Raw genomic sequence first — 229,993 nt, 5'->3', positions numbered from 1 at the left:
AATATATCTTTAAAGATATTTTTTCTTCTCTAACTTGTCTCATAATGGAATAAGTACTTTCCACATTACTTTGAACCAAAACTAGAACATTCCTATAAGTAAAACTATTAACTAATCATTAAAAATAGATCTGGAAGACTTTTTAACTTTCAGTTTAGGCTTACCTGGTGACTGCATTTCGTAGGTTTTTTCTTTCTTAAGAGGTATCATTGCACTGCAAAGTGATGGGCTTTATTGTAACATTAATTTGTGGAGTACCCTATTTGGTTTCTCCATTGCCTCAGTTCCCTCAAAAAAAGAGAAATTGAGCTAAGCTCTGTAATTTAAGAAGTGATGTATCTTCTGTTGCTGTATAACAAATTACAACGAACTTACGGCTTAAACCAACATATATTTATTATTTGATAGTTGCTGCAGGTCAGGAGCCCAGATGCAGTTTAGCTAGATCCAGTGCTCAAGGCCTCACAAGGCGTCAGTCAAGTTTCAGCCAGAGCCACAGCCTTTGAAGGTCAGGGTCCTCTTCCATGCTTGTATGGCAGAACCCGTTTCCTGGCAGCTGTAGAATTCAACGCAGCTTGCTGCTTCAAGGCTTGCAGGAAAATCGGATTTCAGAAAAGGCCCTAAACCTTTTTTTGAGGGCTTACCTGATTAAGTCAGGCTCACCCAGGATAATCTCCCTCTTGACCACAAAGCCAGACTGATTGGTACCTTAATTAACCTGCAAAATCCCTTCCCCCTTGTCCTATACCGTAACCTATAATATCTATCATATTCACAGATCTTGCCTACACTTGGGAAAGGGGGATAATAAAGGGCATGTGCATCAGGGGATCTTGGGAGCCATCGTAGAGTTTTGTCTACCACAATGGAGTATCAGTCTTTAGATCCCAGAGCAATTTAGAAGTGATCCTCTAGTATATTGCAAGTTTGTTTCTGGACAACCTATTCGAATTTAGTGCAAGCTCTGGACCAGCTTCCTCCCAAAATGCATAAGCATAACAGCTTTAGGGACTCAGGAGTCTGTGAATTTCTGAGTAGAAATGGTCTGTCATAATCCTCCCCTTTAAATGATTGCCAAGAGGTGACTTGTCCAGAGTCCCACAGAGTTTTGAAATTACTTGATTGCTTTTTGAGTTTTCAAAATTAAATCATTTGTTGTAGAAATTAAGGTGGTGAGCTACAAACAGGCCAATTTAGCTTCAATCAAAAGCAGTTACCAGTTAACTTTTGAGGTTTGGTGAATTATTTACTTCCTAAGTGTAAAAGTTCTCTTGTTGACTATTTTCAAGGTCATGATACCTAGTAAATTTTTGTACCTTTTTACTTCTTGATTATTTTATTCCTTGGCAAAATTCATTAAATGTCAGCTAGTAATTTAATAGGACTTGGAAAGAAAAATTTGCCCAGACATCCATTCCCATACTCCAAAATAGCAAATCCATTCCTAACTTGATGTTTTGAACATTTGAAGGAGAAAATTATTTTCTTTTTAATAAATAAGCACACTGGGTTTCCTGGCTGGCGTAGTTGGTGAACCATATCACTCTTGATCTTGGGGTCATGAGTTCAAGCCCCACCTCAAGAGTGGAGATTAATTATAAATAAATGACGGATGTCTGGGTGGCTCAGTCAGTTGGGTCATGATCCCTGGGTCCTGGGATTGAGTCCTGACTTGGGCCTCTTGCTCAGCGGGAGCCTGTTGCTCCAAATCTGCCTGCTGCTCCCTCTTGTGCTATTTCTGACAAGTAGATAAAATCCTTTAAAAATAACCCATACTTTAAGAGTTCATCTACAAACCTTTAAGAAAATAAGCACATTAAAGTATGTTTTTAAAAACAGAAGTAGGGTAATAAAAGTTATACTAGATCCCTTTAAGCAAAATCAAGGTGCACATTGATAGCCTTATAATCCAAATTCCTAAATTAAAGGGAGACTTTTTAAAAATGAAGATTTGTCAAGCCTATGTTAACGGTGTGACCAGAAGCAAATGGACTGAGTACAGTGCTGAATTGCATATTAGAACAGCAGAAACGTACAAGGAAGATAGATTTAGTATTTTTCCCTAAGACTTAACCTAGCAGTTCCATTAGTTTTTAATTACTCCCTTTAAATTCAGGCCCATTAGGTGGCAAATTTGGTTGAGAATATCCATCTTAAATTGTGCTGTTTATAAATATGACAGCTGGTAACTTGTGAATAAGGGCAGCTGAAAGATTGTTTCTGATCTACCTCTTACCAGAAGACTACTTTATCATTGTTTATATTTTTGTGTTGGTTTCTGCCTTTACAGATTTTGTATCTTGCAGCTCTAAATACGCTGCTTACGCCAGGTTACTTAGCTTTTCCAAACCATCAATTCTTCCAGTTTTATTCATGAAGAGTTTTTTAAAGTTTTTATTTATTTGACAGAGACACAGTGAGATAGGGAACATATGCAGGGGAGGGCTGGAGAGGGAGAGGCAGGCTTCCCACCAAAAGGGAGCCTGACGTGGGGCTCGATCCCAGGATCCAGGGATCACGACCTGAGCCAAAGGCAGACACCCAACAACTAAGCCACCCAGCTGCCCCATCATGAAGAAATTTTTTACAATCTTTTCCACTTTAGTTTTTCTGTTACTCTGGAAAGCATGAATCCTATTTTCCCTGCCCAGATCGTACTTCTATTTTGTATAGCTGATGGATTTCTTGATATTCTCTAACTTTACCTGAGATTTTATCTGTTTTTATTCCAAACAACTGTTTAAAATGCCTAATCAAAAAATATATACTTTTATAATATATCTATATTATGTGATATAGATATATATAATATCTATTATTTTTGTGATGTTCCCTATCTCCAGTTGTTTGCCTTCTGGATAATTCATTCAGCATCCTGTCTTCTCCATTCCTCTGTCTTTGGAGCCTTGTGAGAGCCACCTTTCCCCCTTCCTCTGTACGTAGTTACCATTTCACTCTGTACACATACTAATCAATGCTAAATATTCAGCTCTTGGACTCAGGGGAGGGTGTTTTTCTTATCTCAAAACCCTCCCATTTTGGCTTATAATTATGGGATTGGGAAGGAATCAACATAGGCTTGTTTTCTCCCACCATAATACCATACTTTTTTTGTTTTCTTCAAGTTGGCCCCTTGTTCAACTCATAAACATAAAACTTCCCTATTACGGATATTTTCTACCTCCAACCACTTCTCTTTGTACTGCCACTGTGCTCTCTCCATAAAAGTTAATATTCTGCCTCAAATCTTTAGATCCCAGGGTGGTCTTTGGGGTGTCCCACTTTTGTAACTGTAACTGGTGCATTAAAACTGGTCTTTAGTTCCTTTTCGCCCCCTTTGAACCAATTTAGGATGGTTATAGGATAGCTGTTAAGCTGTTAAGGTACTTAAGTTCAGTAACCTTGTTCCAGTATGAGTCAACTAGTGCTCAGTGATGTTAAAGAGAACTGAAAAGTTGCTTTCCTGTTCTCTCTATCCCCATGTTCCTCGTTTTGCAGTTTTGCCCAGCTACCAAGAGGCAGTAGTTTCTGAGTGTCTTTGCATCCTAGTTTTCTCAGCTCCACAGTTCATACCTTGAATTTTCCAGATCTCTGTCTCCTTCCAGAAGCTGAATTTGTCCAATACTGTCTGCTAACCTTGCCATCCCCATTAACTTATTTTGTAATGCGTGTCTTACATTTATGGAAATTTTTCAGTCTGTGGAGTCTGTCAGTCATTGGTCTTCTCACATCAGCATTTCTCCATCTTCCTTTCCACCGGGATTGTAAGCTTCTTAGGGCAAGATCTGCATATAAACAAAGCTCCATAAGCCCCCATGAAGGTGCCTTGAGTTCTGTGAAGGTTTACACTGATAATGATGCATCCTCTCTAGCAAACTGATTGTAGGGACTACTTCTAAAAATCATCCTTCTATCTGGAATTTAAAAATTTGCTTCATTGCACATGAGGTTCAGAATGCTTCCTGTCAGAAGGAAAGATACTCCATCCCTTGCCAGATGAGTGGTCATTTCTTCATTTTTGATGTTTTACCCAATGTAGGATCTGGATATCTGACATACATAAGGTCTTGAAAAGGATCTTTGTGGGTTTTTCAAATACTGATTTTACATACTATGAAGCAGAAGCAGCCAAATATCTTAATACTGATGTAATTTTTTTAAACATGTACTTTATTGAAATAACTTTGCATCGTATCAATAGCTGTTTTTACAAAGAAGCTATCCAAACCTATGGTTTATCCAAACCATAAAGGTAAGTGGTTGCTGTTTTAGTCTATCTGTAGAACAAAATTAATAGAATGCTATTTTGGTTATTGATGTTGCAGTATTCATTGATTGAAACAATTGTATAAGATTTCTTTTGCCTGAGTAACAGTTATACAAATTTTAGTTTCTAGAAATAATTAGGAGCAAGCACAAGGAACTCCCTAAATTTTGTCTAGTCCCAATCAGAACAATTCTAATAATCATCATGGTGTTTACCCATTCTTTTCCTGCTATCACAGAGGCTTTTGATACAAATTAAAACCTTGGACCATTTGGTAATCTGGCTTCATTCTTAATTATTGTGGGACCTTGTAAAGTTATTTTATCACTATGTGCTTCTGTTTCTTCATCTGAAAAGTGGAAAATAATCATAATGCCTACTCAGTGGGTTATTTGACAGCTTAAAAGAGTTATTAGTCCATGTAAAACGGGCATCTGGGTGGCTCAGTTAAGTATGTGCCTTTTGGCTCAGATCGTGATCAGAAGGTTCTGGGACCGAGTCCCTCATTGGGCTTCCTGTTCAGTGGGGAGTCTGCTTCTCCTTCTGCCCCTCCCGCTCCCCCCTGCTCTTGCTCTCAAATGAATAAATAAAACATCCTTTTTAAAAATTTCATGTAAAACACTTTGAATATCCTAGGTAGATAATAAGTACTACAACTGCTAGGGGAAATTGCCTTTAACTTCAATTGCAAATAAACAGAGAAGCTCTTTTCATCTTTATATTTGGTAAATATCTGAGAACCTACATTGGACTAGGCATTAAATCAGTAGCTTGGGATACAAAGCCAATTAAAATGTAGCATTCGCTCTCGGTTTGTGGGGAGAGACACAGTCATAAGTGGATAAATGAAAAGCAGTAAATACAATGATAGATGTACATGATACCTTTGTTAGACCCCACTGTTTGGAGACTGTATGACAGCATTTGATGGAATACACAACATTGGACTTATTATCTCTGGAGTCACTTATTTCCACCTTCAGACTTTTCTTGACCTATTCAGACAATTTTATTCAAACCCTCAACCCCTGCCTCCCCCTCATTCTTAGTAGATGGTCTTTCCTATTTGGGAGGTGGAGGGGGTTGGGGGGGTGGGTGGCAAAGAGAACTATATGGGAGGAACTCCTCAGCTCACTTCCAGATTAGAAATCCACATATAGGGGGACCTGAGTGGCTCAGTAAGTTAAGCACCTGACTCTTGATTTTGGCTCAGGTCATGATATCAAGGTCATGGGATCGAGCCCCATGTCAGGCTCCATGCTGCATGTTGAGTCCACTTGGGATTCTCTCCTCTCCCTGTGCCCCTTCCCCTGCTCCCTCACGTGCTCTCTCTTTTAAATAAATAAAATCTTTTTTTTTTTAATCATATAGATAATTCATCCATTTCTGCTCTGTTTAAGAAGATACCTCTCTTCATAACCAGGGCAGTCCCATTGTCTTGAATTCTATTTCTCGCTATTTCTCAGGAATCTCACACTATGAATTACAGCTTTTCTTTCTATCCAGCTATTCTTCAGTGTGATTTTTTTTAATGTGATTCTATCAACATTTAAACATGCTCAGTTATTTCCTGTCTTAAAACAGAAGTGCAATACTACCATTCCAGCTACTACACCATCCTCACTTTACTATCAAAGCCAAAGTTCTCTTGAGAAGTTTGCTTGCTCACTCCAGTTGCTCACATCTCATTCACTTTCAATCTCCTTTACCCCATAATTTTATAAAGCCCTTGACAAATCACCAGTGCCTACATTTCATTAAATTAAATGGGCAGTTTTTCTCTTTATCTTGACTCAGAAACATTAGACGTTTGACAACAAAAACAATGCCTCATTGTTTTTCCTCTTTGATCATTGCTACCTCTACGCATGCCATATCAGACCTTAGCCAACATTTTGTCTCCTTTCTAGAAATCTTTCTAGTCATTAAATGCTTAAAAGAGTTTATAAATACTTTATTTATTTATTTGACAGAGATTACAAGTAGGTGTGGGGGAGTGGGGAGCAGGCTTCCTGCTGAGCAGAGAGCCTGATGCAGGACTCGATCCCAGGACCCTGGGATCATGACCTGAGCCAAGGGCAGAGGTTTTAACCCAATGAGCCACCCAGATGCCCTGCTTCAAGAGTTTAATTCTCAACTCAGATTCTCCTCTCACACTAAACCCTCTTTATGCAGACACAATAGCCAAACTTAAGTGACCATCTATGACATGCCCACTGATCCTTAATTTAGTGTCAGCTTTCTCTGAAATCACCGTACTGCCTCCCAGTTCCCATTGTATATTCTTTCCTCCTTTGTTGAAGATTAATTGACCATATAATTGTGGATTCATTTTTGGGTTTTCTATTCTGTTGATCTATGTGTCTATTTTTGTGCCAGTACCATACTGTTGATTACTACAGGTTTGTAATATAACTTGAAATCTGGAGTTGTGATACCTCCAATTTTATTTTTCTTTTTCAAAATTGCTTGGGCCTTTTGGGGCCTTTTGCTTCCGTACAGATTTTAGAATTGTTCATTCTAGTTCTGTAAGAAATACTGTTGGCATTTAAAAAAAAATTTTATATATATAAATAAAGCCTTAGGGCACAGGTAATTCAAGAATAAATACTCACAGAAGGCTACCAAGGGTAGAACAGGACCTTTACATTTTCAGAGGCGAATCATGTGGGGACAGATTGTTGATACAGGGCATTCCTGGCCAAGGGAATTCTGAACCCACATACAAACTTGAATGTGGAATAAACATGGTGCGTCCTATCCGGGGCCTGGTTAGTGAGCATATGACCTATGGTGCCAGTCCCATACTCAGCAGGGCCTGTGCTTGGCCTAAAACAGTGCTGTCACCACCTGACATTTTCATCATTTTTTTCTTTTTGTAATTAACATATAATGTATTATTTGTTTCAGGGGTACAGGTCTTTGATTCATCAGTCTTATACAATAACCGGCACTCATCACAGCACATACCTTCCTCAATGTCCATTACTCAATGATCCCATCCCCCAACCTACCTCCCCTCTAGCAACCCTGAGTTTGTTTCCTAAGATTAAGAGTCTTATGTGGTTGACAAACTGTTGGCATTTTGATAGGGATTGCACTAAATTTGCAGATTGCTTTAGGGAGTATAGACATTTTAATAGTATTTGTTCTTCCGATCCATGAGCATGGAATGTCTATTCATTTCTTTGCATTATCTTGAATTTCTTTCATTATTATTTTATAGTTTTCAGAGTACAGGTCTTTCACCTCTTTGGCTTTTTTCTAGATTTTTGGTTTTGGTACAGTTGTACATGGGATTGTTTCTTAATTTCAGATTCAGCTCCTTCATTATTAGTATATAAGAATGCAACGGATTTCTGTACATTGATTTTGTATCCTGCAACTTTACTGAATTCATTTTTCAGTTCTAGTAATTTTGGGGTGGGGTCTTTAGGGTTTTCTATGTATGGTATCATGTCTTCTGCAAATAGTGGAAGTATTCTTCCTTACCAATTTGGATGCCTTTTATATTTTTCTTGTCTGATTGCTATGGCTAGGCCTTCCAGGAGTACTATGTTGAATAAATCTGAGAGTACACCTCCTTGTTTTGTTCCTGAACATACAGGAAAAGCAGTTTTTTCCCTTTGAGTATGATGTTTGCTGTGGGTTTTTCATATATGGCCTTTATTGTGTTATGTTCCCTCTAGACCTACTTTGTTGAAGGTTTTTATCATGAATGGATGTACTTTATCAGATACTTTTTCTGCATCTTTGAAATGATCATATGGTTTTTATCCTTTGTCTTACTGATGTGATGCATCACACTGATTGATTTGTGAATACTGAACAACCCTTACAAAAGACAAACTAATACTCTTGCATGCTGGGAATAAATCTCACCTGACTGTGATGATTTTTTTTTTTTTTTTAATGTATTGTTGGATCAGTTTGCTAGTAGTTTGTTGAGGATTTTTGCTTCTGTGTTCATCAGGGATACTCCCTGTAGTTCTCTTTTTTGGTGGTGTCTTTGTCTGCTTTTAGTATCAGGATGATACTGGCCTCAAAGAATGAATTTGGAAGTTTTTTTTCCTCTTCTATTTTTTGGAACAGTTTGAGAATAGGTATTAACTCTTCTTTAAATGTTTGGTAGAATTTGCCTAGAAAACTCTCTGGTCCTGGACTTTTGTTTGTTGGGAGTTGGGAGTTATTGATTCAATTTCCCTGTTAGTATTTGGTCTGTTTAAATTTTCTATTTCGGCCTCCTTCAGCTTTGGTAGGTTATATGTATCCAGGAATTTATCCATTTCTTCTAGGTTGTCCAATTTGTTGGCATAGAGTTTTTCATAATAATCTTGTATGCAGCCCTTGCACCAGTTAGTAAAGGTGTAAATGTAAAGGAAAAGTTCTTGAAGGAAATTAAAAGTGCTACTTCAGTGACTACACAAAATGGTAAGAAAGCAAAAACAGCCTTATTGCTGAAATGGAGAGAATTTCAATGGTCTGGATAGAAAATCAAACCATCTACAACATTCCCTTTAAATCAAAGCCTAATCTGGAGAAAGACCATAACTCCCATTAGTTCTCTGAAGGCTGAGAGAGATAAGGAAGCTGCAGAAGAAAAGTTTATGCTAACAGAGGTTGGCTCATGAGTGTTAAGGAAAGAAGCGTCTCCATTACATACTACAAGATGAAGCAGCAAGTTCTCATATAGAAGCTGCAGCGTATTATCCAGAAGAGCTAACTAAGATAAGTAATAAAAGTGGCTACACTGAACAACAGATTTTCGGTGAAATAGCCTTCTGTTGGAAGAAGGTGCAATCTAGAACTCTCATTGCTACAGAGGAGAACTCAGTGCCAGGTTTCAAACTTCAAAGGACAGGCTGACTCCCTTGTTACGGGCAAGTGAAATTGGTGGCTTTAAGTTGAAACCAATGCATACTGGCCATTCTGAAAATCCTAGGGTCCTTAAGAAATATGCTAACTCTACCCTGCCTTTGTTCTAGAAGTGGAAAAACAAAGTTTGGGTGATAGCACACCTGTTTACACATGGTTTACTGAATATTTTAAGTCCTCTGTTGAGACCTTCTTGGGGGGAAAAAGATTCCTTTCAAAATATGGCATTGAGGGGTGCCCGGGTGGCTCAGTGGGTTAAAGCCACTGCCTTCGGCTCAGGTCGTGATCTCAGGATCCTGGGATCGAGTCCCACATCGGGCTCTCTGCTTGGCAGGGAGCCAGCTTCCTCCCCCTCTCTGCCTGCCTCTCTGCCTACTTGTGACCGCTCTTTGTCAAATAAATAAATAAAATCTTAAAAAAATATATAGCATTGAGGGAGCACCCAAATGCTCTGATGGAGATGTACAATAGGGGCACCTGGGTGCCTTAGTTGAGTGTCTGCCTTCGGGTCAGGTCCTGGTCCCAGGGTCCTGGGATTGAGCCCAGCATCTGGCTCCCTGCTCAGTGGGGGCCTGCTTCTCCCTCTCCCACTCCCCCTGCTTGTATTCTGTCTCTACCAAATAAATTTTTAAAAATTCATCATTTAAAAAAAAAAAGATGTACAATGATATTAATGTTTTCATGCCTGTGAACACAACATCAGTTCTGTAGTCCATGGATCAAGTCTTATTATTTTAAAAATACATTATGTAAGGCCATAGATAGGATTCTTCTGACAGATCTGGGCAAAGTAAATTGAAAACCTTCTGGAGAGGATTCACCATTCTAGAACCATTAAGACCATTAGTGATTTATGGGAAGAAGGAAAAATCAACTGAAGAGTTTAGAAGAAGTTGAACCCTTACGAGTGACTGAGGAATTCAAGACTTCAGTGAAGAAAGTAACTGCGGATGTGGTGGAAATAGCAAAAGAGCTAGAATTAGGAGTGGAGCCTAAAGATGTGGCTGAACAGCTTCAATCTCATGATAAAACTTGAATGAACAAAGAAGGTTCTGGGGGCACCTGGGTGGCTCAGTCAGTTAAGCATCTGACTCCTGGTTTGGGCTCAGGTCATGATCTCCGGATTGCGGTTGAGCCCCACCTCACACTCTGTGCCCATTGTGCAGTATGCTTGGGATTCTCTCCTCCTCCTCTGCCCCTCCCCCTCGTCTCTCTCTAAAATAAAATCTTTAAGGCTCCCTGCTCAGCAGGGAGCCTGCTTCTGTGTCTTCCCTGCCCCTCCTCCACTCCTGCTCTTATTTACGTGCTCTCTCAAATAAATGAAATATTAAAAAAAAAAAATTTTTTTTTTAAGTGCTTTCTTGAGCTGGGATCTCCTTCTGGTAAAGATACTGTAAAGATTGAAATTACAACAAAGGATTTAGAATCTTACATAAACTTAGTTGATAAAGCAGCAGCACGGTTTGAGAGGATTGACACTCCAATTTTGAAAGTTCTAATGTGGGTAAAATGCAGACAAACAGCATCGCATGTCACAGGGAAATCATTTGTAAAAGGACAAGTCAGTCAATGCCGCAAACTTTAGTATTGTCTTATTTTAAGAAATTGCCACAGCCAGCCTCCAGCAACCACCACCCAGAGCAGTCAGCAGTCATCAACACTGAAACAAGACCCTCCACCAACAAAAATATAAGGATTAACTGAAGCTCAGATAATGGTTAGCACTTTTTAGCTACAAAGCATTTTTAAAGGTATGTACATTCTAGACATAATACTAATGCATACTTCATAAAATAAGGAATAGTACAAACATAATTTTATATGCACTGGGAAACCAAAAAATTCATTTGACTCACTTCATTGTGATAATTCGCTCAATTGAGTTGGTCTGGAACTAAACCTGCAATATCTTCAAGGTACACTATAACCATTTTTACTCTGAAAGTTCACATCAGGGAGTGGTGGGAAGGGACCAGAACAAGCTTTATTTAGGGAGAAGGACTTAGGGATTTTAAGTGGAAGAGGGTCTTTTCAAATTTTTTTAATAAATCACTGTCAACTTTATTGAACGTGAATTTCAGGAAGACTAATTAGAAAACTTTTAGAACAATCAAGCATGAGATAAGGAGGTGCTGAATAGGGCAGTAAATAGTAGGAAGAAGAAATGGCCTAAAAAATATTTAGAGGCATATCTAATATCAGTTATCTCTCATCTCCAAATCCACCCTAATTTGCACTACTTTGTGACACTGGAGCTAGACCATGTAAACATTCTTCCATTACCAGCTGGCACAATGTTAGGCTTTGTCAATATAGAACACTGGCGTGACATCACAAAACTATTGTGGGAGGAAGACACTTCTGGATGCCATCTGTCCATTTTTATTATTTACCACTGGAGCCTAGTGACCTTTAGAGACAAGTTCCTGCTGTGCCTTCAGGCTGTGCTCTTTCAACATGGCAGCTGCTTCAGAGCAGCTCCAACAGGTCTCTACCATAGCATCGTGGATGTATACCATAAAGCAGATACGATAGTGGCACCTGGGCGGCTCCGTCTTTAAGTGTCTGACTCTTGATTTTGGCTCACGTCACGCTCTCAGCGTTGTGAGACGAAGCCCTGCATCAGCCCCCAGGCTGGGTGTAGAGCCCACTCTACATTCTCATTCTCCCTCTCCCTCTGCCATCCCTCACTCTAAGAACAAATAATAAATAAATGTTTAAAAATTTAAAAAGATGACAAAAATATATTTACAAATTTTTATCCAAGGAGTAAACTTTATAAGAATATTACCAGAGTAAGGTGAAGAGAACTTAAAATGTTAATGCAGGAAATCAATGTAATCTCAAAATATATAAGCTTTCAAAACTCAATAAGAAAATAAGCCAATTTCGGGGTGCCTGGGTGGCTCAGTGGGTTAAAGCCTCTGCCTTCGGCCTGGGTCGTGATCCCTGGGTCCTGGGATCAAGCCCCATATTGGGCTTTTTGCTCAGCAGGGAGCCTGCTTCCTCCCCTCTCTCTCTCTGCCTGCCTCTCTGCCTAGTTGTGATCTCTATCTGTCGAATAAATAAATAAGTAAAATCCTTAAAAAAAAAAAACCCAATTTAAAATAAGCAAAAATTTGCATAGACACATCATGAAGGATGATATATCATGACAAACACATGAAAAGATGCTCAATATCTAATCGTGAGGAAAATGTAAATTAAAAACTACAAAATACCACTACGCACCTATATTAAAATGGCCAAAATTAAAAACAAAAAGACAACCAAATACTGATAAGGATGCAAAGCAACTGACCCTCTTACATTCCTGGTGGGAATGCAAAAAATTCCAAAGTTCAGCGTCTTTGGAAAACAGTTTTTCAATGTCTTTTATAGTTGAACATGTACTTTACCCCACAACTAGCAATCCTGCTCTTAGGTATTTACTCAAGTGAAATGAAAACATGATTCACACAAAATCTGCACGTGAATGTTTATAGCTGCATTATTTGTAATCGTATAGAACTATAAACAAACCGAAATTTCCTTCACCTGGTGAATGGATAAACTGGTCATCCATATAATAGATTATTAGCCATCAATTAAAAAAAATAAGTAGATATACACAACATGAATGAATTTTAAAATGCACTTTGCTAAATATAAGAAGCCAAATTCAGAGGCTTTATACTGTTTGATTCCAATTATATGATAATCTACAAGAGGAATAGGAATTATATGACAATCTAGAATAGGAAAACAACTATCAGTGGGTTGCCCGGGACTAGGGAGGGGAAAGTATAACTATAAAAGAATACAGGAGGGATGGAGAAGTGCTATATCCTTAGCGTAGTGGTGATTGCACGACTATATTCATTTGCCAAAATAAACAGAACTGCCCACTAAACAGGATGAAATTTACTAGACATAATTTATATCTCGATTTTTTTAAATATTTTATTTATTTTGAGAGAGCACAAACTGGGGGAGAGGGGCAGATGGAGAGGAAGAAGCAGACTCCCCTCTGAACAGGGAACCTGATGTGGAGCCTACCCCCAGAACCCAGGGATCATGACCTGAGCCCAAGGCAGACACTTTAACCAACTGAGCCACCTGGGGTCCTCTATAGCTCAGTTTTTTAAAAATGCTATCATCGAACACAAAAAGATTTGAATTAACAGTCATAAATATCAGGGCACCTGGGTGGCTCAGTTTTCCCAAGTTGACCTTTTGAAAGAAAAAATATAACAGGAATATTCATGAGAATTCCAAAAAGGAGTACTACCAGGCTTTAAAAATAGAAATTCATCATAATTAGAAGTGTGGAACTGAGTCATTAATAACAATTCACTAAAGCCCCAAATTTTGAAAACCCAGAAGTAGACCCAACCACATACAGGAACATAGTATATATTAAGAACAATATCTCAAATAACAGGAGAAAGATGAATTACTCAATAAATAGTAATGGAAAACTGAACAGTCTTCTAGAAAGAAAGTTGGTTTCATACTTAACATCTCATACCAAGAAAAAATCCAAACAAAAGTACAAAAACCCACTAATACTATAAAAGAGCTAATGGAAGTAAGAAGCTCTTTCTGGATATAATACAAAAATTCAGAAGCACCATAAACAAGAAACTGATAATTTTACTTACATAAAAGACAATTATCTGTGCAGGAAAATATTTACAAGCAAACTTCAAAAGAAAAACAACTTCAAAAATTAATCATTCTAGACAAAGGGCCATTTTCTATCATGAAAGTTCCTTCAAATCAACTTTTTTAAAGTCTCAGTGGAAATATGGATAAAATATATGAACAGACAGTTTAAGGAAATATAAATGATTTTGAGTTGAATGGTGTCCCTCTAAATTTTCTATGTTGAGAACCTCAGAACATGGCCTTATTTGAAAAAGGTCCTTAAAAGTTAAAATGTGGTCATTAGTGTGGGCCCTAATCCAATATAACCAGTGTCGATATAAAAAGAAATATGGAGACAGACATGCACAAAGAAAGAACACCATGTGAAAATGAAGGCAGCAATCAGAGTTTCTCCAAGCCAAGGAACACCAAGTATTGCCCACATCCCACCAGAAGCAAGGGATGAGGCATAGATCCTTCCTCACAGCCCTTAGAAGGAACCAACCCTGCCAATGCCTTGAGCTCAGACTTCCAGCCTGCAGAACTGTGAGACAATAAATTGCTGTCGTTTAACGCACCCACCTTGCAGTACTTTGTTATAGCAGCCCTTGCAAACTAATACAGGCTCTTGGACATAGGAAAATAGACTCAGTCTCCCGCAACCCCGCCACCAAAAGTACAATTAAAATTGCAAGAAGCCATGTGTGGTCTTCCTGATTGTTAAAGATCAAGAATCTGGTTAACAAAATGTGTTGTCATTAGTTTGTCTTACTGTTTGGGGTACAAACTGGTACAAATTTTGTGGAGGGAATTTTAACAAAAATCTCTCAAAATTATAAATACATGTAACCTTCTCAAAATGTGAGAAATGGCATACCTAGAGATGTATTCATTTCCACATCATTTAAAAAATCAAGAGACTAAAATTAACCACCAATATGGTACTGGTTAAATCAATCAACATACATATAAGGGAACATCATACACTTACTAAAAAATTAAGGAAGGGGCGCCTGGGTGGTTTAGTTAGCTAAGCGACTACCTCTGGCTCAGGTCATGACCCCAGGGTCCTAGGATGGAGCCCTGAAAGCAGTTCTTTGCTCAGAGGGAATTCTGCTCTTCCCTCTCCATCTGCTTGTGTGCACATGCTCTCTCTCTCTCTCTTTTAAAAATTTTTTTAAAAAACTTACTTGAGAGAGAACAAGTGGAGGGAGGGCAGGCAGAGAGAGAGGGAAAAGCAGACTCCCCACTGAGCCGAAAACCCCATATAGAGCTCCATCCCAAGACCCCAAGATCATAACCTGAGCCAAAGGCAGAGGCTTAGACAAATGAGCCACCCAGGTACCCCTAAATAAAATCTAAAAAAAAAAAAAAAAAATCAGTAATAAATAAAAAATGAAAGAAGATTCTGTACATCAATATAGAAAAATTCCCCAAATGTTAAAAGACTGAAAATGCAAAATGTATATAGTAATCTGTATTTGTGTTAAAAATATAACTATGCATTTGCTTAAATATGCTTAAAATACTCTGGAAGGATATTCACAAGAAATTATCAATATTGGATTCTCTGTGGAGAAGAAACCACTTTTTGAAGGATGATGTTGGAGAGACAGTTTTAATTACATGTTTTAAAATATATTTTTCGAATTTTCAGCCACATGAATAATAAAAACAAGAATATATTTTTTACATAAAGTTTCACTTTTGCTGCCACAAGGGGGCAGTGTTGAAGGCTTTGTGGTAGAACGCAATACTGAAATGAGTCTCAGGACAGAACTTTTTTCATTTGGCTTGTAATTTTCAAGGATCTAATTGGGGATTGAAAATACATAAAGTGTATTTTCGTACAAGATAGCATATTTGGAGAGCTATGTGAATATTTTCCCTTCATTTTCCTAATTTTATAATCATAGTCTGTTTTCTTTTTGCTTTAATTAAAGCACTATTGGCTTGTGGTTAAAAACAAAACAGATAGTACAAAAGTACTTTTAATGAAACATCAGTCTTCTTCTCTGTCCCACTTCGATTCCCCAGAGGTAACTACCTTTCACCAATACTGAGGTTACATCCAACACTTTAAATAATATGCATTGATCTCTAGTTTTTATTTTATCAACGTTAAATAGTAAATAGTTAAATAGCTACATGTAATATGAAAGTCAGGAATTAGCTCATAACACCTTCCACTTTCATTCTTCTCTTTCTCTTCCCAATTTTGATAAATTATTTTTGAATTCTTCTAATGGTTATACTTTGTTCATTGAACCTCTATTTCTTATTCTATGAGTTTTCAACATTATCTCTTAAGCCCCTGGTATGTAAGACAATTGTATTATTGCTTCAGCTCTTCTCTTCACCCCTGTGTCCCCTTCCTCCTCCCAACTTTGGTTGGCTTTTATTGAGGTATAATTCATATGCATGAAGTCCATGCAGTTCGATGGTTTTCATGCACAACAGTTGGGCAGCCATCACCACAATCTAATTTTAGAATATGTTCATTACTCCAAAAAGAAATCCATTCCCATTAGCAGCCACTTCTCTTTTCCCCACACCTCCTCCAGACTACACAACCGGTACTCTGCTTTCCATCTCTATAGATTTACCTGTTCTGGGCACTTCAGATGAAGGGAATCGTATACTATTCGGTCTTTTGTGACTAACTTTCTTCATCTGGCATAATGTTTTTGAGTGTCAGCCATGTTTTGGTATGTATCAGAATTTCATTCCTTTTTATTGCTGAACAATATCCCGTTGTATAGATATACCACACTTTGTTGGTCTTAGTTAATGGACATTTTGGTTGTTTCTACTTTTTTTTGCTATTATGAATAATGTTGCTGTAAACTATTCAATTTATTTTTCATTTTATTCTGTAACCGTAATTGTCTTATCTATCTTGACTGCGGATTGATTCTAAAAATTGAAAAATAATGAATAAGGTTACATTATTATGAACATGTTGCTCACTACAGAGCAAAATACTATGCTAAGATTATATTTACTTCTCTACAAAACTAATACCATAATCTCCCCCCCCCCAAAAAAAAATCCCCTCCGGAGCCTTCTGCCTGCCGAGGAAGGAATCTGATAAGGGACTTGATCCCAGGACCCTGGGATCATGACCTGAGCTGAAGGCAAACACTTCATCCACTGAAACACCCAGGCATCCCAAAAGCATCTTTTAACGGGTGGAAACTAGCATTGTGGAAAGGTAGTTATATATCTAAAGTTTACCTTCAAGATGTAACTGTTACTTGGAAAATTTTAAGTAAGCCATATAGAATTATTGCCTTCAACATAGGACACGCTAAAAAAAGATTTTCAGGAGCGCCTGGGTGGCTCAGTGGGTTAAGCCTCTGCCTTCAGCTCAGGTCATGATTGCAGGGTCCTGGGATCGAGCCCCGCATTGGGCTCTGCTAGGTGGGGAGCCTGCTTCCTCCTCTCTCTTCCTGCCTCTCTGCCTACTTGTGATCTCTGTCTGTGTGTCAAATAAATAAAATCTTAAAAAAAAAAAAAAAGAAAAGATTTTCAACATAACACACAATGATCAGATAATTAGGTCACAAGTATTTCCTGTGTCACAAGCTTCCTATGTACTGGGTCCTGTCCTAGGCCCAAGGAATATTCAGTAGTAAATAAAATAAGAGATGGTTTTTGTTCTCACAGAGCTCATATTCAAGCTGATTATATAACAGGTTCTATATTTGTATATATGTTCTCTCTATATATGATATGTATTTTATTTATGATATATGTCGGATATGTTAACTATTAGGCATTGCCGTTGTCACTCTCAATCCAGGCCCATGAGTAGGAGGAGTCTGAGGGAGAACTGGACAGGTCAACACGGGCTCGTTGTTTACACCGGCAGCTATGGTCCTCCTTGCTGCCCTGAACTTGCCGTGAGCCCCAAAGGGAGAGCGGGAAGCCGCTCCAGACCCCTGCTCCCCTCTCTTCGCGGTCCGTCTTCTTCCTGCAGGGCCTTTCCTTAGAAGCGCGGTTCTTGTTTCTATTTCTGCTACTCCTTCAAATCCTGTGGTGTCTTGGATTTGATTTTTGAAACTTAATGAAGGCTCCTTAACATCGCTTTCTAGCAGTTTGCCTAAAAGTGGTTTGGCAACTCCCAAGAACAAGGACAGAGCCCCGCAGCTACGCCGGGTGGTCTTTCTTACTCCTGTTTTCCCGTAAATCAGAAATAGGGAGGGAGGAGGATGGACCGGAAACTTAGTTCAGACTCGTCGAAAGCACCCCCTCTCAGCTGCCTGTCCCAACGAGGGGCCTTCCACTCCGGGTAGTGAGGGAGCACGTTGCACAGAGGAGGCCTTCACGTCAGCCGTCACCCCAGCTGCCATGCGGTACGGACAGGGGCGCGGAAGCAGCCAGTCTCATACTGAGGCCCAGTGAGGCAGAGCAAGCGGCTCCCCCCACCCAGAGCCGAGGGTGGAGAACAAAGCTGACAACCGGAGAGAGAACATGGCAGATTCAGGGGTCTGCAGGCAGCAGAAGTCTGGGAAAGCCAGGAGGCTAGGGCAGCCCCTGGGACCATTGCCCACGCTGAGAGGGTTCAGTCGCCCTGCACTTGAACTGTGAAGTCCGGCAGCTCAGAGGGGGACTGAGGGACTGAGCTGATGATGGATTGTGCAGAGCCACCAGGTACAGAAGCAAAAACTGAGCATGGTTCTAAGGCCCTTGCCTCCCCCCATCCCAAGTGTACAAAGTCACAGAGCAGCCCCTCTCTCCTCAGCATCCAGACCTGCCTGAGAGAGAGAAGGAGCCTCAGCGGTTGTTTCCACAAGGCCAAACACTACCTAAAGAGATTTTTTAAGTGACAAACTTCAAATGGAAATTTTATTTAAAAATGTCGTTTTTCTAAGAACTTGTGAGTAAAAGCTTGTTAGTAAGATCACCAGACCTGCTAGACCAACCAGAGATAAAAATAAAGAGGGTACCTTTTCTCTGCACATCCAAGTTGTGGGATGCTACATGAGTCTTCTCCAAAGAAACAGAACCAAGAGAGAGAGAGAGAGAGAGAGAGAGAGAGTGTGTGTGTGTGTACACACATAAATACATAGATATGTACAAACGCACACACATATGCAGACAGAGAAATTTATGATGAGGAATTGGCTCAGAGGATTATGGAGGCTGAGAAACCCCACGATCTCTTGCTGGCAAGCTGGAGACTCTGGAAAGCCCGTGGTTTAGTTCTAGTCCAAGCCTGAAGCCTGACAAGCAGGAGTCAATTGTATAAAGCCCAGTCTGAGCACTGGAGAACACTGATGTCCCAGCTCAAGCAACTAGGCAGGTAAATTCTTTCTTCCCCTTTTTGTTCTCTTCAGGCCTCCAGTGGGTGGGACGAGCCCCCCATACATCCACTGGAGGGAATAGTCTGCTTCACTCACTCTACCGATTCAAAGGCTAATCTTTCCGGAGGCATCCTCACAGACATACTCAGAAGTCATGTTTTCCTGGATCTCTGGATATTCCGTGGCCTAGACAAGTTCATACACAAATTGATGTATCATAGATGTAGATTTTTTTTTAAATCCTGATATGGAAAAAGTCCATTTTGTCCTTTCTCTTCCTCTGTGGACCTCCCAGTCATAAAATTGGCCAAGTCTGATCCTTGATATGTTAATGGAGGACATAAAAGTTTTGTAGATGTTTTATTTCTCAAGACGATAGTGTAGCATGCCTTACAAGGCTGTTATCTTGTTTTGGAATTTTCTTTTTGAATGTCAGAAGCTAATATTCCTCATTTCTCTTCTAAGCGGATGGATCCAGGGCTAATTCTAATGGTCATATATTCACAATGTCAAGGCATAATGCATGTTAGTCATTTTGAAAATATTGTTTCAGGCGTAAATATCTGCTCTGACTTATATAAACTCTTTTTAAAGCAACTTTTGCATTCAACAATCCTTATTCCAACACACTTTGTCTGAAAGCAGAATCATTACAAAATTCTATAGGTAGGAAAGAAGGAAGGAGAAAAGGAAGGAAGGAAGGAATAAAAAGAAAGAAAAAGAAAGAGGTAGCCTCCACGGAAATAGAGACTGTCCACCAAACCCTGTGTATGTGTACCACTAAGACTTTCTGGTCTCCTCCTTAGTCCTTAGTGTGGTGGAAAGAACATGGACATCTGTGTTGAGCAAGACTGAGCTTGAATCCTACCTCTGTCTTCTTTACTAGGTGAGAAAAACTATTTAATCAATCTAAGCCTTAGTTTGCTAATCTGAGAAAAAAAAAAATATGTGTTCTATCTCCTGGTAGGAGTAAATGAGGTAATAGATGCAGAGTGCCAAGCATCCTTTCTGGAACATAGAAGGAGGAGGAGGAGAAAAAGGAAAAAGGAAAAAAAAAAAAAACAACAGAGCAAAAGGTCTACCATGGTTCTTTATCTCACAGAACCCCTCCTAGCAAGTTCTGTCTTCTTTATGTCTTAAATATTACTACTAAATTTATTTCTATATTTGCCATTTTGATTTCCCTTCTTAAAGACTTCCTCCTTCTCTTCGATAGTGTAGGCCTTAAGGTTTGGGGGAAATTAGACAGGGGAGAATTACTGAACTTAAAAATCCTTCTGCATATAGAGTTGCTTAAAAAAAAAAAAATTCCTAGTTAGTTTAACTTGTATTTTTTTGAAGCTTAAAACAACATACACTTATATCTCACAGTTTCTGTGGGCCAAGAGTTCAGGAGTGGCATAACTCGGTTCTCTGCTTCAGGGTCTGCTGGCAGGGTTGGGGCAATCTCGGTTTGCAGTTTAGCTGGGGAAGGGTCCACATGGAGCATGACTCAGAGTGTCGGCAGACTTCCGCTCCTTGAAGCTGTCAGGCCTCTGCCGAGCTGCCTGCAGATCCTTCCATGTGGGTCCCTTCTCAGGCAGTGCACAACAGGGGTGCCTGCTTCTTCAAAGCCAGCAGGAGAGCGAGAGCAAGACTTCAGCAAGCTGGAATATTACAAACATAACGTCATGGCCCGAGTGCCATCCTATCCCATTTGCCAGAATCTTCTGATTAGAAGCAAATCACAAATCACTGCCCCCCCACACACACACTCGGGGGAGGGAATCATACACAACGATGAACACCACACAGTTGCATACTCGATGGTTCAACTTTTAGTATAATACTGTTTTCACAGACGATTTCCTGTATCTCTCACAGATTTCTCAAGGATCAGCTTTTAAGTCGTGGATTAAGAACGGTGGTTTGGGGCGCCTGGGTGGCTCAGTGGGTTAAGCCTCTGCCTTCGGCTCAGGTCATGATCTCAGGGTCCTGGGATCGAGTCCCGCATCGGGCTCTCTGCTCAGCAGGGAGCCTGCTTCCTTCTCTCTCTCTCTGCCTGTCTCTCAGTGTACTTGTAATTTCTCTCTGTCAAATAAATAAATGAAATCTTTAAAAAAAAAAAAAAAAGAACGGTGGTTTGCCTTAAACCCTTTGTGGAATGAGACAGTCTGTCTGTATCTATTAAAAAAAAACAAAATAACTTGCTCTTCATGTGTGGAGGCACCACAGGATACGCATTCGAGAAGAGGTATGCTTGGACTGATTTCTCAGCCACCTTCATGCTTTCCACTGCTGGCTTCCCTTGACCACAGGCACAGACTTCTGAGGCAACAATTCAGAGGTATAATGGCTTTAAAAAAAAAAAAAAATCTCTCTGTAATGAGCATCAAGTAAATGCCAAACTTCTGGCCTTAGTCCTTTAGCACCAACTAAGATTTGGTTTATCCAAAGTTAAGTCAGCCGCTATGCATTACTAAAGCTGAAGTCCGTTGGTGAATATGTATGTAGTTTTCAGCTTCTTCAACACTCTAAACAACAGATAGGAGTGATGGAGTTCCTCATTTGATTGTTTTCCTGCAAATAAAACTACATATAGCGAGTCCCTAATGAACCTTGGATCTAATTTAATGAGGAATCCACTCACTGCATATACTTAAGTGCTTTTGTACTTTTGTGAGACGGAATACGAAGAAATCATTAGCTGTTAAATAAGCCGATGTGTTGCCATTAAGTAACTAGAAGGATGACTAACATGATTGTTTGGTTTTTCCAAATGCTATTTTTATAATTTGTAATAATTTTGATTCATTCCTCATACCCTTGGATGGCTCTATCCACTCCCTCTGCTGGGTATTTGGCTTAAAAGATTAGTTTTTAATCATAAGTAAATAATGAATGATAGTTTATGAGACACTAAACAACCTTTGTACTTGCCTTTGAAATGAAATTCATTTTAGTAAAAAAAAAAAAATTAACCTAAAAATGGTTCTATTTTTAAAAAGTCCTCTCTGCTATGAAAGATCCCCTAATTTTAATGGCTCTAGGATGCAAAAAAAGCTTTCAAGGGCATTCTGAGACCATATAGACTGGAAGAAGCACAAGGAGTGCCTAAGCAATATGTACAAAAACAGAGATTACCTCTCCGGGTAGAATCAAAAGTTGGTGGTAGAGATGTTCCTCTAGCCTGAGTCAAAAGGTTCTTTCTGTAAAAGTGAGATTTTTGTTGTACCCTAAGAAGAAGGCGACTGTACCCAGGATCCATGAGGGGCTGTTCATAGACAAGATTTTGGCCAATGTATGAAGCTGGAGAAGAGATTCTGTGTCAGGTTTAATCACACTGGAGATCAGAACAGGAATTTTGGACTGTGCATGCAGTAATAACCAAGGGACAGAAATCTGAGTTATAAAAGGCCTTTGAATGATGGCAGACAAAGGAGATGGGTACCTGGCTGGCCTCCACCCAAAACCATTACTCTGGAAAGTTCATCAAGCTGTTTTGTGCTTTGTGACCTGCCCTGAGAATTGCTCCCACACTTCCATTGTTTCCTTTCTTTCCCTCAAATTCCATAGCAGGAAGTTGTTATTCCCAGTTAGTGCTAAAACCAAGAGGTCCGTGTGTGTGTGTGTCTGTGTCTGTGTCTGTGTGTGTGTATATATATATATATATATATATATATATATATATATATATGTATTTTTTTTGATGATGATGTTCCTTTTCTCATTTGTCTAGTTCTTGCCACATCTGTAGAAAAATACATTTTGACTTCCAAACATGTAAAAACATCTGAAATATGCCAGCTTAGAAAGTGAGAATGTTTTCTCTAGGTTCAAAGAACTCATTCTTACTTATCTTAATATACCTTTAGTCACCTTTTTACACCTGCACTTCATAGGTATTCAGTACATGAAAAAATAAATAGAATTAATCTATTTCCTAGTAATACATATGTAATATTCTTTTTTTAAAAAAAAGATTTTATTTACTTATTTGACAGAGATCACAAGTAGGCAGAGAGGCAGGCAGAGAGAGGAGAGAGAGGAGGAAGCAGGTTCACTGCTGAGCAGAGAGCCCGATGTGGGGCTCAATCCCAGGACCCTGAGGTCATGACCTGATCCCAAGGCAGAGGCTTAACCCACTGAGCCACACAGGCACCCCCATATGTAGTATTCTTATTTTGCCATGGGGTTATAAGTTCCATGAGGATAGTTGTTTCAGAGCTATAGTACCAAGTAGCCAGTTGAGATTTTTTTTATATTTCTTTAAAAATGATTATTACAATTACTTATTTGCAAACAAAATTATCATAACTGACCCATTACCTGCTCCAAAAGAAGGCAGAAGCAGAGAGAACAAACAGAAATCCAGGGCAAGTTTTACTGTTTACAGTGTTTCTGTCTCTGGTCCAGTGAGTGGTTTTGTTGGGACTTAATCACCAGGTCCGTGAAGAAGACCTCACAGAGGGTGAGAAGGTGAAGGCCTCTGGGTGACCCCAGCTGGCCACCCCAGGGTTCAGGAGGCCACAGGGCTCTCTCCAGAGTTCCTGTTTTGTTTCCCCTGTTCAACAAAGAAGACATTACCTGTGATAAACTGGGGTATGTGATAAAGGCGCCCCAGACGACCAGCTCTCGAGTGTCACCTTCACTCCAGCCTCCCATTAGGGTCATCACAGAGCAGTTCTGTTCAAATAGGTTCTTTACAGTGTGAGAGGCAAGAAGTGCCTGAGACCTTTAGGGGAACTCTCTAAACATCGGAAGATGGGCTTTCACACAAACCGAAGGCACTGCAAAGCACCCAAGTCTTCCGACACACACACCCACTCCATTTGCTGAAAGCCTCAGGGCCTGCCCTATTTAAAAGGATGTCAGGTACCTTGAGCTAGGAAAGTGCTCAGGTCCACACAGTGTAGATGGCCATTATGGCTATAGTGTCTCACTGGTAATTTAGCGTCATTTGTTGTGAGGCTGTTCCTCCATTATCAAGGACAGTTACTGTTGGCAACTGAGTGGTTGTGCCCCATAGACCCAAGTAAGTGAACCTTTGAAGCAGGACATTCCTTCTCTCAACACTAAGCTTAGCTAGGGAAGGCCCTCACTTGGGATTGGTTCCCAGGGTGCTTATCTCTATAGGACCCATGCGGGACATTCCCCGCACTGGAAGTTGCATTCTGGCATTCACTGCTGGAGGACCCAAACCACTGTTCCCTTTCTCTCTAGGGTTGGTCAGCAGTAAGCCTTCAAACCCGGGGGACCGATGACCTTACCTCCTGGAAAACAGAGCTCTGGGCCCCTCCTCCAGCAGGCAGCCACTCTCAGGAGGCAGGCTTATTGAAACAACCCTGGCACCTCTCACTGGAAACCCAGAAGAAAAATCATTTTATCTGCCGAGGGACATACTGCAGAATGGTAGGCTGCCAAAGCAGGTACACATTTTAACTTGCACTTCCCTCCCTCTCACAGTGTTCTGTCTTATCCCACCTCATTCACACTCCCTAGGCTGAAATCTCAAGTCCTGTCTGCTACTCTCTTCGGAGTGTTAGAAACATTCTAAAGAAGCAAATGTGAGTGAAGGTGAAATAATGCATACCTGTAGAAGTAAAAGAAATAATGCATACCTATAGAAGTAAAAGAATGAGGGGCACCTGGGTGGCTCAGCTGGTTAAATGTCTCTCTTGGTTCCAGCTCCAGCCATGATCCCACAGTTGTGAGATCGAGCCTCATGCTGGGCTCTACATTCAGGGGGAAGACTGTTTGAGATTCTCTCCCTTTCTCTCTCTCCCTCTGCCCCTCCCCTCTGCACCAGGTATACTCTGTCACTCTCTCGCTCTCTTTCTAAATAAATAAATAAATCTTATTTTAAAAACATATACAAGAACTATAGGAGTGAAAATTATCATTAGGATATAGATTCAGATTATATTCCAGCAAGGTTAGTTACATATGTGTATGTGGTTAATATAGCAATAGCGTCCCTCAAACAAAAGAACAAATATATAAATGAACAAGAATACTATACATAGGCTTCAGACTGCCCACAATAGATACAGTAACTCGATGGTCTATCATTTGATGGCCAATATTATTTTGATTAGCACTTATTAGCCAGGTCTTTCAACTGTAACATTTCTACCTGGCAGAAACTCTAATGGGAGCAATCACTTTGGTTTGAGACTCAATTTTAGTCTTGAACACACTATGAGAATTTCAGGAGGAAAGGTCCTTAAAAGTGGTGGAGTTTCTTAGTTTCTCTTCCCTTGGAAGATTAACCTTTCCTTTCTTTCTTCTTGAGTTTGGTCATTTATTAGCTTCATTTGCATTTAGAGTCACTGCCCAATATAAAGTATAGCATGAATGTAACCCATTTTCCACCTGATGACTAAAGCTTTTTGTTTGGTGACTATGGTTTGGGACAATCAGTATAATCTTGAAAGGACTTACTGAAGAGCTTGCCCCAGACCTTGTGTTACTCACCCCTTCACCTCCTCTGCTTGGACCTTATTCCATAGTCAGCCTTGAAACAGTGTATCTGGTCTTTCCTCCTCCCAAAGGAACTGGAAGGAGGAGGGAGGAGGAGGGAATGAAGGCAGGAAGAGAGGAGGCACAGGGACTGTGAACCGCCCCCCCCCACCTCCACAATCGTGAACTTATATCCTCAAGCCAAACACCAAACATTAGGAGTGAGCCTTGGGGAAAGGGGGGAGCCAAGTTTGCTATCTTCCCTAAATGTGAAAATTTTAAAAAGCATTATTAACAGTTGGGGCACCTGGATGGCTCAGTTGGTTGAGAACCCCACTCTTGATCTCAGCTTGGGTCTCCATCTCAGCGTTGTGAGTTCAAGCCCCACGCTTGTTCTGTGCTGGGTGTGGAGCCTACTTTTAAAAACGTGTTATTAAAAATATACTGGTTTACATTTAGTTACTTTCTAATTTGTGCTGGTGAGAAATTTTGTAGCAATTGTTACCAATTTAAACCTCTGTTATTTACAAAGTTCAGGAGTTATATAGTTTTGTAGAACTGCTGAGATCTAAAGAGCCCTGGGGAGCAGGCCTTTGAAGCTGGAAAGGAGTTCAGAGACCAGCCCTCTCACCTGATGGACGAGAAGACTGAGGCCCAAACAGGGGTATCTGGTGTGGGTTAATGGGCTGAAGGCACAGCAGGGACCCAAGTGTCTCCCCCCTGGTTCAGTGCTTTACCACAAAAGCTGGTGCATTCTTTCACTCACTCTTCAAGAAATGTTTAGGCTCTCACTATGTGCCCAACACAGTTCTGGGCAGGGTTCTGCCCTCCATGAATTGTGTTGGACACTAGTGAGGGCCGGCCTTAGGGAAGTTCAGGGAGCTGTGGGCAGGGAAAGGAAGTCCGGGGCAAGAGCTCACAGGCCTCTCTGGGTAACAACTGCAAGTCATTTTGGTGTGACTGGAATGTGAGGAAGGGGATGTGAGGAGAAAACAGAGAGGGAGGAGGCTAGAGAAGGAGGCAGGGTTAGGTCTTACAGAGCCTTACAGGGTTAGGTCCTAGGAAGCCACAGAAGGAGGCTGAGCAGGACAGTGACCTTGGAAGTTGTATGCATCAGAAAGCCCCCTCTCACTGCATCAGGGTGAAGAAATTAGTCCAGAGGTTTCCAGGGTGGCATGGATGGCTTTAAAAAGAGCCCAGATAATGAAACTCTTAGCTTCTGGGGCAACAGGCAAAACCTGGTGGCTTCTTCCAGAAGCCTAAAATGGTTATCCCAAGTGTGCCGTGCAAAGGTTGTCATTTTCTGTGAGTCCTGTGATAAGAAACAGATCGGAACGCATGGCCTTGGAGGAGAGCAAAACTCTAGGTGGGGAGCCCCATTCCACAGGACGTCCAAGACATATTGACCTGAACCATGAGGTGAGGATTTGACTCTTGACTTTGTGTTTCATTGGTTGTAAAGCGGGGAGTAGGACTCAAGGTGTTGGGCAACCAGAAGGGTGATGGCGCCATTTGCAGAGATGGGGAATGTAGGCAAAGAGCTAGGGTATGGGGCGGGACTGTGAGTTAGGACATGCTGGTGATAAAGGATCTGGAAGACATCCAAGAAGAGTTAGGTGTCCAAGGAACAGGAAAATATGTGGCTCTGGGACAGGGAAGGGAGCCTTGGCTAAAGCTGTAGATTAGGAAATCCTCAGCCTACCCATGGTCACGGAAGCTGGAACAGTGAGTGTGTTAGCGGAAAGAACTGTGTGCAGTGAAGGGAAAGTGGGTCCCAAGAAAGGAGTAGCAGCATGTAGACATGGCATCAAAGTGGATTCCCAAAAGAGAAGACATGGCCAGGGAGAAGGAGTGAGAGCTGAGCACGTGGGAGCCTGGGTGCAAAACTGAGAGCCTTTCTAGAAGATAGAGCTGCCTAAGGGTGTAAAACGCTGCCAATGCTTGCTATGTGGGGCCGTCAATAACCCCACGCTCTGGGATTCATCTGTATTCTCAATATACATGGATGGTATTCACTTTTTTGTTTTTGTCTGAAAAAAAAAGGGGGGGGGGAAGTACTATGTAAGGTGAGGAATGCGGTTAACCAAGCTTCTTGAGTAATCATTTTGCAATATATACATGTACCCAATCATCACTTTACATGCCTTAAATTTACACAATATTATCTGTCAGCTACATATCAATAAAGCTGGAGAAAAAAACAAAAAAAGAGGAAAAAGACATTGTCATCTAGTGGTATGGAAGTGATGGAGAAAGAGGAAAAAATGGAGACCCTGAGAGGTTCAGGTAGAAACTGTAGGACTGGATGATGAGGGACCTTTGAGACTATGGGGTCTATGGGGCACAGGGTTGGAGACAGGGCCTCAGTTCCATGTAGCATGAAGGACCCCTGGCTGGGACCAGAGAGCAGCTGGCAGTGCGTGGTTGGGTATGGAGGGGGTGAGGTGGGGAGGGGGGTGTAACATCAAGACCAGCCTCTAATGGCTTGAAAAGGAACGAGCTCTCATTACAAGCTTGGATGGAAGAGCAAGAGGACCTGTGAGTGGCCCTCCGAGGCCATGACACATCCCTAGGGACACTTTGGAAGCTGAGGGTTTGCTGGTGGTGGAGAACGAAGGAGCAAGCACGAAATGTGCTGTCATCTACATCCGCACTGCTGAGACTGGGTCCATGTCCCCGGGGTGTGGGAGAAAGCCCAGTGTTCTCGGAGAGAGCTGCAGGAGACATGACTCCTCCGGGCAGAGCCAGTTTCAGAAGTGGAAGGAACTGTTAGAGGAAGGGAGGAATATGTATGGGGAGTTTGTTTTCCTGGAGACAGAAGTTCCGGAAGTCACAGAAGAAAGGAAAGTTCAGGAAGAAGTGGAATAGTAGAAAATTAGGCCAGGGAAAGAAAGCCCAGAGGAATAAGGGGTTAAACATGCATAAGAGGAGATATGATGAGAGATGACAGCCACCAAAGATATGCAGGACTTGAGGGGAGAAAGAGGTAGACTGGGAGATGGGAATGGGAGAGCCAATTCAGCTCTCATAAAGAACCACTGGGCTTCGAAGAGGGCCGTGGCCGAGAGAAGTTCAGGCCTTTTTCCATTCTCTATAAAGAGCATGGGTCTCTGGGGAATAGGATATGCCCCACTTCTTGGGAGAATTTATTTCTGACTTGGTCCCTAAATTTCCAGGTCAAAGTCGGGTATGGTCTGGGCTCTTCCCTCCACATATCTCCTCTGCTCCTCCAAAATAAATTCAAAGCCTTTAAATTAATTACCTGTCAGCTAGTGGGAGTGCTCCTAATGTATATTAGCCTTTCAAGTTGTCATCTTAGAGTTTGGTGTTTGCTAGTTAATTCGATGCACACTTTATCCTCATACACTCTTACACATGCAGACCTAAATGTCCTACTACTGTGAATCTCTGGCCTATCAGACACCCACAGGCTGGACCCAGCTTATTCTGGAGTGGCTTGGTGACTCGGTGAATCAGGCTGCGGTCAGAGGGACTGCTAGGTCTCAGGCTCCACCTCTGTGTTCCATAACAAGACAGGAAAGGTGTGTGATTAGAGGGGATGCCTGAGAAAAGCAAGAAGCAGATGTATTATAATGGATATGGACTATAATGAGAGAGGGATATACTTAGTGTCCCAGGAGCTCGTGTGAAAATGCCTCTTTGGGTTGGGGATGGGCTGCTTATTCCCTCACAAAATAATTTTACCAGCAGATATGAAATGGATTTTAAACCCTGGATGTGAATGCAGAAATTCTTCAGTTTCAGCATGCATCAAAAGACCTTATTAAAACAGACTGTCAGCCCCTGCTCCCAGTTTCTGATCTGGTAGATCTGGGGTACGGCCCGAGAGTTTGCATTTCTGGCACATTCCTGGGTGGTGCGGATGCTGGTGACCCCGAGAAGTTCGAGTCAAAACTGTAGGACTGGATGATGAGGGACTCTGTGAGACTCTGGGGGTGGAGACAGGGCCTCACTTCTATGCAGCACTGAGGACCCTTTTCTGGCTGGGCCCACAGAACAGCAGGCAGCGGAGGGCAGGGCGATGCAGCATCAGGACTGGCCACTGGTGGTTTGAAGAGCAGTGAACTCTGTTTAAGAGCGTGGAGGGAAGAATTTGGCTTTTCCAAAGTCTGGGAACCATTGGCTCGCAAGAAAGATGAGACTTCCCGAATAACTGAGGGGGAAGAATGTAGGTCTAGGGGAAGTGGGATTCAGGAGACGAGGAGAGCCGAGGGAGGCAAAGGAGGTGGCGGAGTGCTAGAAACTGTGTCAGACAGTCCTCCAAACTCTGATAAAGCCTTTCAAACAATATGTTTTGCGTGAAGAGATTTCTTATGAAAACTGGAAATGGGCTTGAGCTCTGCCTTCTGGGATGATGTGGGAGGTGAAATAGAGACATTACCCACGGGGCCACGGGGACTTATAGCTAAGTCCATGGAAGTTTTCAGAAATCTTGAGGAACCCCTGAGAATTTTCCTGGGTGTCGGAAATTGAGGGTTGGAGGCAATTTAAAGGAGCTGCACGTTGAAACGCAAGGGATAAATAAACAAATAAGCAAATACATAAAATTCAAGGGATGGGGAAGTGGCATTTTGTATCCCAGCTGACCTCTAGACTGTGTGTGTTCTAGGAAGAAGTACTTGCTGGGGAGAAGGAACGCCTCTCGAAGAAGAGAACACTGTACATTCTTGATGTGATAAAAGCTAATAGTGTTCACAGTCCATCCAATGTTAGCAAATACATGGAACACCTGGAAAACACAGAAGCTGCTCAACTTCTGAACAGGACAGGATTCAAACGACTTTTAATAAGCCCGTGAGCCTATTAATCCAAGGTGACATTAGTATGCAAGTCTCCACTAACTGCATCCTTTGGTGACTGGAAGAGGCGATGAGGTTTCTCCCCTGAGTTAATTTTTCCCCTACTTGTGGATGTTTACAAGTGAGGGGATTTCTTTACGTACCACACCATTAGCTATGGATACTCTGAAGGGTAGGATCATTACATTTTCTTTTTTTTTTTTTTTTTTAAGATTTTATTTGTTTATTTGACAGACAGAGATCACAAGGAGGCAGAGAAGCAGGCAGCGAGAGCGGAGGAAGCAGGCTCCCTGCTGAGCAGAGAGCCTGATGTTGGGCTCAATCCCAGGCCCCTGGGATCATGACCTGAGCTGAAGGCAGAGGCTTTAACCCATTGGGCCACCCAGGTGCCCCCATTACATTTTCTACTTCATTTCTGGGCCAGTGATTTTTTTTAAATAGGAAGCCTCATTATTTTTGTAATCAGAAAATGTTTTCATAAAGCAGATTTTTATCTCATACTTGGATGTTCAGCCATCTCATGAACTAGAGACTTTTCTCACTTGAAAAGGGAAAAAGGGCAAGACAGCTTTATCACATAAAGAGGAGATTGGGCTGAAGTTTAACTTTACTGTGTTGACACTGAGCAGACAGAGATGAGCACCTTGCAAGTGTGTATTTGAAATTGAACTGAACTAACCTGTTTTGTAACACGTTTATTTTAACAAGCTTCTGACAGAGACCTGTGAGGAATGCCGCTGTGTGGGCACACAGGGCCCTTCTGGTGGCAGCCACCCCCACCCCGCCACCCCACATCCGTCGGGGGACCTCAGCTCAGCCATGCACAGGTCAGGTTTGGCTGCTAACAGAGATGAGAAAATTTCAGTGACATCCAAAACTATTAACATGGTTCTAACATGAGACAGTTAACATACATAAATCCAACTCAAGCAGGGATGGATACCAAATTTGCTCTTTGTATTTCCAACTCCTTCAAACTGAAATTTTCAGTTTTTTTGTAAGTAACAAAATTGGTTTCATTATTGAGTTTCTTTATCAGAAGTCCAGATACTGTCTCCTTCGGAGAGTAAAAGGTCTTCTTTCAGGAATCACTGTTATTTCCATTGCATTTGTAAGATATATTTTATATACGTATGTGTACGTTTTTTAAGATTTACTTACTTATTGGGGCGCCTGGGTGGCTCAGTGGGTTAAAGCCTCTGCCTTCAGCTCGGGTCATGGTCCCCGGGGTCCTGGGATCGAGCCCCGCATGGGGCTGTCTGCTCCTCGGAGAGCCTGCTTCCTCCTCTCTCTCTCTCTGCCTGCCTCTCTGCCTCTCTGCCTGCTTGTGATCTCTGTCAGTCAAATAAAAAAAAAAAAAAAAGATTTACTTACTTATTTTAGGGAGGGCAGAGGAAGAGGGAGAGAGGGAATCTTTTTTTTTTTTTACTTAAAAGAGAATAATCTTAAGGAGAGACTCCTGCTGAGTCTGGAATGCAAACCAGGGCTTGATCCCATGACCCTGAGATCATGACCTGAGCCAAAACCAAGAGTCAGTGGCCTAACCCACTGAGCCACCCTGGCACCCCTGTATATATTCTTAAAAATCCACATTTCCACATTGGCAGGGCTCTGAGGGCCCAGCCCAGCCCCCTTGACATAATTTTGGCTAAGAAGACAGTATACAAGAATTTTGAGGAGTTTCTGGGAAAGGTTTTCTTTCTGGTGAAAGAGACAGCCATGGCTGGCATTGTCCTTTCCTCCCTCTTTTCTAAACAGCAGGCGGACATGGCGTCTGAAGCTGGGCCAGCTTCCTGTCCCCACGAGGAGAGACTAAGGGAACTGCAGAGGTGCTGGGCCCGAGGTTGGGGAGCTGCTGAACGAACACAGGGGACCACTTAACTCCAGGTTTCTTGTGATGTGAGAAAAGGAAACCCTACTTTTCTAACTCTTGTTAGTCCTTCCTTGGGAGCTGCTTTTGTGTTACTTGCACCCAGAATAATCCCTAATTTATTCAGAGTCGCATACGGGTGCTGTGGCACACAGGCAAGCAAAGCGAGACTAGCAATGGGCAGTCCACGTAGGCCCAGGCAGGCAAGGAGTTGGTGCAGGAAGCTTAGTAGCCGGTTGTCAGCCGCAGGATGAAGGGTAGAAGCACCTGCTTTTCCAAACATCAAAACTACACAAAAAGGCACACTCAGAGAAGCATCACTGTACTTGCATTTCCCATCCCCCATTCTCCACACCCCTTCCCCATCCATGCCCTGTAGACTACCCATCTGTTATCAGTTTCTGGATTCCACTTCTGGGTTTCTTTTTGCACAAATGAGAAGATACATATATATTCTTAGATCCTCTTCTTTCTTCCATGTAAAGAAACTTTGAACTTTGCGTTTTTCACCTGATGTTCTGTCCTGGGAAGCACTGGGCATCAGTTCATGAAGATGTTCCTCACCTTTTACACAGCTGAATAGTACTCCATTAGACCAACGTCCCATAGTTTTTAATTCAACCACTCTCCTGGACATAGGCATTTAGGTTGTTTCTAGTATTTTGCAAATACAATTGACTGCAAAGGTGCTGCAACATACAACCTTGTACGTATGTATTTGATATTGTTGGAGGTATCTCTTGGAGTAAATTCTTAGGATTATGAGATCAAAAGATAAGTGCTCATGTAGTTTTGTTAGATATTGTCATGTTTTGTTCCAAAAGGATCTGCATTCTCATCAGCAATGTGCAAGACTTACCAGAGCCTTACCACAGAATATGCTGTCACAATTTCTCATCTTCAATGATATTTTACCAATATATATGTGAGAAGTGTGATATATCATTTGCATTTCTCCAAGTATGATCAACTCTGAATTCAATCTTATTATATATGCAAGTGCCATTTTTGTAATTTTTTGTAAATTATCTGTTTATATCTTTTCCCCAATTTTCTATCCTATTTATGGTATTTGTCTCTCAAATTTTAAGAGTTACTTATATATGAGGATTATATATTGGTCCTTTGTGACATATGTTGCAAATATTTCTCTCAGCTTTTCAGTTGTCTTGTTTTTGTTGATGGTGGCTTTGCCATGCAAATTTTTTCATTTTTATATTGAAAATTATCAGTACTTTCTTTCATTGTCTCTAGATTTTGAATCATATTTTGAAAGCCTTTCCCTACTTGGAGTATTTACAATATAAATGTAAAAAGTTACATTTTTGTGTAATATATGGAGGGTTTAATTTTTATTTTATTTAGAATCTTAATCCATTTGAAATTTATTCTCATGTATGATGAGAGGTATGGATCTAATTTAATCTCTCTCCCAGTGGCTAATTAATTGTCTCAGCAGCATTTAATAAAAAATCCATTTTTGCCTCTGTAATTTGAAATGCCAACTTTATTAGATACTAAATTTTATATGCATTTGAATCAGGACCCTCTATTCCAAGAGTCAGCAAACTTTTTCTTAAAGTGCCATATAGTAAGTATTTAGGCTTGTAGGCCCTTAAAGCCTCTGCTGTTTGAAGGCAAAAATAACCACGGACATTGCTGTAACATTTTATTTCCTTTCTTTCAAGATTTTATTTATGTGAGAGAGAGAGAAAGAGAGAGGACACAAGGCGGGGGTGGGGGGAAAGGCAGAAGGAGCCCAACCCAGGGCTTGATCCCAGGACCCCGGGATCATGACCCGAGCCGAAGGCAGAGGTCTCAGCCCACTGAGCCACCCAGGCGTCCCTATTTGTCTATTTTTGCATCAGTTACTCATTCTTTTAATATAGAGGCCTTTTAGTATATTGTAATGTCTGGTAGGGTTTGTTTCCCCCTGTTCAATTATTTTTTAAAAACAGATGTATGATAGACAATGAAATAATGCACCTATTTTAATCTTGTTCGCCTTTGGCTTTTGGTCTGGTTCATGGACTGACTCGAAAGACAGTTTCTGAGCTGATGCTTTGAGCAATGTTAGTGTAATCATTCCAGTCTCCCGAGGGGCTAGCACTTAGAGACATGGCACCGATCTGAATGTACCCAGTATGGATTGTTAAAAAGTTAAATCCTGCAACTTACTGTACGGTTACAACTTTTTCATGCGTACTTAAAAACTGAGGTAAAAAAGATTTTGCTGAGAAAAATATTTTGAAATGTTCTAATAATCACTGGGGACACTTGAAATATTCTGGGCCAGTACAACCAGAGCCAGGAGCAGTTTCAGGAGGCATTCCCTCCCCCCACCCCCCGCGGTAACTACCTTGTCTACTGCAAATAATTCCTAATTCTCCATAAGCTAAGATCATTCGAGTTATAAAAATAATCCTGTCAATCATCTCTGACTTATTTAGCAGAATACCCTTCTGCCCTTCTGGTGAATAGTTTTAAATGACAGAAAGCTTCCCAGTTCTATGAGGCCCAGATCTTTGTCCTGCTGGACATGTTAGCTAATCCTTGTTGGTAACCTGATCGCTAATCTGGCAGTACTAGCTGTTGTCAATCCTACAGCTGGACAGAGAGGGCTCTATGAACAGTAATTCAGAAGTGGTGCATGAATAGGAAGTTTGTAACTCCCTGATGACACTAAGAACCAGAAGCCCTAAACTGCAGGCAAGCCTGGCCTCACCATATACATGAGTTTCATGGTTTTGGCAGTTTTTGAAATTATAAAGGTAATTTTTCCTTTCCAGGAAAAGTGCACAGTGGTGTTTGTTTGTTTGTTTGTTTTATATAAACGTACAACTCACTTTTGGTTGCCGTCAAGTGGGTACAGGCTGAAAACCATGGTGTCTCCTATTGACACCAGAATGACTTTTAGAGAAGGAACGTTTTATCCCCTCGTGGTAGGAAAAGTAACTTGACCCTGTGAGTATGGCAGTCAGAAGCTTGTAGCATCAGAAATGGCCAAGCTCCTCTCCATTCAAAAGTGAGTAGACTGTGTTTGGCTTCCGAGAGAGGGCGATGGGAAGCGAGGTCCAGTGAAACCAGAAAGGCGAGGCCGTGTGCGTAGTGAGCTGGGCAGAGTCTGCTGAAGCCATCACAAGCTGGGACCCATCTCTGCCAACATTGTCCCGCTGTAACAAACATCTTTTTGTTCAAGAGTAAGAGATCTCCAATTGTTCATGGACAAGTGGTAGAGAGGGTGACTTTTGTTTTCAACACAATGTGAGTGATAATTTGAACAGGAACCTACATAGAGACTTTAAAATGTTCTTTGAGGAAGGTCCCTTTAAAATGTACTCAGTGGGGGAAGGTCTTCCAATGATTTTGGATGGAAATGCCAACAAACCTGACTTTTTTGGTTGGCTCTGCAGGGTTTGGTACACAAAGCCCTGAGGCCCCTTTAACTTGCAAAACACAAGCTTCACCTTCCCTTGAAACTCCAAGCTACTCCCTCAGGTAAGGCCTGCTCCAGGAGGGCTGCTGGTTCCTGGGGCAAGCACAGGGCTGGCTTCTTTCTAAATTACCTCCTCTCCACCCCCTACCCCCACCTCTCCTCCCAGCTACCTACTGTCTCTAATCTGTCCTGCATTAGGACAGAGGGCAGAGGGGAGAGAAGGTTCTGGAAGCCCAGTTTGAGTTCTCTGGACCTGGGAGATGTTTGAAACTGACCTTTTTTCCTGGAGGCTCTTTTGCAATTCTTTGGAGACTTGGGAGTTCTTCCATGGGTTTCTTGGCATCCATCTTTGGGGGCTTCTCACCTGCGGCTTGCCCGGGGCCAGGGGAGGCGCTGCCCTCAGGCTCCTTGTTTACTCTTCCTGCAGCCTCTAGGAGTGCTAGGGTATTTCCAGCATTTCCCACTGAGGCTCCTGTGCAGCTCTAGTTGGCACCGGGGACAGGACCTTCGGCCACCGTATCCCAGCTCATCTGATCTTTTGGGACACTCATGCTCCTGTGGCCCCCCCAGCTCTGAGAGGGCAGGCCAGTTCTCCTCCTGCTTGTAGTCCCCTCTTAGATTTCCGGGGGCCTTAGTTAATGTCAGGCTGCTGGGCCCCTCCGGGACAGGGCAAGCAGAACTGAGCTCTTCAGTGGTGAGGGACAGACACTGGGGCAGAGAGGCAGGGCAGAAAGCACCCCTCAAACCTTTACAAAGGGAGCCCTCACACATCCTCTCCCACCCCAGGATACTCGCTCCAGAGGTGAGAGGCTAACACCCATGACCAGTTCTCAAAGTCCTCATATTCCCCCAGAGTGGTCAGCCTCCTGCTTCACTTCGGTATTTGATATCTTATATCTTGAAGGTGTGACTCAAATTTCCAATGCAAAAGTCATCTGGAGAAGAGTAATTTATTTGGTCTGGGGAGGAGGAAATCGGTCAGTATCTAAGATTTGGACCTAATACCTTAGCAGTCAGATGGAAATAGATCTAATGATGTAACTTTCATAGCTATGTGTATCCTAGTCTAGCTGTGAAAACAAACAAACAAACAAACGAACAAACAAAAAACCACACCTTTTTCCTGAGCCTGAGATCTGAGAGAAATTTGCCACAGAGACATACTGATCACTGTTTTTTTTTTTTTTTAAAGATTTTATTTATTTATTTGAGAGAGAGAGAGACAGTGAGAGAGAACATGAGTGAGGAGAAGGTCAGAGGGAGAAGCAGACTCCCCATGGAGCTGGGAGCCCGATGCGGGACTCGATCCCAGGACTCCAGGATCATGACCTGAGCCAAAGGCAGTCGTCCAACCAACTGAGCCACCCAGGCGCCCCTAATCATTGTTTTTAATCATGATTTTTTGACAGATGAAAACATTTTTAATCCTACAATGATATATATTAATCATCCTCTCATTATGTGAAAGGGCCCTTGGATACAGCATCAGGAAGGTAAAATGTGGCCTTAAATCTGCTGTGAACCTGCTGTGGCCCCTTGCATAAGGGACCCCTCAGTTGATTCTGCTGAAAATGGGAGAGGATCTCTGGGATTCGTTATCTAGTTTTCTAGGAGTCTGTGAAGCCCTCAACACTGTACCTGTGAAAAGTACAATGTTCAGGGATCTTTTCTTTTTTTTTTAAAGATTTAATTTTGTATTTGAGAGCGAGAGGGCACGTGCACACATCGTGGAGGTGGGGGAAGGCAGAACGGGAAAGAGAGAATCCCAAACAGACTCTGGACTCAGCATGGAGCCCAACATGGGGCTCGATCCCATGACCCCAAGATCATGACCTGAGCCAAAAGACTTGGATGCTTACCTGACCGTGCCATTCCAGCACCCCAATATTCAAGGATCTTATTAGGAAGGCATGGTGGATTAAATGATGGTCACCCAAAAGAGGTGTCCATATCTTAGCTCTTGGAACCTGGGAATTGTGACCCAATTCACATAAAGGGTCTTTGCAGGGGTGCATGGGTGGCTTGGTCGTTGAGCATCTGCCTTCGGCTCAGGTCATCATCCCAGGGTCCTGGGATCAAGACCCCGCATTGGGCTTCCTGCTCAGTGGGAGGCTGGCTTCTCCTTCTCCTACTCCCTCTTCTTGAGTTCTCTCCGTCAAATAAATAAATTAAAAAAAAATTTTTTTAAAGGGTCTTTGCAGATGTAATTAAGAATCTTGAGATGGGATCATCTTGAATTACTCAGGGTGGCCCTAAATCTATGACAAGTGTCCTTATATGAGACAGAAAAAGAGAAGAAAGACACACAGAGGACAAGGCCTTGGGAAGGCAGAGGCTGGAGCTGGAGTGACACAGCCTCAGGCCAAGGGAGTACTGGAGCCCCCCAGAGCTGAGAGGGGCAAGGACAGATTCTCCCAGAACATTTTCAGGGAATGCAACCCTGCCATCACCCTAGTTTTGGACTCTGTCTTTCCAAACTGTGAGAGAATAAATTTCCAAATTTATAGCCATTTGTTACAGCAACTGTAGGAAACTAATATAGAAGGTGAGTAAGAAAAGGAAAGCACATGGCCCAGCAGTGAAGACGCCTGCTTGGGAATCAGAGAACCCTATTTGGTAGCTTGATCAAGGGAGTTACTGAAACTTGCTTGTTCCTCCCTTTGTAAAATAAGGATAAAAATAAGAGACTTTTTTTTAATACTTCATTTAAAAGTTTAAAAAATAGTAACTATTTTATAGAGTGGTTGTGAGGATTAAGCGAGTGAATGAATGATATAGTTCAGTGTGTGGTTTATATTAAGTGCTCGATAAATGTTAGCCATTGTATTGAGATTATGACATCTGTGAGGTGGATGTCTCTTCCTTTTTTTGAAGGCTATCTCTAAAACTTGTTTGGTGTTTACTGATACAGTGCTGAGATAATCTCGGCAATGAGACGGGGTACCAGAAAAACACACCATCTGCTTTTGTCTTTCAATCTGTCTTTAAGAAAAGGCGAATTCTGGTTATAATGAACACTGAGGGCATCCTGGAAGAGAACAAAAAGGAACTGTATGTTATTGTCCACATGAATCATTTCAAGGTCTTAACACACATGTACTTGATGTTGCCATCTTGAAGATATAGGATGACGAGTGTATACGGCCCTATGCCAAGTAGGTGGGTCTTTGTAACTAGAAAAGTCTTAGCTCTTCTCCTTTAAAAGAAAACAGGGCAGTGTCTCAGAAGAGAATTTAAACAACAGAGGGGTATTATTCCCTGCCTCTAAAACTTAAGATGAACGCTTCCTGATTTTTCAGCAGTGAGGCCAGCCATGGCTACGAAGGTATTAGCCAATACCACACTTGTCTTGCCTTACTCCAACCAGTCTGAGTATAGGTGACAGAGACCATAAACTGAAAAGGTGGTGACTATAGACATGACACATGGAAATTTAATTGTGAGGCGGGCAGCCACTCTGATTTGTGTCAACTACAGAAACCACTCTATGGACTTTAGAACAGGTGAAGATCACCTCCGCCTAACCCCAGGTACCTGGTCACCAGTTACCAGCAGTCCTGGGAACTCCCCCGATTCAGGCCCCGGCTCCTTGTCCCAATTTGCTATACGCTCACCCTAGACTACAGCTTCTCTGATATTATTAACTCTACTGTAGCTGTGTATTAGTTCGCTTAGATAACAGAGATTGTGTTCTTTGTGTCTTTCATGCTGTGCATTTATTAGTCAAATAATCAAATTGGTTTGATGAAGTGGATTAGAGAACCAGATAAGACTGAATCAGCATCAAAATTCTATGAATGATTTACAGGAAAGAATTCTTGAAATTCAAAAATGTTTGAATAATTTTTAAAAAGCTTTTATTTATTTATTTATTTACTTGAGAGAGCAAGCATGCACAAGCTGGGGGGAAGAGGAGAGGGAGAGAGAGAGAGAAACAGGCTCCCTGTGGGGGAGGGAATCCTACTTGGGGCTCCAACCCAGGACCCTGGGATCATGACCTGAGACAAAGGCAGATGCTTAACCGACTGAGCCACACAGGTACCCCAAAATAAAATGATTATTAATGATAGATAGTAAATGAAAGGGAAACTAGTTCAGAGGTAACCTACTATTGAACAGAAGACAGACTTTTCCTTCTCCAAATTGCATTCAGTGGTATAGCTGAAAAGAGTTGTGTGAAATGGGGCGCATGGGTGGCTCAGTGGGTTAAGCTGCTGCCTTCGGCTCAGGTCATGATCTCAGGGTCCTGGGATCAAGTCCCGCATCGGGCTCTCTGCTCAGCAGGGAGCCTGCTTCCTCCTCTCTCTCTCTCTGCCTGCCTCTCCTCCTACTTGTGATCTCTCTCTGTCAAATAAATAAATAAATAAATAAATAAATAAAAGAGTTGTGTGAAATAAATCCTACATATGCCTCAGTGTTTAAAACTGAGTAGTTTAGGGGCGCTTGGGTGGCTCAGTCAGTTAAACCTCCAACACTTGATTTCAGCTCAGATCATGATCTAGGGGTCATGAGATTAAGTCCCAAGTCAGGTGTGGAACCTGTTTAAGATTCTCTTTTCCTCTCCCTTTGCCCTTCCCCCTCATCTCTAAAACAATAAAGTAAAATTGTGTAGTTCATATATTTTTTAGGTAGTAGTATCAAAATTGGGTTCAAACTCAGCATTAAGGCAATCATTAAGGCAATACCAACACAGCAGGTAGGTTTTTTTCCTCTGAAAATGAGGTTTTTCTAGATTTCCTCTGAGTCTGTGAACTCTGCTACAGCATACAGTTTGGTGCTTTTTGTAGTGGAAATGAACTTGTATGAAATGCTAGGAAGTCCTCCTAGCTCACTGTCCCCTAGGCACTGCCCCTGTAATCAAGGTACCAGTTGCTGCTGTGTTTTCTCTGAAGTCCTAGAAAGGAGCCACAGGTGCCTTCCAACTTTGGAAAATCACAGCTTGTCTGTATTATATAATTCCTCTGAGGCTGATGTGCTGGGAGACAACAGAGGGATGTTGAATTCTGTGGCTACTAAAACCCCAAATCAGAAAGTGTTTTAGCTTGCCTAGGGGGCAGCTCTCTGTGACTGAGGCCCTCTGTTCTGGTGCTTGAGACAGAGAATGTCTAAGCAGGGAATCTGACTTGAGCGCCAAAGATCGACATAAAATTCATGTTGTATCGCTTCCTCTTCATATCACCTGTTATTAACTGCCAAAATTTACCATCTTTTTTCTTTTTTCTAGATCCTATCAAAAAGAGATCAGTGCCAGTATATAGGCAGAGCCCTCCCTTCCTTTTTTGGGAGGTAGCTGAGCACCTCAGCACCTCAGATTTTTAGGCTGAAGGATTATAACTACATACTTCTGCATTTGAGTGTTTTCTTTTAGCCAGCCTTTCCAAGCCAACATGATCTTCTGCAGGAGGCCTGAATCCCAGCCTACAAACCCAAGTAGGGAGAGTTGAGGGTCTCTGCTGAGGCTGCTATTCTTTGTGTGGGCTCTGGAAGCTTTCTGCCACTTCCTGGTCATGCTGGGTCACAGGAAGCCATGGCAGAGTTGGGAGCCCATGGGCCTTGAAGGCCGCCTCCCTGTAGAAACAGCTGCAGCCCGTCCTGTAGGTGTGATAGCTTCCTCCACCCAGAGCTGAGTCATCTCCATTCTGAAGCAGCCTCCACACTCCTCTTTCTGCTTCTCCCAAACACTCAGCCTCTTCCCCTAGATGTTATTTTCCTCAGCCAGCTGAGGCTTTTTGGAAAACAGAAATCAGTTAAGTCTTGTGAGAGCTACTTCCGCTGTCTTGAGACAGAATTATTTTCAGGGTAGGAGGTAGGAGGGAAGACGTAAGTGGATAATATAATAGCTCCAAGCATTATTCATTATTCAGTCATATTAACTAATTCTAGAAGCAATTACACTAAAAATTTTTAAATATCGATAAAGACTTTTTTTTTTAGAGTTTGGGTTCACAGCAACATTAAGGGGAAAGTACAGAGATTTCTCATGTATTTCCTGCGCTGTACTCTCTATGCATAGCCTCCCCCAAGATCAGCCTCCTCCACCAGAGTGTTACTGATGGGGAACAGAAGCAGAAAGATGTTCACCATTAGCTCACTAGGCTGACCTCTAGCCATGGGTCCTGTCCCCATGCTCTGCGTCTTTTGTAAATAGGTTGCGGCCAAGCTCCTGTACCTGCCTCTCTGCTTTTCCTGAATCACTCACCTCCTCTTTGCTTCTTCTTTCACGTGCCAGATCTGGACTACTTCTTGAGAGGACTGGATGAATGCTGCCTGAGGTTTTCTGCCTCATCCATTTTCTGGGTTAATGGCTATAATAATTGAAGCCAATGGTCTGGTTAGTAGTCTACCTCAGGACAGGGACTTTAAGGAATATTCCCAAGCAGCTGCCAAACTCTTTTTATTTCGGGGAGGTACCCTGTCTTCTCCAGCCTGACATGGACTACTTATTTTCACTTTTTGTTGGTGGAAAGAAAACGGGTCTGTTCATCTGTCTGAACGGATGAGCTTTAGGAGCAGGAGTTCTCTTTCTCTGCCCCCTGAGCTTTTATCCACCTCCAGCCTTCCAGGCCTCACCTCATCTCTTCTGCCTGCATCTTCCTCTCCTCCAGTTTCTGCACCAACTCGGGCATGGACTGCATAGTCAGCTCCTGTACCATCCTCAGTACCGCGGGTGTCATTGGCTTCTGCTTCTCCTATGCTGGCTACCCAGGTGAAGGGCACCCCTCCCTGGACTTAAACTGCCCACTTCATTTCCCCACAGGTGTGTCCCAGGTAAAAATCAACAGTGGGGAACAAATTGATTAACTCTTAAGTGGACTGAGGTGCAACATATTCAATATTTAAACTAATGAAATTTGTTAGTTTAATTAAGATAGACATGTCTGGGAGTGCCTGAGTGGCTCAGCTGATAAAGCATCTGACTCTTGGTCTCAGCTCACACCTTGATTTCAGAGTTGTGAGTTCAAGTCCTGCATTGGGTTCCATGCTTGGCAGGGAGCCTACTTAAAAAAAAAAAAAAAGGAAAAAAAAGACATGTCTTTAGCGCATTAAAACTTGTATTCTGCCAAGGCATCTAAAGGTCAAATAAGCTCAAGTTATCTCTGTTGCAGTTTGTCTGCAAAAGATGACTTAATATGAAGGTTAATTTTATGTGTCTCAAAGTTCTCATGGGTAACTGCTAAAATAGCCTTCAAAATCTTTGGTAACCTGAACCTTTAAAGTTTTGCTAAGTTAGATGACAAATTGGGTTAAACTCATTGGATAACTAAGTCTTTTCCAAATAAAATAGAATACTAAACATTGATTACTGAATATAGGCTCATCTGCTTTTGGTTTCTGACTGCAGAGAAACTGAGGATACTTGGGGCTGTTGGTAATCATGCTTTTTGCTTTATTGAAAGATTTAGTATGGACAAAACATATGTTTTTAGAAATTATGAAATATATTTGTAAACAGTTCCAAATTGGCTACTACTTAATTTTTACTGGAGACTAAGGCTTCTACAGGTTAAAATTCTGCTAAATGTAATGAAGACTGATGGAAATTAGGGAAACAACTCTGTATTCAAGAAAAAGATATTTTTATGCTCCACAAGTAAGTGAAACCATATGATAACTGACTCTATCTGTTTGACTTATTTCACTCAGCATAATCTCCTCCAGTCCTATCCATATTGATACAAAAGTTGGGTATTCATCCTTTCTGATAAAGGCTTAATACTCCATTGTATATTTGGACCATATCTTCTTTATGCATTTTTCTTTTGAAGGGCATCTTGGCTCTTTCCACAATTTGGCGACTGTGGCCATTGCTGCTATGAACTTTGGGGGTACAGATGGCCGTTCTTTTCACTGTATCTTTGGGGTAAATACCCCGTAGTGCAATTGTGGAGCATAGGGGATAAATGGAGGACTGTGGACTCGGAGAAACAAACTGAGGGTTTTGGAGGGGAGAGGGTGGGGAGTTGGGTTAGCCTGGTGGTGGGTATTATGGAGGTCATACACTGCATGGAGTACTGGGTGAGGTGCATAAACAATGAATGCTGGAACACTGAAAAGAAACAAAGTAAAATAAAATGAAAAAAAAAAACAACCAAAAAACAAACAAAAAAAAACCCAACCCAAACAAACACTTTAAGTGATAGAGTCCTCCTAAGAAGCTGTTTTGAGACATTGGGGAGGGTATGTGATATGGTGAATGCTGTGAAGTGTGTAAGCCTGATGATTCACAGACCTGTATCCCTGGGGCAAATAATACATTATATGTTAATAAAAATAATTAATAAAAATATGTTTTTAATACAAAAAGATATAAGGAATGGGATTTTGTTGAGAGAGAAAGAAAGTACATTGGTCCCAAAATGAGACGGGGTATTTGGAGAGAAAAGGCTTAGGACAAAATCTGAATGAAAAAGAAAGTGTAGAAGACTTGTGAGGGGAAATTTTTGGAGTAGAATTTTATATGTGGTTAGGACTAATGTGGAGATGAATGGATTTTAAAAGTACATTGGTATGAGATTGAAATCCTGCTTTTTCTCTCTCCATTAAAATGATGATGTTTTCTTAGATTGTTGGTCTGCTCTTGATAGAAAATGAAAATGAAGGGTTTTTCCCCCTTTCTATTCTTTATCTGCTCAGAAAACCAAAGCTTCTATGTTTTGTCTTTATCCTGACTTCGATTACTTAAGAAAGTTAGAACTTTTCAATGTTGGGTGGCTCAGTTGGTTAAGCAGCTGCCTTCAGCTCTTGTCATGATCCCAGGGTCCTGGGATCGAGCCCCTTATCAGGCTCCCTGCTCAGTGGGGAGCCTGCTTCTCCCTCTCCCTCTGCTGCTCTACCTGCTTATGTCTCTTGCTCTATCAAATAAATAAATAAAATCTTAAAAAAAAAACCTTCTCAATGTTAAAGGAGCTAAGTTTTACTAACAATTGTATAATCTGTAGAATCCCTTAGTTAAATGTAAATATTAAATTTATAATGACCTGTAATCACTTAAAAATTTTTTTTAAAATTTATTTATTTGAGAGAGCAAAAGAGAGCAAGGAAGGGAGCACGAATGGGTGGGGGTGGGGAGGGCAGAGGAAGAGGGAGAAGCAGGCTACCTACCTGGGATACCTACCTGCGATCATGACCTGAGCCTAAGACAGATGCTTAAACGACTAAGCCACCCAGGAGCCCCAATGACCTGCAATCCTATTGAGGCATGTGCTCTAAAACCTTCTGAGGTTTTTGGGGCATATGGGACTGGCTCAGTCAGAAGAATGTGACTCTTGATCTCGGGGTCATGAGTTCAAGCCCCGTAGTGCATATAGAGATTACTTAAATACATATTTAAAAAAACAAATTTCTCAGGATTTTTTTTTTTTTAAGAAGGTTTCACACCCAGCATGAGGCCCAACATGGGACTTGAACTCACTACCCTGAGATCAAGACCTGAGTTAAGATCAAGAGTTGGCATTTAATCTACTGAGGCACCCAGGTGCCCCACTTTCTGAGGTTTTAAACAAATTTCCTTGAGATCAGAATTATAAAAGAAGTCTTTTTGACTAATTAGGCTTGTTTATTTGGTATGTTAAGTTCCTTGGAAAGCACTGTCAAACCAATAACAATAAGCCTTAGGTTGTCTTGGATGGGTATATGCTATAACTATTCTAGAAAATACATGAAATTCTTGAAGTTTTAATATATGTTGATATAAGGTCATTGCTTGAATGATTGAAATGTTGTGTGTCACAGAAACAACTGATTTCCTTGTCAGCTACATAAGAATGAACCCCATATCAGATCTTTAACCATGTCCATTTCTGTGTCTTGATTTTTTTTTTTTTTTGTCATTTATAGTTATTGTTCTGATGCTCTTGCAAAATGTGTTTCATCTTCAAGGAAATTCATAAAAAGGACTTCTGGCAGATACAGGTTTTTGAGATCTTTAAAATCATAAAACTGAGCTTCCAGAATTTCCAGAATGAATGGGTAAGCTGCATTCAAACTAAACAAAAACTAGTAAATAGGACTGAACAAATTGAGGAAGATGATAACATATTCCGTTGTGAACAAATGGAAGCATTTAACTTTTCTCTCTACCTGAACCTTTCAGAAGTCAGAAACTCTCAATGAGCATTCTTTCTTCCACGGCTACTTCCATTGCACAAGAGAAATGAGCTTCTGTTCTTCTTGTAATAGGACACCATTGGAAACATTGATTATAATACCAAAGCTTTGACTGGAATGTCATATTTGAGAGAGACATATATATAAACCGAGATATGACAGACAGCTTCAAGGAATTAAGATCGACTTTATGGAGCCATTAAAATCCATTGAGAATGTTAGCCTGATATGTTGCTTACAGAGTGCCCAGCAGTCTTACCAGGTGAGTAAAGAATGTTACTTCCTGGCAGGTGCAAGAACCCTCAGGGTATTTGGGGACCTCAAGAAGAGGAATGCACCCAAATCTATAGGTATTCCAAACAAATATTTGGCTTTACTCTGGCCTTAAGAAGCTATTAAAAGTTCATTCTAAAGATTCCTTATAAAAAGTCCTAGCAAAGCAGATTTTAAAAGATCTATATGATCAATCACTATTTTTGCTAAGATTATATAAATAATTAGACCAAGTTTGTTAAAACTGGACTTGTTTTATAAATGAATTAGTCTTGATTTGGCTGTCTTTGGAAATAAGAGTGAATTTAGAGAGAAAAATTATGCTTCAATAATGCATCCTTATGGATGTAAGATTCTAGTTTTAATTGTCTTTAAATGTTTGTTGTTTGCCTAAACTAGACAACTTGAGGTAAACTTCAGACACATTGCCATAATAGCTCATATATAGACAATTCTTCTGCTTAACACTCTATGGGGATAATAAAAGGGACCCCATGGGCATATGATTATTTAAACAGTTGGATACTAGGATGAACTCCCCAACAATTATGTAACTCAGCCATCACCTTGATCAATTCTATGTGGCTGGGATAACAAAATTTTTCCTAAAAAGTCAGAGCATGGGGCACCTGGGTGGCTTAGTGGGTTAAAGCCTCTGCCTTCAGCTCAGGTCATGATCCCAGGGTCCTGGGATCGAGCCCCACATTGGGCTCTCTGCTTGGCAGGGAGCCTGCCCCCCCACCCCCCGCCTCTCTGCCTACTTTAATCTCTGTCAAATAAATAAGTAAAATCTTAAAAAAAAAAAAAGAGCATACCCCACCCCATGGGGTTAACTATGAACTAGTGGAGATAATGGATGGCCCCACCTTCCTTATAATTGGATTGGAGAATGTACTTGGGGATGCCCTAATCTCCTGGGACAAGTCATCTCCCACTTGCCAGCAATTCCTCCTAATTAGATACTGTTAAGGCTAGATGTTAGACAAAGAAGGCTTCTTAATGCTTTTATCCCTCAGCCATATTTGTCCTGGGAGCCACCTCTGTTATTGTATAATTATAAGTAGAGTGTTTGGCAAAGCATACAGTGGCTGCCTTTAACCAAACCCAACACAAAGTCAGCCCCATACCAGCATATATAGGTATCTTTCTATTACTAAAAATGTTTTTTATTGGCCTGTGGTAATGTTACATGGGACTCTCTAGTCTATAGGCACCTCTCTCTTATCCTCAAACTATCAACATTTTAACAGGCTCATGACGACAAATTTCCCCACTACACAGTCCTAACTGATACACCTAGGAAGGTTTATATCAAATATGTGATATATGTTGCTTACTCCTAAAATAGGACAACTAAGCCAAAAGGCCCTTTTATGCTGGGAATAGAAAAACCATACTCTTAATTTTATAAAGATATTATTTATTTATTTGAGAGAGAGAGAGAGAAAGCATGAGCAGGGGGAGGGGTAGAGGGAGAAACAGACTCCCTGCTGAGCAGGAAATCTGATCATGCCCAGGATCCCGAGATCGTGACTTGAGCTGAAGGCAGATGCTTAACAGGCTGAGCCACCCAGGTGCCTTGAAAAACCATGCTCTTGATTCATAGCCCAAGAGTACTTGCCAAATGGAGTGGCTCCTCCCAAAAACCCTGTGACCATGCCATTATTTCACAGACAAATGATTGGTTTTCTACTGACTGGACAAGGTGACCAGGCATCAGATAGCTTGCACCTAATTATGTGGGCCAAATTTGTGACCATAGCTTCCACCAGGCTGGATTGGAAGATGCACTATGGACTATCACAATTCCAGCTAATCTTCCATATCTAAAACAATGATAGACAAGATCCAAGTTCCATTGGTATGAACATCTGATGTCTCTTTTTCTTCCATCAATAGATTTAGAAGATGTCAATGGCACATGGAGGCCCTTAATGCTTTTATTAATTAAGGGCCTTAAATGATTCTGAAGATAGCATTATGTTATTTAACACTAAAGCAACTCATGTGTAAGTAATTCTATAAAACAGAATGGCATTAGATATCTTAGCAGCGGCACAAGGAGGAACATGTGCCATTATTACAGTGGAATGTTGTGTCTATCTTCTAGATGATAACAAAAATATAACAGAATTACCGATATGAGTAATCAAATTGGTGCTCTTAAAGTCCCTACACTGCCACTTAATGACTGGTTACATTTCTGGTTAGAAAGTTGACTGTGGCCCACGCTGAAGGACCTTCTCATTGCCTTCTTATTTTCGTTATAACATTAATACTAATATGTTGTCCCTTTCACTTTGTTCTCTCCTATTGTCCAGATACATGCAAGCAGTTCCTGACTCCTTTGACCAGCTCACAGATGATTCTTACTACTCGAAACAAATTTATTCCAATGTTCACTCTGGACTATATAGCAATGGTCTCTGTAATTTATTTATAGAGACAGATAGTGACCATTTTCAGTCCCGTAGCTAGGGACATCTCTATGGCCCCTGTCAGCTTGAAGAAGTTATAGAAGATGAGCCTTTCACCCTTCAACAACTTTAAAGATTTAAAGAACAAAAATTGGTCCGGGGGGAAATGATGAGGGATGGAAGGAGAAAAATGTTCACCTTGAGCCCAGTAGGTTGACCTACAGCCTGTATAGTCTTGATGAGGATCAAATGTGTGCTGGTTGCTACATTCTAAAAGGGTCTCATGACTGCCTATACATCTCATCAATAGTTAATAGTGAGCTGAATGATAAGCACCAGAAAATCTTGGAAAAGTAGTTTTAGGAGTAGAAATTTTAAGAAAACATTCATGATCTAATCTTTCTTGCACATCTCCTCCCCCTTGAGCACTAAGCATATAACTGGCTTCATATAAGGTCCTGTCCTTGTGCTACTTAAATAAACTTACTAAGTTGTACCATACAATGTCTCAGGAATGCTTTCTTGGCCTTTGGATTCCACAATCCTGCAACAGTACATTTGTTACAAGCAATGAATCTAAACTGACACATCATAATCGCCCCAAATCTAGAGTTAATATCACTGGTTTACTTTTTTTTTTTTTTTTTTAAAGAATAGGGGCACCTGGGTGACTCAGATGGTATGGTGTCTGCCTTTCACTCAGGTGATGATCTCAGGGTTCTGGGATCAAGCCTGCTTCTCCCTTTCTCTCTGCCTGCCTCTGCCTACTGTGCTCTCTCTGTCAAATAAATAAATAAATAAATAAAATCTTAACAACAACAACAAAAAAGAATAATTTTTATCTAGGTACAGTGCATTTATTGCTATGGAAAGATACCCATATTATTGTGACAAGAAATTTAAAATCTATGAGGATGAATCTGATATTTAAATAGAAAATTTATAAGCATAATAAAGCTGAAATGGCTCTACACCACCATGTAACAGTAGGAATCCTAGGATATTGCCAGAATCCATACATCATAAGCAAACTTTTCAGTAACTGAATTGGCGAAGACATCTGAAATTGACTTGAGTACTACTCACTGATATTACCTTGTGTGTTTTTTTTTCCTACAATTTACTGCATAAGACCCTAACACCTGAGGATATTGGCAATACAAGTATACCAACGCTCGTTTTTTAAAATTTGCTTTTAAGATTTTATTTATCTATTTGACAGCAACAGAGAGAGCTAGAGAGCTGGCGCGAGAGCACACGAGCACACAAGTACGGGGAGTGGAAGAGGGAGAAGCAGCCTTCCAGCTGAGCAGGGAGCCCCATGCAGTGCTCAATCCCAGAACCCCAGGATTAATCCCAGACCCCAGAATCATGACCTGAGCCAAAGGCAGATGCTTAACGCTTAACGACTGAGGCTCGCAGGGGCCCCCAAGGTTCAGTTTTATCTAGGACAGCGTTAATTGACTTTTCAGTATAGTTAAGAGATGGAAACTGTGGTTAAAAAATCTTGAAATCTTGAAATCAAGAAAAAAGGGAACCCTGACTAGTGAACTGCATGTTTTCTGATTCTAGGGGTTTAAGAAGGTGAAAAGAGGGTGAAGATTGAATCAGAAATCAGGTATTCTGGGCAACAGTGGTCATCTCTCAGTGATAATTTCACGAGGTTGGGAAATGGAGGGGGGAGGAGATAGTTATAAAGGAGTCCTAAGGTGCCGCTGGCTGTCATACAGTGAGTTCTCTTTAAGAAAACTGTAATCAGAAGCCCCCTCCCCCACACTGAGTCAAGTATTCAGGTAGGTCCAGAAGTTCAGATTTCGTGAACCAAAGGAAACGCGGAGTTGGAGCAGGACGGAGCGTGCCTGCTGGGTCGCGTGCCCTCGGGCCGGTGATCTCCCGATGCAGAAAACCTGTGAAGTAATAATGAGAGACGCCGCACTTTAAAGTCTAGAATCAGAACGTGCCAGATGAGCTCCAAGTGAAAAACAGTCCTATGAATCTTGCAGAGGTCGTCAGCCGCCGCCAGGCTCCACCTCTCCCGGGGCGGTGGACCACATCCCACTTCCCCAGGAGGTGGGCCGGCCTAGCACCGCCGCTTGCAGAAGCCCCCGCACGCACTGAAGCGCCTTCTGCCGAGTGCCTCGGAAGCTTCCGAGAGGCGGGCCGGCGCCTAGTGCGCAGGTGCGGGAAGCTGGCCCGGGGCTTCGAGCCAGGCCCTGGCAGTTACGCGTCCGCCTCCAAAGGCGCTGCCGGCCGTTTACTTTTGAAAGGCTGCCCCGCGCTCTTTCCCATTGGCGGACGCTACGCAGTTGAACGTTGCCGGGAGACTGCGCTTGCGTCCTGAGGCTCCGCGAGGCCCCGCCCCGTCTGGGCACCTGAAATCCCTCAGGGCGGAGGAGGGCGGGGACGCCAAGCATCTCGGGGACGCGGAGCGTGGAGGCCGTACAGCTGTTCTGGCCTGTGGAGTAGGTTGGTCACAAACTCCCCGCGGTGAGTCTAAGGAGCGTCTTGGAGGGGTCCGTCTTCTTTGTCTGTGAGCACAGGCTGGTGTACTGGGTGTGTGTGTTTGGGGAGAGTCTAAGGGCTTGGTGATGAAGAGCGTGGGCACGGGTCCTGCATTTACTCTCTCTCGTCCCAGAGGAGGAGGTTGCGGAACCTCGTTTTTCTCCCTCGGGTGCGGAGCGGAGTTTCTGTTTGGGAGCAGGCCGCGTGTGGTGGTGAGGGTGAGAAGAGCGGGACTCCACAGACCTGGTCTGCCTCGCGTGGTTTCGGGCGGGGGGCGCGGGGGCGGTGGAAGTGCATTGTGGGGGGTGGGGGGAGGCTCGGAAAGATTTGCCCTAAACCTTGGAGAAAGGGAAGGGTACGGTTATGTTGCGGCCCTTTGTGAGAGGTTCTCACAAGACTTAATAGTGGGTGTGCCCATTTTACAGGTGTGAAACCTCGGTTCAGAGAGGCATTAGGAAAAACTGACCCAGGGCGCCGCAACATTTAAAATGGCAGAACTGAGACATGTACAGACAGACGCCTTGGTGGGGATAACCTAAATCAGTATTTATAATATTAAGCTGGCAAAATCTTACGCTCCCGTGGATGTTTCTTGTTTTCAAGTTGACGTGAAGAAGTTATGAATGTTTGCATGAATGTTTGCTCCGTCATCATCATTGTTGGCTAACATTTTCAAGTGCTCGTAAGATACTTGACGCTACAAAAAGAGATCCTTTGTGACCATTTATTTGGTCACAGGATTGTTGGAATTTTCAGTGTACAAGTGATACCTCTCCTGCACCACCAACTGTTGATATTTCTCACTGTTTTTATAAAAACACAATGAGGCTTCGGGGAGATAAACGTCGAGGAGTGAAATAACCTTTCCTGTGATGTCATATTTAATTTGTTCTTTGAGAATGCAAACCTAAAATATTAAGGTAAAATTATTTTAATTTTAGAACACGAATAAAAGAAACTGAGTAAGTTGGAGAAGATAAAGTATATTCAGTCGCTAATCCAGAAGATCAGCAGCAAAGTAGGTTAGCTCTGAAAGATTAAGTGAATACAAAATTCTTAGTAAATTTTTTTGAGTGTATGATTTAAAGTGTAAGTTGAAATTTTTAAATCTGAAAAAAGACATGTTGGTGTATAAAATTCAAGCCATCTAGGAGGAGCATAAAGTGAAAACAGCTCCCTCATCTGACGTGTACCTTAAAGATAGTCAATTTTGTGTACTTATTCAGAAATTTTACAGGAATTTGTGTACATCTAAACAAATGGTATTATTTTAGACATACAGACCTGCAAGTTGCATTTATTCCTTACCTGGATATAAAAACTATGCATTTACATACTTGATTTGTCTTTTTTTTTTTTTTTTTTGATCACTATGTAACTACCCTTTGAAGTAAGTTACAATAATTTATTTTATTTTATTTTATTTTTTTTTAAAGATTTTATTTATTTATTTGACAGAGAGAGACCACAAGCAGGCAGAGAGGCAGGCAGAGAGAGAGGAAGGGAAGCAGGCCCCCTGCTGAGCAGAGAGCCTGATGTGGGACTCGACCCCAGGACCCTGAGATCATGACCTGAGCTGAAGGTAGTGGCTTAACCCACTGAGCCACCCAGGCGCCCAAGTTACAATAATTTAGTTGGGGAAGGTGAAAATTTTGATTTTAGGTCATGTTAATCTTAACATTGCCTTTCAGCAAACATTGCTGAATATACTTTCACTGTGAAAAGTGCTGAGGGAAAAACAATGAAAACCTGAATTTCTCGTTTCAGTTCTTGGTTAAATCACATAAGTAGTTTCTTTTTTTAGTTTGGGGAAATAGATTGATGTCAAATGCAAGAACAATGCAAATGGGCAGAGTTAAAGTCATATCTGACCATAGGATTTTTTTTTTTTTTTTGAAAGGGTTATGGTTACCCCCCCCCCCATTATTTTTGTATATTTAGATGTACAAATGTATTTTTAAAATTTTGCCCTATGTATATGGGCAATTGTAGTATTTCTGAAGTAATCTTGAATTGCATAAAATGTGCCTTGTTATCAGTTTGGGCCACAGAGATGTGAGACCCAATCAGAATTTTCCCAGACTTATAGCTGACTCACACTATAAGTTCTGGAGCAAGTCACTTAAACTCTGTAATGTGGTAAACATAATTTGCTTCAGAGGTTGTAAAATATAATGGAATTTTTATTACTATTCATGTTTAGAGATGAAAGAGGCATTGTTAGTGAATTAAAACTTAAAAAATCATTTACACATACTGTGTAAGAGAATGGATTTTTTTTTGTACTGTTTAATTCTCCATAATCTCTTTCTACTGACCATTCTAGTTAGGCATCATGGAGGCTCTGTAGGAAATCCACTTTATGGAGAATGCCTTAAAAGTTTAGAAATTCAGAAGTGTATTTGTTTTTGACACTAAAACACAAGAATTTTGTGAAATAATTTTATAAGTGGATGGTTTAGCCTCAATTTCTTTTTCTTTTCTTTTTTTTTTCAAAGACTTTATTTATTTGACAGAGAGAGATCACTAGTAGGCAGAGAGGCAGGCAGAGAGAGGGGGAAGCAGGCTCCCTGCTGAGCAGAAAGCCCAATTCAGGGCTCGATCCCAGGACCCTGAGATCATGACCTGAGCCGAAGGCAGAGGCTTTAACCTACTGAGCCACCCAGGTGCCCTAAGCCTCAATTTCTGAAAAGATTTATTTTTATATTCATTTCTTGGTGACTTTTTAAAAATTTTTTAATTTTTTAAAAACGATTTTATTTATTTAAGAGAGAGAGAGAAAGAGAAAAAATTTACCATTATACACAGTAAGTGTACAGTGGAGGGTCATTAAGTTCATTCACATTGTTGTGCAACTGTCAGCACCCATCTGTCTCCAGAACTTTTTCCATCTTCCCAGACTAGAATTAAACAATAACTCTCCATCTCCTCTTCCTTTAGCCCTATTTTACTTTGTCTTTGTGGGGTGATTACTAGTTTTTATATTACATGCACTTTCCACATCTATTGCAATTAAAAGTTTTGCCTCCATTGACCTGAGTAATTTTCAGTTATTAAATGAACTTACATTTCTGGGAAGAATCTCATTTTGATCATTGTACTCTGGATTTGGTTTTGCTAATATTGTGTTCAGGATTTTTATATTGGTATCCATTTTTGAAATTAGTCTATTTTAGTTTTTATTAGGTTTTGGAATCATGCTATACTATTTTCAAAACAATTTGCAAACTCTACATCTTTGTATTATAGAATAGTTGAACTGGAAATTGCCTCCTAAAAATTTGAAAGAGCTCCCCCAGAGAAGCTTGTCCCTTCTTTTTTTCAGAATAGCACTTTTCTAATTTGTGAATTTCTCTCATATTTTGTTTTATATATTCTCTGGTCAGTTTGGTATTTGGACTGATATAGAGAATAATTCATTTTTGGTAACTCTTCCAAATATAGTAGCATAGAATTATGCAAGGTATTCTGATTTTGGATTTTTCTATTTTTGGTTTATTTCCTTTTTTCAATGCTGACTTTGTATATTTGTTGTTTCTTCCTTTTGTCTCTTGATGGGTTTGTGTATTAATCAATTGCTGCATAACAAATTATCCCCATATTTAGCAGCTTAAAAGAACAAATATTAAAATACAATTTCTGTGGGCCAGGAATCTAGGAGCAGCTTAGCTGAGTGCCTCCAGCCCAGCGTCTCTCTCATGAGGTTGCAGTCAAAGTTGTTGGCTGAGGCTGCAGTCATTGCAGGATTTCACTGGACCTGAAGTATCTTGCTAGTAAGCCCACTTATCAGCAGACTTCCAGTTTCTAGGGGGCTGTTAGACTGAGGGCTGTAGACTGAGGGCTGGTCATAACAAGTGGACTTTGGTCTGCTCACAACATGGCATCTCTCCTCCCTCAGTGACAGTGATCTAAGAGAGATGAAGAGAGCCAGGTCATTCCTGATGGAAACCATGGTCTTATTACAAAACCTTGAAAGTAATATCCGGTTGCTTCTGCTGTATTCTCTTAGAAGGGGGTCCCCTGGGTGGCTCAGTCCGTTAAACGTTTTCCCTCGGCTCAGGTCATGATCCCTGGGTCCTGGGATTGAGCCCCGCTTTGGGACCCTGCTGAGTGGGGAATCTCCTTCTCCCTCTCCTGCTCCCCCTGCTTGTGCTCTCTCCCTCTCTCAAATAAATAAATAAAATCTTAAAAAAGAAGAGAGTCACTAGGTCCAATCTACACTCAAGGGAAAGGGATTACAAAAGGACATGAGTACTAGAAAGTGGAGGTCATTGGGAGGCCATCTTGGATGCTGCCTATTCCAGATAGCTAGTGGCTTATTTATTTAAAGACAGCTCTTGGGTTTATCAGTACCAGCGATTTTGTTAATCATTGTTTTCTTCATTTATTTTTATTATTTTTCTTCTGCTTTTCCTAGGTCGGTTTTCCTTTTTTTCTCTTTGCCTTTAGATGAATCCTTTTTCTATTCCTTTTGTTTGGTGATGAAAGTATATAGCTTCAGCTCTGCCCTATACAATTCTTTTTTTAAACCCTATAGATTTTCCTAAGTATTTTTGTCTCGCATGAATAAAGTACATCTTGGCTGGGTACAGAATTCTTAGGTCATACCCTTTTCCTTCTAGACCCTGTGGACCTCGCTATATGATTTCTTAGCATTCCTTGTTGCTTTGGAGATGTTCTGGTTATGTGTTGCCCTGTAACAAATACCCGAAGGCTTGGTTGGCTGTGTGTTCATGATGACTTTTTCACTCACATGTCTGGTACCTCATTGCTTCTCTACTTTTCCTCTCTTGCCAGCAGAGTAGCCTGGACTTTGTTTTACATATTGATTCATGGGTCTGGGACAGTAACCTGCCAGGCTAATTAAGGGCTGTACCCAGAATGGTCATAGCATCACTTGTACTTTATATCCTGTTGATCAAAGCAGTCACATGGCCTGCCCAGGTTTTTTGTGGGGAGAAAAGATTTCATCGTTTGATGGGGGAGTACCACTGAAGCCACATTGTGGGGAGTGTATGTGGGAGATAATGGTTGTGGCCATTTTTGGAAATTACAATTTCCCAGAAGAGAATTCTGAGACCATTGATTTTCCTTTTTTAAATATCTTAGTTTTTTGCCTGGATGCTTGCTTGTAGGATTGTCTCTGTCTAAAATTTTGTTTTTAGTTAGCTGTTAATAGTTAAAAATAAAATAGCAGTATTGAGGTTAATAATGAAAAAGAGTAGCCCGTCCTCTCACTCTTCCCACTCCTGATTCCTGCTCTCCAGAAGCAACCACTCTCATTCAATGATTTCTTTTTGTATCTGCTTCTAGATTTTTGGTATCTGCTTCTAGATTTTTTAATGTGACTTCTTGAATTTTTACTTTTGACTTCCTGGAAGATTAAGATTTAGTTCTTAGGTGTTTTTTTAAAAATTTATTTGACAGAGAGAGAAAGGGCACAAGTAGGCAGAGTGGCAGGCAGAGAGAGAGGGGGCAGCAGCCTCCCCTGCAGAGCAGAGAGCCCTATGTGGGGCTCTATTCCAGGATCCTGGGATCATGACCTGAGCCGAAGGCAGCCACTTAACTGACCGACTGAGCCACCCCGGTACCCCTAAGATTTAGTTCTCAAACACTGTTTCCTTCCTTTATTCCCTCCAGCCAATATAATAGTCATTTTCTTAGTTTGGGCTGTTATAACAAAAATACCATCAACTTAAGTGGCCTAAACAATAGATTTCATGTAGTTCTGGAGGTTGGGACGTCTAAGATCAGGATGTCAGCATGGCTGGGTTCTGGTAAGAGTTCCCTTCCTGGGGCACCTGGGTAGCTCGTTGTTAAGTGTCTGCCTTCAGCTCACATCATGATTCCAGGGTCCTGGGACTGAGCCCTGAGCCCTGCGTCAGGCTCCCTGCTCTGCAGGAAGCCTGCTTCTCCCTCTCCCACTCCCCCCAACCTTGGCTTGTGTTCCCTCTTTTGCTATCTGTTAAACAAATAAATCTTTAAAAACAAACAAATGCTCCCTTCCTGGGTTGCAGATGGCCCTCTTAATGCTGTTGTCCTTACGTGGTGGAGAGCTGAGGAGAGGGAGCACACCATCCTGTCTCCTCTAAGGGCACAAATTGGTTCATGAGGGCTCTCTGCCCTCATGACCTCATCTCCCAAAGGCTCTACTTACTAATACCATCTCATTAACCGGTAGGATCTCAACATGAATTTTAGGGGGACACAGGCATTCAGTCCATAAGTCATGTTTTTTGGTAAAGTCAATATTTAATATTACACTAATATAAGAGAGCCATATATTTCCTCCCATTTCATGGTTCTATCACTTTTCCCAAACTTTAGTTTTGTCATCACCTCTTAATATGTTCAGACACTTCTTGAAATATTGTCAGTTCTATTTCTCAAAGACATTCCTTTCGGATCTTTTTTTCCCAGACTACTAGTTCTCTAGGCTTGCTCCACAGTTGTCCTGGATTTAATTTCACCATTAACCCGGTGAGAATTCTTGCTTTTCTTTTCCAAAATTTATTCTTCTGGGTATAGAATTTTAGGTTGGAAGCCATTTTTTCCTGGAGTATTAAGGGCATTGCTTCACTGCCTTCTATTTTCCAGTGTTGTTATTTTACATACAACATGGCTAAATCCAAGATACTCATCCTTGAAAATAAACATAGGTAAAGTTTTTGCCCCCTTTTTTCCCCCTCAGAAGTCTGACCTGGATATAGAAAACTTCTGGGGCATGAAATTTCATGCTGGTTTCTGAAGAACTAGTTTCTAAGCATGATAGTGACCTATACTTTCTGATTCTCAGAGTCAGAAAGTTGCTGACCTTACAGAGTTTTCATCTAGGCCTGCTTCTGTTAAACAGTTCTGACTGTTCATAAATGTATTGCCTAAAATCAGGTTTTTTTTTCTTTTTTTTTAAGATTTTATTTATTTGACAGAAATCACAAGTAGGCAGAGAGGCAGGCAGAGGGGGGGGGGGGAGGAAGCAGGCTCCCTGCAGAGCAGAGAGCCCGATGTGGGGCTCGATCCCAGGATGACCTGAGCCGAGGGCAGAGGCTTTAACCCATTGAGCCACCCAGGCTCCCCTAAAATCAGTTTTAAATAGCTCAGCAAGAAGAGGGTCGTCCAAGAGTAGGATTTTATTTCTGTATCTTTAGGTTATCTACAAACTTCTTTTTTTTTTTTTTTTTTTTTTAAAGATTTTATTTATTTATTTTGACAGAGATCACAGTAGTCAGAGAGGCAGGCAGAGAGGGAGAGAGGGAAGCAGGCTCCCTGCTGAGCAGAGAGCCCGATGCGGGACTCGATCCCAGGACCCTGAGATCATGACCTGAGCCGAAGGCAGCGGCTTAACCCACTGAGCCACCCAGGCGCCCCTACAAACTTCTTTTTTAAAGATTTATTTAGTTATTTGTCAGAGAGAGAGAAAGAGAGCACAAACAGGCAGAGTGGCAGGCAGAGGAGAAAGAGAAGCAGGCTCCCCGCTGAGCAAGGAGCCCAGTGCGGGACTTGATCTCAGGACCCTGGGATCATGACCTGAGCCGAAGGTAGTGACTTAACTGACTGAGCCACCCAGGTACCCAGTTATCTGCAAACTTCTAATTACATTTTAAAAAAATGTTTATATACTTTGAAAGTTAACTTTTGAGACCGTATTTGCTTTTTATTTTATATGAGCCCAGGAGATGGCATTTTCTTTCAATATTGTGGTAAATATTTTAATTGTAAACAAAGTTGAGCTCTTACGGGGAAGGTCCCTAAATGGGTTCTGAGGGAAAAATGTTTTTTAGAGTTTTGTCAAATATGACTTTAGAGGGAAAGGTTTGATTCTGTTTTAGTCCTAATTTTGGCACTTTTAAATATTAAATAGCTCTAATATTAATTCTAAGTTGAATATATGTCCACTGCTCAGTTATTTTTTCACTGCAAAGTGCTGTTTTTTTTTTTTTTTTTTAAGATTTTATTTATTTATTTGACAGAGATTACAGGTAGGCAGAGAGGCATGCAGAGAGAAAGGAGAAAGGAGGCTCCCTGCTGAGCAGAGCACCTGATGCGGGGGCTGGATCCCAGGACCCTGATATCAGGACCTGAGCCGAAGGCAGAGGCTTAACCCATTGAGCAATCCAGGTGCCCTGTAAAGTGCTGTTTTGTTTTTTCCTTTATTATGAATTCTAACATCACTAAAATCCTCTGAAAAGCATGTTTGTTTTTCATGGGTGGTTTTGTGTGATTATAGAGCTCTCTGTAGATATAGGGGAAAGTCAAGAAATCTTCCCAGCGGGGCGCCTGGGTGGCTCAGTGGGTTAAAGCCTCTGCCTTTGGCTCAGGTCATGATCTCAGGGTCCTGGGATCAAGCCCTGCATCAGGCTCTCTGCTCAGCAGGAAGCCTGCTTCCTCCTCTCTCTCTGCCTGCCTCTCTGCCTACCTGTGATCTCTGTCTGTCAAATAAATAAATAAAATCTTAAAAAAAAAAAAAGAAATCTTTCCAGCCTGCATTCTCTTGCACTGAATGTCATCATCTGTACTGTCACTCAGTTACTTTAGTTTCCTGGAATGCTTCACAGTTCAGGCTTAGTATCTGTGTGATACGTCTTGGCTCATTAGGGTTCTGAATATTGTCAATCTGAATGGAATATTTTTTGATAGATTGTCCTGTTACAGCTTTTCTGAAACAAAAGTAGAGATTTTGCTGTTTAAAAAACAAAAAACTGGGGGCGCCTGGGTGGCTCAGTGGTTTAGGCCTCTGCCTTTGGCTCAGGTCATGATCTCAGGGTCCTGGGATCGAGCCCCGCATCGGGCTCTCCTGCTCAGCGGGGAGCCTGCATCCCCCTCTCTCTCTGCCTGCCTCTCTGCCTACTTGTGATCTCTGTCTATCAAGTAAATAAATAAAAATCTTAAAAAAACAAAACAAAGATCTGATATTAATGTTGGTTTCTTTTTTTTTTTTTTTAAAGATTTTATTTATTAATTTGACAGCGATCACAAGTAGGCAGAGAGGCAGGCAGAGAGAGAGGAGGAAGCAGGACCCCCACAGAGCAGAGAGCCCGATGCAGGGCTCGATCCCAGTACCCTGGGATCATGACCTGAGCCAAAGGCAGAGGCTTTAACCCACTGAGCCACACAGGTGCCCCTTAATATTGGTTTCTTAAGGGGTAGTGTTTATTCAATCAGTGAGTGAATCCCTACTGTGTTTAGTGAATACATGTAGTGAATGCTTAAAGTTCTGTTTAGACACAACTCTTGCCCTTACTACAGGCTTACATCCTCTAATATATAGGGAAAATTGACAAAAATCTCTTAACTCTGGTTAAGTGCTGTAAATTGGCAGTACAGCATTCAGTGAGATTGAGAAGAGACCTTATTTGGGGAGGAGGCAGAGCCCAATTTGAGACTTGAATAAGAGATTGATTTTGAAAATGTGAAGGAGCATAGAGCCAAAAAGTCTAAAGAGGGTTTTTTTTTTTTTTTTAAAGATTTTTATTTATTTCTTTGACAGAGATCACAAGTTAGGCAGAGAGGCAGGCAGAGAGAGAGGAGGAAGCAGGCTCCCTGCCGAGCAGAGAGCCCGATGTGGGGCTCGATCCCAGGACCCTGGGATCATTGACCTGGGCCGAAGGCAGAGGCTTTAGCCCACTGAGCCACCCAGGCGCCCCTAAAGAGGTTTTCAATAGTTAATAAGTACACAATTATTTGTAGATATCTTCTCAAACTTTTCATCTTAAAAGTTAGTTTTATAGAGGATAATTTACGTGAATGGGACTTGGGTTTTTTGTTTTGCTCTCAAGTTTCTCTAAGTGATGGTGTAATTTGATTTTTCTCTACCACGGCTAAGTTTAATTCCTGAAGATTGTGGCTTGCATTGAGGATAGGTACAAACTAAGACTGTAAGATAAGGTAGGGTACAAAACTGTCAGGCTTTTGTTGTTGGAAATGTCAAAAATATCTTGCCAAGAGGTCAAATTATTATTTCTGGGTTTCTTTCATTAAGGAAAAGAGGACTAATGATGTTCTTACCACTAACGCTCTACTAGTCAGTAATTCATAGTTAAGCCCAATTAATAGTTCATCTTTAAAACTAGTTTTTATTGGAAGGACTAATTAAAAAATGTTTTTCCCTTCCAAATTGAAAGTATTACTTTGCAGTAGTAAACTGTGCTGATTCTGAACTTTAAGCATACTAGTATTTCAATTGAAGAAGCTAAGAAATTTATAGTAACTGTTATTAGAGAAATTTAATACCTTGCCTTAGGAACTATGGTTGAGCCAATTGGGAATATGAATTCTTTTTTTTTTTTTTTTTAAGATTTTATTTATTTGACAGATGGAGATCACAAGCAGGCAGAGAGACAGGCAGAGAGAGAGGAAGGGAAGCAGGCTCCCTGCTGAGCAGAGAGAGAGCCCAATGTGGGGCTTGATCCCAGAGTCCTGGGATCATGACCTGAGCCGAAGGCAGAGGCTTTAACCCACGGAGCCACCCAGGAGCCCTGAGAATATGAATTCTTTTGAATTAATAACATAATTTTGCTAATCCCAATCTGTTATTTAGTAGGAATGTTTGATCTTGCCTATTTTTGCACAATTAAAAAAAATTTCATGGGACACCTGGGTTGCTCAGTTGGTTGAGAGTCTGTATTTAACTCAGGTCATGATCCTGAGGTCCTGGGATTAAGTCCCACGTCGGGCTCCTTGCCCAGTAGGGAGCCTGCTTCTCCCTCTGCCTGCCTCACCCCCTGCTTATGCGAGTGCGTGCTCTCTCTCTGGCAAGTAAGTAAAATCTTAAAACAAAACAAAACAAAACAAACCCCAACTTATTTTCAAGTACAAATGATGTACATTCATTAGTTTCATGTGCATGACAGTTTCAGCAACTCTATATATGTTATGCTCACAGAATTTTAGCCACCATGTCACTATACTGAGCTGTTAAAATACCACTGACTGTATTTCCCAATGTTGTGCCTTATCCCATAACTGGAAGCCAGAACCTTCCTATTGCCTTCACCTATTTCACCATCCCCATCCACCCTCTGCCCCACAACCACTTTTGTTCTCCGTATTTTTGGGTCTGTTTTGGTGTTTTTGTTTGCACATTTATTATTTTTTTTTTAAAGATTTAACTTATTTAGAATGAGAGCGAGAGCACGAGCTGGGGAAGGGGCAGAAGAAAAGAAAAGGTAGAGAATCTTAAGCAAACTGCAGAGCAAGGAGCCCCCATACGGGACTCGATCCCACAACCCTGAGATCATGACTTGAGCTGAAACCAAGAGCTGGACACTCAGTCAACCGAGACACCTAGGTGCCCCCGCTCATTTGTTTAGATTCCACATATATGGTATTAGTCTTTTTTCTGCTTAGCATAATACCCTCCAGGTCCATCCATGTTATTGGAGATGACAAGATCTCATTTTTCTATGGCTGATTACTCCATTGTGTCTATATTTATCTCTCTCTCTCTCTCTCTCTCACACACACACACACACACGATCTCATCCGTTCATTTTTGAAGGACACTTGTTATTGCCTCCATATCTTGGCTATTGCAGTGAATATGGGGTGCATACGTCTTTTGGAATTAGTGTTATCTTTGTTGGTTAAATATCTAGTAGTGCAATTACTGGGTTATATGAGATTTTGATTTTTAGTTTTTTGAGGAACCTCCATACTGTTTTCCAGTGGTTGCACCAATTCACACTCCACCAACAGTGCAGGGTTCCCTTTTCCCCCACATCCTTGCCAACACTCATTTTTCTTGTCTGATACTAGCCATTCTGACAAACCTAAGGTTTGTCTCATGGTTTTGGTGTGTGTTTCCCTGATCACTGATGAGCATTGTGTCGGATCTGTTGGTCATCTGTATGTCTTTGGAAAATGGTTTATTCCGGTCCTCTGCCCATTTTTGGGTGTTGGGTTGTACAGGTTCCTTATATATTTTGGATATTAACCCCTTATCAGGTATCATTTACAAATAACCACTCATTGCCTTTTCATTTGTTAGGCAGAAACTTTCAATTTTGGTGTAGTTCCAGTTTACTTCGTTTCCCTTGCTTAAGGAGACATATCTAGAAAAATGTTGCCAAGGCCAATGTCCCAGAGATTATTTTCTGTGTTTTCTTTATGGAGTTTTCTGGTTTTACATTTTGGACTTTAATCCACTTGAGTTTATTTTTGTATATGGTGTAAAGAAATTGGTCCAGTTTGTCTTTAACATAGAGCTGTTCATTTTTCCCAGCATCATTAAAGTTATCTTTTCCTCATTATATATTCTTGTCTTTGTCAGAGATTGCCCATGTACGTGGGTTTCTTTCTGGGCTATCCTGTTCATTGATCTGTGTTTTTGTACCAGTACCATACTGTTTTGACTACTGCAGCTTTGTAGGATAGTTTGAAATCTGGGATTGTGGTACCTCCCTAAAGAACCACCTTTGTTGTTCTTTATCAAGATTTGCTTTGGCTATTCAGGGTCTTTTAGGCATATTCCAGTTCTATGAAAAATACTTCCTGGTATTTTGGTAAGAGATTACTGTGAATTTATAGATTGCTTTAGGTAGTACAGACATTTTGACAATGTTCTTCCAATCCAGACTATGGTGTATTTTTCAACCTGTTTATGTTATCTTCAGTTTCTTCCATCAGTGTTGAATAGTTTTCAGAGTACAGGTCTTTCACCTTCTTGATTTCTTCCTAGGTATTTTATTTTGGTAAATGTAGTTGTTAATTTCTTCCTGCTACTGTTGAATGTATAGAAATCCAACAGATTAATTTGTATACTGCAACTTGACTGACTCTTCATTTATTTCTAACAGTTTGTTGGTGGTCTTTAGGGTTTTCTGTATAAAGTATCTTGTCATCTGCGAATAGTGAGTTTTCCCTTTTCTTTTAACCAATGTAGATGCCTTTTCTTTTTTCTTGTCTGCTGTGGCTAGGACTTCAATTCTTGTGCATAGCTTAGATTTTAGCACTTAAAATGTAAGAAGTTGCACAGGTTATCATTGAGTAGACTTCAACAGAATACTGAATTTTACTTTTGCATAGATGCAAACTTAAATAACTTTAATTTGAAATATTTACTACAAATTAGAATTGTTTAGTATGATTTTAGTCCCAAAGTTAAGCTCTTAAAAAATGATGTCTATATATTAGGAATTGTGTTACTTAGAAATGTATGTACAAGTGTTTTGTTACATGGAGGCTTAAAATAGTTTTTTCTCTTGACAGGAAATGCACAATTTTGAGGACGAGTTAACGTGTCCCATATGTTACAGTATTTTTGAAGATCCTCGTGTACTACCGTGCTCTCATACATTTTGTAGAAATTGCTTGGAAAACGTTCTTCAGGCATCTGGGAACTTTTATATATGGAGACCTTTACGAATTCCACTCAAGTGCCCCAATTGCAGAAGTATTATTGAAATTGCTCCAACTGGTATTGAATCTTTACCTGTTAATTTTGCATTAAGGGCTATTATTGAAAAGTATCAGCAAGAAGACCATCCAGATATTGTCACCTGTCCTGAACATTACAGACAACCATTAAATGTTTACTGTCTCCTAGATAAAAAACTAGTTTGTGGTCATTGCCTTACCATAGGTCAACATCATGGTCATCCCATTGATGATCTTCAAAGTGCTTATCTGAAAGAAAAGGACACGCCTCAGAAACTACTTGAACAGTTAACCGACACACACTGGACAGATCTTACTCAACTTATCGAAAAGCTGGAAGAACAGAAATCTCATTCAGAAAAAATGGTCCAAAGTGATAAGGAAGTTGTTCTCCAGTATTTTAAGGAGCTTAGTGATGTATTAGAACAGAAAAAAAAAATTTTCCTAGCTGCTCTCTGTGATGTTAGCAATCTGATTAATCAAGAATATACTCCACAAATTGAAAGAATGAAAGAAATAAGAGAGCAGCAACTTGAATTGATGACACTGACAGCATCTTTACAGGAGGAGTCTCCACTTAAATTTCTTGAGAAAGTTGATGATATCCGCCAACATGTGCAGATTTTGAAACAAAGACCACTTCCTGAGGTCCAACCTGTTGAAATTTATCCTCGAGTAAGCCAAATATTGAAAGAAGATTGGAGCAGAACAGAAATTGGACAAATTAAGAAACTTCTCATTCCTGAAATGAAAATTTCTTCAAAGAGGATGCCATGTTCCTGGCCTGATAAAGATGAGAAAGAAGTTGAATTTTTTAAGATTTTAAACATTGTTATAGTTACTTTAATTTCAGTGATCCTGATGTTGATCCTCTTTTTTAACCAACACATAATAACCTTCTTAAATGAAATCACTTCAATATGTTTTTCTGAAGTTTCTTTATCTGTTTACCAAAGTTTATCTAACAATCTGCATGATTTAAAGAATATGCTATGTCACACTTTATATTTACTGAAGGAATTCATGTGGAAAATAGTTTCTCATTGAAAATTCAAATCTGAATTGTTTAAGTAGGCTTATTCTGTAGAGCCGACTAATAGCCATTGCTAAAGGGAGATATAGGGTAGGATGGACAAATAACAAAGTAAACTATCAGATTTACAGCAAATATAGAAATATGTTAAACCATCCATGCTGCTTAGCTAGAAATTTGTCAGAAATGATACATAAGGTGTCTTAACCAGAATATCTAGTTTACTTGATTTAATATATTATCCCATTTTATTTGCTTGAGGTTGGTATTATTGTTGTGGCACTGAAATACTCCTGTATCAATACTGTCTTTTAGCTTTTTTTTGTCTTTTAGCATTCTGGTACTGCAGTGGATAGTGTTGCAGTTATGTAAAAATAGTTTTTAGATAAAAAAAAATCCTTAAAGTGTAAAGGCCTTTATTTTGATGTGGCTTAAAGCCTTTGGCCAAATAAAGATGTTGAGTAGAGGTATTAAATTCAAGTAGCAAAGTCTAATTGATAAGGGATTGTTTACATTAAGGATATTTTTGATCAAATATATCTGATTACCTGATAACATTAATGTATTTTAAGATAGACTTAAGAGCCCTAGAATGTTTATCAACCTTCATTGCTGACAAAGCTATGGCTTTTGGAAATACATTGTTAGGGAACAAGCAGTAAACGTTTTCAAATAATGGTTCTGTTTTATTCTGTGGTTTGTGTAAATTTAACGTTTTGGTTAGTGCTTTAGTCTTGCCAGTCAAATCTGTTCTTGGATAAAAACTCAAAACATGTTACTAGCATTGTATATTGTTGATAACTTCCATCATTAGATTTAGGTGGCATCATGCTAACTCTATTTGTCTTAAAAAATGGTCTTTTTGTGCTATTTGCTAATGCTATTATCAAAGTACCAATAATTTAACTTTCTTAAATTTTGCTTAAATGGGAGCCTGTGTGGCTATTTAGTCAAATCCCTTTGATTAGTTCCCTTATTGTTAATAGGGACTGGAATTGTGGTGCTTGTGGTAGGACTTCTGGCTTGCCCCTTTTGTTCATAAAAATGTTAAGTAAAAGATCATTTTCCAGAAATTCCAAATTGGCTGTTGCTCTTAGATCCATTCCCTAGGAGCCCTATGTAGTTCAGACTTTCAGGTCATTTTGGGGAATGCTCCTGGTCCTATACTACATATAAATTATGAGTTAATATGGCTGTAGTTCTAAAATGTTCCTAATGTCTTATCTGCTGAGAATATCAACACAAAGATGGCTGGCTGTATTAAGTCAAATACATGACCAGAATCAGAATATATATATAGCACAATTAACAATCACAGAGGCAAAGAACACTTGGAGGTTATTAATGGTGGTGGTGGTGGTGAGCTAAATATTAAGGTATTAAAATATAAATACAACATAGTAACTTAGATTGAAGTTGGTTGGTCACAATACAAAAATGCCTCTTTTTTTGAATACACATATTAGTAAGCACTGAAATTTCTAGCTGTTTGTGTCAAGCACTTCATGTCAGGTTTCTGAAGTAGGTATTATCTTCTTTTTGTAGATAAGGAAACAATGAGAAGCAAGCGGTTTGCCTAAGGCCATACAGCCAGCATAAGGGACAGTATATTTTTAGTGTTTCTGCTGTTATGCTACCAAAACCTTGAGCCAAGATTTTTATTCAATTAGGACTAATTTATGTCTAAGAATCTATTTATATAGCTAAAGATTGGGACCATATACTTATTATTAACACATTTTAGGTTTGACATTGTTTTGTTAAGTTGCCAGTTCTTAGACAAAACTGAATTTTATGTAGTGTGTGTGAATATAGTCAAGAATACAAATTATTGATTCTTAATACATGCTTTTCTGTTTTATAATTCTTATCAGGAGGATGAAACTGTAAAACTTAAAGTATATAATCTCAATATTTCTAAGTTTTATGTATAACAAAATATATTTTAATAAACTTATTTTGCTATTTTATGTGCATTTGAGTGGCTTAATAAGGCGCTCAAACTCAGGGGTAGTAGCTCTGGAATTTTCATATGGGTAATGGGAATTATCTAAACTCTTTTTTAAGACTTAAAATGTTGTAGAGCTTAGTACTAGAGTATTAAGTTCTGGAAATTTATCACTACTTTCACCAATGAAAAAGCACTTGATTATATTCTTTTCAGTTTTCCCTTATATCTTGATTTAAAACAAATGACCATATTAGAGTTTCATATCTTGCTTTATTTAAGTCCATGCTCATGTATTTACATATTTAATGACTGTTAGGATACAAACCATCGTTGTTGGATCTTTTAATACCTAAATAATGGCTGATTATTGAGCTAATAACTTTTAGTTTTAATTTCTTAGGATCAATATCCCAAAATCAAATAGCTAGGGCAAAGACTTGATTCAATACCAGAATTCCTCTTGAAAACCAAGTGGTTGCCAACTTCAGTTTACAGTGTAACACCGAGCTAATGCAGGAAAGAAAAAGCCTTGGCAGATGGATAGGCAAACAATTCCCATTTATACTAAGAAAGTTAACCCCTACGTACTTCATTTTTCTTTAAATGAAGCAATAATAATGAGTATTTATTCCTTTTTCACTGATGAGTATCTTACTCATGTTCAGATACTGCCTGTTTGCTGACTGGCCCTCTTGCAAGTTTTAAACACATGGAGTTAGAAAAGCATATAAAATATTTAAATTTTCATCTTGTAGAATTCAGAACTGTTTAAAAAAATGTTCCCGTTGTTTGGGTAATAAATACAGTGACTGTCCACAAACTGTTATAGTAAATTAAATAGAATACCTTAAGAATTTATTCATTAGTAGTTGGCAGGCTTTTCCACTGTAGATAAGGGATCCATGATGGTATGTGCATCTTGAGTAACATGATGTAGTTTAGAACTTACTGTTCATGAACTAACATACTTTTAAACTCTGTTGGTAGTAACTTCAGACTAAGGGCAAATCATCTAGCACTCCCAAGCATCTTAGTTTCTCCATAGCCTGCTTCTTACAAAACTGTCAGATTCTTAGTCTCCTAAAAGCAGGTATATAGAATATTTAAAAAAAGATTTTATTTGAGAGACAGGACACAAGCCGGGGAGAGACAGAGGGAGAAGCAGACTCCTTGCTGAGTGAGCAGAACCTGATACAGGGCTCAATCCTAGGGTTCTGGGATAATGACCCAAGCCAAAGGCAGATGCTTAACCAACTGAGCCACTCAGGTGTCCCTAGAATATTTTATTAGACTATGTAACCTATCTCCTAATAGCATAAACTAGAAACCAGTTAGTTATATGATCCAGTTTAGGAATATGTATTTTACATAATTTATAGTCCTTTACAAATAGAAAATCAATAATACAATATGCTCAATCTTCACTGATTCAATTTAAAGAATCCTGGCTATAAATAAATTCAACAAAGTCCTTTAGATGCGATTTGTTTTGGGTTTACTGCAACACTTTTTGTTATATTGTATGTCTTGTAAATTCCAATAAGTCTGTCTGAAATCTCAAACATGTTATTTCGAAGAGAAATTATTATGAACTGGGCATTTTTTGTTTGTTCCTAAAGAGAGAAAAAAACGAAGTATTAGTAACAAATCATAACAAACATCTAACTTACTTGAAATGTTTTTGCTGGGCAATAAATTCAAGTTTGATAATTAAGATGAAGAGGAATGATAGCATGTGCAATTTATGACACAGCCATTTGAGAGGAATTTGGTTATTTTGGGATACATGGTTGCCCAGAAGCTTCTTGGGGGGGGGGGGGATATCTAAGTAGACCAGGGATTCTAGCTGGGTTACTGCTACTAATTTACATTACTTGTTCAAATTAGAAATATTTAGTTCAAATAAAGGACTTGGTCTCTCGGATGCCACAGGACACCATATTAAGAGTACAGGGGAAAAAGTTCAAAAGAAGTCAATAAATTCCATGTGTATTGTTAGGGAACCTATAAAATTCTCAGAATGAAAACCTCTAAATGATTACTTACATATATATAAAATGCGACAATGGACACATTTTTAAAATCAAGGGCTGCATCAATCTCATCCATGAAATACAGAGGAGTAGGTTTGTAGTGGTGAAGAGCAAATACTAAAGCCAATGAACTAAGTGTTTTCTCTCCTCCTGAAAGATTGAAGATCTTCTTCCAACTTTTCTTAGGTGGTCGTACACTGTATTAAAGAAAATCTCTTATTAGATAACTTGCAAAGCTAAAGATTTCATGATTTGTTTGATTTAAAACTGGCTTCTTCTATCTTTCTGGGGATCTCTAATTTGCTTTTCACAGATTTAAACTTTTTTGAGGTTATTTTGTAAAAATGTTATTGGAGAACGAACACATAAGAACACCTATCAAAATTTTAAGATTTAAACAGCAAGACAGTAAACACTTTTTGCTATTCAGTTTCCAGTGCATTTTTTTGCTTTGCAACTTTAAATCCTAATGTTAAACTGAAATGGCTCAAATATTTAAAAAGATGAACTAGACAAATACCATGTAAAATTAAGTATTTGCTGCTTGCTCAGAATTTATGTTGTAAATTGCCAATATGTAAACAAATTAATACTCACCATCAAACAAAACAAGCTGGAGATCTAAACTACACATCCCACCCTTAAAAAATACTGACAGTTTGGAGAATACGTAGAGATATGTAACAAGAGGATCCAAAACTCAGTATAATTACAAACCTGAACATGATTCCTTCAGAGAAAGGATCCAAGCTGTCTACAAGCTCCAGTTCAGCATCACCTCCCAAAGTTAGCATTTGGTAATTTTCCTTTAATTTATTTGTTATTATATAAAAACCTGCCATGAATTCATTAAGCCTTTGTTTCCGAAGGTCTTCATATGCCTGTCTAAACTGATCTCTTTCACAAGTAATTTTGTCCAATTCTGCTACCCGCTGTAAATACAATTCTTCCTATGAAAAATAATCACAAGAAAAACATCTATTCAGTTACTCTTCTGAAATGAGAGTAATTATACAAATTAAAATTCACAATTTAGGTTAAGGACTAAAGAATTTCTGTCTAAGTCATTAACAGTTTACTCATACCTTCTTTTTATATTCTGCAATGGCACCAAGGTTTGGTTTCATTTCATGACACTGGGCTTCTAAGAGTGCAATTTGATTTGTTATAGAATCTGGGTTCTTGATTGCTTCAAGATCCTCTGGGGTTAAAACTGCAATCTCTTCAAGAGGACTGTCTTCTATGGGATGCAGTGATATTTTTGAAATCTAAAATTTCAATTTAGATGAACATTAGGGAAGGCACAGAACTAATTATTTAAAAAAAAATCAAATCACTATATGACAAATTACTTATCTACTAAATATATACTAAGGGTTTATGGCTAATTTCTGTAGCAATTATTTTTCAAAGGACAAGAAGAAAAATATTACAGTGTTCCAAAACGTTCACGTAGTCTTTTGTTAAATCTCTGAATCAGCCCTGGGGTGAAAATACTGACTAGTGGAATCATTACACAGATATATCTATATATAGGAATTACAATATATATAGTTCATTACATCCCCTGTAAACCTAAGAAATGATTATCTCTGGGGATTAAGTATCACAACATCTCAAAAATGCATCTCACAAATGCATCTCACAACATCTCAAAAAATAGAAACAAGAAACACCACTCTTCCATAAGGATCTTTTAAAGTGACATTTAACTAAATGGTAACCATCTCACCTCTTTTTGCCAGTATTTTATTTTTGAATTATGTTCAGCAATGTGACCATCTATTTGTTCAAGTTTCAACTTAATACTAAGTGCATCTTTTTGAAGAGCATGTTCATTTTCTTGAATTATTTTTAGTTCTTGAAGTAGATTACGATGTTCTTTTTGGATCTCCGGTAAGGACCCCTAAAAAACAAGAACGTAGGATAATGACCTTCCCAAATGGAAAGAAAACAGTATTTTTACATTACAGAGATGAAGAAATTAGTAATCTCTCCCTATGCCACTTCCATTTTTTAAGTTTATTTATGGAAAAGTTACAATACTCCTCTTTTTTATTGTACAAATAAATGTTAGTTATAGCTACAAAACTTTTAAGCTATTGAGTCTTTACTGTGTCAAGGTACTGATGTCATATATCCAAATCTTTAAATTGCTTCCAATACCATTCACTTCCATCTCCAAGTCTTACCTCTGCAGCATTTGTGTTCTTTACGACCTCTGCTGCTTTGTCCTCAAGACTTTTTAGTTCTGCTGTTAAATCATCTACTTCTTTCTCAGTGTCTTTTATTTCTCTCTCTGTGCGAAAGACGGAGTCTTGTGCTTTTTTAAGATTTCTAAACAAGCAAAATGATACATTAAAAATGTGCTAACATGGGATTTGTTTTCCTGCTTATGAGAGTTTACCAGAAAACTTCATGACATTGACAGATTTTACTATCACAGATTTTAAAATTTATGATTTCTGAACCATCCTTGATATGGTTTTTATGTTATACATACACTTCTGGGATGTATATTTTATTAAACTCTGAATATAAATTAATGAAACCTAAACCATGAAGCAAAGTTGTCTGTTGTATTATTATATTCTTGTCATTTTCTTATCTGATTGGAGATCCTTAAATCTCTACACTCATCAAGTTATACCTTCCAATAGATAATACCTTCCAGTTAAAGCAATGTGTGTTTCCCAAGGACGGGAACAAGGACTTTTTTCCCCCCTAATAAAAGTTACTTCTACTTTGACCAATGTGTTTAGATAAACTTCTGCTCCTAAGAAACAAATGGCTTATTAGTGCTTTATCTACCTTTGAGCCAAAAACACTGGAGTAATTTAACTAGATAAAATTGTAACAAATTGATTATTAAGATAAAAAAGTTATTCACATTTTAACATTTTTTTTTTTTTTAAAAGATTTTATTTGACAGATCACAAGTAGGCAGAGAGGCAGGCAGAGAGTGAGAGAGGAGGAAGCAGGCTCCCTACTAAGCAGAGAGCCCAATATGGGGCTCTATCCCACAACCCTGGGATCATGACCTGAGCCAAAGACAGAGGCTTTAACCCACTGAGCCACCCAGGCGTCCCACATTTTAACATTTTATAAACATGTTTAAGCTTTAATTATCTAGAAACACCAATACTCTAAAAATTGATTTAAAAACAAGACCTATGAATGGTTAAGACAATGGAGTAATCCAATGAACTAAAAACTAAGTTACCAAGACAATTTTGCTAATTCTCCTAGATCTATTTAATAACCATTGAACTACTCTATGCCAGAGAAATAAAACAGATTTTTAGGTGCATACAAGTGGAGAGTTACAGAACTATACTTTGCCAAGGCATATACCTGTTCACCACTTAACACACACACACATACGCATCCCCCGCCATGGTCATCATAAATGTTTAAAGGTTTCCCTTTACTAAAGTCCTATTAGATAAAAACATGTTAGATAGGGTTACTAAGTAATAGCATACTTTCCAAGCTTTTCCAATATGGAAGCAGGAAGAAAACTGGTTAGGGTTAGCATACATACTCTACCTGTCAGCAGTCTTGATTGCTACTTGAGCTTTAGTAATAGCAGAAGCACATTCATCTAATTGCTTATTTATTTTATCAAGTTTGTCTTGTTGGGCCTTGAGTTTATGGTTATTGATTTCTACAATAATATTGTGTAGTCTTTTAACCTCAGCTTCTACTTTTCCAGCTCTCTCAGCCACGTTGTCATATTCTGAAATAAAAAAAAGAGCTCAATTCACGTTTCTAAGGTTCACACACTATTTCTTACTAGATGTAAATTTTGTCAGTCATAGGACTTAACCTGATGCATGAAAAATTTTAGACATTTGGGGAAAAGTGTATCTCAAAAAAACCCAGAACACACGATGTCAAAACAAATGGTATTATAACCACACATGGTTAAATTCTCTGGCTTAGCCATAGCATAAGCCACTCATTTCTTCTTTCATTTAATTTATTTAATTTGACAGAGATCACAAGTAGGCGGCGGGGGGGGGGGGGGGGGGGAGTAGGTTTCCCACTGAGCAGAAAGCCCGACGCAGGGCTCGATCGCAGGCCCCCGGGATCACGACCTGGGTTAAAGGCAGAGGCTTTAACCCACTCAGCCACCCAGGCACGCCAAGCCACTCATTTATTAATGGCTTCATGCGCTCAGGCTCTTTTCAAAAATCTTTGCAACTTTTCTCTCCAAGAAAAGTAGCCACTGGAGAGTGATGTACAGGGAAGTGGCATTATGTGACCAGGGCTTTTATTTATTTTTAAAGATTTTATTTATTTACTTGACAGAGACCTGACTTGAGCCAAAGGCAGAGGCTTAACCACTAAGCCACCCAGGCGCCCCCTGAAGCTGCTTTTAGAAACCATACAAAACCAAGAAAAAGGGGCGTCTGGGTGGATCAGTGGATTAAAGCCTCTGCCTTCGGCTCAGGTCATGATTCCAGGGTTCTGGGATAGAGCCCCACATCGGGCTCTCTGCTTGGCAGGGAGCCTGCCTACTTCCTTCCTCTCTCTCTGCCTACTTGTGATCTCTGTCAAAGAAATAAATAAAATCTTAAAAAAAAAAAAAAAAAAAAAAAGCATGTCATCTCTATTAAAGAATGCCATGGGGCAGGGCACCTGGGTGAATGACCAGCTCTTTGTTTCCACTTAGGCCTATGGCTCCAAACTCAGAGCAGAGTTTGCTTACAGATTCTCTCCTTCTCCCTCCCACCCTCAGCTTGCTCTATCTCTTAAATAAATTAATCTTTAAAAAAAAAAAAAAAAAAAGCCTTGGTGCTTAGTAGGACCACAGAAGCCTCCCAAAGCCATCTCATTGTACTCCCTTGGAAATCTAGAAGAACTGCTTGTAGGAAAAGGCACTCAGATTAACAAGGAAGGAAGTAGGAAAATGTAGAGATGCTGAAGAGAGGGGCATCTTGATCCAAGGTTCAGAGACCAAGAAAGGGGAGGTAACCCGGAAATGGGAATGATAAAAAAGAGGCAGTTAAAAGTCTGCTTTAGGGACACCTGGGTGTCTCAGTGGGTTAAGCTCAGGTCACGATCCCAGTTCTGGCTTTGAATACCGCATATGCGGCTCTTTGCTCAGCAGGGAGAACCTGCCTCTCTCTACCTCCCCCTGGCTCGTGCTTGCTCTCTTTCTCTCTCTGAGCCAAATATATTAAGTATAAGATTAAGAGCATGGGTTCTGGAATCAGAATGCCTTGGTCCTCAATTCCTCTATCACCACATGCTGTATCACCTTAGGCAAATTATATGAACGATTCTGGGGTGCCTAGATGTGTCACTTGGTTAAGTGACTGCCTTCAGCTCAGGTCATGATCCTGGAGTCCCAGGATGGAGTCCCATATCAGGCTCCCTGCTTGGCAGGGAGTCTGCTTCTTCCTCTGAACCCTCCTTCTTCTCATGCTTGCTCACTCTGTCAAATAAATAAATAAAATCTTAAAAAAACCCAAAAACCAAAAACCAACCATAATCCATTCTGTGCTTAAGTTTTCTTATCAAATGAAGTACTTAACAGTACTTAGTTTATAACCTTTTAAGAACAAAACAATAGAAACCATGAAACGGAGACGTGACTTGCACAGAAGTATGTGACTGCTATTTTTATTCTATAAACTGCTACATTAAACACTTCAAACATTAAAAGCTTATTTTTAACAATCTCAAAAAAAAAAAAAAAAAAAAAAAAAAAAAAAAAAAAAAAGCACGTATGAGCAAGCAAATATCTTTAAACATACCTGTTTTGAAAACACTAACATTTTCTTCTAGTAATTTCTGCTTTTTTTTGTCAGGAGCTGTAGCAAGCACATTAGCTTCAAGTTCCTTAACTTGGACATTCAAATATTCTTCTTGCTCTGATAAACGCTACAGAAATGTTTTAACATTATGTCAATATTTTAACTAATAACATTTGCCTTAAATAGTTTAAAAGAAATAAAGACACTTAAAATCTTTAAGAAAATACTAACAGTAAAAGGGCAGAAAACATGAACAATATAAAACATGAAAATGGCAAACACAGGAAATTTGTAATTCATCACAAAGACGAGTTAAAATGCCATGTTTTGGGTGCAGATTAGCAAACTTAAAATATACTGGAGACTACACCTAGTGTTCAGGCTTGGAAAAACAATTACCTGTATGTTACTTAAACGAATCAGAACCATCTTTTTGAGAACAATTTTATATTATACAATAATGCCTGAAACACTGTACCCATAGTGGGTAATAATTTTAGGAATCTAACCTAATAATTGGACGAATGTATAAAGATATACCTAAAAAGCGTTATTTATTTTGAAGATTTTAAGTAATCGTTAGACCCAACCTGGGGCTTGAACTCACAACCCTGAGATCAAGAGTCTCAGGTTCCACTGACTGAGCCAGCGAGGTGCACCTGTCAAGGGTATTTTAAACACAGCAATATTCATTACATGGAAAAGATTTATCAAATTGTGATACAAACGAAATGCTCAAATGCAGCTGTAAACAAAGTAAATTTATACTGGTTTGGAAAGAAAACCACAATTTACTATGAAAAGTTAGTATGACTCATTAAAAATCTATGTATATATCCACATTTACCATAAACAAACACAAAGACTAAATATATTAAAAGGATATACATAAAAATTAAGTGTGATAATCTGTATATTTTCTGCAAACCACTTTATTTTTTTTAAATAGTGGGTATGCACTGCTTTTCATAATTAAAAAGCACTCTTCTTTGAAAAGAGAATGAACATAAAGGCTCACATAGATGTTAAAGGAAGACTCCATTAAGTATAAATGGAAGCCAAGAATAGCTGTGGTTAGAGCAAAACTGCAACAGGGCATTTATCCATTAGTACTAAGGGAAATGAAATCAAGACACAGGATTTCCATCTAGAGACCCACTCTCCTCCCTTGTATTCTAAAATTATAAGCAAACAACGAAATGCTTCTGCCAAATGTTACTGAATTCCAACAGTTTTAGCTAATATTGACAAAAGAGTACCTGGATGCTTGCAGTAAATTTTTCTAGGGTATTCCTCATTTCTTGTTCATTATGCCTTAACTCAACTACTGCTTCTTCCAGTTGCACTTTTTGCTCCTGGATTTGCATTGCTTTTTGAGAGTCTCTCTGCAACTGTGATTCCATCCTATTTACCTACAAAGACCAGAGAAATAAGTTTACTCCATGAGTCATTTCAGATTAGCAGCCAAATCAACCAACGAATGAAGAAAACTGAAACTTGTGATTTTAAAGACTAGAATAAAACCAAAAATCCAGTTCCAATTCACAATCCGAAAGCTTAGGAGACAGTCGAACTGATTTCTGTATCACATTTTAAGTGCTGTATAGTTACCTATTACACCATGAAAATTTTTAAGTGGAAGCATAGCAACTATTTCAAAATATGAAAAAAACAAACAAGTAAAACCCAAGATACACCTTTTTGGAAAAAGGTCGGTATCCAGGACATTGAAGTTTATGTTTTTAAGGAATAAAAAAGTATAGTGTTCCAAGGGGATGATGGAACACAGAAGTTTTTTCTAGACATTTTAACATTCTCATATACTTCTGGTCATGTTAAAACATTCTGAAATAAAATCTGAAAATATGCATCAGAAGTCTTTGCTATAAATTTTTTTGAAATAGAAAAAACAATTACACACTGCAACAATAATTATATGTGGAAAAACATTAAATGTCAAATGAGTGGTTAAATTATGAAATATCCATATGATCCAAATGTAATACTAGAAAGATACATATGTGGAGCATATATTTTCTAATTAACATGTCTTATTTTTAGAGCTTTAGAGGGTTTTATATTTTAAAAAATTCCCAAAGCTTATGTCATTTATACAAAATTCAATCTGTTAACTTAAAATTTGAGTACTCTTAGACTGAATTTTATAGTATGTATGTTACATATCAATAAGCTTAAATAAAGGTCTGACTGTAATTTTATATATGCTGACCTCTTCTTCCGAGATTTCGACAACAACTGATGAACCCATCCTTCCTTTCATTACTTTGCTTCCACCACCAGTCATTGTACCTATAGAACAGAAGTCAGACTTAGTTGTCTCTCCCAACAAGATTAAATAAACTCAATGCCAGGAAAAAAAATGATTATTACCTGACTGTTCTATGATTTGCCCCTGTAATGTCACCACTCTCCATCTTCTATCTTTTTGATATGCTACTCTTGTGGCTTGGTCTAAATTGTCAGCAACTAAGGTATCCCGTAAAGCAAAGTAAAAAGCCTGGCGAATTTTCTCATCTTTTACTTTTACTAAATCAAATAACCGAGGAGTATTTTCAGGAGTTTGAATTTTGGTCATTTTATTTGCCCACACTGTCATCTAAAAGTTAAAAAAAAAAAAAAAAAAAGTATCATTTCAGGTATCATTTATGTAAATAATATACATATATTTGTATCAGGTAAGATCATGTATACAAGGTTCTGAGTATCTGCATAACTGAATATTATTCTACTATTATTGGAAAAGAGTTACTGTAAAATTCTATTCACCGATGATATATAAAATCTTATGGAACACACACACACGAAACTATTAAACCTAGTATTTCAGCAAATCAATATACAAAAATTAATTGTATTTCTATACACCAGTAATGAATAACCTAAAAATGAGATTTAAAAATTCCATTTGTAAGGTCATATTAAAGAGAGAAAACCTCCAAAACAGGAATTTAACAACAACAACAACAAAAAAAACAAAGAAAAACTGTATAGTAAAGGCTATAAAATATTATGGTATAGATTCAGACCTAAAAAAAAAAAATGGAAGACATCCCCAGTTCCTGGACTGTAAAGGTTTAAAATTTAAGACGGCCATACTACACAAATTGATCTACCGTTCAATGCAACCTGCATCAAAATCCCAGTTACCTTCTCCCCCCACCCTGAAACTGACAAAATTCATATGGAAATTATAGGGACTCAGAATAGCCAAAACAATCTTGATATCAAAGAACAAAATTCGGGGTGCCTCGGAGGCTCAGTTGGTTAAGAATCCAACTCTTGATCTCAGGGTTGTGAGTTACAGCCTTGCATTAGGCTCCATGCTGGAGGTGGAGCCTACTTAAGAAACAAAGGGGCGCCTGGGTGGCTCAGTTGGTTGAGTGACTGCCTTCGGTTCAGGTCATGATCCCGGAGTCCTGGGATTGAGTCCCACATCAGGCTCCCAGCTCCGTGGGGAGTCTGCTTCTCTCTCTGACCTCCCCTCTCATACTCTCTCTCTCTCTCTCTCAAATAAATAAATAAATAAACAAAAAAAGAAAGAAAGAAACAAAGGAACAAAATTAGAGGACTCCTGATTTCAAACTTTTTTTTTTTTTTTTACAAAACTATAGTAATTAAGACAGTGTGGTCCTAATGCAAGGACAGACATACAGATAAATGGAGAGTCCAAAAATAAACCCTTACATTTATGGTCAGTTGATTTTTGACAAGGATGTCAAGTAAATTCAGTGGGGAAAGAATAGTCTTTCCAACAAATGGTGCTGGAACAACTGGACATCCACATACAAGAGTAGAGTTAGACCCTTTAACACAGTATTATAAAATTAAAATGGATTAAAAACCTAAATGTAAAAACTAAAGCTATAAAACTCACAGAAGAAAACAGAAGGTCAACCACCATGCCCTTGGATTAGTAGTAGTTTTAGGTATGACACACAAAACACAAGAATCCATATTAAAAATTTATCAAAATTTTTAAAAATTATGCTTCAGAAGAAACCATCAAGAAAGTGAAGACAACCTACAGAATGGGAGAAAACCTTTGCAAATCATACATCTGACAAGAGATTTGGACCCAAAATACAGAAAGACTCTTACAACTTAGTAAGACAAATATACCAGTGAACAAATGGGTAAAGGATTTGAATAGTTCTCCAAAGAAGATAAATAAGCACATGAAAAAATATTAACATTAAGCAATCAGGAAATGCAAATCAAAATACAAAGAGAGGGGTGACTGGGTGGCGCAGTGTTCAATTCTTGCTCTCAGTTCAGGTTTTGATCTCCGAGTCGGGAGTTCAAGCCCCATGTTTGGGCTTCATACAGGGTATGGAGACTATTAAATAAACTGAAAGCTTTATACATTATGGGTAGTACATGGTACAGCAGCAGCGGGAAATTTGTAAGTTCCTCAAAAAGTTAAACAGTTAACAAATAACCCAGCAATTCTAATCCTAGGTATTAACCAAAGAGCTAAAAACATGGGTCTGCACAAAAATCTGCATATGAATGTTCATGGCAGCATTACCCATAAAGTCAAAACATGGAAAAAACACAAATGTTCATCACTGATGAATGGATAAACAAAAGGTGGCACATCCACAGGTTGGCAATAAAAAGGAACGAACTGTTGATGTATCCTACAACATGGATAAATTTTGAAAACCTAAACTAAACCACACACAAAAACCTATATATTGAATGATTCCATTTATACAAAACACCCAGAATGGGTAAATAAAAAAGCAGATTTTAAGTTGTGGGGGGTGGGTAACTATGAATGAGTAGATTTTTTTTTTTGGAGAGAGGAAAATATCCTGGAATTAGTGGTCATGGTTTAACAACCTTGTAAGTACACAAAAATCCACTGAACTCTATACTTTAAAATGGTAAATTTTATGATATGTGAATTTTATCGCCATAAAAGGTTTTCGGTTTTGTTTTTTTAAAAGTAGTTACTGACAATGGCAATTAAAAAGAGTTACCAGTCACTCTAATATTGGAATATATATTCATTACAAGGTTTTTTCCTATAACCATATGTCCCTAGGGCCTAAAATAATCCTCAAAATATTTCCGGTGTTCACTAAATAACTATAAAGAAAACTAGGGTTCAAAAACCAAAAAGTAGTTTTCACTTTAAAATTAAATTATAGGTAATTATAGGTAGCTTATTATGAATACCCACCTTATCCAAACCTATAAAGGTTGCAACTCCAATATTTTGTCTTTTAAGGAAGTTCACACAATCTTGGGCTGTATCAATAGAATCAACAACAATGTAGTCTAATGCATGACAACAGGAGGAAATAGCAACATCATATTTTTCATCAATTGCTCCTAAATCCCCCTAATAATTAAGAGGAAGGGAAAAATTCAATGCATAATCAGTAGGAAATTAGGCACAGGATCATCACAATTTCTACAGACCTTTCATTACTTTAACTTGAAAAACTACTTATGTATGGTATAAATAATATAAAAAGGGTACACAATGAAAAATATGTGTTCTTCTCAACCTTCCTCTTCTGCAAAATCAATTAGTTTTTAATGTACCTTCAAAAAAATTTAGATATGCAGAATTTGAATTTTTAATGAACACAAATGAAAAGCACTGTTTGTTGCATGAAAATAATGTGAAGAGTTTAAAATCTTTCAACCTTAAAAGTACTATGGCATAAACTAAATGCTAAAATAATAAAATTTTTAATTATTGAAAGCCAGCTAAGATTATTTAAGTCCTGATGAAACACATTTGCCTACATATCTATTAATCAGCCATTAAGCAGCGTCCACAGACTAGACTTTTCCATGAGAGCAAAAGAATAGAATCAGATTATCTCCCAAGAAAATCAGGTGGAAGTCACCTGACACAAAGACATGGAAGTAACCACGCTGGGTAATTTTCATTTGCCCTTATGAATCATTCTTTTTCTGCTTACTTCTCTGGAAGGTTGACTCAGGAACTGCACTAATTGGTACCCTTAGTTCTCTAGCTTTAGAGAATGTGAGGTATCAGCTCGAGATGGCATGGTAGAGATGAAAGGGGCTGAAATATTTCCCCCATTCCCTCCTGTCAGCCTCTAGCCATGACTATAGTTCCCTTCCCTCTTCAAGTTCAGGGGCAGTAATGGTCTCCACTACTGCTAATCTTGGGTTTCTATATTACCCCTTGTTGATTTCCCTACATTCTAGCCACACCCTTCAGTAAAATGGTATAAAACACAAAATTTATCAAATTCTTGTTTATTAAAAAAAGAATGAAGTGGTTTTGTTAAATTTCCTTATCACAACCACCTAGTTTTTTTCTTGGTAAGAAAATGATAGCTATCTGAAACTAAAAAAGAAAACTTTTAATCCATACCCATAACCCATGAGATAATCCATACTACAAAAGAATTTGATCAAGCCTGAAGAACAAAGTGTTTAAAAATCAATGTCTTTTAAAACTACAATGTTATTTCATGTACAATAACTTAGCATTACAATAACTTAGCATTCTTTAAGTCAAAGGAAGAAAATTATTTACAATTGTCTTTAAGAAATATAGTCATTGCCAAATAAATCTACTTTACCAATCTTCCATATATTCCTGGAATCCTGCCAGATTTTTTTTCTTGAATTATTGCATCAAGGACTTTCCCCCTACTTCGATTCATTGCTAAGGAACTCTTTGCTTCTTCAACTTTTTGAAAAAGATCACGAACCAAACTTTTAAATTTTATTTCTTCTTGTGTAAGTTTTTGAAGTTCTTTTTCTTTCTAAAAGTATAAAGTGAAGAAAATGAATCCTAGAAGCATATGCCCAACCACAGCACAGAATTAGTTGTAATGCCTCATAAAAAAAAGGAAAGACCAATAATAATCACTTGAACCAGAACTAAACTTCCATCTTGCAACTGTTGAGGCTAGGTTTGAAAATATGAATGAGTTTTCATTTTAAAGGAACATAAAAATTATTTGAGTGAATAATAAGGAACGTGAGTGTAGTATGGTTCTGGTAGTACACTGACAGAATTAGTTGAGCTATGGCTGTGGAAATCCCAGCTTGGCACCACACAGCTATGCAAAAGTGTGTCTTAATTCTTTAAAAAATTATTTTATATATTTGAGAGTGAGAGAGAAACCATGAGAAAGGGGAGGGTCAGAGGGAGAGGCAGACTCCCCACTGAGCAGACAGCCCAATGTGGGACTCAGTCCTGGAATTCCAGGATCATGACCTGAGCGGAAGGCAGACACTTAACCCACTGAGCCACCCAGGTGCCCCAGTGTATCTTAATTTTTAATGTCCACACTAATTAAAAATGGACCTTGGTACAGCACCCAGAATACAGGTTAGTGGACAGGACTATGGTTATATACTGTGCTTTGCATTCTAAATAATGACAGATTTTTATATTTATTTTATATATATATATATATTTTTGTTTGTTTTTAAAAAACCACAGCCCTTTAAAAAAAGATTATTTTAGAGAGGGAGAACATGTCCCATGAATGGCCGGGGGGGGGGGTGGTGGGTAGGACAGAGGGAGAGAATCTTCAAGCAGACTGCCTGCTGAGTGTGGATCTCCCCCTCCCACTTGCGATTCTATGCCATGATCCATGAGATCACAACTGAGCTGAAACCAAGAGTTGGATGCCCAACTGACTGAGCCCATCCAACTGCCCCCAAAATGCAGTTTTGAAAGGGAACATGGTAAATGAACAGTACTACTGCTACAAAAATGTCAGGCTGCCAACAAGAGGAACCATACACATGGATACAAAACCCCAATCTCTGTTTCTCAATCTCTTAAGTTAGAGCAGCCACTTTTTTCCTGACATTCTCCCTATCTCCCGGCTTTAAAAATATTACCTCTATTATTAGTCATGGTGTCAAGTAAAAGCTTAAGTTATAAACATTAATTTATCCCCAAATAAAATGAATCACCAACAAGACAGAAGTGGTCACTGGATATAATTCTACATTTTAATTCTAACTGGCCATGAAATTCCCTGATGACCAAATGGTGTACATTTACTAAAATAAAAAGGTTTTCAGTATAATTCAGCATTTTGTATTGCCATCTTACCCAATGAGGGTCTCCAAATTAAAGCTGTGAAATTCCTTAGAGACCTAGTTCACTCAAGGATAAGGAGGGGAACCTAATAAAGAGCTAAGATAGATATCTTAATTTGTTTAAAACAGTATACAGTCCCAACGACGACAACAAAACTATATCCTTAAGTTCAAAATCAGAAAAAAATACTAAAATATATATAAGAATGAATATAGAAACCATCTATTTAGGTTTTTCATTTACCCCTGCGAAAGTGGTCTACATTTAGATTTAGGGAAACACAAACTTCCTTTTATTTCTGTGGGAAATAATGATGGCAGTGGCAGTGTTATCTATTGTTTGACAATTCTGGGGAGAATATAGTTCCTTGATAGACTCAATTCACAACTAACTCCATTCTTTTGGGGAAGATTACAGTAAATGAAAAAAGTAAATCTAAATATATCCGTCACTTCAGATGTTTAAATTAGAAAATATATATATAATGTATGAATTGATAACAAGGGTTGATAAATAATATTTCAGATGAAATACAGAAGCGAAGATTTACCTCCTTTAATTCCAGTTCAGACTGAGGGAGTCTTGCTTCTATTTCTCTGATTGCAGCTTTCCTCTCTTTGAGAGTCTCAGAAGCTGTAATTAGAGCTTCCTTGGCCTTACTTAATTGAGACACTGCAGTATTATGACGACTGAGATAGATATCAAGTTCTGATTGGGCAACATCCATCTTTGAACGAGCTTCATTTACCAATTTGCTGAAACCCATAAGTTCTTTCTCTCGACTCTGTTAAAATATGATGGACTCCATTAAATCCGAAATACATTTTCAAAGCTAAGCTGAAATGGAAACCATACATGTTGACTTCGCCTTTAGAGATTCTATAAACATAATACAAAAAAATAATTTTTACAGTTGGAATTAGACTAGTAGTTTTTGCCTAGTGGCCAATGTTCACTATACATAAAGTCTCTTCCCAACTAATTTCACAAGGGCTTAATGGACTAGATGTAAATATGCTCATTGTGAAGATTAAAACAACAAAAAAAGAGTGGTCCAAAGAAAAACCCAAGTCTAAACTCTAGATCCATGGTCTTTCTACACTACTTTATCTGAAATGGTAATAAGGTATAAGGACTATTGAGCAGAAAGTTTCCTCAAGTACATTTATATTGAGAATCTTTGTAAATTTTAGAGGGTAGGCCAGGTAATCCTCAATACCAGTGATTATTTGACAAGTGAACAGAAATTATGGGCTACTATAACTGACTGTGTAGAAAGGATCTATATATTAGAATAATGGCAAATGAAAGGCCCTTACAAAAAGCTCAATCCTTCCCTTTCACACATAAGGGAAAAGGCCCAGGACCACGGGTTATGTGCGAAGTCATCAGATCATCAGTTTAAATGTTTGATGGTGAAAATCATGCACACTAACATATATACACACTGCTCATGATGTTCTAGGCCTATTATGAATGTTATGTATGAATTCTTTAACATAATGATTTCATGATGTACTATCAATGTTCATTTTGAAGAAAATGAGATCAATTTAAATACTTTGCTCCAAGTCATACAAGTCTTAAATGGTAGAACCTCTATTTTCAGCTACTATATTATGTTGAGGAATGAAGAAACTTGGATGTATGTCCTGGCTTTGTCATTAACCCACGGTGCCAAGACACAGAGAAATACTCAATATGCATTAGATGAGCAATTGTGAAAATCTGTATCCATAAAGTACTATATCATAAAAGCTACTGCATTATCTACTGCCATTTTAACACTTTGGCATCCTACTTGTAAAAGTTTGTAGTGCAGCACTAGAACATGCCTCTATTCTAAAACAGAATCTACTAAATCTTTAATTAAAAACAAAACAAAACAAAACCCAAGAAAACTTTACAGAGATATACAAAGTTTGTACAGAAGTCTATAACTTATGTATGTAAGCCTTACATATCTATATGAATTTACTATATAACATAAGTCAATTCAACTCAATTACTAATTTCTACTCAGTTTTGTCAAATGTTGTGAATATAAACAAAGACAGCTAAACTCTGTGCTTTATATATACTCTTCTTGGGCAGATAAGATATCAATATGACCACCTCACTCTCATTAATAAGGTGCAAAATAGCTAATGTTTATTATTTATAGGTACTTTATGTGAGAATATGTACATTTTATTTTCACGAAGATTCACAAGATGGTTAGTATTTTCTTCCATTCTGAGAAGAGCACTTGGAGACATAACCCATGCAAGATCAGAGATAATAAATGAAGTAGGATTTCAACCAAGAACTGACTCAAGGGCCATGGTTTCAAAGTATTATACAAGTGTTACAGGAAAAAAAAAGGTAAGTATCAACCTGTGGGTAGTGTGTTTCCATGTTTTTATAGGTACTAACCTATTAAATTATTTTCTTGGTAACTTAGAAGAAGAAAAAGACTATCTGATGAAATTAACAAACTTAAAAGAATGACATATATAACAAAGTATTTAACATCACACATTTCTTGCCATCACCATAAATTCTCATTTAGTTAACTTTTTTAAAAATGGGAAAGTAGAAAACAAAAAGGGAAAAGAGTCTAGGCTGTTTTTAGAAACATTAGATATTAGAAGTCCAAAATTATTCCAGCAGTTCAGTTTTTATTATTATGCAAAAACATTAAGTAAAAACAAAACAAAACAAAACAAAAAAAACCCTCACCAAAATAAATACCAACAGATAAAGAATCTTACCTCTTTTTCCTTCTGAAGCCCCTGTGTTTCCTGTTTAAGGCTATCCATAACTTCTTTTAATTTGTCTTCTTCTTTCTCTTTTTCCTTCTCTAAAGCACTGTTTCGAGCTGTTGTTTCAGTTATGATCTTCTCACTCTTGGCAGGTATACTTTTAAATTCTTCAACCTAAGATGGTAAAATAAACTTATTGGAGCATATGCCTTTAGACTAATATCATCAATATTTGACTTATTTAAAACTATTTCTCAGGGTCCTCTAAGTCTTTGTGGTTTCCTCTGTAAATCAGACTTGAATTAGCTAGCTTTAGCAAATACTTTAACCATTTATTGCATTTCTGTGTTCTCAGTTTAATAGAAAAGCTAATTCTATGAATTCCTCATTTGTTAAGGAAGAAAATCCTCCCTAGCTGGCCATCAGGTCTTTCTTCCTTCTGCTCCATTTTCAGGCTGTAATTACCCTTTTTCACCAATTAATACACTCAGAATATATGGAATTCCCAGACTGTCCCTCACAGAATATTGCAATTTACCATAGATTACTTTTATACCCCTGGCCTCCCTGAAATCTTAAAATCTTTCATGATACCCTTCCAAAGTTACCATGTAGGACTAATACCTTATTCCATTAATGCCTTTTGATAATAACCATTTACTGACATATTTTGACTAAAAGCTAATACTTCTCTAAGTTATAGCTGGCTTAGTTGTAATTTAAGGGTTACTCTCAAATCCATGTTTTTGTTTATCCTGATAACCCAGTAGTTCAGTATTTCCCAAAATGATGATCCTCAAACACTGAGTTATTCTCATGCTGAGCATAAAATATTTTGTAAACAAATGTATTTGGAAAAATACAATGAGAGATTTCCAACTGATTATTAGGGACTCCTAAAAAACTGCTTCAAACTTCATTGTTTTTAAAAAGTTTTAGAACAGCTACTCAGCTCCTTGTAGATTTTGAGTTTCCCTTCTCTTCTTTTCAAGAGGGAACTCCTACTCTGATATTTTCAACTTGATTTTTGTTGGAGGCAGGTAATATTTTTATAAGTCCAAAATATATAACAAAAACATCTCTTTAAACTGTTACCCTAAGAAAAAGAAAACTATTTTGTGATCAAACAGAACTGCTATTTTGGTAAACTATTTCCCTAATAATGTATGCCACAGAAAAATAAGCTCTAAACTCAAAGCCAATGAATGCTATGATTTACTTTTAGAGAAAAAAAATCCTGAAACAGTTATTATTCGGAATCCCAACTCATTCTCTTAAAAATAAGGTCTGGTACATCTACGAAAAATATTGAAAATTAGATCTGATATTCAGATTCTTTGAAAACCTACCTTTTCTTTGTCTTTCTGAAGTTGTTTCTCCAGTTTCTTGGCTTTACTTGAAGCATGTTTTAATTTTTCCTGAACTTGAACATCTTCCAAATCCAGCTGTGTAAATTTTTCTTTGTTTTCCTCAATAAATTTTGTTATTTTATTCAGTTTTCTAGCAAGGAAAGAGAATTATGTCACTATTCTGGATATTCATTTAAAGCCATGTTATATGCCCTGCTGGGACACTGCTACTGTAAACATGTCCAGACTCATATGAGGTGGAAGATCCTACGGCAATCCATTTTCAAACTGCACCTCCCACTTAATTTGAAGGAGCCATTAAGATAGGATTATGAGAGCTGCTTTGCCCTTCTAAGCTAGCTAGGAAATACATTTTCCAGTGACTATAATGTCAAGGTATAGAAAAAGTTAACCATAAACGTAGGTGAAGTTCATTTTAAAGGAAAAAAAAAAATCACATGGGTAAGAGATACTGGTGTTACCAAATACCAACAGAGAAAGATCATGATAAAATTAAAAAAAAAAAAATCCCATCTAGAGTAACCTAATTCTACCTCAACTAGATTAGTGGACTGTTTTTTCTTTAGACAACTAACGTGTCAGATTAAATGCTTATTTTCACTATGATGGTTTGAGTTGTGTTCTGCCACTGGGGGGCAGCATCCTCTGCTATTTTAATACCAGTGTTGGACATTGAATTTGTAATAATCAATTGGATGCACGGCAATTAAGTTTATTTTCTGTTTGGAAAAGGAAACCATTTTATATGCTGGCAAAAGCATTACACTTATGTGCTGGCAGTAAGATTATGTATGAACACACACTTAAAAACAAGAACTCAACCCAAATTCTTTTAACACTTTCCAAAAGATTATTACTTCTCTACATCTTTTACAGCTTTATTCTTAGCTTTCATTTCATTTGATAGTATACTGCTCTTCTCATTAATTTCTCTGGTATCTTCATGAATTTTTTCCTTTTGAGTTTCCATTTCAGCAATTCGTTTCTGCAGATCGTAACTAGAAAGAAAGAAAGAAAAAAATCAGAAAACCTAAAATGCCATTTCTAAAACTGTATAACTACTTCTGGTAAAACCAGTTGTTTTTAAAGTATTCTTTTTTTTTTTTTTTAAAAAGATTTTATTTGAAGAAGAGAGAGAGAGAAAAAAATGAGCAGGGGTGAGGGGAAGACTCCCTACTGAGCAGGGAGACTAATGTGGGCCTCCATCCCAGGACCCTGGGATCAGGACATGAGCTGAAGGCAGATGCTTATCTGACTGAGCCACCCAAGCACCCTGTGTCTAAAGTATATTCTTAGCTGCAGTCAATTTACCATTACTTAGGGCTAGGGGAGAGGGAGAGACAGGGAGCACTAGAGGATAGACCTGAGGGTCAAAGCTAGAATTAAGGACAAAATAGGTTCCATATAGACACAATTAGGCTGGCTATTACATGAATTATATATATATAATAATTATATGTATAATCATTATACATATATTATATAATATTTATTATTATGAATTATAGAGAATACATATGTAGAATTATTAAGTATGTTAACAAACACTGGTGAACCCATCTCCCAACTAAAAGTAGGATTCTTAAAAGTCAACTTTGAGGACTTCAGGGGTAGGTAGGACAATAGAAAGGTCCTAAGTTCACCTCATCCCAAGGATACAATAGGTAACATCCACATCAGTTTAAACCCAGAAAATGATGAAGACTAGCAGAGCACTCTCCAGAGCTATATGTAAACAGGCCAGCCACACTGAAAATGGTAGGAAAGGCGGAGACAGGCTTGGGACCACAGAGACCCAAGGCACTATTCTTGGGAGGGAGAGGTGCCACAAGCATAAAAAAAAGGGAGGGGAAAAAAAAAAAAGGGAGGGAAAGAGACACATCAAGAATCCCAGGTATGGGGAAGAGGAATCCCTGTAACATTTGGCTTTGAAAACTAGGGGGGCCTAATTATGACAGTTCTGATAATCAGTGGGGTGTCACATCTTAACTTAAAATATCAGCAGGAAGAGAGGAGAGGGTGAGAGGATATGGAAACCGGACCCTTCAAGAGACAGCACAAAAAGCCAGATGGAGCATAGAAGCAGCAGTTTGAAAACTGGGGTTTATGTGAAAGAAATTTATTTACTAATCTCAGAGCAAGTGCTGGACTGGAAGGGCAGACAGCTTTAGAAGACTCTTCCAGAAACAAAGGAGCTAGCAGGAGCCATTTCCTTCCTCTATCTCCCAGCCTAGATACACAGATAGCTGCATGAACAAGTGCAATGCCAATACCCTCCACTTATCTTGCTAAGAGCTTGCACCCTCCCCCAATTCTCCTGAAATCCTGCCCTCTCTAATAAAATGCCCTTGGCCAGAGCCCACCCAAAGTGGTGCCATAAGCCTGGCAATGTGCAAGCAGCACAGACAGGAACCAGAACTGCTCCAAAGTGACACCTGCCCTGGGGAGAGGGGAAGACTGACTAAACCCCAGCAGTGGGCTGGGAGCAGACACCTGGTCTGGCTGCAGACCCTGCTTACCAATAGAAGCTTCTCAAGGGACAACAGGGAAAGTGTCCTGTAGTTCGGTGCTATTGTATCTCTGGCAAATGCCTAGTCTGATTAAACTCAAGCTCAAAGTGGCCCCAGACTAACTCACTAACAACAGAGGGAACAAACCTGCCCAAAAGGCAGAGAGACTATTGCAGACAACACTGAAGGCAAATGCAGCTTAGCCACATCAGTGGGGGCACATGCAACAAACACATAACAGATATTCCTGCAGTGGCAAGTTCTGGTGAACAGAAAACACTGCAATGCAGGGCATTATAGCACCTCTTTATGAAGCCACTACTTTCAAGAGCAGAAGACAGACTTTCCTAACACACAGAAAACCAGAGTTGGACAAAATGAGAAAACACAGAAATATGTCTCAAATGAAAGGACAAAAATCACAAGAGACCTAACAAAATAGAGATAAGCAATATGTCTGATAGATAAAGTAATGGTCATAAAGATCCTAGCTGGAATTATGAGTGGAGGACCTCACTGAGACACTCAACAAAGAAACAAAAAACACAGAAAACCACCAACCAGAGATGAACTCAACAACTCATATTAAAAATACACTAGAAGGAATAAATAGAACAGAAGAAAACAGAAGAAAGGATCAGTGACCTGGAGGACAGGGTAATGGAAAGCAATCAAGTTGAAAAGGAGGAAAAAAATAAAAATGCGGAGTGGGAACTCAGCAACACCATCAAGCGTAATAACATTTGCATTACAGGGATCTCAGAAGAAATGGGGGCAGAAATTTTATCTTAAGAAATAATGCTGAAAAGTTCCCAAATATGGGGAAATATGATTCAGTTATTCCACTACTAGAATTTATCTGAAGTATATGAAACCACTAATTTGAAAAGAAATAGGCACCCCTATGTTTACTGCAGCATTTACAATAGCCAGACTATGAAAATAGCCCAAATGTCCATCAAAAGATGAACGGATAAAGAAGATGTGGTACCAGATGCCTGGGTGATGCAGTTGGTTAAATGTCTGCCTTGGACTCAGGTCATAATCCTAGGGTCCTCGGATTGAGACTGTGCTGGGCTCCCTGCGCTGGACGGGAAGGAAGGGGAAGTCTGCGTCTCCCTCCCCTTCTGCCGCCCTGCACATACTCTCCCAAACGCTTAAAAAAAAAAAAAAAGTGGTACATAAACACACAACCATAAGAAAAGAATGAAATCTTAACATTTGTAACATGGATGGATCCAGAAAGTATAATATTAAGTGAAAAAAGTCAGAGAAAGACAAACACCATATGATTTCACGAGTATGTGGAATTCAAAAAATAAAACAAAAGGATCAAAGAACAAAAGACAAACCAAGAAAAGAGATTCTTAAGTACAGAGAACAAATTGATGGTTACCCAGAGGGAAGGTAGGTGACAGGATGAGCCAAAGAGGCTAAGGGGATTAAAAGTATACTTATGAGTACTAAATGTAAAATTGTTGAATCACTACAGTGTATACCTGAAATTAATATTAGAATTAAAATGAAATAAAAATAATCAACTTTAATAATATGGTAAAAGACCCTAATTTAATGAATTACATAAAAGTTCTTAGAATTTTTTTCTATCTTTTTCTTTACTATAGGAAAGATAGAGCTTAATGTTAGAAATAAGAACTGATAAATTAATGTACTTACATATAATACTGACAGACATGGTTCTTTTTTCTAAATATTTCATTTTCCAAGGTAAGAAATTCAATGGCAATGTTTTTCTCTCCTTCTAAGGCATCCTTTTCCTTTTCCACCAGTTTAACTCTGTTTAACTATAAAAATTTTGTGTGTACAGATTATTCAAGTATGCTTTATATGTATAGCTTCAGTTTCAAATATACCCACATTGGACAAAAACATCAACAATATTAATAAAACATTGAACTTTAGATTTCTTTTTGGCATTTAAATGAGCAATCTAAACAGTAGATTTCTTCAATAATTCTAACTTTAGGATTTGACTCAACAAAACCTGTTCAATAAACAGTCTGATTTGCAAGAAAAGTCTACAGAAAACTCACCTTCTCTCCTCTGTGTTCATTTAATATTTCAACTCGCCGACACAAGATTTTAATAGGCTCATTTAGCCGTCCGCAACCAATAATATCTTCTAAGTATTCAAGCATACCCTCATCATGTTCAGTCTGGCCTTTTGGTTTCATCATAGCGATTTGTTCAACTTCACCCTTAAAAAAAAAGTTGTATTACACACTTACTGTCTATGTTTAGCCACATCATCTTAAGTGAGGATCAGAAACAATCAAACCCAACAGTAACCAACAACTAAATGATGTCAATCAGTCGTTCAATGAGATTTAATAAGATATAAATAAAAATGTTTTCTCCACTGGTGTTAGGAGTTTTCACTTTCATAGGTGGTTAATATATATTTGAACTCCCTTACACAAACTCTTACAAAATTACAATATACAGTCACATACACGTATTAGAGCCAAAGAAAGATTCCCTATCTAAAAAGTTCATTCAATATAAAAAATAAATAAAAGTATTAACTTCTCCATGAAGCAAAACTCAGCAAGAAATTCACATAACCTACAATTACTTTGGCAACATTATCAATTCTTAATAACCTAATTAGAGCTCCTGTTCTGAAACAATGAATTTTCAAAAAGATCCCTCATAGCTCAACTGTAGTAGGAATCCTGTCCCAAGATGGTACGTTATTCAACTTTCTGTATAAACCTGGTGTTGAGTTCCTCAACAAGTGCTGGACTCTATAAGGACATCTCAAATTTAATGCCCTAATTTCCTAAAATCAAGACCATTAAAGAAAAAAGCAAATTACCTACTTACTACAAGACATCCAAATGACCAAAAACTAAAGGTCATGGTACATATGAATTTGGAAAACTTAATTGCAATTAATATAACCACTTTAAAATATAATTAAAATTCTTAGATTAGCATTATTTGTATTTATGTAATTTAATTACAAAGGAAAAAAGAAGAAAAATGCACAATCAGTAACCTTCAAGGCTGATTGCCAGGCAGCCACTTAGTTTCATGGTGGAGAAAATTTTGTCTAAACATGCTGAGGCAAAATGCTGCTGCTTTACTTCACAGCACAAGCCTGCTTGTGCTATTACAACAGAAGATGAGGCAAGAAGAAAAAATATATACTACAACTTTATTTCAGCAAAATAACAAGGGTGAAAAAAATCAAGAATACCCATAAAAAGCATACCACTTCCTCAATTTAAATATTCAAAGTATTTATGAATAAATCTCAAAAATCTGGAGTAAATCTTGCCAATGTAATGACAAAGTCATATTTACTAAAAGCTCCCACATAAAAATAAGAAAAAACAAAACAAAACCCAAAACCAAACAAAAACACAAAAAAACAACTTTGGGTACTTGGCTGGCTTCGTCTGTAGAGCATGCCACTCTTAATCTCAGGGCTGTGAGTTTAAGCCCCACGTTGGGCATGGAGTCTACTTAAAAACAAAACAAAACAAAACAACAAATACCACCCCCCCCCAACTTACAAACAGTTCATTTAAAATCTAATCATTTAAAAAAATAACTTAACATTTTTGTACACTATCACCTTTCTATAGTTTAACACAACAGAACATTATTATCAAACACAAAGTAAAATGTTATCCAGAGAGCTTGTTATTTTTTTATTTCTCTGTAACCTTCAGTAATGTATAGTGTTTTAACTAAGTGTTTAAAATATGTAGATATTTCAGGCTCTCTGCTCAGCAGAGAGCCTGCTTCCCCCTCTCTCTCTCTGCCTGCCTCTCCATCTACTTGTGATTTCTCTCTGTCAAATAAATAAATAAAATCTTTAAAATATGTAGATATTTATAAAAAACCTTTTATTCTGCTTTCAATATGTTTACAGTATTATGTTTACAGTATTAGCTTTAAGTTTTAGGATTAAACCTGGAATAACATCCAAAGTTTGGGATTACAACAAGCAAACATCAGCCCTTGAGGAAGCATAGAGTCTTATCAAAGTTTTTAAGGAGGCAGGTTTTATCAACGGCAACACTACTCACATTTTGGGCTGGATATTCTTTGTTGTGGGGAGTTTTGCTAGGCATTACAGGATGCTTTGTAGTATCTCTGACCTCTACACACAAGATGCCAGGAGCATACCGCCCCGCCCTCAGCTGTAACAACCCAGTGTCTCCAGACAATGCTCAATATCCTGAGGATAGGGATGTAAAACTACACCCAGCTGAGAATCACTAATTTGAGATAGTACTCTTTTTGGGTTTATATTACAAACAAAAAATATCTGACATCTGATAATTTAATATACTGCCTAATTCAATTTGAGTATCTGAACACCTGTTTTAAGAGGATTGAAAAACTAGGCCAAGAGAATTTAAATCTTAGACAAAGGGGCATACGGTATTATTCGAGTAGCTGCTTTTCGGATAGCCAGAAGTTAGGACTCAGTGTAGAAGTTTACACTGACAAAAATATTCCTAAAGGCATTATACTTTTCCTGGCCAAAATTACTCAAGAGATGGAATAATGCTATTAGGAGACTGCCTAACTTTGAGTAAAACATAGTGGCAGCTTCTTTTGGGTTACTTGTTCTTCCCTCCCCAGTTAAAATGATGGCTATATAGCTATGATTTTTTTAATTCTAATAAGGCGGCAGTCTGTTGAAAATAAAAATGCTAAAGTTAAGACAAGGACATTTATGAATCAAAATAGTTCCATTACAAGTGCCACAAAACATTCAGTTTTAAATTGTTACATGGCACTCTTTCTTTCCCCAGACAGTTATTATTAGATTAGTACTACTGATTCAACAGGCTACTAGAACATTCAGGCCTCCACCTGTCATTTGACTTATTAGAACTACTGTGCAACTCCAGTGACAACCTGGGACTTTTCTTATGGCTCTGTTCCTTGATGTTCTTTGCCTGCTTTACCACCTGCTACTATTTGCTTTCTTCTTTTTCCTTTTTACATCATTTCATATATACTGGGAGTTCACAATCTGTGCCTGGAAAACCATTCCCCTACCCCCACTGCTGAAAACATACCTAACCCCATGTGAAATTATACAATATAGTTTTAATTTAGGGCCTAAGTTATATGCTCATACATTTCAGAAATGATTTGAAAGCATCAACCTAAATTTAAAGTCACCCATCCATATCAAGGACCTAAATCACAAATAATGACAGCATGAAAACATAAAAAAATTTCAAGTTGCTCTCATATTAGCATCTGAAGCCAGACAAGCCCTACAGGCCTCCAGGTATCTCTAGCTTCTATACCTTCAGGAGACGGAGTAAGATTTCAAGCCCCCCCCCCCTTTTGCTGTTCTTTACTACAAACTTTAATTCTATCAGAGACATTAAGCAACTATGTAAAATACCAACTATGGTTTTTTTTTTTTTTAAAGATTTTATTTATTTATTTGACAGAGAGAAATCACAAGTAGATGGAGAGGCAGGCTGAAAGAGAGAGGAAGAAGCAGGCTCCCTGCCCAGCAGAGAGCCTGATGTGGGACTCGATCCCAGGACCCTGGGATCATGACCTGAGCCGAAGGCAGCGGCTTAACCCACTGAGCCACCCAGGCGCCCCCCAACTATGGTTTTTAAGAGTAACAGAAATTGCAAACATATTTCAAAAAAATACTTATAATAACCAAGGGCTTGAACCTTAACTCACTAAAATAGGTGGCAAATCAGGATATTGTGATTCAGTTGCACTATTTTTGATAACTTATTTTATAGAAATAGAAATACACAACTTAAAAATCTAAGAAATAGGTATGATGCTCTTTATTCTTAATTCATACAGAATCCAAATTTTAGCAAGTATGAACCACAAGAAACTCAAGTCCAGAGCTATATTAAAACTTTTTTCCTAAAAAGGCTTGAAGGATTCTTACGATAAATATGGGTGTTTGCATCAAAATTAAATGGCCCCGACTTACTGGGCTCTAAAATTTTCGAAGATTTTATTTGAGAGATCATAAGCGCCCACACACTGGAGCATGGGGAAGAGGTACAGGGTGAGGGAGAGGGACAAGCACAATCCCTGCTGAGCATAGAGCTAGATGCAAGGCTGAAGCTCTCCATCTTGAGATCATGACCTGAGGAGAAACCAAGAGTGAAACGCTCAACCAACTGGGCCACCCAGACACTCCTGGGCTTTGAATTTTTATATTGTCTTGATAACCTTTTCTCTACTTTCCCCTGTACCATAAATTATTGTCCTTTATATTCTGCTAGTAAATTTTTATTCTAATTTGCTCTTTGTCAGCGTCAGAGGACAACAGACCAAATCACCAAGGTTAGTATCGGCCTAAAATACATACATAAATAGAAAGGATAATGCTTTAGTAGGTAGACAGCTTGATGTCTATTCTGGTTGCTTAGGAGTAGCTTCTTTCACAGCTGAGGCTGTTGAATCAGATACTTTTGGGTAACTGATAAAGCTAAAAAACTCTTTTGAAATAGCACAGACTAATTTCTACAGCTAAGACTATAACCGAAATAGTTTGTATGACATGCCAGGCTTGGGAAAAATAAACTGGAAAGAAAAAGGAACAATAGATAAACTGGATTAACAAAGGTCTGAGTTACCTATTTCCAAATTACTACACAAGAAGAAAAAAGTCTTGGTTCTTATTTAAAGTTCTATCTCAGATTTTATAATAATGAAGACAAGAAGTATAGGAAATTGAAAACTTTGACAAAACTAAAATTGCTTCAATAGTTGTAGCTTTTAGGAGTTTATAAAACTGTTCCTGAGACAGCAATCATTAGTGTAATTTTGAACTGCCATAAAAGCATTAAGGTTATCATTCTTTTAACTTTGGAACAAATGTTCCAAAACCAATTAAATCTCATTTATAAGTCAGAGTTACCATGAAATGCTATGGAGACCTAACAAAACCCTACTTATTTGCACCAACAGTTATTACAAGGGGACAAAGGCTTTGGAATTAAGGTAAATATAAATGAGGACATGTACAAACACGAGAAGTACAATGGCCAATTATAATCTAACACTTTTTGAAGGCATGTGTGCATCCCTCTAAGGACAAGAAACAGGGCTTAACCATTTCTGTATCTTTTATATCATTTTTGTACATAGCCTCATCATGTACTCATTTGAATCAACTGATGCAATTTAAAATGGATCCAAATACTAGAAATGTCTACTTCAAAAAACTACTAAATCAATATAAACACTGTATTTTTTTTTTTTTTTTTACTGTTATGGACTTCTAAAATTTAATGGTGTTTAATCTTAAAAATCAATATTCACTTTACCTAATTCAGATTACTTAGCATGATCACTGGCCAGTCTATATGTTTTAGTCAAACTAAGCACTTTTGTTTTGATATTATGCTGTCTCTAAGTTCTCAGCCTCCCAAATCACATTAAAAGAAATCTTCAATGGGAGAGAAGATAATTAAAAAACCATAGTTTTTACTTACCTTCAACTGCTTTAAAAAGTTAGTGCAGGAGTCTAAACTTTTGAAAAGGAATTAAACATCCATAGAAACCACTGTCACTCTCCCTCAAACTTTTAAATAGGGCATCATTATTCTACCTAGTCCAATCTTTATTTCTTCTTCCTAACAAGTGAATTCCTAAGGTTCCTACCTGTCAACTTAATCAAATGGAAAATCTGTTACTTAGGAAGTTTACCTTGATATTAAAAATGTTTTAAATAATTTGTTAGAAGGACACAAAAAGGTTGTGATTATAGGAGGACAAATGGCATAAGCTTAGGTACTTCAGAAGTACATGTTTAACGAAATTGACATTAAAAAATTACTGTTATTTACTTCTTTGGGAAGTTATGACTTTATTTAGCTTCCTTTATTATGGAATTATATAGAGAAGATGCGCCAAAGGAAAAAAAATTACCCTTACAGGGGTTAAAACGCAGTATACTTTATTTTGAGGAATCTTGGCACAGATGTAAAATTTTAACCAATTATCCCAGGATGACAGTAAACAGCAAATAAACAAAAATAAACACAAGAATAGGGTCCTGCAAAATGCTATTATAAAATATAGTATTATAGAGTGAAATAACTTATAATCCATAATTAACCAAACCAAATCCTAGAATATGAAAGTCTATATAAGTTAAATTTGATTAAAGACAAACATACATACACAAATACACACAGCTTTATTTTCATATTTTGTAAATACAAATTCTGTTAAGAAATATATCTGCAGCTGATTTCCCCCAATATTCATTTTTAAATAAGTCTGGGTTACAGAAGTATTACAAATGTACCATGCCTGGTAACAAAAGATAGTAACAGAAGTCATTCTAGAACAATGGGAACTGACTGAGAACACTCAGGCATCCTAATGAAACTTTCAATACCAAATCAAAATTCCCAATTTAGTTTAAAATCAGTAGCATAAGACATTAAAGAATACCAGCAGCTATTTTACATCACAATATAGTTTTGTTTTAATAATTATGCTCTTGGGAGGGTCTGGATAGAACACAGGAAAAGAAAGGAGCTTCAAATCAAAAAGGAATTAATATATCTGACAAAGCCATGTTTTACACTAATAACTTTCTGAAGGGAAGACAAAAGAAATTAGGTATTTTTCTTACCAGGCAAGACTGGTAAAACATATCTTTACTCAGAGAACACAGGGTTCCTAATAAAATTCAACTTAACACCAGGTATTAGTTTTATACCTCTCTAAAAAGACTTTAAAGAGTTGTGATATTTCATAATGACATAGGAGTTATTTTCTTGTCTTCCAATATTTAGTAGTTCAAGTAGGCCATTCTAACCAAAACAAAAACCAGCTTGGTAAGCTTTTAGTTAACCATGCCAAGGTAAAAAAAAAAAAAAAAAAAAAAGGCACTGAAGTAAAATCGTCAAACACCATGTGTACAGAGTTCATTTTTGTGCTATTTAAAATTAGTACAGATAAGAACAAAAGTAAAGGACTATTAAAAGATAATGAATCTCATTTAAAATATTGTCTTAAAGGAAAATATAAACAATAACAATAAAAAGCTGTAATATCCCTGTCACGCTAAAGCAGCACAATAATATTGGTGTTTAATATTTATTTCACTACGCCAATATTTACGTGCTGCTAGAGCGGAACAAGTATGTCAGTCCATCCAAACATAAAACAAGCATCTTATGGTGAAAATAGTTTTGAACGAATTTCCTTAAATTTCTAGAGCAGCAAATAATGATTCGCATCTTGACTGTAGTATGTAAACCATGATGTGCTGCTACAGTACTTTAAGGCCTCAATAATACAGGATTCATCCAACAGGGGGATAACCCTCTAAACTTTATTGAGGGGAAAAAAAAAAAAAGAAAGAAAGAAAAAGAAGAGACTCTCTTAAGTCTTTAATAAACTTACCTGCAAGATTAAAAATCTATTATGGTCCAGGTCAATTCCATGGCTTCGAAGAAGATTTCCAACATCCTTAAACGTTGTCTTTTTCCCACTTATGTGATAGACAGAAGTATTATCTCTGTAGGCAGTTCTGGATACATAGAAGTTACTGTTAGGAATGACTTCATAATCATCCCCTTCCTGTTTTGCATAAAAACAAAACCAGAAAACAATTGTTGGTATTAAGTCACAGGTCTGCACCAAATTTCATTCTCTTCATATTCAAACCAATTCTATGGATTAAAAACTTCAACATGCATATAAACTGGCAATAGTTCTAAGACATAACCCTCTGAGCAAAGAATAGCCTCCAAGTTCTGATCTCTTACTCATAGATCACAAAAAGCAAAAGGCCAAACAAACAGAAACAAAACAAAAAACCCACCTCCAAACAAGTCAAAATATATTTGACTGAGAAAAAGGGCATTTGAAGTGAGACAAGAATCTCACCATATCTGAAACAAACTCATCTAAATTATCAAGCCATGTTGACAGATTAAATTACTAGTCCCATTTTTTAAAAGCTGCAAGAAATGATCCAAGGAAAGGAAGGTAATAATGGCATAACATGGCTTAATCCTCCCCCCCACCCCCCGCTTTTTGGTAAACAATATTCTATTAATGAAAGGTATGAAGAACTGCAAAGAATTCACTACATTCCTCCAATTTCTAGAAAAATCAAACAAATTTTTAAAAATGAAGTGTAAATCTACTTTAATATTAAAAAGTTGCTTTCCCTTAAAAGCTTTCCCATTCTGAAATTATGGCTTTTAAAATTTACACAAATCAAACATAATTACAATAAGCAAAGAAATCAAACCTGATTTACTGGCAATCATTTTCTAACCTAAATTGTACAATAAAAAAGCACTAAGAAACAAAATAGATGCCATCATGTAAATTTTATTAAAGTCCATTATGTTAAAAAAAAATCTAAAAAACAAAACTTAGAAGCCAAGTCACATCCTCGCTTCACTATGAAGGTTTCTATATTTTTAGGTTCCAACCGGTCAGTTTTAAGCCATGAATTTCCAACGTTAGCTATTCAACAGATAAGAAAAAAAACGAGTACTAGCAGAACCATGTAAATAAGCTAAATATTTTACCTAAAATTGTTTTTCTAGAAAACATATCAACTTTGCCTTTTCCCTGTTTTAAAAGGGTGGTTTTATTTATAAAGGATAGTTTAAACTGAAGCAGAGTTTTTTCATATTACAGACAACTAATAACATTAATGTGAATTAAAATAATGGAGATGGTAAAATTAGTAACATTTGTAACATTTTCAAATTTAAGAAATTTATCTGAAAGCAATAAAAACAACTTTAAAAACGAACCCAAAATTTATAGTGAAAGAATGCCTCGATGGCACTCAGGATTATACTCAATGTTTTATTCTAAAAAGGTAAGTACTACAATGAGCTACATATAATTCATTCCCCTGGCTACAAATTTTAATATTTTAAGTGTAACAGCTGCCACCAACACTACTCAAAAAGAAAATATGGTCTGGAGGTAATGAAATCAGATCTGGGGGGTAATAAAATAATTATCTGTTCTGCTTTAAACATACGCTGATTTTTTAAAAAGCCAATTTAAGCCAAAAATAATAAATGCACAATGTATGGAAATCTTATGTTCCGTACTTGAAATTGCAAATAACTAAATACTTCAAAGTCCCTTACCTTATCAATTATCTTCTGAAAATGAACCTCTACAGTACAACTCTGAATGTCCTTGTGTTCATCAGAATTGTGTATTAGTACTGAAAGTTTTTTAGATCTTATTTTTTGTGCTCGATAGCCAAACACAAAAAGCATAGAATCAATAACATTGGATTTGCCACTGCCATTTGGCCCAATAATACAGGAAAAACGCTGCATAAAAAGAACAGAAAAAAAAATTAAAGTTAAAAAGTTCATACCATACAACTGATTTAATTTAAAGTGCTTGCCTTTTTTACTTGCAGCAAAACTATTAAGTATTTAAAAGGTTTCATTTCAATTTGTTTTCTTACATCATGTTCTCCTTTATCACAAGCTTCAACACCTTTAATAAGACCATATTCTCATTCTAACTCACTTTTTACAAAATTCATTCTAATAGAGAAAATACTTCCTTCAAACAAAAAACTCACCAATTCTATTCTGTGAGGGGAAACTTAACAGCTAAAGTCGTACCAAAGATAACCAGTATAAACAAAAATTAATTTCAGTTGTTAAAAACACAGGAAACATACCATTTGTTGTCAATCAGGATGAACATGATAAAACTGATTTATTCATCTTGTAATAAAAACACATGACCCTATAATAGTTACTTAAAACAGTCAAATACCTTATGAAAAGGTCCCAGAATTTTTTCCCCAGCATAGGATTTGAAGTTCTGGTTTACAATATGAGTTATCATAAGCCGAGGAGCTCCAGCTTCATTGGCCATTGCTGGAGGCGGGGGAGGAGGGATGCTATTCAAAATTTCTTCTAAACTTCTATTATCAATTTCCTCACTTGGTGTCTCTAGGTCAGTCAAAGGAAAGGGAAAGCAAGGGGGGAAAAGCCTATATTAGTGCAATTAGTTCAGAGAACTACTGCTTGCTAATTTTTGGAGAAATGTTATTTATGAAATCTAGGAATCTGTATTTTCCACTTCAATGTATTATCCTAAATTCAGGAGAAATGAAAATCTTTCAGCTTAGTTTTATAAAGAAAGAAATTCTCAAAAGAAATAACCTACAAAAATACATCTCTTTAAGAGTCAAAATGCTACAACATAAAGCAGGTCTGGGAAAACCAGAACAACGTGATTCTCTGTTCCTCACCTTAAACAGGTGGTTAAATCCTAAGGCTCTATTCCGCTTATCTCTGAGTACCGGGAACCTTAACTTTGCACCCTCAAGAGCTCCAGCGACCCTGTCACAGGGGCTTTCTAATGTCACCCAATTCCCGTACTCAAAAAAGTTACAGTAGTTTCGAGTAAATTATTCTCTCTTTAAACGCAATTTAAGACCAGGGAAGTTAAGTTATGGTCAAGCAACTTTAAAGATGCAATCATGTTAATTCTGTCCTAGAAAACTGTATACTAGCTATTGGCTTACCGACTTCGGTGGAAATACAAGGCCACAAATTCACAATTGTAGCCACATACTTGCCCTAATACCCACCAGCACCGTTACATCGAAATTGCACGAAGACTCTGATCTCTGAAAATTGCCAAATCGCTTTCTTGAGCTGCTCTATGGGACCGACACGCGACCTACAGTCATCAACTCCGCAGCCCCTCACCTCCACGCCTCCAAACACCAGTCAGTCCCGGGTTAGGCGCGGACCCACAATGGTCTCCTAGCGCGTTTTCCGAGGGAGTCGCGGTGGGGTACTCACCTGCGGTAGCAGGGGCCGGGCTGCCCGCGCGGCCGGGCGGGGGTTCCGGCTCCGCGTCGCTGCTGGTGCCGTCCGGGGACTGAGGCGGCTCTTCCCTTCTGCGCCGGGCGGTGGAAGGCTGGGTGCCTTTGCGGGGCATGGTCGCTGGGGCCGGGGGAGAGCCAGGGGCAAGTCAGCCCGCCGAGCCGCAGGACAGTACCGGTACATTCCTCGCTGGAGCCCGCGTCGGATGGGTTCAGCCCCCACCCCTTCCCACTCAGGGGAAAAACTCTGCCCGTTTCCGAGAGCCCAGTTTAAAATACGCCGCTCGACGCCAGCGGGGTGCTCGATAAAGAAGGCACGAAAAACCCAAGTGCCCAAAAGGCGGGATTCGTTTTAAGTCCGAAGCGAGTGGGAAAACCTAGACGTGCCTGGTTGTCAAGCAAGGATAGAACTGCCTAAGTTCTTTTTATTTCCTTAATGCCCCCTACTCCCGTCCCCGCCACAGGTGTAAGAATCTTATCATCCTTTAACTTCCTAACGAAATAATTCCTATACGCCGGCATTTACTGACATTCCCACGCTGCGGGGGTTAGAGAAGCAAGCGCACGGACTCTGCGAGAAGAGTTCTATTAGCTTCAGGTTCGGGGGGACTATCCACTCTTCCTAGAGTAGCTAAGAAGACTAACGGGCGACTCGCCGCCTCTACTTTCCCCGCCATTTAGCTCTCGGTGCCGTTGACGGCCCGGGGCTTCCAGGTCTCCTCGACACCGTCCGACCCGGAAAGGCGGCAGGAGACTGGGGTCGACCACTCTCGACTTCCAAATCAGACATAAACAGCGCCTGCTCCAGCTCAGTCATCTTGGGGTGGCGGGGTCTGTCCCTCCGGGGCCCGTTGCGGAATCTCGTTGGACAATAAACTACAAAAGGTCACCACTAAGGGTTCAGACCCGGTGATTATTCCCTTGAGAGAAGAGAGAAGGTCAGGGGGCCGGGGCAGGGGAGACGCCCTTTCCCCGACAGAGACCAGGATTTCTGAGAAAAGATCCGTGAGGCTTAGAGTCTGCGTCCCCCGCACCCCCGCCGAGAGACGCTTAAGTAGCTCAGAGAAGTGGCGCCCGCGAGAAGCGCGCGGGAGTCCCGACTGCCGGGAGGCGGCCGAGGGGGGAGGGGTGACAGCGAAAGAAATCTCCCGGCGGCAGCCTCAGCCCAGAGCGGACTTCGGCGGCTCCAGCTCAAGGCCTCTACTTTCCAGGCGCCCGCAGACGGGGCAGGAAGTAACAGTGTGACAACCTGATCAGGAAAAGAAGTACTTTACCTGCGGGGTAGTCCACGCACACCGAAGCTGGAAACCGTTGTATAGCACCCCCGCTTCTACCGGTGTTTCGGCTCCGGGTCCTTCACTCGAAAATGGCGCCTAAAATACAAACTCGAACGGAAATTCGTTACAAATGCGCGCAATGCTTTCTGGGAACCACTAATTTGAAAAAAATGCGGCGATTACCACCGCCATCTTCTGGTCGTTTACACGCATGCGCGAACTCCTGGCGGGACCCTTGTGCCAGGGCACTTTTATAATAAGTTAAAAGGTAGAGCGAAACACTGTTTTGTCTGACTCCTACGGCAGCAGTATTTTTATAAAAATGTTTTTCTTAAAAACACCAATCTGGAGAATGGTGAACGAGAGGAAAAAAACCAGTAGGGCTCCACCCACAGCTGGAGGAGGACTCAGGCGTCCACTAACGTCCCTTAAAAAGAGGGCGGGATCGGGTGACCCGCGATGGGGAAGTATCGCGAGAAGAAGGAGTGTGCGTAGCTAGCAGGAGTCACTATGGTGACGGGGAGGTCGGGAGGCTTCTTGGTAACTGGTCCTAGCTCTGTGGGAGCAATCGCCACTGCTTTCCTGGAACTTAAGGTAAATCTCTTCACCTCTGGATGTGGTGAGGAGGGGGTTTGGAAATTGTGACCATCAATGGACCCCACCTTACTTGCTTTAATAGTGTATGTGACATAGAGCATCAGTTATTTTTCCATCTCCGTGGAGGCAGTGGGGCTCTGGATGTAGCTTTTGGGACGCGAAGCAGGAAGCCCTAGGGAGTTTGGAAGGAGTAGAAAGACAAAAACAACAAAAATCCTGAATTGGTGAATGATTGTATGGTCTATATGTGGTTAGCAAAATAATTTCCGAATTCATTGGTGTTAGGTCGTTAGTGTCACGAGTGAAAGGGGATTTCGGGCTTTTGAAATCATTTGATTGAAAGATTCCGTAATGGAAAAAATGATTTGTTGATGTCATCTGGTTATCTTCATGAGAAAATTATCGATCGGAAAATATTTCTTAAGTAACTTTTGAATACGTTGCGTTGTGCAAGGCATAATCAGGATTATTAAGCAAGTATTCCTGTTCCAAGAAAACTTAGTTTTGTTAGTCGATTTTTAACCTGTAGTCTGTGATCCTGGTAGTAAGGTGATTGAGATTCAGTGGAATTCCTAATTAACCCTTCCTCCCCCCCAGCCCCCCACTTCTTCCGCTGCTGAAACTGTAAACAGAATTCTGTGTGTTTGTGCTTTTTTTTTGCGGACTTGGTTTTCCCAGAACTTTGATTACTTTCTCAAATGTGGTCCTAATCTCCTATTATGTTAACCACTGGTTGATTTGACTACCTCCAATGATGTATTTATTCAGCGACACTTAGTTTGACTATGAGAACTGGGAGTCTTCTTTTCCCCTTTAACCTTTGCATACCTAGGGCCCGTCACAGGAAAGCTCCCATAAATCTGCTTTATAAATGAATTTATGTTACCATTCTAAGTAAGTAGTACGAGTCTTGCCCCAGGAGCATAAAGTCAGGTTCAGAGATTCTCAAGTGGGGTGTGGAGGACACCCCTTACAAACTAAGAATTTGGTGAGGTTCAGTGTGGTTAGCAGGAACATTGACTCAGTACTAGAATACACATTTATTTATTTATTTTTATTTTAAATTTATTTTTTATCTTTTTAAAAAAGATATTTATTTGTCAGAGAGAGCACAAGCAGGGGGAACGGCAGATAAGAGGAAGAAGCAGGTTTCCTGCTGAACAAGAAGCCAGATGCCAGACTCAATCCCAGGACTCTGAGATCACGACCTGGGCCTGAGCCCAGGCAGACACTTAACTGACCAAGCCACCCAGGCATCCCTATTTATTTTTATGTTTACTTACTATATTTACTTAACATATAGTGTATCATTAGTTTCAGGGGCAGAATCTAGTGATTCATCTGTTTCGTATAACACCCAGTGCTTATTACAATCAGGTACCCTCCTTAATGCCCATCACCCAATAATATACCTTTATTTTTAAAGTTGAAAAAATTATTGTTTTCATAAGACAAATTACAGACAGTAAAACTCAATGAAAAAAATTTTTGGCTCGTAGGCATATCAAGAAAATGTAGTGATTCTGTTTGAAGGCTTCTGGAGTCTTGAATTTTCAGAGTTTATAAAACACTACAAAACCTGAGTCAGAGAGATATCAATCATGAAAAAAGCAAAGACTAGACCAAACTGAGTGGTATAAAAGAGTCATGGAGATGATGTAGTAGAAAGATGTACCGTAACAAAATCCCAAGTCCCATCATTTTTTTAGCTACGTTCCTGGACAGTTTACTCAATTTATCAATCTCTTTGAGAATATTTATTATAAAAATCAGTATATAATGTCTGCCTCATAGGATTGTTTATAATTATCTAGTACACATGTGAAGCATTTGATAATACTGTGTTTATGACATTGACCTTATTAGGGCATGTGCTAAGGATGAATAATGGGATGTCAAGTTAGAAAATCAGCTTATGAAGGGTCTTGAAAGCCAGATTGAGCATGTTAGATATGATATAGAGGAAACACTTATTAAAAAAATTTTGAGCTAAGGAATGACTTGGTTAAAAAAGAAAAAAAATGATAGTTAAGTAGGATGTGTTAAAGAGGAGAAAGACTTACATCAGGCATGGCTGAACTGAATTATTAGTATACAGTCTCTCATGTGGAGGGAGAAGTGCCTACACAGTAGAATGGAAAAATATCCAGGAAAAAATCTATAGCTTCTGAAGATTTTAAGGTTTAAGAGTCGAAACACCTAAAGTCAGTCAGATAATATTCTTTGTTGGTGAATCCCGAACTAGTGATGAGAAGAAAGAAAGAAAAACAAGTTATGGATAATTCCTAGTTTTACTGCCTTTGATGATTGCTATAAACAGCAGTAGGTCTTAATGACAGATGAGAAAGATATGCAATTTCAATAAATCAATTAAGTAACCTATTGATTTAGATTTAGTTCAACCTAACTATGCTCCACTCAGAACAAATATTTTCAAAATAGCTTAAACCAGGTTGTATAATGTAGAAAAGATATTTATAACAAACAGCTACAGAGTAGACCTAAATCTAAAGTGAAAGTAGGACGCTTAGAATAAGTGAAGTGATTTGAGAAGAGATTAGAATCACAAGAAAAAGTCTTGATTAATTCCTTCCAATATTTTGGATACTTCTCATGAAAATAACAGTGTTTAATTATAAAAAGAATCTGGTCAGATTGGGATGGACTAACTTAACAGTCATTTGGTAAAGTATAATCAAGCCTTATCTTTCTGATCCAAAATCATCTAATAACCGTTATGTGTAATTTCAGGCAGTCTGAGAAAAGAACCCTCACGTTTTACATTTTAAAAGGGAAATTGTACCACATAGGAAGAAATAAAAATAAATTTAAAGAGAATAATAGAGTTAGAATTTAAATCCACATTTGCAATTCTTTAAGTGCATACTTAAGTTTTGTCATCATCATAATATATTTTTTTTGTCTGTCTTCTAATGAGTTTCAGCATTTCATAAAGTCTGATATTAGATTTGTGGATAAATGTTTAAAAATCTCAAGTTTTTAGTTAATTGTGAGTATTTGGATTAATTGGATATTAACTAATAAATAAATAAATATGAATTTATATAAGTAATGAATACTTAGAGAACGTTGTTCAAAATTAATAAATTGTTTGGGGTGCCAACCCTAGGAGTCATGACCTGAGACAATGGCTTCTGCTTAACCACTGACCCACTCAGGTGCTCCCATCTCATTTCTAGATCATTGCACAGCACTCTGGCATATTGTTGAATATGATTATTTTTTTATGCTAGTTGATCAATTAAAAGGATGAATTAAAGATGACTACGTATTTGAGATTTTCTGGCTAGAATTTATTAGGCCATACTGTAAAAGGATTATAAATACAGCAATATAAACAATTATAAAAGGCTGGCTCAGTTGGTGGAACGAACATGCAACACTTGATCTCACGTTGTGGGTTCGAGCCCCACACTAGGTGTAGAGATTACTTAAAAATAAAATCTTACAAAAAAGATTAATAAATTGGCTATAGAACAGGACAGATAGTAATGACTATTTCTCTTGATAATATAATGTTATTATACATTTACATATTATACATTTTGTTATACATACACATTATATATGCATCCATGTAATATGTACATAAATACATTATATTATATATTAGTACATGAATGTTATTGGAATTCTCACCTTTTTTTTTTTTTTTTTCTTCAAGAGTTTATTTATCTGACACAGAGAGAAAGTACAAGCAGAAGGAGCAGCAGAGGGAGAGAGAGAAACAGGCTCCCTGCTAGGCAGGGAGTCTGAAGTGGGGCTCTTTCTTAAGACCCTGGGATCTGACCTGAGCTTAAGGCAGATGCTTAATCAACTGAGCTAGCCAGGCTCCCTGAAATTCTCACCTATCTTAACAAAAGAAATAGGAAGTGAGGAAGTAGAATAGTGTTTTGAGGAAAGACTTTTGAAAAATGAGTTTGCTTTTATTCATGTCAGTCGGGATTAGGAAAGATATATCCAGTGGGAGCAGAGGCAAAGAATATAGTATAGGAAAGAAAATAGGATGAGGCAGTGCTATATGAATGAATAAAACATACAAATAGATTAGTTTTTTAAGGTTGTAAAGTGAGGATAGCACCAGAAAATGTCCATTCTTAGACTCCAGGAAGGAGAAATAATTATAGTAATGCCTCAGGATGGATTCTAGATCATAGGTGATAGAAAACCTAATCTAAATTGTCTTGAAAAAAAGGGAAGTTTTTCTTCCACATCACTTATTTGAATAAAAGTCGTGGGCCACCTGTGAAACAGTCTCTGCAAAGGGAATGGAATGTTCTAATTGGCTTAAGTCTCTCTCATGCTGGCTTCATTGAAGCCACATGGGCTAAAAGTGGGGAAGTGGGTGTTCCAAAGAGAAAAATTCTTTGTAGCTAGGAAGAGTGACAAAAAACACCAATTTTCAACTATGAATAGCTAACAGTTATGTAATTTTTTACTATGTTTCAGGCACTTCACTGGACATTTTACATACATTTAATTATCATAACCAACCTGTGAAATAGATATTATTAGACATATTTTATATAAGGAAGAAAACAACACAGTATCTGGAAGATCAGTAGGTAAAAGTTTCAATAAAAGGGGGTGAAGTGCAGCAGAGACTGAAGGGAATAAGAATGGTGATCCTATGAAAAAAAAACATTAGTTTTTTTTCAAATGCAGAAATGCATGAAGAAGACAACAAAACTGGGCCATAGTCTTATCACTCAGATAATCTTGTACTAAACATACAAGTGTATAGATAAGTAAAATACTATGAACATAGTAAAAACTTCAAATGGTACAGAAACCTAAAACGATAATTAAAACCTTCCCTTCTCATCCCAGTGCACCTACCCTTACAGAGGTCTCCATTGTCTTGCATATCTTCCCAGAAAAATCTTTTATAATCTTCTAGCTTAAATATAGTCCTTTTTATTTACACAAAAAGGATTGTGTTATATTATACTGCCATGAACTTTGCTTTTGTCATTTAGCATTATACACCTCTTTCTATATGAGTACATACGGATTCAACACACACAGATTCACCTCATTTTAAATTTTTATTTATTTTAAAAAAACTTGTTTATTTGACAGAGCACAAGCAGGGTTAACGGCAAGCAGAGGGAAGAGAAGCAGGCACCCCTCTGAGCAGCGAGCCCAATGCGGGACTTCATCCCAGGACCCTTGCAATCATGACCTGAGGCAGAGGCAGCTGCTTAACCCACTGACCCACCCAGGTACTCCCATCTCATTTTCTAGGTAGTTGCACAGCACTCTGGCATATTGGTGAATGTGATTCTTTTATGCCAGCTGATGAATTAAAAGGATGAATTAAACATGACTACGTATTTGAGATTTGAGAATCTCATGGTTTACTGACTAGAATTTATTAGGCCATACTGTAAAAGGTTTACAGATACAGCAAACAAGAATAATATTAAAAGTGTGGTTGGCAATATCTAGACATAATCATGGCTAGAACTGCAGAGAAATGTAAATACCACAGTATATACATATACTTTAGCAAATGCATAGAGGCATTGGAATGGGATGGGGGTTAAAGATCTTCAGTAATTGAACTGTCTGGCCATTTGCAAGCCCATTTTCTTTGCTTATTATGTCTTTGAATCTGTCTCTGGAAATGGTGCCTGCCTCGCTCTTCTCTGACGTGCAAGAGATCCTACCTCTAGTCTGCAAGTGATTTTATGAAAGGGCAACCTGGGTAAAAAGATCTGCCTTCCTCTCTCTCTCTCTGTACTCTCCTGGGAAAGAATCACAGGAATCTGATCAGAACTATCAATTTAGAAAACTGTACATAAAAGTTGCACTTTCAAAAATAGGGCCTTGGATAGTCATAAGCAAACCATTCATTTTAATATCAATATCCAAGGGCTAGCCAGTATGCAGATGACCCAGAACTTGGTATAAATGTACTTATGATTTAGCTCTTGTGAGTTACCTATTCTTCACATTCTTGTTCACTCCTGAGGCTTATCTGCTATTTCTTATCTATAAATTGATGTTATACCTTCCCTCTTTCCTGCCTAAAATTTTTCTCATCTTGTTAGTGCTTCTACCTCTTAATTTTAATTCTTTTTCTAAATAAGATTTTTTTGGTTGTATATTTATTTATTTGAGAGAGAGAAAGAGAGAGTGCAAACGGGGGCGGGGGAACAAAGGGAGATGGAGATGGAGATAGTATCAAGCAGACGCTGCTCTAAGCCCAGAAACTAGCTCCAGCCCCCATTTCATGACCCTAAGATCACGACTTGAGCCAAAATCAAGAGTTAGATGCTCAACTGACTGAGCCAACCAGGTGTCCCTCTTAGTTTTAATTCTTAAATCTAATTCTTTTATTTCTTTTTTTGTAAACCATTTAACCATTTTTAAGTGTATAGTTCAGTGGCATTAAGTACATTAATATTGTTATACTATCATCTCCATCTATCCACAGAACTCTTTTCATCTTGCAGAACTGAAACTCCATAGCCATTAGAGAATAACTCCCCTTTCTTCCTCCTTCCTGCCACCAGCCCCTGGCAACCACCACTCTACTTTCTGTCTTTATGAATTTGACTACTGTAGTACTTCATATAAGTCTAATATACAGTATTTGTCCTTTTGGATGCTAACTGGATTATTTCAGTTAGCATAATAGTAAGTCAAATTCTCAAAATTAGTTCTGAATTCCAGTTTCTTGGATCTAATTCATTTTCACATTATAAACGCATATATCCACAAGCTGAGTATGTAATCCATGATGAACATTTAAACTTAGTTTTTGATAGAAGTATACAGAGTTCTGTAATAAACAGGTGTATGCAGTTGCATATATGTCTTGATGTACGTTTATATGTATGTGATAAATTCTTATGACTAGCGATTCTTCCCAGGCTAGATTTCTTATGCAATACTTCCATTGAATTGTAGCTTCTAACAAAGTTTAGCACAGATGTGTCAGATTGGCAGAGCCTAGGGTACTTACCTCTGTCTAGCGATAAGGAAGGCTAGAAAGGAAATAATGTTTCTTATAATGAGAAAAGGACTCGTAAGATAGGGGATTACCCAAGTATAGGCAAACCAGTCAAATGTTTGGGGTAGAGAACAGAATAAATGACCATTAGCAGTAATTTACCTGCTCTTCAGTAATGTATGCGTTGCGTTTCTGTTTCTCCATATGCCAACACTAGGTTCTGAGTATTTTGCGTTTAACCACTCTGATATCAGAAAAGTGGTATCTAGTTGTTTTAGTTTTCATTTCTTTAATTATAATTGAGGCTAAGCATTGTTTCATGTTTTTGATTGCCCACCTACCATCTGTACTTATGTTTCTGTGAACTGTTAATTTATATGTTTATCAGTGCCCTTGATCCAGTGACTTCATGGATGACTGTGTTGTCTTAGTTATTTTCTGCTTCTATACTATTGCCAGTCTATCCCTCTCCACTGATTACTTCTTTTTTGTCCCCAAATATACTGGAGTTTACCCTAGATAAAAAGGCCTTTATAGCTACTATTCTATTTCATCCTTTAATCTCTATACTTAAATAGCTTAATATGTACAGTTATATAATTTTAACTTCTACCCTTATGACCTATGCTGCTGATTCTGTTTTAGAGCATGCAAGGATGGTTCTAGATGCAGAGAATATAGGAATGAACAAAATAGACAAAAGTTCTTGCACTTAGGAAGCTTACATTTTAGAAAGAGAACGGTAAGTAAAATTCATAGTATGGCAGTTGGCCTTATATAGGTTGTACAGGGAAGGCTTCACTGAGAAGGTGATTTGGGGGGGAGAGATATAAAGGAGGGAAAAGGAGTAAGCCAGGCAGCTACCTGGGGGCAGGGACTTCAGTCAAAGAATACAAGTTCAATGCTCCTGAGGCAGGAGCATTCTTAGTATGTTAGAAAAGGTAGAGGTTTTTGTGTTTGGAGCAGTTTGAGTGAAGAGAGAGAGAGGAATCAGGTAGGGTCAGAGAATATTAGGATATATTAGGGCTCTCCAGAGAAAGAAGAGTTGATGTTGTAGTCTTGAGTCCAAAAAATAGAAACTTGGGCAAAATTTCTGTGTTGCAGTCTGGAGGCAGAATTCCTTCTTGAGAAAATAGTGGTCTTTCGTCATAAGGCCTTCAGCTGATTAGATGGAGGCCACTCAAATTATGTAGGGAAATCTGCTTTACTCTAAGTCGACTGATTATAAATGTTAATCACTTCTAAAAAATACATTTAAGCAACATTTAGATTAGCCCAAATAATTGGGCACTGTTGTATAGCCAGGTTGACACATAAAATTAACCATTACAGTAGAGGAGTTCAGATTAAGAAAAGCTTTGAACACTGTTGCAAGAACCTTAACTTTGAGTGAGATAGGAAGTCATTGTAATATTTTGAGCAAAGAAGTGCTATGATCTATTTTAAAACAGTCACTTTGGCTGCTGTGGTAAGTATAGATGATGAAGGGTTAGAGGCCAATTAAGAGGCTATTATATCCAAGCCAACAAATGATAGCACCTTAAACTGGGGTCATAACAGTGGGGGTGGCAAAAATCAGATACTCTGAAGATAGAGTGTAAAAGTTTTGATTTTTAAAAGTTGGAGTTGGGATGTGAGAGAAGAGTCAGTAATAATTCTAATTCTAATTCTAGGCCTGTGCAACCACAAGAAAGGAATTACCATTTACTGACATTGGTAAGGCTGTGAGAGGAGCGGTTAGAGGAATGATCAGCGGTTTCATCTGGATCTCAAGTTTGAGATGTTTGTTAGACATTCAGATAAGTTGTTAAATAATCAGTTAGATATAAAATCAGGTTCAGTGGAGAGGTCTGAACTGGAGATATGAAATTGGAAATTGTCACTATGCAGTCAATATGTTTGAATTTATATTAAACCATGAAACTGGGTGATACCACCATGTCAGTAGTGTAAATATAGAGGAGGTACAAAAACGGAGCCCACAGTTTAAGGCTGGGAAAATTAGGACAAGAAGTTGGTGAAATTTATTCCCTCTATAACTCTGCAGTTCCTTTCCCTTCCTAACCTGCCCAATGAAGTAAAGCCTAATACCCCAGTAGATTGAAAAGGAATCCCGCAGAGTTCCATGTTCTCTTAGGAAGATTGCCTCTTCCTCCCTTAGAAAACTGCATCAACACTGCTAACTACCGTAGAGACCAGTTCCAGGAAGATGGCTGCAATTTAAATTGATTATCCACCCTCCCTTGTGAGACCACTGGGACTATTCCAGCATACCTTATATCTATGTTTACCTCAGTCTCCACATTCAAGACTCTTAATTCCCTATATTAGTTCGTTACTGGGCTTATCTGTTGATGATGGTAATTTCCACATGATAAAACTTTATTATCTGTCACTGAAAAGGTGGTAAAAACTGATAGGACTCTCCACAAGGTCAGGAATCTTGGCTCTTTCTATCTTGTTACTGTTGTATACATGGCCTTGATGACATAGCATGGAGAGTTGTTACTCTTATTTTTCAAGTTTTATTTGTCAATTATGTTGTGATTTATAAAACTTTTCTAAGAGTTAATAAAATGGCTTCCTTAGGAAACTCATTTACTTTTCATATTGCTGTTGTGGTTAACCACAGAATGTAAATCCCAGATTGGGCCACTAGGTTGATGATGATGTACCATCTCCACATGGGTTTCAGAATTGTTAATGCCCTGTGTGGCCACATCTAGTTTTGAGGGCAGCTGGGAAACATAGTTTTATTCTAGGTGGCCGGTGTACAGCAAAAATTCAGATTTTTTTTTATCACAGAAGGAGGGATGAATGAATATTGGAGGACAGCCTGCCATTTCTACCATTTTCTACCATCTGTCCCAAACTCCTCCCCATAAATACTACCATTCTACCTTTTGGAACTCACAGTATGTTATTGGCCAAATCTGTATTCTCAGCCTTTACTCTGAATGATCCCTTTACCTTGGTAGTCTAACTCAAGTCTTGTTGTTTCCTAAGGAAATTGCTTTCCCCATGACCCCTTCAAGTAGAGGCTCTTTGCCGCCCAGGATCCCACGTGTCAAAAGGCCTTATTTCTCACTGATGTATCTAGACAATGGATTCTTTTTCTCTTTCTCTTTATATATCTCTAGTCCCTTTAAACAAGTCCTACCCGATTAAACCATTCTCTATCCATTTTGTAGTCTCTGCAGTTTTTCCTCATTCAATGAATATTTGAGTGCCTAGCTGTCTTTATCCTCTACTACTATTATTGTCATTATTCTCAGTGATTTAATATCCACAAATCATTCCACTCCATTCCCTGGCCTCTTAGCTCCTTGGCCTCATATACCCACTTTTACAGTCTTTTTTTTTTTTTTTTTAAATTTATTTGACACAGAGAGAGAGAGAGAGAGAGAGACCGAGACCACAAGTAGGCAGAGAGGCAGGCAGAGAGAGACCGGGGGAAGCAAGCTCCCTGCCAAGCAGAGAGCCCAATGTGGGGCTTGATCCCAGGGCCCTGAGATCATGACCTGAGCTGAAGGCAGAGGCTTAACCCACCGAGCCACTCAGGCGCCCCGCACTTTCACAATCTTAACCGACCTTATCATTACCAATGTCTACTTCTCTCTCAAAATCTGATATAATTGACACATAATAAAATAAAACTTAAAACTCCAATCTGAATTTTAGTTTAGTTTTTTTTTTTTTTTTTTTTAAGATTTTATTTGTTTATTTGACAGAGAGAAAGAGCACAAGCAGGGAGAGTGGCAGGCAGAGAGAGAGGGAGAAGCAGGCTCCCAGCTGAGCAAGGAGCCCAATGCGGGACTTGATCCCAGGACTCTGGGATCATGACCTGAGGTGAGGGCAGATGTTTAACCAACTGAGCCACCTAGGAGTCCCTTACATTTTTTCTTCTTAAGCCCCACAAATGTTGACCTATACTGGACCAAAAACAGCTTATCAGTGATTTTTAGGGGTAAAGGCATAGTTGCTCCCATCATTTTCTCATATAAAATTGCAGAGTAGATCAAGTTAGCTATACTGTGGAGATTTTCTTACTATTATCTCCCCACCTCAGCCATTCCCTCTCCCCAAATACTACTGACTGATCAGCCTTGATGACCATGGCTTTGGGTGGAAAAAATGCCTCAGTGCAGTTCTCAGGAAGCTTTGTACTTCCTCAAATTGGCAATGCTCTAATTCTTCTTTTCCCTTACTCTACTATCCAGTCTCATATTAGAATGCACATATCCTTCATGCAGATGATCTCAGCTAAATCGGACAAAATATCTTTCTGAGCAAGGGAGAATCTTCCCAGTGTTGGAATGCCTTGCTCTGATTCCTTGGCACCAGGTTTCTGAATGGTGGCAGATACCTTTCTTATCAAAACCATACTGCCTTTACTATTTACATGGGATTATAATTTCTTTGGTGAGGAATTATTCCTAATTATCATGGTTTTCAACAATTTGAGGTATTTTGATGTAGGATACATCATGCCTTTGCCAAAGATCTTTTAAGTTTCTGATTGCAATTGTATATTCAGATTTTACATGTATTTTCTTATCTATTGTGTTTTCATTTCCAGAAGCACCAATTTGTCTGCCTTTATTGTTTTAAAATCCTTACAAGCTTGGTAAATTTGAATCATTGTGGAAAAAAAGCAGGATTTTGTAAGTACTTTTGCTCTTTTTCCTCCCCTATAATTAGGAGAAGTTCTGATGGAAAGGAGGAAGGAATTTTGAGAAAGGTACTGAAGGTGCTCCCAAAGATGAAAAAGTAAGCCCTGGAAGGTGTGCCTCAGAGAGAGCATATTCTTGCTCTGGCTACTATACATAGATTCATACTTTTGAAGAAGGACAGAAATCTCCCTAAATGAACTAACTGGAAAAGAAGTGTTTCTGACCCTAGTTGCATGTTGGTTGACCATAAATCTTAAGATTTTTTCCTGTGGTTTTAACAGTCCCCACCCCCACTCAATCTAACAAATTAATGAGCAGAATAAGTGAAAAAGGTGCTTTGAAATACAGCTGTGTTTAGCACTTTGCTGATCTAAAAGTCTTCTTGGGTTTGGGAGAATGAGAAATTATCTAAGGGAGGTCCACTGAATACTTATCTGTACTCAGCAGCTCCTTTGTTGTAGTTAGCAGTAATTTTCTACTGGGCAGAGATATTTTTTCCTTTAATTACACTTTCATTTTTTTTTCTTTTTAAGTTAGTGATATTACTCTGAAAGAATTCTGTAACTATAAATTAGGTTTAGACAATTTAGCAATTTTCTTGTTTATATAAATAAATATATGAGTTATATATATGAGTAATTTATTTTTTAAAAAAAATTTTAAAAGATTTCTTTATTTACTTGCGAGAGAGTGAGCAGAGGGAGGGGAGATAAGCAGACTTCCACTGAGTGGGGAGCCTGACCCTAGGCTCAATCCCAGGACCCTGAGATCATGATCTGAACCAAAATCAAGAATCGGCTGCATGGGCGCCTGGGTGGCTCAGTGGGTTAAGCCTCTGCCTTCAGCTTGGGTCATAATCTCAGGGTCATGGGATCAAGTCCCACATCTTGCTCTCTGCTCAGCAGGGAGCCTGCTTCCTCCTCTCTCTCCCTGCCTCTCTGCCTACTTGTGATTTCTGTCTGTCAAATAAATAATCTTTAAAAAAAAAAAGAATCGGCTGCTAACCAGCTGAACCCCCTGGTGCCTAAGAGTAATTTAAAAAATGTTATTTATTTATTTATTTTAGAGAGGGAGAGAGAGAGAGAGAGAGAGAGAGAGAGAATGTGTACATGCATGAGTGGTAGGGGAGTTTCAGAGAGGGAAGGGGCAGAGGGTAAAGGAGAGAATCTCAAGCAGATTCCCCACTGAGCTTGGAGATCCACCTGGAGCTGGATCTCAGGACCCTGGATCATTACCTGAGCTGAAATCCAGAGTCAGATTCTGGGGCGCCTGGGTGGTTCAGTTGGTTAAGCAAATGCCTTAGGCTCAGGTCATGATCCTAGAGTCCTGGAATCAAGTCTCACATTGGGCTCCCTGCTCAGCAGAGAGTCTGCTTCTCTCTGACTCTCCCTCTTCTTGTGCTTTCTCTTGCTCTCAAATACATTAAGTCTTAATAAAAAAAAAAAAAAAAGGTGCTTAACTGACTGAACCACCAGGTGTTCCAATTTATATATATATTTTTAAGTTTCTTATTTTCATTCCAGTATAGTTAACATACAGGGTTATGTTAATTTCAGATATACAATACAGTGATTCAGCAATTCTGTACAAGGTAAGTGTACTCTTTAATCCTCATCACCAGTTTCAAACACAACCCCGCCCCTCATAATCATCAGTTTGTTCTTTATAATTAAGAATCTGTTTCTTGGTCTGTCTCTTTTTTCCCTTTTGTTTGCTTCATTTCTTAAGTTCCACATATGAGTGAGATCATATGGCACTTGTCTTTCTCTGACTTACTTCACTTAGCATAATACTGTGTAGTTCCATCCATGTTGTTGCAAATGGCAAGAATTCATTCTTTTTTATGGATGATTAATACTTCATTATATACACACATAGACACATAACACCACCTCTTCTTTATCCATCTGTCAGTTTACACTTGGGCTGCTTCCATAATTTGGCTATTGTAAATAATGGTACAATGAACACAGTGGTACATATTTCCTTTTGAATTAGTGTTTTTGTATTCTTTGGGTAAATATCCAGTAGGGTGTTTCTGGATTGTAGGGTAGTTCTATTTTTAATTTTTTGAGGAAATTCCATTTGATTTTTTTCTTGTGATGACAAGGTTATTTGGGGGAGTATTATTCTTTTTCTATATTTTTATTTGGCAAATTATCATTGCAATTTTTGTGTAACTTTTATAAGAGATTTATTACCTCTTTCTTAAATAACGTATTTTTCTCATTGCTACTGTGACAACCATAACTGTTGGTCAGTGTATCTATCTCCAACAGAATGTAAACCTCAGACTGATGATGTCATCATAGTCACATGTGGGCTCCAGAATTGAAGCCATTAAAACTAAGGCCTTGGGGCGCCTGGGTGGCTCAGTGGGTTAAGCCGCTGCCTTCGGCTCAGGTCATGATCTCAGGGTCCTGGGATCGAGCCCCGCATCGGGCTCTCTGCTCAGCAGGGAGCCTGCTTCCTCCTCTCTCTCTCTTTCTGCCTACTTGTGATCTCTCTCTGTCAAATAAATAAATAAAATCTTTAAAAAAACAAAACAAAACAAAAAAACTAAGGCCTTGATCCCTTGATTAGACCTTGAGAATTTATTGTAATATACCATTCAATAGGACCAATAATGATCTTCCATTAAGGGGTTCCCAGTTTATAGAGTCTTTTGATTTGGCCCTAGGAGAGCTTTTGGAAATTATTTACCTGCTCAGAATTTGTGGTGGTCTGTACTTGTATAATGTTCAGGCAGGCTGTAGAGAACCTCTGGAGTCCCACCCAAGGCTTCCAGTCACTCCTTGGCAGGATTAGCATACTGACTAGTTTTCTTCTTCTTTCCATGTATTTGATGCCAACGGTATTAAAGGTGTTTTGGTGTACTTAGAGTGCTAAAATGTTTTGTTTGCTTTTATTTTTTGTGTACATGTGTTTGTTTTTAATACAGATTTTATATTTTCCCTCAACTTTTATTTTACAGTGAATACAATCAAATTGCATTTTAAAATTTTGCTGAAAGTGGAGACATGAGACTGAAGATATCTCTTTTAAAAGAACCAAAACATATCCTTTTGATACTTATAAACCTTATTGTGATCATCTATTGTTAAAAGTTTCCTATTTTGTATTCTAGTTATAGAGTGGATTTTTTTATTCTTTTAATGGTAATTTAGCTAAATTGTTTTTGAAATATTTGAGATCATGTGCTGCAGGTCATTTTCCAAAGCAAACTATTTGCTCTAAATCTTACTTTCAAATTCTTATTGACTATTTTTTTTTTACTCTGTTTAAGTACTGAGCTTAAGTGCATAAAACACAGTTTTTGTTTAGTCTAGTAGGATCCTAAAGAGTGGCTTTTTTTTTTTTTTTAACCAAGTAACTTCTTTGCTATTGTGATTTAGTATGTTTTCACTGAGTTTTGCTCTGTTTCTTCATACTCATGATAAAGTGGAGTTTAAGCCAGGGAAATCTGAGCAGTGAGACCTTTATTATTTCATGTGGGAAGGTCGTGATTATAAATATTTTCTCAAATGCATGACTCTATATTGTGTTAGCAGGAATACCCAATTATGTATCAGGAGGATATGACAGATCTATCTCTCTACCTTCATCCTTAGTTATTTAGATTAGTGCTTCTGTAAGAATCAACTGTAGACTATTACAGGTCTGTAAAAGGATAAGTACAGAAATTAGAAAGTAAGAGGTAAATTCTTACAGCAATTTGACATTGTCATAACACCCAAATATAAGATCATTTTTCTAATAATTAATTTTTATTTTATCTTATACAGGTTGGAAATAGAGAAAAATGTGGTCCTTCATCAGAGATAGCAAAGCACTGTTTAGATATTTGATCAAATTTTTAAAATTTATACTATCCTGCTTATTTAACCTATTGAGTAAAATAGAATTCCTTTGATTTCTCCTTAAATCCTTTTTACTGTCTTTTCAAAGTGTTCTCTCAAGAGTTCATGCCAGGGCGCCTGGGTGGCTCAGTGGTTAAGCCGCTGCCTTCGGCTCAGGTCATGATCTCGGGGTCCTGGGATCGAGCCCCGAATTGGGCTCTCTGCTCAGCAGGGAGCCTGCTTCCTCCTCTCTCTCTGCCTGCCTCTCTGCCTACTTGTGATCTCTATCTGTCAAATAAATAAATAAAATCTTTAAAAAAAAAAAAAGAGTTCATGCCATATACAGTCTTACAGATTTTGACTGTGTCTGTAGTCTGCTTTTACCTTTTCAAGTTGAAGTATAACAGTTTTTTAAACTTTCTTAATCTGTCAGTCCCCTCATTTCTCCCATATTCTTAGTTGACCTGTTAGGCTGAAGATCTATCACACACATCTGTTGTGCACTTACAGCAATTTATACAAGGATAAACTTAATGTTTTTGCTTTGGAATGGTGTGCTGTTTTTGTGTATTTTCTTCCTTTCTTGGTTTTATCTAACATTCTCCCTTTCTAATGTTACGTTTTACCTAACATTATTTAGACCATAACAATTATATTGGAACAGTTTTTTCAGTAATGGTCTTGTGATATCCAGGTCCTTTTGTTTAGATTATATGTTGAATATTCCAATGCTACTTTGTTATCTGTTTTTGAAGACTCTAAAGTTCTTGCTATAATTTCTCTTTTACCTTTTGGTTATTTGCTTACTCTGTCATTTTGAAATATTAAATCTTAGAACATTCCAGAATAATTATAGTACATTGTTTCTTTTTCCTTGGAGTTTATTGATTGTTCAGAAAAGCCAATAAAAAGCACTAGTGAGAAGAGGAGGAAGTAAAAGGATTATACAAAAATAGCAAGAAAACAACCCAACTAGGAATGATCTGGTAATACAATAGCCAGATATATGAAAGAGAAAGGTTTCTCTTAAATGACAAACTGAAATGCCTTCTCTATATACACAGTTCTGCTAGGGTAAGCAGCCTGTTCTGATGGAGGAACAGAGGGCTCCTTGAGCACCTCAATTTATAGAAATCCTCCTAATAAATCAGAGGCCGAAAAAATGGGTTCAATAAAGTAGGAATTTTAGGGTTCATATCTTATCCAGTGCTATGCATCATGTAGGTGCAGTAAATTATAATTGAATTGTTTCCTGGGTTTAATGTCAAAAAGTTTGGTAAGATTTTATTTTGGCAGGTAGGCTGTAGGTTTTTTTCTAGGTAAATTGTTATTATAATATGTAATTTAAGCAGGTATTTTCCTGTTAGATTTCGGTCTTCTTGTAACACTTGATTTTTTTAACTTATCAAAATAATACATATTTCTTCTAATATGATATAGATCTATATAGATTTGAAAATTATAATTCATTATTCTCACCTGTCCCCCAGCAGTTTAGTGTATATCCTTTCATACCTTTTGATCTTTAAATGTCTGTGTATCTTCTGGCCTTATTTATGGAATCTTTTGTAACAAAATTTAAAATTTTTCATGTCAGATCTTTCTTTTTTTCCTCTTTTAGCATGTGGATTCTTGCTTTCCATTCTTCTTGCAATTGTCTTGATAGATGCAAGTCATGAAATGAAAATGTATTTAGAAACTTGAAACATTTTACTCTATCTTATCTTTTTCCTATAATCTGCATCTGTAAATTATTTTATTATGATTTAAGGTTTTTGTGTGTCTCCTTAACATGGTGATACATCAAGAATTAGTAAGCTGTGTGGGCTGGACTACGGCTGAAGAACTGTATTCATGTAGTGATGATCACCAGATAGTGAAGTGGAACTTGTTAACCAGTGAAACAAGTCAAATAGTTAAGCTTCCTGATGATATTTACCCAATAGATCTTCACTGGTTTCCAAAAAGTTTAGGCATAAAGAAACAAACTCAAGCAGAAAGCTTTGTCCTCACAAGTTCTGATGGTAAGTTTTTAATAAATGTTGTATGCTTATCTTTGTATTTAAAAGACATATTAGTAGTGTGACTTACACTTTTAGTTGTTTTACAGAGCTGATATTTGTAGATCTGCATACCTCTGTCTACACATTTAATCCATATTCTTTGTAGTCATTTGCTTTGTGTATAGGCTATAAAACTGTTGTCATGGGAGAAAGTAAAGCTGGCATATCATGGGATTTGATCTGAGCTTTTAGCTTTACTTTTTCTGTGATCTCACTGAAAATAGTTGTTAAGCTGTTATCAGTTTTGGTTTTGAATTTAACTTTATAACATAACCACATTAAAAAAATACGGACACACAAAAAATATGGGCACAATGCAACACTTAATAAGCTGTTTAATATGATCTTTCTTTTCTTTTTTAAAAAATTTTTATTTATTTATTTGAAAGAGAGAGTGAGAGATCATGAGCAGAGGGGGAAGGGTAGTGGGAGAAGCAGACTCCACGGTGAGCAGGGAGCCCAATGTGGGACTCAATCCCAAGACCCCAGGATCACAACCTAAGCCCAAGGCAAACGCTTAACCAACTTAGCCACCCAGGCGCCCCTAATATTGTGTTTATTTTCTGTTACATGTTAGTTTCCACTCAACAGAGTTGGAGTTTTGTTTAATTTGACTGTAGCTTTATTACTGGTGAGTAAAAAGCACGATTTTTCTACTTATTGAGGAAATATTTTTATTTTCATTGAAATAACTTGAACTGCTTTTGTCTGTATTACACTTTACCTACTTTGTCAATTTAAAATACATTCATCAAAAGTAATGGAAACTTATTTGACTAACTTATGCACAGATGGAGTTTTTTGGTTCACCTAACTCTAGGGGTGGGCCTTCAAGCACAGCTGCAATTAGGCCCCTGTTCTCATCATCTCTTAGATGGGTTCTCCCTACAAGGTGAGCATGATGGCAGCCAGTAGCTCAAGGCCCATCCATAGAGAAGAAGTGTCAGCAGAGAGTGCTTCCTCAGTATCTCTTGCAGACAAGTTGCAGGAGAATCCTGAGGAAACTTGTGTCCTGTGCTAATGAAAGAATCACTGTAGTCATGGGAATAGGACACTGATTGACTGAACACAACTGGCCTCAGGCTACCATGGAAAAGTAAAGAGAAAGAGAAGAGGGCTTTTGTAACAAGAATAGGGAATGGATGTTATGACAAAGTATCAAATCAGATTTCACTTCTTTTACAGACAGAACTTAGGATATTTTTTTTTTAACCTTATTTTCTGAATCTTGATTAAATGAGATGTTGTGTGAAAGTAATTGGACTTAGAAGATTGACTCTGAACCACTGCTAGAATTTGGCTTACCTCAGATGTTAAAATGAGGGTTGACTTAAAAAAATTTTTTTTAAATTTTGATATAATTTCACATTTGCAGAAAGGTTGTAAGAATTGTAGAAAAAAACTCCTGCATATCCTTTATCCAAATTCATTTCCTGTTAACATTTTGCCCCATATATTTTATCATTGGCTTTCTCCCTCTCTCTCCCCCACTTCACTACACATATACACGCACATACACAGACACACATAATTTTTTCCCCTAAGTATTTAAGGGTCATTTTATAGACATGCAACATGCCCCTTTTACCATAAAATACTTCAGTGCACTTCTCGAGGGTGAGGATTTTCTGTTACATAGTCACAGTACATTCATTGGTCAAAATCAGGAAATTTAACATTGATGTTAAATTGAATATACAGTTAATATTCAAATTTTAACAAGGGCCCTAATAACATCTTTTATAGAAATTTGGTTTTTTCTGGTACATATTTCTCTAACCTCCTTTAATATAGTTTCCTCAGTCTTTCTTTTATGATCTTAATAGGTTTGAAGAATACAGATCTGTTTTTTCTATATAGAATGTCCCTCAATTTGTGTTTGTATGATATTTTCTTATAATTAGATTCAGTGTACACAGTTTTTAGCAGCAGTAGTTAGGGCATCAGATTGCAAGGTTCACGATGCTGGTTTGATCCATTATTGGTGATGTTAACTTTGAATACTTTGTTGGTTTTTTTTTTTTTTTTAACTTTGATTACTTTGAAAGGTTGTATTCACTAAAGTAATCCACTGTGAAGTTACTATTTTTACCTTTTAATAAATAATTTGTGAACAAATACTTTCAGGCTATGTAAAAATATTCTCTTCCTCCTTAAAATTCCACCTACTATTTTAGCATCTATTGTTGATATTCGGCTGAATCATTTATTATTCACATGGTTGCCAAATGGTGATTTTTTAAATTCCATAATTCCTTCCATATTGATTAGTTGGTATTCTGCTGCACAGAAAAGCCCGTCTTTTCCTACCCATTTATTTGTTTACTTACGTCAGATTAGACTCATAGGTTCTTTATTTTATTTCTGTAATTTTTTTATTTTGTTGTGAAAATTGTCCCAGCTTTGTCTAGTGGAGTCCTATTAAGCCAGCTCCTATGAATTTTTGGGGGTGGGTGGGTGGGATAATGTTTCCTCATCATTTTTTGAGCACTGCTTTGCTGGCACAAGATGTTTCTTGCGCTTTCCCAATCCAGCCCCCCAAATTATCCATTTCTCCAAGGAGATCTCTTCTTTTCTTGGTGCTTTCTGGTATTTTAAAAACAATATGAGAGGGGCACCTGGGTGGCTCAGTGGGTTAAGCCGCTGCCTTCGGCTCAGGTCATGATCTCAGAGTCCTGGGATCGAGTCCCGCATCGGGCTCTCTGCTCAGCAGGGAGCCTGTTTCCTCCTCTCTCTCTCTCTCTCTGCCTGCCTCTCTGCCTACTTGTGATCTCTCTCTGTCAAATAAATAATAAATAAATAAAAAATCTTTATAAAAAAAAACAATATGAGAATGCTAGCAAGCTCATTTCAATGAGGTGTGTTTGCTTCAAGGTCCTTTCAGAGAGCTAAGAAATGGAATATAAATGTATATTAAAGAACAATTGTCTCTTTCTCCTGTCCTTCCCTTTATTTTCTTTTCTTCCCTTTTCTTTCTTCCACTTCTCCTTCCTTCCTTTCCATACTAAAAATCATGAGTTCATTCTGATGCCACCAATTCAACATCACAGTTGGTTCATTCCAGTCTTTCTTTTTTCCATATTTGGAAACAGTGAGTGAGCCTGGCTCCTATTATTCTCAAATATATTTGCTCACTTGCTCAATTCTGCAGTACAAAGTAAGTTGTTTCAGAATGGCTTATCTATACTACTGCAAAAAACTAGTTTAATATTTGTTTACTCCTGTTTTGATCTTTATACTGAATATATGGAGTTAAAGTCCTGTGTTCAATAGTTATTTGCATTTCCCCTTCCTTAACTGTTATGTTATTCACAGTTAAATGTGTTATTTGTGTTTTCTACTTAAGGTTTCCATTGTCTCCCATCCTTGTTGATTTATCTTCTGAATATGTAAAATAGTAACATGACAAAACTATATTAAAGACAAAATTATATTGAAAACCATAGACAAAATACAAAGACAAAACTATATTTTAAAAGCATACTCAGGGGCGCCTGGCTGGCTCAGATGGTTAAGTATCTGCCTTAGGCTCAGATCCTGATCCCAAGGTTCTGGGATTGAGCCCCACACTGGGCTCACAGCTCAGCAGGGAGTCTGCTTCTCCCTCAACCTCTGCCTGTCTCCACTGCTCATGCTCTCTTTCTCTCTGGGTCTCTCTTTCTCAAATGAATAAGTAAAATCTTAAAAAAAAAAAAAAAAAAGCATACTCAGAGCAATGTCACTATTACTACCCACCCAATCCTATACACCTTATTTCTGTTTACTCCCTGTAGATAAACAGTCTCTTTGGTTCTGGTTTATCCTTCTGTGTTTCTTTTGGCAAAGTAAACAGATACATGCATATTTTCTCATTTCACCTTTTGTATTACACAGAGGGTGATATACCATATATTTTATTTGCATTTTCCTTTTTAAACTCAGTAGTATATAAAAATTAACTTTCTATCTGACGAATATGGACAATAAACATAATTAGTCTTGATAATTTTTGTTGTCTGAGTGTCTCTCTGAATTAAGATCATTTAATTACACTCAACTAAAAAATATTTGCTTGAGTCTCTATTTCAAATTGGTTTTAGAGAAAATACTTTCTGTGAGGGAAAATATTTTAATGTAAAAATGTAACTTAAAAGATAAATTTGTGAGATTTATATAAATCTATAAGTATAAATATATTATGACTCTTCAGAGGAAACTATAATGTTCAATATTATTTTTAGGTTCACTCTATTAATAAAACAAATAACATACATGCCACAGCTAGATGTGGGAAATGTGAGAACCGAAGCAGAATAGTTGAATATTTTCTTTTAAGGTAGGATGAGGAGTATCGGGCCTTGTAAAAGAGGGAAAAGTGTGATAGATTGAAGAAAAGAAATGGAAGGATAAGATAGAAAAAGCATCCAGAAATGAAAAAGAAATGTTCAACAAAGAAGAAAGTAGCTGTCAATGGGAGGTAGTCAAGGGCTTTTCTGTCAGATAAGCATTTGAAGTTATTTTATGTATCAGAGCTATATTATTTGTTAACCCAATACTTAATACTACTCTGGTTAAAAAAATACATAACATGTGATCTGCCCCGTTAACAAGTTTTTAAATATACAGTGTGGTATTGTTAACTATAAGCACAATATTTGTACAGCAGATCTCTAGGACTTTTTCATTTTGTATGATGTTAACCCAATTAAAAAATTTTTTTTTCTTCAAAATTTAATTTACTGCCCAGGAGTTTCTTTTTTCTAGTTGCCACCAACTTTCTCCTCTTGATTTTTCTCCCCCAGTGTTGGCAGAGAAGGGTTGTAGTTTTGGAGTTCTTCTTTCTCTTCCAGTGTTTTTTCATCATACCCCCTCCCTCTCCTGTGTAGTGGTAACATTCCAAAAGAGATCCCTGAGATCTGGTGGTAGGTCCTTAAATATATAAGGCAGACTTTTGCCAAGTGTTTTGTCTTACCAATAATTCTCTCCAACATTACTGCTTTTTGAATATTTCATGCAGCTGTACACTACTTTTTAGAAAAGATATTTGACAATGTATTAAAAGATTTACATTTAAAAAATAATTCAATTATGTAAAATGCATTAGGGGACTTCTGGTGTATAATCTTCTGTAAAACTGTTAAATACTCCTTAAATTATATTTACTAAAAGATGATTTTTTAAATACATTGTATTAGATAGCTTAAAATAGTTCTTTTATTTTCTTAATATGTCTATTTTAAAATCCCACTTTAAAAAGAATTTGTGTTCATTTTTTTATCATAAGTTGGTTATAGATCTCTGGCTTTTTGCAACCATCTGCCAAATCATTTCTGCTATTAAGCAGTCTGCGAAAGTGCTCGTGTGTCCTTTTTCCTAACACCCTATTCGAGGTCCTTTCATGTTTCCACGGACATCTGCTAAGGCATTTCTAACTTTAAGAAATGTGTTTTATATAATTTTAATGTTTCCTCTGTTCTTTTTCTCTTTTATAACATATCCCTCTTTTTAAAAAGTCTTTTTTTTTTTTTTTAAATGAACAAAAGGTTAATTTTTCACCTTAGGAATTAAATATCTGCTTTTTTGTTCAATAAATTAATAATTAATATAACCATATTGACTATATTCTCTTCTCTACCCCAGCCGTAGCAAATAATTAGAAATAAATTGATCTGCATTTGGGTCTTGCATTTTGAAAAGATTATAGAAAATTTGGAGAGAAGAAAGAAAATAGTTAAATGGATAATTATGGGCTTAAAAATATTTGTGATGTGGGGGCACCTGACTGGCTCAGTCAGTAGAGCTTGTGACTATTGATCTCAGGGTGCTGGGTTCAAGCCCCGCATTGGCTGTGGATCCTACTTAAAAATTGTTTGTTTTTTTTTTTTAAATGAAAAAATAAAAATATTTGATATATATATATAGTTTTATATTTTTGGTTTATTCTGGGTGTGCTATTCTTATAATCTCTAATCAGACAAAATACAAAGGCCAAAGATTTATTGAGTACCAAATCTATGCAAAGAGCTGACCCTAGTTTGTCCCAGTATATATCTTTCTATGTGAGGTCATAGGAAGCAAGAATAATTTTAGCACTTGTCAGAAAATCAGTATTAGGTATTTTAGGATAAGAAATATCAATAATCTAAATACATAAAATTTCTCAAATACAGAATAGATTGAAAGGAAATGTCTGGATTCTTCATTTCTCGTTTGAGAGATATTTGGTTAATCTCTTTGGTGATGGATTCATGCATTAGATGCAACAGTTTATATGCAATATATATTGTGATATATAATATGCAATATAATATATATCATAATATATTATATATGCAATTATATGTAATTATGTTTATTACATGGATATTCTGTGTTAGGAAATGTGCTAACATTTAGTGAGAACAGATCTCAATAAAGTAAACAATGACCACAGGATTAGCTTTCCACTTACTGTATATCATCTTTACAGTTTCCTCTTGAGATTTTTTCCCCCTTACCTTTTCTCTGTAAAGCAACTGATTAAAAAAAGCATATCCCAGTTAATTTCAAGTTAGTTTAATGAAGAGAATAATAACAGTTGAATTTAAAGTAATTTTATTACATTCAAAAATGACCTAGCAATAAATAAAAAGTTAAAAGGAAAGGTATGGGGAAAAATAGTTGCTGCTGGTGGGTAGTTAGATGAAGGAAAAGGGTAGCTTTTTTTAGGCCTAAAAAATGAATGGTGAGAAAAGAAAGCTATTAGATGGAATGAGAAAAAAAGAAAAAAAAGAATGTGAGCGTAGTCTTTTATTTCTTTTCTTTTTTTTTTTCAAGTTGGGAGATGGTTACCTAGTTGGTCAAATTTAACAAGTGCTGATTATGTAAAAGCACTACTGCAAATAAAAATATGTAAGACATGGCCCCCTGCCCTTAAAGAGATCACAGCCCAGTAAAAAAATGCTGTAACAGAGCTGCAAACAATGCTCACAGTGTAAAAAAGACGGAATTATTTTGTTGGTAAAAAGGGGTAGATGGTTAGTGAAGTAACCACAGGGTGCTAGGTGTTAAATGTTTCAAAGCCATCTGTATTAGAGTTTCCCAGAGAAATGTCTTAAAGCCATCTCAAGCATCTGACTTAGATATATAGATATATAGTTATTTATTTTAAGATTTTATTCATTTATTAGAGAGAGAGAGCATGAGCAGAGAGAGGCAAAGCCAGAAGCATATGCCCCCACACTGAGCAGAGAGCCCATCATGGGCCTTGATCGAAGGACCCCGGAACCATCACCTGAGATGGAGGCAAACACTTAACCTACTGAGCCACCGAGGTGTCCCTGACTTAGATATATTTTTAGTAAATTGTTAATATTATGACAGTCTGGAAAAGCCTTCAGTTAAAAGTGTATTCAAAATAAATTCTATGACGCCAAAATTTGATTAGCCACATGGTTTTTTTTTACTGTAAGATAGATGACTGATGATAGATTGATTTGTGGGAAATTTCTAATTTTACTGTACTTAATTATTATGAGCTATGTATTACTAGATTTTATGATTATTCAAACCCACATTATTTCATGATCTTCTCTCAGCTTTTTTAAAAAAAAGATATTTATTTATTTATTTATTTATTTATCAGCAAGAGAGAGTACAAGCAGGGGGAGTAGCAGGCAGAGGGAGAAGCAGGCTCCCCGCTGAGCAGGGAGCCCCATGCGGGGTTCATTTCGGGAGATCCTGAGATCATGACCCAAGTTGAAGGCACTGATGGAGCCACGTGGGCACCCCTTTTTCTTAGCTTTCTGTAATACTTTATTCTTTGCACCGTTGATTTGTCCCCTTGATATTTCTTAGGTACTTTAAAGTTGTAAGTTTAAAAAGTTGTGCTTTTTACCTATATATGTGTGAACTTTTTGAGAATAGCAATCTGGTAGCCTGCTCCTTTTTGTCTAGCTAGTGCCTGGCACAGTGTAAAATCGTATGAGGCAAGTATTTTAAAATTTGGAATTATCGATTGTTAAATTAAGTAAACAACAAGGCCATTAAACAGAGGTGGCTCCATGCCTTTGGCCAGCATGAGCAAACCAAAATCTGTCTGTAAACACGTCAAGGTTTTGAAATTAAAACCTAAGGATAATCAGTCACAAACAGCCAACTAAGCCATAGGCTATAGCCAATCAATAATTTCCTCATTTTGTTTCTACCTTTGCTCTATAAAAGTCTCTGCCTCAGCTCCTGCTGGTGAAACATACTTTACCACTTTTGGTTTAGTGCAACCCATTTGGAAGACTTTTGCTCAAACTCTTAAAATTTTTTGTCAGACCTCAGTTTATTTTTTTTTTTTAATTTTTTATTCTTAGAGAGAGAAGAGGGGAGGAGCAGAGGGAAGGAGAAAAAAATATATGTATATTTTATTTTTTATATATTTTTTAATGAGAGAGCTGGGAAGGAGGGGAAGAGAGAGAGAATCTTAACAGACTCCATGCCCAACATGGAGCCGGATCTTATTGCCCTGAGATCATGACCTGAGCTGAAAACAAGAGTCAGGTACTTAACAGACTGAGCCACACCAGTGCCCCTGCTTCAGTTTATTTTTTAATAAACTGTTCTGGTTTTTTGACTGTCCTGGTTCCTGTCTTCTATACCTTTTCAAGCTTTTCTATAGCCTGCAAAAAGTAAAAAAAAAAAAAAAAGTAAGGCCACAAAACTCTGCTTAATTAGAAGGTTTTCTTGACATTTCTTTTGGCCCCCTTTGACCATATCCCAGTGGAGTTCTATTGTCCCTCTCATCTATCATAGCATTGTATAATACTTCTATTATATCACTTGTTTCAGTGTTTTATAATTTCGTTTTTGTGCCTATTTTCCAATAGATTTGTTTTTTCTTTGGGAGCAGGAACAATTATTTGAGTAGGAATATTATTTGTCCTTATGTCTCCAGTGCCTAGCACTGTGCTAACTAGTCTAGGAGAAGGTACCTGTTTAAGAGATATTTATTGATTGAGTAAATTCAAATAGATTTCTCAAGTTTAATTTCTTTTAGGTAAATTTCATCTGATTTCTAAGTTAGGAAGAGTGGAAAAAAGTGTAGAAGCTCACTGTGGAGCAGTTCTTGCAGGAAGATGGAATTATGAAGGAACAGCATTAGTTACAGGTACGTTGTCTGCAAAAATGATGTTATAAATGAACTGTTTAAAGAAAAATTTTCACAGAATCAGGATATTTTCTTTAGTAATAGTGTTTTTCATTGTCTAAGAGCAAATAATTGGCACAGCATTGAACTAAGCTTCTAGAAATGTTATGATTCAGAATGTCATTTTATTAGATTTCATATATGACTTACAGACAATATTTTTATCAAGGATTTTGAAATGGTCACTTATGGGGTAAATAAAAGTTGTAATTCTTTAACATGTTAAAATTCAAAATATTTAATTGAACTTTACCCCCATTCTTTCACTCTCCCATTTCCTGCCCTATTCTCATAAGCATTCTCATCTTCATCTATGCTATTAGCTAGCTAATGATGTCTAAAAATTACCCCAAAAGGTAATGGCTTAAGATAGTAAACATGTATTATCTTATAGTTTCTGTAGATCAGGGAACAATTTAATTTAGCTGGGTGGTTCTGTCTCAGACTCAAGACGTTGGATAGGGCTGCAGTCGTGTGAAGACTTGATTGGGGTTGGAGGTTCTGCTTCCAAGATGGCTCACTCATATGCTCTTGGCAAGAGATCTTAGTTCTCTTCTCCTTAGCAGGAGGCCTTGGTTCTTAAAAGGGCTTCTCCATAGGGCTGCTTGAATGGTCTAACAACATAATTGCAGGCTTCATAAGGGAGTGATCTGAGAGAGAAAAATGATAGGTATAATATATTTTATGACTCACCCTTGAAAGTCATATTCCATCATTTCTACCATATCCTATTAGAAGCAAGTCACTAAATGTAGCCCAAAGAAGAGAAATTAAGCTCCACCTATCAAAAGGAGGAATAACAAAAAGTTTTTGGGTATGTAATCAAACCACCAACCTATCCTCTGGACTTTCTGTAGGGCTTTGTTCAGTGGATTGTTTCCTCTCCTGCCTATTTTTTTAACTTGTCCTTTTCCAGTGGTTTCTTTTTCAGCATATAAATATGTCCAGATGTCATCCATCTTGAAAATTGAGAAGAAATGGAATAAAAATTCTGCCTTTAACAAATGATTCTCTCTAGAGAATTTTCTTTCTTTCTTCTTTTAAGCAAGTTGTTCAAAAGAAAAGTCTACTACATCACTCAATTCAGTCCCCAGCTCACTGAAATTTGCCTGCAACTCTTCTTATTGCAAGGAAAGCACTTTTCTTTGAATTCTAGGATGGAGATTTCAGTGAAAATGAAAGCATTAGTTGAATAATATACTGAGAAATCTCCTAAGATTAAAGGAAAAAAATAAACTTTTTGACATGGAAGTTAGGAGAATCTGATAAAATTTTTTCAAAGTAATTTCAATTTAAATTTTATAGTTATGAAACACTGTTATTTAATGAATAATTGTGTCTGAATTTTAAATATGTATTAATGTAGATATATTGATTTTTCGATGCAAACTTAATGTTTAAATTTATTTCCTATAGATAAAAATATCAATTATTTTTTCTTTATAGTTGGAGAAGATGGACAAATAAAAATCTGGTCAAAGACTGGGATGCTGAGATCAACTTTAGCTCAGCAAGGTATGTATATTAATCAATTAAGATATATTAATAGTTCCTTTTAAAGACCATTATAGTTCCTAAGACTGATTTAGGTAAGGTTCAAAGCCTGAAATCTCTTCTTCTTATTATTTTTTTAAGATTTTATTTATTTATTTGAGAGTGAGTGAGAGAATGCACATGAGTGGGGAGGGGTGTGCCGGGGGAAGAGAGATTCTCAAGCAGATTCCACTGAGTGGGGAACTCAATGCAGGACTTGATCTCATGTCCCGGAGATCATGACCTAAGCTGAAATCAAGAGTTGAATGCTTAACCAACTGAGGCACCCAGCACCCTGAAGTCTCTTATTTCTTTTTCTTTTTTTAAGATTTTATTTATTTATTTGACAGAAAGAGACATAGCGAAAGAGGGAATGCAAGCAGGGTAAGTGGAAGTGGGAGAGGGAGAAGCAGAGTTCCACCAAGTAGGGAGCCCAGTGCGGGACTGGAGCCCAGGACACTGGGATCGTGACCTGAGCCAAATGCAGACTCTTAACAACTGAGCCACTCAGGCGCACCTCTCATTTCTATTTATACTTTTTCTTCTTACTTTCCATGTTGCCTGATAAACCATGGTAACTGTATTATTTGAGCCAAGAAATATAAGAAACACTCAAGGCCTTTTTCTTTTTTAGTGAGTCTGTATAAATGCAGTTAAAGGCTGATGATTTTTTTTTAAATAATTCTGAATCCTTATGAGCATATACTATTTGGAATAGGATTGACTGTCTAGTTAAGTAAATAATAGTAATAGAAATATTAGGAGTTACTCCCTACTTAAAAAGTCCTAATAACTTCATAATATTACCATCCTTTCTAAACTGTACTACACCAAGAACTAATGATGTACTGTATGATGACTAACAAAATAAAAAAAATAAATTGTATTGTATGTTTGATATCTAAACTACTGGAGGGGAGCAGATACTCCGATGGTCCAAAACATGGTAAAGTGCAACTGCTTAGAGAAGCATTTCAGTTTTCCATGTTAATTGGGAGGAAGTGCCCATAAAGTCAATTCAGTGGTCATTCCTGTTGAGATTTAGGTTACATACAATTTTTTTTGTGTGTATAGCAGATCTATTTTACTAATTAGATTTTTATGTAGGAATAGTAAAGCGGTTTTCATGTTTAACTGAAAATATATCAGCTGGCCTTCAAAGATGGCAGACTATTCTCAAGAATTATATAATCAAGTTATATTGTGAAGCATCTCTGGTAACTGACTTCCAAAAATTTCCAGATTTCATTTAAAAAATTTTTTTTAATGATTTTTTAAAATTTATTTGGCAGAGAGAGAGACAGGGAGCCCAGTGTGGGGCTCCATCCCAGGACCCCGGGATCATGACCTGAGCTGAAGGCAGACACTAACCGACTGAGCCACCTAGGCACCCCCAGATTTCATTATTTAAGTCACGTTTACTCTTAAGATAGTGTTAAAATAGTTACATTTCTTTAGCTTCCATTAACCAAATTTTAGCGAAGGGTAACCATAAAAACTGGGTAGTACTTATCTAGGTAACCATAAACACTTGGTAGTAGCAAAAATGTTGATGAGATTCAGTTTATCCATTTTTTTCTCTGATTGCTTCTGCTTTTGGTATCATGTCTAAGAAACCATTGCCTTATCCAAAGTCACGAAGATTTAGACTTTTATTTTCTTCCACGAGTTTTATAGTTTCAGTGTTTACATTTAGGTCTATAATCCATTTTGAGTTAGTTTTTGTGTATGATGTTTATTTTAGAGAGGGATGGGTGGTACTCTTTTTAATTTTTTTTTCCTTCCTTCCAAATAGATGGGTAAATAAATTCCCTTAGAAAGTTAAAATACTGGGACGCCTGGGTGGCTCAGTTGGTTAAGCAGCTGCCTTCGGCTCAGGTCATGATCCCAGCGTCCTGGGATCGAGTCCCATATCGGGCTCCTTGCTTCGCAGGGAGCCTGCTTCTCCATCTGACTCTGACTTCCACTCTGTCTGCCTGTGCTCGCTCTCGCTCACTCTCTCTGACAAATAAATAAAATCTTTAAAAAAAAAAAAAAAAAGAAAGTTAAAATACTGATTAGGTCTATGATAAAGGTAATTTTATTATGTCTTCATCACATCATGTAATGATATTTTCCATTGACATTCCAAATAGCTGTAATTTTCTTAACATCAAATGACTGAAAGGGCTTATCATTTTTATCTCATTTGAATCTTATTTATTCTCCTCACTTGAGGTTTATATTAAGTATGAGATTAGTGAGCAAAATTAAATTATATAGATTTTCAAATTTTAGTTAACCTGTTGATATTTCAAGATAATCAGATATCTTTGGATTAAGAATTACAGATTTACTATAGAACTATGCATCTAATTTTTAGGTTTTTGATTGTTGGTGCCACCCATGCTTTCTTAATAAGGCATAGGCTTTTCCTGTTTCATCTCTGGGGAAAAACATTGGAAAAATTAAGTTATGATGATATTAACCCTGAAGGAAAAATCTCTGGTTATTTATAAGGTTTATTTGATTTATTAAAGGCTATAATTTTTGATGGTGATTATGAACTACTGATAGCTGGATGCTAAAGGCTCAAATAAGGAGGCCAAAATAGGTGGGGAAGGGGACTTCTGCCTCTTTTAGGGGGAAAAACTGTAAATTTTGGCAAAAAAATGAAATAACATAAGCCTGAGTTATTGTAACACTTGGAATTCAGTAAACAATGTTGAAAACATCCTGGTGATTTTTACTACATGTTTATATTAGTTGCATTTATTTTTGATGAATAGAAAAAATTTCCTGAATTCATTTCTTTTTTTTAGAAATAGATATTTTATTTATTTATTTTTAAACATTTATTTATTTATTTTAGAGAGCACACATTCACATGGGGGGGGGGAGAGGGAGAGAATCTTTAAGCAGACTCTGCTGAGAGTGGAGCCTCTCATAGGACTCTCTCTCACATCCCATGAGATCATGAGCTGAGCTGAAACCAAGAGTTGGACACTTAGTTGACTGAGCCACCCAGGCATACCCTTAATTCATTTCTTAATGATTGGGGATGGATATATAGATAGAAGTCATGGTCATCACCTTCTCCTCTAATATAGAAAAAGCATTAATCCCAAGTTTTTAAATTTTTTTTTTAATTTGACTTAGTTTAAAAACAATTCCTACTGGTACTTATGAGGAGTTATTTTTCCTCATTAGAGAAAAATAGTGTATGGGCCAGGGATAATTATAATTAAGCTTTGTATATTTTAATTATAGGCTAAAATTGGAATAGAGTAATACTGCAAACCTTTGAGGACATTTCCCCCACATTATATTCAAATGGAAGGATGGAATGACAAAAATGGAACCTGGAACATAGAAAAATGGAACTAAATAATGAATTTAGTAAAGGAAGTGAACTGGAAATATAAATAACTGTAGCATAGGCAGGATGTTTTTGTTATGACAAAGGTGCTATGAGAGGATAGGAAAGCAGAGATTATTGCTTTGGAGGGAAAGGAAGTATCAGAAAGGCTTTCTGGCAAATATCAGAATATCTTTTTTTTTTTTTTTTTCTTTTAAGAGAGGGGTATGGGAAAGGAGAGAATGAATCTTAAGTGAACTCCATGTCTAGTGCAGATCCTGATATGGGGGGCTTGATCTCAGAACTCTGAGATCATGACCTGAGCTGAAACCAAGAGTCGGATACTCAACTGACTGAGCCACCCAGGTGCCCTTGGAATATGGTTTGATTGAGCTTTAAAAGATAAAGAAAGTAGGGAAGGAAATGGGCCTGTTAGCAATGGAGTGGAGCTGTGGAGGAAGTTAGGTGGTCAAAGGCTTAGAGGCAGAACAGCATAAGGTAGGGAAATTAGGTATGTAGGAGCAGACCCTTTGGGCCAGAGGGCAGGCTATATGAGGCTGTATATCCAAAGGGACCGAGACACTGATGACAATGGATGCTAAATGAAGGGTTTTGATTTTGTTTTATGAGTATACCAAACCTTAAAAAAATAAACAGAAGAATAAGAGGTAAAAACTATCTCTTAGGAACATAAACTTAGCAGTAATATGTAGGATAAATCAGAAGAAATAGAGATTAAATGGGGTGGTCAGCAATAGACACATGAAAAGATCTGAACATCACTGACCATCAGGGAAATGCAATTCAAAACCACAATAGGATAGCACCTTACATCTGTCAGAATGGCTAAAATAAAAAAAGACAAAAAACAACAAGTGTTGGTGAAGATGTGGTGAACAAGGAATCCTCATGTATGGTGGTCTAAGTTAATACAGCCACTGTGGAAAATAGTATGGAGGTTCTTCTTAAAAACAGAAACATTATATGATCCAGTAATTCTACTACTGGGTATTTTCCCCCCAAAAATGAAAACACTAATTCAGAAAGATATATGCACCCCTGTTTACTGCAGCATTGTTTATAATAGTCAAGATATAGAAGCAACCTAAGTGTCCATCAATAGAAGAATGGATAAAGAAAATGTGGTAAAAATGTACAATGGAATATTACACAGCCATTAAAAAGGATGAGGTCATCTCACTTGAGACAACATGGATGGACCCGGAGGGTATTATGTTAAGTGAGGTAAGTCAGGCAGAAAAAGACAAATACCATATGATTTCACTTATATGTGGAATCTAAAAGCAAAACAAATCAGTAAACAAAAAGCAGAATCTGACCTATAAATATACAAAAGAAACTGATGATTGTTAGACAAAAGAGGGTGTGGGGGTGGGCAGAGTGGTTGAAGGGAAGTGGGAAATATAGACTTTCAGTTATGAATGAATAAGCACCAGAGTATAAGGCATAGCATAGAGACTACAGTCAATGATACTATAATAGTATTGTATGATGATAGATGGCAGCTACACTTGGGGTGAATATCGCATAATATATAGAGAAATTGAATTACTGTGTTGTACACCTGGAACTAATGTAACGTTGTGTGTCAGTTACAGTAAAAAAATTAAAAATAATAATAACGAAAAAAATAAAATGAAAAAAATGGGGGTGACCAGTAAGGAGGTTATTGGAATGTTCTATGCTAGTGTGCATTGAGGCTTGAACAGAGACAGTAATGATAATTGAAAAAAGTGAGTAGTTCTTAGTAGTTGACAGGAATGGATATCCTATAAGAGGTAGAGAATTCAGAAAGAAGAATTAACGAGGGATTCTGTTAGAGGGATGATAGTTTTGAATGTGTAGAGTCTGAAGTCTTTGATGCAAGTAGAAATACTGTGTTAGGGCTCAAAAGTAAAGCTGAAATAATGTGAGAGTCAATTATAGAAAGGTGAAAGGTGAAGCTATAGGGGAAGTTGTGATCGCCAAGGGATGAGTGGCTGAGGATAGAAACTGGAGATACAAAAGCCTTTTCTCTTTACTAATCCAAGAACATATATAACCAAAAAGTTGCTTTTTTGTGGAATAAATCCTACTTGATTGCTTACTGATAATATATGTCCCTCAAATAGAATGAAAGGGAAATAATTCTTGGTTTTTTAATTCTTGATGATTTGGCAACCGAAAAAAAAGGTGAGTTCCTACTATCATGAGCAACACAATAAACAGCTAGTTGCTTATTGAATTACAAAGTGATTTCTAGTAGTGGTGGGTAATAGATAGTGCTTATATAGTATCAGACTCTGCTCTAAGTACTTTCCCTATATTCCCCCAATGTAGACTTATATTGCATTCAAGGCAAAGATAGCTTATACTTCACTGTGATAGTGAAGAGTTTGTTTCAAAAGCATTCTTAAAAACATGCAAAAACATTTAGGGGCTACTTTTTAGTATGAGTTTGAAAAACATGGTATATTTGACCATGTACTTCCTTAAAACAATTGAAATACATTTTTGTCTCCTCTTCTGTGGTTTAAAATGCCTTCAACAGGTTGAAAGAATTTAGATAATTTGTTTTACAGAGAGATAAGGGTCTGACATTTAACACAACCCCAGGTGCATGTGGTTTCTTAAAAAATGTCAAAAAGGTCACATGATCTTAGTGTACAGAGTCAGAAAAACAAGATATTTTTGAGTGTCTTAACTGAAATGGAACATAAATAAAAATTCCCAATATAAAAAGCAAGAAATTCTTTAATTATTATGAAACTACTTTTTTTTTTTTGTCCATTTTTTTGGTAACTATTGGAATTAATAACATTACATAATTTGCTAAACTTTTGGTTGAAAACTTATTTAACCTGAAGCCTATAGTTGTTATTTTCATACTGCGTTTGCAAAGTGAAGTGTAATGATGAGAGTAATTCAATGCTTTAATAAGCATGTTTTCAAAAAAAATATTTTAAATATTTTTGAAATGCAAGTGGGATGGATTTCTTTATAATAAAAATCATTATTTTCTTTATAAAGCTAATTTTTCCACTTTCAGTAATGATGTTCATCAGAACTACCCAAATTAGAAATTGTATAGTATATCTCCTTTTGGAAAAGAAAGCATTCGTATATACAATGGTTTCACACTTAACATTTTATTATAAATATAAGAGATGAATATAATGAAAACTTGTCTTAGTTCTTGATATTATATCCATTTTAAATATTAGTGGTTAGGAAGATTGAACTAATGGGACTTAACTATTAATTTGGGGTTTTTTTTTTGTTTATTTTCCTGTTTGGTTGTTTTTTAAAGATTTTATTTATTTATTCGACAGAGAGGGAGAGCACAAGTAGGCAGAGTGGTAGATGGAGGCAGAGTGAGAAGCAGTCTCTCCACTGAGCTGGGAACCCAAAGCAGGACTGGATTCCAGGACCCTGGGACTATTACCTGAGTTGAAAGCAGCAGCTTAACCAACTGAGCCACCCAGGCGCCCTCTGTATTTGTTTTTGATAAACAAATGTGGTTAAAAGCCACATGTTATAGCAAAGGAATTGCTTAACTTTTTCTCTATAATCTTATTTTGTTTTATAAGTTTTTATATCTGTTTTTTTAACATTGTTATTGTTTAAAAAATATTTTATAATCAGGAAATGAATAAACTCCCAAGTCCTAACAGGGAAGATAAGTATTGTGAAGATTTATAAGGTTAATAAGCAAGGAAATGGTGACACAGCTGACTTAATGAGGCCACAAATTCAATGCTAAAGAGGACAAAACGTCCCTAGCTCCTCATCCTATACCCCAACTGTGCCTTTTACCACAACTAAAGGGCTAGAGTCACATCCTGTATAACTCAATAGGAGTTGTATTTACTGAATTATTTCCTTGGGGGTAGTTGTTTGTCATTGTTTAATGTATACCCCAGAAAAGTGTAATTTTACTGATTCTATTCAGGATGACTTGATAGTCCTTAATTAAAATATATTAATTTACTTTTTGCACAATAATTACAACTATAATAATGGAAATAAAGAAGGTACCTAAAACTCTACCACCCTATCAAATAAGCATTCAGCCTCTATTCCCTTCCAGTACTCATCAAGAACCATATTTGAAATATCTGAAATTTTGATTTACATGTTCTAGGGAGTTTATTAGAGTTGAATTCTATTTGGCAATTTACTTGTGAAATCCAGGTCAACTTCTGGCTACTTCCAGAGAATATTCCAAGAGAATGTACTTACCAAGTGTAGAAGAAGTGCCTTCTGGCCATTTGTGGGTTCTTCAGATACAGATCAATCCTAGATGTAATTGACTGAATAGCATATTTAGACCCAATATACTATCTAACCTAAATCATAAAAGGCATGCTTCAGAGTTTGTTTGTTTGGTTGTTTTGTTTTGTTTTGTTTTGTTTTGTTTTATGCTCTAGGTCTGTGGTAAACTAGACCTTCTAAATTCCTTAAACCGCTGAGACTTGCTCACAACTGAATTATATTCTGATTGGGAATAAAATGGCATGAAAAAAGTAGGGTGCCACTTGAGCACAAGCCATTACTGAAATTTACTCCCTGTTGATTACTGATTACTCCTGTTGATTAGCATCAGTTGGGTTTCCCATTTAAATGAACAGTAAAATCTTATTGATTACCCATAAATTCTCAGACTCAGATTTCATTTTCCTAAGAATGTCTTATTCATTCACAGAAAGTCAACTGCTACAGTAGTCTGATTTATAAGTTCTAGATGATTTTTGAAAGCACCTTTAGAAATATTAATGGATTAATATTTCATAGATTAATTGTATAACCTTGATTCACTTTCCTAATGGATGGTAACTGAGTCAGAGAGTGGAGTACAGTTTATTTAATGCTTTTGCCAGGTATAATACTCATTTTTTAAAAAAACTAGGTTCAAATAAAGTACAGCCTTCTAGAAGATATTAATGTGAAAGTCATTGAGTTAAAAAAATACCTTCTCCAAATTCCTATCCTAAGAAATTGAAAACAGTATGAAGTTTAAAGTAGTTTATAAAATGGTACATTGAGGGCGCTTGGGTGGCCCAGTGGGTTAAGCCTCTGCCTTCGGCTCAGGTCAGGATCTCAGGATGCTGGGATTGAGCCCCACATGGGGCTCTCTGGTCAGTGGGGAGCCTGCTTCCCCACCCCCTCTCTGCTGACCTCTCTGCATACTTGTGATCTCTGTCTGTCAAATAAATAAATAAAACCTTAAAAAAAAAAAAAAAAGAATGGTACATTGAGTCAAACATATACCTTTTCCCAAAAGTATAAGTCAGCTTCATCCTGGTTATGGGGTATCTGAACCCTTCTTAGCCTAGCTTTCAGGCCAAAGTCCCGCTTGATCGATAGCAAAACTTTCCCCAATCTGATGTTTAATTTGCCATTTATAAATTCTAGATAGGAGGGAGTAGATTGTTTGGGGGTAGAATGGTTTCTGTCCATTAGAGAACTGCTTAAGCAGCAGATGAGTGGTAGGTCTATTTCCTGTAGTATCCTCAGGAATGGGAATTAATCAATAAAGTAAATATACCATTTATATTTTTGTATGGAAAATTTAAGTCAACTTATGTATTGAGTCAGTTTAAGCACTGATGGCTGTTGGTGGGAAATGATAAATCATGACTTTTCTGATATTTTTTTATATCTTAAAATAATGAAGTGTATTTATTTTATGTTCTATATTTTAGTAGCACACTATATTGAGTTCCTAAAAACTCCCATCCTCTTTTCTCAGCAAGATCAAAATTAGTTAAAAACATAGTTTTTCAGTTGCTTACAGTAGATTTTCAATGGTCAGTATGAACTCAGTTTGTTTTAGTATCAGGCTATTCTTAAAGGGCCATTGAATATGAAATGAAATGGCACTCCATATTGCTTTTTTGATGCTCTTAACTAGCTCTCTTGTTATAAGGCATAATAATGAAAATCTTTTGAATTTTTTTTTTTAATTTTCTTTTCCTTTTTACAGGAACACCAGTATATTCAGTAGCATGGGGCCCTGATTCAGAAAAAGTTCTTTACACGGCAGGCAAGCAGCTGATCATTAAACCTCTTCAACCAAATGCTAAAGTTTTACAGGTATTTCTCAGGCATTTGTAAGCTGTTATCAGGATCTGTTGGACTGCTAAGTGAGAGGTCACTTTCTTAGGAGTCCCTTTCTTCTGGGTGGTCTTTTGTCTGAAGCTTTTAAGTGTGTGTTTTAAAATAGGGGATATCTGGTTATGTTTCTAACAAGGTTCACTTCCTCCTTATTCCAACTTACATTGTACCAGTAAATCATAAATGTGTTTTGAGTTACTAAATTGTCACATGATTTGGCATGATAGGCATCTTTAAATTTAGCAGAGTCAGCCTCACACGTATAGATTTGAAACAAAACAGGACAAAATCATAAAACTTTAAAAGCTTGTTTAGACTGTGTTTCTTATCATTATAACTAGCATCCTCCTCCTCCTCTTGAACATCATTTATTCAACACACGTAAGCTTTCTCTAAAACTGTAGCATTCTTTTAGTATTTTTAGAAGGGTCATCAGTGTAATGTTTAGAACAAGTTAGGTGTATATACTTTTCCCAAATATATAGAAGCAAAACTATGGTGACAGTTAAGACAGGTCAGAGTAGGATAAATTAATGAAAAATTTTAAGTCTGTATTCAGGGTTTTGATGTTTGATTTCAGTGTTAAAAGGCAGAATCATTTTCTTCATATTTTGATAATGACACAGTATAGTATGGATAATAAAAATACAGGCTTCAGACTTAGTCACCTGGTTTCAGATGTCCACTTACTTACCTAAAGTAACTTTAGGCAAGTTAAAAAATATCTTTGATTCTCAGCTTTCTCATCTCTTAGTTGTGATGCTAGTACCTACTTATAGGACTGTTGTGAGGATTAAATGAGTTAAATTACAAAGTGCATATGACAGTCTATACAATAAGCATATTGAGTGCATATAGTAAGCACTCAATATAGAGTAGTTGTTACTATAGATGTTACTGGAGAGTTATGTCATCTCTACCATTTAGTCAGCCTCTAATAAATTAGAGCCAGGGAGGCTAGAAAAAAGATGTAGAATGGTTGGGTCCTGAGTAAGGGATTTTGGTGCTGGAGATTGAGCAGCTACAATGGGTATAAAAGTGTTTTAAGAAGAACTATCAGATTTAACAGTTCAGTATGTATAGTTTTGGGGAGTAAGAAAATAGAAATGACATTGAGTTTCGATAGTTTTAATTTTTATGTAGATTATGCTATACATATTTCATAAAGTCAACATGCATTCACATTTCTACTATATGCAGAACACTTTGCTAAGAACTATGGTACAAACAAGAAATAGAAGATACAAGTCCTTGCTTGCTCTTAGGCAGCTAAGGTAAAGAATTTGGGCAAATGGAAGAAGCTGCGAAAGAACTAGTTCCGCCTGCCTTTAGTCAAAGTTCTTCCATACCACTTAAACTCCAAAAATCTGCTTTAAAATTATACAGCAAAAACAGGCAAGGTGAATCTTTTGGTTTATAGTTATGTGATTTATTGAGATACCTGTAATTAGGCTTATATGAACACAACTCAGACAGATACTATATATTACCATTGGTAAATTATAGTTTAGTGGTTTAGTAGAATCTTTGGGCCAGCATGTAGTAGAAGGCAAGAAAAGCACCCACTGCCAAAATTCTGCTACTGTGGAAGAGGACTTGAAGTATAATTGGTAACTTCGTGCAAATTTTCTTTTTTTTTTCTTTTGGGTAAACTAAAGCTGTGGCAGTTTTCCTTAGATATAAACACATATTCAAATTTGGGTTGTCCGCAAAAAGGAACACTTACTCTTGCTTGTAGAATATAGTTTAAAAGTGTATACCTGATTTTCATTAAAAGCTTTAGGGACTCTTCTTGAGACCCAGAGCTTGGTTTTATAGTGAGGAGACTTTTGTTTATTTATTCATTCAGTGAAAATGTAGTACATACATACTATATACCAGATACTGTGCCTTATGTGAGATAATTCAGAGTGAAACAGATCATAGTTTCTGCCCTCAAGAAGCTCGTTGTCAAAGGAATTTCACAAAATGTCTAGTTAATTGAGAAATAATTGAAAACTGTCTATGCCTTATGTGTAGTATATAAATATGTATAATATAAACTGATAATTCTAAATCATAGTATATGGAAGGTTTAAATCATATTTTGTTCCTAACTTTTGAATATATAAAAATTTATTTTTATAGCTTAGAAAGGAGACTCTTGAGAATTTCTGTGTATGTGTATCTATATATACCCATATCTGTGTCTGTGCGTTGTTTTTTTTTTTAATATTTTATTTATTTATTTATTTGACAGAGAGAGAGACACAGTGAGAGAGGGCACACAAGCAGGGGGAGTGGGAGAGAGAGAAGCAAGCTTCCCACAGAGCAGGGAGCCTGATGTGGGGCTCAATCCCAGGACCCTGGGATCATGACCTGAGCTGAAGGCAGACACTTAACGACTGAGCCACCCAGGTGCCCCTGTGCATTGTTATTTTTATCCTTGTAGTCTGTTTCAGGACATTGTATTAATTTGATGGTAAATTGTGTGAATTAATTCTTTTTAAAGTATATTATCAAAACATTTGTTTTTGAGAGTAGCTATTTTTATATATCCTGAGTAAAGCAAGCTATGAATTACTATTTATTCTTAAAGATTATTTGACTCTAATTTAATATTTTACTCTGTGTGCATTAAGAACATAGGATGGTCTGTTGTGCAACATAGTACCGGAAGTCCTAGTCTCAGATACAGACAACAAAAAGAAATAAAAGACATCCATATCAGCAAAGAAGAAGTCAAACTTCCACTCTTTGTAGATGACGTGATAGTCTGTGTAGAAAACCCGAAAGAACTCCACCAAAAAATTGCTAGAACTGCTACAGGAATTCAGAAAAGTCACAGAATATAAAATCAAAACACAGAAGTGTGTTGCATTTCTATACACCAATAATGAAACAGCAGAAAGAGAAATCAAGGAATCAGTCCCATTTACAATTACACCAAAAACCATAAGATACCTAGGAATAAATCTAACTAAAGAGGCAAAAGATCTGTACTCTGAAAACTATAGAATACTTATGAAAGAAATTGAGGAAGACACAAGAAATAGAAAAGCATTCCATGCTCCTGGATTGGAATAATAAATATTGTTAAAATGTCTATACTACCCAAAGCAATCTACACATTCAGTGCAATCCCTATCAAAATAACACCAGTATTTTTCACAGAGCTAGAACAAACAATTCTAAAATTTGTAGGGAACCATAAAAAACCCTGAATAGCCAAAATAATGTTGAAAAAGAAAACCAAAGCTGGAGGCATTACAATCCCAGACTTCAAGCTGTATTACAAAGCTGTAGTCATCAAGAGAGTATAGTACTGGCACAAAAACAGACACATAGATCAATGGAACAGAATAGAGAACCCGGAAATGGACCCTCAACTCTATGGTCAACTAATCTTCGACAAAGCAGGAAAGAATATCCAACGGAATAAAGACAGGCTCTTCAACAAATAGTGTTGGGAAAATGGGCAGCAACATGCAGAAGAATGAAACTGGACCACTTTTTTACACAAAAAATATTTTTACACGAAGATAAATTCAAAATGGATGAAAGACCTAAATATGAGACAGAAATCCATTAAAATCCTAGAGGAGAAATAGGCAGCAACATCTTTGACTTTGGCCACAACAACTTCTTACTAGGCTCGTCCCTGGATGCAAGGGAAACAAAAGCAAAAATGAACTATTGGGACTTCATCAAAATAAAAAGCTTTTGCATAGCAAAGGAAACTGTCAACAAAACCAAAAGACAACCAACAGAATGGGAGAAGATACTAGCAAATGACATGTCAGATAAAGAGCTAGTATCTAAAATCTATAAAGAACTTAACAAACTCAACACACAAAGAACAAATAATCCAATCAAGAAATGGGCAGAAGACTGGGGTGCTTGGGTGGCTCAGTGGGTTGAGGCCTCTGCCTTCAGCTCAGTTCATGATCCCAGCATCATGGGATCGAGCCCTGCATCCGGCTCTCTGCTCAGCGGGGAGCCTGCTTCCTCCTTTCTCTGCCTTCCTCTCTGTCTACTTGTGATCCCTCTCTGTCAAATAAATAAATAAATAAAATCTTTAAAAAAAAAAGGAAAGAAATGGGCAGAAGACATAAACAGACATTTCTCCAAAGAAGCTATCCGAATGGCGAACAGACACATGAAAAGTTGCTCAACATCACTAGGCATTAAGGAAATATGAATCAAAACCACAATAAGATACCACCTCACACAGGTCAGAATGGCTAAAATAAATAACTCAGGAAACAACAGATACTGATGGGGATGTAGAGAAAGGAGAACCCTCTTACACTGTTGGTGGAAATGTAAACTGATGCAGCACTCTGGAAACCAGTATGGGGGTTCCTCGAAAAAAGTTAAAAGTTGGGGCACCTGGGTGGCTCAGTGGGTTAAAGCCTCTGCCTTTGGCTCTGGTCATGATCCCAGAGTCCTGGGATTGAGCACCACATCAGGCTCATTACTCAGCGGGGAGTCTGCTTCCCCCCACCTTCTCTCTCTCTGCCTGCCTCTCTGCCTACTTGTGATCTCTCTCTGCTAAATAAAAAATAATAAATACATAAATTTTTAAAAAACTTAAAAAAAAAAGTTAAAAATGCAACTATCTTACATCCCAGCAATTATACTACTAGGTATTTATTCCAAAGGATACAAACATAATGATTCAAAGGGGCATATGCACCCCAAATGTTTATAGCAGCAATGTCCACAATAGCCAAAATACGGGAGGAGCCCAAATGTTCACCAGCTGATGAAAAAAAGGTACACACACACACACAATGGAATATTACTCACCATTGCAAATCTTGCCATTTGCAATGACATGGATGGAACTAGAAGGTATTATGCCTAGTGAAATAAGTCAGTCAGAGAAAGACAAATACCCTATGATTTCATTCATATGTGGTATTTAAGAAACAACATAGATGAACATAAGAGAAGGGAATAAAAAATAAGATAAAAACAGAGAAGGAGGTAAACTATAAGAGACTCTTAACTGTAGAGAACAACTGAAGTTTGCTGGAGAGGTGGTGGGTGGGAAGATGGGGTGAATGGATGATGGATATTAAGGAGGGCACGTGTTGTAATGAGCCCTGGGTGTTATATGCAACTAATGAATCATTAAATTCTACCCCTGAAACTAACACTACACTAAAAGTTAACTAACTTGAATTTAAATAAAATCTTGAAAGAAAAAAAAGAAGAAACAGTAGGTTAGGAATGGTCTATAGAGAGAGAGCCCTTAACATCAGTTACTCTTTGATGTGAAGATAATTGGCTCAGACATTAAAATGTACCTGTGGTCTTCAAGGAAAATTAGTTCTTTTTCAGTTATATTATTCTGCCTTAAACATGGAAAAATGCATATGCTAAATGGGCACATGAATTTATTGTATTGAAGAGCAAGAGGGGATCCATGCTTACTTACTAGATTATCAATTTCTGGGTGACATATATGTAATACATTCTATATATGTGTATAGAATATGTACATATCTGTGGAAAACTTTTTTTGTTATGTGGTAACAAAGTTTATATACAGAGGTTTCTTATGTAATTCAGTGACCAGAGACATGAAGGTAGAAAGAATGAGGCTTAGGAAAATATGCAGAAGAGATTGAACAGACTAGTAAAGAAGATGGTCATATAATAAAAGTTTTTTAAAAAGAAAAGAATTAGTAAGTAAGAATGAAGACAAGGGGCGCCTGGGTGGCTCAGTGGGTTAAAGCCTCTGCCTTCGGCTCAGGTCATGATCCCAGGGTCCTGGGATCGAACCCCGCATCGGGCTCTCTGCTCGGCAGGGGGCCTGCTTCCTCCTCTCTCTCAGCCTGCCTCTCTGTCTACTTGTGATCTCTATATGTCAAATAAATAAATAAAATCTTAAAAAAAGAAAAAAAGAATGAAGACATTATCTTTAACTGAATCAACTGTGTAAAAAAAGAGTAAGATTTGGATTCAGTCCAGTGTTACCACACATGTCAAGCTTGGAATACTTCAATAGCAAGAGATTTTCCATCTGGAGTCCAGGCAATTGAGATTTATAAGGAAGTAAGCTATATAGTGGATGTCATAATCCTAAGTGTTTTCATTACTTTAAATTAGAAATGAAACAAGCAAATGAGGTTATGTGTAACAGCTATCAAAGGAAGATGGGAATCTCCAAAGACAGGATAAGAGAATCATTAGAGAGGCAAACTGTCTTTTCTTAAAAAAAAATAAAATAAAATAAAGCAAAATAAAACAAAACTTTCTAGTGTTCTTGAAGGTATAATTAAATCTTTTTTTTGTTTGTTTGTTTTTTTCCCCCTCATAGTGGAAAGCTCATGATGGCATTATTCTAAAAGTAGATTGGAACTCTGTCAATGATTTGATTTTGTCTGCTGGTGAGGATTGTAAATATAAGGTATATGATTTTTGAATTTATCATCTGGTTGAAGGAATTAAATTTAGGTAAAAAGTATTTAGCATATAAGAATATTCTTTTAGTCTTTCACTTTAGCTATATCTTTTAACTTGAATGATTTGGCAAATTGTTATTTTATAATTTTAAGTGGTATTTTAAAGTGTTGACTTTCTCATTGACCTATCTTACTGACCTATAGAATTTGATTTAATGAGCAGGAATATAAAACTCCTGGTTTTACTGGTTATTTAAATTAACTCAAGTGAAGTTTTAAAAATCAATCTTACTGGTTTATTGAAAGTTGTTCAGCTTCAGACCAAAATAATTTATACTATAAATAAGACTTAATGTAACTGAAGTTAGAGGAAATTTAACGGAAATAAATACTTTTAGGTAAAGTTGATAGAGCACTTACTGACCAAAAATTTTAAGCAAAAAATTGAATATTTCAAAACTTTGTTGTTTAATTTAAAGGACTCAAATGTATAGGTTGTATGATTAACCAAAGATTTAGTGAAATTGGAGAATTATTACAAGGTTATAAAATTTTTTTTTGAGATATTTAGGTTTTAAAGAATACAGCTTTCCCCCCTTATGTGATAGTAAAGACATTTAGTTAGTACTATTATAAAGTGTTGATTTCTAAATCTCTAATTAATACCTTACTGTTAGGACAAACTTTTTAGTAATAATATGGTGACTGTTATATAAGATTTTTAAAACTTTGTTTTTTTAGGTATGGGATAGTTATGGCCGCCCTTTGTACAATTCACAACCTCACGAGCATCCTATTACCTCAGTTGCCTGGGCTCCAGATGGAGAGTTATTTGCTATCGGATCGTTTCATACTTTACGCTTGTGTGATAAAACTGGGGTAAGTTATAATGGTGAAGAATCACTGATATACTGTCATAAATGTGATTATGCATAACACACCTGGTTCTCAATCTTTTAAAAAAAATTTCAGTGAATGCGCTTGACTGCATCTTTTTGATTTGCCTTCTGAATATACTAGTTCAATCAATTCCAGATTTATGGGACCATATAAACTCTAAGTTGAATTTGAGGAATGGGTATATTCTCTATTATTTGTCTTTCTGGAAATACTGATTTTAAGCATGATTATAGAAGATGGTGAAGTAGCTACAGTATTAAAATTTATATCCAATCAACATGGAGAATTCAATTTTTGAACTTTTTTTAAAACTGTCAATATGTTTCATATAGAAATTTTAGTTGCATGTTTTTAGCATGGATTAATAGTAAGTTTTAAAAATGATCATTTTTAAACCAGAGGAGTTGGGTTTTTGTCAAGAATTCATGTTTGCATACATGGGGGTCCTTTTCCTCACAAGAGAGTATATATACCCTTCTTTGTACAAATTCTGTTTAGAACCTAAACAAACAGCCAAGCTCAACAACATTCACCCACTGAACTTAAATAATGAGTTACTTCATCAGAGTGTTACAGAAGCAGCCAAGTGATGAGTGGGGTTATTCTGTACTATTCCTAACTAAGAGGAAATGACATAATTATTCTGTGGCTTAATTTCCTTGAATATAAACCAGGACCATTAAGTTAAAATTATTGAAGTTTTATAAATGATCTGCTTTATAAGTTTTCTATCACATGAAGTCTGGCTTCATATGGCTTCAAAATATGCCTGGCTTTAGAAGCTCTCTGAACTGTAATACCATAAAATCCATTCAGTCTTTTCCTCACGACTCCCTAATTTGTATCTGTGCTCAAATTAGGCTCATGAATCTTCTCCGACCCTAATATCCTCACTCATCTTTTCCTTTCTGTGGAATGCTCTCACCACTGTTTTATACTTACTGAATTCTACCCATTCTTTAAGGCCCATCTTGTGTTTAACTTCATTTCCTCATACCTTCCGCAGGTATTTATCTGTTTTTCTAACTTCCTCTCCTATAAAGTCTCTCTTTTTTTAGTTATAAATTAGGATGTTGTATCAGATAATCTCATTTTCATCCAATATTTCAGTGATGATTCTAAGTCTATAGAATATGTACACATTCTTACAATGTATTATGCTTTTATATTTTCCATTTTCATTTTTTGTATGTTATTGTTGGCTCCCTAGATAGTTTATAAGATTCCATAGGTCAATGGTTCTCTATTATCTATATAACCAATAGATACTCAATAATTCACTTATAAGTTGATTTAATCATGATAATTTTAAATTGCCATTTTGGGGTACTTGGGTGTTTTAGTTGGTTGAATATCTGACTTGATTTCAGCTCAGATCATGATCTCAGGTCCTGAGATCCAGCCCTGTGTCAGGGTCTATGCTCAGTGGGGAGTCTGCTTGAGGATTCTCCCTCTCTGCCCTGCTTACGCTTGCTCTCTCTCTCTTTTTAAAATAAATAGATAAGGGTGCCTAGGTGGCTCAGTCTGTTAAACGTTTGTCTTCTGTTCAGGTCATGATTCCAGGGTCTTCGGATCCACTTCTGCATCAGACTCCCTGTTCAGTGGGAGTCTGCTGCTCCCTCTCTCTCTACCCCTCCCTCCTGCTCATGCTCTTTCTCTGTGTAGCTCTCTCTCTCTCAAATAAATAAATAAAATCTTGAAAAAATAGACAAATCTTTAAATGCCATTTTGATGAAAATATTAAAAAATTTAAAAATGTGAGGTGCTGAGTTGATTGGAATAACTGAATTAAAGATTTACTTTATTAAACACTAAACCTGTTTTTAGAATGTTAAATTCTATTCTGGAAAAGTAAACTTTCTAAAAGGATTTTTCTTTTACCTTATTCAGACTGAAGAATTGTAACAGTTTTATAAGGATTTGAGGTTAGCACTTATATATATTTTCTTTTATTCAATAGACATCGCATGTATACTGCTCATCAGAGTATTTTAGAAACTGGTGATAGAGAGATGTAGAGATTTTCACTCAAGGTGTTGACAGTCTAGTATAGAATCAGGCTGTAAGATTTATAGTACAATGTGACAGATGCTATACAGGAGGATTATTTTGTGCAAGCACCATGAAGGTGTGGAAGAGCTTAGTTCTGCCTGTGAATATTGATTGGAGAGCTGAGGCTTGAAGAATTAGTAGTTCTTTAAGGAGACAAGATGGGAGATGAGAGTTGCAGTCAGAAGGAACCTTTGGGTATCCAAGTATGTTGCCTTTTGTGCAAGATTTTGCATGGGATAGTACCAGGAGATAACACCGAAAAGATATTCTTGGACCAGATCTATGATTGCCCTGTAAAAGAGTCTAGCGTTTAAAAATCAAATTATTTTCTGTGAAGCACTCTTAGGAATTGCTGTAGGGTAGAAAAGAGGTGAGGAGGCTGAGCTCCTGGTCATTCTTTCCAGCTACAACCACAAACTCTCTGCATTAATCAGTTTTTCTATTTGAGCATCCAATATTAGACTTCCTTTGAACAGCTAAAATAATAAAGTTGAAAAACTGGTATGTTAGTCAGTAGAAGCCATGGATGGTGGCTAGTGACATGATCATATTCAAATATTGGAAATATTGCTTTGGTATCAAAGGAACAGTGGTACAGGACAGGGAACAGAAACATGATAAGGCAAGGAATTATAATCTGTTAGAAAAATTAAAAGTAGATTAGAGTTTATTTTCAGGCAGTAGTGAGCCACTGATTCATTTTAAGTAGTAACCTTATTAGATTTAGCATTTTTAAGGAAATGTATTCTGAGATCAGCAGGGAGATTTCTAATTAGATAATTTTTGTTGACCTATCTTCAAGTTACTAATCCTTTCCTTGGTTATCTTCAATCCTTGCATAAGCCTGTCCAGTGAATTTTAATTTCCAATATTTTTTTTGTACTTCTAGAACTTCCATTTGGTTATTCTTTCATAGTTCTTATTTCTCTCCTGAGATTTTCTCTGTTGTTACAGTGTTCAAAATGATATTTTCCAGTAAGGTCTTGGTTATAATATCTTCTTTAAAATCATTATCTGCTGGGGGAGGAGTCAAGATGGCAGAGAAGTAGCAGGCTGAGACTACTTCAGCTAGCCGGAGATCAGCTAGATAGCTTATCTAAAGATTGCAAACACCTGAAAATCCATCGGCAGATCGAAGAGAAGAAGAACAGCAATTCTGGAAACAGAAAAACAACCACTTTCTGAAAGGTAGGACCGGCGGAGAAGTGAATCCAAAGCGACGGGAAGATAGACCCCGGGGGGAGGGGCCGGCTCCCGGCAAGCGGCGGAGCAACCGCGCACAAAATCAGGACTTTTAAAAGTCTGTTCCCCTGAGGGACATCGCTCCAGAGGCTAAACCGGGGCGAAGCCCACGCGGGATCAGCGTGGCCTCAGGTCCCGCAGGGTCACAGAAGGATCGGGGGTGTCTGAGTGTCGCAGAGCTTGTGGGTACTGGAACGGGAAAGCCGGCTACAGAGACAGAGCCGACAGTAAGCTCGCAGCTCGGTGTTACCTTGAACCGGTCGCAGGCTCGGTGAGCTCGGAGCGCGGCCGGAGGTCAGGCAGACGGGAGTAACTGGGCGCTGTTCTCTGAGGGTGAACTGAGGAGTGGGGCCCTGGGCTCTCGGTTCCTCCGGGCCGGAGACCAGGAGGCCGCCATTTGTATTCCCGTCCTCCGGAACTCTATGGAAAGCGCTCAGGGAACAAAAGCTCCTGAAAGCAAACCCGAGCGGATTACTTACTCCAGCCCCTGGTAAGGATGGTGCAATTCCGCCTGGGGCAAAGACACTTGAGAATCACTACAACAGGCCCCTCCCCCAGAAGATCAACAAGAAATCCAGCAGAGACCAAGTTCACCTACCAAGGAGTGAGGTTTCAATACCAAGGAGAACAGCAGAATTCCAGAGAAGGAGAAAGCAAAGCATGGAACTCATGGCTTTTTCCCTGTGATTTTTTTTTAGTCTTGCAGCTAATTTAATTTTTTTCTTTTTCATTTTTTGTTTTTTTTTCTCGCCTTCTGGTAAAATTTTTTTTTTAACTTTTACCGTTTTCTTTTTTAACGTTTTTTAACTAGTTTATCTAATATCTATATTTTTCCTTTTTTATATTTTTCTTATTTGTTTTCTTTTCTTAAAATTCTTTTCTTTTCTTTTTTCTTTTTTTTCTTTCTTCCTTTTTGAACCTCTTTTTATCCCCTTTCTCCCCACTCATGATTTGGGATCTCCTCTAATTTGGTTAAAGCATATTTTCCTGGGGTTGTTGCCACCGTTTTAGTATTTTTACTTGCTCCTTCATATACTCTTATCTGGACAAAATGACAAGACGGAAAAATTCAACACAAAAAAAAGAACAAGAGGCAGTACCGAAGGCTAGGGACCTAATCAATACAGACATTGGTAATATGTCAGATCTAGACTTCAGAATGACAATTCTCAAGGTTCTAGCCAGGCTCGAAAAAGGCATGGAAGATATTAGAGAAACCCTCTCGAGAGATATAAAAGCCCTTTCTGGAGAAATAAAAGAACTAAAATCTAACCAAGTTGAATCAAAAAAGCTATTAATGAGGTGCAATAAAAAATGGAGGCTCTCACTGCTAGGATAAATGAGGCAGAAGAAAGAATTAGTGATATAGAAGACCAAGTGACAGAGAATAAAGAAGCTGAGCAAAAGAGGGACAAACAGCTACTGGACCACGAGGGGAGAATTTGAGAAATAAGTGACACCATAAGACGAAACAACATTAGAATAATTGGGATTCCAGAAGAAGAAGAAAGAGAAAGGGGAGCAGAAGGTATACTGGAGAGAATTATTGGGGAGAATTTCCCCAATATGGCAAAGGGAACGAGCGTCAAAATTCAGGAGGTTCAGAGAATGCCCCTCAAAATCAATAAGAATAGGCCCACACCCCGTCACCTAATAGTAAAATTTACAAGTCTCAGTGACAAAGAGAAAATCCTGAAAGCAGCCCAGGAAAAGAAGTCTGTAACATACAATGGTAAAAATATTAGATTGGCAGCTGACTTATCCACAGAGACCTGGCAGGCCAGAAAGAGCTGACATGATATTTTCAGAGCACTAAACGAGAAAAACATGCAGCCAAGAATACTATATCCAGCTAGGCTATCATTGAAAATAGAAGGAGAGATTAAAAGCTTCCAGGACAAATAAAAACTGAAAGAATTTGCAAACACCAAACCAGCTCTACAGGAAATCTTGAAAGGGGTCCTCTAAGCAAAGAGAGAGCCTAAAAGTAGTAGATCAGAAAGGAACAGTGACCATCTACAGTAACAATCACCTTACAGGCAATACAATGGCACTAAATCCATATCTCTCAATAGTTACCCTGAATGTTAATGGGCTAAATGCCCCTGTCAAAAGACACAGGGTATCAGAATGGATAAAAAAACAAAACCCATCTATATGTTGCCTCCAAGAAACTCATTTTAAGCCCGAAGACACCTCCAGATTTAAAGTGAGGGGGTGGAAAAGAATTTACCATGCTAATGGATATCAGAAGAAAGCAGGAGTGGCAATCCTTATATCAGATCAATTAGATTTTAAGCCAAAGACTATAATAAGAGATGAGGAAGGACACTATATCATACTCAAAGGGTCTGTCCAACAAGAAGATTTAACAATTTTAAATATCTATGCCCCCAACGTGGGAGCAGCCAACTATATAAACCAATTAATAACAAAATCAAAGAGACACATAAACAATAATACAATAATAGTAGGGGACTTTAACACTCCCCTCACTGAAATGGACAGATCATCCAAGCAAAAGATCAGCAAGGAAATAAAGGCCTTAAACGACACACTGGACCAGATGGACATCACAGATATATTCAGAACATTTCATCCCAAAGCAACAGAATACACATTCTTCTCTAGTGCACATGGAACATTCTCCAGAATAGATCACATCCTCGGTCCTAAATCAGGACTCAATCGGTATCAAAAGATTTGGATCATTCCCTGCATATTTTCAGACCACAATGCTCTAAAGCTAGAACTCAACCACAAAAGGAAGTTTGAAAAGAACCCAAATAAATGGAGACTAAACAGCATCCTTCTGAAGAATGAATCGGTCAACCGGGAAATTAAAGAACAATTGAAAAAAATCACGTAAACAAATAATAATGAAAATACAACGGTTCAAAATCTGTGGGACACAACAAAGGCAGTCCTGAGAGGAAAATATATAGCGGTACAAGCCTTTCTCAAGAAACAAGAAAGGTCTCAGGTACACAACCTAACTCTACACCTAAAGGAGCTAGAGAAAGAACAAGAAAGAAAACCTAAGCCCAGCAGGAGAAGAGAAATCATAATCATAAAGATCAGAGCAGAAATCAATGAAATAGAAACCAAAAAAACAATAGAACAAATCAACGAAACTAGGAGCTGGTTCTTTGAAAGAATTAATAAAATTGATAAACCCCTGGCCCAACTTATCAAAAAGAAAAGAGAAAGGGCCGAAATAAATAAAATCATGAATGAAAGAGGAGAGATCACATTAACACCAAAGAAATAGAAACTATTATAAGAACATACTATGAGCAACTCTACGCCAATAAATTTGACAATCTGGAAGAAATGGATGCATTCCCAGAAACATATAAACTACCACAACTGAACCAGGAAGAAATAGAAAGCCTGAACAGACCCATAACCAGTAAGGAGATTGAAACAGTCATTAAAAATCTCCAAACAAACAAAAGCCCAGGGCCAGACAGCTTCCCAGGGGAATTCTACCAAACATTTAAAGAAGAACTAATTCCTATTCTCTTGAAACTGTTCCAAAAAATAGAAATGGAAGGAAAACTTCCAAACTCATTTTATGAGGCCAGCATCACCTTGATCCCAAAACCAGACAAGGATCCCATCAAAAAAGAGAGCTATAGACCAATATCCTTGATGAACACAGATGCGAAAATACTCAACAAAATACTAGCCAATAGGATTCAACAGTACATTAGAAGGATTATTCACCACGACCAAGTGGGATTTATTCCAGGGCTGCAAGGTTGGTTCAACATCCGCAAATCAGTCAATGTGATACAACACATCAATAAAAGAAAGAACAAGAACCATATGATACTCTCAATAGATGCTAAAAAAACATTTGACAAAGTACAGCATCCCTTCCTGATCAAAACTCTTCAAAGTGTAGGGATAGAGGGCACATACCTCAATATCATCAAAGCCATCTATGAAAAACCCACCGCAAATATCATTCTCAATGGAGAAAAACTGAAAGCTTTTTTGCTAAGGTCAGGAACACGGCAAGGATGTCCATTATCACCACTGCTATTCAACATAGTACTAGAGGTCCTAGCCTCAGCAATCAGACAACAAAAGGAAATTAAAGGCATCCAAATCGGCAAAGAAGAAGTCAAATTATCACTCTTCGCAGATGATATGATACTATATGTGGAAAACCCAAAAGACTCCACTCCAAAACTGCTAGAACTTATACAGGAATTCAGTAAAGTGTCAGGATATAAAATCAATGCAGAGAAATCAGTTGCATTTCTCTACACCAACAGCAAGACAGAAGAAACGGAAATTAAGGAGTCAATCCCATTTACAATCCATTTACAACTGCACCCAAAACTATAAGATACCTAGGAATAAACCTAACCAAAGAGTCTAAGAATCTATACTCAGAAAACTATAAAGTAATCATGAAAGAAATTGAGGAAGACACAAAGAAATGGAAAAATGTTCCATGCTCCTGGATTGGAAGAATAAATATTGTGAAAATGTCTATGCTACCTAAAGCAATCTACACATTTAATGCAATTCCTATCAAAGTACCATCCATCTTTTTCAAAGAAATGGAACAAATAATTCTAAAATTTATATGGAACCAGAAAAGACCTCGAATAGCCAAAGGGATATTGAAAAAGAAAGCCAACGTTGGTGGCATCACAATTCCGGACTTCAAGCTCTATTACAAAGCTGTCATCATCAAGACAGCATGGTACTGGCACAAAAACAGACACATAGATCAATGGAACAGAATAGAGAGCCCAGAAATAGACACTCAACTCTACAGTCAACTAATTTTCAACAAAGCAGGAAAGAATGTCCAATGGAAAAAAGACAGTCTCTTCAATAAATGGTGTTGGGAAAATTGGACAGCCACATGCGAAAAATGAAATTGGACCATTTCCTTACACCACACACAAAAATAGACTCAAAATGGATGAAGGACCTCAATGTGAGAAAGGAATCCATCAAAATCCTTGAGGAGAACACAGGCAGTAACCTCTTCGACCTCAGCCGCAGCAACATCTTCCTAGGAACAACTCAATAGGCAAGGGAAGCAAGGGAAAAAATGAACTATTGGGGTTTCATCAAGATCAAAAGCTTTTGCACAGCAAAGGAAACAGTTAACAAAATCAAAAGACAACTGACAGAATGGGAGAAGATATTTGCAAACGACATATCAGATAAAGGACTAGTGTCCAGAATCTATAAAGAACTTAGCAAACTCAACACCCAAAAGAACAAATAATCCAATCAAGAAATGGGCAGAGGACATGAACAGACATTTCTGCAAAGAAGACATCCAGATGGCCAACAGACACATGAAAAAGTGCTCCACGTCACTCGGCATCAGGGAAATACAAATCAAAACCACAATGAGATATCACCTCACACCAGTCAGAATGGCTAAAATAAGTCAGGAAATGACAGTTGCTGGCGAGGATGCGGAGAGAGGGAAACCCTCCTACACTGTTGGTGGGAATGCAAGCTGGTGCAGCTACTCTGGAAAACAGCTTGGAGGTTCCTCAAAATGTTGAAAATAGAACTGCCCTATGACCCAGCAATTGCACTATTGGGTATTTACCCTAAAGATACAAACGTAGTGATCCGAAGGGGCACGTGCACCTGAATGTTTATAGCAGCAATGTCCACAATAGCCAAACTATGGAAAGAACCTAGATGTCCATCAACAGATGAATGGATCAAGAAGATGTGGTATATATACACAGTGGAATACTATGCAGCCATCAAAAGAAATGATGGGTGGCTCAGTTGGTTAAGCAGCTGCCTTCGGCTCGGGTCATGATCCCAGCGTCCTGGGATCGAGTCCCACATCGGGCTCCTTGCTCAGCGGGGAGCCTGCTTCTCTCCCTCTGTCTCTGCCTGTGCTCACTCGCTCTCCCTCTCTCTCTGACAAATAAATAAAATCTTTAAAAAAAAAAAAAAAAAAAAAAGAAATGAAATCTTGCCATTTGCGACAACATGGATGGAACTAGAGCGTATCATGCTTAGGAAAATAAGTCAAGCGGAGAAAGACAACTATCATATGATCTCCCTGATATGAGGAAGTGGTGATGCAACATGGGGGCTTAAGTGGGTACGAGAAGAATAAATGAAAGAAAATGGGATTGGGAGGGAGACAAACCATAAGTGACTCTTAATCTCACAAAACAAACTGAGGGTTGCTGGGGGGAGGGTGTTTGGGAGAAGGGGGTGGGATTATGGACATTGGGGAGGGTATGTGCTTTGGTGAGTGCTGTGAAGTGTGTAAACCTGGTGATTCACAGACCTGTACCCCTGGGGATAAAAATATATGTTTATAAAAACTAAAAAATTAAAAAAAAAATAAAAAAAAAGAATGGAAGGAAGGAAGGAACGAACGAACAAATGAAGGAAAGAAAGAAGAAAGAAAGAACTTAATTCTGTGTGATTTCACTACATGTTCATGGACGAATGAGAGTGGGAAGGGTTTTAAAAATGTATTAGATTGGGAGATGAACCATGAGAGACTGGACTCTGAGAAACAAACTGAGGGTTTTGGAGGGGAGAGGGTGGGGGTTTGGGAGGACCTGGTGGTGGGTATTAAGGAGGGCACATATTGCATGGAACACTGGGTGTGGTGCGTAAACAATTAATCTTGGAATACTGAGAAATAAAACAACATTTAAAAATGTAAAAAAAAATCATTATCTGCTAATTCTAGCATTTTGTCATCAATTGCCTTTTTTCTTGTGTCATTTTTCTTGTGTGTTTGCATAAGTAGTAATTTTGAATTGTTTTCTGAGTATTGTGAACAATACATAGTAAAGATTCTAGATTCCGTTAAGTTTCCCTAAAGAGCACTGACTTCTATGTGTGTGTTTACAGGCGTTACCTTGACTAAACTCAAACTTTAGTCTCTGTCTTTCTTCTGGTGGAAAGATGACGTCCCTGTGGCCTTTTTCTTTCTGGAGTTTTCCCGTCTGTTTCCATCTGCATGGTCAGTGAGCTTTATCCTCTGATTTCTTGGCCAGTGACAGCAAGTTTCTATCTGAGATTTAGCCACAATTCCTGGCACCAATTAGGGTCTGTTCTTAGATAAAAGGTTGTAAAAAAATGGAAATGTACTCAATACTGTTTCCTTTTGTCAACCATTGACTCTTCTCAAGTTTCTGCCTGCTTTTTTTTAAAGCAGGTTTTTTTTTTGAGACATAATTTATATACTATAATTTTACCCATTTAAAGTATACATTTCAGTGTTTTTAAGTGTATTCATAGGGCAGCCACCACACTCTAATTTTAGAAATGTTTGTCTCCTCTAAAAGGAGTCTCATACTCATTTACTATCCATCCCTATTTCTCCCTATCCAACTCCCAGCCTGGCAACTACTACTCACCTTTCTTCTCTATTGATTTCCCTATTCAGGCCATTTCACATAAGTGGATTAATACAGTATGTGGTTTTCTGTGACTGTCTTCTTTCACTTAGTATAATGTTTTCAAGGTTCATCCACATTTTTTCATTCATCAGTACTTCATTTCTTTTTTATGAACAAATAGTATTCCATTATATGAATATAACATATTATATTTATCCATTCCAAATTATCAAATTTTGATTATTATGAATAATGCTGCTAAGAATGTATATAAGTCTGTACAGACATGTTTTCATTTCTTTGGGTTTAGTTAGGAATGAAATTACTAGGTTAAATAGTAACTCTATCTTTATAACTTTGTGAGGAACTGCCAAACTGCTTTCCAGAGTAGCTGTCTGTCTGCTTTTGATTGCTCTCCAGTCTTCAAGTAGTTGTTTTATTTCTTGTCTTGGGTGACTAGGTGTTATTTGTGAGAAGGCTAATCTGATAGTAGCTGTTCTACCACTATCATTCCTTACATATCAAGTTTATTTAAAATAATTGATCACGAATTTTAAAAAATTAGGTCTGCATACTTGAGGGTTTTGCTGACTACTGCAGTGATTCTCAAAGTAGAGGGGAGGAGGAGAGCTATCTGCTAGAGATTCTCTGTTCAAGAAATTGTGAAAATGACATGGAAGTGAAGTGACATGACTAGCCAGTTCTCAAAACAAATGCCAAGGATGAAAGGATGTTCAATTTAACTCATAGATAGTATAAAATAAATAATGTGCTTTACCTAATAGATTGAAAATATTAATAATGACTTAAAAACCTCAGATTCACGCAAGTAGAAGGAAATGAGCTATCTCATTTCTCACTGTTGGTGGGAACGTGGGCTGATACAACCTTTTTAAAGGGTAGTTTGAAAATACATATCCAATGTCAGATGTATATATCTCTTGACCTAGTAATCTCACCTCTAGGAATTTTCTCTAAAGAGATCATTGTACAAGTACACAAAGATTTATGCATAACAATTTCAATTTCATCACATAATTGTTATAATAATAAAAATTAGAAATAAATGTCCATAGGACTGATTAGGTTATTATTTGATCATACCTAAACTGGAATACCCTTATTCATTAAAAATGGGAAAAGGAGATGATGTTTAATAATCTAGAAAGATACCCATTGGCTAAGTTTTTTAGTGAGAAGACCAGGTTATAGGAGAACATGTCATTCTGTAATCCCACTTGTGTATAATTCTATACTCATATCTTTAACTATGTGTATAAAGTTGTACCCAGAACTGTATTTGGGTCGTCTTTTCCTTCTTCGTATGATTTTTTTTTTTTTAGTGTGAACTTTAACTTAATGACTATGTATCAATTGTACAGATGCAGTAAAGGTTTTTAAAAAGTTCTTCAGGGAGGGCTCTTGGGTGGCTCAGTCATTAAGTGTCTTCCTTTGGCTCATGTTATGATCCCGGGGCCCTGGGATTGAGCCCCAGGCTCCCTGCTCAGTAGGGAGTTTGCTTCTCCCTCTCCCTCTGCTCCTTCCCCCACTTGTGTGCTCGCATACACACGCTCTCTCTCTCTCTAAAATAAGTAAATAAAATCTTTAAAAAAAGCAAGACAAATGACTGTAGCCCAAAAAAAGCAACAATAGCAAACGCTGGGGAGGGAGGAGAATCTAATTTCCAGAATTACCACATTATAATATTCAAAATGTCCATTTTCTTTTTTTAAAAAAAGATTATTCATTTATTTATTACTATTCTTTAAAGATTTTGTTTACTTTACTTATTTGACAGACAGAGATCACAAGTAGGCAGAGAGGCAGGCAGGGGGTGGGGCGGAGGAGGCTCCCTGCTAAGCAGAAAGCCTGATGCGGGGCTCGATCCCAGGACCCTGAGATCATGACCTGAGCAGAAGGCAGAGGCTTTAACCCACTGAGCCACCCAGGTGCCCCCAAAATGTTAATTTTCAACAAAAAAATTACAAGGCATACAAAAGAGGCAGGGAAGTTTGGTCCATTCACAAGAAAGAAAAAAAAAATAGAAACCATCCCTGAGAAAGCCCAGCATTGGGTTTATTAGACAAAGAATTTAAGTATGCTTGAAGTGCTAAATAAAACCACAGATAAAGAATTACCGAAACCAGGGGCTCTGGCTGGTGCAGTCAGTTAAGCATCTGACTCTTGGTTTGGTTCAGGTCATGAACCAAATGCTGTGAGATCAAGCCCCACATCCTGCTCCATGTTTAGTGGGGAGTCTAGTGTGCTTGGGATTCTCTCTCTCCCTCTCCTTTGTCCCTCTCAACCCTGTCTGAGCGTACTCACTCTAACATAATAGAAACAAATTTTTTAAAATTTATTTATTTCTTTCTTTTCAGCATAATGGAATTCATTGTTTATGCACCACACCCAGTGCTCCATGCCATATGTGCCCTCCATAATACCCACCACCTGGCTCACCCAACCTCCCACCCCCGCCCCTTCAAAACCCTCTGGTGGTTTATCAGAGTCCATAGTCTCTCATGGTTCATCTCCCCCTCCCAATTTCCCTCCACTCCCTTCTCCTTTCCATCTCCCCATGTCCTCTGTATTATTTGTTATGCTCCACAAATAAGTGAAACCATGTGATAATTGACTCTCTCTGCTTGACTTATTTCACTCAGCATAATCTCTTCCAGTCCTGTCCATGTTGATACAAAAGTTGGGTATTCATCCTTACTAATGGAGGCATACATAATACTCCATAGTGTATATGGACCACATCTTCCTTATCTATTCATCCATTGAAGGGCATCTTGGTTCTTTCCACAGTTTGGCGACCGTGGCCATTGCTGCTATAAACATTGGGATAAAATTGGCCCTTTTCACTACATCTGTATCTTTGGGGTAAATACCCAGTAGTGCAATTGCAGGGTTATAGGGAAGCTCTATTTTTAATTTCTTAAGGAATCTCCACAATGTTCTCCAAAGTGGCTGCACCAACTTGCATTCCCACCAATAGTGGAAGAGGGTTCCCCTTTCTCCACATCCTCTTCAACACATGTTGTTTCCTGTCTTGCTAATTTGGGCCATTCTAACTGGTATAAGGTGGTATCTCAATGTGGTTTTAATTTGAATCTCCCTGATGGCTAGTGATGATGAACATTTTTTCGTGTGTCTGATAGTCATTTGTATGTCTTCATTGGAGAAGTGTCTGTTCATGTCTTCTGCCCATTTTTTTTCCAGTTTTTATATAGTTATTTATTTTATTTTATTTTTTATAAACATATAATGTATTTTTATCCCCAGGGGTACAGGTCTGTGAATCGCCAGGTTTACACACTTCAAAGCACTCACCATAGCACATACCCTCCCCAGTGTCCATAACCCACCCCCTTCTCCCAAACCCCCTCCCCCCAGCAACCCTCAGTTTGTTTTGTGTGATTAAGAGTCACTTATGGGGGCACCTGGGTGGCTCAGTGGCCTAAGCCTCTGCCTTCAGCTCAGGTCATGATCTCAGGGTTCTGGGATCGATCCCCACATCGGGCTCTCTGCTCAGCAGGGAACCTGCTTCCTCCTCTCTTTCTGCCTGCCTCTCTGCCTACTTGTGATCTCTATCTGTCAAATAAATAAATAAAATCTTAAAAAAAAAGTCACTTATGGTTTGTCCCCCTTCCAATCCCATCTTGTTTCATTCATTCTTCTCTTACCCCCTTAACCCCCCATGTTGCATCTCCACTTCCTCATATCAGGGAGATCATATGATAGTTGTCTTTCTCCGCTTGACTTATTTCGCTAAGCATGATACGCTCTAGTTCCATCCACGTCATCACAAATGGCAAGATTTCATTTCTTTTGATGGCTGCATAGTATTCCACTGTGTATATATACCACATCTTCTTGATCCATTCATCTGTTGATGGACATCTAGGTTCTTTCCACAGTTTGGCTATTGTAGACGTTGCTGCTATAAACATTCGGGTGCATGTGCCCCTTCGGATCGCTATGTTTGTATCTTTAGGGTAAATACCCAGTAGTGCAATTGCTGGGTCATAGGGTAGTTCTATTTTCAACATTTTGAGGAACCTCCAAGCTGTTTTCCAGAGTGGTTGCACCAGCTTGCATGCCCACCAACAGTGTAGGAGGGTTCCCCTTTCTCTACATCCTCGCCAGCAACTGTCATTTCCTGACTTGTTTATTTTAGCCATTCTGACTGGTGTGAGGTGATATCTCATTGTGGTTTTGATTTGTATTTCCCTGATGCCGAGTGACGTGGAGCACTTTTTCATGTGTCTGTTGGCCATCTGGATGTCTTCTTTGCAGAAATGTCTGTTCATGTCCTCTGCCCATTTCTTGATTGGATTATTTGTTCTTTTGGGTGTTGAGTTTGCTAAGTTCTTTATAGATTCTGGACACTAGTCCTTTATCTGATATGTCGTTTGCAAATATCTTCTCCCATTCTGTCAGTTGTCTTCTGGTTTGGTTTTGTTAACTGTTTCCTTTGCTGTGCAAAAGTTTTTGATCTTGATGAAATCCCAGTAGTTCATTTTTGCCCTTGCTTCCCTTACCTTTGGTGATGTTCCTGGGAAGATGTTGCTGCAGCTGAGGTCGAAGAGGTTACTGCCTGTGTTCTCCTCAAGGATTTTGATGGATTCCTTTCTCACATTGAGGTCCTTCATCCATTTTTATTTTTAAGATTTTAATTTATTTATTTATTTGATAGAGACCACAAGTGGGCTGAGAGGCAGGCAGAGACAGAGAGAGGGGGAAGCAGGCTCCCTGCTAAGCAGAGAGCCCAATGCGGGCTTGATCCCAGGACTCGGGGATCATGACCTGAGCCTAAGGCAGAGGCTTTAACCCACTGAGCCACCCAGGCGCCCCCTTCATCCATTTTGAGTCTATTTGTGTGTGTGGTGTAAGGAAATGGTCCAATTTCATTTTTCTGCATGTGGCTGTCCAATTTTCCCAACACCATTTATTGAAGAGGCTGTCTTTTTTCCATTGGACATTCTTTCCTGCTTTGTCGAAGATGAGTTGACCATAGAGTTGAGGGTCTATTTCTGGGCTCTCTATTCTGTTCCATTGATCTATGTGTCTGTTCTTGTGCCAGTACCATGCTGTCTTGATGATGACAGCTTTGTAATGGAGCTTGAAGTCCGGAATTGTGATGCCACCAACTTTGGCTTTATTTTTCAATCTTCCTTTGGCTATTCAAGGTCTTTTCTGGCTCTGTATAAATTTTAGGGTTATTTGTTCCATTTCTTTGGAAAAAAAAAAAAGAAGGATGGTATTTAGATAGGAATTGCATTAAATTTGTAGATTGCTTTAGGTAGCATAGACATTTTCACAATATTTGTTCTTCCAATCCAGGAGCATGGAACATTTTTCCATTTCTTTGTGTCTTCCTCAATTTCTTTCATGATTACTTTATAGTTTTCTGAGTATAGATTCTTAGACTCTTTGGTTAGGTTTATTCCTAGGTATCTTATAGTTTTGGGTGCAGTTGTAAATGGATTGCAAATGGGATTGACTCCTTAATTTCTCTTTCTTCTGTCTTGCTGTTGGTGTAGAGAAATGCAACTGATTTCTGTGCATTGATTTTATATCCTGACGCTTTACTGAATTCCTGTATAAGTTCTAGCAGTTTTGGAGTGGAGTCTTTTAGGTTTTCCTTCTGCCCATTTTTTGACATGATTATCTGTTTTGTGTGTGTTAAGTTTGGGAAGTTCGTTATAGATCCTGGATATCAACCTTTTGTCTGTACTGTCATTTGCAAATATCTTCTCCCATTCCGTGGGTTGCCTCTTTGTTTTGTTGACTGTTTCCTTTGCTGTGCAGAAGCTTTTGATCTTGATGAAGTCCCAAAAGTTTATTTTCACTTTTGTTTCCTTTTCCTTTGGAGATATATCTTAAAAGAAGTTGCTGTGGCTGATATCGAAGAGGTTACTTCCTTTGTTCTCTTCTAGGATTCTGATGGATTCCTGTCTCAAGTTGAGGTCTTTTATCCATTTTGAGTTTATCTTTGTGTATAGCGTAAGAGAATGGTCGAATTTCATTCTTCTACATATAGCTGTCCAGTTTTCCCAGCACTATTTATTGAAGAGACTGTCTTTTTTCCACTGTATATTTTTTACTGTTTTGTCGAAGATTATTTGACCATACAGTTGAGAGTCCATATCTGGGCTCTCTACTCTGTTGCACTGGTCTATAGTCTGTTTTCATGCCAGTACCATGCTGTCTTGGTGATCACAGCTTTGTAGTAAAGCTTGAAATCAGGTAATGTGATGCCCCCAGTTTTGTTTTTCTTTTTCAACATTTCCTTAGCAATTCGGGATCTCTTCTGATTCCATACAAATTTTAGGATTATTCGCTCCAGCTCTTTGAAAAATACCGGTGGAATTTTGATCGGAATGGCATTAAAGGTATAGATTGCTCTAGGCAGTATAGACATTTTAACAATGTTTATTCTTCCAATCCAAGAGCATGGAATGGTCTTCCATCTTTTTGTGTCTAGAAATATATTTTTTAAAGAAAAAAACCAGAAGAACAAAGTCTAAACATAAAATATCAATAGAGAAATTATAAAAAGGAATCAAATAGATTATCTTGAACTGAAAAAAATGAGCAAAGATTAAAAAGTATATTGTAAATGTCTGCAGAACCCCAAAATATGATCTGTCTCTTCATGATACAAATAGAAATCACAGTGTAATGCCACTTTTCAATCTTCAGAAAATGGGAAAATGGGTCTCCTTACAAAGCGGTGAAGGGCGTATTAAGTGGTACAACTTTTCTCAAGTATAATTTGGCAAAATCTATCTAGAACCTTGAAACTTTGACACAGCTATTATCCTTTCAAGGAAGTTTAAAGATGCATTGCATATTCATTTGTTCATTTATTTTCATATTCATTCATTCCTTCATGAATATTTATTGTGTCTATTACATGCCAGGCACTTGCCCTAGGTGTTAAAGAAACAGCAATAAACAAAATAAATTCCCTGCTCTCTAGAGTTTTCATTCCAGCAGATGAAAAGCTATACACAAACAAACAGAATCAATATATAATATGTTAAGTGATAATAAATGACAAAAAAATAAGGCTGGGTAAGGAAGATGGCATTATTTTAGGTGAGGTAGTCAGGAAATTTCATAAACTAAATATACAGTATTGAGTTGTTAGTAAAATAAATTATAAGACAAGTAAATTACTTATGAAATAAAAATTAAAATCCATAGTACCATAATTTTCCCCTTCATTTGATAATAAAATTTTTAACTTTGATTTTTAATAAACACATTATTCAAATACATGAAATAGAAACTTTCAAGTTAAATTAGAATATATTATTGAATTGCATTATGTTACATTAAATGGAACAGAATTAAAGGGAAAAGATACCTTTTGCCAGGTTTTTAAATTAACCTACGTTATTGCTTTTATTAATCAGCAGGTGGTGCTATTGCTTGTGTAAGACAACTTTTGCCATTTTTTTCCCCACTGTTCATGAATATTCCGTTAGTTATTATAATAAAAAGACTTCCCTCTGTTCATTCATTCTTCCATTCAATTAAAATAATTGCAGTGATTCATCACCTGCAGTAACTGGTCTTACTGCTATATGTAACTTTTCATTGTCAATTACAGATGTGAACACATACAATTTAAGATAGCCTGGAATTTCCTAATTCCTGGGATATGAGGGAGAATATTGATTTTAAAAATCATTAGTGTAACGGGCGCCTGGGTGGCTCAGTGGGTTAAGCCGCTGCCTTCGGCTCAGGTCATGATCTCAGGGTCCTGGGATTGAGTCCCACATCGGGCTCTCTGCTCAGCAGGGAGCCTGCTTCCCTCTCTCTCTCTCTGCCTGCCTCTCCATCTACTTGTGACTTCTCTCTGTCAAATAAATAAATAAAATCTTTAAAAAAAAAAATCATTAGTGTAACAAAGAAATGTAAGAAACTTTGCATCTATCATCTCTTCCCCCTAAACTTAATCTGTAAGCACACACTTTACCAACTGAATTCATCCGACTTGGCTAAGGATACATGCTTTTGAGAATCTTTTTAATCTAGTATATTTATAGAGCAGTAGTAAAGAGAAAGGTGAGATTGGCATTTGGGAGGTGCTTTTGTAAGTTTTTACAGTTAAATCTTGTGTTTTAGTGTAAATATTTCTTGTTGCGTTGGTGGGGAACTCTGTGCCTAAGCAGTTTGACAGAATACAGGTCTCTTCTCTTTCAAGGACGTAAAATTCTTTAATGAATAAGTCAACACTTTATAAATGCATTCTCATTTGTTTTCTATATTGGCTGTGCAGTATGATGGCACATTATATTTATTTTTTTTAAGATTTTATTTACTTATTAGAGAGAGAGTATGTGAGCAGTGGGAGGGGCAGAGGGAAAGAGAGCCTATCAAGGAGATTCTGTACTGAGTGCAGAGCCGGGCCTTGGGGCTCAATCCCACAACCCTCAGTTCATGACCTAAACCTAAATCAAGAGTCAGATGCTTAATCCACTAAGCCACCTAGGCACCCCATGTTGTAATGTACTTTAATGTAGGAGTAGTATTAACATGGTTGTAGAGCCCTAGAGTCAAGATCAAGACTCCAGTGGTGAATTTACAGAGTTAAATGGGCTGAGCTAAGTGATTACCTCTTCCCTTTCAATTCCACCATTCTGCAATACGTCTTGCATGGCCATTGGAAATACCTGCTTGCCTCTTCTCATAAGTAGTAGTAGGGTGTTGTTTCTTTGTTTTATAGGAAGATTGTTACAAGGAAGAGGTAGCACTGCACATGGTATACTAGAAGTAGGAAAAACTCAAGCAGTGCTAGAGAAGTGTGGCTGATCCTGTAACTTCAGACTTATTATATATTTTATTATACTTGGATAGAAGTAGCAGAAACCATTAAGCAAAAAGAAGAACTGGCTACAAGGTGACTGGGATATCTTCCAGAGGCCAGGTCAAGGAACTGTGCTTCCTTTGCAGTATGAGACCCTACTATCCGAAATTGGGAAATTCACCAAGCATAACAATCAGAGTTCTATTACAGAATTAATTTTTAATCTTAAAATCAATACCTAACACATGGCAGGTGTTCCATAAATGTTGCATTTTAATGGATCATTGTACAGACAAAAGACATTGTTTTGGTTTCGAATGGCTTATATTTACTTAACAGTATAACTCAGTGACTTACATTGCAGCATATTGACTAGATTATTCCTAGAATTGATCCATTTAATCAATTTGGTTGATGTTTTTGAGAAAGCTACTTTAAGATTTCTAAATCTTTGGCTTTTAATTTGTTCCTTGGATTTTTCTATTTTAAAAAGGTTGAAGTCAGTGGCGTCTGGGTGCTTCAGTGGGTTAAAGCCTCTGCCTTTGGCTCAGGTCATGATCCCGGGGTCCTGGGATTGGCCCGCTCAGCGGGGAGCCTGCTTCCTCCTCTCTCTCTGCCTGCCTCTCCGTCTACTTGTGATTTCTGTCTGTCAAATAAATAAATAAAATCTTTAAAAAAAAGAAAAACGTTGAAGTCATGGTTGAACTCTGGGAAAGAATTCTTTGCTAAGGACACAGGCATATTCATTCATTCATTCATTTAACAAATATCGACGTGTGCTAAACTCTCTGTGATACTCTAGCTAGTCAAAGAATAATATTCATATATGTCCTTTAGGAGTAAGTCACCCTCTATTGAGAGTACTGATATGTAAACAGATAATTAAATAACATGGTTATTTAATGGCAAAGATTATAATTGTTGTGGGAGAATAGAGAAGGAATAGAGTATTGGCAAGTTTTTAGGTATGTCTGTACTTAGGATGAGACTAAAGTTGGTTTAAGTAAGCTTTCTCTCTGGTCAAATACCTTAAAAACATTAAAATGTGGGTTTTTAAAAAAATAACTAGAGATCTTTTTTTTTAACCAATAAGCACAAATTTGATATTGCTTTTTTTCTGATTTTGGTACCTAAAAATCTAAATTTAATTATCTATGTCTAGAAACACAGAACTTCACTTCTGTTGACAAATGTTCTTTAAGTGTACTTGTGCTAAAATCATGCAGAAGCTCCTGTTACACATGGACCAGTCCACTAACTCCTTCCACACAATATGTCATTGTTCCTCCATCCTCCATTTGGAGAAGTGGTATAATTTCCTCTTCTACAATCTCTCTCATAGTATCTTCTGCATAAACAAAAATACCTCATTAACTAAACTCCAATATTCATACATTCTGATTAGTTAGTGCTAGAAATCAGTTATGTAAAAATTTTAAATCCTTTATTTTGATTTAAGGAAAGATGTTATTTCCTTTTACTTAATCATTTTTAGTTAAATTATCTTTCCCTTCTGAACCTCTTTCCTTTTTATTTTTTATTTTTTTAAGATTTTATTTATTTGAGAGAGAGAGCATGAGAGGGAAGAGGGTCAGAGGGAGAAGCAGACTCCCTGCTGAGCAGGGAGTCCGATGAGGGGCACCATCCCAGGACTCCAGGATCATGACCTGAGCCGAAGGCAGCTGCTTAACCAACTGAGCCACCCAGGTGCCCCCCTCTTCCCTTTTTAAAGAAATTCTATAGATTTTTTTCCCAGACCATTAGGGCATATTAGTATCATCTGTTTAAATTTTAATAATCTAAAATTGATCCTTAAGGATTTTCCCCTCAGGATTCTAAGATGTTCATATTTTCTCTGAGGAAGGTTCTGTTTAAGAGTCTTAATTTTTTCATACCATCAGGAAATATTCATGAAAAAAATAGCTTGCTTTTTCTTAATAAAGACATGCCTCAGAGATTTTGTAGGCGTGGTTCCAAAGCGAATATCAGAATACAGCAAGAAAAAATGAAACTTTTTATTTCCCAATGCATGTTAAAGTTGTGTTTGTACTACGTTATAGTCTATTAAGTATGCAATAGCATTATGCCTAAAAAAGACATTTATATACCTAAATTAAAAAATACTTTATGCTAAAAAAGGCTAACCATCATCTGAGCTTTCAGTGAGTCATAATCTTTGCTGGTGGAGGGTTTTGCTTTAGTGTGGATGGCTGCTGATTGTGGTTGCTGTCTTATATGGACTTGGTTCATGGTGCCCCAAAACAATTACAATAATAACATCACTGATCACAGTTCACTGTAACACATATAATAATATTGAGAAAGTTTGAAATATTGTAAGAATTGCCAGATTGTTACACAGAGACACAAAGTGAGCAGATACATTAGAAAAAACAACATCAATTGACTGGGTTGTTACAGGTTGCCACAAACCTTCAATTTGTAAAAAATGCAGCATCTACAAAAGTCAATAAGATGCAATAAAATAAGGTATGCCTGTATAATTTCAATGCTTTCTGTTTAACTTAATGGTAGACTATTAAATGCATATTTTGCTTGATGTCATAAAGCCATTTTGATTCTTTTTTCTTTCTAAAAACAACTTGTTCAGTAATTTTAAATCATTTCTTTTGGATATCCTTGAGAATTTGATACTATGTGAACAACACCAAGATTCTACTACCACTTGGCGACAACATGATCAAATTATTGTTTAGTTTCTTTTTAACTGTGAATGAACCTTTTGAAAGCCAAAACCACAAACCCCAAACTACTTGAAAAAGTGGTAAAAGTACTGGTTAATGTGTTTATGCTTATATCTGAGTCTGAATCTTTGGAGAAAAAAAACTTAAAATCTCTGAATTGGGGCACCTGGATGGCTCAGTCCATTAAGTGTCTGCCTTCTGCTTCCAAGACCCTGGCATGGAGCCCCAAGTTGGGCTCTCTGCTCAGTGGGGAGTCTGGTTCTCCCTCTCTCTCTGCCCTTACCCCATCCTTCGTGCTCTCTCATGTGTGCTCTCTCAAATAAATAAAATCTTGAAAAAAATGATAAGTAATAAAATTTCTAAATTGACTTCTGTAATTTCACAGTAGGTCAAATAATGGGCCCCCAAAGATGTCCATGCCCTAATCCCCAGAACCTGTGATTATGTCACCTTAAAAGGTAGAAGGAACTTTGACGATATGATTAAAGGTATGGACCTTCAGATGGTAAGACTATCCTGGATTGTTCAGATTGGCCCAGTCTAATTGTAAATCCTTAAGAGCAGAGAATCTTTCCCAGCTGGGTTAAAGGATGAAGGAGGAGGAGATTCAAAGTAAGAGCAACTCATTCTGCTGTTGCTGGCTTTAAAGATGGTGAAAGGGCTCCACAGCAGATGAATGCAGGTGCCTCTAGAAGCTGCCAGTGGCCTGCACAGAAATGAGGACTTCCATCCTACAGCCATAAGATACTGAATTCTAAGACCCTGAATGAGCAAGGAAATGGATCCTCCCCTAGAGCCTCTAAGGAGAAATGTAGACTTACCAACAACACCTTGATTTTAGCTCAGTGAAAACAGTGTTGGATTTATGATCTATGAGCCATTCTAAGTTTGTGGTAATTTGTTACAATAGTAATAGAAGATTGTGTCTTTGTAACTGAAATTCAGGGCCATGAGTATGTGGCAATGAGCATGTGGGTGGAAATACCCTGGGGAAGGCTTCCACCACCTTATTGTTAACAAAACTTCTATTAGTTTTATTGCTTTGACTTAAGAAATTATTCTTTTCAGGTCCTTTTCCAAGTATTTGGCTAGTTGAGAGCAGATTTCAAATGAGAGTGAGGAGAGAGGTATAAAATACTATTACACAGGGAGAGGGCCCTTTATGGAGAGAATTTGAGTTGGCCATAGAACACCGTCAATGTTTTGGGTATTTGGGGAGGTACCAGAGTCAAAACCAAACTGGCCAGCCTTAAAATTTTCCAAGATTGCTTTAGAAAAAAATAGTGCTAAACCTCTCAAAAGCATGCCCATCAACAACTGCTGTGCTCTTGCTCAGTGACATAGTGCTTCTTATAGGCAGCTGAAAGTAACATTGATGTTTTACTTGAATAACATATTGTGAATACAGATCACATTTGTGTTCTATAAACTTATTTTATAATTACTGCCTTTTCTATTGCTTTTTTTTTCTGTTCTTTGCTTATCTTGTGTTTTTAGAAATTATTTGTTCTTAACCAAGCCAAAATTAGTATTTGTTTACCTTTTCATACTCTGTATCCTAAGAAAACTGTGGTTGCTGCAATCAATTTATTGCTTTGAATTAGGGGGGAAAGATAGACTACTTCATCAGTATTGTGAAGGCACAAACTTTACCAGTATTGTGAAGGCACAAATAGTGATTAATATTAAACAGTTTAATTAGATAAACAAAAAAGCTTATATTTTGAGGAAATTAGCAACAAAAAATCAATATAACAAAAATAATGAAAACAAAAACCAAAATATAATGTGATAATCATAACATACCAAAAAAATTAATATTTTCATATTTGTATGAACCTGTGTACCTTTCAAGTCTTCGGACAGACCTTTTTTTTTTAATATTTTTTTTGTTAGGTAATCTCTATACCCAACATGGGGCTTAGACTTAAAACCCTGAGATCTGGAGTCACATGCTGTATTGACTGAGCCAGCCAGGTGCCTCTGAACAGACATATTTTATGAACAGACATGGTTCACATATATTTGTATGTATCTTTTTACTTTTTAGTATTGATGTTGTATACTTATTTTAGTTCAATATTATGTATGTCTCAAAACACTCAAACTATGAAAGCAAAGCATAATTTCAATAAAAATAGGTTAAGGGGGAAAGATAATGGCAGAGGTAGCATTTTTTAAAAATTAAGATATAACATATACAGTATCTTATGTGTAAGCACAGTAAATTTTTACATATGTAAATACCCAAGAAACCACCACTCACTGATATGAAAAATATTAACAACCCAGAAACTTTCACTGGGTTTCCTCCCAGTTAGTTACTCCTCTATTGTAACTGCTATTCTGACTATGTCATCATAGTTTAGTTTTGCCTGCTTGTGACTTTTATATAAATGGAATCATACAGTATTTTTACTTTCATCTAATTTTTTTCATTCAACCATATGTCTGTGAGATTTATCTATGTTGTTGGGTATAGTGTCATAATTTTTGAATCTTTTCAAATCTCCCCATAAAACAGAAAATAAGAGTATAGCCAACATTCCACAGACAGCCACTACAACAAAACTTAGATGATATCACATTCCTACAAACTCCCAAATCCAAGCGGTTTTCCAAAATAGTGGTATTTCGACATGTAAACATAGTCTCAGCATCTGTGTGTGAGGAAGCAGAGGAAAGACAGCTAGGCGTCTCAGATCATGAGAAAAGAACTCCCAATTTGCCAATAAATGCCTGAAAGTGAGACAGGCCAATCAGTTCAAATAGAAGTTGAAACTGGACAGAAATCTGTAGGATCATAGTCGCAGAACAGGATCTTAGTCAAATTACATAATGTTGCCAAAGATAATGAAGGCATGCCATAAATAGACAAGCCCTGCCAAATAATTCAAAACAAGTTGAAGGATATTAAAAACATGCAAAAGCTATGAAATAACCATATAAATCAAAACTAGGAAAATTAAGAAATGAGGTGACTAGAGAAAGGGAGACTAGAGATGGCAGAACTCAGAAGGGGATTATAAAAAAGGGAAAAATTATTACAGAAGTGAAGATGAAACTAGAAGGAATATAAGGCAAATAAACAATGGATATTGCCTTAAGGGATAATAGGAAGTAAAATGAAAACAAGGAAAGGGCAAAAGAGATAGAAAATGGTAGATACAGAAAATAAAGATGCAAAGTATATATAATAGTAGTCTTCAAAGGAGAAGCCCAAAGTTATGAACAGAACAAATACTAAAAGCTACCACTCCAGAAAGATTTCCTCAAACGTAAGGGATTTTAAATTGATATTGAAAAGGCATACTAGATACCTAGAAGAATTGACCCAGATAGCCAACACCCAGATATATGCTAAAAACAAAAACAACAACAACAAAAAAACTATAGGAGTTTAAAGAAAAAGAAAAAAATTTTGTGGACATCAAAGGAGAAGACTAAGTCACTCATACAGGGGAGAAAATGAAAATGTCACTAGACTTTGATAACAACACTTTATGCTAGACTATAGGTAAACATAGGATACTCAAAGAATAGGCGAACCAAACATTTTATATCTGGCCATTCTGAACTTTAAAGGTCTGAAGCAAACTGGTATAAACATGTAAGGACTCAGGGAATGTGGTTCCCATAAGTATTTCAAGGAGTCTACTGGAGAATTAGCTTCAGATTAATAATATGACTAGGGTTATAGCAAAATAAGTACTGATTGTGAGCACAAGATACATATTTACTGAGAACTAAGACAAAATGTCTGTGAAGGATACAGTATAATAGGTATCAGCTATAGGCACACATTGCAAAAATGGGAGTAGAATGGAAGTGTATGAAAAGTAGAATAAGGTTGCTTGCAGATGTTAATTGGGAATAAAAAGATACTACTTAAAATCAGACACAGGAAAAAGGGAAGGGGGAAGATATCTCTTAATTTTCATGTTGCTTATAGTGGACAACCACCTAAAACAATTAACAAATTCCTTAATATTAGCAAATATCCAGTCACTGTTCAAATTTTTCAACTCTTTTCTTTTTCAGTTTGTTGAAATTAAGATGCAAATAAGATACAGTCATTGTGATTGATCTTTAAGTTCCCCTTCCAAATTTTTTTCCCTTTGTAATTTTCTCTAGTTAAAGAAACTGGGTCATGTCCTGTAGTTTCCCACAGTCTGGATTTTGCCATCTGCAGTCTCGTGGTGTCATCTAACACGTTTTGGCCATACCCACCCTACATCTACTGTATCAGAAACTGGAGTGGGTCCAGTAATCTATTTTAACAATCCCTCTAGGTAATTCTAATGCACACTGAAGTTTGAAAACTAGTGCTTTCTGTTACTCTTCCTACTTTAGTTTGTTTGGAATTCTAATAATAAAAAGTGAGAGAGGAAAAATTAGGTTGATGAATGTGTAACAAGGAGAAACTTAGCATGTCTGACTCCATATTGCCTTGATTTCCCTTGCTTAGAAAGTTCTACTTAGCCCTGCACTCAGGCCTGTTACAGATAAGTTTTGCCAAAACTGCTTTTTACCCAAATCTAACTCACTCGAGATGAGGACGGATATACAGAAACTACATGACCAGATTCCTGTACTCAAAGATCAACTGATCAAAGACAAAGAGGTTACATGGTCTTTCTTTACAAACAAAATCACTCTCCTTGCCCTGTCATCTAGCCTCTCAACTTAATTGCCCTGTCAGGTGGTGGCAGAGCAAGCTTGGACTTGGTAACAATTGTAAAAAAAACAAGTTTACGCATAAATATGAGAAGCTGGATTAGAGGCCAAGACATCGGTCATGTAATTTTCTCAAGAGCTGGCAGATGAATTGGCAGGGTATTAATAGTGAGCCAGTTGTTAATGATAGTCTTAGACCAAATTACAGATTTTGCTTTTCTTGTAGAACAGTGGCTGTATGTTAAAATCACATAGAGAACTTGAAAAAAAAATGTACCCAGATCTCATCCCAAGAATTTCTAGACTTAACTGATTGGGTCCCTGGGTTTTGTTATCTTTTATAAAAGCATCCCAGGTGATTCTAATGTGCAACCAGAGTTAAGAACCAGTGTCCTAACTTTCCCATGCTTAAGAATCCCCGAAAGAACTCATTAAAAGTTTCCTGGCCCTCAAAGGAGTTGGGTCCATTAATTTACATTTCCTTTTTTTTTTTTTTGTCATATATCTAATTTTTTATTTTTTATAAACAAGATCACAGGGAATATAGATGCTCCTGGCCCAGTCATATCCTAAAGTAAGGGATAGTTGCCTTAAAGCAAAAGAAAAGTGTTAAATGTTAAGTGAGAGGGATATTTAAAAATTAATCTTCACGGTTCTTACTACTACTATCACTAAATTACATCTAGGGAGGCTGCCTTATTTCTTTCTAGAGTTTGAAACACAAACATGAATATTCCATGGCATATTTGGGGAAGAGAAGAGGCTTAGAGTATTAAAAGTCTCTTTATTTACTTTTAAAGATTTATTTATTTGAGAGAGTACAGCAGCAGGGTTGGGGCAGAGGGAGAAGGAGAGAGAGAATTTCAAGCAGACTCCCTGCTGAGCGTGGAGCCCAAATGGGGGCTCAATCCAATGATCCTGAGACCAGGACCCAAGCTGAAAGCAAGAGTAGGATAGATACTTAATGATGCTTAACTGACTGAGCCACTCAGGCACCCCTAGAAGTCTGTTTAAAGCACAGATGATAAATAGATCCTTTGACTTACCAATAATTATTAAATTTACTGACTGGACAAAATCACCTTATCTCCCAACCCCACCCCCCAGATTTCATAACTATTAAAGACCCATTCTTTGATGATTTGCTTGTGCTTGTATTTTTTTTTTTTTTTTTAGAAACTAATAGAGTCATCTAAAAGAAAACACTTCTTAATTTTAAATAAAAATATAAATATTTAATATAACATCTCATGGTACTGTTATATTCTTTGAAGTTTGTTTTTAGGGATAAGTTGCATGTTGCAGATGTCATTGTTGATGAACCTTACAGACTGAAAGAAGTCAGAGAAATATAGGGTGATGATAGTATTATCTACACATTTCTTTCTAGTTTCTCCTTTTAGTTAGGATCAGTCATCCAGGGGTTTTTAGATACATTTTTCTATGTTTAATTTTAGTAAAATGTATCTTTCTGGCTGATTTGGTTCTTTGGGTATTTTAAGATCATACTTTAGAGTAAATAGGTTTAAGGGGCACCTGGGTGGCTCAGTCAGTTAAGCATCTGACTCTTGATTTTGGCTCAAGTCATCATCTGGGGGTTGTGAGGTCAAGTTCTGTGTCAGGCACCACGCTGGGCATAGAGATAGAGCCTGCTTAAGATTCTTTCTCTCCCTCTGCTCCTTTCTGCCACTCCCAGTCCCTGCTCTCACATGCTCTTTCTCTCTCTCTCAAAAAAAGTAATATTTTAAAATATGAATCTGTGGTTTTAAAATAAGATCTTTGTTGCATCTACACCATGAGAATAGACTAGTTTTAGAATGACAGATGTGCCATAAGCCTAGTCCAATCTGTTTTGTATATTAACAATAAGCCTCATTTGCCTATACCAACCACTTAATTTTTATGTAAAATAGTAGTCATGCAGGATTTCATAATACTGTTTGTCAAACACAAATGAGTTGATTTCATTTTATTGCCAGAAGCATATTGTTGGTATCCTTAATGTTCTTTGTCTTATTTTTAAAAAGATGATTTCAACTATTATATATATTCTTTTCTTGAACTTGCTCTTCTTAATTTTAGAAAAGGAAGTTTCTAACATTTTCATACTGCTGAAGTGAAAGTTCGTTTATTACCTTCTCCTTGATAACTTTTTTAATAGGCATTTTATTATTTTTTTAAAGATTTTATTTATTTGAGAGAGAGAGCATAAGAGGGTGAGGGTCAGAGGGAAAGCAGACTCCCCGCTTAGCAGGGAGCCCAGTGTGGGGACTCAACCCTGGGACTCCAGGATCATGACCTGAGCCAAAGGCAGTCACTTAACCAATTGAGCCACCCAGGCACCCTATAGACCTTTTACTTAAGCAACAGATAGAGGTTTAAAGGAAGTGTCAGTGAGTGGAAAGAGTCATTCAGCATATTTATTGTATATATGAACTTTATAGGGAATTTAAAGTCTTTTTTGATAGTAGTGTGAATTAATGAATCTTTTTCTATATCTTTCCCATTTTCTCCACATTTTTTGGTCAGTGAGCCCATAGCTAACAATGAACACATTTGAAGCAGCAATATTGTGCAACAAAATAAATACCCACCAAGAGCAACCAAAAAATCAACAACAAAAAAAATCAAGACTTAATTTGACTTTGGGCTGTAAGGTTGGAAGAATGGGAAGAGAATGTATATCAATTTAGTCAAATAAATAAATCATCCTTTTAGCAAATATTTATGTCGCACCTGAAAAAAATGAAAGAAAATGCTTGTAATAGCATCTTTTTTTTTTTTAAGATTTTATTTATTTATTTGACAGACAGAGATCACAAGTAGGCAGAGAGGCAGATGGGGGGGGGGGGAAGCAGGCTCCCTGCTGAGCAGAGAGCCTGATGTGGGACTCGATTCCAGGATGCTGGGATCATGCCCTGAGCCGAAGGCAGAGGCTTTAACCCACTGAGCCACCCAGGTGCCCCTTGTAATAGCATCTTTTAAAAGTCTTTTTCTTACTGTCTTATTCACACACACACACACACACACACACACACACACACACACACAGAGTCTCTTTCATCCCAGTGGATGCTTACTGATTAGGTAACTTTCTCAAAACAGTAGTAGACTCTAGAAGAGATTATATTTACTACATTATGAAAAAAAAGAAAAGATCCATTAACCTATCTTTCATGATTTAAAATGTATATCAGAGATGTCTTAGTTATATTGTGTGTTTAGTTTCAATTTTTTAGTGACACTATTGGAATATTAAAACCAATCTTTCAGATGTAGGGACTATAGAGATCCTTAAGAATTAATAGCAAGGTATCTTTTTTTTCTTCTATAGAGTCTTTGTGTTAACCCGTTCAGTATTATTACTTAATAATAATAATGCTAATGGAAATGGTATGGGTGTTTTGCAGTGCTTGAGAGATTTTACATACTTCTGTTGTATTCTACTATGTACTTTAAAAATTACATCCATATCTTCTGTTCAGTACACATTTTAGTATGAAAAATATTAATTCTAGGATAAAGGCACAGTCTTTTAAAAATCATCTTAAAATGTTAATGTATGCTCAATTTAAAACTTCTTTAAGATTTTTTTTTTCAGTGTATCGATTTTTCTCTCATTTTTTCTTCTCCAGTGGTCATATGCCTTAGAAAAGCCCAACACTGGCAGCATATTTAACATCGCATGGTCAATTGATGGCACTCAGATTGCTGGAGCCTGTGGAAATGGGCATGTTGTTTTTGCACATGTGGTGGAACAACGCTGGGAGTGGAAAAATTTTCAAGTAACATTAACTAAACGAAGAACCATGCAGGTATGATTATGTTCCATGCCTGATTAACCTTGCTTCTTCTCTCGTCAGCTCACTATACAGAATATGGAATTATCTTCACTAAGTATATTTAAATCAAGTTTATAAAAATTCAGTTATATCGGAAATATTTTAACTAGGCCATTAATGACTTTTTTCATGACCTAAAGTTAAGAACCTCTCACCATTATAGAACCCAAGTGCCCACAGCTACTCTGGTGGTAGGGTTGAGGCAGGGATGGTGAAACTCAAAGCATTTAGGGAATGTATGGATTCAGTTGAAGAAGGGGGGGGAAGAAGCTGTGACAAGCTTGATCTTACCACTCCAGTTAGGGGCTGACCCCATGGCAGGCCTAACCTGCTAGTCACTGTCAGGGTTATATTATTTTATTTATTTATTATTGTAGAAGCTTATTTAACCTGATTTTTAAAAAAATTTTTTTCCTTTTAAGAATTACTTAGGCAAGCTAAAGTGGGAAAATGGTAAGAAGTTTTTACTGGGAATTAGGGAGAGAAAAACAAGTACTTTTAGAGTAAAATAAAACAGGAAGGTTAAAATGTGGCAGTGGGAGATAGGTGGAAAAGTCCAGTGGGAGGAGTTATCAATGCAATTATAAGCTTCTTAAAGGCACAGCACTGTGTTTCATTCAAGCCCAGTGTCTTACGTATGATAAATGCTCAACAAATATTTTAAAAGTTGGTTGGCAAAAGGTAGGAGGAAGGGGCCAAGGGCTATGTGCCAGTGGCAAACCCTCTGCCAGAGAAAGGTGAACCTGTACCTTCTAAGTCTTCTTCCTCCTATCTGTAGCTGTTGCCTCTGTCTTCATATTGAGAATCCAGAGTATTGTAATTATTTGGAAATATATGTCTTGTAATTTCTAGGTCTACTCAAATATTCTTTAGCTTAAGTATCTAGATTTTTAAATTTGAATAATATTACTAGATTAATAATAGTTAGCTCTACATTGTAGTTTTTCTTTGTTCTGTTCACTTATCTTTAAATTTTTAAACTTTTTATTATGGAGAATTTAATACCTACACAGAAGTAGACAGAACAGTGTAATGAGTCTCCAGGTACTCATCACCCAGCCCTAAAAACCATCAACCCATGATCAAGCCTGCCCCATCTATGTCCATATCTTCCTCCTTCCCCATTATTTTGAAACCAATTCAGATATATTTTATCTGTAAAATTTTCAGTATACAACTAAAAGGTAAGGACTCTTTTTTTAAAAAATATTTTATTTATTTATTTGACGGACAGAGATCACAAGAAGGCAGAGAGGCAGGCAGAGAGAGAGAGGAAGGAAGCAGGCTCCCTGCTGAGCAGAGAGCCCAATGCTGGGCTCAATCCCAGGACTCTGGGATCATGACCCAAGCCGAAGGCAGAGGCTTGAACCCACTGAGCCACCCAGGTGCCCCGGGACTCTTTAACATAACCAAAATACCATTATTGTACCTTAAAAATAATAATTCTTTAATATTATCAAACATCCAGGAAGTGTTCAAATTTTCAGTCATTTCCTACCTGTCACATTTTTTAAAGTTAATTTGTTTGAGTGAAGATCCAAAGTGGTTTACAAGTTGTAATTGGTTGACATGTCTTTAAGTCTCTTAATTTATAGATTCCCCTTCAATCTCTGTTTTTACCTCCTGCATTTTATTTGTTGAAGAAACCAAATTGGTTTGTTCAACAGAGTTTCCCACAGTCTGGACTTTACTAATTGTATCACTATGGTGTCGTTTGACATACTCCTCTGACTTCTCTATTTCCTGTAAATTAGTTTTTAGATCTAGATGATGTTATGTATAAATAGATATTGCTGTTAATTAACCTGGAAACCAAAACATTATTTATAGTATTGTATCTGTGACAAAAAATGTATTGTGAGTTTTTTTTTTAATAAGATTTTATGTATTAATTTGAGAGAGAGAGAGAGAGAGTGCATGAGAGAGCACAAGCCAGGGAGAAGGGCAAAAGGAGAGGGAGAAGCAGACTACCTGCTGAACAGGGAGCCTGATGCAGGGCTCAAATCCAGGACCCCACGACCTGAGCTAAACGCAGACACTTAACCAACTGAATCTCCCAGGTGCCCCGCATTGGGTGTTCTAATCAGTTAATTTGGGGACTTGATTATTTTATTCACATAGTGCATGGGGAGCTAGCTAATATAGTAGTGCTAAAATAAATTCTATTTTCAAAAATGTCCCAAGATGAGAATATATCTAGAAAGAGGAGTTTTTCTTACATAATAAAAAGGAGTCGTCCTTGAGATTAGAAGATTTTTACACGAGATAAAGTGAACAGTGGAGGTGCTAAAATGACTTTTCTAATCCAAATTCCCTTTATACTTAAAATAATGTTTCTAAATAATCTTTCAAAGTTTTAGAACTAGAGCACTATTTTAATTTTTTTAAAGGTCTTTTATTTTACTCTTTCAGTGATTATAAAACATTTGCGTTACACTTTTGCTAAGTTAGGCCTATTCAGTGTTTTTCTTAGAATACCTTCATTCACACATTCAACAGATATTTATGGAGTGATTCCTACTTGCCAGCCCTTGGGGTAGGCAATGGGAAATGAAGTTGTAATGAAAATAAATTTGGTCCCTGTTCTCACAGAACCTCCTAGATTAATATGTTGAAAAATCTCTCTCTCTTTTTTTTTCCCCTCATAAATTCATGTCAAATTGAGTTAAGGTAAATAGTGAAGAAAGAAGATTATTTCTTCACATGAAGTCGAGAAGTAGACAAGGCATTGTTAGATTCAGAGGCTTAAATGTCAACAAGATTTCATCATTTTCCCTTTCTTGACTTTCCTTTTCTCTATATTGGCTTTATTTTTACAAAACCTCTCCCTCATTTATGGCCTTGATAGTTCCAGGCTAACCTCTTTCAACTTCAAGTCCAACAAGAAGAGTGCTTTACTCTCCACAGTGATTCCAACAGAAGTCTCAGCATCAGGTCTCACGTGTCAAGATTAAGTTGAGTGTATTTAGTTTGTCGGGGAGGATGAGTCAACCTCATCTAAACCTCTTGGTTACTGAGAATAATGGAGAGAATGGTCCCCAAAGGAGAACCAGGGTATGTTTACCAGAGACGAGCATTTGATTCAGGGGAGACAAAAACCAACACATTTCCACTATGGTTTATCCTTTGGCTGTTTACTACCATACTGTACTAGTTATCTTTTTTTTGTTGCATAATAAATCACCCTAAAACTTAATGGCTTAAAATAACAACATTTGTTATTTCTCAGTTTCTGTGGGTCAGGAATCCAGGCATGGTTTAGAGAGGTTTTCTGGCTTAGAATCTTTCATAAGGCTACAATCAAGGTGTTGGCTAGGGCTTTAGTCACATCTGAAGGCTCCACTAGGGGAGGATTTGCTTCTAAGCTCACTGACATGGTTGTTGGCAGAATTCTGTTTATGATGATCTGTTGAACTGAAGGATTCAGTTTCTTGTTGACTGAAGGCCACTTTCAGTTCCTTATATGTTGGCTTTCCAAAGGGCAGCTGAAAACTTGGCAGCTTGCTTTATCAGAGCAAGCAAGTGAAAAGGGCCAGAGTGAGTGTAAGCAAGTCTTAAGTCACAGAGTCACAGTTTTTTATGCCCTGAACTAAGAAGTGGCACCTCATCATTTTTACCATATTCTGTTCACTGAAAGCAGACTGCTAGATCCAATCCACACACAAGTGGAGAGACATATCCATGAATGTGAATAACAGAAGGTGGAGAGCACTGAGAGCCACTTCACCAGCCCATTTATGTAACTAATGCAGCTATTCTGTATGCAGTTGAAACCAAGCCCATCCCGCCCTAATAGAAAATAACTTAGATTCATCCACTTATTCCATCCAGTTCTAAATCTCTGGTCTGGAAAACTATAACTAAATGTGAATTTTATTTATTCTTCTTCCTCTCCACTACCCACCCCCCTGCCCCAATATTGTTAACCTGCAGTGATGGGAAAACAGGATGACTGTGTTGAAAACAATTTGGAAAAGAGGAGAGGGAAAACAACACATTGTTATTACCAGGTCCATAGCTAAAATCTAGCTGGCCAGGAATATACTGAGAACTCTTTTTCTTTGCAGTAGAGTTAGCTGCTTGGTTAATTTGGCGACCCTGGTGAGCTTTTCTGGGAAGATCTCCCACTTGGGAGCATTCCCTTTCTGGGGACTGTACATTAAGCAGCACTTAGTTTCGTTGTAAGGGGTGGGGGCATGGATTGTCATAGGGACTGAACAATCACATATTTTTGTGTGTGTTTGCCTGGTTTGGAGTTTCACAATTTCCTTAGAAACTTAGTAGACTGTTGGTTGGTTTGTTTTTTATTAATACAGAAACCAGGGATCATGTTGAGTCCAAATTGTTAAATATAGAGCTGGACCTGGCAGTTGCTACCTGGCAATAGGCTTCATTTTTACCTGTCTCCCTGGACCTCAGCTTTTCTGTGTATGGTAACCTGGAGTGAGAAGTTTTCTTTCTCTGTCCTTTGCCTTCAGGCTGAATCTTAGTGGATGATGCTTTCTGAAAGAAATAGCTGATGTTTTTGTTAGGAAGAAATGCCTAGAAGGGAGAGAGTACTGGTGAGGGAGATGAAGCATTTCCCAGGTCTCCTCTTTACCTTTTTTTCCCTCTCCTGCTCCTCTCAGTTTAGCAAGGGGCACAATTTTGGCTTTTCATAGTTGGCATAATTCAAGATTGAGTTTTAGTCACTCTATCTTTTGTAAAGATAAGAATTAATAATAGAGTAATTTTGAGGATTAAATGAAATGATATATGTAAAACAAAAATAAATGTTAAGTATTGCTATGATTATATCTATGTATAGGATTAAATGAATATTCTGGAAATGTAGAAACAGAATTTTTGGGTTTATGTCAGTCTAAATATTGTGGTCAGGTAGAAGTATTAGGTGATACAAATATCAAGAGGCTAATCTTGGAAATGCCCTAAATTGAACAGAGTAAATGGGTGCATTTTAAAAAATCTCTCCCTCTCCCTCTGCCCCTCCCCCCCAATAAGTAAATAAAGTGAGTAAATAAATCTTTAAAAATAAAAGTAAGTAAGTAAATAAATCTTTAAATCTTCAAAGAAAATAAATATTCAGCACAGTACATTTCTGATGTGAGATTTAACATAGTTTTGAAATTATAACCACAATTGTCAGGGTGTTTTGTTATTATGGCTGACATGTTTTATTCCTTTTTTAGTTCTAGTGTTCTAGATTCACAAAAAAGCAAGCCCCCCCCCCCATTGGATGCTTTAGGCAAATATGAATTTTAAGAAACCTATTTGTAGTTGAATAATGGCATAGGCTTATACAATTGTACTGTTACATATTGAAATTCCCCAAACTGGTATTAACACCTAGTTTGTTTCACTGTGTATCATGTTGCTATAAAGAAACTACCATATAACTTCCTTTAAAAACTTTCATTCCATTCCATTAGCTTTAAAATGTTTTTAAGAGAGGATGGTATTATGGGCTTTTAAAAAAGTTTGTAGATTTCTGGTTAAGATGGTATCATTAAGTTCACACTAGGGAGAGGGACTTACCTGTGACTCCAAAGAGATTAATAATATATGAAATACATGTATTTTTAAAAAGACTTATCTCAGGACACCTGGGTGGCTCAGTCAGTTAAGCCTCTACTTTTGACTCAGGTGATGATCCTAGGGCCCTGGGATCAGGTCCCGCATTGGGCTCCTTGCTTGGTGGGGAGCCTGCTTTTCCCTCTACCTCTGCCTGCCTTTCCCCCTGCTTGTGCTCTCTCGCTCTCTCTCTCTGGCAAATAAATAAATAAAATCTTAAAAAATAAAATAAAAATAAAAAGACTTTTCTGGACTCAAAAACAAGGTAAACATCTCTGTGCAACAGAAATGGAACAAAAATGGAGAGTGTGGAGTGAAGTCTCTGACCTGCTGGACTCCTGGTCCAGAAGCAGAGTGGAAAAGGCAGGGAGGAGAGTGGCTCTGCTAGCTAATGGAACTAAAAGTACTTGAACCTGATTTAGGCCTCTTTAAAATCAGAGCATGGGGATCTGCAAGGTAGTTGTCTTCTCCCTTTCATGAAAGACCTCAAAAAGCCTTGGATTTAAATAAACAGAGACTTGCAGAGATGCCTCCTGCAGTCGTGGCCTGCTTGGTTCTAGGGGACCCATTCTCTTAGCCCTGGGGTTGTGTAGTATGCAACCTGCAGTATGCATCCATGGCTTTGCAGACACAACTCAGCCTTTTTACTGAATGCCCTCTTCACATTTTTGTTTCAAGTCAAAATTGGCTAATTCCTGAGAGCAGTGTTTCTTCTACAGACTTCTCAAGTAGAAGTGTTTTTCCCCTTTATGCCAGGTCTAGAGATTGAGTGGATGTCTTCCTTATCCTTCATTGCTGATTTCAGGCCACAATAATTTCTTCTTCCCTGAACAACACCAATCCTTTGAAGCACCTATGGTCAGAGTACTCCCCCTTTTGCAGTCATTCCCCTACTCACTGAAGAGTGAAGCAAACATATCAGTGTCTTTTTCTTTAATATAGTCCAACATTGCTGTTTTGTAGTAAGACTTTTTAAAAGTGTCCAAAAGATTAAACTGTTTATTTTATCATAACCATAGTAGCATTTCACATTTCTCTAGTTGTTTACTCAATGTATCTTTCTATGATAACAGGTCCCACTTCTCCAGTTATTTTCTGAATACATACTTATATGGTTGATTTGTTAATGTCAGGAAACAAAGTTTCACTTTGCATTTAGTTGATTTGTGTCTTCAGTCTTTTTAAATCTGAAACAATTTCTTCTCTTTCTTATTTGCTTAAGAAGCCAGGTGGTTTGTTCTGCTGAATTCTTCACTTTTTCCCATTTGCTTTCCTATGGTGTGATTCCACTTAATGTGTTCATCTAACCCCTGTATTTCCTGTAAACTGGTTATTAGATTTAAAGCCTTGATAAGGATAAAGAACACTTCGTAATCAATGCTGTGGACTTCCTGTTGCATCACATCAAGAGACAACATATGTCACCTTAGCTCTCTTTTAGTGATGCTATGGTTAATATGTTCAGGTATTGTAAGTCTTGGTTCATCAATCATTAAAAAAAGTCTGAAGAGTTCTTTAGGCTTTTACTTTAATATTTTTAACAGCCATTGATAATACTTGTCTAGAACCATATTTCACTGGGATTTGCAAAATGGTAATCTTGTAATTTTACCTTTCCTAACACATTTATTAGCTAAAGTTCTTCCGTGAGACACTGCCTTTTCAACCATTTGGTTACTCTGAGGTGAAATAGTTACAAAGTTATTTTCTGAATTTACCAATTTTCAAATAATGAGTTGATTTCCCCATGAATGTTGTTGTTGATGATGATGTTTTCATTATAAACTTGTAGATTTTAATATTTTAGAGAACCATTATTTAATGCTCAAATGGTCCCATCTTTGGCCTATCTTACCATATATATATATACACACACACACATATATATTAAACTATATCCCAAAATACAGTTTAAAATAACAACATCAATTAATATGTTATGAGTAGTGTTTTGTGTTTCTTGCTTTGTTTCTGTAACATAAACAAATCCATATATCACAGGTAGGGCCCATCCCCAACTCCTCAGAGCTCCTATTATTTCTGTGCCTAGCAAGCACCCCAGAAGCTGCCCCATCGCAAGGTGATGATGGACAGCAAGATGGCATCTGCTGGCAGGGTCATTCCAGTAGTCAAGCTACATACTCCATTAATATGGTACTCTGACAGAAGAGACAAGCGTAAACCCAGTGTATCAGAAGTTTCAGATCAGGAGGACTATCATTTCACTCTTCTTCAATTTCACAGCATTCTAAAGGGAGTAAATCACCAGATTTGCATGCATCAGGGTCCACCAGACACTGCAGAAATAATGAAAATATTACCTCAGAAATACAGAAAGAAGCTTGTATCTCAAGAAGAAATTGAATTTATCCAACATGGAGGTCCAGAATAATCACTAACAGTATGGCTGCTGTTTGTCATCAGACAAAAGAATGGTCTTTACAATAAAGGACTTCTAATGTGGCACATGAAAATTTATACAATAAACAACTTGAATAAACAGTATGTAAAAAAATAAGATATTGGAAATTTAGATACTTACATCTCCCAGTGTAGGTATCTTGGTCAGCTTCTCCATAAGCTTACCTAATTGTTTATATACTGATTTAAAGTATTCATTTAAGAAAAAAAAAAATCCATATATCTTCATATCCTTCCCTTCATTAGATGAAAGGTTTTATACTGTACACATTGTTTTGCATCTTGCATTTTTCACCTTACACTATATCCTGGAGATCACTCTATAGATCTTCTTTCTTTTTGGAGCTATGTAGTATTCCACTTTGTGAGTATGCTATAGTTTATTCAGTCTATCCCTTACTGATAGACATTTGGGCTGTTTCCAGTCTTTTGCTATTACCAATAGAGCTATAGATAGTTACAGCATTTCATGTGTGTGTTATTTTATGATTTTGCTTATTTGTCTTTGCAATAGAATTCTAGAAGTAAGATTGCTGGTCAAGGAATATATGTATATGTAATTTTGTTGTCTATCATGGTGGTAGTTTTCTGGGGATGGGAGTTGAAGAGCAGATAATAAAAATATAATATGCCTTATAGGTATAAGTGCTTTGAAGAAGTACTTAAAAGAAGTTTGGCTTTATCTTTTTAACTTTTTTCCATACTTTTTCTATAGTCACATTTTATTTAGAAAGATGATAACATTTTGAGGGAAATTTTTAAAAATTCTAACTTCTAGGTACAATTAATCTCTTTTTCTCTACTTCCACCTTTTACAATGTCCGACCCATTTTGGTATTGACAAGAGATTAGATAAATTTAGCTTGCTCGATGTTTTTCTTAATTTGTTGCAGATAGTTTATCAACTTCAGGGTTGTAAGCAGATACTGCCAAGGGTTAAAATCCTTGCGAACTTTATTCTGTTACTTTTATAATGGTTTGACTATCATAAGTAAAATTTTTATTTGTTTGTTGGTACTTAGCTTCTTTATATATTATGTCTGTCTATGTTTTAACATATGGAAATACTTGTGCCCCTCTGTGCAGCTTGACTTCTTCACTGTGCAGCTTTACTAATACCAACCACTCCATTTTGATTTTTTAAAATTATTATATCGCTTTTTATAAGAACTTAAATTTTAAAGTAAGACCTAGCCCTAAAAAGAGACATTCTTACTGTTTGGATAGGAATCATATAGTCTCTTTCCAACTCCTATATGCCATATATATTATTTACTATATCTCAGTGTTACAGCATTTTTCACCTTATTTCTCCATTGCTACATTGACATTCAGATTGGCTTTCAGGTTAGAAATCTACATTTCTAAGAAGTTTTTTTAATGTCTTTCTTTTCTTAGTTGACTTTTATATAAACCAAGTATGTTGTCTTATGGCTAGTTCCTACTGAATTCTTTTATATGATTAGGTAATCTAGAGTGCATTGAATTTTATGCTTCAAAATCTTGCTCACTTACCTAATTAAAATGCTGATGTATTTTAATGTTGTTTGTTGGTATTTCATTTTTCCTTGTTTAGGTTCGCAATGTTCTTAATGATGCAGTGGATTTACTGGAATTCCGTGATAGAGTCATTAAAGCATCTCTGAACTACGCACACTTAGTTGTTTCAACGTCTCTTCAATGTTATGTGTTCTCGTAAGCATCTTGCATTTCTTAAAAATTCAGAGTTTTGTCTGTGATGAGGAAATTTATTTTCAGCCTTTCCTATCAACGTGGTTTGGTTCTAAATTTAATTTTCTTAAAACCTCGCTTATCCTAACTTACTCCCAATCAAGAAGTGATTTTAAAATGAGCTATAACCAATGAAAATAAATCTAATAAAGTTGTGCATCAGAGATTAATAATCATTTTTATAATAGAAAATACTTTCTCTGAGAGTGTTTACTCTTTCTTTACTCACAGTCCTAAGGAATTTAGTATAACTTGATTTCAAAGTTCGGAGGAACAGCTGATAAGTATTGGGAAAAGGACCCACCTAGCCACTGGAAGAAAGGGAACAGCTAGCAGCCTGACAACAGGCTAAAAGATGTTCAATAGAGACACAAGGAGGTATTCAGGCTTAGTGTTCTAGCCTAGGGTAATCATGGATGTTCATACTGAAGATACAGAGTTGCCCAGAGATGATCAAGGAAAATATATTCAATCTGCTTTTTAGAAAGCCGGGAATAATTTCAGTACACCCAAGAAACTTGTGCTTAAAACAAATATACTTGGTATTTTTCAAAATCTAACTCAGTATGTGCTGATGAATGTTGAACTAGCTTTCTGGAAACAAACAAACCTGATTTTTCAGTGTTTGCCTATTTCTGTAATGTAAATACTTCTACCAAGGCTGATTTCAGGATACCAGTATGATGTCACTGAAAGCAGAATTGAAAAGAGATGCACAGTAGCGAGCTATTATATAGAATTGCCACCGTATAGATACAACAGATGTAAATAATCTCAAGTGCATAGATAATAGTAAAATGTAGTAAGATCATCTGGAAGTAATAGGTTTGGAGCACTTATCTTTGTATTGAATATAATTTGCTTAATTATAAGTTTATATAATTTAATTTTAAATAATAGCTCTGTTAAACAGTTGGCTTGCAGAATTCCTGAAAATATGCCAGTTGGTAGAAGCTGGCTCTAAGCATGCCCCCAGCTGACTTCTCACTATCCAGGAAACTCAAATCACCACTATGTTAACTTCCTGAGTTGTGAATAGTTAAGGATTGTTTTTTACATTCTGTGCTTATAACATCATGTGATTATAGTTTAATCATTGAATATAAAATTGAAGATAAGGACTACATATGTCTTACTCACAACTGTACACCCAGTATCCAGCACTATACTGTGTTCACCATGTATAGGTACTTAATAAAAAAAATTCTTGGATGAATAAATGAATCAAAAAACAAAGTATAGTGGTATCTTGGATTCCTAAGCCCAGTAGTACACAACACAAAGGTATCCAAAATGATTAACAGCAATACTTACTACAACTATATATTAAAAACTCTCACTCGGGGCTCAGTTGGTTAAGCCGCTGTCTCAGCTCGGGTCATGATCCCAGGGTCCTGGGATCGAGTCCCACATCAGGCTCCTTGCTCAGCGGTGAGCCTGCTTCTCTCTTTGCCTCTGCCTGCTGCTCTGCCTGCTTGTGTTCCTCTCTCTTTCTCTGACAAATAAATAAAATCTTTAAAAAAAAAAAAAAAACCTCTCACTCACTATATGTAAATCTGCTACTAATCAGAATCTGCAACTTAGGACAGCAGTCAAGAATTAAATGGAAGAAGCAGAGAAGAGAGGGGATAAAGAAACAGGTGGCTCAATTTAAGTTACAATATAACTTAAGCTAATATAATTTAATATAAGAAAATTTTTTCTCATATGAATGAGAAGGAGCAACAATAAGACTTGGGAAAGTCAAGAAATATACCAAGTTAAGTAGTTGCTATATAGGGGAGAGATTATAGAATGTGAAGAAACTTCACAATCACTTAGTGCACATAGTCATTTGAATAATTAATTTTCATGGAGTTGAGGAAAAATAGAGAAGATCTCTTCAACTGAGGGTTTGTTTGAAGAAAGGTAGGGCTCTTAACCATCCCAAATGATGGGTTTATTCTGCTAGTTTTAGTGGCAATGATGTAATGTTTGAATCCATAGGATTAGTATCATGTGTTACTTGTATTAGAAAAACTGCTTTTTAAAATACTGAAGAAAAGTTTGGCAGTTATGATTTAATTTTTTTTGTCACTCTACTTTTCATATATTAGTTAATATGTGGCAAAATATAAGACTGCTTTTCTTCTTTTCTGACTTAGACATGCCTTCCCTCTCTTGTCAAGACATTTACTAAGGTACAAAATTATTTATTAAAGTGAAATACCAGGTAGTGGGAATGAGGTAGTGCTGAGACCTATCATCACCAAAATACATTTCATTAAATTAAAAAACCTACTAGCATTTTTATTTTATTTATTTATATATTAAAGATTTTGTTTTTAAGTAAACTCTAAACCCAATGTGGGGTTCAGCCTCAAACTCTGAGATCAAGAATCATATCCTCTATTGACTGAGCCAGCCAGGGGCTTCAGAACACCTACTAGTATTTTAAATAACAACTATTGTTTATTGAGCACTATTATATTGTCTTTATGGTCATGGTCTAATTTACCCAGGGTGTTGAGTATTATTATTACTTCCATTTTACAAGATGAAGAAACTAAAGGATATACAGATTATTTAAGTAACTTACCCTAGGTCAAATTACTAAACTTCCTTACTAAAGGAAGAGCTGGGGTTTGACCACCAGTTCTTGATAACTGTTACCCCTTTTTATTAATAAAAATATAATTTTTAAAACAAGTGTGTAAGCAATATAGTGTTTTATATGAAAAGAAGTTCCAGAAAAAGTAAATAATACATAAGAGTTCTATGTTAAATTTTCATTTGATTTTTCAAATAATTTTTTAGAATTTAGAATTCAAGTAATTTTTAGAAAATTGCTCTATTCATCAGTGTAGCTTAGGGCAGACATATATATCCCAGTTGTCATAAATACCAGATATTTTTCAGGGGGACATTTAAAAAACTTCACAATCAGGCACCTGGGTGGCTCAGTCAGTTAAGCGGCTGCCTTCAGCTCAGGTCATTATCCCAGGACCCTGGGATGGAGCCCTGCATCGGGCTTCCTGCTCAATGTAGAGTCTGCACCTCCCTCTCCCTCTGCCTGCCACTTTGCTTTCTTGTGCTCTCTACCTTTCTGTCAAGTAAATAAATAAAATCTTAAAAAAAACAACAAACCTCACAGTCACTATTATCAAAGACAGAAGGTTAATTCTAATGACTACATAAATGAAACATGCTATGATATCTTTTCTAAAGTACAAAGCACAAATCTCTATCATACCTGCGAACACCAGGCTTACTAATTATTTGTAGTTTATTCATTGTTTTGCTTTGTGCATACATTTACTTATTGAAATGCATTTACTTACTGGCATTAGCCAGTATTAATTTCCCATCAGTGTGCCCACTTACTGTAGCCTTCCCCTTCCCACACTTTCTGGATCTGAATATAAGGTTTAATCTGATTTAAAGAATTGGTTTCATGAAAATAATTGAGAGGAATTCAGAATATATAAGAGTAATAAAACATTTTAAACTGAAATTTTGATGACTTGGGGTGGGTTTTCAGTTTGTAAATGCTCTCTCCCTCTTGCCTATCTTTGAATCATATTACACTGTAGAAACCAAAGGAGTTATTTGTTCATTTATTTATCCATTCATTCAAGAAGCATGGTCATAACTTACATTTATACAGTATTTTAGTTTACAGAATGCTTCACAGAAAAATTCATTTGGACCAACAGTAACATTGGGAGACCTGCAGGAAAAATGCTCATATTCATTATTGTTATTATAGTTTCTGTTTGTTCAAGATCTACTATATAAAAGGCAGTTAGCTAGGCACTTTAGGTGAGTTGCCATTATCTTAATTTTACAAATAAGGAAACTGATTATTAGAAGATTAAGCTGATTAAGATCATATAGCCGACAGGTGGTGCGACCAGATCGCTAATCCTGATCTGGCTAGCCAAAAATGTGTCCTTTCTTCCTGGAGCCATACTATTACTTTATTACTTTATCAGATGAGAAACGTAAGATGACTTGCCCAAATCACAGAGCTAATAAATGACAGAATATGTACTTAGGATTCCTCAATTCACATATTGTAATATCTAGAATAAACATTTGTTGAACATTTACTATTGAATACTTATTACTTACCTGGAGTTTGATTTCTAGTCAGGGATACAGCCATGTAAGTGAATGATTTCAGAACAATGTGCCTAGTCCTATAATAGAAATATATACAGTTATGGTGAAACTGATAATACTTTTTAAAGTGAATACTTATCTATTTATTAAAGAGTATTTGGTTTTTTAAAAAGTTAATAAATATCCATTTTATTTATCTTTTAGTACGAAGAACTGGAATACGCCACTTATATTTGATCTTAAAGAAGGAACTGTTAGTTTAATTCTGCAGGCAGAAAGGTATTTGTTTATCATGTTTGGCTCTTGAATATGGGGTTAAAATATTTCAGATTGCAGTAAAGTACTCTTTAAAGCATGCACTTACAGAATGGTATATTAGTCATTTGGGATCAATCTGTTTTTATTTATTTTAAAGGAAAAGTGAGAATAAGCTATTAGGTCAGTGGTTCTGAAACTTGTTGGTCTCAGAATTTCTCTAACTTTTTTTTTTTTTTTTTTTTTTTTAAAGTGTAGAGCCCAGTATGGAGCTTGAACTCATGAGCCTTAGATCGAGACCTGAGCTGAGATCCAGATTCGGATGTTTAACTGACTGAGCCACCCAGGCACCCCTCTTTATACTCTTAAAAAACGTTCTTGGAGGTTATATATAGGTTATATATCTCATCATTTACTATACTAAAAATTTAAATTGAGAAATATAAAAGGAATTAATTTATTAAGAATGATGAGACTAAATTTATTATAAGTAAATATCAAAGTAGTGATGTGAGAGAATGAGAGGGAAACGGGTGAGTTGGGGTGCCTGGGTGGCTCACTTGGTTAAACTTCTGACTTCAGCTTACGTCATGATCTCAGGGACCAAGCCCCAAGTTGAGCTCTGCACTCAGTGGGGAGTCTGCTTTTCCCTCTCCTTTTGTCCCTTCCCCCTCTTATGTCCCCTTCTCTCTCTTTCTCAAATAAATAAATAAAATCTTTAAAAAAAATAAAGAATGAAAGAAATGGGGGAATTACTATAAGGTCGTTTTGACCTCAGGATCCTTATTTTTTATAATGTTCAGTTCTTACTTTTGGTTTTAAATATTTGAAACACATTGATTTTATGAATCACTACATGAATGTGATCTGAAGTTTGAAAAATAATATTCTTTACCCACACCTTTGGTGTATGCAGGACCATGAAACTCCAGGCCAACAAACTGGAGTAAATTGGGAATAGCTATTCCTCAAGAACCCACACTTTTCCATGAAAACTATCATCAATCAGTCTATCGAGTACAGTGATATCCGATTGAATCAAAGGTCAGTCTTAGGAAGCTACAACCCAACAAAACCAGAAATAAAGTTTGAAAATAGAATCAGCAATTGCCTAAAATAGCTACCCATGAAATCTTTGCACTAAAACCATATATTTTATTCCTCATTCCTTTACTCACACCTAGGCAATCTCTTAATAGTGTTGTTACCAGGTTTTCTAACCCCCAGCTTTTATAAATAGCAAGCCAGAAGAGGAATGCTGGTGGGCTGTGAGAGGCTGGCACAAGGATAAGAAGAAAAGTGACTGCCTGGTAAGGCAGCCTAGAGAAAACAAAAAGCACAGAACTGTATCGCTGAATAGCTTAATTATTTTGATGCACCAAGAGAGTCTCATGAGTACCAAAGCTGTCAGTTAAACAGTTACTGAAGAAGATAATCATCACATTGATGACCTTGAGAGTTGAAAAATTCTGTCAAATTTTGTCTCATTTGTTTAGTGAAATTGAAATATATTATCTTGTAATATCATACATTTTTAAAACAAAAAGACATCTTTTCCACTTAAAAGATAAGATGTCAGCTATCTAAAAAACCATATTTCTGAAATTCTTTTTACTTGAACAGTGCCAAATAAATTTTATTTATACATTACTTATTAGTGTATTGAGTATGCTCTTAGTAAAGGCATATGTTAATGGCATAACTGATTAGGCAATTAAAGAATAATTTACTTACTGCCTAATGTTTGTCCTATTTCTACATTTAGAAATGTTTACCCTTGGAAACACAGTGTTACTCACAAGAATGTTAAAAGCTTACACAATGTCTTGTTCAGGAGAGAAAAAGTTTTTAGTATTGAAACAAAGAAAAAATATATACTAATATGATGTTACTTTGTCAACATTAGCAAATATTGTTTTCATAAATTAATGTGTAAGGGCCAAACCTTTCAATTAAACTACATACCAGTACTCAAGTATTAATTTAATTAAAATGCATGTATTCATTTCCAAGGCAAGAAAGAACACTTAGCAATTTCTAAATCAAGAAATAGTTCTGAATCAAGGGTTTTACAGTTTTGAACATAAGATTTTAAAAAGTAATACTGCGTCCAGCGTCAAGGAATCAGGCACTTCAGTATGGCAGTAATATGAGTGTAAATTATTAAAACCTTTTAAAGGGCAATTTAAAAATACAAAATAAAAATTTATAAGTATATGCCCTTTGAGCCAATTATTATATTTCTAGAAGTTATACTAAGGAAATAAGTAAAATGGACATACAGAGATATGTCTATACATTCTTTAAAATGTGTATAGATATTCTTTAAAACAATGTTTATAGTCATTCTTTAAAACAATGAATAATTTGAAATAAATGTCCATCAGGAATGAGTTAATAAAATAAAATTATAATATATCTATACTTTGTCCTAAATTACCTCTGTAGAGAGAGGATTGCTAGAGATCTTTTGCTTTTGCTTTATTGTTTGAATTGTTTTTTACAAAGCCATAAATTTTCAAAGGAAAAAAAATTAGATTTTTCCAAAGAATAAACTTCTTCTCCAGTTTAAAAATGAAAATATAGTAAGCTTCTATTTGAGAATGTATTTTTATTCTTTTTTTTTTAGACATTTTCTTCTTGTAGATGGTGGTGGTATCTATTTATATTCTTATGAAGGCCGCTTCATTTCTTCTCCAAAATTTCCTGGAATGAGAACAGATATTCTGAATGCACAGACTGTGTCTCTGAGTAATGATACCATTGCAATAAAAGACAAAGCTGATGAAAAAAGTAAGTGCATTTTTATAATTTTCCATGAAATTTGTTAACAGTGTAAAATTTCCTCAAATTAGCTTTTATTTTCTCATCTACTAGTATGTTAACTTTATATGAAAGAATTATGAGCTTCCTAATTCGTCCTAAGTGTGAATTAATTAAAGAACTAGAGTCATATTATACCCAATTGATTGATAGACATTGTGACGACATCAAAGCTTATTGGTAAGGAATAAATCCTTATATATTTAGTAGCTGTTCGTAGAGAGATTGAGTTCAAATTTGTGAGTCCTAAAAATGTTTGTTAATTTTTAAATTTAGTGATTTTTTTAAAATGTTCCCTTTTTCTTCATTAGGTATCATAGTAAATACTGTGCTTCATTGTACAGTGTATTTTACTTATATATACTTATATTTTTAGAAATATTTTTAAATTTATTTTAAATTACTGAATTAGAAGACAGTTATGAATAATTTAAGATTTTCATATAAAAATAAAGACTACATATTTGTAAATTGATATAAGTATGTAAGGTGTTTTGGAATTCCATCATACAGAGACACCATTTTATTGGGGCATTGCTATATCACAGCAACATCATCCAATACCGAGTACTTGCCACATACCAGGTATTTTTCTAGAAGTTGAGGATACAACAGTGAATAAGACTCACAAATGAACATACAAGTATGTAATGGGTTGTCAGCTAATGATATGTGTTGTGGAGAAAATGCAGGATGAGGGTATAATAGAGTATGCTGGAGGTGGGACAGGACAGGGAATGACTATAGGACAAGTAAGTGCAAGGGTTCTGAGATGGGAATAACTGGCATGTAAAAGGAACTGCCAGGGGTCCTAGGTCAAGGTAGAGTGTGGGAGGAGAGGACAGAGAGAAAGGTCATGTAAAAATTTGGCCGTGGTAAGGATATTGGCATGAGAGAGACAGAAAGAAGAGGAAAGCATAGTATTCTACATTTTTATCCTGGATGAATAAGATAGAAGACGGGGAAGGAGGAAGGTTAGAGGAAGTCCACATACAGAGTTCTATTTTGGTCACGGTAAGTTTAAATGCTTCTTGAACATTCAAGCAGGAATGGAGAGTAAACAATAAGATAGACAAGGCCAGATCTCAGGAGAGAGTTGGGGACTAGAAATATAAATTGAGAGTCACTGGTGTACAGACGCTGCCAGGGCACTGAATGAAATCGCCTAGGAAATGAATATAGGCAGAGAAAAGGACCAAAACCTGAGCGCATCAATATTTAGAGATGGGTGAGAGGAAGTAGAGCCAATGAGATAAGAGAGAGAGTGAGTTATCCCTAAATCTTAGTGGAAAAATATTAAATAATTATTTTTCCCTATTGATACATATTGCTAAACATTTGTTTGTCACTGTGATGTGTTATTAAAAGAAAAAAGAACTGACCTGAAGGGTAATTTTGTTAGTCCATGCTATGAAAGACCTAATTCAGGAGCTACTGTCCCGCTGTTTAATTTTCAGTATTTTCAGGTAACATCATGTCTCATGCTGGTTGAAATATAATCCTCCTAAATAGAGCTTTTATCTCTTCATGCCTTAGACCTTCTCTGACAGAGGACATTTGGTGATTGCTTTGTTTTCTGAAGGACTTCCTTTCTGGCTAAAAAAGAGAATCAAATAAGATACTATCTGGTTAGCAGACGCATTTAAGATGGCTAAGTAATTGTTGATAATAATAATTTGGAAGTCAGAGTTTTGTCTTCAGTAAACTTAAATTTAAAAATCCTAGTGATCATCATGAGTTAGTTGTCTTTACTTGTTCAACACCACAGATTTCAGATAGAGGCTATATAATAAAGTGTATGTTTCCTACTAAATATACCTTATTCTGAATTTTTCTATATTTAATTCACATCTGAAACGTTATTTGTTAATTCTTTGATAATTCATAGAATTTTAGAGCTAGAAAGAATTATCTACATTTTCAGAAAGAAGGGTTTATCTGCCAATAAATTATGTTTTACTTTAATTTTGATTGTTGCAGATGATCGTGCAATTCTGTTTTACTGTAAACAGAAACTCAAAAATACCTGAATAAAATTATTGTTGTCAACTGATATAAAATGAGCAGGAACAGATTTTTCATATGTTCCTTTTAAAAGAAACTAGTATTCATTGATGGCTAAATAGAGGTATATGCTAACAGTAGAAAACAAATTGAAGTGCATAGAATCATTAACCTAAGAAATGTTCCTTCAAGTGGGGGGACCATTCCATATGAAACCAATGGTGCCTTCCTAATTTGGGAGCTCCTTTATAAGTAGGATTCTTGCACTGAGTACAGTATTCTACCACTTTGGGTGACCAATTAAGTATAGAGGTACTAGTGCTTTTGGCTTCCTTCTCCTTAAACACTTGCACAGATATGCAATGATATTAGTGTGGGTGGCTATTTGGAACAAATATCTGGGTATGGGGAGAGAAGTTAGAGAGCAGTTTCTTATGTTTAGAAGCAGCTCTTTCAGGCTGGCAGCTCCTTGGTTCTTTCTACCAGTGTTTGCTACATATTAACACTAAATACAGATCCAAGCCTCCCATAGTTCATGGCCACTTACAGTTAGTTATAGAAAGAAGTAGACAAATCTATCCCTATACCTCCATCTCTTTATAATATGTGCAATCAGCAAAAGGATGGAATGCTTTTATCTTTAAAAAAGCTTCTCAAAAAAACAAAGAGGCAACCCACGGAATGGGAGAAGATATTTGCAAATGACAATACAGACAAAAGGTTTATATCCAGGATCTATAATGAACTCCTCAAACTCAACACACACAAAACAGACAAGCATATCAAAAAATGGGCAGAAGATATGAACAGAGACTTCTCCAATGAAGACATACAAATGGCTATCAGACACATGAAAAAATGTTCATCATCCCTAGCCATCAGGGAGATTCAAATTAAAACCACATTGAGATATCACCTTACACCAGTTAGAATGGCCAAAATTAACAAGACAGGAAACAACATGTGTTGGAGGGGATGTGGAGAAAGCGGAACCCTCTTCCACTGTTGGTGGGAATGCAAGTTGGTGCAGCCACTTTGGAGAACAGTGTAGAGATTCCTCAAGAAATTAAAAATAGAGCTTCCCTATGACCCTGCCATTGTACTCCCGGGTATTTACCCCAAAGATACAGATGTAGTGAAAAGAAGGGCCATCTGTACCCCAATGTTTATAGCAGAATGGCCACGGTTGCCAAACTGTGGAAAGAACCAAGATGCCCTTCAACAGACGAATGGATAAGGAAGATGTGGTCCATATACACTATGGAGTATTATGCCTCCATCAGAAAGGATGAATACCCAACTTTTGTAGCAACATAGACGGGACTGTAAGAGATTATGCTGAGTGAAATAAGTCAAGCAGAGAGAGTCAATTATCATATGGTTTCACTTATTTGTGGAGCATAACAAATAGCATGGAGGACATGGGGAGTTAGAGAGGAGAAGGGAGTTGGGGGAAGTTGGAAGGGGAGGTGAACCATGAGAGACTATGGACTCTAAAAAACAATCTGAGGGGTTTGAATTGACGGGTGGGCGGGAGGTTGGGGTACCAGGTGGTGGGTATTATAGAGGGCACGGATTGCATGGAGCACTGGGTGTGGTGAAAAAATAATGAATACTGTTATGCCGAAAATTTAAAAAAAAAAAAAAGCTTCTGGTTTGGGGGCTCCTGTGGCTCCGTTGCTTAAGCGTGTGACTCTTGATTTCAGCTCAGGTCATGATCTCAGGGTTGTCAGATTGAGCCCTGCCTCAGGCTCCATGCTCAGCACCAAGTCTGCTTGAGATTCTCTCTCACTCCCTCTGCCCCCCTCCACACTCAGTGTACTCTCTCTCTAAAATAAGTAATGTTAGCCAGTGTTTTTTTCCTATGTGGCCTTTATTATGTTGAGTTATTTTCCTTCTAAACTTACTTCATTGAGAGCTTATTATGAATGGATGTTGTAGTTTGTCAAATGCTTTTTCTGCATCTATTGAAATGATCATAGAGTTTCTATTCTCTCTCTTGTTAATGTGGTTTCCATCGATTGATTTGCAAATATTGAGCCACCCTGACATCCCTGGAATACATCCCACTTGATTGTGGTGAATAATTTTTTTAATGTATTGTTGGATTCAGTTTGCCAATATTTTGTTGAGGAATTTTGCATCTATGTTCATCAGAGATATTGGCTTATACTCTTTTTTTGATAGTGTATTTGTTTGTTTTTGGTATCAAGATAATGCTGAACTGATAGAGTCAATTTGGAATCTTTTCTTCGTCTTCTATTTTTTCTTAATTGTTCAAGAAGAATAGGTATTAACAACCTTTAAATGTTTGGTAGAATTTACCTGTGAAGCCATCTGGTTCTGGACTTCTGGTTTGGGGGAGTTTTTTGATTACTGATTCAAGTTCATGGCTATTAATAAGTTTATTCAAGTTTTCTCTTTCTTCCAGCTTTAGTTTTGGGAGGTTATATGTTTCTAGGAATTGATCCTCTCTTCTAGGTTGTTCTAGGTTGTCCAATCTTTGACATATAATTTTTCATAATATTCTCTAATAATCTTTGTATTTCTGTAGTGTCACTTCTTATTTCTCTTTCATTTCTGATTTATTTCAATCTTCTCTTTCTTTTTTTTTTTTTTTTTTATGAGTCTGGCTAAAGTTTTATCAATTTTGTTGATTTTTTCAAAGAACCAGTTCCTGGTTTCATCGGTCTGTTCCATTGTTTTGGTTTTTTTAGGCTCTATTTCATATATTTATTCTCTAATCTTTATTATTTATTTCCTTCTACAGGCTTTGGGCTTTGCTCATTTATTTTTTTCCTAGCTCCTTTCTATGTCAGGTTAGGTTGTTTGAGATTTTTCTTGCTTCTTGAGGTAGGCCTATACTGTTACAATCTTACCCCTTAGGACAGTTTTTGTTGCATCCCAAAGATTTTGACCATTGTATTTTCAGTTGTCTCTATATATTTTTTTATTTTCTCTTTGACTTCTTGGTTGACTCATTCATTATTTAGTTACATGCTATTTAACCTCCATTTCTTGGTGTTCTTTCCAGATTTTTTTCTTCTGATTAATTTCTAGTTTTATATTATTGTCATTGGAAAAGATGCATGATATGATTTCAGTCCTGTTTAATTTGTTGAGACTTGTTTTGTAGCTTAACATATGATCTATTCTGGAGAATGTTCCATGAGCACTTGAAAAGAATGTGTATTCTGCTGTTTTTTTGGATGGAATCTTCTGAATATATCTGTTATATTCATCAGGTTCAATATGTTGTTCAAAGCTACTGTTACTTTGTTGATTTTCTGTCTGGATGATCTATCCATTAATGTAAGTGGGGTATTAAAGTCCCCCACTATTATTGTATTACTATCAATTTTTTCTTTGTGTCTGTTAATAGCTGCTTTATGTAGTGAGTGCTCCCAGGTTAGGTGCATAAATATTTACAACTTTTAAAAATATTTACAATTGTTATATCTTCTTGTTGGGATTGTTCCCTTTATCATTATGTAATAATGTAGCATATGTAGCATAATGTAGTAATGTATGTAGTAATGTCTCTTGTTACAGTCTTTTTTAAAAAAGTCTATTTTGGGGACGCCTGGGTGGCTCAGTTGGTTAAGCAGCTGCCTTCGGCTCAGGTCATGATCCCAGCATCCTGGGATCGAGTCCCACATCGGGCTCCTTGCTCAGCAGGGAGCCTGCTTCTCCCTCAGCCTCTGTCTGCCATTCTGTCTGCCTGTGCTCGCTCTCTCTCCCTCTCTCTCTGAAGAATAAATAAAATCTAAAAAAAAAAAAAAAAGTCTATTTTGTTTGATATAAGTGTTGCTACCCCAGCTTTCTTTTCACTTCCTTTTTCATCATAAAATTTTTTCCATCTCTTCACTTTCAATGTGCATGTGTCTTTAGGTCTGAAATGAGTGCCTTGTTGGCTTCACCTTTCTATTTATTTCATTTTTTTAATTTGTAAAGGTTTATTAATTTTTTTAAGGGAGAGAGAGAGCACAAGGTGGAGGGGCAGAGGGAGAAGGAGAGAGAATCCTAAGCAGACCCTACACTGAGTGCAGAGACCAAAGCAGGGCTCGATCTCATGAACCATGAGAGCAGGACCTGTGCCAAAACTAAGAGTCAGATGCTTAACCACTGCACCACCCAGGTGTTCCTTGGCTTCATTCACCTTTTTAGGTATCTGGTATACTTGAGCTAAGAAGTAATATCAGTTTTAACATTTATTTATTTCTTTGAAACTAAATATAATACTGTATGCTAACTATACTTGAAAAACAAATAATATCAGCTTTTGCTTGGAGACTCTTTTGAAGCATTAATGAAATATTAGTTTTCCTCCATTGCATACCCATTTAGTCATTCTTTTATTCTCAGATACTATTTCTCCTTCTCTCCATTTATAAAGAACTAGTGGGCTGTCTCTACTACTGGGCAGGATAGCTGCATTCACATTTAACCTGATATTTACCAGCTGGAGTGGAAGCACAATCCATTACCTCAGGTCCTTGGAAATTCTGACCTCAAAGTTGAAAGTACAGATAGTTTCATGCCTCGGAATCATTTCTGCTTCTGATAATTGTAGTTGTAACCTTGGTCCTGAGACCATTGTATCTAGTAAAAAAAAGAAATTTGAGGTGATATGGGAAAGAAAGGAAAAAGTATAGCCATCATACCAGCATTCTCCTTTTGTGGGAATAACTGCATAGTCATGCTAGCATCTTCCTCACCCCCTATTCCTTATTTCCACTGAAACTGCAGAGGAATTTAGTGTGAACATACCCTTTGCTCCCTTCATGTTGAGTGTCAGTACCCACTCATGAAGTCTTATAAGCTAGTTCTTCATGCCTATATTACCTTTTTCCCCATTTAAAAATACCATTGTTTTCATTGCCCATTCTAATTCTTTGCCAAACTATTACTCTCAAAAAGGGTCTCTGCCCATTGTTGGGCATGATGGGCTGTAGAGTGTGTTCCTTGGTCTGAAGAAATGTGACTCAGTGGTCCAGCTCAGTGCAATACCTTCTACTCCGGTTCTTCCATAGTACTCTGAACCTTTGCCTCTACCACCGGGTAAGCAAAGCTCAGCCCAGAGTCAATGTCCATTTCTGTCAGGACCCACTTGTAGTCCCCAGTGCTCCAGGCATCAGTCGGACTTGCCGCTGTGCACAACGACTCCCTGCCAAGTAACCTCCCCATAGCCATCTGCAGTCCCTAAATCTCTCTTGTTAGCAGACAACAGTTCCTGTTGGCATTTTGTGCCTCCACAGATGCAAAAGGAATATGTCTAGAGTCAACCCCTCTTGCATTGTTTCAGTCCACTCACTTGATTCACCCAGTGGCTACCTCAAGTGGCACACCTGGGTGTCTGCTCACCATTTGTAAACATCTTCTGATGCTGGAAGAGGGTTCTTCTGATGGGCATTGACATGGCCTGTTTGAATGCACCACCCTTCAGATTTCCACAGTGATTTCCATATGGCCATGCCCTGGAAGAGCACCCGGTTCGTAGTCCAGTCTTCCACTGCCCATCCACCGCACCGTATGGCCGAGCCATTGCAGTGCCTGTGAGTAGGTCAAAATCCAGACATACGGCTAAACAGCGTGCAGTGCAGCTCACTGAGCAATTTGTTTTTTTACCTTTTGTGATCCGAGTGGTGGCCTTCCAAACCCAGTGTCTTGTGTTCCTGTTGGAACTGCCGTCCATAAGCCAAGCAGCTGTTTGTTGGTCTGTTGAGAGCTGTTAACAGGCTCTGTGCGAGTGATGGTAGAATCCTGCAGGTCCTCACATGGTTCCAGAGTCAATCCTGAGGCAGACGGGCTACCTGCTCATGAACATGTTGTGGAACTCTATGTGTTGCCCTGATGGCGTGTTCCTGCTCAGACCATTTCTGTTCTATCACAGAATCTCCTGAGTGCTACCTTCCTCTTAGAGCATTTCTCTGACATCACCCAAGATAATCCTTATTTTATGTTTTTCAGTCAGAGGCAGTTTCACTTAGTGTCTGGTAGCAAACTAGTCATTGCTCCTCCAAATGGAAATTGTCTTGTATAGAGTTCCAGTAGCTATCACTGGGACGTGCTCCCACACCCCTCAGTCTACACTCCACAGAGACTGCTGTACAGAGAACGTATCTTTATTAGCACTCCAGCTTCTGTTTGGTACCATTTGGTATAAGACCTCTATGTTTGGGCAGTCCCATGGGTTCCCATTTTGTATGTCTAGTTAATATTGTTGGAGAGGTGGGTTTTTCATGCCTTTTGTTTTATAATATTTGATAGGGGAAATATTCCCCAGCTAGGCACAATATCAGTCCTTATAGCCCATACAGGTAAAAGAGACACAACTGCTTCATATGAAGCTTCTTCAAGTGTACTTTCATTTAAATGTTCATCTTAATCCATTAGTTCTTCTATTCTCTTATCTCTCAATCTAATTGACTACCAGTAGGACTTTGCCAACAGGTTTTAGTTTTACAGCACTAGGTAGTGGAAGGATTCCTCAGTCAGACACAATACCCAATTTCATTAACATTCAAGAGACACAGCCTCTTCACATGAAGCCCATTTAAACACTCCAATTTTCATCCAAGCTTCACTTTACTCATATTAACCCTTGCTTTTCTCTGTTCTCCCAATTTAATTTTAGTCCTCACTATAACTTCACCAGTGGGTTTTGGTACCACAGTGCATGGGACTCTCATAACAAGAGGTCCTAGAAATTTCTCTCTTGGACTCCCTGGCCATTTTACATACTCCTGTGCATAAGGCCTTGTGTCCCCAGTAGAGTGTTGAGCCAAGAAACCCTTTCATCAAACCACCTCTTAATTAAATTGGGGAACCATAGCCCCAGGCAATTGGAGGTGAGGTTTCTTTTTGCTCTCTTGCCATATAGCTTTCCAAATTCCTCCAAACTAGGATGAATAGAGCAGATTTGTTTAAAGGCCTTCAATGTTAGGTGACTAGCAGGGATTTCCCATTGGTTCATCCAACCTCTTTTTTTTATTTTTAACCCCATCAATGTTTGTTTTATTCATCCCATTTCTTAGATTTTCATCTAGCTGGGATGAGGCCTTTGATGCTCCTCTCTGTCTATCTCTAATCGTTTTAGCGTTTTTCATGATTTTTTTTAGCATAACTTTTTCCTTGGGAAGTCTTAAGGATAGTCATTATACCTCAGGCTAACCAGAATCAGGATTTTCTCCAACATACTCTTTCAGTGGGAGCCTTGGGACCAGAGGCTGTAATTGAGACTGTCCAGAATCTATATTTGGCCCATCTCTTACTTTCATTTTATCTATTACAGATTATAATAACCATGGGATTGTATATTTTCTCTTTTTCATATTATTTTGCACTTTCTTATGCATCTAGTGAGCCAGCTTCCCAGGAGATGGATCCATCATCTCAAAATTCCATAGGTAACTTTTACCTCTCACAGCTGATTGCAGCTTAGCTGCTGTTTCACACCATGGGTGATCCTGCTGCCTTTAAGAGTCAGAGGTTCCTCATCCCCTGTTCTTTCATCCTTTCTCTTCCCAGACCGCATGTTTCAGTGAATTAGGGTTGTTGCAGTGATTCTCACCCTTCCTGACACCTACTACTTCATTTTTACCTTAACTGGTATATTGCAGTCATTTCTAATACTAACAACCTGGAGTTAGGGCAGACCCCAGGGCTTAAAGGCAAAGTTCTCCTCAAGACTTTCCTCACTTCAGACACTGGCCACAAGCTTCAGGGAGCCCCAGACCAACCCATTTTGCTGACTGACTGGCTACAAATTCAGGGACTCTGGTGGCCCCCTCAACTTGGATAATTTGCTAAAATGACTCACAGATCTCAGGAAGATGCTATACTTAGAATTATAGTTTTATTATAAAGGATACACATAGGGCGAGGCCTGGGAAGGAACACAGAACTTCTATGCCTTCTCATGAAATCAGGGCACATCACCCTCCCAGTATATCAGTTATGTTCACCAATGAGGAAGCAACCCTGAGTTTTTATGGGATTTTTATTACATGGGCATGATTAATTAAATTATTGGCCACATGATTGAACTCAATTTCCAACCCCCCAATCTCCCTATCCCCAGAGTTCAGGGAACTGAATATGCTTAGGCTTTCTGATGACCATCTCCTATTCTGAAGCTATATAGGGGCTCACCAAGAGTCTCCCCACCCGTATAACTAAGACATTCCTAATCACTCAGGAAATTCCAAGGGTTGTTGAAGGTCCCTGCAAGGAACCCAGGACAAAAACCAGACAAACTACTAATTATACCACAGGGAACTGTGCACTGACCCCAGAGAATTAAACAGTACATGACACATTGCCTGGTATTATAGTAGACACTTGGCACATTTTTCTTTTGTGAAATATGATTGTCTGATGTTATATTTGTCCAAATCAGAGTTCTGAAAATTACAAATTACATCTAGATTTGGACTTGACATTGTAGATCTTATGGAGGAGTGAAACCATACCATTACATTAATAACTATTCTAAATAGGGAATATGTTTTAGGAAGAAGTATTCAGTTCCACTGTTTTTTAAGAAATATAACCCCATTGATAAGTAGGAATTTGATGCTGCTGCTCTTCTATGCTGATAGATACTCTGTGGTTTAAAGGGTTAAATAATTTCTCCTTAGGATATAATAATACACTGAAGTTTACCGATAAAAATTCTAATTTAATACGTTAACTCATGCTTAATTTTTTTTTTCAAGTAATCTTCCTTTTTGAGGCATCAACTGGAAAACCATTAGGCGATGGGAAACTTCTTTCTCATAAGGTAATGGACATTAGCTACTTCTAATGTAAATAGCCACTGTTTAAAAATAGCCACTTTTTAAAATTAATGTTTTCATTTTAAGTCAAAAAACATAGAAATTAATTTTTTAAGTTATCTATAGTAATTGCCTCATCCTCCACTTTATTTTTATTTTTTAAGTTTTAATTTATTTATTCATTTTTAAGTAATCTTTATAACCCCACATGGGGCTTGAATTCATGACCCCAAGATCAAGAGTTGCATGCTCTTCTGAATGAGCCAGCAAGGCACCCCTAGAAATCAGTTTTATATTTAAACCCAGTTGCATTCTACTAGAGTATTTTGCCTAAAAATGTCACAAAGACTGAACACTAGTAAACTCTGTAATGGAAAGCTATTTATACAAATTAAATGGATAAAATAATCTGATTTATATGTCTTTATTAAGGCTATTTACTGCTTTTTAATAAAATATTCTATGTTGATTAAACTTTTAGTACTTATCAGTAAATAAAAATGTTTTGCTTTTCTAAACAATTTGTAGTTTTCCCACTGACCAGTCTTTAGCCAGCATTTTCTTTTAGGTTTTAACACTGTAGTTAAACTGAAAAAAAAAAAATTCTATAGAAGGACAAAAAGATCTTGAAGTTGCTTATTGGTTTTTGATTTTTAGCATTAAAATAAAGGAGCACATTTTATTTATTCTAATAAGAGATATATTCAGGTTTAGATATGTTTTTAACTTTATTGTTCAATGTCACTAGTGAAGCATTAGTCTGTATTTTATTTTCCTCTTTTTGTAATTATTAGTTTGAGTTTGAATAACAGGTAAACTCATAAGGTTCAGAAACAAAAAAGCATAAAGTATACAGGGAAAAAGTCTCCCTACTATACCTGTTTCTTATCAGTACAATTCTCTTCCACCAAATAAGTAACAAGCATTATTCTTTTTGGTAAGATTTTTATTTATTTGACAGAGATCACAAGTAGGCAGAGAGACAGGCAGAGAGAGAGGAGGAAGCAGGCTCCCTGCCAAGCAGAGAGCCCAATTCAGGACTTGATCCCAGGACCCTGAGATCATGACCTGAGCTGAAGGCAGGGGCTTAACCCACTGAGCCATCCAGGCACCCAGTAGCAACCATTATTAAACTCCATTTTCTTTCCAGAAACTTTTTTAGTGCATATATAAAAACAAAACTGATATATGTTCTTTTCCCCCTCTTTTACAAAAATGTGACATACAACTCTGTATGTTGCTTTTCTCACATAAACTGTTCCTGGAGATCTTTCTGTATCAGTACATAAAGTACTTTCCCAATCCTTTTCCCCTCACCATACAGTATAACATTTTATGGGTGTATCAATTTATTTGACCTGTGTCCAAATGATGGGACATTTAAGGTACTATTATACCTTCAAAAAAAAAAACCCAAAATAAATCCTAGCAAGTCTAAAAAAGTAAAAAAGTCTTAACAAGTCTTAAGACAGTAAGTAGTAAATAAATCCCTCTTGGATTCAGTTGAAATGAATCCACACTGAACCATATAAGGAAAGTCCTTTAACTAGCTAGTGTAATAGTGTAAGATAATGCAGTATGCCAGAAATACTTTGTTATATGGACATAACACTAATCTTAAAGTCAGAAATCTGAATTTTAAATTCTGGATATGCTTGTCACTAGTTTTTCTGAGCGAAATCACTTAATGGCTATACGTGTCAGTCTTCTTGTCTATAGAGTAAGTATAGGACTACTTACTTTACAAGGTAAAGTACCTTGTACCTTATATAGTATAGTTCCTTGTATCTACAATACAAGGTAGTTTCCTGTTTCACAGGAAATATGAAAGAATGTGTAAAATCTAAAACCCTAAAAACATAAGATATTTTCATAAATCTACTCTTAAAAATCTTTTAAAATTGTAGGCTTTCTATTTAGAGTAAATTTTGTTATGGAATGTATTAATTAAAGTAGACCTCTCTTGTGATATTCAGATTTGCCTCACCCTTTCACTCTGTCTACTAAATGTAAAACAGGAGGACAGATAGAAATGTTTCTCAGCATGGTGCATCTGGGTGGCTCATGGAGCATCTGACTGGGTTTTGACTCAGGTCATTATTTCTTGGGTCATAGGGCTGAGCCCCACCTCCTCACTGAATGAAGTTGGGCTCCAAGCTCAACCGGGAGTCTGCCTGATGATTCTCTCCCTTTCCCTCTTCCCCCACTGGTACACACACTCTCTCAAATAAATAAATAAACACATCTTAAAGAAAAAGAAATGTTTCCCAGCTTATGAAGTTTCAAAAAAATACACATTATTTGTAGTGTTTTCAGGGGCATCTTTCCCTTGTAAATTAAAAAAAAAAAAAAAAAAGTAACTGTGCTTTAGCTTTTGAATTATACCAGTAGTTTAAAATTACTTAACAGGGACATTTTATCATTCCAAGTAGGGAGTGATATTTAATTGATCTTTAAGTAAATAGATGTTCTTGCAATTAAATAATTTAAATGATCTGATGTCAAGCACTAAAGCTAATCCAGTATTTTCACTTTTCTAAATTTTAGAATGAAATTTTGGAAATTGCTCTGGATCAAAAGGGACTTACCAATGATAGAAAAATTGCCTTCATTGATAAAAATAGAGATCTCTATATCACTTCAGTGAAACGATTTGGGAAGGAAGAACAAATTATCAAACTTGGTAAAATAATTATAATACATTTAAAATTTGATTACTTTGAATTTTCTTGAATCTACTCTGTCATATTTATACTAAGTAGCATACTTGCTTGAATTAATCTGTGAATAATGCTTTAGTATAACCTTTCTTAACTACTTAACACCACTTAAATAGCAAGTCTTTAGCTGCTACAGCTACATTAGCATTGAAAGAAATACTTATAAATTGAAACATAATGGTTCTAGATAAAATACTCAAATATTTCCATACATTTTTAAATGAGTTTTTGCACATTTTCACCATTAAATGATCGGAAAATATAGTCATACCTACCGAAATTAGAAGGGGTCCTATATGTCAGTTTATTTTTTAAAGTATTTTTAATACTTACTGTAGTAGAACTAATAGTACCTTAACATTCTTTTTAAAATAAGGAACAATGGTGCATACTTTGGCCTGGAGTGATACATGTAATATCCTTTGTGGACTTCAAGATACTCGATTTACAGTGTGGTATTACCCCAATACGGTTTATGTGGACAGAGACATTTTGCCTAAAACATTATTTGAAAGGGATGCAAGGTAACATTTTACTGCTGGAATTATTTGTTGTGATAAATAACTCTAAAGTGTGATGTTTTTGCCCCTCTAATTTCAATCCCGCAAGGTACCTTTCAATCTACTCAGTCAATGAAATTGCTTAGCTAATGCTAGCTTAATGAGTTTTAAGTGTTGGGGTCAATTTGAAAGTATTGTATAATACTATTATATTTATTTGTTCCTTTTATGGATATAGTTTTCCTTATATAATTTTCAAGCCTGAGGTTGTTTAATGTAACTCAGGTAGTTTTTTTCAGTGTGTTTTAGTGGTTTTAATATGAACATTGTTAAGATTTTTCAGTGATATAAAAAATGTGTCAACCTTTATTCTTTCACAGATTATCATAAATTACAAATTATTATCATACTTACAGGACTGTGTGTGTTTCTAGAATTGAATTTTTAAATTAATATTAAAGATAGAAAAACTATATAAGGCTACTGAAGAGGTTTTTTTTTTTAATTTTACAGGCTTCAGAAAATACATGTATATTCCTAAATTCTCTAAGAAATAACAAGATCTCTCACTCTTGACAAAATAAGAATACAAAGCTTCTTAGCTCCAAACCTTAGCTTAACTTTCAAATCTATTCTGAGTTCATTTTAATATTCAGTTCATAACTTTAGCAAAACCAGAGAGGATCATTTTAAAAGTATTTAAACTAATGAAGAGAAGTTAGTCTCTTGAAGTTCATCTCTTTTTATTAAGAGCCTTGGAATCACCTTAATTTTTTATTGGTTTATACTTTCAAAAGTGAATGCCAATCGCTTCTCGGCCTTTTGGCTAAGATCAAGTGTAAAAGTGAATGCCGAGATTTTTAAACATTTGTGTAATTTACCTTAAGACTTAGGGGGGAAAAGTTTATTTCAAATACTTTTAAGCATAGCTCTCAAATACGTAATAATTTTTTTTTAACAAATTCTGTGTTTCACCAGTATTACATCATATTACATCATATTACAATTTGTGAAAATGAGGATAGAAATAAAACAAAATGAAAATTAGGAAGGATTTTAAAACTCATCATTTTCCGTGACCAACAAATGAGGGGAAAATGATGTACTAATGAGCTTGAGAGGGATTCCTGAGATTTTTTTTTCCCCCAATCTACTTCCAATTTCAATGATATTTCACAGTAATCTTTTACTGTTTATCAGGTTAACGTTAAAACACTTCTGGGGATAGAGATTCCAGAACTCCCTAGATAAATCATTGGCTATTTTGTCCCTATTAGTAGTCATGATGCACTGCTTAAAAATCCCTCATAACTCATTTGCAAATTGCCATTTCTTTTTTTTTTTAATTTTTTAAGTTTAATTTTATTTTTTCAGTGTTCCAAGATTCATTGTTTATACACCACACCCAGTGCTCCATGCAATATGTGCCCTCCTTAATACTCACCACCAGGCTCACCCAACTCCCTACCCTCTTCCCTCCAAAACCCTCAGTTTGTTTCTCAGAGTCCACAGTCTCTCATGGTTCGTCTCCCCTTCCAATTTCCCCCAACTCACTTCTCCTCTCCATCTCCCAACGTCCTCCATGTTATTCCTTATGCTCCACAAGTAAGTGAAACCACAAGTAAGTGACTCTCTCTCCTTGACTTATTTCACTCAGCGTAATCTCCTCCAGTCCTGTCCATGTTGATACAAAAGTTGGGTATTCATCCTTTCTGATGGAGGCATAATACTCCATTATATATATGGACCATATCTTCTTTATCCATTCTTCTGTTGAAGGGCATCTTGACTCTTTCCACAGTTTGGCAACTATGACCATTGCTGCTATGAACATTGGGGTACAGATGGCCCTTCTTTTCTCTACTTCTGTGTCTTTGGGGTAAATACCCAGTAGTGCAATTGCAGGATCATAGGGTAGCTCTATTTTTGATTTTTTAAGAAACCTCCACACTGTTTTCCAAAGTGGCTGCACCAACTTGCATTCCCACCAACAGTGTAAGAGGGTTCCCTTTCTCCACTTTTTTTCCAACACTTGCTGTTTACTGTCTTGTTAATTTTAGCCATTCTAACTGGTGTAAGATCGTATCTCAATGTGCTTTTGATTTGAATCTCCCTGATGGCTAATAATGATGAACATTTTTTCATGTGTCTGTCATTTGTATGTCTTCTTTGGAGAAGTGTTTGTTCATGTCTTCTGCCCATTTTTTGACATGATTATCTGTTGAGTGTTGAGTTTGAGGAGTTCTGTATTGATCTTGGATATCAGCCCTTTGTCTGTAGTGTCATTTGCAAATATCTTCTCCCATTCCATGGGTTACCTCTTTGTTTTGTTGACTGTTTGCTTTGCTGTGCAGAAGCTTTTGATCTTGATGAAGTCCCAAAGGTTCATTTTTGCATTTGTTTCCTTTTGCCTTTGGAGAAATGTCTTGAAGTTGCTGTGGCCGATGTCGAAGAGGTTACTGCCTATGTTCTCCTCTAGTGTTCTGATAGATTTTTCCTCACGTTGAGGTCTTTTATACACTTTGAGTTTATCTTTGTATATGGTATAAGAGAATGGTTGAGTTTCCTTCTTCTATACATAGCTTTCTAATTTTCCAAGCACCATTTATTGAAGAGACTGTCTTTTTTCCACTGGATATTTTGTTCTGCTTTGTTAAAGATTATTTGACCATAGAGTTTCGGGTCTATATCTGGGCTTTCTACTCTGTTCCACTGATCTGAGTGTCTTATTTTTGTGCCAGTATCTCAAATATGTAATAATTTTTGCCAAATTAAACTACTGTATTTTGCTCCAAGAGTATGGCAAATTAGATTCGAATGTTTGTTTAAATATATACATCCTACCTAGAGTTAACATTTTTGTGGGTGAATTTTGGAGATTTGGAGACTTTATATCTGTATCAAGGGTAAACTTCCCAATTTTGTGTATATGAAAGATTTTGCTCAGAATATAAATTATACTTTGCTTTTTTCCAACAGTGAATTTAGTAAAAATCCCCATATTGTGAGTTTTGTTGGAAATCAAGTAACTATAAGAAGAGCTGATGGCTCACTGGTTCACATCAGCATATCACCATATCCTGCTATTCTCCATGAATATGTAAGCAGTTCAAAATGGGAAGATGCTGTAAGACTTTGTCGCTTTGTTAAGGTACTTTACATTTTAGATCTCTAATTATGTATATATTGCATATTTACATATGTCTTTGTGCAAAATAAGAAATGATAACAGCTAAGGGCTGGAAAAAATCATAGGTCTTTTTAATGAGTGAAAACATAAGCAATACAAGGGGATAGATACTGCTGTGTGATTTATTTTGGAAGAAGCTATAGATTAAATGATTCCCAAGTTTTACCATCACAGAGATTTTAATTTATTCAATCTGGGATGAATCCTAGGCATATTTTTTAATTCCTCAGATGGTTTGTACACTTAAGGTTAAGAACCTCTACTTTAGATCAGCAGTTCCCAGCTTGGTTGAATCCAGTCTTATCAAGTATAGTTGACCACAGAACTTTTTAATTTTACATGGCTTAGCAGCCCTTAGAATACACTTTTAAAATGACTTTTAGATGCTTTCCCTTACAATGAGTTGTTGATGGCAATCTGCGATAATAGCATCATCTGAGAACCTATTTCTCTGGTTCCTTGTAAGTTAAATTCTTTGACCTCATCAAAAAGACTGGAGGGTTTATAACCCTTAATTATCTTAAAAGTATGTCAGAAGTTCAAAAATAAATCTTTGATAATTAGAAATGAAAATTTGCAGAAATTTTATTCAAAATAAATTCTTTATGTATTATTAACGTATTTCAACAAAGTAGTCACATGTAATTTCCACATCATTAATTAAATCAGTAGTTTTTCAGTGCCATGCTCAGCAAAGTTTAATTTTTTCATTAAAAAGCAACTTTAATGTATTTTAAATCATTGCTTATTTTAAGGCAGTTCTGCTCATCATTGAAATAATTGTTCTCCTATTTCACTTTAGGAGCAAACCATGTGGGCTTGCCTAGCTGCTATGGCAGTTGCTAACAGAGATATGACCACTGCAGAAATAGCCTACGCAGCAATTGGTGAAGTAAATAATGTTTACTTATCTGTATGTTTGTGGTTTTTCTTACCATAATTTGTTACATTGCTGTCACTACCCACTTTGTATATTGTTTTCTTTTTTTAGATTGATAAAGTTCAGTACATTAATTCTATAAAAGAGCTTCCATCTAAAGAATCAAAAATGGCTCACATATTAATGCTTAGTGGGAATATACAGGAGGCTGAAATGATACTTCTTCAGGCTGGCCTTGTTTATCAAGCAATCCAGATCAATATCAATCTCTATAACTGGGAAAGGTAATAAAAATGTTTTTCATCAATTCTAAAACCCAACTGATCTTAATATATTCTTCTGTCTACCACTTGGAAAACTACATTTTCCACTGTACTCAATAGTTTTCTTAACATCACAGAAGAATTTATTCACATTTCTATTGGTGAGAAGTTTGCCACTGAAGATTTATGCCTTCTCTAAACTTGCGATTGATTAGAAGTTGAAGTGTGAAGAAGAAAAGAGAGGCTAGGATGTCTCCCGAATTTCTGACTTCAGTAACTGGATAGATGGTGGTATTATTAGTGGATTTGGAAGGGAATATAGTGAATTCAGTGTTAGGCATGTTGGATTTGAAGTATTTGTGAGGAGATAGAGATGTGATAATCGCCCAGGGAGCACTGTGATGGGTCCACGCAGGCCATGTGCGCCCCTCTTTTTTTTTTTTTTTTTTTGGGCTCCACACGTGGGACTTTACTGGGGCCGTTACAGGCCGAATCAGTCGGGCACGCCGCTGCGCCGGGGATCCTGGCTCTGCCTCTGCCGCTGCTCCTCCAGGAGTTTGTCCTGGATGTTGTCGCCCCTGGGGCTGCCGTCGGGGCTCTGCTTTTTCTCCGGAAACAGGTCGGGGAACGTGAAGGTTTGTCCATGGGCCAGCTGCACATAGGCCATCTTGTAGTCTGGTCTCTTCACCCTGACGTTCCTGTGGTCCCTCTTCCTGTTGGAACCATGCTGCACCCTTGTCCGCACGGTGACCACAGGCATGTTGTAGATACGCTCAAGGTAATTCCGGAGGTCCACCCTGGTGATCTCCATGGGGATCCGAAACTGAAACTGCATGGTGTCCTAGGGCTGGGCGGTGCCCGACCGCACCAGCCGAATGAAGAAGTTTGTTAGAAAGACGCGGAGCTGGGGGTTACCCAGCTGGTACAGGGGGCACAGCACGTTATGCGCCATCGCCGGTTTCCGGGCCGCGGATGCTCAGAAGATAGATTTGAACTGGGGATGTAGATTTAGGAGTCATCAGCAAATGGATAGCGCTTAAAGGCAGAAGAATGGATGCAATTACTTGGGAAATGTGTAGAGTAAGAAGATCAACTACGTTTATGGGATGGGCGAAAGAGGAGAAATCTGCTGAAAAACTGGGATGAAGCAGTCATACTGGCAGGGAGAGGTACAGCCATGAGAAGAGATTTGTGATGCTAAGGAAGAAAGGCAGTAGGATTTGAAATGAGGAGTGCACAGTAGTAGCCTTCTCTGCATTAGGCTTCAACACAGATTGCTTTCAAAACAAAGTGGCATGCTTCTTCTCTCTGACATATTAGGTCATTCTCTCAGATATGTCTCTTGGTAAAAAAAGAAAAAAAAAAAAAAGAAAGAAAGCTATAGGGCTTATACACACCTGAAATTACATTATAAAATTGGCATGCTGATTTTTCCAGGTTTGAAATGTCTTTCATCATCTTGTCTCAACCTCTACCCTACAATTTTTTTAAAAGCAGATCCCAGTAATCAGATCACTTTATCTATAATATTTCAGTATGTATCTCAAGGTTTTTTAAAAAATCTAGCCACAGTACCATGGTCACATTTTAAAGAATTAACAATAATTCTATTCAGTGTTGTTATTTCTTTGATTGTCTCGTGAATGTTTTGATTTGTTTTATGGTTTCTTTTGTTCAGGATCCAGAAAAGGTCCATACCTTATGATTGATTGATGTGTTCTCAAGTTTCTTTTCATCTTAATAGGTTTTCCTCTTTCTTGTGTTTTCTTGTAATTTTCCCACTGCAGAAACTGGGCCAATAGAGTTTTCCCATAGTCTGGATTCTGTTAATTACATCTTTGTGGTGACATTTGACATGTTCCTCTGCCCCTTGAATTAGCCATATTGGTGTTGAATCTAGAAACTTGATTAGATTCGAGTTTAACTTTTTTTTTCCTTTTGGTAAGGCTTAGTCAGAGGTGGTATTCAATATATTTTCACAGTGACTGGTTGCCTGTGTTTTTCTGTTGATCATTACCCAGATCCATTAATTGGAATGAATTAATTAATGATCATTACCCAGATCCATTAATTAATTAGAATTCTAGAAGGATAGAATTTAAGTATTGGATGAAAAATATATTACATTGCTTTTCCGATCCCTGAATTTCTATATTTATTTAAGTCCTTTAGAAGGGAACAGATTTCATTTTGTTAATATATGTTATTCCATTTGAGAAGTACAGTCCTGCTGGTTTGTATTTCTGTCATTCCTATTTGAATTTGAAAATTACCTGCAACCAGGGTGGCTCAGATGGTTAAGCATTTGCCTTTGGCTCAGGTCATGATCCTGGGGTCCTGGGATCAAGCCCCACATCAGGCTCCCAGTTCAGCGGGGACTCTGCATCTCCCTTTCCCTCTGCCTCTCCCCCTGCTCATGCTCTCTCACTTTCTGTATCTGTCTCAAAAGGATAAATAAAATCTTAAAAAAAAAAAAAGGGAAAAATAAAATTACCTGCAACCTAATAGGTTATACCCTTAAAGAGTTGTAGGTAAGCAAGTCATCTATTTGATGTTCACTTTGGACATCTGGTGGTAGTCTGTTCTCAAAAATTGAAGTTAAGAGAGGTAGAAATTTTATATAAGTATTAGTAAAAAAATAATTTTTCTACTTCTACCAGTTATATAAAGTGATTTTGCTTCATTCAAGTTATATAAAAGATCATATTTTGAAGTTATAAAATCTTTTTATATAACTTCCTTCTATTTAAAATCAGAGAGGATACATGGATTTATTCCAGCACCATAATCTAATGTCACATTTGTTTGGTTGCCAAATAACCATTTTAAAACTAGAGACAGGCTGTTCCCATAACCCTTATATAATTTGGAGTGAATTCCCTCCTCTGTGTGATAAAGAAACATTTTTTTACCCAGTGTATGCTTTTAGAGAACATTTAAAATAGCACATATAATTTGAATGCTTACCATTAGCTATTGCTCTTCAATCAGATAATACATATTTTATAATAATGACTATCATATAGATAATACTTAACATCTAGTATCTAAATGCAGTATTAGACCTCATACTCTTTTCTGCATAATTAAATGTACTGATGTTCCATAACAAATTACCTCTTTGGAGAGAATTTTCTTTCTGAAAAGCCCCAACCCAGAATAGATGCTTACATATTCCCCACTTGGAATACTTCTGGTTTGGCACAACAAAAATTCCTTCCCCAGTTGTGCTCAGTCATAAAAAAAGGAGCAGGAAATGGCATATTTCAGGTGCCAAAGGGCTGGTTCGCCAGAGTCTCCACTCACACATCCACACTGGAGACAGAGCCTTAGGGATATATAGAGGGTGATAGGGGACAGGATTAGGATTAAACATCTTTATTTCTGCTGCTCATTTTTTGATACTTTGTGAATTGGTTTTGCCTTCATTTCACTTCCGTTCTTCTATGTTGCAGTACTTCTACATTCTTTTCTGTGTATTCTCTTTTTCTCTGAAAGACTTAAAGTCACAGAGGAAGGAGGGAACTTTGTGAGGAGTTTGTGATGGGTAGCAAATACTGATCCTTGGAATTAGCCATATGGTTTATGTAAATATATTTTTTAAGAAATCATTGTGTTGAATATTGGCATTATCATTTGTATTACACATGACTTATATTCTTAATTTTTATATTATCTTTAATATTTCTTTCAGTTGTCTACCAACTGTCAATTAATGCACAGGGCATATCTAAAATACTTTTTAAAGTGAATATTTAGGCCAAATCAAAGCATGCTAAAAATGAAACACATTTTCCTACTGGAGGGTCACATGTTGCAAAAAAAATCTAGTCAGTAGTTACTGTTGTCTAAAAGAACAGATTTATAATATTTGCGTCTGATAAATAAATCATGACTGGCCTATTCAGAAGTAATATGTCATATTAGGAGACAAGGGAACTTGAAAAAGAATGTGCTTTAACATCATACTTAGAAACAAGATTACAGGTTACCTGGGTGGCTCAGTCTGTTGAGATTGGCCTTCAGCTCAGGTCATGATCCTGGAACCCCAGGATTGAGCCCTACATCAGGCTCCCTGCTCCACGGGAGTCTGCTTTCCCCTCTGACCCTCCTCCCTTTCATGCTCTCACGCACTTGCTCTCTCTCTAATAAATAAATCTTTAAAAAAACACACACACAACAAGATTACAGTGAACAATATAGTATTGATACATATTAATTGGATTATAAATTTTAAATGGCTATTAACTTTTTCTAAGAACCAAATGGCAAAAGGCATTTGTCAGATTTTTATTATCCACAAATTTTAGTTTTATATTTTAAATTTGCTGTGTTATATCATAAAGGATATCAGTATTTAATTGAATATTAAGCAGAATGAATTCTAGACCTTAGATAAATTCTAGAACAATAAATTATAGACTTAAAAAATGGTTAAGATAGTTAAACCACTTACATTGGGGGGGAAGTCTATTCACGTGAATTTTATTATGATTTCAATGAATTTTTCAATGAACATTGATCATACATATACTCTGGAGTACTCACCAAAGAGAAATAAAACTCAGATTTCCCTTCAATAAGAGACAGACTCATAAATAATAATAATATACTGTAAGTAGTGCTGTAGAAATAATAGTATGCATAAAATGTTATGGAACACAGATCAGGGAGAAGAGATCATATTTGATCTGAACCTGGAAGTATAAGTAGTGTAAGTAGGAATTTGAAGTATAAGTAGGGATTTGCAAGATGGGTGAGGTAGGGAATGGTGTGTTCCATATTGAGGAATGAGTGGGGAGGGACCAACATAGACCATTTGTCCCACTGTCTTATCCCAAAACTACTGTGTATTGATGCTAATACAGGCAATGCTGGTAATCTGTTTTGTTTCTCATTATAGGGCACTTGAATTGGCTGTAAAATACAAAACACATGTTGATACAGTTCTTGCTTACCGTCAAAAGTTTTTGGAGACATTTGGTAAACAGGAAACTAATAAACGATATTTGCAGTATGCAGAAGGTGTAAGTATTATACAGTATTTTATGATAATGTAAATGCTTTATAAGTATATATACTATTTATCTTAATAAGACAAAATTGGAATAATTCATACCAAATCTCTAAAACATAACTTTTGCCTTATGATATTATAGTCTTATTTTAACTCTGTAATTATAGTACTGATTTTTTCCGGAATCTTAAAGCCATATGTTTTGTTTTGTTTTTCAAGATTTTATTTATTTATTTGAGAGAGAGTGAGAGAGACAGAGCACAAGTAGGGGGAGGGGCAGAGGGAGAGGAAGCCAGCCACTGGGCTTGATCCTGGGACTCCAGGAAGGCAGGTGCTTAACCAACTGAGCCACCTAGGCGCGCTGTAAAGCGATGTTTTGATTAACTCAAGTCTGTTTTCATTTTATTTAATTTGTGTTAAAGTTGGGTGCTAATTGATATTTTTATATAAACAATATAAATGGCTGGGAAAAAGGTTTCTGACTCCTGAATTTTGTCTTCTACTAGCTGCCCCTCTGCTCCAGGGGAAATACATAAACACACAGGGCATTGGCCAGATAATGGATACTTTGTCACTTTGCAAAATTTTAGGGAGCTGGTTCGCACCTGGAGAAGGGCCTAGCCCAGGGAGACCTCACTGCCTAGAACTAAAGAAGGCTAAACTTGCCTTTCGAATCCCTGCCAGAATCTGAGGTTTCATCACTATAATTAGAAGAAAGTCATTCCAGTATATATCAGCCGACAAGGAGAGGTGGAGCAGTTTGCCTAGGTACCTAGAGCAGGACTGTTGTTCGCCACTGGCTTAGATCCATCTAGGCTCAGTCTACAGAATAAACGGTTCACCTCTAGCCATGCAGACCCAGGAGCCTTGTCATCCCAAGACTGGGGCAGCCTTGCTCCCAGCTCTGTGAACAGGTTGATTTTCATAGCCTTTTATTCATTCATTTATTCAAAAAGTCTGTATGAGTATTCACTCTGGCCAGGTACTATGCTGGATGCTGAGTCAGATAGGACTTCTGTTTTTGTGGAGCTTGTAGATGATGTGGGAGTGCTGCTTCTTGGAGACAGAATAAAATGGAATGTTCTGACCTGTCCTAAAGGGCAGGGTAAATTAGATGGATCCTGGGAAGAGCAAAGAAGGTAGGGAGAAGGTACCTATGATGTCCACTAAAGCCAACATCATCCATTTGCTATATGACTTGAGAAACTCCATCTTTCTCCTCTTGTATAGATTAAAGCACAGTTCTTTCCTACTATGGGTCTTTCACATGTGAGTCTCCTTTACTATTCATTCACAAAGAACACTTCATTTCTGGTCACCTCATGTGTGGCTTTGTCCCCCATGCCAACAAACAATTCTCCAACACCAGCTGGGTGTCCTATCTATAATTTAACTCAACTCTGACACTGTCTACCTGGAGATAGTATCAGATTCCACAGGTAAAGGGCTCGGTCCCACAGGATTGTACCCCACCCCATCAGATGCTGGTTGCAAGCCCAGGTTATCACCTGTGCTTCTAAGACTAACTAGTTATAGGTCAGAGGTTCCAGTAACCCCTGCTTTAGGTTTCACATGCCAGTCACAAGTCCAGGTTTTTAGCTGCACTTCCAGCTCACAGCCTATAATTCAGAGGTCCCATGTCTCTTTTGTTTGATTAATGTGCTCACAGAACTAAGGGAAACATTTACTTACGTTTATTTAAAACACAAGTTTAAGGGCACCTGGGTGGTTCATTCGTTAAGCATCTGCGTTTGGCTCAGGTCCTGATCCCAGGGTCCTGAGATCAAGCCCCACATGGGGGTCCCTGCTTGGCATGGCTTCTCTCTCTCCCAGTCCCCCTGCCTGTTTTCCTTCTCCTGCTGTGTCTCTCTCTGTCAAATCAATAAATAAAAAATCTTAAAAAACAATAAAATAAAATAGAAGTTTATTAAAGGATATGATAAAGGCTATGGATGACAACCAGATGGAAAGATAGTCAGGGCAAGGTTTGGGAAGGCCCTAACTTCAGAAGCTCCTGTCTCTTCAAAGTGGGGTGTGTCGTCCTCCCAGTGTGGATGTGTTCACCAAACCAGAAGCCCTTTGAACCCTGTACTTTGGAATTTTATGGCAGCTTCATCCCATAGATGTGATATATCATTAACTCCATTTTCAGCACTTCTCCTTGCTCAAGAGGATGGGGATCAGGATTGAAAATTCCTAGCTTCTGGGCGCCTGGGTGGCTCAGTGGGTTAAGCCGCTGCCTTCGGCTCAGGTCATGATCTCAGGGTCCTGGGATCGAGTCCCACATCGGGCTCTCTGCTCAGCAGGGAGCCTGCTTCCTTCTCTCTCTCTCTCTCTGCCTGCCTCTCAGTGTACTTGTAATTTCTCTCTGTCAAATAAATAAATAAAATCTTAAAAAAAAAAAAAAAAAGAAAAGAAAATTCCTAGCTTCTAATCATGGCTTGGTCTTTTTGGTGACCAGCCCCCATGCAGGAGCCATCCAAGAACTCAATCTGGAGTTGTCTCTCTCTCCTTTTTTTTTCTTTTTTTTAAATTTTATTCATTTATTTGAGGGAGAGAGAGAGAGAGCACAAGCGGTGGGGGGGAGGCAGTGGGAGAAGCAGAGTCCCAAGGATCAGGGACCCCAATGGGGGGCTCCATCCCAGGATCCCAGGATCATGACCCAAGCTGAAGACAGCACTTAACTGACTGAGCCACCAGTCACCCTGGAGTTGTCTCTTTAAAAGACAAAAATGCTCCTTGGGACTGAGCCACCCAGTGGGTTAAAGCCTCTGTCTTCAGTTCAGGTCATGATCTCAGGGTCCTGGGATTGAGCCCCCCATTGGGTTCTCTGCTCAGCGGGGAGCCTGCTTCTCCCTCTCTGCCTGCCTCTCTGCCTACTTGTGATCCCTCTCTCTGTCAAATAAGTAAGTAAAATCTTTTTAAAACAGAAAAAAAAAAATGCTCCTTTAACTCGGGAAATTGCAAAGGTTGCAGGAGCCCTGTGTCAGTAACCAAGGTCAAAGACCAAATATTAGAACAAAAGATGCTCCTAGTGTTCTTATCACTTAGGAAATTAAGAGTTTCAGGAGTTCTCTGCCTGGAACTGGGAGCCGAAACCAATATATATATTTTCTGTTATCTCACACCATATTTAGCACACTGAGTGTTGTGATCTACATTTTTGCACTTCAGAACCGTTCACAAGGTAGTAAAGACTTTGGGACCATCCTTAGAGTTTCTTCAATGCAGTTTCAACATCTGGATCTGGGATAGACATGAGTTGTCTATTTCTTGGTAGGAAGGAGTGTATTTTTTTGTTTGTTTGTTTATTTGAGAGACACTTGTGGGCTGAGCAGGGAGCCAAACGATTGGATGCAGGGCTCAATTCCAGGACTCCCAGATCCTGACCTTAGCCAAAGGCAGACGTTTAACAGACTGAGCCTCCCAGGTACCCAGAAAGGAGTGTATTTTACAGATGTTCCACAGACTTTTTGTTTCATTCAGAACTTCAGTACTGAAAATGAATCCTCTAAGAGTTTGGGCTCTGAGAACTTACTATACTATTGGGACAAATTCAGGGCCCCTGGGATCCCTGAGGACGACACTCTTAATTCACAGAATATAACAGCCGCCACTACCACTACAGGGCTAAGCAGACCAGAGAATCACCGATCACTTGATCTTTTTGTCACAGTTTTGAAAAAATGATGAGATGTTAAAACTGAGCACTTGGGGCACCTGGGTGGCTCAGTGGGTTAAGCCTCTGCCTTCGGCTTAGGTCATGGTCTCAGGGTCCTGGGATCGAGCCCTGCATCGGGATCTCTGCTCAGCAGGGATCCTGCTTCCCCCCTCTCTCTGCTGGCTTCTCTTATGATCTCTTTTTCTATCAAATAAATAAATAAAATCCTTTAAAATTTTTTTAAAAGAACAGCATTCACATTAAATTCACTTGATTGCCTAATTTTTAAACAGATTCATACTACTCTGTTTCTTCATCATCCTTGCCATCAATATTTTTTTTTTTTTTGGTATTTTCACATTGGGTGCTTTAGAGGATGTAGAAAATATAATACTTACCTTCAAATTTTTAATTATCATAATTTATAAATATTGTATTATTATAATCAAAATATTTTAGATAACAAAAATTTAACATTGTTACCTTTTTTCTTATTATCTATGTATGCAGCTGTTACCAAAATGTAATAACTTCAATCACAAGAGTGGCAGAAATCTTCAAATGGGGTAACTAGAACAACATGACTTTGTGGTATTTTGAGGGTTTTTTTTTTAAACCCTGAAACTATATAGGTTACCTTGACTCCCCATGGTCCTGTGTTCTAATATCCTCCTTTTTTTTCTTCATTAATGTAATTTGGAAGCTAACTAGAAATTACAAAGCAGTATTTTAAGATGAAAATTACTTTTTACTTAAAAATTCCCACTGTTTATCTAAGCCAAAATTTTGATTATATAAACTTGAGAACTATGAGTTGAATACAAAGAGATCATTAAAAACTGAGAAATTAGGGGAGCCTGGGTAGCTCAGTCAGTTGAGCATCTGACTTTCTCTCAGCTCAGGTCCTGATCTCAGGGTCATAAGATCCAGCCCTACAATGGGCTCTGTGCTGAACGTGGAGCTTGCTGGAGGTTCTTTCTCTCCCTCTCGCCCTACCCATTCTCACTTTCTCTCTCTCTCTCTCTCTCACACACACACACACACACGCGCGCGCACACCCAAAAGAAATAAATCTTTTTTAAAAACTGAGAAATTCTGGATATGGGGTGAATTCTTGTGGCTCGCAGTGCATAGTGTGAAACCTTATATGTGAAAAGTTTCATATGCAATTGTACTTACGAGCTCTGAAATGTTATTTGGACATTTCTGGGATTCATACAAAATGGACTGTCTTCTAAGAACCCTAACTAGAGTCATTATCCCTGGTCTACAATAGTGTTCAATAAATATTTGTAAAATAATCTGCAATTCTGGCAAATAAAATTTACTCTACCGAATATATTCTGTACAAGAAGAAAAGCAGAAAAACCAGGAAATGTTTAAAACATTATTCCAGGAGAAAGAAAACAGTGGAAATATAAACAAACCAATAGCTTGGGGGCAGAATTTCAGAAGGTATAGAATTTTGAAAAAGATTGAGAAGTTCAGACACACTACTTTAGACATAGCTACTTTCTAAGCTCTTTTGCAGGCTTTAAAGCCTTATAACTTTATGAGGTCCTGAGACACAAAACCCAAGAGAAATTGTTAGGTGATAGCTCATCTGCACTTTGGGCAGACAATGTACTCCCCTTGCTACTTTGAATATAAAAGTAAACATGGCAGACGCTGACCAGGTAGGAGATTACTATAATAGATCCACCAGAAGATGGAAAGGGTAAGATTAATGTAAAAAAAAATTTTTAAAAATCGGTTGTAAAATCAAGAGAACACTGTGGCTCGGGGTGGGAGGAGAGGTGGTTAAGTTGGCCAGCAAGACATTTGAGAGCAACTTCAACATTTCTAATATGGGTGACTGGTGGAGAGATACCATTAATCTAGATAAGGAACATGAAAATATACATGTTTTAGACCTTTTGAGTTTGAATACATGAAAATACACATTTTTTGTTTGAAGTCCCAGTAGGGTATCCAGGCGGAGATACGTAATGGGCAATTGGAAATATAATTGTGAATACTGAAGATATTGACAAAGGAGCAATCAGGACGTGATAAATAGATTTATGGTCATGACCATGTAGGCATAGTAGAAGCTATGTGAGTTGATGTGATCTCCTAGGGAAAGTATAAAAAGGTTGTGGTTGGAACCCTGATGAATACTAACAGTTCGGAGTTTGTCTAGGGAAAAGATACAGGAGGGGAAAAGAACATTTAGAAAACTGGAAAAAACATTTAGAAAGGACAGCGCAAACCAGGAGTGAGTGATATAAAGTCTGGGAGATTTTTCAAAGCGCTGTGGTCAACAAGGTCCAGGGAATGTTTCTACACTAGAGCCGTTTTCTTCCTTTTGTCATCATGCTCTTCCCCAGATACAAGCATGGACTCATTCGTCTCTTGTAGGTCTTCAAATCAGCTTCTCAGGGAGGCTTGTTCTTACCATTCTGTTTGAAACATAACACCCATTCCCCATAATGCCACACCAGGCGCCACACACTGTTTCCCTTCCCTGTTTTCAAAACTCTTACCACTTCTCACATTTTGTATATTTTTATAGACTCCATTGTTACCTTTGCTATTCTTTCTATGAAGACTGATTTTTATCTTTTGGTTCACTGATGAATCATTGCACCTAGAACAATCTTTGGCATATAGTAAGCACCAAATATTTTTTGACTGCGTAGTTGAATCATATATAGGATGAGAATAAAAATACTTAATCGTGGCATTAGTGAAAAGTTTATGAAGTATAGTAGGAACATGGCCACATTACAGTGTTCTGGGGAGAAAATGAGAGTCAGGAATGAGAAGAATGAGAGTGGTGGTTTGCAGGGAGACAGTATTGAGGGGGAAGGATGTAAGGAGCAGCCAGTGAAGAGAAGGAAATTGAATATGTAAGTGATAACTGAAGGCAGATGTCCCTTCTGGGGAAGTGGAAGAAGATGGGATTGGGGACATATGTGAAGAGGTTAGCCTAAGACAGAAGTTGAAAGAGCTAGAGATGGATACAGATGTAGATAAGTTTGTGTGAAGAAGGAAATTAAGTGAATTCATGTCTGATGGCCGCTGTATTCTCTGTAAAGAGGAAGCTGATTTTCAGCAGAGAGTAAGAGAGCGGATGGAAAGCCATTTGGTATGATTTTGAAACACTTCCATGTGAATAAGAATAATTTACCAGGGACTAGAATAAGAAGTGCCAAATAGTACTGACCCTCCCTATAGTATAAAAAGATGTATCTTCGTTTAGAAGTCAGTCACTTGAAAGTTGTCATGAGTACATCCTTATCTAATACCCACTAGTAAAAATACTCTAAGAACTAAATTATCTGTAGAACACTATTCTAAAACTGGATTAATGCCAGAGTGAAAATGAAACATTTATTTTCAGTAGGATAGCTATCAACTGACACACTCATCTGTACTATGACAAGTGACTAATACAGATATCATCAATTTGCTTGATGGACTTCTGGTGCAACAGAGCGACAGTTGTATAGTGCACGGTTAATGTATGGTTTTATTGTGATGGATTTGAGAAACGAGTTTAAGTCAATTCAAGGCTGGAAGAAAGCCAAGACATTAATCAAGTTTTGTCTTTCTCTTTGCGAATGTTTTGTTAGACATAGAAATGAGTGTTTTGCCGTTTAAAAATATAAAAAAATTGACCCAAATATCCACAAATTACAGAAATTTAGTTGAAGGATATTAGAATAAAAAAGAACCACATACTTAGTTCCATCAACTTCCAGCACAAAATAAAAGAGGTGTGGGGGTACCTGGGAAGCTCAGTTAAGCTCTGACTCTTGATTTCTGCTCATGTCATGATCTCAGAGTTGTAGGACAGGACTGCTTCTGGCTCCACGCTCAGCAGAGTCTGCTTGAGATTGTCTCTCTCTTTCTCTCTCCCTTTGCCCCTCCCCCCTGTGTACGTGCTCTCTCTCTCCCATCCTCCCTCTCTCATATAAAGCTTTACAAAAAAAAAAAAAAAAAGGCATGGGGTCCTGATAAGGTTAAATTAATCTCCCAGGTACTTGAAAGAAATCCACTCAGGCAGCATGTAGTACTTCAGTCTGGTTTAATGCTACTTATTTCACACAACTCTGCTATGTGGAGGTGAAAAACCTATTCACTTTCGGCTCAGTCTCAAAGTTTGGGTTTATTTCATTGTAAATCAGTTAGTTTAATCTAGGCCCCAATTTTTCTGTGTCTTTCCTGAGAGAATACACATTCCTAAAGCAGTGATCTCCAAACTTTTATAAACAATAGAATGCTTTTTCCTAAATAAATTGTTCGTAGAACTCAGAGCGGAGTCCATTGCTAACATCCAGTGTAATGAGCTTAGGGGAAAGGTAGGGCAGAGGGTACTGCATCATGGATCAAAGGGAAGAACAGGGGTGCCTGGCTGACTCTGGATCTCCCATTTGTGAGTTTGAGCTCCAGGTTGGGCCTCGAGTTCTTAAGAAAAAAAAAAAAAAAAGGAAACAAGAATGGTAACACTTGTGATTGTTTTTGTGTCCCCAGCCTTGCTTACCCACTGTGCTTCCTTTAATATCTTTTTTGCCATTGTCTAAACCTTCACCATGTCTATATTACTTAAAAAGTTGTTGCCAAGCAGCCACATTTTCAGAGTATGCTCAGGAGAAGCAAGTGCTCCTCTATCCTTCCTTATAGCTAGGCTTCTAATGGAAACCTCAGTATTTAAGAGGTGAAGTGCTAACCCATGGCTTCATGGCGAGGACCCTGTCCATTTTTCTCCTTTTTCACCTCTTCTTGTCCCTGAGGCACCAGTGCTGAATCCTAAGACTCCAGGGTACTCTGTAGATATACCTTCTATAAATAGCTACAACTAGATTTTGGTCTTTTCAATCATAGTAAGTATCTTTGCCTTTTGTTGTAGTAATTGTTCTCTTTGATCTTATTCTTAAAGGTATTTTTTTTAGCATTTTATGACTTGTCTTTCATGCTCTCTTTTTTTGCTAGTGATTTAGAAGCTATTTTATTTTTGTTTGCTCTTGGTTACCTTGAATTAAGCAAAAATATGTTATACTATATCAGTATGTTTCTTCTTTTCTTCTTTTGCAGCTCCAAATAGATTGGGAGAAAGTCAGAGCCAAAATTGAGATGGAAATTACTAAAGAACGAGAGCGATCATCCAGCAGCCAGTCCGGCAAGAATATAGGTCTAAGGCACTAAATTTCTTGCTTACCTCGAAGAAGTTTTACCTTTTGAAACTAATTCTGATTAATCAAGGATTATCATATTTTCAGTGCTAAAAAAAAGGCAGTATCTTTAAGTATAAGCACTTGCTATGCAATACTAAAAGTACATTCAAAAAGACTAATCACAAAGTAATTGACATAATTTTGTCTTTTATATATTTTAGTCCAATAATTAGCAAAATATTCTTATGTTTATGTAGTGTTGCTTACATTCCAGTTTTTTGTCTATTATTTTATCCCTGAATCTTCAGCATGAACAAATATTAATTCTGATAATAAAACATTGGACTCTTAAAAATGTACATTATCATTAATTTTTATTCAACCTCTAAATTATAAGATGTTCCAAAAGTTAATTTATACAAGAAAAATACATGAGGATGGATTTATGAAAATGTATGTATATTTGTACATCAGTGTTCATAGCAGGATAATTCACAGTAGCAAAAACATGGAGAAAAAATGTCTATCACCAGAGGAATAGATAAACAAAATGTGGTAGAGACATACAGTGGAATACTATTCAGCCTTTAAAAGGAAGGGAATTCTGACACATGCTACAACATGGATGAACCTTGAAAATACTGTGCGAAGTGAAATAAACCAAATATGACCCCACTTATAT

The 229,993-nt window shown here is 37.4% G+C and overlaps 3 protein-coding genes, 1 long non-coding RNA gene and 2 pseudogenes across 20 annotated transcripts; 4 read left to right on the top strand and 2 right to left on the bottom strand.

Annotated features, from left to right (window-relative positions):
* Positions 1-43,417: 43,417 nt before the first annotated feature.
* Positions 43,418-48,841, top strand: LOC309859180. Its single transcript, XR_014308585.1, has 3 exons — positions 43,418-43,508; positions 45,827-46,016; positions 48,349-48,841. It is a non-coding gene; the product is annotated as an uncharacterized lncRNA (long non-coding RNA).
* A 1,691-nt stretch (positions 48,842-50,532) lies between these two features.
* TRIM59 (tripartite motif containing 59) lies at positions 50,533-67,323 on the top strand. Of its 3 annotated transcripts, none has more exons than XM_082687707.1 (3): positions 50,533-50,931; positions 51,888-51,968; positions 64,153-67,323. In XM_082687707.1, exon 3 carries the CDS (start codon positions 64,156-64,158, stop codon positions 65,365-65,367), a length of 1,212 nt encoding a protein of 403 aa, XP_082543833.1. In that variant the 5' UTR covers positions 50,533-50,931; positions 51,888-51,968; positions 64,153-64,155; the 3' UTR covers positions 65,368-67,323. The 3 variants fall into 3 exon arrangements, with proteins under 3 accessions (XP_082543833.1, XP_082543834.1, XP_082543835.1); XM_082687708.1 differs by having other exon boundaries at positions 50,810-50,931; positions 51,888-51,964; XM_082687709.1 differs by lacking the exons at positions 50,533-50,931; positions 51,888-51,968 and adding an exon at positions 58,917-59,064.
* Positions 67,324-67,554: 231 nt separating this feature from the next.
* Positions 67,555-104,383, bottom strand: SMC4 (structural maintenance of chromosomes 4). The gene is made up of 24 exons (XM_082687532.1): positions 103,925-104,383; positions 102,628-102,771; positions 101,588-101,766; positions 100,936-101,127; positions 99,215-99,391; positions 91,861-92,025; positions 91,484-91,611; positions 88,154-88,294; positions 87,276-87,426; positions 85,936-86,100; positions 83,733-83,966; positions 81,699-81,884; positions 80,312-80,473; positions 77,494-77,719; positions 77,333-77,412; positions 76,362-76,514; positions 75,103-75,229; positions 72,887-73,076; positions 71,530-71,674; positions 71,070-71,243; positions 70,423-70,605; positions 70,055-70,287; positions 69,351-69,534; positions 67,555-68,917 (listed from the first exon to the last, which is right to left on the bottom strand). Exons 2-24 carry the CDS (start codon positions 102,764-102,766, stop codon positions 68,765-68,767), a joined length of 3,867 nt encoding a protein of 1,288 aa, XP_082543658.1. The 5' UTR covers positions 102,767-102,771; positions 103,925-104,383; the 3' UTR covers positions 67,555-68,764.
* Positions 104,383-229,666, top strand: IFT80 (intraflagellar transport 80). 13 transcript variants are annotated; one of them, XM_082687573.1, is made up of 24 exons: positions 104,415-104,521; positions 109,628-109,770; positions 113,180-113,222; positions 116,086-116,170; positions 117,736-117,770; positions 119,154-119,236; positions 121,821-122,042; positions 131,086-131,196; positions 132,682-132,750; positions 142,092-142,201; positions 148,533-148,622; positions 149,359-149,496; positions 180,026-180,205; positions 189,801-189,919; positions 194,264-194,338; positions 196,944-197,107; positions 207,862-207,926; positions 210,469-210,604; positions 211,018-211,165; positions 214,121-214,292; positions 215,134-215,223; positions 215,323-215,495; positions 220,378-220,501; positions 229,232-229,666. In XM_082687573.1, exons 6-24 carry the CDS (start codon positions 119,200-119,202, stop codon positions 229,340-229,342), a joined length of 2,334 nt encoding a protein of 777 aa, XP_082543699.1. In that variant the 5' UTR covers positions 104,415-104,521; positions 109,628-109,770; positions 113,180-113,222; positions 116,086-116,170; positions 117,736-117,770; positions 119,154-119,199; the 3' UTR covers positions 229,343-229,666. The 13 variants fall into 13 exon arrangements, with proteins under 13 accessions (XP_082543694.1, XP_082543700.1, XP_082543697.1 ...); XM_082687571.1 differs by lacking the exon at positions 117,736-117,770 and having other exon boundaries at positions 104,402-104,521; XM_082687572.1 differs by lacking the exons at positions 113,180-113,222; positions 116,086-116,170 and adding an exon at positions 116,208-116,276 and having other exon boundaries at positions 119,154-119,238; positions 121,823-122,042.
* LOC309842921 (alpha-ketoglutarate dehydrogenase component 4 pseudogene) lies at positions 187,819-188,227 on the top strand (annotated as a pseudogene). The gene has a single exon. The product of its transcript is annotated as an alpha-ketoglutarate dehydrogenase component 4 pseudogene (transcript).
* LOC309842916 (large ribosomal subunit protein uL23m pseudogene) lies at positions 215,904-216,476 on the bottom strand (annotated as a pseudogene). The gene has a single exon. The product of its transcript is annotated as a large ribosomal subunit protein uL23m pseudogene (transcript).
* Positions 229,667-229,993: the final 327 nt, after the last annotated feature.

The sequence above is a fragment of the Mustela nivalis genome, assembly GCF_964662115.1.
Source record: "Mustela nivalis genome assembly, chromosome: 1".
Classification (NCBI taxonomy): Eukaryota; Metazoa; Chordata; class Mammalia; order Carnivora; family Mustelidae; genus Mustela; species Mustela nivalis.
The sequence above is the reverse complement of the archived record's forward strand: the minus strand, read 5'-3'. Positions and strand labels throughout refer to the sequence as shown.

Bases quoted from the DNA above. Each gene is read 5' to 3' on its own strand.
- SMC4 (XM_082687532.1), bottom strand. From the start codon at position 102,766: ATGCCCCGCAAAGGCACCCAGCCTTCCACCGCCCGGCGCAGAAGGGAA. The intron at 99,392-100,935 runs GTAAGGGACTTT...TATGCAAAACAG, and splicing joins TTCAGAAGATAATTGATAAG to GAAGGGGATGATTATGAAGT. The intron at 69,535-70,054 runs GTTTGTAATTAT...TCTTTAATACAG, and splicing joins TCTGAAGGAATCATGTTCAG to TGTACGACCACCTAAGAAAA.
- IFT80 (XM_082687568.1), top strand. From the start codon at position 119,200: ATGAGACTGAAGATATCTCTTTTAAAAGAACCAAAAC. The intron at 148,623-149,358 runs GTATATGATTTT...TTGTTTTTTTAG, and splicing joins GTGAGGATTGTAAATATAAG to GTATGGGATAGTTATGGCCG. The intron at 220,502-229,231 runs GTAAGTATTATA...CTTCTTTTGCAG, and splicing joins ATTTGCAGTATGCAGAAGGT to CTCCAAATAGATTGGGAGAA.
- TRIM59 (XM_082687707.1), top strand. From the start codon at position 64,156: ATGCACAATTTTGAGGACGAGTTAACGTGTCCCATATGTTACAGTATT.